This window comes from Macrotis lagotis, chromosome 8 (genome assembly GCF_037893015.1).
Source record: "Macrotis lagotis isolate mMagLag1 chromosome 8, bilby.v1.9.chrom.fasta, whole genome shotgun sequence".
Lineage (NCBI taxonomy): Eukaryota > Metazoa > Chordata > Mammalia > Peramelemorphia > Peramelidae > Macrotis > Macrotis lagotis.
In genome coordinates, this window is record NC_133665.1 from 5,262,538 (window position 1) to 5,539,966 (window position 277,429).

The 277,429-nt window shown below is 36.2% G+C and overlaps 2 long non-coding RNA genes and 1 pseudogene across 5 annotated transcripts; 2 read left to right on the plus strand and 1 right to left on the minus strand.

The window, feature by feature from the left end:
* Positions 1–74,595: 74,595 nt before the first annotated feature.
* LOC141495229 (uncharacterized) lies at positions 74,596–129,460 on the minus strand. 3 transcript variants are annotated; one of them, XR_012470692.1, is made up of 4 exons: positions 129,233–129,460; positions 119,114–119,275; positions 104,344–104,407; positions 74,596–74,823 (listed from the first exon to the last, which is right to left on the minus strand). It is a non-coding gene; the product is annotated as an uncharacterized LOC141495229 (long non-coding RNA). The 3 variants fall into 3 exon arrangements; XR_012470693.1 differs by having other exon boundaries at positions 119,114–119,343; XR_012470691.1 differs by lacking the exon at positions 129,233–129,460 and adding an exon at positions 127,094–127,397.
* Positions 127,752–243,359, plus strand: LOC141495225 (uncharacterized). 2 transcript variants are annotated; one of them, XR_012470689.1, is made up of 6 exons: positions 127,752–128,629; positions 163,356–163,413; positions 176,495–176,527; positions 182,249–182,419; positions 242,182–242,254; positions 243,196–243,359. It is a non-coding gene; the product is annotated as an uncharacterized LOC141495225 (long non-coding RNA). The 2 variants fall into 2 exon arrangements; XR_012470690.1 differs by lacking the exons at positions 127,752–128,629; positions 163,356–163,413 and adding exons at positions 129,639–129,774; positions 130,032–130,229.
* On the plus strand, positions 239,704–240,042 carry LOC141495038 (LYR motif-containing protein 1 pseudogene; annotated as a pseudogene).
* Positions 243,360–277,429: the final 34,070 nt, after the last annotated feature.

The window sequence follows — 277,429 nt, forward strand, 5'->3', positions numbered from 1 at the left end:
GCTTTAGATAAGCTGAACCTGTCCTTTGGACAGGTGGTGGAACTAGCCACTGGGCACTAGGAATACCCAGGAAATGAAGAAGTGACTTATATGAAACACTCTTCCATTATTATTTTCATTCACAGATGTATAGGCAGGAGAGAGAAAGAAAGAATGTGAAATTTTTAGCTCTAAGTATTGAGTTTAGAAAGGCATCATTACTGTGGGGCCAGGGAGTGACAGTAGCTGGACCAGCTGCCTAAGGGAGAAGGTCCTACTGTGTAGCTGTCTCACGTATTTGATATTTTTCCACAACAAATAGAAACAGAGACCTTGTTCACTTTGGAGCCACATAGCCAGGAGCATCAAGGGCACATTAGCCTGTGGGGAGCCAAAGCAAACAAGGAGGGGTGGAGTTGAGACTTTCAAGTTTCCACAAGCTGTGACCTCCCAGGAGAGGTTTCAAGATGGTTAATATTCACCAGATACCCAGGAAATCAATTGCTGTATGAGAGAAAGAAGTCCAGGGGCATGGGGGTCACCAAATATGATCCGTCCCCTGAAGGTCCATGAGGGAATTCTCTGTATAAATGGCAGAAATGCTTGCAGATCTAGCCCAGATTACGGTGGCAGGCCCCAGGAGAAGTACAGTGGAAATTCTATTGAAGGACAGAGAGCTTTTCTCCTGTAGGCATAGTATCTCTGAAGAAAAACCTTCTCTCACTCAAGCAGTTCTTTATGCCCCCCACCCTTTGACTAAAGAGCTCAGAATAATATATGGGTATTACCTACTCTCAATGGTGGTAGATAGAGAAATGGGTCTGGGGGACTCTATGTAGAATCTATTGATGTGTTTGTTTGCTGATCTGCTTTTCATTTTTTTTTCTCTTTGTTAGAAAGGGATGGTTTACTGAATAGGGGAAAGAGGAGGAACATTTTAAGAAATGAAGCAGCATGGTCAAGCAGAAAGAACAGTAGTTCTAGGGTCAGAGGAACTGGATTGAATTCTCATACTTTTCATTGAATTCTTTTATAATCTTAGGCACTTGGTTTCAGTTTCCCTATTTGTAAAATGAAGGAATTAGAAGAGATGATGTCTGAGGTTTCTTCCAACTCAGAATTTAGGTTAAAAACAAGTTATCAAATTTTTAAATTTAAAAAAACACTGTATTTGGAGTCACACATGGGTTCAGATCTTGACTCTGCTTTTTATCGCTTGAATGACTTTAAGAATTTGACTTTAAATTTTTTACTGATAAAATGAGGAGTTTGTATTCTCATCACTTAGCATGATGCTCAACACATTCTAGGTATTTAATAATTGCCTGATTATTTAATTGATTGGTTGAAAAGATGAAATACAGGGTTCCTTTCAGCGCTAAATCTGTAATCCCTGGAACATAAAAGACACGATGCTCTTTGGATCCCCACTAAAGGGTTATGTTCCAAAGTCCTCATGGCTTCTTTATGAGGTGTCTCACTTTCCCAAGAGGCAGGGACATGTAGTTTGAATACTCAATCAAAGAATGTCCTGTGGCAGGAAAAATTTTGACCTCTCCACAAAGAAGCCTACAAATAAACTCTACTAGGTACAGATGAGCTGATTGGGGTGCAGTTCAGTACTTTCTTCCAGTTGCCTGAAGCATGGAGGTTAATTGACTTGGTCAGAGTTAAAAACAAACAAAAACAGTAAGTATTAACTTCCCAACTCTGAATTCAGCTCTCTATCCACTACACATTACCCCCTTTCATTGAAATAAATATGAGGTGAGTTGAGAGGAAGGTGCTACTATAGAGGTAAATCATGAAGGGACTTCATGTGAAAAATGGAGTTTGACCCAAGTCTTGAAGGAAACTGAGCATTATAAGAGGCCTAGGTCAGTAGGGAACATATTACAGGCATAGAGGTAGGTCATTAGGCAATGGAAGCATAAAATAGTGCTGTATATGAGGATCTATAAAAGGTCAGTATGACTGCATAGGAAGAACAATTAAGTCTCATTAAGTAGGAAAAGCAGATTAAAACCATATTATAAAGGTACTTTAAATACAAATGGATTCTAAAGGCAATAGACAACCTTTGAAATATTTATTGATCATGGTTAGATCTGGACTTTGGGGAAATCATTTTCATAACTGTGGTTAGAATGAATGGTAGTGCAGTTGGATGATGCACATTCTTACAATAGTCTAGGTAAGAGTTGATGAGGCACTGAACTAAGGATATCTCTGGGTGAATGGAAAAAGGAGGTTGAAAAAACAAAATTTGGTGATTGAGGCCTGATTGGTTCCCTCTTCTGAGAGACAATCCCTCAAATTTTTCGAGCATAACAAGTTCTTCCTAAATCTTATCTTCTTCAAGCTAAATAGTTATTTCAATCAATCCTTAAATGGTATGTACTGGAGACTTTCCCCATCCTAGCTATCCTTCTCTGAATGCTCTTTATCTCAATATCCTTCATTAATAAAGGAAATAAAGTGTGACATGGCCTAATCTCAACAAGGCCAAGATGGGTCTTTATAATTACCAACTTTTTTTTCCTAAATGTTCATTATTTCCTTAATAATGGTCTAGAATTTTGTCAAGAATTGTAGTTAAGTTCAGCAGCCTATAACTGAAAGATTCTTTTCTTTTATGTTTTTAGGAAATCAAGACTTCCCCCTCTCCAAACATTCAGTTACATTCTGATTTTCCATGACTATTCAGAGAAAGGATCCTCACAGTGTTTCAGTAGTTGTCCTATACCACTGTCTACAACATAATATCAATGCTTGTGGATGAATTAATTGTCCATTTCTTTCAGTACTTGAGGCTGTTGTTCTTCTTTGTTAGGTGACTATCCAAGTCTTAATTTTGGCTTCACAGGAGAGAGTATTATAGATAGACTTTCCATGATTTGGTGAGGTGGTAGGGCATTGTATGTTTTCAGTTGGAATTACAATTAGGAAAAAAGGATTCCAACTCTTCTTTCAAGTGCTTTATACTTGGTGATGAGAGGCAAGGGAGTAATGAAAGAATAATGCAGAAAGGTACATTCTTCTATGGGAACTTGGCAATAGAATCTAGGTTCAAAAATAAAACTGTCAAAGGGAACCCCGAGAAAACTATCCTTTATTCCCTGGTCATGTATTTGAAGGACACTTCATCATTGTAAGACTTGACTGACTATGCCTACAGATTCTAAGCATGTATCCTTGTGTCCTTGATTCCATCATGTCTCAACAAACTGGGGGGAGACATGGAGAGGGTGGCGTTGCAGAAAACGTTGTCAGGAGTCACTAATCCCAGAAATCTATAAATCCTGCTGGTGTCATAGGGATGATTCTCATGGCAAAGGGCCATTCATACCATCATTTCCATCTTCTTTAATACTAATTACTTTTTTTTTTCATGTCAACATAAAAATCATCTTAAATGTCCTCATTAAAGTTGATGCGATTTCTGGCCATAGACTCATCATCACTGTCTGGAGAGACTTTCAGGAAAAAATGTTCTGTGGGCTCTGGCTGCAATTTTCAGTGATTTAGAATATCAAGTTTGTATGATTTTTAATCATTAAAGGCAATGTAAAAACATATTTTATACACAATCTTTTATCTTACATTTATTTTTATATTTCTCTATAACAATTTATTGCGACACATATATCACCATTACTTGAGACATTTATAGCTCCATTAAAATTCAATGCCGCCATAAATTTGGGCTCTTTAAAGTGTTGACATTTGTAACAGCTTCCACAAGGACATATTTTATATTGAAAGTGAAACTTAGAGAAGAAACTTTTGTTAGGGAAAAAAATAACATGGAGTGAACTGGAGGAGAATAAGTTTTCTCATATCTAAAATGACTTATGCCACATTAAGGGACTAGACTATTGCTGAATGCAGCCTCTGCTATTTTGTGGTATTTAAGGATTAGCAGAGTCATATGATAATGCTATCATTGACTGGAAACATTCAGCACTGCACAATCATTTTTTACTAAAGAAAGCTGAGAGAATTTTAGGAAAGAGGAGAAATTTTTAAATTATAATTTTGTCATTTTATTTCTGCCTAGAGAAAGGCTTTCAAACCTAAGACTCTCTGGGGTTTAGGGCATGATCTGATCAAGGACTTTTCTGCTGGCCTTTCCAAAGTAGGAGGATTTCCATCCAGAAATCAAATGGTACAATTCATTTTATTCAATGAACAAGTGTACTGATTGTTTTGTTTTCGGCACTTTGGATATTTTGGTAGCTATAAAAGACAAAACGATGTTCATCAGTCATTTTTCAGTTATGTTTGCCTCTTTGTGACCTCATTTGTGGGACTCTTGGCAGAAATATTGGAATGTTATGCCTTTTCCTTCTCTAACTCATTTTATAGATGAAGAAACTGAGGCAAATAGGGTTGCATAGCTATTAAGTGTATGGTGCCAGATTTGAACTCACAAAGATGAGTCTTTCAGACTCCAGGTCTGGCATTTTCTCCACTGTGTCATCTATCTGTCCCAAAGAAGACAAAGAATTTTAGAAAAGGAGAGTTAAACAAAGGTAGCAGTAACCAAAATGATATGTTTTTAAAAGGAATAATGACTTTAGGGTCAGATGATCTGAGTTCAAATTCTACATCTCCTCACCACGTGAATTACTTCAATCAAGTCACTAAACTACTCTAGGTTTCAATTTATAAAATTATAAAACTGTACAAAATGACCTCCAATATCTCTTTTGGCTCTAAATTTATTATCCTTTGATTCTGATTCATCGATGATACAGGATTTGAACTTAACCTTGATGGAGAAACTTTAAATAGGAGGAGAAGGGATAGGCCTAACCTTCTTGGGAAAGGGAGTAATGTTTCTCAATGGCATGATTCGATTGTCACTATCTTCCAAACCCATGAAAAGATCAATCAGGTCTGAATACAATCTGGGAAAAATAATTTTAAGAAGTGAATAGTCCAGGGACCTTTTATAGTCCCTTATCCTACATATTTACAAATAGTAGATTACAGTATTTCCTTGTCATGAGTGTGTTCCAAAAGTCTTGGTGCACCTTTAAAGGCATAAAACTGTACTAAAACTTTTGGGACATAGTGTATAATATCTCATTCTAAAATGATATCATGTGCTTCTTTTTCTTCTGTCTTGGAGAAAAGGGGGTATCTGGTAACAAGATGTTGATAATATACATCATTCACCTATACATCTACCCATATATTCATAGAATCTTAAAAACTGAAAAAAATCTTAAAAGTTATCTATTTAAATCTTCACTTAATTCAGAAATCTGTTTCTACATTATTCCTGACAGATATTGGCTCTGAACATCACCAATAATAAAGAGCCTACTACTTCTTAATAAAGCATTGTTAAAAACTTTCCATTTCTCTATGATCTCATTTTTCCCATAGTGGCTGGGCTCATAGAGTAGGTGTAGCAAGATTTATGGAATCTGATTCTCACCAGTAAATCTTTCCTCAATTTTATTTGATTCATTCCCATTTCTAAATCCGCAATTTTAAAGTAATCCAGGGGATATGTTTTGATATTTCCTTTCTGATTAATAAAATTTCAACCTCTTTCTTATTAATTATACAGTTGGCTATAACTCTAGCCCCAGTTCATTAAATATTATTGACTAAACTGGAAAAACCTCCTTTCCCAATAATGGTTATTCTTATCTGTCTCCATATTAAATTCCTTAAAGTTCTCTAATGAAATAAATGTTATAATTACCTGTGTTTGGTAAATGCCTATTGATTGATTAATTGATTGTACCATTTTCTTCAAAAAATCTTCATATTGAAACAAAATCAATTTTGCTATAATTTTACTCTTCAGTAGAAATATTATTCTCTCATGCAACACAAAATAGATCTCCATATATATTTAACAAGTACCTACAATGTATCAGTCACTGTACTGAGTGCTTTATTAAAAAATATATACATATATACATATACAGGTGATCTATATATCTAATATATATTCATCTTTCTGTCTCTATCTCCATCATCTATCTATCTGTCCATCCATCCATCATCCATCCATCCATCTATCTAAGCTACAGTCTCTGACCTCTAGGAACTCAAAGTTTAGTTGGAAAAATAACAGAAATCCAAATAAATGTCCTTCAATTGAGGAATGGCTTAGCAAACTGGAATATGTATGTCATGGAACACTATTCTTCTATTAGAAAGCAGGAGGGATGGGAATTCAGGGAAGCCTGGAGGGATTTGCATGAACTGATGCTGAGTGAGATGAGCAGAACCAGAAAAATACTGTACACCCTTAACAGCAACATGCAATGATCATCTGTGATGGACTCGCTCATTCCATCAGTGCAACCATCAGGGACAATTTGGGGCTATTTGCAATGGAGACTACCATCTGTATCCAGAGAAATAACTGGAGTTTGAACAAAGACCAAGGACTATTACCTTTAATTTAGAAAAAAACTGATATCTTATTGTCTGATCTTGCTATCTCTTATACTTTATATTTCTTCCTAAAGGATATGATTTCTCTCTCATCACATTCAATTTGGATCAATTTATACCATGGAAACAATTGAAAGACTGGCAAATTGCCTTCTGTGGGGGGGGGAGAAGTAAGATTAGGGGAAAAATTGTAAAACTCAAATAAAATCTTAAAAAAAGAAAAATAACTGAAATCAAGTGGCTACCACATTTCTTTCAAATGCTATTGAGGGGAGGGACAAGGTTGGTAGTGATGTTTGCTATAGAAAAGCAAAAAAACAAACAAACCAGAGATAAATAGAGTATCAATAAAATATATAAAAAGAGAAAAACAAAAAAACAAATCTCAGGAGGGGAAGCAAACAATAGTGTAATTTTGTTACTGCCATGTTAAATTTAGTATATGCCTTTTACAAAGCAAATTGTATTTAACAGAATTTGACTGATTCATATACAACCCATCTGCTTTTTTAGTCTTTGTATACTGAAATAGTAATTTTTGTTGATTTAATTCACAATAGGAGGAAAATTTAAAAATGATATGTATACAAATAAATTTAATACTGACTATATTTGTTAAATATCACATGAGTGAATTTGAAATTTAAAGACAAGAGAGATCACTTCTATGTGGGGCAATAGGGGAGAGATATAATTAGACCTATGCCCCTGGGAACTAGTATAAACAGCAGGGGTCTAGATAAACTAGAAGTTTGGATAAGAAAGCTGCATAAGTGAAATTGGCTGCGGTTGGACATTTACCCACAAAGTCCTAATAGGGGATCTCATCCTAGTGTGAAGTTGTTCCTGCATTCTCCAAAGTTGTGATGTCTGAAGCACAGTGTCTGTCAGGTCCAAGCTGCAATTTTTTGAGCACTGAACTTTACTGGATGGTCCATATGCCTGAAGTCAGGGACAACAGAATAATACACAGAGATCTATCATGAAAGCATAGGTCATTTGAAGCAGCTAGATGGTACATTGAGGAGAGCTCTGGACCTTGGGTCAGGAAGACCTGGGTTCCATTCCTATCTCAGAGTCACCTGTGTGACTCTGACAAGTCACTTCACCTCAGTCTACCTCTGTTTCCTGTTCTTTAAATTGGAAATAGTAATTGCACATATCTTCCATGGTTGTTGGGGGGATCAAATGAGATAATGTTCTTAAAGTACTTAGTACAGTATCTGGGACACAATACATATTTGCTAAATGATTGTTGCCTTCTCTGGTATGGAGGAGGGTGTGATTTGCATTGGTGAATGTTGTACCTTTGTAGGTAGACCCTGATTAGTATGAGTAATAAACTCCTCCCCCCTCTTAAGGGAATGCATTCTTTGAATCTTCATTTCATATTGTCAGTTTTCATATTTTTATATAATTATAATATATAATTACAACTTCTAGTAGTGAGAAAATGAATATATGTGAACCTACATGAGATTCACTATTTGCACTAATCTGGAACTGACAGTACTGCTGTAATAATCAAATATTGAAGTATTGAAAGTGTGTGTGTGTGTGTGTGTGTGTTTGTTCCACATTTTTTTCTTCTGATGTTGAAAATTTGAACTTTTAATACAATGATCACAGAGTTCATTTTATTGTGAGCCTGGTCATGTCATTTTCACTGGCCAATTAAAATTTTTCTGAGTCAAATGTCTATGAAATCTTTTGATAGGGGTACTTGGTAGTTTTAAGTGCACTGTCATCCTTCTGCTTTCTTCTTTTTTTCTTCTTTTCTCCCTCTTCTTCCACTTCCTCTTTCCATTCCCCCTCCTTCTCCTATTTTCTCTCTCTTCCTTCTTTCCTCCCCCCCAGTCTCATCCCCATCCTTCTCCTTTTCTGATTTCTTTGATGTAGGAATTTCCTAGTAATAGGTCACCTGATAGCACTTTAAAATTTGCAGTTTTATACTTGCATTATTCCATAGCCCCAACTACAATGGCACTATCTATGAAGTAAAGCCTATTATTTTTATAGATGAGGAAACTGGGGTCAAGAAAAATTAAGTAACTTGCTCAGTCACATAGCTGGTAAGTTTTTGAGGTAGGATTTGAATCCAGGTCTTCTTCAATCAATCCAAGTTCAGTGTTTCTGAGTAGTCTCTACCAATGCAATTCTCTCATCTCTATTTTTTCATCTTAGAGATTAGCTTGAGGGCACTGGGAGGATAAAGGACTTATTTAAGGTCACCTTTCTAATATGTATCAGAGACTCATCTTGAATCTAGGTCACCCTAATTTTGTGGTCCCATCTACCTTGCAATTCTACCTTTCTAATTAATACCAAAGCAGACCCTCCTAATTTATGTATCATTAGCATACAAGTGATACCACTGGGGGATGACTTGTTCATCCTGTTTACAACAATACATCATCATAATTCATTTTGTATCTTCTCCCTTGAGTCAGCAGTGGTTTCTCTTATTGGAGAAAGAAAGCTGATACTTCATAAGTTCTTGTTAAGCATTTCTTCTTTATAACCTCTGGTTTTAGGGATGTGATATAATTCCACATAAAGGCATCAGTTGACCATCACAACCACAGGAAAGCATTGATTGGTTCCTTGATTAGATGACATGGGCTCAAAGCTTCAGCTTTTTGTCCTTAAGGCCTCTTCAGTCCAGGAAGATATGAGAGGCAAGGGGATTTGAAAAAATTTGGGACTCTTTATGGAAAGGTGTGATCAGTCTCACCTCATAACCAATAACAGTGCTCTATTTTTTTCATAGCACAAGTTTTTAATTGTTTGAGTCAAAGCTCTTATATATATAATATATGTATATGTATATGAATACACATATATAAGTGTGTGTGTGTGTGCGTGTGTGTGTGTGTGTGTGTGTGTGTGTGAAAACTCCATGGATCTTCATAACATGCCCATATGGTAAACAGAGTAAATATTATCTCCAATTGACCAGATGAGAAAACTAAGGTATGGAGAAATATTTTTGAAAGTTTTCATTTTGATATTGCCTCTGCCATTAGAAAGTGAACTCCATGAGTTTGGAGACCACAATTTTGCTTTTTTCTTTTATCCTTGGTGTTTATTGCAGTGTCTGCTACTTAGGCGGCTAGGTGGCGAGTGCTGGCACCAGGCAGACTTGAATTTAAACTTCAATTAAAATTCATTTTCATGAATTCACATCTAACCTCAGACACCTGGGCTAGTCATTTAACCCTCTTTTCCTCATCTGTAAAATGACCTGGATAAAGAAATGGCAGATCACTCCAGTGTCTTGATCAAGAAAACCTCAAAATAGGGTCTTGAAGAGTCAGACATGACTGAGCAACAACACAATCTGATACTTGCTGTGTGACATTAGACAATCCTCTGTCTGCCTCAGTTTCCTAGGGGGGATAATGATAGTGCCTCTCTCCAAGTGTGATTGTGAGGACAAAATAAGATAATATTTGTAAAATATTTTGCAAATCTTAAAACATTTCAGAAAAGTTAACCATTATTATCACATAGCAAATACTTAAATACTTGTTGACTAACTGCTTAAGACTCAACGGTCACTATTGTTAATGGCAGGCTAGACTCTAAGCCAGTCCTTTTTCTAATTTCTCAACCACAGTAGGTGAAGGAAGGATTCAGGTGAGTTTTGCACAAACTCTTTTCAGACCTTCTTAGTATGCAGGCTGAATTTTTAGGTAAATAGAAAGGAAGAACTAGGGAAGAAAAATGTAGAATATATTATGTGCAATGCCGACCCCATTCATTCTGATGGTGGAAAAAAAGTGAAAAAGGGGCCCTCACGTCCAATTCCACCAAATGCCATCATTTTTGTATTAATATGAGAAAAAGAAAAGAGTACTAAAAGAAAACAAAAAAAGCGTTTCCCCTGATATTTGGCATCTGCCACCTATGCTTCCTTTAAGACAATTCAGTTCCCACTTTCTTATAAGAAGCCTCTCTAGGTTGTCTCACCCTGCACTACCACCACCACCACCAACAACTACAATAAAAGTTAACATTTATACACAGCACATATGCCAAGCACTTCATCATTATTACCTCATTTAATCCTCACTACAAACCTGGGAAATACTTGATTTTATTTTCTCTATTTTACACTTAAGGAAACTGAAGCAGAAAGAAGTTAAGTGACTTGTCTAGGGTCATTCAGCTAGTAGGTATAGGAGGTCAAATTTGAATGCAGGACTTCTTGACTCTAGTTCTGGCTACCTGCTGAGTTGTCCAGCTGCTTAATTTATCTAATTTACAAGTGCTAGAAATCTCCTCAGAGATTGCCTCCAATTTACCATGAATATATCTTAAATGTAAATAATTATTGGCATCTTGTTCCTCCTTTGGAATGGGAGCTTTGGGGTACTATTTTTGTCTTTCTTTGTATCCTTCAATACTTACCACACACATAGCAAAGAATAAATGTTTGTTGACTACAAATACAGGCAAATTCTTTGACCTCTTTGAGGCTATTCTATTTGAGGGCCATCCTATTTAACATTCTTTGACTCTATGATTCTATATACAGAAAGTCAAGTACTCCCTGGAAAATTAGGACCCTCCATCAGGTCATTTATGTCTATCTTATTGCCTTCCTACAGGAACTGTCAGGAATATCTCAGATAAATAAGCTTTTTAAACAATGTTCAAGAAAAGCTAGTTATTAGCTTCCCTGGATTAGTTTTAGGTTTGGTCTTTCAGGACTTCTGAGGAAAAATGGCAGTTTGGTCTGCCCACTAGATTTTGAAAGATGGAACTGGAAATAAATATTCTTTCACTTTCAGATTCTTGGAGCTTTATAGTCAGTCTATTTTTAAGATCTAGATGGGAAAAATACAATTAGGAAGAAAAAAATTCTTGTACATATCCATGTTCACAAAGCAACATGAATGATTTCATGCATACTAATTATAATTATGCTACACTATTCTCACAGCAAGGTCCTTCCAGTGCTTGTTATTATATTTCTAAATAATAAAAATTATATTCTTTTTGCTCTTCAAGATAATGTACTTACAAATAAAAGGCTTGATTGCAACAAGAATTTTACCAAAATTATTAATTTTCTAAACAAATTAATGATTTTTATTCACAATCTGGGGAATTTTCTAGAATCTGTGAGAAAGTTGCCATTTAAAGACTGTTATTTATTGCACACTTTGAAAAAGGTTACTGAATAACTGTTGATGCTGTAGTGAAGCTGACCTCATTTTGCACAGTTCAGCCTTGGAACCAATTCCCATTAAAACAAAGTTTTCTAAGGCCTGAAGCAGGGCTCAACAAATTTGCTTTGGATTTAGAAAACTGCCCAAAATTTAGGAGAAAGACACAATTCTCAGAATAAAAAAAACTCAAGAGGGAAAATAGGCAACCAACTGCCAATGGGCATTTTTTTCTCAACCTCAGGTCTAGAAATGGCACCCTAATTTTAGGTCGGGAACACTGGTTTCTGCCTCAGGGTGTCAAAATTTAGTTGACACTGCTTTTAGGTCCACAGTGGAATAGAAATAACAGCTTATTATCTATTTAGCAAGAATAACTAGTTAAAATTGGAAGTTACCACAGGGTATCACCTCAATACCCACATCCACTATTTCCTTTTTGTATATTTCTCCCATGCTCCTCCCACTCAGTAACTACCTAGCTGGGCAGTAGCCTCAGGGTTTCTCAGGGTCTCTGTGCCCTCCTAGGTCTCTCTTTGTCCTCATTCAAAAACTGCTAGTATTATTGTTATCCAAAAGCAAGTAGTGACAACAGGTTTCTATAGAAGAATCTCAAAGATCCTCTCCTCAAAGCTCTCATCCTGAATTTTCAAACACATATTATATACCTTATTCTTTTGATTATGTCCAAAATTGAACTCTTTATCTTCCCCTCAAATATAACCCTCCCTCTGGCTTCTTTATTTTTGTCCTTTGCATCATTATCCTCACAATAATACAGATTTAAAATGCCATAGCTATCTTTTGACTATTTGTCTCTCATGCCCAAGAGCCAAATCAATCTCAAAATCCTTCCATTTCATTTTCCAAAATATCTCTCACTTCTTATATACTCCCACTTCCCATCAGTCCAGTTCATCACTTTTCTCTTAAACTCTTGTAATCATCTCCTATTGTAATAGTCTCCTATTGTGTCTACTTCCAGTCCATTATTTTTAAAAATTATTTAAATTAAACATTTCTTTTCTATCTTTCACTTCCCTTACTGTCCCTTCTCCTATGCATAGCCAAGCAAAACAAATGTCCACATTAGCCATAAACAAATAATGTTTGTCTTACTGTACATCTTGAGTCTATCACTTCTGTCAGGAAATGGACAGTGTTCTTAATTGTTAGTCCTCTGAAATCATGGTTGACCTTAGTTTTGATCAGAACTTCAATCTAATTTTTACATTATAGTTCATATAATTTTTATATTCCACCATTGTGTCCACATCACACTTAATGTTCATTTCCTATGAAGTAAAGTACATATTCCTTAACCTATCTTACAAGGTCCTCCACAGCCTACTTTCCAGCTCTATCTTACATTGCTATTCTCTTCCATACTGATTTATATAAATTAGATTCCTTATCTATCACTTGCTCTGTCTTGTCTTCATACCTGTGTTCATGCCATGCCTGGAATGACTTTTCTCTCCCATCTCCAATCCATACCTATTGAATAAACCTTCCTCCAGAGCTCACATCAGGAGCATCTTCTTCTAGCATGTTTTCTTTTGTCCTCCAATTTGAAGGATAAGGAACAGTTAGATGTTGCAATGGTGGACAGAGCTTTGGGGAGCCCTGTTTCAAATAAGTCCTCAGACCCTTCTATCTATATAGCTCTAAGATCTGTAAACAAGATATTAATAGCAACTATCTCCCAGGGATGTTGTGAGGACCAGGTAATATAAAAATTGTAAATCACTTATCCCAGTGATTGGCACTTATGTGCTATATAAATGTCATCATTGTTGTTGTTGCCTGGAAGTGTTTCCTTCTTCCTCTAATTTCTCTGTAGTTTGTTTGCATTTCTCCTGTGCACTTAAATTATATTTCATATCACAGTATTGTTTTGGTGCACTTATCTCCACATCATATTGTAAACTCCTTGAAGACTGCCTTATTGTTTTCTACCCTTGTATCTCTAGCACCAAGCCCAGGAGCTTTCATTTTGTATATACTTAATAAATGTTGACTGAGTTAGATTCAACTTGGCCTGAATACTTTCCAGACCATATATTTTTCCGTTCTCTTTACCTTCCTCTCCTTTTAAATACGCAGTGAGAATGATGGAGCCTAGACTTCCACAGGATCTGTGAAGGCTAAAAAACTTGTGGAGTTCTGGGAGAAATCCCCATAATTGCATATATTTGTTGTAAAATGGAACCTCTCTCAGGGCACATACTCTTGTGCCTGGCTCACGGTGATTAAGACTGGAACTAGACCTGTTATTTCCTTATACAGGAATGAGGAAAATCCATTCATCAATACAAGCCAGTACTGCTCTCTAACTTAAGTCTTAGAGAGATGCTTTGAACATTGAGAAGTGAAATAATTTGCCCAGGGTCACATAGTCAGAAGTGTCTGAGGAAAATCTCGAATTCAGGTCTTCCTGGCTACAGGGCTGGTTCTCTATTTACTGAACCAGCATAGCCTTTGCCTTGCACATGGCAGATATTTAAATGCTTGTTGAATTGAATTGAATTGGTGTCAGTGTAGGTGCTAGGGTGTCCTGTTATTAAATTAGTGTGAAATTAGAAGCTAAAAAAATAAATTGCACTTCTGTAATTTCAGGTCAGAATTCAACACAAATGGCAGGGGCCAAAAGGTAATCCTCTCAGTGACCGAACAGCTGGGACTTGGTCAAGGGCTGGTCTAAAGGGAGCTATCTCCGGTTGTACAGTGATATTAAGAGTCATGGGAAAATTGTCTGTATGTATACTCTATGGCATAAGATGTTGGAATGGCATCATGAATACTGCAGCATCCTCACATATATGCTAAATGAGAAGCACACTCATGGTAAGACCCCAGATAACCCACTGTATTTGGAAGAATATTTATTCTGTTATCTAAGAGTTACCTAAGAGTATTTCAAGAAATTAAGAGAGAAAATGGCCTTTTCTGCAAAGTAACTCTAAAGGGGTACCTCTCCCCCAGGAGAGTAGAGGAGAAAGTGCTAAGGAATCTCCTTACTTTTCTTCCCTCTTCCTTCCTGTCCAGTGGCATACTTTTCTCTCTTCCCTCTTTGAATGAAGAAGAATGAGCAAGCTTCTATAAAGCGACAGGGAGGTTTCAGTAGATTAGCTTTCCTGATATGGCCCATAAGGGTCATTTGACTGGCTTAGTCTCCCACCAGCTCCTTTTCATCCCATTTAATGACTCAAGAGTTCAATGTCCCCTCAAAAAAGGAAAGGAAATCACAAGTCTGCTATAGAAAAGGAAAGAGGAAGAGGTCTGCAGATCCAGGAAGCCTTAGCTAGTGTGGATCTCTGAGGCTATAAGATCAGAAGGGTTCCTAGTAGAGAAGGAGGTTACAGAAGCATTGACTCGGTGCTAAAAGGAAAGTTACAGGGCAGATGAGAAAAGTGAGATTATGTGATTTGTTAAGGGTCACACAGCAGAATTTGTGTGAGGCAGAATTTGACCCTGGATCTCCTTGACTATAAGCCCAATACTCTTATCCACCATCTCATGTTTATGCATTGATCAGGGGAGAGCATAATACTATAGTAACTTTGTTGCATTCTCCCTCCCCTTCAACCTCTGTATACCTATGTTGTAGATACTAGAAAATAACATGGAAGGACTTTGAGAAAGTTAAAAGCACTAGACAGAATAATACTAATAATATTCTCCAATGAGGCCATAAACTCCCTGAGGGCAAGAATTATGCTCATATAATTCTTTTATCCTCCACAGTGCCTAGACAAATACAGATTACAAAGAAACTGTTAAATAGCTACTAGATCAATATTGTCTGTTAGGGAGAAATAAAAAATATAGCACTGAACTTTGTGTCCCTAAAGACATAGGGTCATATCTCTTATCCTCTAAGGGAGGAGCCGGGAACTACCTGCCTGCAGGCCACATTGATCTGATGTTGTCAAGGCAACCACAAGTTGGTCTTAAAATTCAATAAATTTAGGAGTCTTTTAGGGGTGAATTAATTAAATGTTTGACTGTAACCCTCAAATGATGTTATAAATATTCAAATGGCCCTTGGCAGAAAAAAAGGATCACCATCCCTGCTCTAATGAATTAATTTCCACATGGGAAGATGAATTGAGAGTACCATCTAGATCAAATATTAGACTGAAGTTAGAGGAACAGTGAGTTCCCTAGGTCATGTTAAGTCAATCAGTCATTAAGTTCCTACTATGTGCTAACAGTTGGGGATAGAAATAAAAGCAAATATTTTTTAAAAGATTCCCTACTCTCAAGAAGCTCACAATGTGATGGGGGAGAAAATATGCAAATAACTACATAAAAAGAAGACACACACAGATATATATATATATATATATATATATATATATATATATATATATATACCAAATAAACTGGAAGCAATAAGGTATTGATATTAAGAAGACCTAGGAAATGTTTTTTGCACAAAATGGTACTTAAGTTGAGACTTGAAGGAAGTTGGGGAGGTGGGGGAGCAGTTCAGAATTGAGAAAGAAGAGAGTCCTAGGTATTTTCAGTGAAAATGTCTGTTAAGTAAATGTCTTATGTGAGGAACAGTAAGGAAGGCTATATCCCTAGATCAAAAAGTAAATAGAAGAGAGTACCATCTCCTCCCAAAGTCTCCATCAGGCTGATGTTTGGAACAGACTCCTTTGGGCAAGGGGAGGGTCTTGGGTAATCATGACAGGAATGGCATGTACTACTTCATAATTTTATATTTGCTGTCTTTCCCTAACCTGGCACGGATCATAGAATCATCCAGAAAATGGTTTTGAGCTAGTTTCAAATCCTTGATCTTTACCAGGTGCCAGAGTATCCGAAGCATTTCACACATCACTTATGACAACGTGGAGGCCATCTCTGCCAGCCTTCCAATGTGTTCATCATTGTAAGTCTACAGGGAACAAACCAAAGAGGACCCTCTGTTCATATGTCTGGGACTTTGATAAAAATGTATTGGCCTAAACACAATTGTTTTCCTTGCATTTGTTAAATTATGTTAGGGATCATTGGTGGTCAGGACAGACATTACTTATTATAAATTCTCTTCTTTAACATTGTACTTCGATAAGTCACCTTGTCCCTTTTCGAACTAAATCCCCCCTGCCCCCCTTTTTCATGGTGGGTGTCCCAAAGGAATGATTCTAAGTCTTTTCCAATCTATAGCATACTTACAACTGACTGATGTACTACAAAATGCTCCTGGGAGAGTATCTCATATTTCTTACTCAACTGGAATGATGGTCACTACTGATTTCATACCCTCTGACTACCTTTACTTGAGTCCATCCCTCAGTTGGATTTCTTTTGGGGAAGAACAGGGCAGAAGTATGAAATGATAGAGAATTCACAGGACTAATTGGTAGAAGCAGTCCCCTGGCAACTATGTAGAATAGAAGGGCCAGAACTGGAAGTACATCATCACTTGCCACAAAGCACCATATGGGAAACAGTGGCCTTGGGCATCCTTATCACTCAATGGTTCTCTTGTCCTCATCCTTCCAACACACTTTTTTTTGGCTCTCTGACATCACTCTCCCTGAAGCTACTGAATAGGAATTAAATGGTGCAAGTATCTTAGGGAGACAAGTCAACAATCTAAAGTCCTAATGATCAAGTAGTCAGTAATCATGTAAATACTGAGCATTTATCTCTGTGCAAAGTACAGTGTCCAAGGATATTTCAAGACCCATCTCTTTTGTAGTACAGAATGGTTCCATTGAGAACTCTGCTGTTTTGTATGTTAGAATTTGAGAGAATTACCTTAGGACATTGAGAGATGAAGTGACTTACATAGAATCATATAGCCATTATGTTTTAGAAATATCACTTGATCCCATGTTCTTACTCCAGGGTCAGATCTCTATCCTCTAAATTAGACTATAACTTTAAAGAGGTTCTTTCATTTTTCTTAATAGATCTCAGGTCATTTTTGCAGGTACTTGGAAGCAGCCTTTCTCTATGTATAAATTGATCTTATTCTAGACAACCAACTACATAGGTATGAAAGCATTTCTATCCTGCCCTGCCAAATTTCCTCCCTTACCAGTACTGAGGTGCCTAAAATTTAATCATTAGAGTTTTATTTTGTTATTATTTTTTAATGTTAAGAAATATTCTCTTAGTCACATCTTAAAATGCATATAAGGGAAAGGGAAAGCACTTTGATCCATCATCACCCAATAATATTTTGGTGTGAATGAGTTTATCAGATTAGTCTCTAACTTGTTACCTTGTAGCAAGAAGGTCCCTGAAAGGACTTTGGGAGAAAGGTGTTGGGGAGCATCTGCAAGTGCAGTGGATAGAGCACTGGTCCTAGAGTCAGGAGAACCTGAGTTCAAATGTGGTTTCAGACATTTGACATTTACTGTGTGACCTTGGCATTGCCTCACAAAAGGCCCATTGCCTCAGAAACCCCCACCAAAAGAAAGAAAAGTATTTGAGAGGAGGGAAGAAAAGGTTTTAAGCATGCAATTGGGGCCAATAAACCTGACTGAGACTACTGACATTTAGTGACCAAAACAGGGACCAGTTTCCTAGTGGGGAGGAGACAAAAGCTTCAAGGAGAGCCTAGGAAGATCTATCTGGTGAAGTGGAAAGATATTGAAGAACTGATTTGGCTTCCTTCATCATTTTGCCCAAGCTCAACTACTCCTGTGGATGGTTAATCACTTTTCCCATGATGATTCTGTTTGACATAGGGGACCCCATATATTTAGAAAATATAGCTTACATTACTGAATCCAAGTAAATAAAAGGTCAGCTTTTGAATGTCTCTAGGTTCTGGGACTTGAAACAGTTGAAAGAACTAGCAAGTCACAACTTCTAAGTGTCTTGCCCTCCAAGAAATAGGTCTCTAAGACTATATATAACATACAAATTGCTGATACAAGAACTCTTTATAGAAATCATAAAAAAAACTCAACCATAAACTTATAATGTGTACAGACCTGGACCTGGAATCAGGAAGATCTTTGTTCAAATACAGATCAAACACAGAAGTGTAACCCTGGACAAGTCATTGCCTCTTTATTTTCCTCATCGTAAGATAAAAATAATAACACCTTCCTCCCAGCATTGTCATGAGAATCAAATGAGATATCTGTAAAGTGCTTTGCAAAATTGAAATTATCATCACCTCTGGATAATTATTTAATTTTAAAAAACATTTTTTGCATTTATTAATTCATTTTTTATCCCCAAAATAATAATAATAATAATAGATTTGGTGAATTTCTCAGGGTTTGAGTGAACAAGTAAGAACTAAATTTGAACAGAGGTCTTCTAAATAAAATAGTTACTGAGTCAACCAAATAAATTTTTCCTTTGTTGCCAGTTCAGAAAATCCTTTCTGAGAGGACACACAGAAAAGGTTTAATTGTCTCCCACATTAAAATGTGAGTTCCTTGAGGGTAGAATTATATTTTTGCCTTTCTTTGCATCTCTAGTACTTAGCACAGTGCCTGAAACATGACAAGCACTTTAAAAATATTTTTTGAGTGACACATATGTGCCTTTTTTATATCTCAGTTACTTGCTAATGGAAGCTGGCCCAGGGGACATTCTTCCCATGAAGTAAGAGTGTGTGTGTGTGTGTGTGTGTGTGTGTGTGTGTGTGTGTGTGTGTATGTGTTTTAACATTTTCCAAATGACCAAGCTCATATCTTTCCTTAAGCTCCCAGTTTCCTGTCTTAGAAACTATAATAAAGACAAATTTGAGAAGTAATGAATGAGGAATCAATCCTTGTAGAGCAATGAAATTTATTGTGGCTTAACTAATCTGGTACCATTTATGCATGCTGCCTGACTTCCCCACTATTGGATGACTAATTGATAACTAATTTCCTCAATTTGTAGTTCATTACTTATTTTAGCAGAGAAGCTTATACCTAACTCTATGAATCAAAAAAGCTCCATGAAATCAATGAAGATATTACTTGCCAGGACTTTTGACAAATCATCTACTCATCTCCAGGATCAGATGGGACCATAAGGACACCTTTTGATGGACTCTGCCTAGGGAAAGTCAAGAGCTTCTTGATTGGAGATGTGTGAGAGAAATCACAGGACCATAAAGACAGAGCTGGAAGGAACATAAGAAGGGATATCATTTTGTCACCTACTTCAACTCTTCTCCCCCCCTATTTTATATTTTAAGAAACTTAGGCCCAGGGGAATTGAAAGAGTTCCTTAGGGCCACACAGGTAGGAAGTGTTGAAATAGAGGAGGAGGAGAAAGGATTTGAATCCAGGACCTCTAATTTCAGAGACTGTGTGTGGTCTTCCCTCATACACTACAAATTGGGGCCCAGGGAGATTCATTGACTTGTCTAAGGTACAGAAATAGCAGGTGCCCTAGGGCATAGGAAACTCAGGTCTTGTCCTTCCTCTTCCTCTCTGACCAAGCCACTCATTTCATAGGTGAGTAAGGAAACCACTTTTGACTCAATTGTGAATTTCTAGGCATTTTTCTAGCCATCTTGAGAGTGATCCAGTTGAAAGAACACTGAAAGTCAGAGGGCTTGAGTTCAAATCCCCCTTCAGACACTTACTATCTAAGGGACCTTAAGCAAGTTATTCAGCTCCTTCAACTTCAATTTCCTCATTGTAAAAGTGAAAGGATTCAGTTAAATGACCAATGAATTCTCTTCAAATTCTGTATCTTTGATCCCATGATCTAAAAGTCCAAAGGAAGTATATGGTAGACTATGTTTTTTCCAAGCTTCCAAGGAACAAGAAGAACAAGCAATAAGTAGTGTTAGGACTCATCTATACCTACTTCTGATGCCATCTGCCCTGTCATTTACTCTGATGGTGGGGCAGAGGGCAGCTGTACACAGAAATAGGACAGTTTCCAGTAATTATGGCTTTTGAAAAATATGCCGGTCAATGGCTTCTTAACAAGTGACGCTATTAATCCCGAGTGTTCTCAATTCTTTATTTTGTTTGGGGAAAGAAGTCAGAGGCAATATTGTGTTATTTATCCCTGGAATAATGTTGCCATAGTAACCTCTCTACCTTATAACAACAGCAGTGAAGTCACTGAAGCAAGGAAGCATGGAAGCCTTTTTAATAACTGGGAGCGTGGGTACCAGGATTGGTAATGGAGAGCACTTTTTTTGGGGGGGGAGCACAGCATTTAACCTTAAAGCATGATGTGTGGGACCTGTCTCATAGGCTTTATGATGTCCAAAGAGAACCATTTGTATTAAGTTGCTTTGCTATTAGCATTGTTTCACATGACACTCTTAGAATGCAAGAATGTAGGGTTGCCATGGAAACCAAAAAAATGTACAAATTAAGACCCAGAAAAGGAAAGCTTCTACTGTTGCAATTCTGTTGATCATTATTAAAGAAATTATGTAGTGAAACTACAGGTATTGAGTGTCAAAAACAGATAAGGGGGATACATTTAACATCATAATCTGATACATAATTATTACTTTCTCAATCTAACAGGTAAAGGGAAAGAATATTGGATTTGGCATTAAATGACCTAGGCTCAAATTCCACTCTTTTACTTATTGTCTTGGGCAAATCTATGGGCTTGAGTTGCCTCATCTGCTAAATGTATGGATGAAATATCACTCAAGTTCTGTTAGTGCTGAATCTATGGTCTTATAAAATTATTAAGAGTTGGAGAAAAGTTTTCAATACCTACCTCTGAAGAGGATATGAATAGCCACAAATGAACATGAACCTTTGTGGATTTATTAAATTTTTATATAGCAACCAAATAAGGTTCTTTACAGGATGTTAGTTGGGGGGAGGGATGTGGTGGAATGGATAAGGTATAATAACAAACCTTTCCTTTCTAAGTCTAATAATTTTATCTCTGGCCTTGATCTTTTTCCTTCCTAACTTTTCCAGTACATTGATTCATCAACCATCCTCCCCACCTTTCTCCTGCATCTTTATTCTTTTTCTCACTTGGCTCCTTTCTGCCAAAACATATTTAAATATGTCTTATATTTTGCAGTACATAGAGTGCTGGACCTGTAGTCAGGAGGACTCATCTTCCTGAGTCTAAACCTAGTTTCAAGCACAAGCTGTGTAATTGTAAGCAAGTCACTTAACCCTATTTGTCTCACTTTCCTCATCTATAAAATTAACTGGAGAGGGAAATGTTAAACTACTTTAGTATCTTTGCCAAGAGAATCTCCAAATGGAGTCACAAAGAGGGACACAATTGAAAATGACTGAATAATACAGTCCTCAAAACAAGTTTTCCCTTTATTCTTCTATCCTATTCACTAATCACTATCTCTTTTCTTCTTCTTTCCTCCCTGTTCCCTCTACCTCTCTCCTCTCCCTGTCTCTTTCTCTCTCTGTCTCTTTTTCTCTATCCCTCTCTTTTCTCCCTCTTCACTGCTCAACTTTATGAAAAAAAGGTTGTCTAGTCAGTAAGTCAGTGAGTATTAAGCATCACTTAATGCTGGGAGCTCATAGGATACCTTCATTTCCTCAATATTCTTCTGTTCACTTCCCTCACCTCCCTGAAGTTTGACGTGGCTGCTCATCTACCTTTGGTGACCACTTAATATTCAACTTCTCATCTGGGGCTCCATGAAACTGTAGCATGTGTAGCATCCACACCTGGCAAAAACCATCCTGGCAGATGAGCTAAGACAGATTGAATGCAACTGACAAACTTCAAGCCCATCAGTGGATTAGGGATTGTCTACCCCAAGCATGTGAAAATATCCCTTGGTAGGATAGGGAGATAAGAACAATTTGTTCCAACAGACATGAAGATAATTGAAACAGTCTTAAAGCTTGGTCAGACATCAAAGATATCAAGGTCATTTACTACATCTCAGACATCTCTTTTGATCTTGATTTTTGTCTTGCCACTGGACTTTGGTGACTTTGGAAGAGACAATAAAACCAACAACTTTGTACAACAAATTCAAACATGAGTCAAGATATCACCTACGATATATTTGGTCCTGTTTGAAAATGAAGGATGAAGAAAAATTCAGTCAATTACCAAATCCTGTTAGTTCAGCATTAAAATATCTTATAAGCAGCTTCTCATTTATTACTATAGTATTAATCATTAGAATTTACCCTCACTATATCATAAAAATCTCATCACAAGCCTTGCTTCCTTTCTCTTCCCCATTTCAATTCATCCTTCATACTACTGCCAGAATTTTCTTTTTATGGGTAAATATGTAATCAGAGGTCACACCTCTGCTCAAATGTTTACAAAAGTTCTTTTTCTGCCATATGTATAAAATTCAAACTCCTTTTCATCTCATTCAGTAAAGACCATTAAGCCTCTATTTATGACTTGTATGACTGTGGCAAGCCACTATCTCTCCAAGCCTCATTTTACTAATCTGTAAAATGAGGGATTGAACTAGATGATCTCCTATGTCTCCTTTAGTTCTAATTCTCCATTTTCTCTTTCCATGTCTCATATTCTTTCTTCTATATCCTATGATCTTACAGGTAGTTTACTGCCTGTATAAACTGGGGTAAGCCACTTAAATTCTCAAGGTCTCAGTTTCCTTATTTATACAATTAAGGAATTGCACATAGACAAATCTTAATGTCCCTTATAGCTTTATAGCCAAAACTTTCCACTCTTCTAACATCTCAGCTTTTGCTTAGTCTATTCCCTTTTCTTGGAATGGTCTCCTTTTCTGCCCCAGGGAATCCTTACCTATCTTTTAAAATCTAACTCAAACACTATCTCCTCCATGAAACATAACTTTATCTTCCTAAGAATTCTGAGTTACTTTAATAAATATATAGATATAGGTAACTATATATATATATATGTTTTAATAAGTATATACATAAAGGTATATATGTATGTTATAAATATATACATATAGGTACCTTTATATTTATATATCCACAGATTGAATACTCAAGGAGAACAAGAGCCAAATCTCCTATTTTTTCCCCACCTCATCATTTAGCACTATGCTCCATACACAGCAAGCACTTAGTACTTAGTTGTTGCATTGAAGCTAAGACCATGATCTCACATCATTTTAATTTCAGTAACAGGATGCTGCAAGTCTTTAGAAGGTCAAAGTCGATTCTGAAGCAAGTAGATTAAGCTAAAGAAATAGAATTCTCAGTTATATCTAACCCAGGGATTCTTAATATTTTATTTAATGTCTAGAACCCATTCAACAGGCTGATGTAGCTTACAGATTTCCTCTCATAATAATGTATTTAAATTTATAAAATAAAATATATTATAGAGGAAGCAAATTATGTTAAAATTCAGTAATCAAAACTTTAAACAAAACAAAACCGAAGTTCACATACCAAGGTTAAGAACCCTGCCACTAAGGTCATTTGATTTTATTCAAACTTCCCTGGAAGTTGTATCCATGACAACTCTGCCTCTGCCTGTGAAGACGTAGTCCTGTCTACTATAATAAAATGTAAACTTCTCAAGAGCAGGTCCTTTTCCTGATTTTTTTCATTTTTCTTTTTTTTATCACTAGGGCCTTGCATAGTGCCTTGCACAAAGAAGGGATACATCAAATGCTTAATGAATTGAATTGAGTTTTCAGACAAAGATTCAATGTAGCATTATTCCCATTTTGTCGTAGGTAAACTTGAGTTTTGCCATATGTATAAATGCAAACTGCTTTACCTTTCATTCAGTTAAAAACTATTGAGCCTCTATTTATGACCTGTGTGACTGTGAACAAGTCACTCTCTCTAAGTCTCATTTTACTTGGGAATTGAACTAGATAATCTCTTATGTCTCCTCTAGTTCTAATTCTCCATTTTCTTTTTCTATATTTCATACTCTCTCTTCTATATCCTATGATCTTACAGGTGGCTTATCTTATTATAATCTAGGATTCCTACATTCTTAAAATTCCTACAATCTACTTGGTATCATAGGTGAATTTAGTAAAATACCCATTGTGGCTACTGAACAGGAGCCTAAATATTCCTTCTATTTTATCCTACCTCAGAACCTTATGTGGAGTGTCCAGGTTAGAGCTCTAAGTCGGGCTGTATCACCTCAAGCTGTCTTCTCCTGAAGATCAGTGCTAAGAAATTTCTTGAAGCTTGACTCACTATACTAGCTTTAATATTTGTCATATCTGGGAAGCACACACACACACACACACACACACACACACACACACACACACACACACACACAGATCACAATATTCTTTGTAAGCATCAGAGGTTCCCAAGTTGGATGTGTTTCAATGGTGAGTCACTCCCCTCCCATCCTCATCCTAGCTACAATGATAAGACATGATTTAAGTCAGTAAAATGCTGTGAATGTGTTATTTCTCTGGGACTGGGAAGATCTCCCTTGGCCTCTGGTGAAATGCAGAGCCAGGACTTTAAGCAAGGACCTGCGTCATGCGGGCCAAGGAGGTGGTATATTTGGAGATTCCTTAACTCTTTCCAGTCCTAAAGATTGCTTTTCATAAATTGCTGCTCTAGCACAGGGTACTTTCATTTTATTTATAAAAATTGCTGCCATTGCAGTCTTTTTTGCCTCATGAAGTCAGCACAAAACTGAGAACATTTGTTCCAAGGGAGTATTTTTAAAAAGCTCAATTCATAAAGCAGTGACCTTAATATCTTGACCAGAAGGTTAGTGGCATGGGTTGCTCTCAAGTAAATGTGGTCAGTATATAGTATAAAGAACATTGGGGCAGGAGTCAGAAAATAATAACGATCATGATGATGATGATGATGATGATAATACATGTTAAGTATTACATAACCCTTTGTTGGGGGAGGCAGAGTGGATTCATCAGAAAACTTTATCATTGCAAGTCAACAACTTTTCAGAAACTTCTAGGAAGAATATGACATTTTATGTGTTATGTTTGAATTCTGAGTGCCTAGCTTAATTCATGCTTGTTGATTGAATTTTAATTTTTTTAAAAAAAAAGTTATTTAGGGGCATTAAAAGATTTGTCCATTGTCACATAGCCATTAAACCATACCAATGAATTTAACCCAAATTATACTGACTTGGAGACCAGTCATCTGTTTACTATGCCAAAATTTGCTAAATATATTTAGCAAATATAATATATAAGATATAATCTATGATATGATAAAATAGCATATTGTGGCACCTTAAGAGTTTATAAAACCTTTCTTCTTTCAATCCATCTCTTGACTATGGGCATTCTCTCTGGCTTTTCCCCTTGCCTGGAATAATCCTATTAACTGACCTCCCTGACTTTCTTTAAGTTTCATCTAAAGAAACTTTCTTCACTCCAACTACTTACTAAACTAGTGACTAGCTTTCTTTAAGTCCCAACTAAAATCCCACCTTTTATAGGAGTCCTTCCTCATCCTCTCTTGATTCCATTTCCTTCCTTTTGTTATATATTTCCTATCTATCATATAGATATAGATTATATATAGATATAGATAGATATAGATATATAGCTTGCCCTGTATAAATTTGTTTGCATGCTATTTCTTACATTAGATTGTGAGCTCCTTGAGAGCAAGGATTGTTTTTGCTTTTTTTTTTTCTCCAGCTCTTAGTACAGTGAATGGCATAAATAGGCACTTGATGTCTTTTGATTGATTAATTGAATTGCCATTTGAGATAAGTAGCACAGGGATTCTCTCTAGATTAAAGGAAATGGCATACATAAGGTAGAATAAGAGAGATCATGACTTTTCTAGGGTCATACATGTATTAACCATGAGACATTACCCAGGATTCTTTTCTGTTACATGATCCATGTTCTGTCTCTTTTTAGATTATGGCTTTAGGTAAAGTCACTCAGCCTCAGGTTCTTCAAAAGTAAAATTGGGGAGGGGCAGCTAGGTGGCGCAGTGGATAGAGCACCGGCCCTGGAGTCAGGAGTACCTGAGTTCAAATCCAGCTTCAGACAATTAATAATTACCTAGCTGTGTGGCCTTGGGCAAGCCACTTAACCCCATTGCCTTGCAAAAACTAAAGGAAAAAAAAAGTAAAATTTGGTATAACAGTCCTCAATGGATCATGTTCAAAGGCTTTTTCCCAGTGATCAGGCAATCATTGGTAAAGATTGGGTGAGATGGTGATTGTGAAAAGATTTTGGAAAGTGCTATGGAAATATAAGATATAATGAGCTTTGAAGATTCAATAACTTGGGAAGCAGTAGGATTAACAGAGAGAATTTCCTTAAATTAAAGTTCTCTATACCAATAGGGAGAGGATAGCTCCATTTTATTTATTTATTTTTTTGGTTAGTGTTGCTATTTATTAGACTTTTCCCTACCACCCCATTTTTTTTTTTCTTGGGTTTCCTTCCATTCAGTGTCCCTTCATAGGGAAAGTCTGTTTATTTTTCTTCCTCTTCCCTCTCTTTCTCCAACTGCAACTTAATAGTCCTTCTTCAAATGGTATAAAGAAGTATATATAGTTATCCCTTCCACATCAAGGGACTTAGGGGCATGGTACCCCCCCCGCCATGATCTGAAAAATCTGTGTAAAATATTTTGACTCTCCTTTAGTACCAGAGAGGAAATTTGAATTATTATGGTACTGAAAGGCAAATGTTGACATTTTACAATATTATACAATATTTTTTTGAATTTCTGAGTTTCTAAACTTTTTCTGTGTCATCTGTTGACCTTGGCATGTTATTTGTGCCTGCAACAAAACTCCCCCAAAATTATCATTTAATTTCTTATGCCAGTCTACAATATATCAATATCACAATGGGTGAAGTCTTGATGTGGAAGGTATAATTGTAGATTAAACAAATAAATGGTGAGGGTATAATAATGGATACACTTTATGAATGAAAGGTTCTTATGGTTCAGCCTTGGCCTGCTGTATCCACTGCAAATCACTGATTTTATAGGATTTTTTGCAACCTAACTCCAACCAACCTTAAGTTTGATATTGGCTTTGTTCTAGGGCTGTTGCTAATCCATTGAGCTCCAGGATATATATCTTAATTAGGATTAAATATATGTATATATATATAGTTTTATGATATCCCTAAAGTCTTAGTGAAATTTTAAATTTTAGCAATAGTTTTAAAATAGTAAGCCTTAATAGCTTAAAACTGCACTGAAACTTTTGGGACCACCATCATCATTATATAATATATATATATATATATATATATATATATATATATATATATATATATATATATCCACACATATTTATATCCATATATATATATACATATATATCCATGCACATATATTTATATCACATATATATACAAATTCATATATTTGTATATATTATATATATAATATGTATATGTATATGCACACATATATCACCAAATGAGATTCTAGGGAATTAAGATAAGGGGCTTAGTTTCTATATACCATAGTCTTTTCCATAATAATAAATTCAAATCAATTCCATATATAATTATTATGGGCTTTCCTATGTATGACATGCTGCTAGAAATTTAAAAGGCAAAAAAAAAGTCATCACTATCTTCAAGAAGCTTATGTTCAGATAAAGCAACATTTATGCAGATAAGGTGATTCAAAATATGTAGAAAATAAATGTTTTTAAAATATGATAATTAGGTAGGATTATAGTAGTAATAGTACTTCAACTTTGAGCTCCAGGTTCTTCCAGTGACAGGATGGCAAAATGAGGAAGGAGCCCTCTCAAGCCCTCCCAAATTCCCCTTTGAACAATTTGAAACTACCTTAGAACTAACTGATCTAGGAATTAGCACCAGCCCTTCAGAAAAGGTCTGGGAGGAAGATGAGGTCCAAGAGCAGCAGCAACAGCAGCCAGCCTCATAGTCGGAGGCCTATAGCAAGACTCCAAGTCTTGGACCATTCACCAGCTGAGGCCTGGCAAGTGAACAGTATATGAAGCACAGTCAGACCCCACCATAGCAAACCCCATCCCCAACATGATGATGGAATAGTGTATCTGTCATATTTATGATCTAAGGGAAGAATTTAGGACCTAAAATAGAAAGTTACAAAATATAAAATATATAATTTTAATTTTCTAAAATTAAAAATTTTTACACAAATAAAATCTATGTAAACAAAATAATATGGAAAAGCAGGAAACTGAAAAAATGCAGTCAATATCTAAAAGGCTTCATATCTCAAATGTAAAGAGAACTAAGTCAAATTTTAAAAAATATGTCAATCACCAACTGATAAAGTGTCAAAGAATATAAACATGCAGTTTTCCAACAAAGCTTTCTACAGTCATATAAACATGTTCTAAATCACTATTAATTAGAGAAATGAAAATTAAAACAACTGTGAAGTATCACCTCATGAAATTAGGCAATATGACAAAAAAGGAAAATGTTAGTTGTTAGTTGTTGGAGAAGTTGTGAAAGTTGGAATACTAATCCACTGTTGCTGGTGTTGTAAATTGATCTAACCATTCTGGAGGGCAATTTGGAACTATGCCCAAAGGGCTATAAAACTGTGCATAGCTTTTGATTTAGCCAGACCCTTAGGTCTATATCCCTAAAACATCCAAGGAAAAAAAAGAGAAAAATGCTTTTTTATACAAAGTAGCAGCTTTTTTGTGGTGGCTAAAAATTGAAAATTGAAGATGCCCATCAATTGAAAAATGGCCACCCAAACTCTGGTACATGGTTGTAATGGAATGCTATTGTGCTATAAGAAATAAAAATCAGAAAAATGAGGTAAAATTTATATAAACTTATGCATAGTGAAGTGAATAGAACTAGGGGAGCCTTGTACACAGTAAAAGTATTATTTTCAATGAAGAATTGTGAATGATTCAACTTTTCTCAGCAATAAAATGATCCAAGATAGTCCCAAAGGACCATGAATGGAGCATACCATTCAACTCTAGAGACAGAACATGCCATTTTTCACTTTCTTTCATTTTTTCCCTCTTATTTGAGTATTGTACAAAATGACTATATAGAAATATTTTACATAATTGCACTCATGTAACCAATATCTGATTTCTTATCTCTTGGATGGAGGCAAGGAGAGGGAGGGGAGACAGAATTTGGAATTCATAATTTTAAATGAAATTGTTTAAATATTTCCCAATAAGTTTTGACCTTTAAGTTACCTTAGACATTATCTAGTCCAAAGTGCTTCCTAATCATTGTGTGTCACTGATCACTTTGACTATCTGGTGAAGCTTATGAACCCTGACTTAGAATACTTTAAATTCATAAAATAAAATGTGTAGGATTGTAAAGGAAGCTAATTATATTTAAATGCAGTTATAATATTTGAGAATGCTTAATGTTATATTTAAACATTTTATATTAAATTATTCAAATAAAATTAGTTAATATTTTAAAATAAACAAGACTTGGGTTATTAAAGACCTCTGAAATTTAACACCTTTATTTAGGAATTGAGACCTAGTAAGCATAAGTGATTTGTCCATAGAATAAGTATACTTAGATGTAAAAGAATCCTCAGAGGTTATCTAGTATGACTCCTACCTGATCATAAAGTGAATTTCATAAAATTATGTTCTATGAGAATTGACCTGAATTTGTAGATTGGTATAACTCCTCTAACTCCTAAAATCCTTATTGGGAGAATTTTTTTTTTTCAAATAGCGATAGTTGGTCACTTAGGGAAACATAGGTCCTATCTCCAGAATTAATTACTTCTTAGCAAAGTGAAGATGTTATTTGCAGAAAATATAAAATGTTCCCTATATGTGCTTCACAAAGTATTTTCTTGGATGTCCATATTTTTGCTTGTCATTGACTTAGAAAATGAAGGCAACGTGGCCTTCTACAAATATTCTACAAAGGATTCATGCAAGCTTCTTGTGTAGAAATAGCCAATATATATAATCTCAGGTAAATAAAGCTGTGCCTAGACACAAATTCAATCACACAACAATAGCAGCCATTGATTTCCATCCAGGAATTATTTGTAAGTATTTGAAGAAATAAATATAGTCTAAGAACTGATTATTGATTGAACTAAGTTATTTGCTTTCCTTTAAATCTCTTCAAAATAGTTGGTGTTTTGCATTGAAGTCAAATTTGGTCAAATATAAATATATATATGTATATATACATATATATATATATATATATATATATATATATATATATATATATATATATGCATACACACACAAATACAACCTGAGTCCTTGTGAATCAGGGTCTTTGTGTTTTCTGACAATTGAGCTTCCTCTTTTGCAAACTTTGAGAATTCCCTGACCACACAACATTTCAGTCTTCTGTGTTTGGGGTGATCTACCTTCACTCTAGAAATGTCTTCAGTGTTAGATCATAGAACTATTTTTAGAAATAGGAACAGTTTTCCAGTTAACCAAAATATGGGAAATTTCCTCAGATGGAGACAGTTCACTTAATTCTTAAGATGACAGTCAGAAATGAAAGGGATCTCAAAGACTGTCTTGTTTTTCCCAATCCAATTTTATTTACTACAGATTCAAGAAGTAATCATTTACCCTCTGCTTCAAGATATGTTTTTTTGGGAACAGGTCTGATATTAGCACTGTGCTAATTCAGGTTTAACTTGGTTACCTAATGTAATGCTCTTAAGTCACTGATATTTCAAAAAAAATGTGTCTAATAGGTCCTTCTGTTCTAAACTCATTGAACTTAACTCAAGCTACATTTATTAAGTACCTCCTATGTGCAAAGCTTTTTGACAAAGACAAAATTCGAAATAGTTCCTTCTCTAAATGAGCTTGAGTTTATTAGGGAAAATCTCACTGCATGAACATTGAAGACACTACTTTGTCCACAAGAAAAATGAGATTTTCTAAAATGCCTCTCTGTATATATATATATATATATATATATATATATATATATATATATATATATGTATACTAAATTGGCAGTTTGCCCGTCTGCAGGTCTATTATACCTTTTTTTAAAGATAGTTAACTTGGCAAGATTCATTGTTTTATCATAAAAGGAGTATGGGACTCAGAGGCAGGAAAAATTGGGTTTATATCCTACCTCTGACACTTATTAACTGTGTAACCTTTGCTAAGACAATTAACCTCACTTAGTTTCTTTCCTCATCTGTAAAATGGAGATAGGCATAGATGTAGCTAAGTCTCAGGATTGTCAGGAAATATAAAATTTAGAGCACTATCTAAATATCAGTTATTATTACTATTACTATTTTCATTTAAGAAAATATGTAGTCCAAACAGAAAAAATAAAGAAATTGGAATCCAAAGATATGAATTCAAATGTTGACTTATTTGTGTAATCCTGGGAGAATCACTTAACTTCTCTGTCTTCTAGGCAACTCTCTAAGACTAAGACCTACACTGATAGAAGTTTTCCATATGAATAAAAGTTATAGATCTTATCTGTATCCCTATTGCTATCCCTTGTTCTGTATGTATCCCTAGCTTTATCTTTGCTATTATTATGGTAAGCTAAATCATTCCATCTCCTATAACCAATTTGATATTACTTTTTCAGACTTCTTAAAGCATTTTATTAGATCCACCCAATTTAGCCTTTGAGTACAGAAACACATGAATTGCCACATAGGATCAGATTCACTGTTTATCAATTTTTGTGATCTACTTTGACTGAGTTATGAAGAGGCATCTTTTTTATTATTTTTTTTAAATATTAGGCAATGGGGTTAAGTGACTTGCCCAAGTCCACACAGTTAGGTAATTATTAAGTGTCTGAGATCGGATTTGAACTCAGGTACTCCTGACTCTAGGGCCAGTGCTCTATCTGCTGTACCACCTAGCTGTTCCCTAAGAGGTATCTTTTAAGAGACCATAGTTTCCTTCCTTGAAATTTTATAAAATGACTTAGTCTAAACTTTTTAAAAAATATATACCCTTTATTATTAATTTTTGTTTTTTGTTTTTAAAAGAAAGATTTTATTTATTTTGAATTTTACAATTTTCCCCCTAATCTAACTTCCCTTCCCCCACCTCCCACAGAAGGCAGTCTGTTAGTCTTTACATTGTTTCCATGCTGTACCTTAATCTAAATTGGATGTGATGAGAGAAATTGTATCCTTAAGGAAGAAAAATAAAGTATAAGAGATAGCAAAATTACATAATAAGATAACAGGTTTTTTTTTTAAATTAAAGGTCTTTGGTCTTTGTTCAAACTCCACAATTCTTTCTCTGGATACAAATCGTATTCTCCATCGCAGATACCCTCAAATTGTGTCTGAGTCTTGCATTGATGGAATGAGCAAGTCCATTAAGGTTGATCATCACCCCCATCTTGCTGTTAGGGTGTACAATGTTCTTCTGGTTCTGCTCATCTCACTCAGCATCAGTTCATGCAAATCCTTCCAGACTTCTCTGAATTCCCATCCCCCCCGGTGTCTAACAATAGTGTTCCATGACATACATATACCGCAGTTTATTAAGCCATTCCCCAATTGATGGGCATTCATTCAATTTCCAATTCTTTGCCACCACAAACAAGGGTTACTATGAATATTTTTGTACAAGTGATTTTTTTTTATCCTTTTTCATAATCTCTTCAGGGTATAGACTCAGTAGTACTATTGCTGGATCAAAGGGTATGCTTAGTCTAAAGTTTTGAATGTCTTTTAATCACCTATTATGGAACCATTACTCATAAAAGCAAATCATTATGAAATTCAATCTGTTTTTTCATGCCATCCTCTTGGCAGTAATGAGTCACAATACTATAATATTGTTCTCTAATTATTTCTTCAATGATATTGCAAATGCTTCTGATATTTCTACTTTGCCTGACACTATACCAAGAATAGAGATAAGAAATAAGTAATCAATAAGTTTTTGGATGGGGGGAAGGGGATAATAATTAAGAGTAAATGACTTGCCCAGGGTCACACAGTTGGTTAGTCTGAGGACACATTTGAACTCACATCCTCCCAGTTCCAGGCCAATAAATAAATAAATTCATATTTGATTTGTGGAAGAATTCTTCCTGCAAAAAATTGTTACCAGACAATCCTACTTACCATAAAAGGATAGTCATTTTTAGAGCCAGAAGTTATCAGCCGAACTCTCATATTTTTAAAAAATGGAGATACTGAGGTCAAGAGAGCTGAAGTGACTTGTCCATGGCTACATATCTGGTAAATAACAAAGCCAGTATTTGAACCAAGATTCTCTATTCCAAACTCAATCTTGTTTCTACAGCACTCCTTTATGGTCCCTTCCATGCCAAAACTTTACAGATAAAGATTTAAACAAGTATTCCATTTCACCTGCTGTCTTGCAAGCATTCTATGGTTACCAGTATGGGGTGAGTGGAAGGCATAGGAGGGAGGTAAGAGAGGACACCTTGCATCCATTCCTTTAAAAAATAAAATCTTTATTTTCAGGGGAAATCCTATTTACTATAATTAAATATTAAAAAGCCCTCATTAGTAGAGTTTGCTTTCCCTAATACACAGCAGTATGAAAATGATGGGATTTTAGTTTACTTTTCTCCTCCCCCTCACCAAACCTTTCTTTCTAAATTCTGATTTTTTTAATTTTTCTTCAGCCGTTAGGCCTCGTGACAATCTACTTGACCTAATGAAGTTACGTTAGTTTCTCTCTGCATATGATATTTTTTTTAGTGGAAAAGGTTAAGAAACAATGAGGCTATCCAGCATAACAAATACACATCACATCCTAATATGCAATTAACTAAAAATAACACATTTTCATTCTAGAGAGGGGCTGCATTTAAATAAGTATTTTCTTCAAATAAACTTTCATTAGGTCAAATTTCTGTACTGCTTGCTTGTTTAACTGTGTATGTGTGTGAACGTGCACGATGTGCAAAAATTGCCTCTTCATTTTTGCCTTTGGATGGCAAAGTAAACTGAGATATGACGGCATAAGTAAACAGTGTTTGCTTAAGTAAAGTTGGTCTGGAACACAGATGCTGAAGCTAATTCTGAAATCTGTTCATTCGAGGGCTTCTTAGGTTTCTGGGTTTGTGAGATAAGTGAATAAAATAGCATGTTTTATCTCTGTCTCTCTGTCTTTGTTCTTTGTGTCTCTCTTTCTCCCTTTTCTCTGGCATCATATTTAGATACTATGAATATAAAATACCTGGGAGTTTGCTTGTATCTATTAATGCTTCCTTTGAGTTTAGGATCTCTCATCTTCCATGGAGTATAATTGAAAAGTGATGGGAAGTTGACAAGAAGCCTGGCCACAGGTGCAGGACACAATATTCTTTTTCTTCTGCCTTCAGATAAAAGTAAATATCGGCACCAATCTCTTCTAACTCTGCCAGGTGGTAACATTTATTTTGGATGAAACTCTCCAAAACATTGCCCATATCCCTAGTTCTAGAGCCAGTGCTCCTCTTCCCTACATATTACTTGAATGGAATTCAGCCTTGGGACTGCTGACACAAAAGACAGTGTTCTCATAGATGCCGCCCAAATGTTGCTCTGCTGAAATAGGACCATGTGTTCCATCCTTCATTTCACTCTGTGTCCCATAAAAGCACTGTTTCTTCACCCAGATTCTGCTGTACTCTGACAGGATATCAACATTGTCAATAAGACCCACTCTTCTCTCAGTTAAGTGGCATTTGGTGGTCCAGGAAGTAAGAATAAGGCACTAGAGAAAAAGAATTTGTGGGTGGAATGATCAGAACCCAGGATGCTTCCTCTTTTTATAAACTCAGACAAGTCACTTTTACTTCCTTGGTTGGACTAAATAGCTTCTGAGTTTCCTAGCATTTCTAGATCTGTGATCTTAGTCAATATATAAACTTTTTAAAGAAGGACTTTCGATAGAAAAAGTTTTCACCATGGTTAAAAATGTTCCGTGGACCCAAAATTGGGAAACACTGCTCTGTATGCTGGTTGCTTATTTTCAAATGAATCTTTTTTTCTTCCTAAGGCTGTAAGGTCTTAATCTTTCAAGGAGTTTAAGGGGATTCTTTCACTCTCATTGCTGCTCTATTCAAAATAGTGAGATTCACCGGATACATGGTTTCTAATGACCAAAGACAAAATTTAAGAATATTAAATCAGTTCAATTCAATTCAATTCAGCAAAATTTCATTCAATACATATTTCTTAATTGTCAGCTATGGCATGGTACAAAAAGCACCTTGTTAGATTATAGGAATGAAACAATCCTTGTCCTCAAGGAGCTTACATTCATTTAGAGGGCATAGGATAGGAAATAACATAAACAAAGAAATTAATATCAAGTATCTTCAAAATAAATGCAAAGTAATTTTATAAGGGAGATGGATCAGCAAAAACTGAGGAAAAAAGTAAAAATGTTCTGTATATGGTAGCACTTGAGTATATCTTAAAGGGAGCTAGGACAGATGGGAGAGAGAACATTAAAACTTCCATCCATTTCATTTCATTCCATTCTTTTTTGTATTTCTGAAAGAAGCATTATAATTAATCTTCTTACACTGAGATGTCCATTTATGATATTAATTGATTTAAAGAAACCAAAAAAAATAAACAATACACATTTTGAAGAAGGTTGTTCTTTGCCACAAATCATTGCTTAGGTTAAGATGATATTATAGATTCATTTTTAAGTGCTTAGGCAATTTTGGGATGAATTTTTAGCCTAGAAAGTAAGTCTAGTTTAAATTATCCAGTTATGTAATTATTAGATTTAAAGTAGAACAAGTAAAGACATTTATTTTATACATTTTTCTGTAGGTCTCTAAATCTTACTCTATTGTATCTCTTAGTTTGTCCATCACTTAGGAGTGCTTATGTGAATATTTTTTTTCTTAATTTAATAGAAAATTCTATTTTTGTAGGAAAAGCAATCATGAGTAGATCATGTGCTCTGAGATTCAACCATCCATCCTGGGAGAAAGGTTAGACAGTCACTCTAGGATGTCATAACTCAAAGTATTATCATTCACCTAGTGACAGTTACCTGAAGTGTTGGAATCATGCCTAACAGGAATTAACCAACCTCTGGAGGATTTAACTAACAAGCACAAACCCACTAAGTCTTGGTAAATGTCATAGGAAGATAAGTGAGCCTTTGTCAGGCACTGACATTCTAGTGTGAAATGTTTATCCAGTCATTTTCTTTTCAAATAAAATTAAGAAATAGTTGATGAATACCAGCTATGTGCAAGGATAAGTGACAGTCAGTTGAGAGGAGGTAATTCAGATAATAGAAATGGAAGGATCACCATAGACCTAAAGGATAGTGATCCTGAGTAAAGGGATAACATGGGGCAACAGGATGAAGTGCTGAGTACTTTGGGAACCATTTTTATCTGAGAGGAGAGACCAAAACAGGAAAAGGAAGAAATCCATAGGAAAGGTCAATAAGGACACCAAAGGTAAATTTCATCCACTTTGCTTTTATAATAGACTAGACCTTAATAAAAGCATTATCAAGAGTCTTGTGCTTGGTGATAGAAAAAGGAAAAGCTGGAAGGTATGTTTTTTCAACAAAAATTCTCTTCGTGTTGTTAGCCTAGCTGTGTCAGAAATATTCCACAATGCTATGAGAGAGACTGAGCATCATTCATTTCCATGTCCTTCTTGCTCCTTCCTCTCTTCAATACTCTTTTTTCCTACTAAAGGACTAATTTTCTCCTATCTGTGATGAAGTCATTTGATAAACTAATTCACCCTAATGTCTTAGGGACTTAATGTGTTATCTCTCTCTAAGGAGTATTTATATTTTCAAAGAGGTTACAGAGAGAGGGAAATGTTCTATCTAAAGTGATGTTAAAATCTCAGAAAAAAAAATAGAACAAATTTTTTTTTGGCCAGTTACTACCCCAAGAACCTCTCTCAATCTATAGGACACTGTACTGTGTTCAGTACTTGGCTTCCCAGGAAAAGTTCTCTCATATACCTAACCCTGCCTGGAAGGCTAATAGCTATTTGGGAGTCCAATGTATCTTAATAAAAAATGGAAATGGTTTTGCCCCTTCATTTTAATTAACATTATGTCTACATTTCTGTGATAATGGATAATTAAGTGAGTTCCCTCGACATTGGAATGTTCTTGGAAATAATTTATGCTTTAGTTTTAGTACATGAAAGCTGTTTGGGTTGGGACTGAAATTTCATCATAAATATGTCTGAGTGTGCCGAGCGCCCGTCAGTGATTTATATTCATCTGGCCGGAATTCTGCAGGCCAAGAAAGTTTGTATGCAGCATTTGCATATGGGCAAATATACAGCTATTTGTACTATTTTTTTCAGTGTAGTCAGGCAGCTAGTCAAAAAGCATTTGTTGCAGTGATAGAGATAGAGACAGATAGATTGATTGATTTTCATTACCTGTTTTGTTTTGGTCATTGAAGTGAAAGAAATTCCTGAAGTCAGTCTGATATTCTACTTTCTTGAGGCAACACTGTGCTTCCTTTTTGAAATTTAATTTTATAATTTTAATGCACAAAAATCTATCTGTTCTACTTCTTACTTCCTGCCCTCCTTCAAGAGGAAAAGCAAAACAATACCCTTTTATCATTGGTCATGTCCAAAAATTACGTTTAATTCTATCAGTAACATGTTTCATTATTTGTCCTCTGGAGTTGTTTAATTCATCATTCCATCTATCATTGTTCTTGTCTCTCAAAGTTGTTTGTCTTTACAATGCAACACTGTACCAGTCTTTGATACATAGGTATGCACCTGACTTTTCAACCATCCAAGCAAAGAAATGTCTGTCTCATTTTCACTACATCTGCTAAAGGCTTCGAGTAGCAATCTCTAAACATTTTTTGGCTCTGTACTGCTATTAATGAAAATACTCTAAATACCCCAATATATGTATATTTATATATTTATAATTTTTATCGATGTACTAATATACTAATAATCATGGGCATTATAAAGCTTATACAAAATAGAAATTTTAAAAGTAATATCGCAAAGAATAGAAAAGATCTGACTTAGAATCAAGTCAGTCACCAGTCACTGAGATTTGTTGGGTAGGAGAGGGGCATAGTTAAATCTATGATTTAGGAAAACCCATTTTGGTTACTGTGTTGGAAATGAATCAGGGAAGGAAGAGGTTTGAGGCAAGGCACCAAATACGAAGCTATTACTAAAGACCAGATCTATATAAAAATTAATAATGTCCTGAATTTATGTGGTCATCCCTTGAATAAACAGAAGGAAAACAGATGTGAAAGATATTGAGACAAAAAGAAAAGATTAGACAATTTTTTTGGATTTCTGAGGTAAAGAAGAATGAAAAGTTGGAGGATGATCCTGAGTTTGTAAACCTAAGTGAACTGAGGAACAAGAGCACCCTAAATAGACTTAGAAGACTCCGGAAAATGTGTAAGTTTAAAGGGAAATATGAGATAAGAGATGTAGATCAAGAGCCCCCATGTCTGTTCATCCTGTGTCACTGTTTCATTGAAAAATAAAAAATGGGAGACAGGACTGTTACCAGTTACTATAGAAGTAGTGAGAAAAGAAGAAGAATATAAAGAAGAAAGAGAGATAAGGAAAGGAAGAGAATGAAAGAAATGGAGAAAGAAAGAAGGAAAGAGAGAAAGACTGAAGGAAATAGAGAAAGAAAAAAGAAAGGGAAGGAGAGAAAGAAAGGAAATAATAAAATTACTGACCTGAAGGAGTTAACTGGGTCAGAGGAAAGGGGATATGGATGGAAGAAGAAAGCTAATATGTGAGTATACATGACAGTTATATCATACTTAGCAGTCTACGCAGTCTTTCTATATCTTTTTCCTTATTTTTTATTTTATTTTTTTGTGTGTGTCCCACAGCAACCGTGGGCAGGAGGCTCTTCAGGTATTGTTATGCCCATTTCATTGAATAGCTAGCTCTCTTCTCCCTTTTAGTTCTGAAGAGTCACTTTTAGTGCCAGACACAGATCTTAGACAGTTCCTTTGACATAAAAGACTGCCCTCTCGGGAAAGTTGACAGCTCTGTAACCCCAGATATAATCCTTGTAATTGAAGGCTAAAGCTTTCCCCCATGAGATCAATCAAATGAGTCTCAAAGATTGCTCAGAAGAACTATTTGAACACTGCTGACAATTTGTTCATTTCCAAGGCTGTTGGTCCCTATCCATGTGAGTCATTATTATATGAGGAGATCCAAGAATGAAAAACTATAGTTTCTAATCAACAAAGCCTTTAAAAAAAACAAATGGAAAACTAGAAAGGACCTTAAAGATCTAATCCAACTTCCTCATTTTTCAGATGAGGTAACTGAAGTCCAGAAAGGTTAAATGGCATGAGAGTTGTTATATGACTAGCAAATGGGAGATGTGAGAATTGAATGGTCTTCTGAGTCTAAATTTAAAATTTCTACTTTACACTGCTTCATATTCAGGTGAACTTCTTGTAGACCATAAAATTCAAGAAAATTATTAATAAAAGTTCTTCAGTCTTCCTAGAACTTCCCTATTTCTGTTGAGGTCATCAACAGCCTTCTAGTTCCTACTAACATGGCCACCACTCTAGTTCAGACCCTCATAGCTTTGGCATGTTAATAGAACTCCCTAAGACTCCTTTCTTTTCTTCTTGATGTATCTTCCTCATATCTGTCAAAATAATTATTTCAAGATACAGATCACACCATGAACTGACTCTGCTCAAGGATATTCAGAGACTCCCTATTGCCTCTAGACATACAAATTCCTCAGTCATACATTTAAAAACCTTTCCTTTTTTGAGTGTTGGCCTAATTATTTAAATATTTTGCACGACTCCCCTGTGCACAGTGTGTTTTCCAGTCAAATGGATTTATTTGCTGTTCCCTAAATTTGTAATCCATCTTCTGTCTCTCTCCCATTTCCTAAGTGGTTCTGAAAGCCTTATAGGATCTCCCTCCTCACTTCTACCTCTTAGAAACCTGTTTCCTTCAAGGCTCAAATTAGATACTATTATCACCTGGGTTTTTAACTGTTATCTCTGCCCTCAAATTATGTTGTATTAATTTTTCCTTTTAACTGTTGCATTCTACTGATAAAATGCAAATTCCTAAAGTGTCTGGACTGTTTTATTCTTCTCATAAGTTCCTAGAGTCTAACAAAGTGCTGTACTTATAAGTATTTAAAACACTTGCTAGTTTGACTAGAATTTGAGGAGGTACAGCCTTAATACTTATGTGAAATCCTCACATTGCCCTGCCTGTGAAATAAGCCCAAACAAACAAATATATCTGCTGTCAAAGAGAAAATTTCACATTTCTCCCCCACCCCTTAAGTTTGCTTCTCCTCAGCTCCCTTTTCTGTCAAGTACAAGAAGGAAACTCAAATAATAAGAATTTGAGTTTCAAAGTCATTTGGAATACATTTATTATAGGTCTATTGTGTACTTGGCATTGGGGGGTATACAAAGTTTATATAAGACATATGCTTGTCTTCATGGAGCTCATAGTCTTCTCATAGAGTTGAGACTATTATTTCACTCTCCAGAGAGCAGTCTCCAAACAACATCAACAGTCAAGGCAAATAGAACTTGAGAATTTTTTCAACCCAACCACATCAAGAAAATGGGATCTATGAGACATTCCAGGCAAACTAAGCTCTAGTCTTCTAGTTTAAAAAAAACAGTCAGTTGAAAAGAAACTTAGAATCACAAAATAATATAACCCAAGAAGAATTTTGGAGATAATTTAGTCCATTTCCCTTATACCTTTGGAAAAACAAGGTCTTTCAGTGTGTAGGCTTGAGATGATTTGAGCAAAACTTGGGGTACATTAAAGTCCCTATCTTTTACATAAATATGATATCAGTATCTTTTCATCCAAAACCTGTCTCCATTCATTGACTCCCAGTTTGTCTCTGTGGAATTTCATATTTGCATTGAGTTTAAATTCTTCAAAGGTAAGAAAAACACATTCCTGTTAAGGTTTTAAAACCAACATTAAATTCTGTTCTCTTTTGCCCTTACATTATAGTACAAAGAAGTTTTCATTAGATGATCACATCATCTGTATCTGGCATTGCACAATTCCATTTTGTGCATGAAGATGTATTTCTTTTCTGCTGCATTATATTACACTATTTATTGAGCCATTTATCACGTAATGTGGTGCCTGGGTTCAGTTTTCTTGAAACTGCAGAATCAAATATCCATGTCTCCATATATCTGAGCTCTTAGTGTAGCTACTTTTGTAAGAGAATTGCTCCTTGGGAGTCTTGACAGACTGGGCAATCTTCCCTGCTTCTTTTCCCCGGGTGTCTGCAGGAGTTGATTGTAAATCTATAATGGAGGAGGTACTCAAATAGGAGAGTAACACCCAGAGACTCTCTTGGCTCCTGAAATGAGCTCAATAACTATTCAGCAATATTTTCCCCTAGCTTTTTAAGGCATTCACAAGGGGGAAGTAAATCTTTGTCTTTAATCTCCCAACCTTCTTCAGCCAGAGATCTCCTGATAAGTAGGTAGTTGCCCAAATGCCCCCACATTTCTCTCATTCTGATGCCACAATCCATCTTAGAGATTCATTTCTTTGGGTTGCCGTATAATAATATCTCAGAGTCCAAAGAAATCTGAAGTCATTTATCCAACTCATATCCAAAATCTCCCTCTAGAGCATCCCCAGTAAATGGTCATCCAATCCCCCAGAGATCTCCAGTGATAAAACTATTCTCCTTTTGAAAAACTAATTGTGAAGCATTTTCCTCTTTATATTGAGCTCAGATATATGACTCTGGAACCTCCATTTGTTAATTCTAGTTTTTCTCTCTGGGGTCCCTCAAAATAAGTCAACTTGCTCTTCTACATAGAATTTGAAACCACTTGAAAAGGTACTTAAAGATAGATATCAAAACTTCCTTAAGTAATTTTTCAGTAATTCTTTCAGCAGATGGTATGATGTAAAGTCCCTTTCTCATCCAAGTTAATGCTCTTTTGGACATATTCCAGCTTGGCAATGGCCTTCCTGAAAATCTAACAGACAAAACTGAATAGTTCAGATGTTTCTAACCATGGAGGAGACCAATGATACTCTCACCATTACTAGCACTTCTGGAAAATATGCTTCAATTTATGACAGTCCAGTCTCATAACTCAAGCTCTACCTTTGGCATGATGCCTTTTTTAGTCCTTAGTAGCTGATCTTAGTTGCTTTCCTTATGATATTATCTCGGTGTACTCTTCATATATCTTTTTAGTGCATAGTTGCTTGGATATTGTTTCCCCTGTTAGAATCTGAGCTCCTTGGGAATAGGAATTGTCTTTTTTTTTTTTTGAGGGGGAAAGATCTTTTCTTGTATCCTTAGAATTTAGCCTAGCACTTAGTACTTAATAAGTACTATCTCATATTGAGTTTATAGTCTACCCATCATGTCTCTCACATATAAAATATTATTTAATCATATCTTCTTTCCTGTCCTGTCGTCAAGCAGCTGATTTTTTTGAACCCTTAATGGACTTTAAATGTATCCCTTAGTAGTCAATCTTATTTTTTTATATGTCCTAACACATTGTTTTAATTTTCTGAAGTCTTTTGGATTCTAATTTTCTTGTCCAATGTTATGGAAGCTCTTTGATGCATATGTCATTAACATATCTACATGGGTCAGACCCAGAATATGGGACTCCAAAACTGCATAAGAATGATGTAGAACAAAGAGGGTTGATAGCAAATTAATATAAATAAATGATTTAAAGACTGGTTGGACAATAGTACTTCCATAAACAAAAATTAATATAGTTTCTTCTTCTTACCATACTTGACTTTTCCTAACATATGATACCCCCAGAGATGACTCTATTGTCCTATTGGGTAACCTGGAACTGATCAAGGAAACTAAGCAAGAGACTAGGATTAGAAAGTGTCCCCTAGGAAGTTATGTCCTTCAATGCTTGCATTGACCTTTCTATGTGTTCTATTAAAAGTAGAAAGGAAAATAACAAAATCTGAAAACACTCCTGGACATAGCATGATTAAGCAATTAAAAATCTCGATCTGTATTTCCTCTGTGATGGAATAAAATTTGGCTTTACAACTAAAAACAAATTTAGAGGAGGGCAGTCAAGGTGGTAAAGAGTTTCAAATCTATATCACTGGAAGATTAGTTGAAGGACAGGAGAATTCTTAGGACATGGGTTCAAATGTCACCTCAGATAATTATAATCTGTATCATTGGGAAGGACTGTTATGATACATTATAAAACAAATATGGTATCATGACAAAAGATATCCATGAAAATTAAAAATAAAAAGTTGTGGTTATTATTATCAATATGTCAATGACTTTTTCTGCTCATTTTCTCCAGAATGGATTGTCTTAAAACCCTGAAAACTGAGGGGTGGGAAAAGTAGAGGAGAAAAGAGGAATTGAATTATGAAAGGATATAGAAAAGGTAACTGGTCTCACCATCAATGAATGTTGCCTATTTCTCAGGGGTTTTGGGGGGTGGGGTTAGGTTTTTGCAAGGCAATGGGGTTAAGTGACTTGCCCAAGGCCACACAGCTAGGTAATTCTTAAGTGTATGAGGCTGGATTTGAACTCAGGTACTCCTGATTCCAAGGCCGGTGCTCTATCCACTGTGCCACCTAGCTGCCCCTATTTCTCAGTTTTAATGGGAGTTTTCTCTGTCCACTAGAGCTCAATTCCCAGGCAACTCTTTTCAAACAATAACAGTGCTATAATAACAATTATAGAGAATATTGATGAATATTTGAGTAGGGTTTACTATGGGATAGTCCCTGTATTGGTTCATTTTATCTTTACAACAACCCTGAGTTGATGCTATTATTAACTCTATGTTACAGATGGGGAAACTGAAGCAAATGTGGATTGAGTGACATCTAGAGTAATACAGATAGTGAGTGAGATTTAAACTCAAATCTTCCTGACTCTAGGCCCTACTCTCTGTTTATGCATCACTTAACAGAATAGTTCATTTTGGCCTGGTAAAGATATAGGAGCAAGTTTTTTTTTTCCTAAAGTATGAAGCTGACTATGTCATTTCCTTTCTTAGTAAATTCCAGTGGCTCCCTAGTACTTCTGAGGGCAAATAACAGTTCCTTTGGTTGACATTTAAAACACTTCACTCTCTGGCCCCAAGCTTTCTGTTTTATTTCATTACATATTACTCTTCTTCATACACTAGTCAAAATGGTCTTCTTGCTCTTCTTACTCTTCTTCCTCCTTTGCCTTCTACATGTCTAGGCTGTCTGTCATGACTAAAATGCATTCCCTAATCAACCTCTTAGAATTCTTAGTTTTCTTCCAATCTCACCTCAAAAGCCCCCTTCTACCTGATAACTTCCTTGATAGGTTCTGGTTGATTGGTTCTTGTCCTTTGTTTTCAAAGAAGACCAAAAAAATGACACCACTATGTTTGAGACAAATTGTGTTCAACTGTGGCTGATCAGATCAATACAAGCTCACAATGCTCTACCACAGGTCAGACACAAATAGTCCTTGTGAATACTGGGGTGGGTAACTCAAAACTTACCTATGTCATGTTTTCTTTGAACTGCTTCAATTCTGTCCACTTTTTTCCTTTTGATTTATTTGCTTGTTTGTTTATTTTTCATCCCTACGCACATGTATACTTTTAAGTTACAAAATTTCCTTCCACCCTCCCTTCCCACCCCCATCCCCTCAGCAGTGAACAATCAGGTTAGCACTGTACATACAGATTTTTGATAAACATGTTTACAGATTTAGACATTTTTGATATGAGGAATTAGGACTAAGGGAAAGAGATACATAAGAGATGATTTTTATAAAGTGTTCATCAGATTCTGAAGGGTTGGTTTTTTGTTTTGTTTTGTTTTTCTTCCTCTGGATTGGGATAAAATTATCCATAGCCAGTCTAAAATGATTGTCCTAGCTCTCTGAACTGCTGAGAAGAGCAGCTTCCATCAATGTTGATCATCTCACAATGTTATTAATGTGTACATTGTTCTCTTGGTTCTGCTGCCTTTGCTCAGCATCAGATCCCATAATTCATTCCATGCTTCTCTAGAGTTGGACCATTCATGGTTTCTTATGGAACAATAGTATTCCATAACATTCATATGCCATAACTTGTTCAGCCATTCCCCAATTGATGTGCATCCCCTCAGCTTCCATTTTTTTGCCACTACAAAAAGAGCTGCTATGAATATTTTGGAACATGTGGGACTTTTCTGATTTTTTATGATTTCTCCTGGATATAGGCCTAGAATTGGAATTGTTTGGTGAAAGGGAATGAACATTTTTATTGCTCTTTGGTCATAGTTCCATATTGCTCTCCAGAAAGGGTTGATCAATTCACAATTCCACCAGCAATGCCTCAATGTCCCAATCTTCCCACAACCTCTCCAACATTGATCATTTTCCCTTTTTCTCATCTTGACCAATCTGATACGTATGAGGTGATACCACATTGTTGTTTTAATTTGCATTTCTCTATTCAATAATTATTTGGAGCATTTGTGCATATGATAATATATAAATTTAATTTCTTCATTTGAAAACTGTCTATTCATATCCTTTAACTATTTATCAATTGGAGAATGATTTGTAAACTTATCAATTTGATACAGTTCTCTATATATTTTAGAAATGAGACCTTTATCAGAACTCCTAGCTATGAAGATTGTTTTCTAGCTTTTTGTTTTCCTTCTAATGTTGGTAGTAATTGATTTTATTAGTGCAAAAACTTTTTAATATAATACAGTCAAAATCATTCATTTTGCATTTTATAATGCACTCTAATTTTTGTTGGGTCATAAATTTATTCCCTTTCCATAGATCTGACAGATAGAGTATTTCTTGGTCTATTACCTTATCTGTGCAGTCAGATATGTCTAAATCCTGTACCCATTTTGACCTTATTTTTTAGGGTGTGAGATATGGGTCTATGCCTAGTTTTTGCCATACTATTTTCCAGTTTTCCCAATAATTTTTGTCAAATAGTGAGTTCTTATCCCAGAAGCTGATGTTTTTGGGTTTATCAAACAGTAGATTGCTGTAGTCCCTATACCTTTCTTTATCACCCAACTACTAGGACCTTCTCCACCCCTTTCCTCCCCACCCCAGTCATCTCCTGTTTATATGGATATGCATATATATTTATATGTAAATTGTCTTCCTCTCCTACTCTTCATGAGTTCAAATGTAACCTCAGATGCTTACTAACTGTGTGACCCTGGGCAAGTCACTTAGCCCTATTTGTTTCAGTTCCTCATCTGTAAAATGAGTTGGAGAAGGAAACAGCAAACCACACCAATAAGTCTGGCAAGAAAACACCAAATGGGTTCATGAAGAGTCAGAAATGATTGAAAGACTAAACAACCCTCTTGCCTAGAATCTAAGCTTCAGGAGGGCAGGAATCTTTTTTATTCCTGACTTTGTGCAAATGAGGTAATATTTGTAGGGGCGCATTGTTTGCACTTTAGAAATGGTAACATCTGGGTGTGGAAAGTCAAATGAAAGTAATAATCACACTTAATAATTACCTAGCTGTGTGGCCTTGGGCAAACCACTTAACCCCATTTGCCTTGCAAAAGCCTAGAAAGTAATAATCAATAGAACCTGGATTTGTTATTGTCATTGAAAAGAAATCTTTGGAGTTCTTGGTGGTCAGGTTTAGGAGATACTTGTAGGTCTGTAGCTTTAAAAAGAATTTGGCTGAGGAGGCTAGATTTCATTCCCCCAGCTTTCAGGGAAGGGCAATGCTTTTGCAGCAGAGACTCTCAGTGCTCAGTTTTTGGCTGCATGCATGCAAATCCACCTGCTCCATCAAATGTTGAGGCTGTCAGCAAAACACCCCAAAATGCTGACTTGAGAACCATGCATGTTTGATTATATTTACACAATATCTCAATGTCCTAAAATTGCTTTGCTTGTGCTGGACTTGTCTCCCCAATAAGACTGTAAGTTTCATGAGGGCAAAGATGTGCCCTCATGTGTTTCTTTTGACTAATTTATTTATTTTGAATTTTATAATTTTTCCCCTAATCTCACTTCCCTGCCTCTCTCACAGAAGGCAGTCTATTAGTCTTTACATTGTTTCCATACTATACATTCATCTAAGTTGATTGTGTTTCTTTTGAATCTTCTTCTACTGTTGTTATTAAATCATTGATATCTCTCTATCCAAAAGGGGACTTGAGTTCATTGAAAATAATCTCCCCCCCTCATTTTACAGATGAGGGAACTGAAGCCTAGAAAAATTAAGTGATATTCTCAAGGTCACACAGGTAATAAGCACTAGAGGCAATAGGTCAGTGCTTTTTCTTCTCTATTATTTTGTCACATAGAAGACTCTCATTATATAGCTGCTAAATCAAATTAACACCTAGGCAACTAAATTGCTGAGCAAGGAGTCAAGAAATTCTGAGTTTAAACCAAATCTCAGACACTGCCTAACTGTCCCTAAGAAAGTCCCTTAAGTTCTATCAGTTTTTTTTCTCCTCTAAGATAATAATATCTAATAATAACACCAAACTTCTAGGGTTATTGTGAGAATAAAATGAGTTAATATTAGTAAAGTTCTTGTAAACCTTAAATTACTAAATGTTATTATTATTATTATTATCATCAGAGCCCCAAAACTTGATGATAATGGGAATTGATTGGATTTCCTACCCTTCACAATTTCCTAATTCACCCTCAGTAATGCTGTTGCATCTGAGATACTAGCTAGTAGGCTGTCTGACCACTTTATTTCTCATTCATTGGTAATTTATGGACAAGGGTCCTACTCATATCTCAGGATTTAATTCTAGTATCACTTTCATGAAAACCTATTTCTTATGGGAAGGGCTTACCATGATCTCTTGGTCTGTCTCTGTGTCTCTGACATTTTCTTGAAATTCCTTCTTGTAGCATCTATAACCTTGACTACTAATTTTTTGCTGTCTTATATTATTCTGTATTTGTAGCTTGTCTTTGTTCTTATACTAAATGGTATACCCTTAAAGACAAAAATAGTTTCTTAAGTTTCTTTTTGTCTCTCAGACTGCCTAGCACTTTTTTCAAAATCATGTTTTAGTTCTTCTACAATAAAAGTCATGGGATTTAGAATTGGAAGGGACATTAGAAATCTAGATCACAAGTCTTAATCTTTTTTTGATTTGCAGAAATCTTTGGAAGTCTGGGAAGCCATGGATTCTTTCTCAAAATAATGTTTTCAAAAGCATAAGATTTCAAAGGAAACCAATTATATTAAATTATTGTTATCAAAATCTCTCTATATGCATAAGTATCTATGTATATATGAATAAGTAAATATATTACTATATAATATATTAAATATAATACATGATAATTATTTGAAAATATTCATACATTGATGTAATTTATATGTTTATATAAATGCATGTATGTATTTATATGTATCCAAAAGCAATTTCATAGCTAGGATAGAAACCTCTGATTTTTAATTCAAACTCCTCATTTTATAGTGAAAAAAACTGAAGCCCAGAGGGTTTTTGTATTTTATCTGAGATCAAGTAAGCAATAAATAAAAGAGGATTTGAAATCAGGTCCTCAAAATCTAAATTTAGTGCTTTTTTTCTTTGGTTTTGTATTGTTCACTTGTGTTAGAAAATTTGGGGGTTTTTGTTTGTTTGGGTTTTTTTGACAGAGATACTGGTTTTCCATTTCCTTTTCTAACTCATTTGACAGTTGAGGAAATTGAAGCAAACAGGGTTAAGTCACTTGCCCAGGGTTGCATAGCTAGTAGTATCTGAGGCCAGATTTGAAGTTATGAAAAGGAACCTTCACGGTTTTAAGCCCAGTGCTTGTCTGCTGTGCCACGTGCCTGGAAGGCTATTTCTTTTCTTTATACACATAATGAAAATGAGGCCCCTAAAGGTTAGATGTATTGGGCTAAATCATCTTTCAGGTCCCATTGTCTGTCCCCTTCCTCTAGTTCTGACATTTCCATGATTCTTTGACTTTCAGGGTTCCCAGATTATGCAAGGATCCCAAGTTTCTGTGAAGCCTTTATTTTCCCTCAGATTCCCTCTCAATTATCCTAAAGTATGACTGTTTGGGCCTCCTTGTCCTACTCTGTTTTGATATTGGTTAGCTTCATTTTGGTACTATAATGAAATGAAAAATGGAAATTAAGTAACTGGTCACATCTGAGATTAGTAGAAAGAAAGAAATAGCAAGAGGGGCTGAATGTGTTGAACTGATTGAGGGAAACTGCAATTCTCTTCTGCATAGACCATTGCTTGGTGTGATTAAAACAAGATCTGCATCAGATGGCTCCTGGGGCTGTTCATCAGTATTTAAGGGAGCTCATAAATCCACCAAGGAGACAGTTCTCTGGCAAACTTCTCCTCTGTGACCTGATTGTAGCAAAAAATCAAAAGCATTATCCAAGACATGCAAAAAAATCACTCTTAATGAGTTGGCTGGAAGAACAAAAATATTTCCCAACTACTTGCTGATCAATGAGTTTGCATCCTGAGAGGATAACTATTAATCCTCCATAAACTTCTCATTCAATTAATCAATCAATCAACAAGTCTATATATCATGTTTCTCCAATATACTCAACACAGTGCTAGGCACTATCAGGAATATAGAAGTAGAAGCATCGAGCATGTTAATTGACCTCACAGAACTTGTACTCTAGCTGTGTGTGGGGAAAGTCATGGGAAAGTACAGGGAACAACAACAGATAACATTCTTTTAGTATTGTTTTGTTGGTGTGCACTCATTCCACCAGTATAGATTGCAACCTCTCTATGCTTTAGGTAAAATAATAGTCTTCAAGAGCTGCTGAGGCTACAAAATTGGTCCCTTGGTGGCTTGCATTCCAAGTGCAATCATTTACAAACTAATCCAGGCTGGTCTTCGAATATACAATAGAGCATATAATTTCTCTCCTTATTTCTTATTTTAATTCTTAAGTTTCTAACCCATTCTGGGGATTTTTGAAGTAGTTTATTCTCATGGGATCCTAGGATCATAGATGCAAAATTGGAAGGGAACTTTGAAACACTGGAATAGGGAAAGATTATATATTTTAAGTACTAAATTACCATAAGAGTTCAGAGAGAAAGGAGCCAAAGAAGTTTGAAGTAGCTAGGAGAAGCTTAATTTAATTTGAGATTCTCTGTACCAAGTTTTAAAGGATCTGCTAGATTTAGACAAGTAGCAGAGAGTTATTCAGAAAACTGCAAGTAGAAAGAATATCAGCTGGCATCTAATCCAAGTCTTTAATTTAGAGATGAGGAAACTGAGACCCAGAAAAATCAAGTGGTTTTTTCTAAGGTCACATAGGAAATAAGTAGGAGAGGGAGTTTGACCCATCCCCCAAACCATCCTGCAGTGACTTTACTTCAGTGCAGTTCCTTTGGTGCATGACCAGACTGTGGGAGGCCTAGGTCAGAGCACAGTATTCAGAGGTATTATCCCATTGATCTATGTGATTTGTTGTCAGCAAGAGCTGCTACTGGAGACTAAAATGCCATCTAATGCAGAGTTGGCAATAGATATATAAATAGATAGATAGATATGTTTCTTTAGCAAATGTTCACATATGAGTGAAGGAAAGAAAAAATGTATTATCTGCCAAGTACTGTGCAAAATATTTAGAATATTAATACAAAAGATACCCCATGGAACTTTCTGTTTAATGGAGATTATTTTGAAAGATACAAAACACAAAATGGACTGGTGGCCTGGGAGGTATATTTTGGTCTGGAAAATTCCTGTGATGGGGAATGGATCCAGAGGGGAGTCGATCAGGATTAGGGAAATGAATCCAGAAATAATTGCTATGATTTGATCATAGTTTATGTATATGTGTGTATGTGTGTATTTATGTGTGTTTCTGTGAAATGCATGAGGCTGGAAGGAAGTTGTAGAGGAGATGGCTGAGAGTTAGAAGTAACGTTAAACATGGTCACCAGGACTTCTAAATTACTAATTTGGTCTCGAAAGCAAGGTATATAAAATGTGATGCTACAGATATCAAAGGTATACAATTCTATAGTGTTCACCTCCCAATGAAAATACTAGATAGAGTATCTATTGGGTGATCCTAGCAGTGTCAGAATCTAAATTCAGATCTTATTAATATGTTTGGTGCTTTCTACTATCACATAGTGAAAGGAAATAATCAAGGAGGTGTAGCTGAGTATAACATGTTCACATAACACTTCACCTGATCTGATTAGATTAGACAATACATTTTGGAGACAAGTGGAAAATAAAGTTGAATAATACTAGATTATGAAAAGCCTATATTGTTGTACATGACTCCATGTCGGACAGTAAGTCCTATTTACTTATACACTTCCTGGCTCTCATGACCTACTTCTGGTGCTGCTTAACAGGGGAAAACAGAAACAGGGGGACAGATCTTTACCAGGTTCCCATTTGGTTCTGGCCAAGGGATTTCTCCCACCATCTTCATCTTTCATAAATACTGTTGATCTAACCTGGGAAAAAATATCATGAAACCACACTGACGAGACCACTACAAATCTGTATTTAAACTCAACTGGGTCCTCACTGCAGAAGGGTAAACATTCTGTTTCTATTTATCTGCTTTCCCGTTCTTAGTAGCAGGTGTTACAAATGTTCTCATCTCTATTCAAGCCTTCCCATGGTATCCCATCTCACCACTATCTCAAATGAGGATCTTTTTACTTCACTGAAAAAATTGAGACCATTCACTGTGAACTTGCTCTCATGGCCTTTCCCTCATTTCATATCTTCAAAAATATCCCTTCTATCCTTACCCCGCCCCCGTCTCCTTCTTCATTCTGGTTTCTTATGAAGAAGTGGCCCTTTTCCTTGTCACCCAAACTCTTTATAGACCCTTGATCACATCCCTTCCTGTTTTCTCTAGTGGATTTCTCATGCTGTCTTACTTTCTATCCTCAATCTCTCCCTATCTGCTAGTTTCTTCTTTCCCTTTCCTTCATGCTTTTAAAACTCTTCCTACCATCCCTGCTAACTCTCATCTAGTTCCCCTCTTCCTCTTCTTAGCTAAAGCACTTGAGAAAGCCATCAGCACTTAATGCCTATACTTCCTCTCTCATCATGTGATTCTAAACCCTCTGCTTTCTGTCTTAAAATATCTCATCATTCAAAGGAAACTTCCCTTTCTAAAGGTAATAGTGATCTCTTAATTGCTAAATCAGATTGATCTTTTCTCAGTCCTGATCCACCTTGACCACTTTAAAGAAATAGGTTTTCATGACATTTTCTCATCCTGGTTCTCCTTCTTATGACTCCTTCTTAGTCTCAGCTGAAGTTGTCAGCCTCCAGATCTCTTCCTTACTCCATTGTATCACAGCTGCCTCATTCTGCTTTTTGGACGCAAGCCTAACCAGAGATAGCCATCATGTCCCCCACTGTCTTTTCTTCTTTCAGTTAAATATGGCTTATAAATCTATATCTACAAGGGACCACAAATGTCACCTTAATCAATCCCTTCATTTTACAAATAAGGGAATTTTGACCCAAAGAAATTAAGTGACTTACCCACACACACAGTCATACAGTAACTAATATACACTACAGGTGGCCTTTGGCCCCAAATCTTCTGACTCCAGGGTCAGTGTTCTATTTACTCTACTGAACTGCTTTCTTGTGCTTCAATGGATTTGGATATGATTTGAGGTCCTTATGATCTTGGTCACTCTGCTCTGAATAGCCTCAAGCTTATCAATTATTTTTTCCTATAATGTGATACCCAGGATTGAATATAGTCCAAATGTGATCTGATAAAAGTAGAGTATCCTTATCTCCCTACTGCTGGATACTAGACCTCTCTGGATTAACCTAGATGTTTTTCTTCAACTAGTTGGTTTTTTTTCCAATTCATATTGCATTTGTGATCCACTATGATCTCTAGATTTCCTCTGCCTCAGAGGGATTACTGTCTTACCACACCTCTTTCTTTTTTATTTGAGAAGTTGATTTCTTGAACCGAAATGTAAGATATTTCATTTATCTCTATTAAATTTCATCATATTAGATTTTATTCAAAGTTTTAACATATTAAGTCATTTTTAAAAATCAAACTTAGATCCCTGAGAATAAAAGGGTAAACATAAGCATAACATCATTTTGTCTGATGAGGAGAGAAGGAGTTTGACAGAGGAAGCCAAAAAAAAAAAAAAAAAGACAGTACACACACCCATATACACACAGTTAATATCCAGGGATTGATGTTGTCAATGAGATCCATGTGCTTTTTTGTTCTAAGGCAAAAAAATACTAATAATAATACAAAGAAGAAAGGAAAAAATAATAATCCCCTGAAGCATGCCAAATCTGTGAAAAGCTCGGCTGTATGCAGGACGTTTCTGTCTCCTAGCATAATAGAAACCTCACTCAATGAGACATCTCCCCCCCACCCACTGGAAATGTCAGTGTTGGCAGCTGACAAATTGTTCAACTCCAGATCTGATACTAATGTGACAGACAGGCCTTTCGTGCTAACAAAAAGTTTATGAGTCCTGTAGTTCTTGTGTACAAAATGGATCTCTCTCTCTCTCTCTCTCTCTCTCTCTCTCTCTCTCTCTCTCTCTCTCTCTTTCTCTCTCTCTCTCTCTCCCTCTCTCTCCCTGTCTCTCTCTTTTAAAATAGAACACGAAGTCTGAAGGCACATTTATGTAGGGAGGATTCATCAAAATCTCTAATTAAATACATGACAGCTGGTGAATTAAAGCATTTTGTCTTAGCTCTGCCATCCTATAATACTTTATAATCCTGAGAGTCCAAAGTATGAATTAATTATAATTCTAAGAACCCTGATACCCAATTGAATGGGGAAGGAGGGGGGTTGAAAGAAAGGAATCAAATGGTGGCTTCGCATGCCTCAGAGGAAGAGATGCTGTGTGGTTAATAATAAATAAGAAGGAAAGAATTATTGCTAGATTTCAGAATTTTATTTAGGGAAGGGAGTCACCATTAAGAAGCACTTGTAGGCTTATTTATTAATTTTTATTGATTGATTGATTTAAACAAGAGGCAGTGTGGAGTGCCAGGAAGCCATGAAGAACTAGGTTCAAGTTCTAGTTTTGATACCTATTGACTTATGTGACCCTGTTCAACTCATTTAATCTCAGTGTACCAAGTAACTCTTGAAGATAGTAATTACTATTATTATTATTATTATTATTATTATTACAATAACAATAATATTTATATAATCCTTTATAGTTTGCAAATATCATCACTCTTGAGGCAGCTAGATAGTGCAGTGTATAGAGCACCAGTCCTGGAGTCAGGAGGAGCTGAGTTCAAATGTGACCTTAGACACAAAATAATTTCTTAGCTGTGTGACTTTGGACAAGTCACTTAACCCCATTGCCTTGTTAAAAAAAACCCCCCAACAAGTATCACTCTTTATCCTCACAACAGCCTTGGGAGATAGGTGCTATTTTCCCTTTTCATGGATGAGAAAACTGAGGTAGACAGTTAAGTAATTTGCCCAAGGTCAGAGAGCTAGTATGTGTCTGTGGCTAAATTTTAACTCAGATGTTCCTTGATCCAGGACTGGCATTGTGCCCCTAATGGCAGAGAAGGTTCTAACTAGATTTTATAGATTAAAAGAATATCAAATAGGCATTCCTTACACCAAGGAAATTACAGAACCAATTTAGTTTAAGACTGTGTCCAACTCTAACTAGTCTTTTTGTCTGTGTATTTGTATATGCATATGTGATCCAAATATGTTTATGTTTATAGATAGAAAACGTTCCACAAAATGCAATGGGAAAGAAAAACGTCTGCCTATTTTTGATCATTAGGATTGGATACATTAAGCAATTTATTTAGTGCTCTGAAATTCTAGTGCCATGTTTCTAAATTAATAGTCTAATTAATTAATAGACTAAAATAATAGTCAAGTATTATCATAATAATTCTTCTTATTTCAGTTCAAGCCAGCATTTCTTAAATGTATTAACAAGCATTGGAACTACAAAGACAAAAGCAAGCAGTTGAGTACATGTCCTTAGTGTTTTATATTTTTTAGAGATGGTTGAATGAGAGTCAGGAAGACCTGGTTTCCAACCTGACATCAGAGACTTACTGGTTGGGTGACTCTGGATAAATCAGCTTACTTTTCTGACCCTCAGTTTCCTCATCTGTAAAATGAGGGAAAATGAATTGAATGACCTCTGAGGTCCCCTCAAATCTTTTTTCTCCCTTCCTTTCTCTTTCTCTCTCTCTCTCTCTCTCTCTCTCTCTCTCTCTCTCTCTTCTTCCCTCCTTCCCTCCCTCCTTTCCTTCCTTCTGTCCTTCCTTCCTTTCTTCTTCCTCCCTTCTTTTCTTCCTTCCTTTCTTTCTCTTTCTCCTTTTCTTTTTTCTTCCTTCCTGACTTACTTCCTTTCTTTCATCTGCTCCTCTCTTTCTCTTCTTTTTTCTCTCTTTTATTTAGTCAGTTTATAGGTCTAATTTAAGTTTAACTTTTAATTCTGGGTCAATATGCAGAAAATAACTGAAAAGTATTGGTGGAATTCAGTCAAATAGTTATTGTGAAAATAATCTATCATTTTTCTGAATTCAACCTCTTTCTCCTCTTAACCAGTTTGTTTAAACTCAGCCTTATTAATTTCAAGCTGTTAGCTTTTTACATGGTAGATTTCAGTAGTTGCAGTTATTTTGAATGTTCAAAGAAATGGCTGGTACTTGAGTTGTGATCCTTAGCTATGGTTTAGTTATACAATAGGGGTATTCAATATTATGAGAATTCAGGGAATTCCAGAACTCTGGAGGATCTTTCAATGTAAAATTAAGTTCCATTCACTTTATTTTATAACATACCTATATCATACATAACATTTGTATGGAACAAGCCAGAATTGTTTATCCTTGAATAAAATGAACAAAGCTGAGGCATTTATTTAAGTTACAGTTTGGGAATTGGATATTTTCTCTAACCTATGTGGGGTTTATAAGTTAGGGCTTGTCTTTGTCATCAGCTCTTTTGTTAAAAAAAAAAAAAAGTATGTATCCAACCTGCTCATTTCATTTCTTTTGTGTTGTGCAAATCAGGACCCACATGCAAACCCAAGATATGATTATGTTTTTCCTTGTGTATTGCTTTTCCTTAATTTTCAATTCAACATTCCATTGTTGGCATTTTAGGTGTTCTCAGGGTGAAAGTCTAGAATTATTTTTGATTTTTGTCCTACATACTCAAAAGGAGACCAAAATGATACAAAGATTTTGAGGGTCAGTGTGTACTATATCTGGTTGTGGCTGATCAAACCAATAAGAACTAGGAAGGAGCTACTATAAGTTGGGCACAAATATTCCCTATGACTGTTTGGGAGAGAACTATCTCTAAATTTGTGCATCTCATTTCTTTTGAGTTGCTGAAATTCTACTTTGCTCATCATGCTGGCAATTCTGTAATTGGGTCTTAGTCTTACAACTGCTTCCAAATTTCTTTAGAGGGACCCTGAGAGTGTCCTTGTATTGCTTTTTCTGACCACCATGTGACCACCTGCCTTGTGTAAATTTTCTGTAAAATAGTCTTTTGGACAAATGTATGTTTGGCATTTAAACAATGCGGCCAGTCCATTGGCATTGTACTCTCTGAAGTAGAGTTTGAGTGCTTGTTAGTTCAGCTCAAGAAAAGACCTGTGTCCACTGCCTTGTCTTGCCAGGTAATCTTCAGAATCCTCCTAAAACAATTCAATTTTCTGCCTCACAGCTAGTGTGCTGTCAAGGTCTCACAGATATACAACAAAATAGTCAACACAATAGCTCTGTAAACTTTGTAGATTGTCTAATATCTTTTCTCTCCCATACATATTTGGAACCTCCCAAATGCTGACCTAGTCTTTTTTTGTTGTTGCTGTTGTTTTGGTTTTTTTGCAAGGCAAATGGGGTTAAGTGGCTTGCCCAAGGCCACACTGCTAGGTAATTATTAAGTGTCTGAGGTCAAATTTGAACTCTGGTATTCCTGACTCCAGGGCCAGTGCTCTATCCACTGCGCCACCTAGCTGCCCCTGACCTAGTCTTGCTAGTGTATATTTCAACCTCATCATCTATGTGAACATCCCTGAAAAGTATGCTGCCAAGGTAATTGAGTTATGCACAAGATTCAAAATTCCTCCATTTTCTGTAAAATGTGTAGATGCTATGGTGCTGGCCAATGTTTTCTTGGTGTTAATTATTAAACCAAAATTACCTCAAGCTAAATTTTGGAATGTTAGGAGATGAGAATGCAGACAGTATGAAGTATTTGATAATGCCATTTCTTCTACTTCTTTTCCTCCTCCTCCTTCCTTCTTCCCTTTCCTCCTCATTCCTCTCTTCCTTGACCTCCTCCTCTTCCTCTTCCTCCTCTTCCTCTCTCCCTTTCTTTCTCCCTCTCTCTAGGTATATGTGCATGTGGCCTGTTTCTTATTTCTTTTTATTCTTAAGTATCTTTGTTTGGCTTAGTTGAAGAGGACTGTTATTGGGGATGTCTAAGCACCATGTGTCACACCATGTGGTGAATGAAATGAGTCTTTCTGTGAGAAGAGCCAACCCAGAAAGAGAGGGAGCCCAGCAGGAGGGCTAACAAAGCAGAACACCTTAATGATGGCTTAAGAAACTTACAAATAAAGCTAAGATTTCTAATGTTTAATTTCAAGTGACTGAACATTAACATTTAATTAACTTCTGACTGTTAAACCAATATTAAATCTAGTAGGAAGCTGCTGGAATCTCTCATGTATTGGACACTCACATGTCTGTTATGTTGTAATTTAGGAAGAAGGGAAGTACATGTAACAATATGTATGCCCAGATACATGTACTCTCTTGACTCACTATCCCTCTATTTTTATGACCAATATATAGTAATAAGAATAGCTTCCATTTATAAAGTAGCTTGCATATGTTATTTGATTTGAACCTCATGATTGGGTAAGAAGGGAAGGGGAAAGAATACATAGCTATAGGCCAGGCATTGTGCTAAGTATTTTACAAATTTTATTGCATTTGATTCTCACAACAGTCTTCTCAGGTAGGTTGGAGAAACTGAAGCATACACAGGTTAAGTTACCCCAAGGGTCACACAGCTAGTAAGTATCTGAGGTTGAACTCAGGTCTTCCTGGTTTCAGGCCCCATGCTCCATCCACTGAACCACCTCACTGCCTTACAACAATCCTCTGAAGTAGTTAAGAACTAAAGTAATTATTGTGTTCTGTTTTTGTAGATGAGGAAATTAAGCCTCATGGATGTCTTGTGATTTACTCATAGTCACAAAAGATAGTTAATATCAGGAGCAGGATTCAAGTCCAGGAGCCTCCTGACTTCATATTCAGCCCTTTTTCTATGTACCACAGTGTTTCTCAAAGCAAATTACTATGGTCCTCTATAAATAATGAGCCAAAATGGTGTAAAGCAAATATTTTGGACACATGGCATAATCTTATAATCCAGAATCAAGTAGAACAACAGCAAGGATAATAAATGACAAATAGAAAAACAGTGGCAGTGGTGCTTTAGGGCTTGCAAATTGTCTTGTTTGATAGCCCTGTGAGTTAGGTTCTATCATTTTCCCCATTTCATAGATGAGGAGACTGAATTAAACAAAGGTTAAGTCGCTTGCCTAGGGTCACATTTCTAGTAAGTGTCTGGAGAAGAATTTTAACTCCAAGTCCATCATTTTATCTACTGCACCCGGGAAGCTGATTAATGGACTGTCATTTAATATAACTAAATACTCAAAATACTTTGTTTGTATGGGAAATAGCTAGAGCTCTTATTTATAGAGTATATTGAAACTTTCAAAACATTTTCTTCATAATAATGCTATGAGGTGATTACTGCAAGTATTGTTCTCCCAATTTTACTGATCAAGACACTGAGGCTCAGAAAAGTAAAAACAGCTTGCCCATGGACATACAAGGACGATATGCCTAAGGATAAAGAACTCTCCTTATTTGAAGTCCAGTGGATCTTCTTCTGTAACATAGATGCCTCTTTAGTTTTCAGTGTTGATCCTGAGATTTATGAAATATGATCATAAACTTCAAGGTATAAATGACCTGTGAGTTATCTAATCCAATCCTCTTATTTAAAGATAAGGAACCTGAGACTCAGTAAGATTGATCTCTGCAAGGGTGAACAGGGAATAAGTACCAGGGATGGAACTGGATTCTTTGAATTCTTTGAATTCAGCACTCTTTCCATTATTCAGAAAGAGTTCCACAGCAGAATACATTCTATGGCTATAATCTTTGCTGTTCTTAGGGTCCTCTGGCAGAAGGGGCAAATTAAAATGATTCTAACTTTAATTTGATTGTGATCTCTTATATTCCTAAATTCAGTTTGGCAACCTGATCTAACTAAAAGATAGTGATACAAAAGCTGAACACCTAATAATACTTCCCTAATGAATAAAGGAAAATAGAACAAATTCACTTTATTAGACAGTGCATCATTTGGCTGTCTTAATAGGCTTGTAGACCCTGCCCAAACTAAGTTCTCTTGTTCCCCTTTCCATTGATGCCCATATCTCTTTCTGTATATATATTTCTAAGAGTAAGTCTTCTTTGGTTAGTGAATAAATGACCTCTAAAGAAGTCATCCAACTTACTCTTTACCTAGTGTCCTATTCTTATTCTGGATAACTAATTCCCTGATCTCAACTTTCTACTAAAGAGATTTTTCTATATGTCAGTGTAACTTTTCTTGTTATGAGACAAATTTGGCTTTGAAAGCTTGAGTCATATGCTTCCCTTGGGTGCATTCATATCCCTTTTGGGTAGCTGGAGACCAATTATTAAACCCACTCTTCCCCCTCATCATCACTGAACCAAAGCATAATCCAATGCAGAGGAGTCCTAAATCCAGTTAAGTGCTATTTGCTCGAAACATTTCAAAGTAGCCAGCTTGGCTGGTCTTCAAATATTTTGTTAGCTAATCAAAGCCAGATTGCAGTCAGAGGCCATACCTAAATTTATTAGGAAAATTAATAGGCCATTTAAATTTTATTGGAATGAAGTGAAAATACAATAAGCATTCATGCTAATAGATAGTTACTCATTATTGCCCCTCCCCATGATGAGGGACAATAATGAAAAATTGACTTCTAGATTAGTCAGGAGACATCAGATTGTGGAGGACAGTTTCCAGAAGGAAAACTTCTCTCAATGTGTTTGAATTCAATTGAGGAGTTTGAGGTAATGGAGCATTTTTCTTCCACCTACATTAGATTTATTTTGGAAAATAGTGGGACTGGGTGATTATTACTGAGGATCATCATGTAACCTTTAAAAAATTTAAAAATTATTGTGTGTTGCTTGTTGATGGTGGTGAGCTGTGGATTACAAGAGACTTGCTCCCCAGTTGCTAACTTGACCTCAGCCAGAAGAAAGCTGTCAAGGTTGAAGCCTTTAAGAATCTGTGCTCTTGTTATTTCAATGAAGTGAAAAACACAACACAAGCCCTAAGTGGTAGCATTAGAATCCATAATTATTGCCAGCTGATTCTTTCTAATTCTTGACTTCTAGAAGTGACATTAAGCGATGAGAGAATGGATAGATGATGGATGCCATGTATACTGGCTCTTTTTGTCCCTCCTCCTTCTGACAGCATGATCCATAGTCCAATTGCAGGAGGGAGAGATGAGGTAAAAGGTTCCAAATGAATAAAAGGAAAACAGTGCGTTCTGTTTATTGGCGAATGGAACAGAGTGTGGGGGAAAGAGGCTCAGCAATGAACATTTGACTGTTTTAGTGAGCTAGACAATCTTCATGAAGGGTTACCCTCTTGTATGATGCTACAAATTTGATGAAGACACAAATAAATTATAAATAGCCCAAGTACCAGAGTGCCTCTGCTCCTACAGGAAGGCCCCAAGGTTACCAGGCGCATGTGTGACATAAATGCAGTAGAGCATTTTAATTAGATTCCTTTACCAGAACTCCTGACCTTCTGTGTAGCACATTAATGTATTTTACTAATTATAAATGCAATTAAAAAGTACTGAAATAAAATTAGGCTGATCTATCTAATTTACATTAAGCACTTTCAAATTATGCAGATTTTTAAGTCTCCCTCTTTTTTTTTTTCAATTTGTGTTTCAGGGTAAAATTGTCTGCATTAAAACAGCTGGAAAACAACCTTGTAGGAAAACAAATTTCTTTTCTGTGATTATTCACAGTGTGTGAGTTAATTTCCTAGGCAGTAATATACTTAGCTATCATTAGGGTAGTGACTCAGACAATAGCACACAGGCGAGCAAGTGATGGAGGCTTGGGGGTGTTGGGTGAGCCCAGTTTTCCTTACTTATGGGAAAGAGGTTCAGAGGCTAACTAGGCAAAAAATACGGATCTTATGGTCACAAAATAGTCGAGATTTATAAACTGAAATAATAGCCGAAGCAATCTGCAGATCATAGAGACAAACCATCTGGTGAATTTATCTAGCAGAGCAGGTTTCTGCTGACGAGGTTGAACTACAGTAGCTCGGATGCCGAAATTATTGCATGCCGTTATTAAAAATAAGAATGTTCAATTTAACTGGCTGTGGAAGTTACGGACTCATTGCAGTTATGTATTAGATGAAATGGGGCAGAAATGGAATAACATTCCTAGCCCACAGCATCATCTCCCAAAGGATTTTCCCTATGTATGCTTTCCTCCCCATTTTTGTGAAGAAACAATCCAAGACTAGGTTTGTTTGGAAGCTGTGATTGCATGAAGAGGAGACCTTTGCGGGGCTTCCTCCTGGATTAAATCTGATCCTTTGGCTCACTGGAAGGAAGGGTATAATGAGCTGCTCTCCCGAGTTGCAAGTAAGCTGCTTATAGCTTCCCTTGCAAGATTTACCTGCTCTTGCTTCGTGCACTCAATTTTATTTCCAGTCCAAACTTTGCCCTTTAAGCCTCTGATCAAAAGTGAGCCTAAAATAAATACCCCTAAATTATTCTTGTTGAGGAGAGAAGGAGAGGGAGAGGGAGAGAGAGAGAGAGAGAGAGAGGGAGAGAGAGAGAGAGAGAGAATGGAGGGTTTCTAGTTTTTGACATTGCAGTTTAATGTTTCTATTAACAACCAAAGTAACTTGCTTTTGCATAAAGATCAAAGTGTGAGCAGCAAGAGCTGCCCAAACTATCCTTCCAAGATGACTACAATACTAATTTAATGGGATTATTTTCTCACTTAGATCTGAGACCGAAGCACCAAGGGTCTGGAAATGGAGGAAAAGTATGGAGCTCTTATTTTTGTTTTTTTTTTTCCTGGAAATATCAAGAGTGGAAACGAAGAGAAAGCATTGTCTTTTTCCCTCCAATTATTAGGGGAGACAGTGAGAAAACTTGAGAATGTCATGTTCTTTCTTAACAAAACTAGCCCTAATAACAAACACATATGTAGTGCTTCTAGTCCTCGAAGTCATCTTAAGAGATAGAGACTAGATCTATGATTGTTTTATTATAGCTACTCTCTGACCAGGTAATTCGCTTTAACAGAGCAAACCAGGACCAACCAATCTTAAAGAGTGACCCTAGAACATTGAAAGGCTGAGACTTGCCCATAACCTGTATATGTCAAAAATGAGACTTGAATCCCCCATGTTTTTCTCGGCTTCAAGGTCTACTGTATATCCACTATGCTACTCTGTCTCTCCTACAATTCTTATAAATGATGAAACTGTGGTTCAGAGATATTAACTTCCCCAAGGATGTACAGCTAGTAATTGTAGAGCTGAGAAATATTGCTTTATATGGTTTGGTTGTGATGAATAGCAATAATATTGATAACTCCATATTTGTTTAGCACTTAATGGTTATAATATATAATACATGCATCATTTCATTTGAATGTCAGGATAACTCTAAAGTACCTAGGGATCAGCATGACAATCTGCATTTTCCTGTGGAGAAAACTCATGTTCTAAGAACCACAATCAAATCACTATTATATCTGGAAAGGGTGTATCACTAAACTGTCCAGTTGTACCACTTATCATCTTTGTGACTTCCTCAGTTATACCTCCCTTTCCTAACTACCTGTTCCTTATATTACAGCTATCCCTTCCACATTATGATTTTCCCTATTGCAATTTCGATATATCACAGGTTAACATAAGAAATTAAATGGGAAGTTTTGGGGAGTTTTGTGGAAGCAACAGACAATATGTAAAGCTATCAGACAACTGAAAAAATTTAGAAACTCATAAATGCATAAAATATATGCATTATATTATAAAATATCAATATTTTTATATTTTAATACCATAATAATACCATAATAATAATAATAAATAATACCGGACCTGGAGTCAGGAGTAACTGAATTCAAATCTGGCCTCGGATACTTAGTAATTACCTATCTGCATGTCCTTGGGCAAGCTATTTAACCTCATTGCCTTGAAAAAAATACCATAATAATTCAAACTTCTTTGGAACAAAAGTAGAGCCAAAAATTTTATGTAGATTTTATAGATTTTGGAAAGTACCAAGTCCTTAATCTTGGTGATGTGGAAGGGATAGCTGTAGATGTCTTCCCATTAGAATATATATACTTTATGAGTATAGGGGCTTTCTTATAATTTTCAGCCCAACAAATCTGTATACTATCACTCAAACTTACTTTGTGTATCTCTTTCCTCCTCCTACCTTTTCTCAAGCTGTTCTAATACAGTAATAATAACTAAAATCATAATAGATGGCATTTATTTATCACTCTTATGTTTGCAAAGTGCTTTATAAATATTATTTTGCTTTCACAAAACTTCTGGACGGTAGCTGCAGTTATTAGCCCCATTGTAAAGAGAGGAACTGATGCAAACAGACGTGAAATAACTTGCCCAGAGTTACAATAGTAAGTGTCTGAGGTCTAATTTGAATTCAGTTCTTCCAGACTCCAGTTCTAACACACAGTCCACTGAGCTGTGGAAGAACTAAAACTTATTTTAGAGCCAGAACTGGGTACAAATCTTACCTCTGATACTATCCAAGTGATCTTGGACAAATCACTTAACATCCCTGGACCTTAGTTGTGTAAAATAATGTAATTAGATTCCTTGATATCTGAGGGCCCTTTCCACTCTAGATCTATGATTCTATGACTATATCAGCTAGATCAATGATTCTTTGACTATATCAACTTTCTTCTGCCTCTCTGCCTATTCATATTCCAAGTATTGTTAGAGAACTATCTGAAGCTCACTTGACCTATTAACTAAAAGTCCTTGTCTGACAAAATCTGCCATGGTAAATAGAATAATCTTGGAGTCAGTTGGACTCATCTTCCTGAGCTCAAATCTGAACTCAGACGCTTCAAACTGTGTGATCCTATGCAAGTCACTTAACCCTATTTGCCTCACTTTCCTCATCTGTAAAATGAGCTAGAGAAGAAATGGCAAACTAGTCCAGTTATCTTTGCCAGGAAAACCCCAATAGGGTCAGGAAGAATTGGACACAACTGAAAAATGATTCAACAGTAATGCAATAATATAATCCTTAGCCCTGAGTCATCTATCTTAGATGTTACACAACAGGACACAGGCTGACTTGGCAGCACAAGGTTTCATAGACCACCCAAAGGGCTGGACCCCTGAGGGCAGGTTCACTATGAGGATCAGTAGTGCATTTCACAGATTGAAAATGGGGAGCAGTTGAACCAAAGCTAACACACTGTTGAATTAAAACAGAGATCAGAATTTGTTCTGACAAGGGAAGTGCTTCACCTCTGGGCTGCTGTCCTCCCATCTCCTCCTCTGTTTGCTTTCTATAACTAAGCCTTAATTAATAAATATAGCCTTTCAGAAAGGAAGAACCTTGATGCGGATGTTTTCTTTGGAGCTGGGAACTGCCTGCCATGCCTCCCTTTCTCTGCCAAACTCACCTCACAGACAAACATATTTAGTAGGTGTTTTCAAGACTTTCATAATAAGAATTGACATTTTCTAAATGAGGATTTCCTTGTTGGGCATAGTAGCCCTGATAGATATTTGGAGAAATTGACGGCCCCTGAGAAATGTTTTTGCCATTACCAGCACTTCTCTGACAGGTTTTTAATAGTCCCACTAAAACTGCAGGATATTGAAAATTTTGTAGATGAAGTGGAAACTGGTAAATGTACAACATTGGAAAAACCCAACCTTTGGACTGCAGAATTTCTGGAACATGGGTTTTTGGTATCCTGATAAGGAAAGCAGTGATAGGGACCTTCATTTGTAGAATGGGGTCTATTGATACTAATATTACTTTATGACATTCTAAAGAAAATGTTTCTTGAATCTTAGAGTGCCATAATAGTAGTCAATATTTACATTGGTGTCTTACTTCACATATATGATCTAATTTGATCATTAAATTACTGTGAAGCAAACAACAGGTATTAGCAACACCATTCTACATGTGAGCATAGCAGAAGTTGGAGTAAGCAGGCTGAAGTTTAGAATCATGGCACTAATGATGAGGTTGAGGGTAAGATTTCTAATCTACAATGGTCATTTAGCAACATTTGTGAAGTAGGGAGAATAAACCAATCCCAGTAGGGAGAATAAACCAATCCCCTTCTCCTCCCCAGGATTGTCATATTATTTCTTAGGGGGGGAGGGGGACTTTCTAAAGTGATAAGGAATCTCTAATGGCATGAGCAAACCATTTTCTCTGCATATTTATACTCAACTATTGTGACAGTCCTTTATGTAAACTGAATATTTTCCAGATTCCAAACTTCCTTATTAAAGCTTTTCCAATGAGGAAACTAAGGCTGAGAAAAGCTATGTCCTTGACCTTGACAAAAATCTAGAGTTGGAAGGGAATACAAAGGACATCATGTTAAAGAATCTCATTTTACAATTGGGAAGATGAGGGAGACTAAACAGCTTTTCTAAGGTCACACAAAATGTAAGTTTCAGAAGCAGAATTAAAAATCTGGTACTCTGACTCAGGAGACAGTACTGTTTCCAATGGATCACAATGACTCTCACATAACTAATAAATGTTAGAGACCAAGATTGTAATCCTAGTCCCTCCTGACCCCATGTCTTTCTACTACACAATATTTACTCTTCAGTTATATAAATAAGAGATATTATTGCGGACAGAGACAGTATCTGCAATATCATAATTGTGAGGAATTCACTGGATGAGGAAAATTCCTTTATCAAAGCAAGATGGCACCTTTTCTTCCATTTATAGTCATACAGAGTTGCTTAAAGTACAGAGAACTCAAATGACTTTCCCAGGGTCACACAACTATGTCAGAGACCAGTCTTCTGAGTCTTAGTTCAACTTTCTGCCCACATTTTCTCAAGATTCTTGTTGTCAGGGGCGGCTAGGTGGCGCAGTGGATAAAGCACTAGCCCTGGAGTCATGAGTACCTGAGTTCACATCCAGTCTCAGACATCTAATAATTACTTAGCTGTGTGGCCTTGGGCAAGCCACTTAACCCCATTTGCCTTGAAAAAACCTAAAAAAAAAAAGATTCTTGTTATCTGCGATGATAGAAGTATTGTTGTTATTGTTGTTTTGTTATTTTTATTATTACAAAATCTTTAGAGTAGGTCAAGCTAGGACAAAATATCTTAGGAAAATAGTGGGGTGAAACTTAGTTCTCTCTCTGGAGGGTGCTGCTAAAAAGGAAAAGATAAGAGACATGACATTGCAGAGTTTTGTATATAGTTTTTCATGAGGGATACCAAGAGACACCATTTTTTAAGCATTCCATCAAACATGAAATTGAATATTGAATAACCCTAATGGCTAATATTGGCCCTGGAGGAGAGTGGAGGACACACAATTCCCAGGGAAAAGAGCCCTGAAACTGGCATCAGAGGCCCTGAATTCTGAATGTAGGTCAATCTCCCACCCTACAGAATGGTGTATTCTTTCATTCTAGGTTATCTTCCTTTATTTCCAATTCATTTCATCAAAAGCAGTTCAATTTCATTCAACAATTCAGTTTAATTGCTTACAGTATTAAACATCCTTTGTGAAAATGTTTAGACTACCTTAATTCTTAAAAAAAATTATTGATGACTTTTAAAATATTTAAATAAGTCAATTCGGTGAACAATTGCTCCTACATATGCCCTTGTTTATAACAATAATTGTAATAAACAAACCAGTGATGTTTTTGTAGTGTGTGCAACATTATGCAAGGGTAGATGCTTACCTCTCTAACCATAAGAACCACAGGATAAAATATGTGGACTAGAAGGAACCCTAGAATTCACGTAACCCCATTTTTTCACTTTATAGTTAAGGAAACAGGCTCATAAAAGTTAAGACGACTTCCTCAAGATCACTTTGTTAAGTTTTCATTTGTCCTCAAATGCCTCACAACAGAAAGTGAAATAGGTTAACATAGTATTGGTTAGGATGCTGACACTGTGTATCTATATTCTGAAATCCAGGGCCAAAGAATCCAAAACATATGAAAATTTGGGAGCATTGTCATTTATGCACTGAGAAAAAAAGATGGGAACTGAAAAGTGAATAATCTGTATTTCTGGGGTATGATCTCTCCTGATTAGCTCTAATATTGTTTCCTAGGTTATTGGACAGCTCTGACTAGGTTCAGCCCTGAAAAAAACTGATTTTTTTTTTTTACCTAAAAATGTTGTTTCAAGTAGATTACCCTAAATCAATCAAGGTGGAAAGAAGAGATTGGACCAGATGATCTCTAAGGTCTCTTCTAGCTTTAAAGATTGTGATTTTTTTCCCTTTTATTTATTTATTTTTTTAGTTTAAAAAAAGAAAATTTCCCCAGCACTTAAGAATTATGTGACTAGCTTAGAGATAAGTTTCTGTCCTAAGGCTCAAAATGGTAAATCTATATTACCCATAAGTAGATTTTTTTTTAAAAAAAGGTGGCAATATCTCTGGGAGAAAAAAAGAGTTGTCCTACTCTCTCAGTCAATCTAGTTCAATGTTGTATTGTATTGTGCTTCTAAACCATACAGAAAGAGACATATGTTGGAAGGGTATGTTTTCAACTTTAAGACTGAGAGAGTTTTCCCTTATGACTGATGTTATGAGGCTGCTCTTTTAGGCCCTCTTTGGATCTATATTGACTTTGGAACCAATGGTAAGGCCTTTAATGTTTCAGTGTCCAAGGCTTGTCAAAGAAATTATAGACTACAGAGAAGGTTCTTTTCTCCTTTAGGAGAGGGAGTTTCACCAGTGGGAGTTTTCTTTATACTAATGAAATCATAATCCTGTATCATCCTAGTATGGGAGAAGCATTTTATGGTAGAAGATGGACAGCTAGCCTTTAAGTCAGTTGCTATTTTATATATATATATAAATTTATATATTTATATGTATATGTTTAAATATGCTTATTTATATAAATATATACATTATGTAAGTATTTATGTATTATTGTGAATATTTATGTATATGGATATGAGAGATTATAGATTATATATGTATATGTATGTGTATACATACAACTATACATATACAGATGAATATAGACCTATATATAAAACTTATAAAATACATATATATCCATATATATATATATGTCTGTTCACATATATACTTATCAATAAATCAGTAAATATTTATTATGTGCCATGCCCTGTGCTAAGTACTTGATATACAAAAAATCAAAAGATAATCCCTGCCCTCAAGGAATTTGCATTATAATGGTAGAGAGAAAACATATAAAAATCTGTAAATATATCAAAATATATAAACTGTATAGATTATCTATCTATATTATATATATATAATTTGCAAATATATTTCTACAAATCAAATATATATTTTTAGCAAATATATATCTCAAAACAAGCTACATACAGGATAATTAGGAATAATTAACAGAAGGCATCAGAAATAAGAGGGAATGAAAAAGTTTCAAGAAAAAGAAGGGATTTTAGTTGGATCTTTAGAAGGTTAGTAAAACAGAAGAGAAAGTGCATTCCAGGCCCTGGGGACAGACAGAAGTACTGTATTTTCCCATGTATAAAATGCTCCCATGTATAGGATGCACCTTAATTTTGGGGCCCAAAATTGGAAAAAAATATATTACATAAAGTTCTTGAACTCAAGTTTTATTCATCATAAAATTCACACAACTCCTCATCACTTTCAAAACTCCCATCCATTAACTTGTCCTCATATGTGTTTGATGATGAATCACTGTCTTAGGAGAGATTCTGACCGCTCTCCTGCCTGTGCTCTGGTCAGGAGCTGACCACAGGCTCTCCCTGGGCAAGTCTGGTGTATGGATATATACTTAGTCCATTCAATTTCATGAACCTAAAGTATGAATTGTATTCTCCTTTGAAATCAGTCCCTTCTTTTCTCCTGCTGAACCATCTTTGTGGAAACAGGAATTCCAATTGCCTTTTGCTCTTCAATCCATCTCTTCAATTCACTCTCTAGATCAGGCCATTTTTCTGCCTTGCCTCTCGAGGACTTCTTCTGCCAGGGCATTTTCAGTAGGATTTCTTCTTTCTGTAGCCAGTCTCAGATTGTTTTCTCAGTTGGAGGAGGACCAAACTGATGTTCAGTTGTACGATTTCCATCCCCTTTTACAAACTAGATCACTTTTAACTTGAATTCAGCACTGTGAGAAAATCTTTTCTGAGTCATTTCTGGGCAGAATGTGGCAAAATATAACAATAAACTGGTAACAAATGTGAAACAATTAGTGCAAAGACAACAAATGTGAAAAAGAGTCTACAACAATGAGTGCAAAAACCAGAGGGGGTGGGGTGGGGGGAGTGGGAAATTCAAATTTAAAAAAATCTACATCCACTGTATGAGACACTCCCAGTTTTTAGACCCCAAATTTTTCAAATAAGGGTGTATCTTATACATGAGGAAATATAGTAAATCATCTCCCCATCTCTCCCCCTTTTTCTTCTTCTTCTTTCTTCTTCTTCTTCTTCTTCTTCTTCTTCCTCTTCTTCTCTTCTCTACAAATATGTCTGCATATAGTTAAATTTTATCTATGTGTATGTATTAAACAAATAGACTATAGACATAAAAATCTCCTAAGCCTCAGGTAGAAGTCCCTATTGAAAAGTTTTCAGGAGAATTTTCCTTGTGTTTTCCTATCAGTCTGTAGATAACAAGGAGTGAGTCCAGTGTCTTTCTCAGAATTTGCTGGACTCTCCATCAACGGTTCATCCTCTCTCTTGGGACTTACAGTGTCCACAGAGGCAGAGCTGGGTTTTTGTGATAATTTCATTTAATGTAAAAATGGGTCATTACTGAACACATTTGCAAAACAGAGAAATCAATTGGGTACAAGTCTGTTCCTAATAGATCTCGTTATATCCTCATTATAACTTAATTACATAGGTAGCCCCATTAGTGAATAAACAGGGACCAAGTAAGACCGAGATCTCTAGGCATCAGTGGGAGCAATAGAGTCTCTTTGCTCTGATTCATTCTACCTACAGAAGGAGAGACCTTAGAATGGGCCCAGGTCTTCTACTGCCCTCCTCCCCACTACAACCCCCAAGATCCAGTGGAAGGTAGGGCTCTCAACTCAATTTATTATTCGTTCTTCAGTAAACTCCTGGTTTAACCTCACTCCTCCCAAACCCCTAGACCCTCCCAATTACTTTGATCAGGAATTCTTGACTTTTTGTGTGTGTCATTGACCACTTTGTCATCCTGGTAAAACCTATGGATTCCTTCTAAGAGTGATGATTTTAAATGCATAAAATAAAATACATTGGATTACCAAGGAAGCCAATTATATTTAAATGCATTTGCCAAAATATTTTTTAAAATATGTTCAAGTTTCCTAGGCTAGCAACTCCTAACTTGCATATAAAGGGAAACTAGAAAGATTCACAAAAAGAGTCAAAAGACACTATCTCTAAGATTCTTTGAGAATTTCAGTGATTGATATCTCTGAGTTTTTGACCTAACATCTCATTAAGGGAAAAATCCCTCTCTCCTGAATATACATAAAATTTTGTTCAAAGCAAACTGGTGATAAATTAAAGAATTTAGGGACACTGAATGAAGATTGTCAAAAGGTAAGTAGAATCCCAGAACTGATAGAGACATTGCAATTCATAAACAAGTAACTTTCTGTGCCAGAGAAATGATCTGAAGAATTTTATGACAGTAGGTCAAAGAACTATAAGATGGAAAAAGATAGCAGGGCAATCTGGAATCAAGAGTCAAGGTAAGTGATGGAATGAATGTAAGGAAAGCATTTATCAAGTGCTTACTATGTTCATAGAAGTGTTGAGGAAACAAGAAAGCAAAATGTTCCCTGCCTTCAAGGAACTTACAATCTAAATTCTAAGAATAACACCTACAGGAGAGGAGTAACCTTTATTTGGGTTTAGAAATTTATAGGGATGGAAAGTGGAGCCAAAGAAGAGGAGATAGATTGACCCTTTCCAATAATGATGGCAATGCAATACAGATCAGTATCAAACTAAGATGCATTTGGCTGCCAATATATGACAAATATCTAATATGAGATCTGACCTCCCCCCCCCATCAACTCCTATCTTTGTGGGCAGCAAAAAGAGGGCCTTGGTTGGGTGCTTGATTTGATTATGATTCCAGAACTGGAAATCAAGGGTTTGACTAGGGATGGAGAGAGGATACACACTGTGACAGGGCAGCTAATGACAAGATGGTTAAAAGGTATAGTGAAATATGGAAAAACAAAAAGTTTTGTAAATAAGTAGGACAGCTGAGACATATATCATGGCATTTTCCATTGTTCTCTTCAGGATATCAAGAAAATGCCAGGAATGCTCCTGCTACAGGATGTTAGGTGAACCTCTAAGAAGAACTTATGAAAAGACATAGATGAGAGTCACCCAGGATCCATAAGAGAGGATAGGTTGATATCTGTATTATTGTGATGGGTGGGGGTAGGGGGTGTTGGTGGGAGGAACCTCCACTTCAATGAGAACCCAGATCCAGTGGAATATTTATCTCACAAAATAGTTTGTACTATCTCTTGTCCCATCAGGACTGAGTTCAGTTCTTCCGAAGTAGTACATGGTGGTATTTTGGGGGGTGGGGGTATCAGAATTATTTCACTCCAGCACTAACAATGAAGATGGAATTACTGTCTAGCAGCAGAAGAGAGAGTTGTTTAGAAAAAGCCTAGGGGGAGAAAAATGGTGTTTCCCTAAACACTGTGTTGAAGAGTTGTCAAGGTTCCATTTGGATTCCACTTATGTAGTAAATTTCCCTCATTGGGTAAGAAATTGAAGTGTGCCTAGTGGGGCCAGTGCCAGCAAAGAATCTATGCCTATTTCCGTAGGAACATAAACCATTTTTCTTAGGTGGGTGAAAGTCCTCAAATAGTGAGGTAATAGGCTTCTTTATTAAAAATTAATCTTCTTGTAAAACCAATGCAATACAATGCACTTTAATAAATCACACCAAGCTTCTGAACACATTTATTATACCTTCACAGGAAGCTATTGAGTACAAAGCCATCTCCTTTGCAGTAGGGAAGAGGGAGTTGTTCAGCTTTACCAACTATTTTAAAAAAAAGAATCCTTCATTCTAGCTGCTATATAACTTAGGGAAGGAAGAATTGGAGCTATGTTTTAACCAGAAAGGGTTAGAACTACACTAGATATAATAAGCAGTGACACATTTTATAGCTACCATGAGCTAGCCAAGGGAATTAAGATGTTCAGTTACTCTGGAGTATGGTACAAATGACCTTTAGCTGAGATCATTGCACAAAGACCTGAAAATGTACTAATATAAAAGTTAGGATTTCTTTGAAAGCTTATACTGATTTCTAATTCACAATTTTATATTATCAAGGTGATCTTAGTTAATAAGGAATAAGTAAATCTTAGTTAATTCATCAATGAAGGTCATATTTATATGGGTATCATCAATGAAATTTAATTGCTTGTTTAAATTAGTAATTATAAAACAATTTCTTTAATAGGAAAGTATGACTGAATCTTAAGAATTCTCAGAATTTTAAAAATTTAAGAATTTTAAGACTTTCTCAAAATTCCCTTGCCCATATTAACCATTCTTTAAAGTAAAAATTCAGAAAGCAAATTATACTGTGAAGCTATTTAGAATACCTAAATTCAGTCTACTAGAAACTTCTCTGCCATGGATATCGACTCAAAGGATAGTGACCAAATCAAAAGGATAGAAAGAATCTCAGAATGAGGTAAACACATAAAGGTTAAAAAGTTGCTGTTTAATTATATGGCATTTCAGAATTAAAGTCCTTTAGCAGAAACAGTTTAAAGAAAAAATAAAAATTTACCATTGACCCAAAGCTGGAAAAACCACTTCAAAGTCTACCCCAAGTCTTGTCACTGGGAGAAGCCAACTCAATCTTACATTATAATGATGAATGGAAGATAGAATAGACATTGAATGGTTCACTGAAAACAACTCTTCTTTTTCTCATCTTTTGCCAAATAAGACACTTCCTAACATTTCATCTGTGAATTGAGATTTAGTTCCATTTATCTAACTGATGGGCTGTCTTCAGGTAGTCTGAAGATCTAGGGAGAAGAAGCCCTAGAACATGTTGATGAGAACAGTCTAAGTTTACTATAATATTAGTTGGTTCCTGTTATTTCAATGATGGCAATTTAAAATGCTTAGTTATACAAGAAGAAATATTCTAACATGATGCTTAGGTTAGAATCATTCATTTATTCCTTTATTCATTTGATCATACTTTTTATTCAATGAGCATTTATGTAGCATCTTTTATAAGCTATCTACTGGTTTAGGTGTTGGGGGTGGAATATGAAAATAAAAGCATACCCTGCCCTCAAGGAATTTAAATTCTACCAGAAAGAAACAACATGCTCACTAATAAGCAAATCCAAAATCTATAACTACCCTCATCAATAAGCATTTATTAAGCACCTGTTACGTTCTAGACACTGTACTAAGCTTTGAAGATGCATAGAAAAGCACAATTACTGATCTTACCCTTAAAAAAACTCTGAAACTGAGTGAGATAGCATGCAAAATACTATATATATATAGAGAGAGAGAGACCCTAAACTATATATAGTATATATATATGTACATATATATATATATTTAAATATAGATAAGTGCTACTCAAAAAGAAGGTACTAGAAGTGAAAGTCCTGGAAAAGGTCTCTTGCAGAAAATGGGATTTGAGATGAGTTTTGATAGATTAACAGAAGACAAAGGTTAGAGCAGAGAACATTCCAGGTAATAGGAAAGCCAGTGAAGAGACCTAGAGTCAAGAAGTGGAGTTCCTTATCCAAGGACTAGGAAGGTATGAATGGACTAAGCTGTGAAAGATCAGACCATATTTATTTTGTTTGAACCTGGAAATAATAGGAGACAAATGGAGTTTATAGAATCTTAGATGACACAGTTAAATCTTCACTTCAGGAAGATGACTTCATCAGCTGAATAGAGGATGAACTGAGATGGAGAGATACTTGAAGCAGGGAGGCTCCTACAAATAGCAGACTGTTGCTAGTCATCCAGGCAGGAGGTGGCAGTAGCATAACAGGATTGTGGCTCTGTGAGTGGAGAAAAGGGGACATATAGAAAACATAGTTAAGTGAGGAATGATAGTACTTGGCAGCAGATTGAATATGTGGATAAATGCAAGTGAAGAGTTTGAATATAACACCAAATATAATAGCAGTTGGTAAAACTATAGACTTCTCAGTGCTGAATCTCTCAGAATCATATACTAAAAATGTAAAATATTCATTGAATTTACAAAACTTTATATTGGGTATTATTGGGTTCTCCAGATCTATCTGTTGAATGATAAGACTCAATTTTCCCTAAATACTAATTTTGGGTAATCTGAGAATTGTATTGTATATGATGCTTGGGGGCTCTTCATGTAACACTTAGAAGGCTCTTTAAGATCTATGACACATTGACTTGGTTAAGACTCTTTAGTCCAAAGTACTAGGGAGGTACTTCAAAGGAAAATACCTGGAATTCTGTGCCCCCCCCCAGAAAACTTTGTTGAATGAATTGGGTTTTGTATTGAGTTAAGTTAACCCCAGTTTATTTGCTGAGGTCAGCAAATATTTAAGAAGAAAGTGAAGATCATAGATTAACATGGGGCTTTAAAGATCATTTAGTACAAACTCTTAATTTTATAGATAAATTACAATTTAGGGAGAGTAAGTACTTATTAGAAGTCATACAGAAAGCAAATGTCAGAAGCAAGATTTTAGCTCATATTCTCTGAATCTATTTCCTTCATTAAATTTTAAGTTCCTTGAGGGAAGGGACTACTTTTGGCCTCTCTTTTGTATCCCTAGCACTTAGCATAGTACATGGTCCATTATAGATACTTAATATTAATATTAACTGACTTCAAAGCCAATACTTTTTCCATTCTACTCTTTTCATTTCTTCTCTCCTCTCATTACGTGTAAACCTAATATTTCAGTTTTGAACTTAAGTAATTTATCTCTATGAGAAAGATTAAATAGATTGCAGATATATCAAAGTATATTCAATAGCAACTTTATGAAGTAGTAGTAATTATAATAATAATGATGATGATGAATATTCAACAGAAGTCATATTTTATGATTATATCAATATTCTTTTTTCATAAATCCCAAGAAGTTAAAAGGAAGGAAGAGAGGTTCAATCAGAAAGACATTTATAGCAATATTTTTAGTAACAGTGAATCAGAAACAAAGCAGATACTTATTGAGAACTGTATGACTAAATAATTCTAAATAATTATTCAATGGATTATTACCATACCATAAGAAAAGGTGAATATGATGAATAAAAAAACTATGATAAGTCTTATATGAACCCAATTGAAATAAAAAGAATTCAAAATATACACACATTTGGCCACCACAATATAACTGGAGAGAATAAACAGCAAAACATTGTTATTATGAGGACCAAGTATAACCCCAGATAAAAGTTGATAAAATATATCTTCCCTGTCTTTCTGTAAAGAGACAGTACTATATATCTATAGAAGATAGTATCAAATACAAAACACTTATTTTGTTTTCTTTAATTTTATTCTTGAAATTAGTTTTATTTTACTATTACAAGGGGTGTCTCACTAAATGGAATGGGGGTAGGATATTAAGGAAAATAAAAATGGAAAAAATATCAATAAAATAGTATTTTAAAAATAATAAAAGAAGAAAGTGAAAAATAATAGGTCAAAATATTTTGTTGTCAATGAGGATAATTTATTAAGGGCCTAATATTTTTCAAGCACTACAAATAAAAAATTCCAAAATAATCAGCCTTTGTCCTCAAGGAATTTCCATTCTAGTCAATTAGGGACAATAGTAATGAATTGTGATTTAAAAATCCAAGAGGATCAGAAAAACTAGTAAGTAGATATTTAAAGTAAAAATATATACATATATATTCATATATATATATATATATATATATCATTTGGAGTGAATTAGTGATCTATAAGAAATGTAAGTTAGGGACATAAACATTTACAATTCTATGTCCTGCTGCTGTAGCTTGCATGGACAAGTTATTCTGATAATATTCATATAGATGAATGCTGCTCCTTTTTGGTAGATGTAAAAATAAAATGTATACTTAAAAATAAAAGTAATTTTCATTGAAAAAAGGAGAAGTTGGGAGAGAACTTAGAATTGGATAAGTAGAAAATTGTTTCCACAGAAATAATTATTAAATATTTAGAAGCTGATAAGATCATTAAATGAGTTAATATAGAGGGAGAAGCAGGAGAGACAAAGACAGATCTTTAGTGGACAGAGCTTAAATTGACCTGAGTGTAAATCCAGAAAAGGAAACTGAGAAAGAGTGGTCAAACAGGAAAGAAGACAACTGAGAGAGAGCAGTGTATGGCAAGCATAGAAAGGATAGAATATCCAGAAAGAAGGTGATCGATGGTGTAAAAGGTTACAAAGAGTTCAAGAAGGATGAGGATTAAAACCATTAGATTTGACAAATAAGAGATCACTGGTGATTTTGGAGAAAGAGGTTTCAATTGAAAAATGAGATCAAAAGTCAGAATGCAGAGTTTTAAAAAGACTGAATGCCAGAAGGGAATTGGTAGAACTATTTGTAGAAAGGTCACTCAAGGAGTTTAGCTACAAAATATAGGAGAAATATAGGACAGTAACTAGTGGAGACATTGGTTTCAAGATATAGGGTTTTTTATTTTTTTCTTTGCTTGTTTTTATGGATTGATATGGTTGTAAGCAGCAGAGAAAAGCAGCTAGGAGACAGAGAGATTGATGATTGGTGAGAGAATAGTGAGATAGTCAGCAACTTGATGGAGAAAACAGAGAGGAATGGAGTCCAAGATGCATACAGAAAGGGTTTGGCTTGAGAAGGAAAAATGTACCATTTTTTTGCTACCTTTGGATGGGAGGAAAGAAAGAAGTAGAGGAAGAAGATCCCTGAGTGATGTCGATGAGAAGGGGAAATGTGGAAGCTCTTGGCCAATTGACCTCATTATCATCAGTGAAGTGTTTGCCAAACGTGAAATAGAATATACAAAGTAAATTTAAAAATTAGCATGGGATTGGGAGAAAGTCATAACAACTGGGGTTCTGGGGAAGTTGGTGGGAGAACCTTCTTTTAAGAGGTATTTCTTGAGCTGAAAAAGAACATAGGAATTCTAAGTATGGGAGGTGAGGAGGGAATACATTCCAGGCATGGCAGACAGTATTTGCCAAAGCAGGAAGACATAAGAGGTCATGTGTTTTTTCTTGTTAGTATTTTCTTACAAGTGAGCTTTCTCGATGAACTAGTTGACTCATCAATTCTGATCCCTATGGAAATATCATAAATAATGTACCAGTGGCATACTGTGTATAGCAAGTTTCAGCTTTAGGTCCCCTGGGGACCTTATCATGAGTCTGTAATAGTGTCATCAGCAGTAGTAGGAGTGAAGAAAAGGTAGGAAAATTCTGAGCTGGAGGACTATTGATTGTTGCTTTTGAGTTCCTTGTATGTACTCCCTGACTCAACAATAGGAAGCCATGGACTTTGAGATTTGGTTTCTTTCCAGCTTTAAGGCTAAGTTTGTTTTCCATGTCCTTCTATTGTCTCCCAAGATTTAAGGGCAACCATTTGTCAAGTTGAAAACTGTTAGGGCTATAGTCTTTAGCATAAGAGGTTCAAACCTAGGACCTTGTCTTCAGTAACCTAACTCTTTAACCAAAAGGGCTAATTAGAACCAGCCTGAATTGTCACTTTGTCTGGGAAGTAAAGACAAATTTGCTCACATGATAATCAAGAAATCTACCACATTTATAGTATCTCTAACCACTGCTAATGTTCTGTACCACCTTCTGAATCACCTCCTGACACAGAACTGATAGATACAAGATGTAGAATGGGACATCAATTTTTAGATCTTAGACAATGTCATAACTTATTTTACTTTCCTATTTATATTTGATATAAGGATTTTGGTTTCTCTCCTTTTTTCTTTCAATTTGGGGTGATGGGTAGAAGGAACAAAAAATGAATATTTGTAAATTAAAAAAACAACAAGAAGACTATATTCATGCTTAACAAGTAGGTCCTGAAGATTTTCCTTAGCTTTGAATCTGCACCTTGTGTTCCTACATTATCCTTAGGGACAAAATTGAGAGGTAATGTGACCACCATGATTATTGAGTGAAACCCTTAAAACTTCATTTGCCTGCTATTACCTACCCCAGTTTTCATCTTTTTCTGGGTTATTCCTTTTAGCCTATCCTGATTGATGTTTCCCGCTTGGAGTTGTCTACTGGGGTGAAGGGAAGCACAATTATAAATGTGACTTTGGATAATATTCAATCTGCACCTAAAATTAACAGATGTGAGGCTTGTGCCTAACTGGAAGAGATAGCACACTGCCTTTGGCTGGCTTAGGCTCAACTTGGATAATCACTTCCCTCCTCACAGATAGTGATTTGTCACAGACGAGCAAAAATATTTATAAGCTTGGATTTCCAAGTGCTTTGTGAGCGCTTACAGGCCTTTGACTTATCACCATTGTGACAATTCAAGCAACTTTTGAACTTCAAGGACAAGTGCAAAGAGACATATTATGTGTCAGGAGAAGAGCTGAAGCTTGAATTGAAGCCAACTTCAAAGTGGAAGATTTGGAAAACAAGTCATCGTCAGTAGCCATGAAATGACTGAGTGTCATTGTACCGGCATCTTTATCCTGGCACTCTGAGCTTAGTGGCTGAAGGCTGAAGGCCTCCTCAGTCAGCTCAGTTATCTAGAAGGCACCCTTCTTTATATTTAAAACCTTGAAATGGCAGGATAAAGGGGTATGAGGAAGGTACACAGGAAGATATCAAAGAGAGACATGGTACTTTTTCCTGGGCTCTCTATAGGAAGCAGGAAGATGAGCCATATCTCTGACACTTCCTATCTGTGTCTTCTTAGGCAAGATACTTATAACCTCTCACTGCTCTAAGCAACTCTCTTAGACTTAAATTTCAAAGAAGCTGCCAACCTGCTCTGCTAGATAGAAGTATCTTAAAGTTCCCTTTATCAATGGGATTACATTCTCTCTTTCTATTCCAAACCCTAGTGTAGGGACTGGGAATTAGGTATTGGTAGTTTTTCCTCAGCATGTGTTTAGAGCAGAACAGAACGGAAAGAAATATTGCTCTGAAGGAAAACCAATGCTCTCAGTTATAGGCAAAGAAAAAGAGTTATCTAAGGTCAGCAAGTCATTTACTCTCTGGACTTCATATTTCTCATTTATAAAATAAAGGGATTGGACTAGAGGACCTATAAAGACAGTTTGAGGACTGATGCTAAATTCCTGCAAGAGCAGTAAGTGATCAAGTCAGTGGCAAATTGATGATTAATTGAAAGCATCAGTTTCCTTTCTGAATACCTATATTATCTTTGTTATAGGACAGTTGAACACCAATTAATCTACAAGCATTATTCTTCATCTACTATATATCTAGCATGTTTTTTAGGGTCTATGAAGGATCCAATGAGCTCTGTAACATGGTACCTACTCCTTAAGAATATATACTTTGGTGAAAGAGATACAAACAAACCGACATAAAACAATAAGGAACAGTTCACAAAATCATGAGTAAGTATGTGTTAAATCTTTGGTTAAGAGTTTAGAGGAGGGCAGCTAGGTGGCGCAGTGGATAGAGCACTGGCCCTGGAGTCAAATCCAGCCTCAGACACTTAATATTTACCTAGCTTTGTGGCCTTGGGCAAGTCACTTAACTCCATTTGCCTTGCAAACAACAAAAACAACAACAACTTAAAAAGGGAGTTTAGAGGAGAGGGAAAAGCTAATAGATGGTAAACTTGCATAGAACTTTAAGGTATTCAAAGCATTTATTTTTCCATATGTTGTCTCATTTAATCAAGGGTGGAAAAGCTCTTGATCATGTAAAACTTCCTAGAGAAGTATATAGAGCTAGTCCTGGGAAGATGAGTAGGATTATATTAGGAAGAAAGGCAAAGAGAGGGCATTCCTGGAAAAATAAATCATGGTAATGAGCAATGACATTTATAATGTTTTAAAGTCTTTAAACTGCTTAATGACACAATTCTCACTGGAATCTCTTGACTGTGTGGTCCATAGTAAGTTACTTAACACACTGAGCTTCATATTCTTACCTGTAAAATAAGGGGATAGAATCATTGTTTTTAAAAATAAATTTACAATTTATATATTTTTAACATTCTTTGCTTTTAAAAATTTGAGATTCAAATTCTTTCTCTCCCACCCTCCTCCCCATCCACTGAGAAGGCAAGTAATATAATAACAATTATACATGTGAAATAAATTAAAGCATGTCAGCCATATTATAAAAAAAGCAAAAAAAATGAATTAAAAAGAAAATTATACTATTATACAAAGTTAATCAGTTTTTTCCTCTGGAGGTAGATTTTTTTCTATCATGAATTCCTTGAATTTGAATTGTATCAAGAGGAGTCAAGTCTGTCACAATTGATCATCATTACAACAGTACTGTTATTGCACAATGATCTCCCAGTTTTTGTCATTTCACTTTACTTCTGTTCATATGTCTTCTCATTTTTTTCTGAAATCACCCCTTCATCATTTATTCTAATATAATACCCCATTACAGTCATAGGCTGTAATTTGTTCAATCATTCTCCAATTGGTTAGCATCTCCTCAATTTCTAATTCTTCATCATCACAAAAAGAGGAAAAGGATCAATAATTTTTTTTTTGTTACTTTGTAGATCCTTTTCCTTTCTCCTCTTATCTCTTTGGGTTATAGACCTAGAAATGATATTGGTGAGTCAAAGGGTATGTACACTTTTATAACTCTTTGTGTAGAGATTTAAGTTGTTCTCCAAGTATTAGACTAGTCCACAGTTTATTACTGTACTTTTTCCCCCCTCAACCTCTTCAACATTAGTGATTCTGACAGGTGAGGTGGCACCCTAGAATTGCTTTAATGTGCATTTCTCTAATCAGTAATGATTTAGAACATTTTGTATGCCATAGATATGTGCTTGGTTTCTTCATCTGAAAACTGCCTATTTATATCCTTTGATGATTTATCAGTTTGAAAATGGCTTTTATTTTTATAAATTCCCTGTGTATTTGAGAAATGACCCTTTTAACAGAAAAACTTGCTATAATTTTTTATTACTTCATTATCTATGGCATCTTTTAGCAAAATGTAGTTTCCCTGATTGTCTCTTATAATTGGTTTTTGCTATTGTTGTGTCTGAGGTTGTGAAACTACCCTTGCCTTTTTTTACTTCAGCTAAACTATAATAGATTCTGCTCCAGTCCTTTATTTTAGCTCTGTTTATATATTTCTATTTCAAGTGTATCTCTTGTAAACAACATATTGTTGGATTCTGGTTTCTAAATGATCTGCTATCTGCCTCCATTTTTTGGGTGCTTATCCCTTGATATAAGCTTATCCCATTCACATTCACAGTTATGATTACTAATTGTGCATTTCTCTCCATCCTATTATCATTATCATGTGCTGTGTGTGTGTGTGTGTGTGTGTGTGTGTGTGTGGCATGTATCCTCTCTCTTTTTATCCTGCCCCTCCTCCTTCAAAGTCTGTTTTGCATCTAATCATTGTCTCCCTTATTTTTGTCATCTTCCCCCATATTTCTTATTCTTTTCTGTTCATTTTCCTCTGTTAAGTCATATAGATTTCTATATCCAGCTGAATATATATATATATATATATATATGTATATCTTCTTTCCCCTTTGAATGAATTCTGACAAGAATGAGATTCAAGTATTGCTTTTCCCCCTCTACTGTAAAGCATTTTCTTCTTGCATGCTTAATTTACATATGAAATTTTTTTTCCATTCCACCTCTTCCTTTCCCTTTTTCTCAGTGCATCCTTCTTTCTAACTCTTTCACTTGTTTTTTGGAAATCATCCCAACGTAATTGATTCATATTCATGCTCTTTATCTAGGCAGACTCCTTCTAAAAGTCCTAATAATGATAAGGTTCTTAAGGAGTTACATCTATCATCTTCCCCATAATAGGATGTTTTATGCTTCTCTTGAATCTTTTTTGATTGTCAAATTTTCTATTCAGCTTTTCATCATAAATGCTGGAAACTATTCTATTTCACTAAATGTTCATTTTTCAACCATCGAAGAAGTATGTACAGTTCCCTTGGTTGTGGTCCTAACTTTTTTGCCTCCTGGCATATCATATTCCAAGCCTTCTACTCCTATAATGTGGAAGCTACTAAATCTTATGTGATCCTGACTATGGCTCCATGATAATTGAATTATTTCTTTCTGGCTGCTTATAAAATTTTTCTCCTTTTCGTAGGAGCTCTGGCATTTGGCTATAATATTCGTGGGAGTTTCATTTTGGAATATCTTTCAGAAGATGACCGTTGATTTCTTTCAAATTTTATTTTCTACTCTGGATCTAAGATATTGGGGCAGTTTGCTTTTTAAATTTCTTGAAAATGGTGTCACAGTCTTTTTTATATCATGGATTTCATATAGTTTAATAATTCCTAAATTGTCTCTCCCTGATCTATTTTCCAAGCTATATCTTTTTCCAATGATACATTTAACATTTTATTCTTTTGACTTTGTTTTATTGTTTCTTAACATCTCATAGTCATTAACTTCAAATTGTCCAATTCTAATTTTCAAGGAATTATTTTCTTCCATGAGATTTTGTACCTCTTTTCCTATGCATTTTATGGAGTTCTTAATGATTTCTTTTGCCTTTTACCACTAGGCTAATTATGTTTTCTAAAATGTTATTTTCTTCAGTATTTTTGTGTCTATTTTTATCAAGCAGTTTATTCTGTTTTCAAATTTTTTTCTTGAATTCCTTTAGTTTCTTTTACTGTTTCCCTCTATTACTCATCTCTTTTTAAAAACTCTTCCAGGAATTCCTGTTGTGGTTGGTTCAGTTAGCATTTTTCTTTGAGGTTTTGGTTGTAGCTTTTTTCACACTGTTGTCTTCTCCTTAGATTGTGTTTTTTCTTCCCCTAACAATGTAGTAGCTTTTTATGATTAAAGTTTCTTGTTGTTGCTGTATGGAGTTTTTTTCCTGTTTGCTCATTTTTCCAGTATATTTCTTGACTTTGAACATTATGTTGGAGTTGAGCTCTGCTTACCTGGTATTAGACAACTTTATCCTTTTTCATGCTGCTGCTTTCAGAGCTGGTTCTGGGAATTTATAAGGTTTTGGTGTTTCCAAAGTGGTGTGATGTTGGGAGAGGTGTGTTCTCTGCTTTCCTAATCAGTATTCTGCTCTTTATCCAGGAATGGCCTCTGGTTCCCTGTCACTAAAGCTACTAGTACTTTTCTTGGCCAAAGAACTTGATTAGGAGTCTTGTTCTCCTGCAACCATAAGTGCTAGTGCTACTCTTTGCCTTGGAACTCTGACTAGAGCCTTTGTTCCCTTGTGATTGACCACATGTTCTCCTCTCAACCCTGAAATGATGAGAACTTCCAAAGCTGTTGCTACTACTGGTCCTATTGCTGCCATTATTGTTTGTGCTCTGATCAATCTTCCACTCTGGCATCATACACTTCTGCCAACCTCTCAAGTTCTCTTAGGCTAGAAAAATTTGTCTCTCTTATATTTTGTTGACTCTGCCATTCCAAGATTTTATTTAAGGCAATGTTAGGAGAATTCAGCTAGATTGCTGCCTCTATTCCATTATCTTGATTATATGCCATCCAACTCATTGTCTATCAAGGTCCTTTACAATTCTAACTCTGAGATCCCAAAGGAGAAGATCCTGGCACAAATATCATTATCCTTATTAAAAAGAGGTAGAAATAGAGGTAAAGTTACCTTCTCAGAATCACACAACTGACTGGAATGAGAAGTCAAACCATGGTACAGCAATCTATTTACAATGCCTTGCAGTATGGCCAAAAAGGTGAATACCAGTTCCCTTTTTGCAACCAGTGGTGATTAGTTGTGATGAAAGTCCTAGGGGGAGCTCAGACATTCCTGGGAGGTGGAGTTTCAGGACCCAGGATGTTGCACAATCCATGTGGCAAGGTGGAGATATATGGAATGAAGCCATCACAAAAAAGAAGAATAAGCAAGACAATTTTCCCCTGTGGGGTCTGCTAATTCCCTTCTCCTCAGTTCTTCCATGGTGTGCACTGATCAATTGTCAGAAGTAACTGAAAATGAGTTTTGTAAAGGAGGTAAAAGTTTTCTTATAAAAAGGTATAAAATCATTTCACTGAAGAATAATAGCTGCTGTCCTCCCAAATCATTGCTTGTCTGACTCAGACATCATCCTGTGTGACACTATGCCCCTCTCTCTCCAGCTCACCCAGCCTCACTGGGATTTTAAGTGGATCAGACAGTTAAACAAGCCAGTCTAGATTCATCTCTCTCTCTGACAGCAATTTCTTATTCAGAGAAAACCTTGATCTCATTTGCTGGGAGCTGCTCTTCCTCCCCAAGCTCTTTCAACCTCTCTGATTGACAATTTCACAAAACTCCAGACCAAAAAGTCCTGCACGGTTTGAGCTATCCATCATCACTCGACAGCAGAGGAGCCCACCTTGGCTGCCAGCAACAGGGAGCACTTCAACTGCCCCCACTGCCCTCCCTCCAGACTTTCCCCTTCCTGCCTTCGCCTTCTGATGATCTCCCTGTGCCAGGTTGCTATCTCCTATTTCTCCTTCTGGTTTCCATCCTTGGGGTTCCAACTCAGCATCTTCCCATATTGGGGATGCTAGAAGTGTGTGTGGGAGTGGGGAATAAGGCTCTTAGGATAGGCAAAAGCTATTTTCAGATGAGTTGCAATTTCTCACAGCTCAGTATGTGATCCAAAACTGATGAACAATGGCACATTGTCTTTATGTCTGTAGAGTCAGAGCCTGGCACTGTCTGAGAGCATTAGAACACAGTTACAGAGAATAGGGTTTTCACTTACCTTCTCCCATTGAAAAATGTGCCCAACACTTTGACTTTGTACCCATCTTTTTTTTCCCTCCCTTAGTTTGAGAGCTCATTGACTGAAAGTTATATATCAGCTCTGCCACCTACTACTTATATGACCTGAGGCAAATCATTAAATCTTTCTAGGTCTGTTTACTCTTCTTTAAAATGAGGAGGTTGGACTAAATGACCTATAAGACCCCTGGTAGCTCTACACAATTGACGATGAGTACATTTCATCCTCAGTATCTTCAATTAGATAGTATCTTCAGTTTCTCTTGTCTATATCTTACTTTTATACACAGTTGTATGCAAGAACAAGACCATTGTTTTATTTGTTTTTCTCTTGCTTTGTATCCATATTTCTTTGTCCAATACCTTTCATATAGTAGGCTTGTTGAAATATAGTAAATTCTTGTTGACTTGATTGTTGACCTGTATGCATGATTCAAATAGTAATGCAGTGGATAGATCAACAGACATGGAGTCAAGTTCAAATCCATTTGCCTCAGTTTCTTCTTCTATAAAATGAGTTGGAGAAGAAAATGGAAAACCACTCTAGTATCTTTTCCAAGAAAATCCCAATGGAATCATAAAGAATGGAATAGCACCGAAACAAATGAACAACAACATCTATGATTCTATTTTTTTGTCTTAGGCCTGGGCATGCCAATCATGTTCACTTAATGTTAATATTCTCAGTAATCCTTCATAGACAGAACACTTTTAGGAGCTCTGTAAGAATTCATATTGTATTCTGTTTTCAGTCAGTCAACTATTCTGTACTAGGTAGACACTTTGTAATTTCGAGGAATACAAAAAGAAAGAAAAGACAGTCCCAATCCTCAAGGACCTCAAAATCTAATGAGGGAGACAACAAAGAAATACACACACACACACACACACACACACACACACACACACACATATATATATATAATTTTTATACAGAATCAATATGAAATGATGAACAAAGAGAAAGCTCTAGAATTAAGAGATATTTTAAAGGTTTCCCTAAAGAAGAAGGAATTTTAGCTGAGATCTAGAGATATCTGGGAGGATAGAAGGCAGAAATGAGGAGGGAGAATAGATTTCAGAATAGATTTCAGTATAGATTCAGAACAGATTTAATTGGAAGCAAGTTTCAAGGGGCCTGAGCCCATTCTGGTGTCTCTTGCTCCCCATATAGGAAGAAAAGTCTCTAATGTCATGAGTGGATTGCAATCACACCTTTATCCATGCATCCATCCATGTGTGTATATGTGTCTCTATATACATACACACAGGGGGATTGTGTGTGTGTATATATATATATATATATATATATGAATATATATGAATATATACATGCATGTGCATATACATTCATGTGTATATATAAACATGCTTATATTTCTATGTGTGTATACATGCATACACATAAACAGACAGACAGACAGACACACATATACAGACATATATAGTTAGAAAGCTTAGGGATATGGATATTATAGGTCATAAGTCATCATCACCACCATCAGCAACCCAATACTGAGTAGATTGAAATGGGTTAACTTTCTTGAGTTCAGATGTCACTTCCAACATGAAGTCTTTTCTGATCCTCACATATTGTTAACATTGATATTTTGTATATTTACTTCTCTGGGTATATGTTTTGTCTGTCCAGTAGAATTAGACTGCTGAAGGCTGAGATTTTTTTCATTATTTATCTTTCCTTCCTTAACACCCATCTCAGTGACTTACTCATATTTGGTTCTAAATAAATATTTGTTAAACTCAATTCAATTTATTATAGTTTGAGAATTGTGCTATAGTCATAAAAAGATGACTAACAATAAAAGGTACTGTTTGAACAATAGATGATTGCCAAGATAACATTGAAGCTCTGATCCAGTGGACTCAGATGCAGATAAATGGAAAGGAGAAGTATACACAAGTTGTTTGGGGAAGATTGGGTGACCAAAGGAACAGAAGAACTAAGTTTTGCAGTTTACAGACCCTCTAAGGTTCCTAAGAAAATGACCAGTGTAGTAGAAAGAGCTCAGAATTTGAAAGAAAATTTCAATCAATTCTTCTGTTATCTATTATTTGTGTGAAACTTGGTCATTAGTTTATCTCAGATCTTCAGTTTCTTTATCTGAAAGATGAGGAGGATGAACTGGATGTTTACTGAGGACTCTTTTTTAACTTTAAAGCTATGATCCTTCAATTTCTGACTTTAGCATCAATTTTTATAGACCTTGTCATCTCTGAGGCATAGAGGGTATATGATCAATCACACTATGGATCAACTCCAAACATGTTTAAATGAATGAAATCCAGTTAAAGTATGCATTGTTGTTGACGTGGAAGGAGAATAGATGTTGTACAAGGGAAACATACAGTTTGAGGGAAGTCTAATGTGCCTTTTTTGCCAATGATTGAAGTTGGAAATTAGGAAAGCCTATAAGCTGATTATGTCTAATTTTTTCATAGTAATAACTGAATGAATAATTTCCTACACAAGTAATAAAACCCATAGTGCCATCCCTTCCCTCTTCCCCACCTTCCACAAAGAAAAGAAGAAGAAGAAAAAAATAGGTAAATGCAGAGATAGTCATTTCCTGGAATCTCTTTTTATGTCATTAGGATTTCAAAAGCACTGGATTATCAGTTTCTGGAGAGTGCAGAGTTTATTTATGTCCTCTCAAAGACCTTTCAGGTAGACAGTGAGGGGTAGTGGATAGAGAACCACCCTTAGAACCTAATGATTTAGATTCAAGATTTGCCTCTGACATCAACTGGTTTTGTAACCTTGGTAATTTACTTAATTTTAGAGTGAGCCAGATAATTCTTTTAAGGCTGTGAGTTGCAAAGAAAATGGTTTTGATTTAATGAATCAGAAAGTTTCTGAAAAGTGTAAGATGGACATTTAGTTCTCTTTTACCCCAGCCTTTCCCCTGCCAGCTTATTCTTAGGCAGAGAGGTATTCAGACAAGTTCATAATTGAATTATGGAAGAGTGATCAAGGGTCTGAATGAGTCAACTATGGCTTGAAGGAGTTTAACTACCTTCCAGCTGTAGCTTTTATTTTTTGCTCTGAAATGTCCAGGCTAGCCCTCAAGTATCACTGGGGAGGTAACAGATGTTAGTGGAAATGTTGAGTGATTCTCTACAGGGGACTTCCCAAGTGCCTTCAAATTTATGGTAACATTTATCTCAGCATTCGGGTTGGTTTCAATATCTGGTTCTGTCTGTACTTGGGGACTGTAAGGTACAATTACAACCTCCAAATTTATGGAAGTAAAGTTATGATTTTTTTTCTTCAGTCTCACAAATTAAACTTTATAAAAATGGAAATCTGATTTCAGCAAATAATCAATTGCTGGTGAGTATTCTTTCCCAACAGTTTACTTTGTGAATAATTGTAAAATTTGCAAACTGTGATGATTGTGGTTTGAAAGAAGAACTTACATTAATTGGAAGGAGAAGAATTGTAAGCTTTGCTAAGGAATTTTTGAGGGGAAAAGTCATTTAGAAAAGGAGAACACTGACTCAAAGAGAGATCAGCAAGACATTACAGCTTCAACAGAAATGAATGAAAATGAGAGCTGCTTGAAAAGTTGAATAACCAAAACCCGAAAACATCATGGTTGATGGAGGGAAAATATCTTGGGCAGGGAAATATTTGGCAGGAGAGTCTGATAAAGAGAGTACAGATTTTGAGGGAAAAAATCTTTTACTTTCTTTTTTTTATCCCTAATGTATCTGTCTTGGATAATTTCCATATGATGAAATAGATTGCATTTCTTTCTTTGTTTGGACCCCAAACATTCTTCTTTTCTCAGTCCTATTAGTTTTCCCATCCCTTTCCCTATAAATACACAATATTCTTCACTTGGATGCAGTCCTAGGCTAAGTGTTTCTGCTTGGTTGGTACTGCCAGGGGGATTGGTAATTATTTCATTTGATGGGTTGAGATGGGTATCTTAGAGAGGAAGAGATATATCTCCTTTTTCTTACTATCATTATGATCAGATGTTTTCAATCTTGACTCTGTGTGTGTGTGTGTGTGTGTGTGTGTGTGTGTGTGTGTGTGTCAGGAAAAGGAAATGCTACCGGCTTCTGTCCCAGGGTTCAGGACAGGAAATCTTCAAATGTTTCAATTTAACTATGAAAGGGCAAAAGAAATTTCCTAAAGCTCAGTGATATTCTTTCTCCGATCACCTGAAGTAGTAGATCACCTGAAGCAATATAGAGTTTGTCACTATCTATCATTTTAATTGTATATGTATTTTGTTTAAAATATTTTTTGTGCTTAATACATTTGGAGATTTTGTTTTTTTCATTCTCTTTGATTTAATTGGTAATTTGAATCCATTCACATTAAAGATTACATTTAAGTTTGTGCTTTCTTTGATAAATTTTCCTTCTTTTAAACTGTTAGTTTCCTATGTTTTATTTTGCTTGTAATAAATTGATCCACTGTATTGCTGCCAGTCCCAATCCAAATTCCTTTATTTTAATTAGTTAATGAATGTGTACCAGTTTTCTTTTATTGTGTTCCATAATTCAGGCATTATGCTAAAAGTACTGGAGATACAAAAAACAGAAAAACAAAACAAATAATCAAAGAAACAAAAACAAAGTAAAAGCCAGACCCTGCTCTCAAGGAACACATAGACTAATGGAGAGACATGAAAAGAACTATATACAAACACTATACACTGAGGACAAATTGTCGGTTACCTCAGAAGAATGAAGGAAACATGCATTTATTAAATGATTACTATGGGTCAGGTGATGAGCTGAACATTATATAAATATTATTTTATTTGATTCTTACAACAACCCTGATTGCCACATGCTATTATGATCCCTATGTTACAATTGGGGAAACAGACAGATGGGTATGTTAAGTGCTTCTGTTTGGTTGGTGCTACCAGGGAAATTGGTAAGTATTTCATTTGATTGGTTAATGTGGGAATCTTGGAGAGGAAGAGGTATGTCTCATTTTTGTTACCATCAATATGATCAGAAATTGTCAATCTTGACTGTGTGTGTGTGTCATACAATTAATAAGTGTCTGAGGCAATATTTGAATTTAGATTTTCTTTCTCCTGTCTTAACATTCTATCCATGATGCTACCTAGGTCCTTCAAATGAAGTCCCTAAGATTAAGGAAGATCAGAAAAGGCATCTTATATTAGCTGATATTTGAAGGAAGTCAGGGAAGCTAGGTGGTAGAGATGATGAGGGAGAGATTTCCAGACCTGGAAAAAGATAATAAAATACTTAGTGTCAGAAAATGTAGTATTGTGCATAAGAAATAGAAAAAAGGGCAGCATAACTGGGTCGAATACTCTGGTATGCAGAGGAGTAAGATGCAAGAAGTCTGGATTATAGGAAGGACTCATATTGTGAAGGATTTTAAATACCAAAGAAAGGATTTTATATTTGATCTTTCAAGCAATAAGAAGGGAGAAATAGGGTTGAGATGATCAAACCTGAACTTTAGGAAATTCAGTGTGACAGTTGAGTGGTTGAGGGATTAGGGAAATACTTGAAGTAGGTAGATCAGCCCTCAGGCCATTGCAAAAGATCAGGTGTGAAGTGATAAGCATCTGAACCAGTTTGGTGAAAGTATCAAAGGTGTTAGAAGAGCACTTATAAGAGATATAATGTAGAAATGGTAGGAGTTGTCAGTTGATTGGGTATTATGGATAAGAAAGAAGAGATAAAGATGTCACTTAGCTTGTGAAACTAGGTGATTAAGAGGAAGATGGTACTCCACCAGTAATATGGAAGATAAGCAGAATGGAGGAGTTTGGGGAAAATATAATGAAGTCAATGTTGTAAATGTTGAGTTTAAGATGTCTATAGTATAGCCATTTTTAGATGCCCAATAGGTGGAGATATGAGACTGGAGATTGGAAGAGAAATTAGAGATGAACAAATAAATCTGAGCATCATCTGCATAGAGCTGATGGGTGAAACCCGGAGAACTAATGAGACAATAAGAGGGAGGAAAGGGTCAAAAAGAAAGCCTGGGGGGGGGGGATATCCATCATTAGTGGGAATGATTGAAAGAAGATCCAACCAAAGAGACTGAGAAGGAATGATCAGAAAAAAAGGGAAAAAGTGACCAAAGGGATAGCAATGTCAAGAAAACCCAGAGAAAAAGAATCAAGAAGAGGGTGATCAATAAATAGTATCAGAGACTGCAAAACTGTCAATAAAAATGAGGGCTGAAAAAAAGACCATCAGATTTGGCCATTAGAACAGTGATAACTTTGGAGAGACAGCTAAGTGGTTCAGTGGATAAAGAGCTGGCCTGGAGTCAGAAGACCTGAGTTTAAATCTGGTCTCATACACTTACTAGCTGTGTGAACCTGGGCAAGTCACTTAACCTAAAAACAACCATTCTAGTATCTTTGCAAAGAGAACTCCATGAACAGTATTAGCATCCTATGATCTTTGGGTTTAGGCATGGCGGCATGACTGAACAACAACTTTGGGGAAAGCAGTTTTGGTTGAATAATTAAGCTAGAGGTCATGCTGCAAAAATTTCTCCCTTTCTCTCCTTCCTTCCTTCCTTCCTTCCTTCCTTCCTTCCTTCCTTCCTTCCTTCCTTCCTTCCTTCCTTCCTTCATCTAAACAGAAGTGTACTCCTTACCCTGTGTAGGTAGATCAGCCCTCAGGCCATTGCAAAAGATCAGTGTGAAGTGATAAGCATCTGAACCAGTTTGGTGGAAGTATCAAAGGTGTTAGAAGGGCACTTATAAGAGATGTAATGTAGAAATGGTAGGAGTTGTCAGTTGATTGGATATTATGGATAAGAAAGAAGAAATAAAGGTGTCACTTAGCTTGTGAACCTAGATGATTAAGAGGAAGATGGTACTTCACCAGTAATATGGAAGATAAGCAGAATGGAAAAGTTTGGGGAAAATATAATGAAGTCAATATTGTAAATGTTGAGTTTAAGATGTCTATAGGATATCCATAGGATATACCTGAATAACATTCATTTGTGATGCCCCATTCTTGAAAATAGTCATTCAGTTTGCCCCTTCCTTATTTCTTTCCCCTTCTCAAATAATCTAAGCTTTAATCTGCTGATAATATGCCTTTCACAGAAACTGTTCCCTCTTTGTTGACTCAGTGATTGAGGCTTCTGGAAGACCAAAGACTTGTTTCCTGCTCTTCCCATCCAAACTAGTATAAAAGTAAAATTCTATATCTCCCCTACTTTTCCCTTCCCATTCTCTTTATTTGAAGGGCCTTCATTTTAGGAGAGAGGCAGTATAATATGGTTCAAAGATCTCTGTTCCAGAATCAGAGTTTCTGGATGAAATTTAATCTCTGTTATTTTGACTAACTGCACATTCATAGGGCTACCTATACCATTTCTCTACTTCAGTCCTCCCATTCACTTGCTTCTTGCAATAGTAATCTTCACAGATATGAAGTTACTCCTTCCTGGAAGAAACTTGGTCTAAGAAAACCCACCTTCACCCAGTAGTCATCCTTTGACTTTATAAGAACTGCAAGTATTATATTCAATAATCTACATGTCCTTTTGTTCCTTATGTAGTCTCCTACTTTCCAATCTAAATTTTGGAAGATATTTCTTCTAGTATCCCACCAAATGCTCTTTATCTACTCCTTCACAAGAAAACAGTGACAACAGCAGCAACACCAACAACAATATCCTTCTCTTCTTCCTTACCAAGATCTTTGAGGGATATTTTTGGGATCTCCTAGATCCTATCCTTCCTTATTAAAGATATGTGAATTCATGAATAAAGAAACTAATGTGATTTTGATGGGAGAATGTATTTTGAATCAGAGGACTTGGGAATGATCTCAATATTTCCTTTTTACTACTTAAGGTAAATGTTCTAAGGGTAATTTCTTTGTTTCTCTGTTCTAAAATATTATAATTTTTCTGAATTCCCTTATTTCTTATCTTCCTACTTCTTTCTTTGACTTTCATTTGACTTTCACAGTTCATTATTAAAAGGGTTAATTTAATATCCTTTGTCTCATGTCCTTAATGTTAACTTGTTTTAATAGTTTTATGAATGTGATTCATAAATGACTTTTGCCTATTATCTCAATGGAACTTAAAGTGAGGAATTTTTAAAAATATTGACAGTTCTAGTACTTGAACCATACAAACTTCACTTTATCCATAGATATATTTATGTACCTATTGGATAGACAGATGAGATCTATGACAGTAAAACCTAGGTTTAAATTTCCCATCTGATCTGTTTGGGTTATAGTGGTATTCCTGGATCAAAGATTTTGTAGTTTGACTGTGTCTTTTAGGTACAGTTCCAAATTACTCTCTAGAATGGTTGAATTAGTTCGCAATTCCACCAACAGTGAATTATCTCACATCCTCTCTAACATTTATTATATTCCTTTTTTGTCATATTTGCCAATCTAATTGGTATGAGGTTGTACCCAAGAGTTATTTTAAAATTTTTGCTTTTCTCTAATCAATAATGATTTGGAGTATTTTCCTAGATGACAGATAATTTTGATTTCTTCATCTGAAAACTGCCTATTCATTTCTTTTGACCATTTTCCATAGGGGAATGATTTATATTCTTATAAATTTGACTCATTTTCTATACATTTATGTAATGCATTTTTTATTACAGGCATTAACTATGAAGACTTTCTGCTTTCCTTCTAATATTAACTACTTTTATTTTGTTTGTGCAAAAGATTTTAAATTTGATATAATCAAAATTTGAATTTGCTTGATTAATTTTTGAGTCATATAGAGTCATTAGCTTCCACTAGTTCAATTCTAACTTTTAAGGCGTCGTTTTGTTCAGTTAGCTTTTGCACTTTCTTTTCCTTTTGATCAAATATAACTTTTAAGAAGTTTTTTTCTTCAATGAATTTTTATATCTCCTTTTCCATTTGACCAATTCTTCTTTTTAAGCAGTTGTTTACTTCTTCCAAGCTATTGATCTTTTTTTTCACAATTTTCTTGTATAACTCTCAAATTTTTCCCCAATTTTTCTTCTACCTTTTTTTATATGATTTTTAAACTTCTTTTTGAGGTCTTCCATGATTTCCTTCTGATCTTGAGACTACTTCCTATTTTTCTTTGGAGATTTTCTCATAGGTTTACATTATTGTAATCTTCTGAATTTGTGTCTTCATCTTCCCTCTCACCATAGTAACTTTCTATGGACGAATTATTTTTTGTTATTTTTTACTCATCCTTTTTGACCTTTTTCTTTTCTTTTAAATTTGAACTTTGCTTTCAGGATGGAAGGGGCACTTTCCTAGGTTTTTTTCATGCCTGGAACTGCAGCTTCTGGCTGTTTACCTGGTACTGCACCTCAGGCCCTTGTGTATGATGCTGTGTTGAAGCAGTAGTAGAGGGTGCTTGGCAGTGCTTAAATGCTAAAGTCATCTGACAACTTACAGAATGATGCTTGTGGGGTGTTTCTACATTTCCCCAGTCCTATACTCAGGTTCATAGCAGTCTGACTGCTAGTTGCCTTTTTTCCCAGGGCTGATGATGTTTGGGGGGGGGGGGGTCCTGATTGCTTATTTGCTAGGACACTTCTTCTACTTGACTGTATTCTCCTTTTACTTGAATAAGATTGACTTTTCTTGCCAATCTTCCAATTTTCTTGTACTAATAGATTATTTCATCCTGTATTTTTGCCAGTTTTACTGTTCTAGGATTTATTTAGAGGTTTTGTTTTTTTTTTGTTTATGGTTTTTGATTGTTTGGAGGTGAGTATGGGAGAGTTATGGAGATCTACTTCTTACTCCACCACCTTGGCTCCTGGAAGTCTACTTGGCACATTTTTTAAAAAAAATTAGGATTAGAAGATAACTGATCTTTGACATAGCCTCTCATCAGTCATCTTGCCAGGAGTTGCCAATGTTCTTTTCAAGCTGTGTTCTTTGCAATAGGTGGCATAGGGTTCTGGGTAATTTCGGTCCTGTTGACTGCCTTCCCTTATGATTGACACATGCAATTTCTCTTCTCCTGTCTGGCTGTGGTATGAAGGGAAAATTGAATGTTATTGAATAATTGAAAAATGAAAATCCTATTGAATTGATTTCTGTGAAACCAAAATCAGGTCCCACAATTAGTTCTCTTGCCTCTGCAGGGCATCTGAGGTCTCGTCCTTCCCATACCATAAGATTCTGGTAAAGTTTTACAAAAGTTGTTTTTCATTCTGATTTTGAACTCTCCGTAGATTAGACTATATTTCCCTTAGATGGTGTCTAATGGAAGTGAAACTTTTATTTTTCCTGTTTTGCTGATGCATATTTGTTTTACAGAATTCAGCAAAGATTTGTAAGTCTAGGTCCAAGACATAGTTCCAATTATTTATTAGCTGATTAACTCTTGGCAAGCTCTGGACCTCAGTTCTCTTAACTGTAAAATGAAGCCACTGAACTAGATTATCTCCCAGGTTCCTTTTAACTTTGAGTTCATGATCCAAAGCTTAATTCAATTCAATGCCTATTTATTAATAGCCTAATACATACTGAGCTAGGGAGAGGGATATCAATAAGCACCCAAAGGATATGTGATTTTCTCAAGATGGGGGAACTCCTTACACCAATGCAGATAAAATATTTTCTGTGGCTAAGTCTGGGGAGTTGTGGCAAGAAGAAGTTACAATTTACTCAGAATCATGTCTCAGAAAAATTATTACTCAGAAAACAAGTCTCAGAAGCAGGATTTGATTCCAGTTTTTCTCAGCTCAAAACCCAGCAGTCTATCCCCTTCACCATTTTGCCTCTACACCAAATAAATAAATACAAGATAACTTGAGGAGAGAAGAGAGTGCTACTTTAGCTCAAGTTCTGCTTATGAGGGAATTTACGCATTTGTTTATAAGTAAACACACTAGTCTAGAAAACACTTATGAGGTACATGCTGAAATTCAAATGAATTTTTCTCTTTCTCTCCAAGCAAAGGGTTTCCCTTAAGAAACAAGTCAAAAAAGCATTTTATTTTGACCTTTCTAATAGTTTAAAGCAGGTCTTTCTCCAGTCTATATCACAAGAGTGAGTTCTCTGAAAGTAACAGGATTCATTCCACTGAACATAAAAAAGTTGGTCTTCAAATCGTCTAGGACCACCTTCTCGCTGGCATGAATACTAGCTTGAACTGAAACATTAATTACTTTGTTAATTTTTTCTACCCCCTCATTTAAGATCTTTCTTGTTAACATTGTTGTTATTGTTTTCATCATCATCACCATCTTCACTCTCCTGCTTCCATATATTTGATTAACATCCCCTCCCCATGGGTATTGTCTCTGGAGATGGTGGCTGCATAGCCTTGAAGTTCATATGCCAAGCATTCAGCAAAAGAATAAGAGAATAAAGACATCACTAATGCTATAAATTCTGGATCCAATTTATTTGTTATTTCAATCTATTTGAAATGCACCTGTTACCCTGAAGGTCTTTGAATGCCAGCAACAACACACAGAGAATCAAAGTGAAATTGGAACCTTTAAAAAAAAACAGTTAGCTTTTCAGAGGGAAAAGAGTTCTCTTCTCTGACAGTATATCTGGTTCAATGGTTACGTTTACAAGAGATCCTGAGGATCAATGAACCCCAAGCCTTGTTAGGCTCACCCCATCTTTTGAGTTCTTGCTTCCTTGGGTGAATGCTATGAAATATTCCTGAAATTCTGGCTTTTCCTGCTTGAATTTTCAAAATCAAATTACCCCTTAGGGTAAAATTGGCTCATGCCCATCTTTACTAGCTGAAAATCTCATTTGTAGCTTATTCCTCTTAGTTTAATATTGCCCCACAAACAGAATATTTGCCTGAAAATAATTTGCATATAAGTTGGATAGAGTCAGTTAAACCTCTCCTATATGTCTTGCATGCCCAGTCTTAATATGCATTTGTTTTATTGCATTGAAGGTGAATATCATTTCAGTCCAGCTGAGACAGTCAAATTGTCTAACCAGGAACCCAGGAGCCTAAAGGGATCATTGGATTTCCAATTATTTGCTCTTCAGTTTTCCATAAAAATAAATGTGGCTCAAAGAAAGAACTTCATCTTTTATTTCTTTTTAGCACCACAGGTCTAAAATACTAGTATAAGTGTTGTATGTATCTGACTCATATGAATACAGATGGAAGTATTTAACATTTTAATGTCATTTGGTCCAGAGCTATTATTTCATCAGTATAAGGAACTTCAGGGGGTAGAAACTCCCTCCACCAGTTCAGATCAGCAATTTTTCTGCAACATCTAGTCTTAGGGATTTGCTTGGACATTAAATGGTTTGAATGTGAGCTCAGGTCAGTATGTGTCAGAGGTAGATCTTTAATATAGGTCTTCCTAATTCTAAAGGCAATCCTCTATTCAACCTGTCTTGGTGCCTTTCTTTAATGGTGTAGCTTAAAAATTTTAAATCCCATTCTTAAATTGGAAAGTAATTAAATAAATATGCCATGAATTAAAATGAAAGTATATAGTACAGTTAATTCCCTTATCCGGGGACTAATCTTTTTTTGTGGATTATCTGAGTACCTCCTTTTCCCCCTTTATTTTAGTATCACCTATCAGGAAATGCAGTTTATTATGGGTCATAATCAAGAAAGGATAAGGGATTAAAAAATAAAATTTCCCCTTTAACTGTTAATTAATTACATCTTAATAAGGGAACAGGTAAATATGAGGACTAAAGTGAGGTTTGGGGCTTGTATATCTTTAACTGAGTTCTGTCCCTAATGACACTGGATAATTTTTAGATAGGTGTATATGCTCAAATAGGTCTCTGTATCCTTAACTTCTGATCAGCTTTGTTGACAGGTAGCTATGTGACCAAAGTATATGGAAAGCAATTTTATCACTGAGTCCAGTTTATACTCTTAACCAGAGGATTTTACTGTCTCAGTCCCTCTCATATAGTAAGCACAGAGACCACTTTTCACCTCAAGTTAAAAGATCTTGGAAGTTATCTTAATTCAAATGCTTCATTTTAAAGTTGAAGAAATAGGAGTTCATGGAACTTCCCCAAGATCACACAAGTTTTGCCCAGAAATAGAATTTGATCTCAGATTCTCTGCTTCCAGACTGCTTTCATTGTATTTATGTATTTAAATCATTCTTTCTCCACTTATAGAAAAGTATCTAAAGCAGAAAACTCATTCTTTTCATAATATCAGCTACATGTAGCTTTTTCATATTTCCCCATCACTTTGAACATGGGGCAGAGTGTATAGAGGCATCTGAAATGTTTTCTAGGACCATTCATTATCTACTAAACTGGAGCACCTATCATATCTTCTTTGATCTGAGTAAACCAAAAACATGCAATGAATACAATATCTCCAATACTTTGAATATAGGTATTAGAATTCATGTCAAAATATGAAGTATTTTAGGAGTAAGAGGGATGGGTACAATGTAAGAATTATGAGAAGTGGAGAAATAAGGATTGCTTGCTAGTCTGAACAGACACACACATGCAAAAATAAGCTTTTTGCCATCATAGTCACTAAAACCCCAGAGTTACAATACAATTAGATCAAAGGCAGATAGCTGACTGAAGTAGTGTAGTTAATTCTAATCCAGTAAACATCTATTATATGGCTACTATGTGCAAAGTTTTATGCTATATATCAGGAATGCAAAGATTTACTTTTAAATGACATAAACCTTTCCCCTTGGGAATATTACCTCCTATTAGGTAGAGGGAATAAAGCAGATAAACAAGTAAATATAGGTAAGGTGTACTGGGACAAAGGAGAAACACTACTTGCTCGAGGACAGTTTTTGAGAAAGAAGAGAATATTTTCTTCTATGAGAATCAAGTAAGGTTTTGTGGAAAAGATGCTCATTGAATTTTAAACTCAGAGAATTCTAAATGGTGCAAATGAATAAAAAGTTAATCCTAGAATGAGTCACAATGCACAGTAGACAATAGCAGCTTGAGTTTGAAAGAAGTCAGAAATTCATGTAGACCAGAATGCAGAGTTAGAGGGTATTAGACTGCTTTCTTTAAAATTAACACTAAGCCCTCCCACACTATATCCTAACTACAATCCAACCATTCATCCATCCATCCAACAAGTATTTGTTAAATATATACTATGGGTCACTGTATATTCAGAGGCAAAAAAATGTATTTTGCCTTCAATTAATCTACATTTAGCTGAGGAAAAGAGTATTTGCTCACATAAATAAATACAAAAACTGTACAAAGTAAACACATTGTAATCTTTTAGGGAGGCACTTGCTAGGGGGAGAAAGGATTTTTGTTGGAGTTGGTTCTAAAGAAAGTTATGGATTCTAGGGGAGTCTTCCAGGGATAAGAGATAGACTGTGGGCTAATGGCCTGTGGGCAAGAGATCAATTGCAACTGAAGTGGAACAACCCAGTGGTCTGGTTAGACTAGAATGTAGAGACATGCATAATGAACCTGAACAAGTAGACTCCAGCCTGATTGTGAAATATCTTTTTTTTTTTTTTTATCTTTGAGACAATAATGAACTGTTGGAGCTTTTGGAATGGTAGAGTGACATAGTCAGACCTATGCTTTAGGAATATCAATGACATGAAGAATGGATTCAAGAGGGGAGAGAGTTGCAGTAGAGAGACAAATTAAGAAGCATTTTAGGGGGGTGGAGCCAAGATAGCTGCATGAAGGCAGGAATTCCCAGAAACTCTTCCTCAGAAAACCCCAAATTGTGACTCTCATCAAATTCTAAATAAAGCAGCAGAACCCACAGAAAGACTGAGTGAAACATTTTCCAGCCCAGGATAACTTGGTAAATCCATAGGAAAGTTGTATTCCACTGGGACCAGAATTGGAAAGAACCTCAGCACAAATCAGCTCCAGCCTTCCAGGAACAGCCAACAGGGCACCTGGGTCCCTGGAGGTTCCTAGGTTGATGGCTGTAGAGTGGTTTCCAGACCTCTTGGCCCCAGGGATCCCCAGGGGATGGTTTGGAGGGTCAGCAGGAGAACTCTGCTGCACCAGAGTGAGGAGACATCAGCCCCTGGATGGTAAAGGAGGTGGGGAGAGACTGCAGAATTGTCTCCATTATCCCTGGGGAAGGACTCTGTTCCTTTGCCCAAACTCAGATGCAGGGTCCAGTCTGGGCCCCTATACTACCATAGAACAGTAGGGACCTTCCTCACAGCTCTAGGGCAGGGAGGAATGCTTGTGGTCATCCAAAGGCCGGAGTACAGGCAAGAGAGTAGTCAGAGTGTCTTATAAAACATTGGAGGAACTGAGGTTGGGGGGGGGGATGTCCCAAAAACCCCCAAAAGCTTTGGAAGCACAATAAAATCAGGTCATAAGCTAGAGAAATGAGCAAACAGAAAAAAACCCCAAAGAATCTGACCATAGAAAATTACTTTAGACACACAGAGGGTCAACATATATACTCAGAAGATGACAGAGTCAAGGCTTCTGTAACCAAAGCCTCCAAGCCAAATAGGAATTGGTCTCAGGCTATGAATGAGCTCAAAAAAGACTTTGAAAAAAAGAAGGGAGAGGAAAAATTGGGAAGAGAAATGAGAGCAATATAGGAAAATCATGAAAACCAAGTCAACAGCTTGGAGGAGATACAAAAATATAAAAGAAAATAACATATTAAAAACCAGTTAGATCAAATGAAAAAAGCGGTCCAAAAGGTTAATGTGGAAAAGAAAACCTTAAAAAGCAGAATTGGCCAGATGAAAAAGGAGATAAAATGCTCTCTCAAGAAAATAATTCCTTCAAATGTGAAATGGAGCTAAAGGAATCTGATGACTTTGTGAGAAATCAAGAAACAATAAAATAAAACCAAAAGAATGAAAAACTAGAAGAAAATGTGAAATATCTCATTGGAAAAACAACTGATCTGGAAAACAGATATAGGAGAGATAATTTTAAAATTATTAGGTTACCTGAAAGTCATGACCAGGCGAAGAGTCTAGACATCACTTTTCCAGAAATAATCCTGCAGGGGCAGCTAGGTGGAGCAGTGGATAGAGCACTGGCCCTAGAATCAGGAGGGCCTGAATTCAAATCCAGCCTCAGATACTTAATACCTAGGTATGTGACCCTGGGCAAATCACTTAAGTCCATTACTTTGAAAAAAAATAAACTTTTAAAAAAAGAAATAATCCAGTAAAAAATGCCCTGATATCCAAGACGCAGATAATAAAATAGAAAAAAAGAGAATTTGTCAATCATCTACTGAAAGAGATCACTCCCCCCAAAATTCCCAAGAATATTATAGTCAAATTCCAGAACTCCCAAGTCAAAGAGAAAATATTACAAGCAACCAGAATGAAACAGTTCAAATATTGTGAAGCTATAGTCAGGATTACAGGAGATTTGACAGCTTCAATATTAAGGGTTCATACGACTTGGAATATGATATTCCAAAAGGCAAAAGAGCTTGGACTACAACTGAGAATCAACTATCCAGAAAAACTGAACATTCAGTGAAATAGGGGACTTTCAAACTTTCCTGTTGAAACAACCACAGCTGAACAGAAAGTTTGATCTTCAAAAACATGACTCAGGTGAAGCATAGAGAGGGTGAATGGGAAGGACAAATTATGGGGGGTTTAATGATGTTGAACTGTGTGTATTCCTGCATGGGAAGAAGATACTGTTAACTCATATAAACCTTCTCATTTATAAGAGCAGTTAGAAAGCACCGGAGGGAGCTGAATATCATAATAGCACACACACACACACACACACACACACACACACACACACACAGACAATATTATAAAAATGGAATCAATAGGTGAAAAAGGAATGTAGAAAGGGAAAGGAGAGATAGAATGGGCTAAGATATTTCATGTAAAGAGTCAAGAAAAACTTTTGCAATGGAGTTAGAAGGGGGCAAGGTGAGGAAAATTGAGTGAACTTCATTCTCATCAGAATTGGCTCAGAGAGGAAATAATACACACACTCAATAGGATATAGAAATCTGTCTTACCCTAGAGGAAGAAAGGTAAGGAAAGGCATGGGAGAAAGGAGATGGAGGGAAGGGAGGATGTAGATGATGGAATATAGAGAAGATCATGGGAGAGGGTAGTCAGATACAATACACTTCTGAGGAGGGACAGGGTGATAGAAGGGAGAGAATAGAATAAATGGGAGTGGGGAAGAATAGAATAGAGAGAAATACAGTTAACAACAACGATTGTGGGGAAAATATATTGAAGCAACTTCTCTGATGGACCTATGATAGAAATGCAACCCATCCCAGAGAGAGAAAGTCAATGGTATCTGAACACAGACTGAAGTACACTTTTTTTTTTCTCTCACTTTAGTTCTCTTGAGGTTTCTCTATCTTTTTTGGGAGAGGGCGTTTATGTTTATTTTCACAAGAAGATTATTGTAGTAATGTGAAAATAAATAATTTTTTTAAAAAAGAAACTTTTTCAGTAATGCAGGTGAGAGTTGATGAAGATATGAACTAGAATGGTATTTGCATGAGAATATAAGGTATTTTGTATAGGAAGAAATGACAAAAATGTTAACTATATTATTTATTGCTTCTTCACTCTGATTCAGTTGTTTGCAGAAATAAAGGCTCATTTCTCTTTTGTCTTTTCTCTGTATTCTACTCTTTGCTGCTCAACCCTTCTTCATCCAGTTCCCATCTGTATCCTCCACTCCCTTCTATTATATGCTCTACCCACTTTATTGCTAAAACATCTTTTTCTTTCTTCCTTCCTTCTCTTTCTCTTTTTCTTCCTTCCTTTCTTTCTTCTTCTCACTTTTCTCTTTTCTGCCTTCCTTCCTCTCTCGCCTTTCCGTCTCTCTCTTCTTCCGTTCTTCTTCCCTCCCTTCCTTCCTTTTCTTTCTCTCTCTTTCTTTTTCTTTTTCCCCTTTCGTTCTTTCTTTCTTTCTCTCTTTCTTTCTCTTTATCTTTCTCTCTCTTTTCCTTTCTCTTTCTTTCTCTTTTTTCTTTTTTCTCTCTTTCTCTCTCTTTTTCTTTCTTTCTCTTTCTTTCTTTTTCTTTCTCCCTTTGCCTTTCTCTCTCTTTCTTTATCTCTCTTTTTCTTTCTCTCTTTATTTCTTTCTCTTTCCCTTTCTTTCTCTCTCTTTTTTCTTTCTTTCTCTTTCACTTTCTTTCTCTTTCTCTCTTTCTCCCTTCCTTCCTTCCTTCCTTGTCTCATGTCTGCTTTCCCCCTTTTTAATGTCTCTCATTGAAAGGGTCCCTCTGGACCAATATATGTCTACCTCAACTAAACTGTCTACAAAGGAGGTCACTCTTTGGACTCTACAATCAACCCAAACTATTCCACTTTCTCATTTCTCTGCAATACTCCTCTTGATCTGGTTTTTCAACCTCACTATATCCTTTTATCTCCTACCTAATCTATCACCCCTGTTTTGGACTGAGATTCTTCCCTTAATCAACCCCATTTGCTAAGACTATGTTCTACCTTTGAAACACCTTACCTCTTGCCATAGCCATTCATATCCTGCCAGTTGACATGTGTGCATTACTCCTAACAACAACAGCAACAGCAACATTCCTTCTCTGGTCCCATTCTTGAGGAACTGAATGTTGCTAGAGGAAGTCACACAACTTGACTAGCTGGGTTTAACAAATTTGAAATCAATAGAGTGCCTAGCTTAGAGTCTGGAAGGCTCCTCTTCCTGAGTTCAAATCCGGCCCCATATACTTACTGTGTGATCCTGGGCTCAGAATTTAACCCTCCTTGCCTCAGTTTCCTCATCTGGGTAAAAGAATCTGGAAAAGAAAATGACAAACCCCTCTAGGATCTTTTGCCAAGAAAACTCCAATTAGGGGTCACAAAGAGTTAGAAACAATGGAAACAACTGAACAACAACACAAAAATCATAACCAGGCTTTCATTGTTATCCAACCTTACTTTCTGAATAATTTTGTTGTTTCCATAATTCTGCTCTCTCCCAGTTCTACTCACTGTACTTTAATGAGCCATCCATCTTCTGTCCCTTAAGCATGGTATGTGTTTCTGTAAATGTGTGTGTATGTGTGAATACCCTCTCACCTATAGGATCAAGCATGGTTTGTGTGTCTGTAAATTTGTGTGTATGTGTGAATATATATTATGCTTAGGGAATAGAAGATTGATGACACACACACATACATACCCACACACATACTTTTTGTTTATTTCTTGGTCTTCATCTCTCTTGATTTGATCCTAATTATTTGTAGATTTAATTATTATCCCTTTTCAAAAGATTTCATAATCCATCTCTAAATCCAGCCCTAATCTATCTCCAGAATGTCTATTTCACTTTACCAATGGACTGTTGGGTATCTCTATATACATTTGGCATCTCAGTATGTCCCAAATTTGATGATCTTTTCCCTAACCCATGTCTTGTACACATTTCCCTATTTCTCTTGAGTGTTGAGAGAAATAATTGTTAATAACCAATTACCAAATATGGGGGAGGGGTTATCTTTTTTCTATTTTTTATTTTTCATTTAAAGACCAGTTTAAAGCAGTCTTTGAAGGACAGGGCTGATGATAAGATTGGGTTAACTTTCTCCTCAATTTTGGACTGGGACCCCACCCAACTGGGAAAACTTATTTCTGGTTAAAGCATAAAGAGAATATAGTTTTGGTGATTCCAGCCCATTGGTGAATGCCTTTGTCTAGATTGCCAAAGGTTTGTGGTCTAGGTGGAGATGAGTTTCTTTGTCCAAAAGTGACGGGACCATTAGACTAATACAAGTGAGAGATGAGGACCTGAGCTAGAATGTTGTGGTACTGTGAATAGAGACAATTTGTGGAGGTGGAATTTGACACAATTTGATAACTGATTGGATGTGAGGGATGCTGGAGAGGAGGAATCAAAGATAGCTGATGTTGAGGTCTTGAGTCTGGGTAATTGGGATGATAGTGGTGCCAAACAACAGAAATAAGAAAACTTTGAGAAAGTCTTATGACTTAGACTCATTTGTGTTCCAGAGTCAATGGTATGTATATGCCCCCAAAAAGTAAGCATGAAATGCAGTAATCAAGACAGCATCTTAAAGGAGGCAAGGGACTATATGATATGACTTCTCAAGGGGTGAGGGGGTGGGTAAGATGGAACTTCTAGTTCCCAGAATCCTGTGATACTAAGACATTTATTTCTGTCCATATGACAGTAGAGAATGTCAAGTAGATCTTAGAGAACTTCCTTCAGACCTTCCATTTAAGGATGATGCACATTATAGTCTGCTCTCAAGGAATTTATTTCAAAAGTGGTAAAGATACACTTCTATTTATACATATGTACATATATATATATATATATATATATATATATATATATATATATAGAGAGAGAGAGAGAGAGAGAGAGAGAGAGAGAGAATAATGCCAAAAGGAGTTAGTTCAATAAAAGGTCATTTGAAAGCAAAAGAAAGGTGCCAGCAATTGATATAAGGAAAGGCTTCACAAAGAGGATGTTGCAGCAATTTATTGAAAGAGCAGGTTTTATGAAGGAAATGAAGAGTGAATGCTTTTTTGATTTAGGCCCGGCCAATGCAAAGACATAGAGTTGGGAAATTGGATTTTATATGTAAGAACAGTGAGAAGGTCATTGCTACTGAATCAGGGTGGGTGGGTGGGGTTATATATAAAATGAGGTTAAAAACATAGTCAGGGACCAGGCTGCAAAAGAGTTTAAAATTTAAATTAAACATATTTTATTCTAGAGGTAATTGGGAATCATTTGGAGGAGTAGCATTGTCAGATCTATGTCTAAGGAAAATCGTAATCAAAAATAACAATGATGACTCATATTTAAATGAAGGAACAAACAAAAAGAATTTAAGTGATTACTATGGGCCAAGTTCTTAGCTAAGAGCTTTAAATCTATGTAACACCTTAGATGTGAGTGGGTATACATAAACTGAGATTAAAAAGAAATAGCTATGTTTAACCCTTGAATAACTGGAGCAACCTTTAAAGTAATAGAATTGTACTTTTAAGTAGTGAAAGATCTGATTACAACCATCCCTTTTAGCTTTTCTAGTAATGAAGTGTAGTGTTTAAACTAGAAATCCTGTTAAGAGAATATTAGGCAAAGCTGACCTCTCTGGGAATATTGAGAAACAATCTTTTATTGGTAAAATGACTTAGGGGAAATTAAGCATTTAATAATAAAAGCCCACATTTAAATAGTGCTTTAAAATTTACAAATCCTTTTTGCTTACAACTGAGTGACTTAGGGACTCAAGCCTTTAATATGGTTTCTGTCACTTGTAGCCTACGTGATTTGGAGTCCAAAATGTCAGCATGAAGATACAAGCTCAAAACTTGAATATGAATCCAGTATTTTTTTTACTTCACTATAACTACATTCCATTGGGGCAGAGTAGGCAGTTTCAAGATAATAACTAACATCTTCAAGGTAGAAAGGTCAACCTCTTTTATTTTCCCAATTTTTTTAGCCCAAGGTAATATCCATTTGTAAGGGGTCAATGGAATATCTTGTTTCCCTTCTCCACAGGTATATGTTAAAGTATACAGCACTTACACTAGTATTTTAGACCCATGGTGCTAAAAAGAAATAAAAGATAAAGTTCTTTATTTGAGCCTAAGAACTATACCACCTAGTCCCTCTAAGCATTTTTGATAGGACAAAGCCAGCAGACAGCTTAATAGTCATCTTTCCTAAGTATTCTAAAACCCAGAAACTTCTTCAAACAAATATACAATTATATACAATGCAACAGTGGAATATCATCTTACATGACAGGTTAGGTTGTTAAAAGAATATGTCTAGATGTAAGTAAATTGTCTAGATGTAAGTACTTCTCATTGCAATGCTGTGGGGATTTTCTATATCTCTTCCTTTTCAGCAGGGAGATTTGAGCAGCAAGTAGATGTTAATAACCTTTTTTTGGAATGTGTTGCCATTGAGAGGCTCGTGTTCACAGTTCATGTCTTTCAGCCATAAGTTTAATGCTTTTTTCAATTCTCACAAATGCCTTTGCCACTTTTAATTAGTTAAAAATGTCATTACTTTCTTATTCAGATGGAAACTAACTTAAGGGAGAGGTTCTTGTACCACAATCCTTTGGGTTGCCGGGGAAGATCAAGAGCTGAGTAAGAAGTTAAGTTTGTAGAAAATACTATCTTTTTAATGTTGATTTCACAATGCAAAACAGTTAGCTAGCTTTTGTTGTTGTTGTCCTTCCTTCTGGAAGAGGATCAGTAACATCAGGAGCTAAATGTCTTGACTTGTAAATTAATTGGATTTAAGTGAGCCAAAACTATGCAAAGTTATTAGCCCTACTCTCTCCTCCAGAGTCATTGGAATCTTAGTATCATCTCATAGGTCAGGATGACTGGAGATAACCTCAGATGCAGTGAGAGACCTTCGCCTTTCTAAACAAAGATCCTTTCTTGGCCTCAGTTTGTGTCCCTACTATAACAAAGGAAGGAGGACATCTGGAATGTTGGACTTGGAGTCCCTACCTCATTCATTTAGGAGCTTTGAGATCCCAGTTGACTCTTTGAATGTGTTTGGATCTGAGAAGTAGATTGGACTAGATGGGGACTAGCTCTAAATTTATGACCCCATGATCTTATGATTTGACTTGGAAGAATGCCTATTACAAAATTGCTAAATATTTATTTATTCATCACTAATTTATGATGATGAGATAAGAATTGTTGTCTTATCCCCTTCAAGGGACAGCCTGATGTCCTTCAAGGGACAGTATCAGCTTGACCAGAGATAAGAACTATGGATGAATTACACATTGAACTGTTGTTAAGAAAAAGAAAGATGCAGAGATATAGAAAATCCTAGAAACATTCACAGTTTTATATGAACTTCTCCAATTCACTTCAGTAGTAGAACCATGAGTAGGAAGAAAGTAACTGAGGCAGTGACAAAGCCTTAGGCAGGGAGACATCTCTTTAAACAAAAACATTTTAGATGAATCTGATTAAGTTAAATGCAAGTATGATACAATACTATGAAGATGACCTATGTCAGTAGGAAATGTACTAGACTCAAAGTCAAAATGAATGATGAATAAAAGGCATTTATTGAGCCATTACTATGTACTAAGTTCTGAAGATAAAAACAGGAGAAATGAGACAGTCCCTGCTCTCAAGAAGTCCATATTCTAACTTGGAGATCATACACTGGAGAAAGTTCAGCTGCCTGATAAATGGTAACTCTTAGGCTACAAAAGTAGGTCAGATAAGCATACCAGGGACATGGAGAAGTGATAGGGTCTAGATAGTAAGGCCTGTTGTTCTTCTACCATATAAAAGATAATTTACTCCCATTTGATCCAAATCCTGTGAGCACTCATGGAGTTACCTTTAAAGGGGAAAGAGGAGGGAGGATGATTCCAGTGCGACTAATTCTCCTCACCTATTTGAAATGAATTCTGGAACTGTCTGGAATGCGGAAGGAATCAAGAGAAAAGGACTTGCTTTTTAGCCCTGGCTCCATTGTGTAACTGTGGACCAGTCATGTCTCTTCTTAGATCCTCTGGTTGCTCATCCATAATATGGGGATAATGATGCTTAAGATCATTAGTTGGCACTAGAAGGCCCAGAATAAAGTGCTTTATAAACCCTGAAGTGAGAGATAAATGTACCCTATTATAATTTATGGACTTGTATCTTTGCGAGTTCTGTCAAATTGGGCATTAGTTCATCTTCTTCCCTAATTAGCAACACCCAAGACTTAAATGATTTACTTCACAGTCTAACTGAAATCCCAGGATTACATTATATGCTATTAGTATCTTTTCTGGTATGAAGACTGGAGTCTATATATAGGGCTCTGTATAGTGTATAATGTCAGGCTCTCTTGGAATGAGGAAGTCTCCTTTGCCTATAAACTAAATCTATCACCTCTAAGGTAGGTTTCAGCAGAATCATTACTAAAACTAAGCATTAGGGGAAAACAAACAGCAGGGGGAAATATTCTATGTAAACAAGAGGGAAAGCTTTTGCCCTGAAGAAGATGAGATGAAGTTTCAAGGTGGCTAGAAGAGAAACAAAGCATCTCATCTGTCAAGACCAAAACCTTTAGAAATAAATTCTATGGGCTGTGATTAGCTGCAGATAGTCTCCCTTAATTATCTGCCTTTAATTTTGTATGTATTCAGTTATCCTTTTATGAACATATTATCACCCCTCTAACACTTCCCAATGAAAATAAACTTCCTGAGGGTAGGGATTGTTTTGTTTTTGTCTTTGTATCATGAGCACTTAGTACAGTGTCTAACATATAGTGGATGCTTACTTACTAAATATTTTTTGATTGATGGACAGAATCTTGCCCCATTCCCAATCTTTCCTCCCCAACTTTTTCCATAATAACCAATAATGATTTTGGGAGGAAAATTGCCCCCAAAATTGCACAAGAAAATATAATTTTCTTCTCTGCTATTGTCATCTACTTCTGGGACCAAGAAATGATTCATCCTGTCTATTCAACTTCATTTCTTGATGCAGTTATCCCTTTCACATTATGACTTTCCTTATCCTGGTTTCAATATATTGCCAGTCAAAATAAGAAATTAAGTGGGAATTTCCAGGAAATTTTGCAGAAGCCAAGGAGGGCAAGTGAAAGCCAGCAGACAAGACAAAAAACATTTAGAAACTCAGAAATGCATAAAATATGTGGATAGTATTGCATAATATCCATATATTTTATCTTTTAATACTATAATAATTCAAACTTCTTAAGTGGTACAAAGAAAAAGGGACAAAAAAATTTTACATGGATTTTTCAGATCTCAGGGGTGCCATGTCCCTAATCCCCAGAATATGGACAAGATAACTACTTCTCAATGTGCATTTTCTACTACTGACAGATGCTTCAGCTAGGTGACCCAGAGTGTTAGGCTGAGAGTAAGGAATATCTGATTTCAAACTTGACCTCAGAATTTAATAGCCATGTGACCCTGAACAAGTCTCTTAACCTCAATCAAACTACTTTCCTCAACTGTAAAATAGCATCATCAACCTCATAGGGTCATGTGAGGTTCAAATGAAGTAAACTGAGGCAAAAATACTGTACCCAGCACATAGCAAGCCAAAGCTTAAGAAATGTTTATTCTCTCCCTCATTCCCACTACTTACTTCTTCCCCCATTCATACTGAAGCATTATCCTCATTTTCCTTTAACCTTTATAGTAGTTCCAATAATTAATAATTTTTAGGCAACATAGTATAGAAAAGCAGCATATTTCTGAGAATAAAATCATAGCTAGGCTCTACAGAAAGATCTTTATCCAAAATTACCAACATCTAGAGGTTCTCTTTTTTGGAGGGATCACTTACTTCCCATTATGGTAAAGAGGACTTTCCTAGTGACTTTCTCTAATAGCTCCCATGTGTCTGGCTATAAGCCCATCCCTACCATCCTAAGCTGACACATTCAGGGTACCATCACCATGGCACCTATGTCCTAAACCATACATTCCCATACATTTCTCCTTCAACCTCAATAGGGTGTAAAGAAGAGGTGGGGAAAGTATCTTTAAGGATAAACTCTCTGAGTGTCCCACTCTTAACAACTGTATCCACACTTGCTTAGTCTTTGTGCTACTTTGCTTCTTCCCCATCCCATTGTCTTCTCTTCCACCATTCTATCAAATGAATTTGGGTCTGGTGAAATAATTCCTAGTTAGAAGTCAGGAGACCTGACTTTTGGTCCCAGTCTCACCCTAATTTTCCACGTGATTTTTGTCAGGCTAGAGCACATCTCTGGGCTTCCAATATTCTCTGTAACATGAGAGAAGTGGAGATGATACTTTCTTTTAATGTTTTTTGCAAGGCAAATGGAGTTAAGTGGCTTGCCCAAGGCCACACAGCTAGGTAATTATTAAGTGTCTGAGACCAGATTTGAACTCAGGTACTCCTGACTCCTGGGCCAGTGCTTTATCCACTGTGCCACCTAGCCGCCCCTAGTGGAGGTGATTCTTAAGGTTCCTTTAGGCTATGAAATAATATGATTGTATTCTATGACATGCTCTATAAATTCTTTTCTTTAGAATATATTTTAGTTCTTGAATATATTCAATTTACCCTTAAAATATATTGACTATAGTTGAAAGAACAAATGATTTAAAGTAAAAAGATCTGGGTTCTATTTGGGCTCTGCCATTTATTATCTATATGATCTTAGAAAAGACATTTCTCTGAGCCTTAGTTTCCTCACCTATAAAACAAGAGCTAAAGAAGAAGGGCTCCAAGGCTTCTCCAAGATTACATTGTTCCATTGTTGTTTCATGTTTCTTTTTATCTCCCAAATAGACTCCAATTTAGACTTATATTTCCAGAAGCATCCAAAACAATGGAAGTTCTATACTAGGACTCAAAAGTTGGTTATGTTTTTTGTTTTTTGTTTTTTAATGAGTTGGGATGGGGCAAAAGGGAGTCTGGAACTAAGATTCACTTTAGGGAGGATGATGCAGATGGGATGTTATTTCTAGGTAATATAGAGCCTTTAGGTTTGCCAGGGTATGGAATACTGTAGTGATTTGCCCAGGGTCAAAAACGTTACATGGATCAGAGGCAGTTCTTGGACTCAGGACTTTATGACTGTATTATAGCAGTTTTTAAATATCTGGAGCTCAAAGAATATTTGTTTCATAGAATTTTTAAAATAACCAAATGATTGGGAGAAATAAAGGAATGGTTTTAGTGCAAAGATGCTTAATGGGAGTTCCAAGGGTACAGAGACAGATTTCAGGAGGACTGTGAACTTGGATGCGGGGAAAAGTACATTTTTATTTTTACTAACCTTTAACTGAAATTTAGAATTTCCTTCAACTATTTACAGATGTCATTATAAGGAGTCAATGGGTTTTACCAAACTGTCAAAGGGATCCATGGGGCCAGCTCAAACTTTCTTCAGTCCATTTGCTAAATTTCTCTGAGAGAATTTGTACCTCAGAAATCAGCAAATGCTACAAATCATGGCTTTATTTATTGCTCCATTGATTTTCTAAACTTAAGGAAATGATGGATAAATGTCAAAAAATGCTTATAATAACTTAAAATGTGTCATGGATAATTTTTTTTTCTTCAGAGAGCTAATTGTTAAATATATATCAGCATACCCTCAGGTCCATGACCCACACAAAAAAGGTTAAGAACCCCAGTATCAGTGAATGAATGTCCTAGAATACTATCTGTATGACCTTGGTGAGGTCATACACTTAATCTTCGTGAGCTTTTTTCCCCCTATTTCAAAATGACAGAGTTAGATTAGATTTTCTCTTAGGTCCCTTGAAGTTTGAAAGCTATGATCCTGTAAGATGTGGGTTCAAGGCTCTTGGCCTAGTGTAGGAATGCCAGCTGGGAGAGGAAGGTTTAAAGTTTTAAGCAAATTGGTCTCTGATAAAAGTTAGGCAGCTAGGCAATTTAGCAAATTGCCATTTGTAGCAGCTGTTTAATTAGTGATGATGCAGTAAGATGACTGAGAATTGGGAGGGTAAGCAAGTTGCTAATTCCTTTCCTAGGGAGGTGAGGTTGAGTTTGGTGAGTACAGCGGCCCCTCTCAGGAGAACAGAGTCCAAGGCACCAGGAAAATGAAATATCCAGAGGTCACACAAGACAAGAAATTATAAAGAGAGGTGTAGATCAAATCTGGGTAGAAGGTTTAGCATTGATAGGCTGCTGTATCTACCAGCTCAGGCTAAGATGCAAAGTCATTGAAAAGAGAATTTGTCTGGATAAATGGTGATAGGTAATGCTGTAAAAACAATTATTTTACTTTGGGAGGAAGCTGTGTGTGTTACCATTTTGCCCCAGGTTGGCCCTGATTACAGTAATTTGCTTTTAAGATAAAAATGAATCTTTTTTAGAGCTAGGAGGTACAGTGGTTAGACCTCTGCATTTAGAATAAGAAAGACCTCAGTTCAAAAATCTAGCAGCAGATGCTTAATTGCTGTATGACCTTGGGCAAGTAACTGAATTTAGTTTAGGTTTCCTTGAATGTGAAATAGAAATATTAATAAGATAAAAATGAGATTTTATTTGTAAAGTGTTAGGAAAAATCTTACAATGCTACGTAAATGCTAGCTATCCTGGGTTTTCATTATATCAACCATTCATTCATTCATTCATTCAGGCAGTACAAGAACAGTAAGTTACTTTCATTTCTCTACAAAGCAGATCAGGTAGCTGTATTTCCCCCCCCCCTTTTTTTTTTGGTTGAGGTAGGGAGAATGTTTGACCCTGTGATTTCTAGTAAAGGGAAATACTAGAAATTCCTCAAAAAATATGACCAGCAACCTTTTTTAGCTTAAATGTCTAAAGCTTCCTGGGACACAGATAATTTAATAATAAATACCCATAATAAAATATTAGTAAGTAATAACAATAATAATAATAACAAATAGCTAGTTTTTATATAGCACCTTAAGACTTGCAAAGAATTTTATAAATATAATCTAATTTGACCTTCACAATAACCCTGAGAGGTAGTTGTAATTATTAGTCCCATTTTAGAAATGAGGAAACTGAGTCTGAAAGAAGTAACTTGCCCAGGATCATGCAGCCAGTTATATTAGAGGTGAAATTCAACTCTCTTCCTGTAGTTGGGAAAACCTGAGTTAAAATCCACCCTCAGATACTTCCTAGCTGTGGACCCTGAGCAAGTCACTTATCCTCCTTTGCCTCAGTTTCCTCATCTGCAAAATGGGCTGGAGAGGGAAATGGAAAAGCACTCCACAGTGCATTCCACAAAAAGAATATTGGTATACTAGCATAATTTATTACTATTATTTCCTAGGACCATAGTGAGCTAGAAGAGATAATAAATAACATCTAATTCAATTATTCATTTAAAGATGAGGAAACCAAGACCCAGAGAAGGAAATTACCTTAGGGTCCTGACCTCAAGTAGAGTGATGCTTCCACTGCTTCATATGCATGTTAATACTAATCACAACTTAAATGCTTATGGTTCTTTAGAATTTTCAAAGCATTTTTAACTGCTTTATCTTACTGGATTCTCATAGCATGTCTAGGGTTATTTTTATAGACAAGGCAAGAGTTATTATTATCATTTTGCAGATGATTAAACTAAGGGTCTGGGTAGGCAAATGGTTTAGCCAACATAATACAGCTAGTTAGTAAAATGATGCAGTTCTTGAACCCAACTCTCTTGATTTCTAATTCCTAATACCTAATCAGCATACCCAATATTGCTAACACGTGTTAGACATGTCCAGTTCCTTCAACCAGTCCCCAAATGGCATTTTCTGAAGTCCCATCAATAATTCTAATTTTTCTACTCTAAATGCTGGTTTTAGAGTCAGAGGGCTTGCCTCTGAGATTTATCATCTAGAAGACTTTGAGAAATTTGCTTAACTCTAATGGGTCTCATTTTCTTATCTGTAAAAGAAGATTAAGCTAAAGAAGGGATCTTGGGATCCCTTCTAGTTTCATATCTGTAAAGCTATGATTCTCTCTAGCTTTGTTGTTGTTCAGTCATTTCATTTGTGACTTGAACCTTTGTTACCTCATTTGGAGTTTTCTTGGCAAAGATAATGGAGTGGTTTGCCATTTCCTTTTCCAATTCATTTTACAGATGAGGAAAACTGAGACAGAGTTAAGTGACTTGCTCAAGGCCTCACAGCTATTTAGTATCTGAGGGTGGATTTGTACTCGGGGCCTCCTGACTACAAGACTGGCACCCTATCTACTCAACCCTACTACCCTGCACTCTCTAGTTTATTAGTTTCTGTCCAAAATTGAACATTGTACTCCAGCTGTAATCTAATAGAGGCAAATTTCTTTAGTCCTGAATTCTATGTCTCTTCTTAATGTACCCTGAGATGATACACTAGGCAAGCAATAAAGCTTTGATAATCTGGATAGGGAGAAAACAGAGCCAAAAGCAATTTGTTTCCAGGGTAGCCATAAGTTGGAAGATAGTTCCTTGCATGGGGGGGATATGATTGGCCCACCCCCAGGTCATACTGTACCATAATAATTGTGTACTATCTGTAAAATTTGTGCTGCTGCTTTTGAGTACAGGATTAGGGGGATTCCTCACCATTTGTAATACCTTTAGATGTTAGTGGAAACTGCTGTATAATTGAAGCTAAACAGCTATTAGAACAGCAAAAAGGTCCTCACTGGTATTTTGCCCAGTGCGTTATCTGTGAGCCTTAAATAGGAATCAACAATTCATATTACTTGCCTGTCACAAACCATCACTGCTTTCCTATGCCTAAAAAAAAGAAAAATCTGCAGTCTTTGACCTGGAACTTACAACCTTCCCCATTCTATCTACAACCTTCCTTTCTGGTTTTATCTCACAGTGCTCTTCTTCACATCTCCAAAGATCCTGTCATTCTATGAATTATTTCCATATGCCTTTGCTCATCTAGTCCTTCATCAGTTGACTAGCCCACTTTCTGTCTTGGCCTAACACAATCTTACCCATTCTTACCATTTCTGCCTTCCAAAATCATACCCATTTAATGCCCATTAAGATGCCACTTCCTTATTTTGGAGGAGAAGGAAGAAGACATTTCCAGGTTTTGGAAATAGTGTGAACCAAGAGCCACAGAGATTGAAAGCACAGGTTATATTCAAGATAGTCTAGAGAGTAACGGGTTTGAATATTTTTCAGTAGGCAGATGGGAATCACTGAAAATTTTTTCTTTAAAAATATCTTTTTTGGGCAGCTCAGTGGTACAGTGAATAGAGCACTGGCCCTGGAGTCAGGAGGACCTGAGTTCAAATACAACCTCAGACACTTAATAATTACCTAGCTGTGTGACCTTGGGCAAATCACTTAACCCTACTGCCTTGCAAAGCAAAAACAAAAAATATCTTTTTGATGTCTTTTTTTGTTTTTCCATTACTTACATTTACCAATAGATGCCTTCTTCTATCCTTTGCAGGGAACAATATAATAAAAAAACAAAAATGGGAAAAAACCCACAATTCAGCAAAACAAACAAAGATGACACATCCTCTGTGAAGTAGGTTTTTTCCCCCTTTCCTCTGAAAAATGTATATGTATATATCCACACACATAAAGTACACTTATTAGGAACATAGGGTCACATATTAAGAGCTAGAAGGGAACTTAAAACATCTCCTCTCTCTTTACAAAGGAGTAAACACAGAGCAGGGACATGATTTACCCAAGGTAGGATTCCAATCCAGGTCCACTCCAGATCCCATGCTCATGTCTTTTTTATCTTTCCAGCCTGTTAATAAGATACTTGCTAGAAGAGACTGTATGTATCTTAATTATCTGTGAGTCCCACCCTAATAAAAGTATCTCAGGTGTTTTGCATGCTGCAGGTACTCCTTAACTGTTTTTATATGAATGAATGTTGAAACTAAAAAACTTTTAAAAAAGAAAGTTAAAAATTGTTTTTACATGTAATTGGTAAAAAATAAAATATCTAAAAAATAAACTACATGAATCAATATTATTTTAGACTAAAAAACCTAGAAATTACATGGTTGTAATATTATTGTGGTATAAGAAATGAGCTGATGGATTTAGGAAAAATGAAAAGATTTAGACTTATGAATGAAGATGCTATTCATCTTCAGAGAAATGGAGAGCAAATAGAATGAAGTATAATACAATCTTAACAAATTTGTGTTTAATGTATATGTGTAAATATGTGCTTGATTATAGCTGTCTATATATGTATGTATTTATACATATATGTATATATATATATAATATATATCATATTTTATATATGTGTGTGTGTATGGATAGCTATCTATCTTCCTATCTTTGTCTTTTCTTAATTGTAGCCTGGTGGGAAGAAGAAAAATAAAATGTAAAAAGCTGAAGCAGAAAACAGCAACAACAAAAAAAAACAGATAGGGAAGTAAAGCTTTGAACAAGATATGTAGTGTTTATTACATACGTTTTCTTGAAATGGAAATTAATTGCTTTTTATTGAATCCTCTCTTATGTTCTGCTGTTTGTGGGGACAATGTTTTCTTTTAATTGTACATTTAAACTTAAATTTTAAAAACTTTAAAAAATGAATAAATGAAAGTTTACCATTATACAATTCAAATTAATCTTCATAGCAAACCTGCAAATTTTTCTAAGGGATAAAATATCTTGACCTGTACAAATGGCTTCAACATAACTAGAATTCCTAAAACCAAGAAAAATTGTTTTCTCAATCATTTTTTCTAACATGCACTTTTGCTTTACCTTTATTTGTTTATCACTTTAGAGAAGTATTGGGAAAATATAAGCCTGAGAATCAGAAAGCCTGTTTTAATTTCAACTCTTTCATGAAGAGGCTATGAATTTGAATTAGTTCCTTAACTTCTCTAGTCTTTAATTTCCCCATTTAAATTAAGGTTATTGTACTAGACATATATATTATGTGCACATACATAAGCAAGCACATGTACATGCACACATATCTATATATCTCCACAATATCTAGCAGAGTACCTAGTATCTAGCTGATGTAGTAGGTTCTTCAGAAATGCTTGTTTATTGATTAATTAGTAGTATTCTCCTGTGCCAGGTTTAATGACATCTATCTGCTGAATTCTTCAAATGTGAAAGCTTGGTAAAGGGACTAGATGGGTGATTTCATTGGGGAGGAAAGCTACTGGTAAAGGAAATTCCCTCTACTAGTATAGGTAATCATATTTTCTGCAGCTTTAGGGACTTAGTGACTTAGAGTCTTTGCCCAAGGTCACACAGTCAATATGAGACAAGCAAAGACTTGAAGCCAAGTCTTTTGGCTTTACCAAATACTCTTTCAGTGGGTTTGCCAAATATTCCTATTATTCCTCTAATGTATAGGTGATTTTTAATATACCCTAATTTTCTTTTGTGATAAATATCATTTAAATATATAATCTTAATATGAATGCCATTTTTCATATCTCTTTAATCTATTCCTTTCTTATTGAATAAATAAGATATTCAGTCTGGTTACCCTCAAATTGTATAGAACAGGAGTCAAGAAGACATCTTCCTGAGTTCCAATCTGGCACCAGGCCCATGGTAGTTGTGTGACTCTGGACAAGTCACTTAACTCTGTTTGCCTCAATTTTCTCATTTGTAAAAAAAGAGCTAGAGAAGGAAATGGCAAACCACATCAATATCTTTGCCAAGATAACCCCAAATTGGATCATGAAACTCAAACAGTATTGAAATGACTGAACAAAAATTCTAAAGTCACATTCCTATCATGAATCCTAACCTCCAAATCTCAATGATCATTTTAAAATCAAATTTGCCTTCTCCCACTAGGATCTCTGAGTCAAATTATTTACTCCCCTTACCTTGGGTACCTGTAGACTGACTCCTGAGGTCATGGGTGCTATTGCTAGAATTCTTCTTGGAAATTATTTACTATGAATTACTGGTAAACTCTTGAAATTTTGTCTTTCTATTTTTATCTGATACTATTCTGTGGGATCAGGCTTGATTCTATGAGGGTTCTTCCCCTTCCTCTTACCTCCAGTCCATTGTTCACAGATTTAAATTTCACAGCTGAAATCAGCAACTTGATGGGGGTTTCTTTATCATAGAGCAGCCCCTGCTGTTTTTATACTACATTTTTGGAACTTTCTTAGATGATGTATTGCAGAAACATCTTGTATATCTTCCAGGAGCACCACTTGAATGACACAAAGAATAAGAATATCAAGCCCAGATAATGTTTTAGCCAGTGATATTTTATCTCACCTGTCAAAGAAATCAAAAGAATAGTTTCTAAAATATAGTACTATTCATGATCAATTAACCAAATATTAAACTTTCCTTAAGTACTTATGTGACAGTCACTGTGCTAGTCTTTGCATTAGGGAAATAAAAGCAAAAGAGCCTATATTCTATTAAGGAGACACTAAGAGCATGTATAAGCAGATGCAGAATAAACATAAAACAAATACAAGGCAAGTAAGTGAAAAATAGTCATAGAAGGCATTAAAGGATGGGACCTGGGAAGGCATCATGTAATTAGGGTAGGGGAACTCTGAGCTGAGGACCATATTGGTGCAACTGCAGGGAGGACTCAAAATTCAATAAATCTGGTAACATTTTAGGGGTGAGTTGACTAAATGTTTGACCAAATATAGCTGGTAAATGATGCTATAAATATCCAAATGGCCTTTAGTAGAAGAAAAGTTTCCCCACCCCATTGTAGAACATAGCATCTTGTAGAGGTACATTTTATGGAAGTTAGGAATTTCTAATACCCCAGAAGAAAGCTTCTATCCTTCAGGGTCAGCAGAACATAGGATATATCTATATCTATCTATCTCTATCTCTATCTCTATTTCCATCTCTATCTCTATCTCTGTCTCTGTCTCTATCTCTATCTCTATCATCTCTATCTATCTCTATCTCTATCTCTATCTCATCTATCATCTATATCTATCATCTCTATCTATCTTTATCTCTATCTCCATCTATATCTATTCCTCTGACAATTTGTCCACATAGATGAACCAAAGGACAAGGCCATAGTAAAGTTCATGTGCTATTTGTAATTTCAAGGATGAGTGGAGTACAGGTTTTCTCAAGGGGACACCTTAAGAATATGCTCAAGAGTATTCAAAACTCTGCTGAAGGAAACCTCACTTCAGTATTCCTCTTCCCTTTGGAAAGAGCACAGTAGGAGATGGAAGTTGAATCTTCATAACAGGAAAAGGAATTCCTGATTCCCCATTGACTTTCCTCTTCCTCTTCCCTCAGGGGAAAGACTCAGCAGGAGATGTAAAGTTCCCTCAAATTGAAAAGGAAGGTTGCTCCCCCTCCATTTCAGGGGTTTTCACCAAACCAGTTGAGAGATCTTGCTAGGAGAAGGAGGAGTAGTTGCTGGCCCAGATGGAGATTATTGCTTTGGTATAGATGGCAAACTCCCAATCTGACCCTTTGCCTCCTTCCCGCAGCAAGACATGTGCTCAGAGAAAAGTTTTTTGGCTTCTCTCATCAAAGAATTTTAGAGTTGGAAAGGGACCTCAGTGAATATGTAGTTTAACCTATAACCAAAGGGATGCACTACTATTACCTTTACTATAGGACTACTATTACCACTAATATTTATGTAGCATTTTTAGATTTATAAAACATTTTATATATCTGATTTCATTCAGTAGTCACAATGATCCTTTATTGTTGTTCAGTTATGTCCAACTCCATGTGACACTATTTGAATCCCTGGATCTTTTCTTCTCTGGGTTAAACATTTCCAGTCACATTCCTTCTTTCTTAAACTATAGCACCAAAAAATGCATAGAGTACTCTATGGATGTTAAAATATAGAGTGATTCTGCCATTTTGATCCCTTCTCTTAATCCACCTCAAGTTCCCATTAGTTTTTTTTTTTAGCTGCAAAACTACCTTAATAACTCATATTGGTTTTACAGTCTCCTAAAAATATCTACTCTCAGGACCATACAGTTACTATGGAAGGAGTACCAGGATACAGGTCCTGGTATTCAAGGAATCATTTTTGCCCCTGACACTATGTTAACTTGACTATGTCTTTCCAAATTCATACATTAAGAAATGAAATAAAAATGAATTGTGCTTGCTTCCCTGTCTCTCCATGCTCTTCACTCATTTATACCACATGAATCCATCTTCCTGAGAAACTATATGACTCTAAATCACAGGGGGTCCTTCCTACTGCAGCTGGGGTCTTATGATTTTTATGCTAGATCTAGAATGTAGAAGGGTCTTTGGCAATATTTTACATGAATCAATAAAAAAATATTGATTAAATGGCTACCATGGGTACAGGGAGATAAAAATAATGATACCTGATTTAACAGATTTATTTTGGGGGGAGAAAGTAGCATATTCACAAATGATGGTAAATATAACACATAAAATACATTATTCTAAATCAATAAAAATGAAGTTCTAATGCTCCCTCAAATCCTCACTAGCTTTCAACCTTGGACTAATCATTCAGCCTTTCTCAACCTCAGTTTCCTTACTTGTAAAATAATAGCAATTACTAAATAGGACTGTTATGAAAGTGAATGAAATATATGTAAAGCATTTTTCAGACCTTATACAGATGACAATGATGATGGTGATGATAATGATGATGATGATGATACAATGTAATTTTGAGAGAAAAGGGGGAATAAAGGGAGAGAAAGCTGGGAAAATTAGCAAAGTTTAACAGTCAAAGGTGGTACTTGAGCTGAGTTTTGAACTCCCATAAACTGTGAAAATGTTACAGGTTCAATAATTTAAAGCGTCTCCTTAATAGTCACTTGGCATTTACAGTCATTACAATAAAGCTAGTATTAATGTAATACTATATATTCTGAAAAAGTGATTCTCTTGCATTATCTTCTTTGAACCTCATAACTTCTGTGAAGGCAGTATCAATATTATACCCATTTTACAGGTCAGGAAACGGCTTACAAACATTAGGTGGCTTATTTGTAGTCACAGAACTTTTATGGCTCAGAAAAATTTTTTGAACTCATGCTCTTCCTGACTCTTAAGTCCACAAGACATGAAGACTCATGAGAGTCACTTCCTTTAGGAAGCAATAATTTTCCAATGCTGCAGGGTGGTCATTTTTTATTTATACACCAATTAGCATAATAGCCTTGTTGGTCAAAAGAAACTTACTGCCTCTGTGACCCTTTTTGCTTCATTTTCCTCATCTGAAAAATGATGTGGAGAAGTACAAACCTTTCCAGTATCTTCACTACAAAAATCCCAAGTAGGGTCATGGAAAGTCAGACATTAATAAAAAAAATAACTCAGTAATAATAGTATAATATTTTAAGGTTTGCAAAGACCTAAGTTCAAATCCTACCTCAAAAACTTACTGTGTATCCCTGAAGACATTTAATCTGTCTGCCTCAGTTTCCTTATTGATAAAATAGAGATAATATATAATATCATGTGACTCATAGGATTGTTGTGAGAATCAAATGAGATTTTATATCTGTAGCACTTTGAAAATATTAAAACACTAAATAAATGTGAGCCATTGATTGCATTCAGTATGCTATTGGGTAACATTGGTAACAATATGACAAAATTATTTCCTCTGCAGGGCAGGGTATCTTTCAACTTTTGAGTTTACATTGTCTAGTGAGTTTCAAGTAATTTTTACAGGGAGAAATGTGAACCAAGAGTGTGTCTGCTTCAACAGATCCAATGGCATTTTATATGTTAAAAAAATTATTAAAATATCAAACCATTCAGTTTATTTACCAAGGGTAGGATAAGGATAAGGACTAGACCCCAGTGACATAGAGAATGTCATGAAACTACCCTATCAAGGCAGGCTAACATTTCCTCTTCAACTTTATAGTCTTTCCCTCCATACCTACTGTAGTGATCCGACTATAAGCTAACTGTCCCTTCATATAGGTCTCTAGTCTTAAGAAGATATTTGCAATAGGGGAAAATTCATGGAAATTTCATTTAGGAAATATTCATTAAGTGAGACTATATGCTAAGTATTGTACTAGAGGAGTAGGTAGTATGAAGTCAGTCCCTACCCATAAGGACTATATGTTTGAATTTATTTGTGTAAAACAGACATATACACAATGAAAATTTTTCTAGGATATCTGATTTTATTGACATAGGGAAATCAAGGAAATCCCCTCTATCTACTCAGCAACAACAGAATATTAGATAGTTGTCACAAGTACTGAGATGTTAAATGACTTGCCCAAAGTCATTTGGGCAGTGGGTGTCTTGAAGCTAGATTTAAACTAGACTTGTATTCTCATTAATCTAAGTATACTTCAGTGAGAAATATGATGTAAACCATATACCATCTAGTCTTAGAGAATTACCTCAAACACTGAGTAGTTAAGTGATTTTCCCAATGGTACAGTTCAGATATTTCACTAAATGACTGCTGCCTCAGACAAACTAAGAGCTGGAAAAGACCATAGTTTAAAAAGATCAAGGTCTTTCATTGCATCTAGCTACTTCAAAAATGAAGGATGAACAAGAACAACAATGTGCACCAATGATAGAGTGCTGCACTTGTAATCTTGGAAAAGCCGAGTTCAAATTCTACCTCACAGACTTTTATTTATTTATTTACACATTACTAAAATAGTATTCTTACAAGAGTAAATATAATCTCCCCTCTCCCCCCCAAAAAAATAGAAAAACCTCACAAAAAATAAGAAAATAAATTGTACTTCAGTCTGTGTTCAGATACCATCAGCTCTGTCTCTGGAATGGATCCCATTCTTTATCATAAGTTCATCAGTGAAGTTGCTTTAATATTTCTTCCTATAGTTGCTATTGCTAATTGTAATACCCTCCATCCATTCTTCCCCACTACAATTTATTTCATTCTCTCTCTTCTTTCACTTTGTCCCTCCATACAAGTGTGTTGTGGGGCAGCCAAGTGGGGCAATGGACAGAGCACTGACCCTGGAGCCAGGATGACCCATCTAAATCCTGCCCCAGACATCCAACAAAGCACCCAGCCACGTGGTCCCAGGCAGGCCACCCAAACCCACCACCTTGCAAAAAACAAAAAAAAAAAGTATGTTGTATATGACTACTCTATCCCATGATATCTTCCCTCTCCTCTATCACCTACCCCTCCCCTCCCCTCCCCCACCCCTTTTTTTCCATCCCCTTTCCTCTCCTTTTTCTCTGGGTTAAGATAGATTCTCTGCCCTATTAAATGTGTATGTTATTTCTTTCCTGAGCCATTTCTAATAAGAAAGAAGGTTCACTCATTCCCCCTCATCTTCCCTGCTTCCACTCTATTACAAAAATTTTCTCTTGACTCTTTTACATAAAATATCTTAGCCTTTTCTACCTTTCCTTTCCCTTTCTACCAGTTCATTTTTTTGATCCATTGACTCCATCTTTATGTTATATTATATCTTCATATTCAGCTCTCTTCTCTGTCTTGTCTATATATATGCTCCTCCTAACTGCCTTAGTAATTGAAAAGGTTCAGTTAAGTTATCAGTATCATCTTCCCATGCAGCAATACAAGCAGTTCAACATCATTAAGTCCCTCATATTTAGCCCTTCCCATCCACCCTCTTTCTGCTTCATCTGAGTCCTGTTCTTGGAGATCAAACTTTCTATTCAGCTCTGTTCATTTCAACAGGAAAGTGAAATTCCCCTATTTAATTGAATGTCCATCTTTTCCCATGGAAGAGATTGTTCATTTTTGTTGGGTAGTTGATTCTCTATTGTAATCCAAACTCTTTTTTTCTTTGGAATATCATATTACAAGCCCTTCAAGCCTTTAATGTAGACATTACTTAGTCCTGTGTAATCCTGACTGTAGCACCACGGTATCTGAATTCTTTCTTTCTAACTACTGGTAATATTTTCTCTTTGACTTAGGAGTTCTAGAATTTGGCTATTTTATTCCTGGGAGTTATTTTTGGGATCTCTTTTAGGAATTGATCAATAGATTCCCTCAATTTCTATTTTTATCCTCTGCTTCTATGATATCAAGCAATTTTCCTGTAAAAATTCTTTAAAAGTGAAGTCTAGTTTTCTTTAAAAATGAAGTCTAATTTTTAAATTGTCTCTCCTGGATCTGTTTTCAGGTCAGTTATTTTTCCTTTGAGATATTTCAGATTTTCTTCTAGTTTTTCATTCTTTTGGTTTTGTTTTATTGTTTCTTGATTCCTCACAAAATCATCAGTTTCCCTTAGCTCCATTTTACATTTTAAGGAGCTATTTTCTTCAGAAAGCTTTTTTATCTCCTTTTCCCCTGATCAGTTCTGCTTTTTAAGGCATTCTTCTCATTTACCTTTTGGACTACTTTTTCCATTTGACCTAAACTAGTTTGTAACATATTGTTTTATTCAGGTTTCTTTTTATATCTCCTTGACTGAGCTGCTGACTTGGTTTTAATGATTTTCCTGTATCGCTCTCATTTCTCTTCCCAATTTTTCTTCTGCCTCCCTTACTTAATTTTCAAAATCTTTTGTTGAGCTCTTCCATAGCCTGAGACCAATTCCTATTTTTTCTTGGAGATTTTGGATACAGAATCTTTGACTTCATCACCTTCTGAATGTGTGTTTTGATATTTCATGGCACCAGACTAATTGTCTATGGTCAGGTTCTTTTCTTTTCAGTTTATTCATTTCTCAGTCCATGTTATAGTTTTAAGGTACTTCCCAAACTTGTGAGTGTTATTGGTACGCTCCCACAAGGATCTCAGTTCCTTCAATGTCTTAGAAGACTCTGACTGATCTCCTGCCTGTTCTCTGGTTTATGGATGACTACAAGCATATCCCTCTGCCCTGGAGTTGTGAGAGGGTCCCTGTTCTGCTATAGCAGTAGGGGGTCCCAGACTGTGATCAGGGTCTGAATATGGACAAAGCATAAGAGTCCTATACAAGGATAGTGGAGATAAATTGGCCACTCTCCCCTGTCCCTTCCCCTTCCTTGGTCTAAGGGCTCTGGGAGAAGCTGCTAGGTGACTGCTTACTGCTTGGCTCTGTACACCTGCTTCCATTTCCTGGGACTGCACTGGCCTGGGCTCCATGCTCACTCTGGCAGAGTTTTCCCTCTGATCTTCCAAGTTATGCTTGGTGATCCCTGGTTGGGAGATCTGGAAACTTTTCTGCTGCCAAAAGCCCAGGCACTCCTAGGGACTGGGTGCCCCACTGGTTGTTTCTGGAAAGCTCATTTGCTCTGGTGTGATGTGATCCTGGATGCACTGCTGTCCCTTCTTATTCCATGGAACAGACCCTTCCCATGGATCTTCCAAGTTATCCTGTCCTGGAAAATAGTTTCACTGGGTCTTTTGGTGGGTTCTGTCTCTCTAAAGTTTGATTAGTCATAGTTTTAAGGTTTTTGGAGTATTTTAGATGATAACTTATGGGAATTACATTTTAATAAGTTGTGTGACCCTGAGCACTTAAACTGTCTCAACCTCAGTTTCCTTAACTGTAAAATGAGGGAAATAATAACCCTGTCCTAGAAGAATTCTTATGCTATAGCATATGTAGATCCTTGAAAACCTTAAATCCTTATAGAAGTGTTATTTTATTATTGTTGTTGTTATTGTAATTATTTATGACTTTAATTCAAGCTCTCAGTCCTTTCTTCCACACTCCCTCTCTCCTTGAGAGCTAAATACTATGAACAAAATGACCACATAAAATATATTTATTGTGGAAGTTCTTTTTTTAAAAATTTTTTTCATGGGGCAGCTAGGTGGCGCAGTGGATAAAGCACTGTCACTGGAGTCAGGAGTACCTGGGTTCAAACCCAATCTCAGACACTTAATAATTACCTAGCTATGTGGCCTTGGGCAAGCCACTTAACCCCCGGTTGCCTTGCAAAAAAACCTAAAAAAAAATTTTTTTTTCATCTTTTTCACTGGTGTTCTCTTACTAAAAACCTGGTTACAGGTTATTATTGGATTTAGTACAAACCAAATTTGGGGAGAAAAACTAATCTAATAGCTACCTAATGACTACTTTGTGTTCAATTTTTTTACCTTTATGCTCTAGCTTGCACTCAGTTGATACTTAGACCATAGGTGATTAATTGCCTCTTCTTGACCTTGTTGCCCATCACTTTTCATTGACTTTTGAGTTCTGCCATCTAGAAGTCTTTCAAAGCATCCTGCTTCTGTGACTTTTGACTTTATACCCTTTGTTTTAATGTGTCCCTTGATGAGCAACTGGTATAGTTGATAGAGTGAGGGGCCTAAATTCAGGAAGATCCATGAGTTCAAATCTGGCCTTAAGTACTTATTAGCTGTATGTCCTGGAGCAAGTCACTTTAACTCTCTTTGTCTGAGTTCCTCATCCAAAATATGATCTGGAAAAGGAAATGATAAACTACTCTAATATCTTTACTAAGAAAATAGCAAATGGGGTCAGTAAAGGTCATAGATGACTGAAACATGACTCAACAATTTATGAGCAGCTCAAAACTACTATTTATAAGGGGGGGGGGGAAGCATTTGGGATGTGTAATTTCTCCCAGCATCTAGTCAGATGACCTACCTAGTTAACTAGCATTCCTGGATTCCAAATCAACAGATAAGTGCAGACTTTCCCTGATTTCTTCAGTAGTTTTTTCTCCTCCTCATTTGACTTCCAATTTATAAGGAGCCTTTGTTATTTTCTCATTAATTCTCCCCATTGCTTTTAGTCAGAGGCAGTGTAGTATAGCAGATAGAACTGACTTTGAGTCAGAAAAACCAGGATGCAAATCATACACCACATATTTGACACAATTATGCCTTCTGTATTGCTGTATTTAAAGATACAGTGCTTGCCATGATCTGAAAAATCCCTTGGCCCTCCCTTTGTCCCAGAAAAGAAGACTGAATTATTGCAGTATTAAAAGATGAAATACTTTGATATTATATAATTCTATACATATACTTTATGCATTTCTCAATGGCATCTACTCTAGCTCTGAATCCTTGATCCTATAATGCTATGATCCAAAGCTCAGTCATATAATCAGTGAAGATTTGTCCATATCTTTCAAAATACAGAGTCCTGTGAACTAGCAGCAGGACAGCTAGGCAGTTCAGTAGATAAAGTGCTGGTCCTGTAGACAGGAAGATTCCTTTACCAGAATTTAGATCTGACCTCAAACACTTAACCTTGAGTCACTTAACCCTGTTTGCCTCAGTTTCCTCTTCTATAAAATGAGTTAAAGAAGGAAATGGGGGGCAGCTAGATAGCACAATGGATAGAGCACCAACCCTGGAGTCAGGAGTACCTGAGTTCAAATCTAGCCTCAGACATTTAATAATTACCTAGCTGCATGGGCTTGGGCAAGCCACTTAACCCCATTTGCCTTGAAAAAAGCCTAAACAAACAAACAAACAAACAAACAAATAAATAAATAAACAAACAAACACACAAACAAGTAAATAAAAAGAAGGAAATGGCAAGTAACTCCAGTATCTTTGCCAATAAAAATCACAAATAGGGTCATGAAGAGTTGGACACAATTGAAATGACTACATAAGTGAACCAGGCAGCTTCTTAGACTGCAAATACCTAGAAAGGTATTTATCTTTGTATTCTCCTCTTTGCTCTACCTTGCCTCTAGTCCTTATCAGCTGCTAGGTGGCACACTGTATAGAAACTGAACCTGGGATCAGGGTGACTTGAGTTCTTAGACACTTACTAGCTGTGTGACCTGAACTAGTCACGTAACCTCAATATCCTCAACTGTAAAATGGAGATGATAATAGCAACTACCGCATAGGATTAATGTGAGGATCAAGTGAAATAATATTTGTAGAGTGTTTGCCATGGTTAATGATACATAGTAGGTAATTAATTAGTGTTTGTTTCCTTTCTTCCTCTCTCTACCTATTTTATAGTGTTTGCTGTAAAGAAAGTACTTTGTACATCTGAAAGTATTTATGTAAATGATATTTTAGCATGTATAAACCTCTGGAGATACAAAAACCAGCAGGAAATGGTACTAGTGGTCAGGGAACTAGACTCACAGTCAAGTAGAAATGTCTTCAAATCCTGTCTCTGATTCTCCCTAAATATATTATCTTAAGCAAAGCTATCTGACCTCTGTCTGTCTCAGACAAGTCCCTAGTATTTACTGAAGTTACTATGTTCAGAATAAGTCTGATCTTAGAGGTACTTACCACACTGAGATCTCCCTCAGATCCTTCATCAAAAATGATAAAGAATGAAATAGATTCTTCTGTGGGGTTGTGATCCCCTATCAAGAGAGGAGTTTAAATCAAGGCTAGATGAACCAGGTTATATAGAGAGATTTCTTCATTTGGGTTGAGAAGTTGGACTATATGACCCCAAAGTTCCTTCCAACCTTAAGATTTTAGATTTTAAGATTCTTCATATCTTTGATGGCAATTACATTATAATAATAATAATCACCTATTATATTCTGTAGTGATACATGATCAGGTCATGGAGATGTACAATCAAAGTGCTTTGTGAAGTCAGAAGCAGATGATTATGACAAGTATGATGAGGGAAATATGATGGGAAAAGTAATGTACAAATAAAGGGGTTATATGAGTTAAAGGATATATAGAAACAGGAATAGGTTTTAGAGCTGGAAAGGATTCTAAAAATAATCTTATTCAACTCTTTCATTTTGCAAAAGAAGAAACTGAGATCTATAAATTGCCTGAGGTTATATACCCATAAATAGAAGAAATAGGTAAGTTAAGGTCCTCTGAGATCAAATTGTGTATATTCACCTTTGTAGCCACTTTGCTTACAGCTTATAGAACATAAAGGTGAGAAATATAGAAGGTAGTGTAATTTGGCTAGAATAATAGATTACCTAGATGGTAGTTGTGTGAGATAAACAAGAGTTATGGGCTTTTGTACCAGATAGTAGAGTCAGGGATGGCAGGAAATACAGTTTGGACCTAATAAGCAATAGGGAGTCATTAGAGATTTTTTTTTGAGCAGGAGGACATGTCATGATTATATCTATGCAGAGGAGAAGATGTGTTTGACAGTTATATAAAAGATGGACTGGAGGAGGCAAAGAGTGGAAGGAGGAATAACTGTGATGTGGTTATTGAAATATATGGCAAGTAAAGAGGACTCGGAAGAGGAAAGAAGCAAAAAAGATGAGATGCTCTCAAGCAAAGTCCTTGGCACATAGTAAGTGCTTGTATCTCTTGAACTAAGTCTCTATTGATTGACTGTCTAGATAGAACTTGGTAATTGATTAGATATGAGAGGAGAAAGAAGAAGCAGGAAATAGTTCCATGTACCATCCTATACTGTTTATTCAATATATGGTTCAAGAATAGTAATAAAAAAACTTGAACTTTAAAATATCTTCTTATGACTATGACTGAGGTCACTAGGAGAGAGTATTGCTAGCCCTTCTAATTTACCATTCTGTTTAGTTGCTTGTTTCTGTGTTTATCCAGACCTCAAGTAACCCAAACATCCTGCACCAACTCATCCTTTTTACTTCTGACAGTTAATTCCACGTAGGCTTCTCTTTTCTCTGAAAAGTGCAGTCATTTCACCAGTTTCCTGCCACCCTCCTCCTCCTCCCAACTCAGCATGCATTTTACATATCAAGTTTCCTCAGATAACTCTCAGTAAAGACAGGGAAAATTGAGCCACTGAAATCAAGTTGGGACTTGTTAGAGGGTATCACTTTAAAACATTTCCCAAATATGTTAACTGCAGCTGTTCCCCATGATAAAAGAGTCAGACTGATTTTCCAGCCGAGATCCAGGAGATTATCATTTGAGAAGTAGCTAAGCAATAATTTAGCATTGTTGTCATGTGGTAAGTTGTCGCAGTCTCTGTCTGGCTTTAGCATTAGGGATTTTTCTTCCCTTGTCTTCTTTTAAGAGCTTCCGAGTCTCTCATTTAGGAAAAAAAAATTCTGTTGACAATCTGGGTGTCTCACAGGTGTTGAGGCAGGATGGAAAGTTTGAGAAAATCATAGTAAGAAACAGAATTTTGACTGCAACTAGGGCAGGGTGATTGTGTCTTTGTCCTAGGACTCTGAATTTAGATAGTACCAAATTTAGAGAACACCAAATATAGAGACCATTGACAAAGGTTGTAATCTTAGGAGCATAGAATGATGACTAAAGGTAACTCCTCCCCCTCATTGCTTCCCCGTCTCCCCAACAACTCCTTCTTTCTTCACCCTTCCAGTTAAAGCTCTCTTTTGATCCAGGTTCAGTTTGTGTCACTTTCCTAGAGTGCCAATAACATTTCCCTTCCTGGCTTTGTCCAGGGTTCCACTAGAAAGTCCATGCTTTCTAAGACGTGTCTAGATATCTCAAATACCCATTAGAGATGACCTGGTTTAGTGAAAAAAAAACACTAGCCTAGGAATCAGGACTATCTTAGTTTAGTCTCAGCTCTGTAACTGTCCTTGGACAAACTAATTAATTTCCTCTTATGAAATAAAAAAATAGTTGACATTTGTAAAGTGCTTTAAAATTGCTACTACATTATCTCCATTTTAAAGATATTGAAACTGAAGCTTAAAACAGTTAAATGACTGAGTAGTGGTTCTACAATTAGTAAGTATCAGATGATATGAACCATGGTCAGGTGGAATAAATGCCAGATTTGGAATCAGAGAACCTGGGTTTGGATTCTGACCTTGGATTGTCAAGGATTTCTGGATCTTATTTTTCTCATTTGCAAAATGAGGAAGTTGTTCTCCATGACTCTCTGAAGTTACTTTCTGATATATATATATATATATATATATATATATATATATATATATATATATCCATAAGCCTATAATTTTACATCTTCCTGATTCTATACCATATTACCTTACATCTAGGAAGAAAACATTGGACCCAATTACTTCAAAACCCTCTCCTACCTCAGAATCCTAAGATCCTCTGACCTCTTAGGTCTCTTCCAACTCTAAAGTTTCATATTCTTCTGGAAATGTTGCCCAAATTTTGGGCTAGTGTGGTTGGCAAGTAGAGGCATTGACTGCATTTAAAAATCTAGTTAGTGTGATTTATTCTCCATGCTGATGTTTTCAAAGTCTAGAATAAAACATCACATGACAGTAAGGGCTGGTATGGAAAGTAATTGGCAGTACATTATTGATAAAGGTGTCCGGCAATAATAGCAATATGCCATCAATCATTGGGGCTGATGGTGGATAGCATCATGTAAACTTGCCGGGGCCAATGTCCTCTGTTTTCACCTTGAGTGTGCATGCAACTAGCTCTGTAGGAAAATGATATTCTTTCATTAACTGGTAGCTTCAAAATAGACTTGCATCAAAGGGGAAAAAAATTAACAGCAAGCTAGTTTCAGAATATTTGTCCTGAATTAAAAACTACTTCTGTTCTCTTGTCCTTTCTCTGCAGTCTTATAAATTGGATTAGTCATTATTAAACATTTTGAAGTATATTAAAAGAGAAGAAGAAGGGAAAAAAAGAAGATTCCAAGGACACACAATGCATCTTTGATCTTGCTTGAGCTTCCATTCTGAAAAGTCTGCACAATGGTGTTTTACATTACATGTTCAGATACTCATAATTAGACCCTTGTCGTAATGACCCATTCTAAAAAGAAACAGCTCTCTTCCTTATTTTCCATTAACAGCACCAAGAGTTTATTTGCAGAGAATTGGGTTTAATTCAATTAGCAGGAATTGTGAGACATTTACAACACAAGGTATATTAGCATAGCACTTTATTTGTAATGAGAACCAGAAAGCATTTAGGGAAAAGAACTAATTATCCAACCCCCCCCCTTTTTCAGTAATAACAAGGGTTTAGTCCAAATTTCAGGAGCCCAGATTCCCAAATCCCTTAAGCTTTAATTAATGGTTAACAGAGCAATGGAAGAGGATGGTGAGATTTTTGGAGGGCTTTGTCTACTAGTCAGAGTGGAAGAAAGCTTTTCTTCTTTTGGCAACTTTTGCCTTAAGATTGAAAATTTCCAAGCAGTCAGTATATTTTGCTCCCTTGTGTGCCATTAGTTTTCTCTCCATTTACCTGGTCATCCTGCTAGGTTGTCTTAAGAAATCAAATTGACAGATAATAGATAATGACTTTTCTGTTATTTGCAGGAAGCTGCTGCCATACTCAAATCATTGTCATTAACTTGTAGTGATTCCATGTAATGTACATGTTCTCAGTGATGGTCTCGGGGCCCAGGTCAGAGGGAGAGGAGGATGATGATGGGCAGCTGCAAGCCGGACTTCTGCAAATCGTCTAGCTAGTTTTGACTCTCCTCTTGGAGGAGGGGAAGGTGTTCATTGGGTTACCGTTCTCCCCACTGCCTTTATTGCTCTGTTTATACTATCCTTTACACAGCCAATGGAAGCCATGGTGAGGCAGGCACATTGTCCTGCTGAGCTCCTAGAGAACTGCCTGCTGCCTTTGTTAAGAGCCTGCCTGCTCCCCCTGTGTCAGGGAGTTTATCTCTCGATCTCTGAGCAGCTGTGAAAAATGAGAACATTTGCAGGCAGACTGGCCATGCACATAAACTGCATTATTATCCGATAAATCAATTAGCACATTTGGGCCCTGGCAACTCTAGGCCCTCCAAACAATGCCTTGAGACAGATGGGCAGTCAGTCTGCTTCTGTCCTGCTTGGCATTTTCTTTAGAGACTGAAGGAGAGGGCAGAGTGATAGCAGCCTAGAAAAGAGATCCCACTCTAGGAAGCATCTTTTAAGATGGAGACAACAAGAAAAGAAAACTTTTGTTGAGGATTCAGCCATATTTCAGGGACATTTGTGCCCTTGAGGTTTTCTCTAAGGACTTTTTGGAGAATGGACTTGAATTTAGTGATGGGTTTAGACAACCTTGCTAGACATTGAGTGAGAAGTCAATTCTTAGGGAAGGAATTAGGTGAGATTCTTTTAGTGGGGTCACTGAGAAAGCAGAATAGTGTGGAAAAAAGAGTTAGACCACAAATTAAGAAATTTCCATTCTGGGTCCAGTTGTTACCCTGACTCATTCTGTGTGTGACCTTGTACCAATCCCTTTGTACCAGGCATGGTTGTTGTATGATTCAGATTCTATAGCAGCCATAAATATGTTCCTTAATGCTTTTCAAAATAAAGAAAAACATACTTTAAAAAGTCTAAGTATTCCATATTTTAAAAGATGATACTTTATAATGTCTTCTGGTTTCCAAGGAGACTTACACACATTATTTCATTTTATCTTCATAAAGGAAAGTTCTTCAAATATTGATATCTCTATTTTACAGATGAGGAAACTGAGGTTGAAAGCAGTTAAGAGGTTGAGGAAAGTATTTGAAGTTCTCTCCTAAATTAAAATAGATTTATTTTTATTAATGTTCCTTTTACTTGAAATATTTAGGCAGAAGAGTATATTATTTAAGAAGGATTTCAGGTTGGGATATAGGAAAAAAAGGAGTGCTACATGCAACTTTACGGATTTAGATATTGCTTTAAATTATTATATTTAATGAGGATGACTTTGGAACTAAAAACACTAGTTTCCTTAAAAAAAAGAGTTTTATGTTGCTTCATGAGAACTTGGAGAATTTTGCATTTAAGAATTTAAATAAACCCTGATGTTTGAGAAACAACATCAACTATGGCAATGTTTTCTAAGTAAGTTATAAGGAGTCTGAGCTGCTCTTTCCACCTAAGTTTAACTATCTCTGCCTCCAATTTGACTAGGAAGGGGACCTACATATTATTGACCTTAGGAAGCTTTTGATCCAGAAGTTAATGATTTGAAGCAACTGGAGCCACCTGGCCATTGTGCCAAACAGTTTTGAGATGCCAGCATATAGATCATCCTCGGGGCTGTTTGATGCCATTTTAGAACTGAGAGGGGAAAGAGTAAAGACAGAGAGCAACATGACCATGGAAGTACAAGGAGACATCTAGAAATCTGTGGAACAAAAGAAAAGAAGGGCAGGAGATGAATCAAATGAGAAATTGGATTTCTTCTTATGTAACAGCTTTTGTTTGCCTCTGTTTTCCCTGGGACGTGGCGAGAATGTACTAAAGGTCATTTTAGGGCAGTTGAGCAGGTATCTCTGTCTTAGTTGAGGAAAAAAGCAAAGTCCCAGCACAAATTAAATCTCTCTCAGACACCTCCTGCACAGAGAACAGGTGGGGACAATAGGCAGTTTGCCACAGCAATTAACTATGAAGTTTAGCCAAGAGAGGTAGGTAAAGAAGACAAATGACTGAGTTTTGCTTCAAGCTCATGGAGATAGCAAGGAAGATTTTTCAGTGACTTGAAAAGGATGGGTAATAGTTGTTTGCCAGCACCAAATTAAATCTTTGAAGAATATTTGACCAGCTAAACAGTGTCCAGAAGGTGACAAGAAAAAAGGATTTTGAGATCACTTAAGGGAAATGAAGTTATTTTGGCTAGAGAAAAAAAATATTTGGGCATTGGAAAGTTAGGAAAATGATAGGTGTCCTTAAATATTTGAAGGACTGGCATATATGAAAAAAAAGGATTTGTCTCATTCTATTTACACTGAGAGGGTACAATTAGAAGCAAAAGACTGAAGTCACAAAGGTAGAGTTAAGTTTGTTGTAAGGAAAAACTTCCTGACCAGTAGGATTATATAAAAGTTGAAAAGGGCTGTCTTGGAAACCCATGAATTTTCCCTTAATAGAAATCTTTAAACATAGATAATATCACAACTGATTGGGAATGGTCTTCATGTTCAGGAATAGGTTGAACTAAAGCAGTCTTTCAGAGTCTTTCTGACTATGAAATCCCATGATCCTTAAATATTTCCATATTCCCATGGTAGGAGTGGGTTTCAGTGTAGGATGACAAAATAAAAGGTTTGGCATTACTTCTAGTTCATTATGGAGAATGAAATGTTCCTTGAAATAAATGGAAGAAACAAAGAAGAAAAGAGAAGTAGAAAAAATCAATTGGTTGGTTGTTGTCCATTCTCAAAGAGGTACAAAATTATATCACTATGTTGGAGTAAAGGTACAATGTGGCTGACTATGACTGATCAGATCAATAAGAACTCAGAAGACTTTATCACAGGTTGGACACATAGTTCATCTGAATATTTGGAGTAGAGATGTTTCTAAATTTGAGCATTTCACTTGAAAAGGTAGGAAGTGCAAAAGATGTGATAGGCAAGAAAAAATGTCAGTCAAAGAAGGGTGAAAGGACCACTTGGGCTAAGGAATAGGGATGGGATCTATTAGAGGTAGTTAGGTGGCACAGCAGATAGAGCACTGAACCCAGAGTCAGACCTGAATTATAATACAACCTTAGAAAAATGTACTAGATGTGTGACCTTAGGCAAGTCACTTAGTCACTATCTGTTTCAGTTTCCTCATCTGTAAATGGAGATAATAGCAGAGTCTTCCTCCTATGGTTGCTGTATGAATAAAATATAATTTATAAAGTGCTTTGCAAATCTTAAAGTGTTGTTTAAGTGCTAGCTATTACTAGGAAGCCATTCACATAGAAGTCAGTTAGACTGGCTCATGAGGAAACGGCTTATTGATGCAGGGGACTAAGGAATAATGTAAAGGAATCACAAGGAGCTTGAGGTGAAAGATCATCCAATAATGGTCAGAGGAAGAGAAGATGAGTCGTGTTTAGATGTAAGTAGTATTACCAGAGATAGTTATTTTCTCAACCAACATACAACAATGAAAAGCTGAATTGTTTCCTTAGAGCTCATTTCTTGGGATGTGACAGGTAGAATCCTGAAATTTTTCAAACTTGAGAAATACAAGCTACCTATTTCTGATGATTGAGGAGGGGAAAATTATACTGCCAGACAAAATCTAGAAGGCATAGCTGTACAGCTAAGTGGCTTAGGTGGATAGGGCATTGACCTTGAAGTCAGTAGGATAGGAGTTTGAATCTGGCCACAGACACTTATCATTTACTAGCTGTGAGACCTTAAGTCACTTAACCCTGATTGCCTCTCATCCAGGGTCATCTCCAGTCAGCCTGATTCATCTCTGGTCACTGGATCCAGATGACTCTTAGGGGAGAAAGTGAGGTTGATGTCTTATCACAGTACCCCTCACTCAGATCTAATTCATGTGCTTGTCATAGCATCACCTTCCTGATGTCCTGGTCCTCTTTGAGAACAAAGGACAAAAATCATTAGAAAGTATTGTAATATGGTCAATAAACATAATACAATAGAAATATAAGTCTTATTTTCATTGGAGATAGAAGGTAGGGAATTCAGAAGAGAAAGGAAGATCTGGTGAGAAGAGGATTTGAATTCCTGATTCATAGCTTAAAATATAAGAACCTCTAGGGTATGGATGGAAAATACTTTAACAAGTGCAAGTGAAAATATAAATATCAAATCTTTTGAATGAAATCAAGAGACCTTTAAACTGGAAAGGGAAGGTGGAAAGATTGCTCAAATATATCTTCTGAATCTGATATCCTAGGGGAAAAGTATGAATAACATAAGAAGAGAGGACTAGAAACTAATGAGAAATTTTCTAAGTAGAAAAGCATCAATAAGCCTGTGGACCCCAGATATCTCTATATGAATATATAAATTATAGGTAATAATCAGAGTGAACTAGACTTCTTAAATCAAGGAGATAAATTTTACTTCATAGGTATCACTGAGACTTGGTGGAATGAGTGACCATGACTAGAATATGCCTCTGAAAGGACATACCTCATTCAAAAGGAACAGATTATTTTAAGGGATGTAAAGTAGCATTATAAATTAAGATGATAATATAGTTAGCATTTATACAGCATTTTAAGATTTGCAGATCCCATTACCTGTATTATCTCATTTAGTGATACGCTCAGATGAGTAAATTCAAAAATTGAATGTGAAAATTAGGTAGAGAATATTTGAGCAATATTAATGGAGGGGAAAAAAGCTCTGCAATAGATATCATCAAATGAAAAGTATATAGATCACCTGGACAGATTTCATCCATATTTGTATACCAGCTCCACTCTTTGTCTTGAAATCTGCTTCTTCTGCATTGCTGTCTGTTGCATGTCTCCACCTGGATGTCCCATCAACAGCCAAATGAAACATGTCTGAAATAAATTTGATTACCATCCCCCCCTTCAAATTCCTCTCCCCTCTCTTCAGACTACACTCCTATAAATGAGGGCTCTGATTTCCTTCTAGTCATTTAAGAGCCTCATCCCAGAATCATCTTTGACTCTCCTCTCCATCATCCATGTCTAATCAGTTGCCAAGTCTTGTTGATTCCCTTTTTCCTGTAAATTCTTATGTCTTTTCCTCTTTCTCTATTCATACTATTATGATCCTACTTTACATTAGACTCTTGTAGTAGTCTCTTAATAGGTTTCACTGATTCTAGCCTCTATTCTTTAAAATCTGTCCTCCATACATACTTTGCTACCTTGCTCAAAAAAAAAAAAAAGACTCTGGCAGTGGATAGAGGGACAGCTAGGTGGCGTGGTGGATAAAGCACTAGCCCTGGAGTCAGGAGTACCTGGGTTCAAATTCGGCTTCAGACACTTAATAATTACCTAGCTGTGTGGCCTTGGGCAAGCCACTTAACCCCATTTCCTTGAAAATAAAAAGGACTCCTTATTGCCTTCAGGAAAAAATTAAAATTTCTCAATTTAATATATATATATATATATATATATATATATATATATATATATATATATATATATATATATATTCATCTAGAATGAGCTTCCAAACTAACATTCTAAGGTTTAATTGGCATCACTTCTTTTCTTATAATCTCTGTACCAGTAAAATTGGGCAAACTGTTTGTGAATTCATTATTATGTCTCCAATCTTTACATTTTTGCATAGTTCATTCTTTATGCCTTGAATTCACTCCTTTCTTGTTTTGCATCTTAGAATTCTTAGTCCTTCAGAGCCCAATTCAGATGGCACCTCTCCAATAAAGGCTTCCCTGTTTCCCATCTTTGCTAGAGTTCTTTAGCCACTTCAGATTTTGTATAGCTGGTTACATGTTATTTCCCCAAGTAGATGTAAATTCCTTGAGGACTATTTTTTATCCCAAATACATAGCACACTGCCTTGCACATAGTATGTACATGAAAATAGTTGAAAGTAAAATTACATGAGGAGTTGAAGGAACCAATCACAAATTGTGGTGTTGGCAGAATTATAGCAATACCACTCTCTTCTGGAGCTCTCTCTCTCGCTCATGCTCTCTCTCTCTTTCTCGCTCTCGCTCTCTCTCTCTCTGCTAAGAGCTAAGAGATAAATTGATGACTTTCCTTAGCAGACTAGTAAATAGTAAGTAATTCCTCCCTCTCTCTTTTCCTCCCTATTTCTTTCTCTCTCCTTCCTTCCTTCCTTCCTTCCTTCCTTCCTTCCTTCCTTCCTTCCTTCCTTCCTTCCTTCCTTCCTTCTTTTTTAAAGACAACTCCATCCTTCAAAACTGAAGGAAGTGACAAGATGAAGTGGTTATTCTGGAACTGATTGGAACTAACAATGAACATTATTGAGTAGAGCTATGTTGGGCATCTTGTAATTAAATAAACTCATCAATTATGACGATAGGAACACTGGGCATAGTGCAATGCCAATGCTAGATTTTGAGTGAGTAGGCATCCAAAAAGTCTAAGAAAAGATAGGCAGAATCTGGTATTTTAATATTTGGCTGGCAAAGCTAGCTAGAGAAATGGAAAGTGCACAAGAATAAATTCTGAAAATATAAACAAAACTCAAGCAAATTTTGATGAGGAGGGATAATAGAACATGTCTCAAGTGACCAACATGGTGCATGAGTCACTCACCCATTAACACAAAATTTTTAAATGACAGGTGTAGAAGACTGAAGCAAAGACAGATGCCTGAATTTGATAAGGGAGAGTTAAATAATCCTGGAAGAATGGTGTCAGAAACTTAAAGTTGAGAATGAACTGAAGCTATCTATGAATGCTAAAGACAACAATTAGCACTTAAAATTGGGGAGAAAAGGAGAATCAAAAGAGGATGGAACCATCACTTGGGATGGATAGGTTGATGATAATGGATGGTGGAGAGAAGGCTAAAAGGCAAGCCACTTATTTTGCTTATTTTTTACTTCCAAGGAAAATGTTATTTGTGTTGCATAAGATAAAAACAGAAGTAGCTGACAGAGAGATGAAATCAAAGATAAGTCAGAAAACTTTAAGAAGATATTTAGCTGCCCTCAATGCAATCAAGTCATCAGACTCAGATAAAAGAATAGGCAGAAGTAATTACTGAACCATTGTCAGTGCTTTTTAAAAGATGAATAATAGCGAAAGAATTCTAGACATAGTGTACCTAGATTTTAGTAAAGCATTTGGCAAAGTTTCTCCCTGTTCCTTTGGCAAGGTGGAGAACTAAAGCTTAGATAAGAGTTTGGTATATGTAAACAAAACTATTATCTATTCAAACTACTCAAACCAACTCAACAACTTGGTGAATTTAAAAACATTTGATTGTTTGAACCCAAAGAGAACTTATTAATGCATTGATATCAACTTAGAGATATTTAACAGAGTAACTCAAAAATCTGTCCTTGGTCTTATGTTGCTTAATAGCTTTGTCAATGTCTTTGGAGAACTGAAAAATCCTTTTAATGACCTCATGCATCTCTGTGAAACAAAGCCTTGCCCTTTTATTACCAAAAAATGTTCTGGTTTTGTTGTATAAATGTGAGTCATGGAAAGCTACAGTTTTTGCAGAATTGAATTTGAGGGTCACCCAATCACAAAGGATTACAAAAGCAAAACTGAAAAATATCAAAGAAATGATTGAAAAAATGTGGGATGGGGCAGTTATGTGACACAGTACATAACACTGGCCCTGACATCAGGAGGACCTGAGTTCAAATTCAACTTCATACACTTAATACTGCCGTAGCTATGTGAATTAGCCTAGTCACTTGACTCCTGTCTTGCAAAAAAAATCCCCAAAACAAATAGATATAAAGAAAAAAGAAAATATGTGGGATGGTTACATAGTGAGATGAGAGATAATTTATGAACAGTTCACATGCTTTACTGGTATCCTTGTGATATCAAGAGAAATGAAGATGACCCCCTAGTTTATTAGATAGAACTCTCTGTATGGGATGTCATGAACAAGAATTTCATAGAATAAACATACATGGATGGATTGTGATTTGCATTACTGAGGGAATTACCCAAAGCAATGAGATCACATGTTAGTATTTAAGCACCCATGACTTGAATGCGGGCATAAATGGTATAACACAACTGGTTACAGTCCAAGTAATTGGGGATCCTTATCCTAGAAAACAGAACATCTAATGGAAACACAATAACTATCTTCAAGCCTATGTAGATGAAAGGGGGGGTTAAAATCCTATTTAGCTTAGAATACTAAACTGCTAGCAGTGGGCAGAAGTAATTGAGGCAGATTTAGACCTGATGTAAGGGAAGGAACTTTCCTAGCAAATAGAGCTGTACAAAGAAGGAATGAGCTGCCTCAGGAGAGAATCCCCCCCCCCCCCAAAGATCTCTATGGGTTTGCTGAACGATCATTATTAGCCAGGGATATTTAGAGGGCATTCATGATCAAGCTTGATGATAAGAGTCTATGAAATGCTTTCTAATTCTGAGTTTCTCAGATGGTAAGAGGAAACAGCCATGGAACACAAAGGGTTAGTGTCAACCAGGTCCTTCCTTGTATTTTCATTTTTCAAAGACATCCCATATGAGATCAACCATATGAGGAGATATTATGGTATAGTGAAAAGGTTACTGGTTCTGAAGTCATAGGACCTGGATTCAAACCCCTCTTCTGATACTAACTATATATAATCTAGGTTATTGATTAATCTCCTTAAAACTCAATATCCTGCTCTTCAAAATGAGTAGTCTGAATAGTACAATCTTTTAAGATACCTTCCAACTTTCAACTTCTTATTCCCTCCACTTTGCCCATACTTCACAGATCAGATTAGCCCTTACCCCCTCTTCTTCCTTTGTTTTTGTTCTCCTCTTTCTATCATTTCTTCTTTTTGTTGTTGTTGTTGCTCAAAAGTACATATAGTCAGAGGGATGGCTAGGAGGGTGCAGTAGATAAGAGCACCAGCCCTGGAGTCAGGAGTACCTGAGTTCAAATCTGGTCTCAGATACTTAATAATTACCTAGCTTTTTGGCCTTGGGCAAGCCACTTAACCCCATTGCCTTGCAAAAAAAAAAGCATATAGTCCTTGTGCAGTAGTGGATGGAATGGTAGATTGAAAGCTGGCCCTGGAGTCAAGAAGATATTGGTTCAAATTCTACCTTCTAATATATCCTGACAGTGGAACCCTGGACAAATGACTTAACTCTCAGTTTGCAGTATTCTAGGATGAAATTGCGGAGAAGGTTTTGATTTGAATTGACTCAGCATGCAAAATTTTCTACACTGATTAAAAATTACAGATCTATTCATACATACTAGACATGTATTCATGTACATAGGTGCATATAAGTGTATACATACATTTTGAACAGTGAAATTTAACATTTAGGCATGCAGTGTAAAGTACAAGTAGTATTGTTTTTTGTTCTATTTTGTTTCAAGTGGCTTGCTTTGAGTAGGAATATTCTTTCTCTTTGAAAAGGACTCAGAGCTTTGAAACCTCCAACATAGTGATAGAACATATATCCTGTCTTCTCTGGGCACTAGTTTTTTGCTAGACTTGGCACCTTTTCAAGGTAGCTTCACCTAAGTTGCCCATTTGTATTCAAAGCAAGCTAAGGCTGACCATCACCTGTATTGTGGCAAAACTCTTACAGGGCCATCCTTCTAATGGTAATTCATTATTTGTGTTTATGAGCAACAGCTGACACACTAAAACACGCTAATTTGTTAAATTGGAATTTGCCACACCACATTAATATTCCATTATTAACAATTTCCAGCCCAACAAAATCTCTGCTTCCTCATCTTTGAAATTTAAGACCTAAGGTTAGTATTACATTTAACAAATAGTGCTTGTGATAAATGTAGACGTTTGGTATTTTGTGTAAACTTCCAATCAATTGAGGCAGTGTTTTGCAAATGATAGAAGCACGATTCAAGTCGGGAAGACCTGAATTTCAATCTAATTTCAGGCATTTGCTATTTTTTTAAAATCATAGGCAAATCACTTAAACTCTTTGAGTCTCAGTTTTTTCTATCTGTAACATGGGGATAATAGTAGTACCTATATCACAAGGTTATTGTAAGAATCAAGTAAGATAATATACGTAAAGAATACTTAGCAAATTTTAAGGTACTATGTGGAATCTTTTGCATGCCTGTTCATTCATTCATAAAACCCTGTCTTCTCTAAGGCTTTCTCCTTTTAGTCCACAAAGCCATAGCTCTCTCATCCCTTAATCCAAGCTCAGGATCCAACTTTTAAATGGGGAAATCTTTTCAAGTCAGGATATAATAGATTTAGGACTGGAATGAACCTTAGAGGTTAATGTTAAAGATGAGAAACCTGAGGTCCACAGAGTTCAGGTGACTTGTATAAAGTTATATCTCAGAGTCCGGATTTGAACCCACATTTACTAGGCCTTACACTGAATGGCAATTGCTATCTCTTGTGGCACACAATGATCTTCCTTTGTATAAATTCATTCCTTGGTACATGAAAACAAATTATTATTAGAAATTCGTTATATAGGGGTGGCTAGATGGCGCAGTGGATAAAGCACTGACCCTGGAGTCAGGAGTACCTGGATTCAAATCCGGTCTCAGACACTTAATAATACCTAGCTGTGTGGCCTTGGGCAAACCACTTAACCCCATTTGCCTTGCAAAAATCTAAAAATAAATTCATTATATCAATTAAATATTCTTTAGTTATTTTGCATGTGTTTGGTCTCTTCACCTAGTCTTCATCTGCTGTAAGGGCAGAAACCTTGACTTAGATTTCATTGAATATTTTACAGCCTCTAACACAGTGCCAGACAAATAGGATTTGGTACAATAAATAGTTGTTAATTGAATGATTAAGTGAAGAAAGAATCTTTGTGAAGATTTGGACATCTTTCATGGATATTCTTCTTAGAACAAGCCTCTGGAGAAGCTCATTAACTGCTTTTTTGAGATTTCAGATAGAGTCAACTTTCAATTATCCAAGTGTGGATTTTCCATCTTTGTGGATTATCCATGGCTAAATATCATCCCTTGCCAGTTTTTCTCATTGTCTAGACATGGAGAATGAATACAGATAAAATCATGGTACTACCTAAAGCTAAAAAAAAAAAAGAAAAAAGAAAAAACATTTCTCTTTCTGAATACAGATCTTCCTTCATGGGGGGGGAGTAGAAGAAAAAGAAAAAAATGACATGATAACTTTGTTATATATCTAAATGGAATAGCAAATTGTACACAATAGATTTGCAGTTTCATGTATAATAATGTTGTGTGTGTGTGTGGGGGTGGGGGGTGTTTGCAAGGCAGTTGGGTTAAGTGACTTGTCCAAGACCACAAACCTAGGTAATTATTGTGTCTGAGGCTGAACTTGAACTTGGGTCCTTCTGACTCCAGTGCTGTTGCTCTATCCCTTGTGCCACCTAACTGCCCCTAATCATTTTTAAGAGGAATTCTACTACATTAAGGAAATTCTTGTTTTATTTAATAAATTAAAAATAATTTTTTAAAAAAAATCTATGCAATTAATACTATTTCCTTACCTTAAATCAAGCAACACACACTTATACACTTATTGTAGAAAAAGCATTATACTAGACCCTGGAAAAAATAAAATTTTAAAATAAATCATAGTGTTTGCCCTCAGGGAACTTACAATCTAGTAAAGGTATAAAACAAACTTAAATAAGTATGTTTTCTATTTAGAGCCAGTGTAGTAAATAATCATCCTCAGACAACTCATAAAGTTCCAATCTTGGGCACTTTGGGCAAAACAATTTACCTCAATGCTCCTTGTAATTCTCTGAGACTATAAGATTCAGTAACAATTTGTATTTGTAAAATGAGTTTCCTCACTGGGAGGTTCATAAAACATTGAAATTATGGGTTTATTTAAAAAATAATGGAATATATGATAAGGATATTGGAGAATTTTGTGGGAGGTCTAGGACTGATGGTTATTGACATATAGGATGTTCAGCCAATCAGACAAAGCTTCCTAGAGGAGTTGTCTTTAAACTTTAAAGCATGGGTTGGAGTTCAGTTATTCATAATGGACACTGCAGGCATAAGCATGGGAATGTGAGAGGATAAAGAAGAGGTCATTGTAGTGGTCTAGGAGGGTTGCAATGAGGCTTTTAACTGTATCATGGGAATAGAGAGAAGAGGTTGAATATAAGAGAATGACAAGACCTAGAAAGTAGATATCATAAGGTAGAGTTTTTGAAGTGTACATATTATCAAAGAATCCTTTTAGATGGGAAATTCTTGCTTTCTGTCTTTCTGTATCTAAAACAAAACCCTGAGGTTGCACTTTTGCCATAGTCACATGAGTAGAAAAGTGCAAATCTAGTTTTAAAACCTATGTGTTCTGACTCCTAGACCAGAGCTTCTCCAACTCAGAAAAATGTTGTAAGAACAGCTTCTTTGGCTTCTCTCTGTTCTTAAAGGAAAGGGGCATATCTTAGGAGAATAGATTTAGATCTTCATGGGATCACAGAGGTCATCTAGTTCAACCTCTGCACATTACAACCCTAAGTGGATAAGTGAGAAGTGGGAGAACCATGTTTTGAATCAGGTTCTTGGCATCCAAATTAATGATTGCCTCTATGGCCCCATGATCCTGTTTTTTCCAAAAAGTTCAGTGGTCATGGATGAAAGTCTTGAGAAAGATAGCAAAGGTGAGTTACATTCTCCAATCTTTTTCTTGCATCTAATTTTTGAAACTGAAAGCTTTCATTGGAAGAAGCAATCAATCAGCAATCATTTATTAAGTACATTTTATGTGCCTAAAGTCTTTAGTGTTGAAGATACAAAGAAAGACAAAAACAGTCTCTGCAAATTTGATGGAATGGGGAAGGCGCTAGCTGGTGGGAGACTGGAAAAGCCCTTCAGTAAGGGTTTGAATCTGATAATGTTACTAAAAACAGTAAGATTTTATTTTAGATTTTTTTTTTCCAAGGCAATGGGTTTAAGTGGCTTGCCCAAGGCCACATGGCTAGGTAATTATTAAGTGTCTGAGGCTGGATTTGAACTCGGGTATTCCTGACTCCAAGGCCAGCGCTCTATTCACTGCGCCACCTAGCTGCCCCTACAGTAAGGTTTTATTTAGGGCCTTTGGTTCAGTTACGAGAAAGTTTACAATGTAACTGAGATATCAGGCAGGTGGGGGGGGGGGGGCTCTAACAGAAGAAAGGACAAGGATGCTCCTGATTTGAAGTCACCCAAAAGACAAAAATACAACCAAATTACTTGGAGAGGCAAGATATATTCTCAATCCAAATGGGGAGACAATTTAGGGCCTTAGATGAGTCAAGAAAGAAGGATGACCTAACAAGAGCTAGCCCTCCTGACCTGGCTCCCAGATGGTGTTAAACTCTCATTGTCATTCCTCTTTACTCCCTATAGAGACATCTGGACTGTCAAACCAACAGGGCTGATTAACTATTTCAAGGGAGGCTAGATTTGGAAAAAGCAAAGGGTTTGACTTTTTTTTTTAACAACTTATCATGCTGAAAAAGTTAAACTTCCATATAGCTTCAGGTGGCATTATTTTAATTGCAGTGAATGACTCTGTCTCTACTTGAAAGATGAGCAGTGAATACGTACTGCTCTGGATAATAAAAATAACCAATTATTATTAAATATTAATAATTATTTATTGATGATAATAAAAAGTAGTAATGTTAACTTTCCTTTGTATAATTATTTAAGATTTGTATATCACTATATATATACTGTATCATATATATATATATAATCTATACAAGTATAAATTACTATATTACATATCTGTGTGAATGTGTATGTCTCACATATATTTACATATTGTTGTTCAGTCATTTTAGTCTTGCCAAACTCTTCATGACTACATTTGATTAGCCATTTCCTTCTGCTTTTCCAGCTGAGGAAACTGAGGTAAAGAGGGTTAATGACTTGGCCAGGGTCAGATAGCTAATAAGCATCTGAGGCCAGATTTGACCTCAGGAAGATGAATTTTCCTGACTCCAGCTCAGGTTCTCTATCAATCAAGTCATTTAGTTTCTCTCTCTCGCTCTCTCGCTCTCTCTCTCTCTCTCTCTCTCTCTCTCGCTCTCTCTGTTTCCTCTTAACTAGCTAGCTAGATATCCAACTACCCATTTATCTATCTATACGTACACACATAGATGGGTACATACTCACATACATAGACATGCATGCTCATGCAGTTTATAAACATATATATATATATATACATATATTATATACATGTATATAATCTTTATAAGAATCCCATGAAGTAGAGGCTATTATTAGTAGTATTCCCATTGTATCGATCAGGAAATAGAGATTGAGAGAGCAAATAATTTTCCTAGGGTGATGTAGCTGAGACAAGATTTAAACTCAGGTATTTCTGACTGACTTCAAGTCTAACCTCCCTACCTCTACTACTGGGGGAAGTGTTTGTCATACTACCCCCTACTCTTTCCAATGTGGTAGATCTAGATGAGAATAGACTTAATTGCACAGATTCCCCATGGCCATTACTGTACCTTAGCCAGCTCTTCTGCCCGCCAACCCTTTAGCATTGGACTTCTAATTCAGTTTCATTGAATTCCAGATCAATTGCTAATATATTGCCACTATTCCTGACAGGAAAGTTGAAATAATGAGCTGACCTGAAGGCCTGGTGGGATGTGAAAGATTAATTTCCCTTATTAGGGTGCTGGTTTGCTTGGTGCTCTCCACATCTCCCTGCCTGGGAAACACTCCCTTAGTGTTTATCTAGCTCTGCTGTGGTGTAGGGAGTCTTGTTGTAACTTCTGCACCCCTCTTGGTATGTTCATTATCATTCACTTTAATTATTATTTATTATCATCTCCCAGACATCACATAATTCATGTTGCTGGTGTTTGATCTTGCTCAGAGACGAGACCCCTCCCCATCTCTGAGTTGTTGGAGATGTCATTTATTCCCCATGAAGTAAACACTGATGCTTTTTCTTCCCTCAAAGCATTTACAGCTAATCCAAATGTAGCCCAGCATGTTTCTGGTCCTAACTCAAATTAAATGTCATATATTGGATTTGTTTTCCTTTTCAGATCATCTTCTCACAGATGTTTGTCCTTTGGCTTGTTTCTTTTTCTAATTAATTTTTGATTAAGTTTTGAAACACCTTCTGTCTCTGCCAATTCACCCATTGTAATAGTTTGGTCCAGTTGACTGCCTAAGACCACATGTGACTCTTGAAAGTTTGAGCATTGGGTGATTAGAAGCCTTGTAATGCAGGGTGGTACTGAGCTGAAGACCATTCAGTCAATATAAAATACCTCTTTGACCTGAATCTTGGGTAGGTAGTATAGGGAAGAAGAAAAAAGTTCATTATAGTGTGCTTTGTCCCAAAGGGTCTAAAATCTTGGGAAATAACTCAAATAATTTATAAATTTTAAGTGGAATGTAATCAAGTCATCTCCCCTCCCATTCAAGGCATTGTTTAATAAATAGTTGTCCTTTCCACAATTTGACTTTGCCTGCTGAAGTTTAGAAATATTGGGGGGTCAGCATAAGAAGTTAAATGGGAATTTTGCCAAAACTGCAGATCACATGTGAAGACCAATAGATGACACAGAAAAAAATTCTTTTCCATACAGTATTTTTACTTAACATTGACCTACATGTAGCCTACAACCAAATACTTAACCCAAATTTTACAATAAGATTCTATTAAACATTCAATGAAAGAAAAAAGAAAAAGATTCAGTTTTCTTCTCTACCACAAAGAGAGGATGAAAACATTTTATATGAATTTTCTAGATCTCAGGGAAGTGTCACATCCCTAATCTCTACACTGTAGAAGGGATTATTTGCAATGCAAGACTCAATAAAAGAGAGAATTCATAAGAATCAGCATTAATAATAGCCTTTTCTTTCACTTTAAGGTTTGTGATGTACTTTCCATATATATTGGACAGCTAGATGGTACAGTAGAGAGAGTATCAGACCTTTAATCAGGAAGACTCCAGTTCAAATCTGATCTCAGACCCTTATTTGCTGTGTGACCCTGGACAAGTCATTTAAACCTATTTGTCTTGGTTTCCTAATCTGTGAAAACAGCTGAAAAAGAAATGGCAAACCACTGCTGTATCTTTTCTAAGAAAACCTCAAATGGGGACACAAAGAATTTGATGTGACTGAAAATACTGAACAAAAATGCCACACGTGAGTATTCCAAGTATTTTAGTGAAGTTTAAAGTCTTAAAAACTGCATTAAGACTTTTGGGATGGCCTATGTTATCTCATTTAATTCCCCACATCAACTTTGTGAAGTAGATGCTATTATTGTAACCATTTTATATATGAGGAAACTGGAACCAAGAAAGGTTAAGTTCCTTACCCAGTTGATGGAAAATAGAACATATTTGAAGTTTGATAACCTGTGTTTGAATCTTGACTTTGCTGCTTACTGCCTATCCTTTTGATCTTAGACAATTCCTGATCCTCAGTGTCTTCTTCTGTAAAATGGAGGATGATAATGACACTATTTTCCTCATGGGGTTATCATAAGTAATTATTTTATAGACCTCAGAATGTCTTAGAAATATGAGGTTTGATTATTAATGTTCATTTTTGACTGGATTTATCAGAAAAGATTTTAAGGAAAAAAGTAAAAATTGAGCTAAAACATGAAGAATGAATAAGGAATAAATTTAGAGAAGGTGGAGAAGCCATTCTAGGTGGGGAGAACTATAGGAACCAAAGATCAGAGACAGAAATTCATTGTATTTCTGGGATAGAGAGAAGATTGATGTCATTAAAGACGAGAGTGTTAGGGCTCTAGCAGTAAGAGAAAAAGTTGGAAGGTGAAGGTGAAGCTAAATTCTAGTGAACTTTTCATGTTAGAATAAATAATCTTTGCTTGAAAATATAGATAATGAGGAATGCAGAGTAAAGTATACTAATTTCACTTTATTTTTTTTAACTTTTTTTTCTTTTGGTCTGTTTCTTCTTTCACAACTTTGACTAATATGGAAATATGTTTTACATGATTGCATATATATATATATATATATATATATATATATATATATATATATATATATATAACTTACATCAAATCACTTTCTGTTGTTGGAAAAGGGAGGAGACTGGAGGGAGAAAAAAATTGGAATTCAAAATTTTGTGAAAATGAATGCCAAAAATTGTCATTACATATAGTTGGGGGAAAATACTCAGGCATTATTCTTGACCATAACCATAACCAGCTTAAAATAAGCTGAGAACTAAGTCTGAATAATTAGCTCATTGAACTGCCTCTTCCTCCCATCAACTGCCTCCCTCTATTCCCAGACCTAATTCAATTCTCCCATTGGCTCATCATCCTTTGGTCTCCTCTGCTATAGTCCCCAGAAATGCCTCCACTGACCCAACACTGTTGTACCAGAATCTATTATGGTAATTTGTCTCCTGACTATTACCATAATTATTCTAAATTATGTTCCACAACAAGCAAGCAGGACATAAACAGTTTACTCAAATAAAAGCTATAGATCATGTCCTTACTAGAAACATGTTCCTCCTCTCTCCAGCCACACATTAGGTGCTTCATACGTAACCATCAGCAGTTGACAGAGGCTGACCCTGTTTAACTTTCCATCGTTCCTTCCTCCTTCTTCGTTCCTCCCTCCCCCACTTAGACATTGCCTTCCATTTATGGAGAACATTTTTCAGAGTACTTTTCCATCTTGCTGTATTTTCCCCTGCATGCTTTCAGGAGAGTTTTACATGCTGCCAGGAATCTTCTGAAACTCCCAGCCCTTCCCCAGAATATAAAATACAAGGCTGTCACCTGAGAGGACGTATTAATAAGCAGACCAAATAGTCAACAACTGCCCTGGTAAGGCTGAGACAATCACAAAACCCTGCTATCAATTTATACATTGCAACAAGAGAAGCAGAGGTAGTGGCATTGAGACATAAATTACAGCAGCCTGTTTATCAGGGGTTTCTTGCTGTTCAGCTCATATTGCTTTTTTTTTTTCCATGTTAGCACCATAAATATAGTGTGTCCTTTATAAAAAAAAATCTTGGAATGTTAGAACATGTGGAGGTTAGCAAAACCAAGAAGCTTTGTTCACGTTATATGTTTAAGGGAAACATAGGTTGCTTGGGAAATTGTTGAACAAAGGATTCAGGGTGTTTTTTGGCACTGAGGAGGATTTTCAAATAGCTTCATCTCAATCAGAGGATCTAATGGGTTGAACAGGAAGATACATTCTGAGATAAAACTGGAGAGGCACTGTGATCAATTTATATGTTACAAAAGGAAATTAGTATTTATATGGTACTTTGAGGATTTCAAAGCACTTTATAAATAATATCTGGTTTGATTTTCAAAACAACTCTGGAAGATAGGTGCTATTACTCTACCCACAGCAATAGAGCTGGTATATAACTAAACCTAGATTTCAACTCAGGTTTTCTTGACTTCAATTGTACTTTTTCTATCCACTGAACCACCTGGAAGCAAGAATGACTGTGAGACATAAATTACAACATCTTCCTTGTCACTAGATGAATAAGGAACCCAGAATAAGTCATTTTGTGATTACAAAATAGGCTCAGAGAGAGACTCTGTGACTTGTCCTGGGTCCCTTATTTTTCTGTTAACAAGCGTCACTTTAAATTCAGACCATGGATCTAGGCTTTAATTTAACTTCTGCTACCACTTAGTCAATGATCTTGGAAGAGATAACTTCACTTTTCTGTACGCCACTCTTCTCTGTAATATAAGGAGATTGGGCAAGTGTGGGACACTAAATAGAGTACTGAATTTGGAGTCAAAACATCAAAGTTCAGTATTAAATGTTATCACTTGTATCCAATATGACCTTGAGACAGTCATGTAGTATCACTGAGTCTCAGTTTTCTCCTTTTTTAAATGAGGGAGATGGTATAAATGACCTCTAATGGTCTTTTCCAGCTCAAATCTACTGCACCATTTTAGGAATCCCATGGTGATCTCTGTGGTCACTTCTAGCCCTTCTATGAACACATATGCTGCAGTATTCACCAGGTCTGCATCTTCTGTCCTTTCAAGAACAGTAAGCACTCAGTACCCAGTGCTTCCAGCTTCTTACTAATTGTCCTCATGAAGAGAAGAACCTAGTGTCAAAACCAAAGCTTAGGAACAAAGCACTAACTTGAGAGATTGCCAACAGATTCACTTTCCTTGCCCTGCTTTGCCACCATCCTCCCAAATCCCTACTAGTAGAGTTTACCCCTTGGATTAAAAAATTAAAGGTTGACATTAAACTTTAATAATAATATTTAGAAAAGGCTACAGTTGTTATCATGATGCATTATTATAACATGGGTAATTAATCAACAGGAATTTATTAAACAGCTCACTATAAGCCAGTCACAATGCTAAGTAATAAAACAACAAGAAGAAAAACCAATCCTTGCTCTTAATAATAAAAGCTAATAGCAATAGCTAAAATTTATATAGTACTTACTATGAGCTAGACATTGTGCTTTATAATTATTATTTCACTTTATTCTTATAACAACCCTGGAAGGGAGGTGGTGCTATTATCCCCATTTTATAGATAAGGAAACCGAGGCAGACATCATTTAGATGACTTGACTAGAGTCACAGAGCTAGTAAATATCTGAAACTGAATTTGAATTCAGATCTTCCTGATTTCAAGTTTACAGTTATATCTATTGTTCTAATTAGCTCCCTCTAGAGAAGAGACCCAGCCCATTCTTGTTCTTCATGTAATCAAGTTATTGTTGATCAGTCATTTCAATTTTGTCTGATTCTTCAAGGACCCCTTTGGGGTATTTTCAGTAAAGATACTGGAGTAGTTTGCCATTTCCTTCTCTAACTCCTTTTCAGATGAGGAAACTGAAGCAAACAGAGTTTAAGTGACTTCCCCAGGGTCACACAGTTAGTAAGAGTCTGAAACAAGTTTTTTACTCAGGTCTTCTGACTTAACATTCATCATTCTGTGTACTGTGGCACTGCAGAGCTTTCTTGGGGAACTTATATTCTAATAGGCAGATAACACTGTATATATATATATATATATATATATATATATATATATATATATATATGCATATATTTATATGCATATATTTACATATAATTATAAATACAATCATATACTATAAATATATAGATATATATACACATACATAGGAGATAGAAGAAAGAAGACACTAGAAGATATTGGAAGATGCTACTTGAGCTGAATCTGCAAGGAAGCCTAGGATTCTGGGAGACAGAACTGAGAAGGGGGAGCTTTCCATACTTAGGAAGATAGGCAGTACAATAATATAGCTGAGGGAAGATGTGTGAGAAATATAAAATAATCCAGTATTAACTTGAGAGCACAGAGGAAAAATGTTTAAAATTGAAAAGATGAGAAGAGACCAACTAAAAAAGGTTTAAATGTCAAAGAGAGGAGTTTATTAGCCAATGGAATCTCTTGAGTAGGTAGGTGACATAATCAGCCCTGAACTTTAAGAAAATCACTTTTTTGGCTGTATAGAGAATAGATTAAAAGGGAAAATAAGGAGTGCAACTAGGAAATTATTCACTAGCCCAAAGTGCAACTAGGTGATTCAGTGGGAAAAGTGCAGGGCCTGAAGTCAGGAAGACTCATCTTTCTGAGTACAAATCCAGCATCAGACTCCTACTAGATATATGACCTTAATCAAGACATAACCTGTTTATCTCAGTTCCTCATCTGCAAATGAACTGGAGAAAGAAATGGCAAGCCACTCTAGTATCTTTGTCAAAAACAAACAAAACAACATATAAAAACCCCAAAACCAAAACAACAACAAATGTGATCAGAAAGAGTCAGACATAAATGAAATGATTGAATAATCACTAGTCCATGCTAGATATGATGAGGGACTGAACCACCATGGTTTTTGTACAAGTGGAGAGAAGAAGGCATAATGGAGAGAGAGGTTGAAGAAGTAGAAATAATATTTAGTAATTGATTTACTATGAACAAATCAGTTCACAGTGAACTGAATAACTGCACAGTGGAGTAGTACATTATATAATGGTCAATAGGGAAGTTATAGGGAAGTTAGAAAAAGTGGGCATGAGAGAATATGTTCTGTTTGAAGAATACTGGACTTTTTTTTGTTTCATTGGGTTTTTTTTTTTTTTGGTTTTTGCAAGGCAATGGAGTTAAGTGGCTTGCCCAAGGCCACACGGCTAGGTAATTGTTAAGTGTCTGAGGCCGGATTTGAACTCAGGTACTCCTGACTCCAGGGCTGGTGCTCTATCCACTGCACCACCTAGCCACCCCAGGTTTTAAAGGCCAATATGAACCTGATTGGAAATGCTGGAATCAGACTTCATGATGCAAAGGACCTTAGAGATGATCTAATCCAACCACCTCATTTTGTAGATGAGAAAATTGAGACCCAATGACTTCACACAGAAAGCATATGATAGAACTGGCATTTGAACACAGATAGTTTTACTTCAAAGCTAAATTTTATTCCACTCAACCGTTCTGGTAATATAGACCTGTATACATAGTTGTCTCCATAGAAATAACAATTGAATGCACAATAACCACATGAGACAATATAAAAAGAAAGGAGAAGATGGCCCAGATGAAGGTCCAGCAAAGAGTCTGAGAAGAAACAGTTAAACATAGGAGATTAAGGAAACCCAAAAGAGAAGAGAGTTCACAAAAAACTCAGAAAATAAAAAAGTAAACCAGGGGAAGAAAGTGGTCATTGACTTCAAATGCTTCAGAGATTGAGAAGGATGAAGATAGAAAAAAGGCTGTTTTATTTGGCAATCAAGAGATCACTAGCAACTTTGAGAACAGTTTCAGTTGAGTGATGAGATTAGAAACTAAACTGCAGAAGGTTTAGAAGAGAGTGGAATGTGATGAAATGGACACAATTGATGTAGATTGCTTTTTCAAGGAGTTTAGCTGAGGAAAAGAGGAGAAATAGAGAATGAGAACTGTTGGGGATGGTAGAATTTAATGAATTTTTTTAAAGAATTAAGGGAGACTTAAATGTGCTTATAAAGGCAGCAGGAAAGGTTCTGAGATATATAGCATACCACAGAAGATTAAGAGAGAGGGAGGGGGATGATAGATAGAAAGGTCAATCTTCTAGAAAAGTTGGGAGGGGATGGCATCAAAGTTAAGCCTTAGTAAGGAGAAAGGTCTTTTTTTGCTTTTGAGGGAATTAGTTTAGCTTGAGACCCATGCAGGAGTGGGTTGGAGCAAGAAGAAGGACTGAAACCTACAATACAAATCTTAATAGGACAATTCAATGGAGTTGAATAAGGGAATGAATTTTCCCTAGTAACTAGGGGAAGTCAAGATTATTCATCCCTTTACTTCTGTAGGATGGAAGTAGAGGATAGCATCAGAAAAGAGAACAAGAATGATAAAAGGAGAATAGTGAAATATGTTGCAAATTTGGGGCAAGATTAGGGGGTGGCTAGGTGGCACAGTGGATAGAGCACGGGCCCTGGAGTCAGAAATGCCTGAGTTCAAATCCAGTCTCAGACACTTAATAATTACCTAGCCGTGTGGCCTTGGGCAAGCCACTTAACCCTATTTGCCTTATAAAAACCTAAAAAAAAATTGAGGCAAGATGTTTTGAAAACATTAGTATTTCAAAACATTTCTACATGTACCAGAAGGAACCCACACTTAATTATGTGAGGCACCTAGGGGGCATAGTATATTGAATGTTGGACTTAAAGTCAGAAAGACTTGGCTTTAAATCCTGTGACAGAGACACACACTATGTCACCTTGAGTAAATCACTTCATCTCTCTCTCAACCTCAGTTTCCCCTACTTGTAAAATGGAGATAGCAATAGCACATATCTTTGAAAGTTACTGTGAGGATAGAATGAGATAGCATGAGTTAAGTGATTTGTATAAACCTTAAATCACTATAAAAGTATTATCAATAGGAACAGTTGCTCAGAGTGAAATTTGCTTATTAGGGTACATTGCATAGCATATAGAAAAGAAAAGCTGGAGAGGACAGGGAACAGGGTATAGGAGATAGAATTCTGACCTGGAAAACAGAAAAACTATTTTTTTGTGAAAGATTTTATTTATTTTGAATTTTACAATTTTTCCCCTAATCTTGCTTCCCTCCCCCCACCCTACCCCTACAGAAGACAGTCTGCTAGACTTTACATTATTTCCATGCTATATATTGATCTAAATGGAATGTATTGAGGGAGAAATCATATCCTTAAGAAGAAAAAAATAAAATATAAGAGACAGCAAGATTACATAAGATAATGTTTTTTTTTTAATTAAAGGTAATAGTCTTTGGTCTTTGTTCAAATTCCACAATTCTTTCTCTGGATACAGATGGAATTTTCCATCCCAGATACCCCAAAATTGTGTCTGAATGTTGCACTGATGGAATGAGCAAGTCCATTAAGGTTGATGATCACTCCCATCTTGCTGTTAGGGTGTACAATGTTCTGCTGGTTCTGCTCATCTTGCACAGTATTAGTTCATGAAAATACTTCCAGATTTCCCTGATTTCCCATCCCTCCTGTTTCTAATAGCACTATAGTGTTCCATCACATACATATACCACAGTTTGCTAAGCCATTCCCCAATTGAAGTATATTCACTTAATTTCCAATTTTTTGCCACCACAAACAGGGCTGTTATGAATATTTTTGTACAAGTGATATATTTACCCTTTTCAAAATCCCTTCAGAGTATAAATCCAGTAGTGGTATTGCTGGATCAAAGTTGTATGCACATTTTTGTTGCCCTTTGGGCATAATTCCAAATTGCTCTCCAGAACAGTTGGATGAGTTCACAGCTTCACCAGCAATTCACCAACAATGTATTAGTGTCCCATATTTCCCACATCCCTTCCAACATTGATCATTTTCCATTCTGGTCATATTGACCTGTCTGAGAGGTGTGAGATGGTACTTCAGAGATGCTTTAATTTGCATTTCTTTAATAAGTAGTGATTTAGAGCAATTTTTCATTTGACTATGGGTCACTTTAATTACCTCATCTGTAAATTGCCTTTGCATATCCTTTGACCATTTGTCAGTTGGGAAATGGCTTGTTTTTTTTTTCAAAATTTGACTCAGTTCTCTGTATATTTTAGAGATCCGTCCTTTTCATAAATACTAGTTGTAAAACTTGTTTCACAATTTACTATATTTCTTTTGATCTTGGTTACAGTGGTTTTTAGCTGTACAAAAGCTTTTAAATTTAATGTAATCAAAATTATCTAGTTTGTTTTTAATGATATTCTCCATTTGTTCCTTGGTCATAAACTGCTTCCCTTTCCATAGATCTGACAGGTAAACCAGTCCATGATCTTCTACTTTGCTTATAATATTTTTTTATGTCTAAATCCTGTATCCATTTTGATCTTATCTTGGTATAGGGTGTGAGATGTTGGTCTAATTCAAGTTTCTGCCATACTTCCAATTTTCCCAACATCAAAGAGAGAGTTTTTATCCCAATACCTGGACACTTTGGGTTTATCAAACAGCAGATTATTATAATCATTTCTTACTATTGCACCAAGTTTATTCCACTGATCTACCACTCTATTTCTTACCCAATACCAGACAGTTTTGATGACTGATGCTTTATAATATAATTTTAGATCTGGTAGGACTAAGCCACCTTCTTTTGCACTTTTTTCATTAAATCCCTGGAAATTCTTAACTTTTTATTACTCCATATGAATTTATTTACAATTTTTTCTAACTCATTAAAGTAATTTTTTTGAATTTTGGTTTGTAGGGCACTAAACAAGTAGTTTAGTTTTAGTAGAATTGTATTTTTATTTTATTAGCTCGTCCTATCCATGAGCAGTCGATATTTGCTCAGTTATTTAAATCTGATTTTATTTGTGTGAGAAGTGTTTTGTAATAGTTTTCAAAAAGTTTCTTAATCTGCCTTGGCAGGTAGACTCCCAGGTATTTTATATTGTCTGAAGAGACTTTGAATGGAATTTCTCTTTCTAGCTCTTTCTACTGTATCTTGCTAGTCATATATAGAAATGTTGAAGATTTATGAGAGTTTATTTTATATCCTGAGACTTTGCTAAAGTTGCTAATTATTTCTAGTAGTTTGGTAGATGACTTTTTGGGATTCTCTCTCATCATGCCATCTGCAAAGAGTAAGAGTTTTGTCTCTTCCTTCCCAATTCTAATTCCTCTGATTTCTTTTTCTTCTCTTATTGCTGAAGCTTACATTTCTAATATAATATCGAATAGTAGTGGTGATATGGGCATCCCTGTTCCACCCTGATCTTGGGAATGTTTCTAGCCTGTCCCCATTGCATATAATGCTTGTTGAGTTTCAGATAGATACTGCTTATTATTCTAAGGAACAATTCATTTATTCCTATGCTCTCTAGTGTACTTAGTAGGAATGGGTGCTATATTTTGTCAAAAGCTTTTTCAGCATCTATTGATATAATCATATGATTTCTGATAGGTTTGTTATTGATATGATTAATTATGCTAACAGTTTTCCTAATACTGAATCAAGCCTGCATTCCTGGGACAAATCCTATTTGGTCATGATATATTATCCTAGTAATAACTTGTTTTAATCATTTTCCTAAGATTTTACTTAAGACTTTGGCATCTATATTCATCAGGGAGATAGGTCTGTAATTTTCTTTTTATATTTTAACTTTTCCTGGTTTAGGTATCAGCACCATATTGATGTCATAGAAAGAGTTAGGCAAAGTTCTGTCTTCACCTATTTTTCAAAAATAGTTCATATAGAATTGGAAACAATTGTTCCTTAAATGTTTGATAGAATTCACTTGTGAATTCATCTGGCCCTGGAGATTTTTTCTTAGGGAGTTCACTAATGGCTTGTTGAATTTCTTTTTCTGAGATAGGTTATTTAGGTATTTAATTTCCTTTTCATTTAGCCTAGGCAACTTATATTTTTGTAAATATTCATCCATTTCACTTAGATTATCTAATTTATTTACATAGAATTGGGCAAAATAATTCCAAATTATTACTTTAATTTCCTCCTCATTGATGGTGAGTTTACCTTTTTCATTTATGATACTAGCAATTTGGTTTTCTTCTTTCTTTTTTTAATCAAATTGACCAGAAGTTTATCAATTTTCCTGTTTTTTTTAATAAAACCAACGCTTGGTTTCATTTATTAATTCAATAATATTCTTGCTTTTGATTTTATTAATTTCTCCTTTAATTTTTAGAATTTCTAATTTGGTATATAATTTGGGGGGTTAATTTATTCTTTCTCTAATTTTTTAGTTGCATATTTAAAGATATGGTGTATCCCATAGGTTTTGGTATGTTGTTTCATTATTGTCATTATATAGGATGAAATAATTAATAGTTTCTATAATTTGTTGTTTGACCCACTCATTCTTTAAAATGAGGTTATTTAGTTTCCAATTAGTTTTGGGTCTGAATCTCCCTGGCCCAATATTGCATGTGATCTTAATTGCATTATAATCTGAGAAAGATGTATTCACTATTTCTACCTTTCTGCAATTGATTATTAGGTTTTTATGCCCTAGTACGTGGTCATTTTTTATGTATGTGCCATGTACTGCAGCAAAAAAGAGTATATTACTTTATGTCTCCATTTAATTTCCTCCATGAGTCTATCATGTCTAGGTTTTTTAACAATCTGTTTACCTCCTTAATTTCCTTCTTGTTTATTTTATGGTTAGATTTATCCAAATCTGAGAGTGGGAGGTTGAGGTCTTCCACTAGTAGAGTTTTGCTGTCTATGTCTTCCTGTAACTTCTTCAACTTCTCCTCTAAGAATTTGGATGCTATACTATTGGGTGTATACATATTTAGTACTGAAATTACTTTATTGTCTATGGTACCTTTTAGGAGGATATAGTTTCCTTCCTTATCTCTTTTAATGTTATCTATTTTTGCAGCTACTTTGTCTGAGATAAGTATTGCTACCCCTGCTTTTTTTCACTTCAGCTGAAGCAAAATATATTTTGCTCCAATCTTTTACCTTTACTCTATATGTATCTCTCTGCTTCAAATGAATTTCTTGTAAGCAGCATATTGTAGGATTCTGGTTTTTAATCCACTCTGCTATTCACTTATGTTTTAAGGGAGAGTTCACCCCATTCACATTCAAAGTTATAATTACTAAGTCTTTATTGCCCCCATGCTATCTTCCCTCTGTTTGTATTTTTTCTCCTTTTTTTCACTTTATATTCCCCAGTATTTTGTTTCTGAATACCACCACCTTCAGTGTGTTTGCCCTCCTATATCCAAACTCCCTCCCCTTTCCCTTTCTTTCCCCTTTCCCTTTTCCCCTTCTTCCTTCTCTTGCTTCTGTTAGTGCCCCTTTTAATACTTGAAGGGTAAGATAAGTTTCTTAACTTAATTGAATGTATGTATTAACTTTAAGCCAAATCCCTTCCTCCCCTCTATTGCAATAGGTCCTTTGTACCTCTTAATGTAATGAGATTTACCCCATTCAGTCTCCTCTATCCTCCTGTATCCTTATGCCCCCTTCCCTTTTTAAGGAGATATTGTTTTTAAATCATTCTATCAGTCATGGATAAATCATGAGTGTCCATCACTTCTGGCTAAGTATATTCTCTCTAATACAGTTACAATTCTCAAGAGTTATGAGAATCTTTCTCCCAGGTGGGGATATAGCCAGTTTCAACTTATCGGATACCAGTTTTTTTTTTCTTTACCCTTTTTAAAAATCTTTTCATGTGTCTCTTGATTCTTCTGTTTGATATCCAAATTTTCTTTTTAGCTCTGGTCTTTTCATCAGGAAATGTTGGAAGTCTCCCATTTTGTTAAATGATCATCTTTTCCCCTGAAAGAGAAAGCTCAGTTTTACTGGATAGTGGATTTTTGGCTGCATTCCAGGCTCTCTTGCTCTTTGGAATATCTCCTTCCAGGCCCTTGGATCCCTTAATGCTGATGTAGCCAGGTCCTGCATAATCCTTACTGTGATTACTTGGTATTTAAATTGTTTCTTTCTGGCTACTTGCAGGTTTTCTCTTTTTTCTGATAATTCCAGAATTTGGCCACAATATTCCTTAGTGTTTTCATTTTAGGATCCCTTTCCAGAGGAATGTATTCTTTCAATAACTATTATGGCCTCTGGTTCCATGATATCAGGGTAGTTTTCCATCACTAAATCCTGTAATATTAAGTTCAGGCTTTTTCCCCCTCTTTAATGTTTTCAGGAAGACCAATAGTTCTTAGTTTATCTCTCCTTGATCTATTCTCAAGGTTTTTGCTGATTAGGTATTTTACAGTTTCTTCTATTTTTTTGATCTTTTGGTTTTGTTTAACAGAATCTTGTTGTTTCATGAAGTCATTAGTTTCCACAGATTCCATTCTTTTTTTAAGAGAAGAATTTTCTCCATTTACCTTTTGCAACTCCTTTTCCATTTGTTCAATTCTATTTTTCAAGGAGTTTTTCATTTGCAAAAATGTATATTTGAGAAAATTATTTTCTTTTTGCATTTGCCCAATTGAGGATCCAAGAGAATTATTCTCATTTTGTATTTGTCCAATTGTATTTTCCAAGGATTTGTTTTCTTGTTGTGGTGCTAATTTTCTCTTGAGTTTCTTTCCCAGTTTTTCCAATTGATTTTTAAATCTTCCTGATTTCTTCAAGAAATCCTTTTTGAGCTTAAGACCAATTCATATTCTCCTTGGAAGTTCTAGATCTCTCTGGGTTAGGATCTGTTCATTCTAAATATTTCTCGTTGGGCTCCCCTACACTGGCCTTTCTTCATTTTCCTAAGATCTTGTGTTGGAGGAAGGGCTGGCTCTCAGAGATTTGCTTTTGAAAACCCTAGACCATTGTTCACTTGGCTTAATAACTCCAAGGGCTGGCCAGTAGGGAGTGCCAGTTGCTTTCTCTGCAGTGTTTGAGACCCTCAGCAGTTTGAGGCCCTCAGCCTGAATTGTTCTTGAACAATCGGCTGGGCCCTGGGGGAGGTAGTTAATATCCCTTTCAGTTGAATGAGCTCTGCTGCCCACACCTGAGCCTGAGGTGTTACTTTGTTCTGGTAAGAGGACTCCACTAAAAGTATGGTACTCAGGCTCCCAGCCCAGGGGTCAATCTCCAGCCATGCTCTGCAATTCTCTAGCCTGGCTGGGACTCACCAGACCTCCACTCCCCCAGCCAGAGATTCTGAGGCTAATGTTGGTCCTTGGACATGCCACTCACCAAAGCCTCTGTGACTGGCCAGTCCTCTGGTTTCACCCCACTGCGGTTCCTTCGCTAGCCCTCTGCTCTCCCCTCCTGGTTCACCCATGGGTTCCTTGAGACAGAGCTTTTGGTAGGTGTTCTTCTAGTGTCTCTTTCTGGGTTTTGTCAATTGAATTTCTGTTAAGAAGTTTCTTTCATGTTATTTTCAAGGGGAATCAGGAGAGCTTAGCACAGTGCCTGTCTTCTCTCTGCCATCTTGGCCAGAAGTCCCAGAAAAACTATTTTGAATCCTAGGTTTGACCTGTCTTAGATGTCTGGCAGCTAAGTCATCCCAAGCATTCACTTATCTTCTCTGATCAGTTTTCCTCATCTGTAAAATAGAAGGAATAATATAACTTAGAAAATAGATCTTCAGTTCATGAAGGAATTAAATCCTTATTTTTTTTGCCAGGCATGATGCTTAGGGCTTTAGAAACCTCACTCATTATGATCCTTACAACAATGCTATGAAGTACATGTTATTGTGTTTCCCATTTTACAGTTGCAGAAGCTGAAACAAGGATTAAGTGATATGTCTAGGTCTCAGAGCTAGTAAGTCTCAGAGGCTATATTGGAACTTCTTGATTTTAGACTCAGTGTTCTAATCACTATTCCACCTAACTTTGGGGTACATGTACTCCCTTTGGGGTATTTGCATCCTTTCATATACCATTGGGATAGTATGTCAGCAAAGAGACACATAAATATTTGGTAAATAATTATGTTTTTCTAATGAAATTAATCTCAGAAAAGATCTTAAAATCTGATAAAGGAGATATACATAATATCTAGCAATTATATTATCCTGTTGAAATTAATTTCTTGGTTATTTCTTATATGCTTATGAATGACAAACTCTAGAATTTTTTTCCTTTTATATTGAGTAGTGGTGTATGGGAAGGTTTTTCTTTCACTGTGCATGTGCTTTGTAAACTTTAACACTGATTTTCCTTCATATTGACTAGGAAATATGTGAAGGTTGAGAAATTACAAGGCCTAAATGGACTAAAGGAACAATAAAAGGTTAGGAACCTTTGTCTAATAAGGATAAATAATAACAATAACAATAATAATTCCAGCCTCTCGGGGTTGTGATGCTTAAATGAGCTAATGGATATCAATAACTGCAAATTTTAAAGTATCTTGTAAATATGACATAATTATTATCATAAGGAGCTTTGTAAATCTCCACTTCAGCAAAAATTCACTCCATTTTGTCAAGAAAAATTAGAGGGTTTGAAATGGCAAAATCTGCCTCCTCTTTTCACCCCCATTACAAACCTGCCAACAGTGAACTTCATGAGTTATACATACACAATCCCTCTGGAAAGCCTACTTCAGTTAGATTTTCAGGTCACATTTTGAAGATTTATTCATAAAGAGGGAACATTTTCTGGGACCATCAGGAATGAGGAGTCATTTCTAAACCACTTGTTTTAGAGGCCTCTTCTGCTGACACCTACGCTCATTTCTGTAACCATGATTGTACCGACATTTGAAAATAATCACTTCCATTCAACTCAATGCGTATTTATTGGGCATTTACTGTGTGCTAAGCACTGTTCAGGGTGCCTTGGGAAATACAAGAAAGGTAAAAGACATGGTTCCAGCTAAAGAACCTGTTTATGAATGCCTGGATATTGCTGTAAAATGGTACTGAAGAAAGTGGGCTCCATGCCCTCCCTCTATGATATATTTCCTCTCCCCACTATGTACACCCCTGAAAGATTTCTTCTTTCCAAGGAAAAAAGGAGAAAAAAGTCATATTAAAAAGATATCCTCTTGTCCAGATCTGAGTTCTCTATTACACAACTCACTCACTTTTGAAAACAGATGCTTCCTGAAGGCCCAAGGGATGCCATAGAGTGTAACAGTCATTCTGAGTCTACATTTTGTGGCATCCAACCCACTTGACTAGCACAGATGTAGCTGGGAGGGAGAAAGGCAAATAATCAGCCCTCTAGTCAGTTAACCCTCGTAGGCCTCCATTTCCTTAACTTATTCCTTAAAATAAGTGAAAGTGAGGGTAGATTGAGTATGCAAGTCACTGTATTAGGTGATGGGGATATATTTTTGTTTTATTTCAAATCAATCACTGCTTCCAAGGATTTTAAATTCTATTGAAGGGCATGAAAGGACTTGAAAAGGGCCTACTTGTAGTCAATTAAGTAAAATATAGGATATGAGGAGGCAAAAGAAAGATGTAGACAAGTACTGTAAGAAAACCTAAGAGCCCTTTAAGCTCAGAGGATCCAAGAAGGTTATTTGGAGGAGGTCTCATCTGAGCTGAACTTTGAAGGAAAAGAAGAATTCTGAAAAGCAAAAATGAGGATAGAGTGTAATCCAAAAAGAGAGAGAGAACCTATACAAATGCTTAGAAGTGGGAGATGACATGTGCAGCTAAAAGTCAGAAAGGTAGGTCAAAGTTAATTTGTAGAGGGCTTTAAATGCTAGACTATGGTCATCTCCCAGTTTCAATATTCTCTGAATTTCTAAGATCTGAGCAGACTGCACATTGCTCATTTAGAAGGAACTTCTGCATTTCCTCAGTGACCCAGGTTAGATTTTCCTATCCCTGAGGATCACTTGTAGTAAATTTTGGGATGGAAGACTCATCTCCCCTAGCTCAGAATCCAGGGCTCTGTCTCTTGAGAGCCTCCAAGGACCAGTAGAAGTTGGCCAAAGTCAGTACCTCCTGAAAAATTAAATTTTCCAGGCAGAAAAGCTAACCCACGTGAAAATGCCCCCACCCCAGGGCATATGGATGCCTTCTATTCCTTTCCTCCCTCCTAGCAATCTGACAGGCAGGATCCTATTTCAGTTGGAGTCAGAAATCAAGCTTGACCAGTTAATTTAATAATTTCACATCCCAGAGGCAGCTGACACAACATGCCAGTGATTTCCCTTGCCAGTGATTTTACTTTAGCTTGAAGACAGGGGCAGCAACAAGTACTGGGCTGGTGATGGATTGAGTGACGCCGAGAAGTACCCAGTGTGCCAATAGCCCAGGCAGAGCTGGCTGGAACCACGGACTCTGCCCCCACTTTGAGTCTAGTCCAAGAAAGGGACCATCCAGTGCACTGTGTCCTCCACTTTCAGCTGTTCATTGATTCCCAGGGGAGGGATGGGGAGGGTACACGTGGGAGGCCAAATTTATCTTCCATTGTCTGGGAGTCCCTCTTTCCCCTCATCTTTCCCTTTCACAGTACCCTGACTACAACCTTCCCTTGCTGCCCAAATTGAATTCTTCATCTCCCTCCCTCCCTTGATCCATCAAACATACATCTCACTGATCCCTCTCAGCTAGAGGCCTGGGAAGAAAACAATCTGATGAGCTCATTCACACAAAGAGGTGATAATGCCTGATAATTGCTTAATGTGTCATTAAAAGTATTTGTATTTCAAAAGAGGATGCCTGAAGAGACTATACCTTCACCCAAAGGAAATTCTCTTTGCTGGAATGCTTCTAATGATGGAGTATCAAGTACTATAGCATGGGAGATCATTGAGAGGGCTTTTTTTTGGCAGAGGGACCTTCCCAGAGAAATTCAGATCATAAAATCATAGATTTAAAATTAGAAGGAACATTAAAGTTCATCTATTCCAACCTTCACATTTTTTTTTCAGATGAAGAAACTGAAAATCAAGGAGGCAAGTGACTTGCTCAAGGTAGACTGTGGCAGAGGATGGATTTGAATTCAGGTCTTCTGACTCCCCAGCCAGTGTTCTTTTTACTCTACATTGTCTTTCAAATTACCATTAACTGATATTTAATTACATGATAGGCTTGCATCTTAGTTTAGGAAGTGAAGGTCAGAACTTTGAGGTAAAAGTGAATGATGGGATTAGACTTGATTATAGATTTAGAACTAGAAAAGACCTTGGGGTCATCAAGCCTAGCCCGTTTATTTTACAAATGAGGAAGTTAAAGCTTGGAGAAATTAAATTATTTGCCCTGTGTCACAGGTAGAATTCAAACTCAGGTCTTCCTGAATCTAAGCCTAAAACTCTATCTATACCTGCCTGAGGTTTATTTAAAACAAGTTACTTTTACCTATGGCAACAATAATTCCACACATTTGTATGAGATGTAGTAGAGTATGGTAATAAGATTGGAGCTAGGAAGGCCTGGGTTCAAGTCTCAACTCTGGCACATCCTGCCTGTCTCACTGGTCAAATCTCTTAACCTCTCACTGCTCTAGGCAACATCCTTAGGCTTTATGTAACAGAGAAGGGGGTTGACTTACATGGATAGAGGGGGTTTTCCCATCCAGCAGTGTGATCTATTGTTACCCATTCCTTATATCATTGGCATCCTAGGTCCAGTTCAGTCCCTATCCTATTTTTGTATAGCTGCTTGTTAACTGAGGCATTTTCATGACCACTGTCTCACTTTAGCTCACAACCTTTTGAGATAGAGCAGTTATTATTATCTCCATTTTGCTGATGAGGAAACTGAGCCTCAGCAAGGTCAGTAGCTTGTCCCAAAGATTTGAAGTGATGAAGCTCAAACCAGTGTTCTTTCTACCATACTCCAAAACCCTCCATTTGTTATATATTTTATTTATGTATATATTATTATATGAATATTCATGTATCATGTATATTATATATGTATATACATAAATATGTATGGTATATATGTATGCATACATATACATGCATAGATAGATAGATAGGTAGATATAAGCCTTCCTAATTAAATACCTCAAATTGGGCTTTAATATTGGACTGTCATAGGATCATGGATTTAGAGAAAACTTCTTGCTCCACTTGGTGTCTTCTGTGATTCAGTGAAGCTGGCCTCCTCACTCTCATGTGCCATTCCCTTTGTAGACTCCATACATTTACTTTTCTTGTTTTTAGCCTTTTTTTTCAAGGCAATGGGGTTAAATGACTTGCCCAAGGTCACAAGGCTAGGTAATTATTAATATCTTGAGATGGGATTTGAACTCAGATCCTTCTGACTCCAGAGCTAGTGCTCTATCCACTGTGCCACCTGACTCCTTAGCAGTTTCAATGATCCTTCCCCCATGTCTATAATGTTCTCCCTTCTCATCTCAACTTTGTGACTTCTCTGGTTTTCCTTCAAGATCTAGCTGAAATTCCACATTTTAAAGAAGCCTTCACTGGTCCTCCATAATGCCAGAATCTTCCCTCTAAGATTTCAATCTGTATTATGTATTTTCAAAGTTATTTGCATATTTATTTCTCTATTCCATTAGATTATAAATTATTTGAGGTCAGGGATTGTTTTCATCTTTTTTTGGTATCCCAAGAGTTTTGCATAGAGCCTGGCAAATAGTAAATACTTAAAAGATTTGTAGACTTGAGAAGGAAGCTCATAAGTCATCTAGTGCAAAGCCTTAATTTCACAAATAAAGAAACTGAGATTCGTGAACATTAAGTAGCTTGCCCAAGGTCAAATAGGGGGTTCATGGTAAAGACAGAATTGGAATTCAGGTCTTCTGACTCCCACAGTATGCTAGTACTTTTTTTTATTATGCATTATAGATTCCTTTCTCTATTTTTGTGGCTACCCCATTGATATGCTGACAATAATCCTTTGGAACATTTTTCATTCATTGCCTGTCCCTATTACTGAGACTGACTGTTTTGACTGATACTGACTGTTTTAGCTAAAAAGGCATATGCATTTGGGGCAGGGGGTAACAAGAAAGGAAGATGCAAGGGCCCTTTTAGATCTCAACACTGCAGAAAGGGCATATATATATATATATATATATATATATATATATATGCAGCATTCCTCACTCTGAAAGCAACAAGGTGAGCTCTGAAAAGAGAAGGCAGCTGAGACTTGTCTCAAATGCTATCCAGAGAAAGGGCATGGCCTCGAGAAGTCCTGGCCTTCATTTCCTAAACTAAGTTTCATATCTGCCACATAATTAAGCTTCAGATAATGTTTGCAATCTCTCAATGTATTCCACCATATGTCAGGGTGACTGATGGTCTTGTCAAAGCCCAGACACCCATCATCACTGTGCTATAAGTACTCTAACCTTCTTTAATGCACCATCACTAAGGACAAACCAAGGGCAAGGATTTGTCAAACATTCTCCCCTTCCTCCCTCTCCCTTTCCTGGTCTCCCTCTCTCTCCTCTTGTCCTCTTGCCGCTCTAAAAATCATATGCAAGCTAAACCTCAGACAGTTGCTCATCACCATAAGTAAAACTATTCTTAGGTTACAAGCTGCCAGAATTTCAAGCAAATGCATGTAAATATTTCACTACTGACAGCAGGAGTTATTAAGAGAAACCTTGTGCATTTTCTAGAGGGATTTTAAGAGACATTTATTCATTGGGCATGTCTGGGGGCTTAAGAAGTTTAGGAATTGGATATCACCTGTAAATAGGATGCTTATTTTCTTTTTAAACTTGTATTTTTAAAAATTGTCTCATTCACCATTCTTACATCTGATGGCAAGAATCAGTTCTCCAAGTGGGATGGGGAGGCGTGCAATGGGGGTAGAGACCAGTTTACTTTTCAGAAGCACAAATCAAAACTGGTCCATGAACAGCTGCCCCACTAAATTCAATGGACCCTTAAATGGGGCTCATGTTTCATGGGTCAATCCCTGTGCTGGGGTAACATTGACTCTATAAATTAATTAAGTCTATTATTTGAAGAATCTTACAAGGAAGGAACATCCATGTTCCATCTAATGAAAAACCACTTTCCTAGGCTGTGTCTATACTAGGCAAAATTAAAGTGGCAAAGTAATCAGTTTAAACTCACAGTCATGTACTTAAGTGAGTGAAAGATATCCAAGAGCCTCATCTCTTCAGTCAAAAGAGCTGACCCCATATTTTTGGTGATGTTTATGTTGCAGGGTTTTTTTTAGCTATATTGTAAGCTTTTTGAGGGTAGATGGTTTCTCCCCACCACCACCACCACCACTACTCCCCAGGGCAGAGATTGTTTTTATCTTTCTTTGCAACCCAAGGGTTTTGCACAGTGTTAGCACATAGTAACTATTTTAAATACTTGTTGACTTGAGGAGGGACTTCAGACGTCATGTGGTTACCTTAATTTCACAGATATGAAAATCAATGCCCATGAACATTTGAAGATTTTCCCAAGGTCAGAGGGCATTTCATGATAATGAAAAGATTTGAATCCAAGTCCTTTGATTCTTCTCCATAATCAGGTTTTATAAAAATACCATATCTTGGTCCAAGTTATCTTTTTGTGTCCTCCCAACAATGTGCTATTAATTATCCTTTGCTAGGGTAGTGGGGGTTGAAGTGTGGATTACCATTCATTGCCCTATCACAACCACTGAGATTGACCATTTTGGTTAAATAGACATGTGCATCTATAGAATGGGTAACAAAAAAGGACAATGCAAGAAAAATTTTAAAACCCAATACAGTACTGTATATCTCAGTTGCCTAGCCTAGATCCTACATCATAGTAGGTGCCTAATAAAGTAGTTGATTAATTACATAGGCTAATTTCCAATCTATAATTTTTAGTTTTAAGAAATTAAAAGGTTCAGAGAAGTTAATCTATTTTTCCATGGCCCCAGCCCATCTTGACTCCAAAGTCCAGCACTTGGCAAATTAAACTGTACAGTCCAAGATTAATAAAGCTCAAAATAGAAAAATAGCATTTCTAGTTTCCTTTAACAGCTTACAAAGTTGTTACGCCAGTCCTGAAAGAAGGGCAGTGAACATATTATTTTCATTCATTTTTGGATTAGACTTCTTATTACAAATAAACTTATATTAAGAAAAAACTCTCAGTGAGTTAACTCCCCCAAGACTGGCACTTGCTCTGTAACTTGTAACTTTATAACTTTTCTCATGTAATCTAACCAGTATATATCAGAGTTGAAATCTGAAACCAGATTTCCTGATTCTGAACCCTACTGGCTATCCATGTACCAAGAAAGTATTATATAGAACCTATTGTTTTGGGGTTTTTTTGGGGGGGGGGGCAATAGGGGTTAAGTGACTTTCCCAGGATCACATAGTAAGTATCTGAGTCTGGATTTGAATTCAGCTCATCCTTATTCCAGCTGACTCCATATTATATAGAATTTAAAAGCACAACCTCATCTATATAGGTGAAGAAACAAAAGTTAAGTGAGTTGTTTTAAGATCACAAAACTAGGTGACACAGTGGATAAAGCACTGGTCCTGGAGTCAGGAGGACCTGAGGTCAAATTTGATCTCAGTCACATAATATTTACTTAGCTGTATGACCTTGGGCAAGTAATTTAACTCTACTGCCTTGCAACCCTCCGCCCCAAAGATCACAAAACAAGTAAATATCAGACCTAGATCTTGAACCCAGATTTCATTACTACAAATTCAGAACTCTTTCCATTTTGCCATGTTGCTATATAGATGCAAAATCTGGATCTGTGAATGCTTTACTTTGCAAATTATCAGTAACTCTAGACAAAGTGGAACTTTTAAATATTTAATGAAATGATTGTTAAGAAATCACTAAAATGCTTTCATGTAGTAAAGTGTCTGCATGGGGGCTGTACTTGAAACAATTGTTTTAGGACCATGTTGAATCTTCTGACAGGTGAGGGATTTCCTGCTCAGCAGAATAGTCATTTGTTTACCTAGAGACAAATCCAAACTGCCACAGTCTAAGTGTTTGAGGGCACTGCTTCTGGAATTCGATGTATTATTCACTAACTCAGCCCAGTAGGACACTTGTAGCAATGTCACAGAGATATCTACAATGAATTCCAGAGAGAAAGGGAAGGGAGACAAAAAGAAAGAGGAGAAAGAAAGAGAAAGAAAATGATTCTTGTAATATACAGAGATGTTTTAAAGTAGATACAGAAGATAGTTACTCTGAACAGATTTTTCAAGGACTCCAATTATTCTTGTCACTTCCCTAGACCAGTGGTTCTCAGAGTTTCTAAGAGAAGACACCTGCCCTTTGTTTCCACTAAGCACAGCATAGAATGTAAGACACTTACATGTACAATTATTTATGAATGTCTCTGGTATATTGTATGGAGTTTACTTTCACAACTGTATACATATATGAGTCTTCTGACTTTCCTGTAGTCAGTCCATGACTCTTGAGAAAGCATAATATTGTGCCAGGAGGAAAAAAGATTGGTCCAGATCTATACAGTACTACCCTTGAGATCCATGTCATGAGACTGCCACATAAAAGATGAAATCTGGTTTGTTTGGGTTTTATCATCTCTAAGACAAAAACTTTCTACACAAATCTAGAGAAGATCTTTCTTAAATTGTATCCTTCTCTCTAGCAAAGAAAATTAGAATGAGATTCCAGTAGACATAGAAAATTGGGAAAACAATAAAAAACAGTGTGAGATTCAATTACTACAAATGGAAAATAGAATGTATAGGCTGATTCTAGAATCATAGCTGCTAAGAACTAGAAGAGATTTTAAACATTATTTAGTTGAATTTAATAATTTGGAAATTAATAATTGAATTGAATTGAATTAGTTGAATTTAATAAGGAAACTGAGGCCCTGAGAGGGGGTTTATGTTTTTTTAAACTTTTTTATTTTTGCAAGGCAATGTGGTTAAGTGACTTGCTCAAGGTCATATAGCTAGGTAAATATTAAGTGTCTGAGGCCGGATTTGAACTCAGGTCCTTCTGATTCCAGGTTGGCATTCTATCCATTGAGCCAATTATTGATAGTATGACTATTTCTTTTTTTGTAGTTCATTATACTTTACTCTTTAATTTTTACATGAGCACATAGCTACTTAAGTCAGAAGGTATGGTGGGGGAAAATCAGTCATATCAGTTGTTTGAAATCATAGGCAAAGTAATTGGTTGATGAATTTTTTCATATTTTGATCTGTATCCCACTTTCAACATCCTGAGATGAGAAAATTGAGAATGTGGGTTAGAAAGATGTATTCAGCAGAATAAGTCAATCCAGAGTTTATCTTTATTATTACATTTTGCCTTGGTTTGCTACTGAGGTAATTCCAATCTGACCTATTTTTAAAAGTTATCAGTGCTAAATATAAAAATGGGAAATGTATAAGAAATAGGCATTGGCATAAAGTCATCATTTCCCAAGGAAATTTAACCTATGTAAATTAAACCTCAAAATAATGGGATCAAAAATGTCTAGGAAGTGCCTTAGAAATGAGTATTATTATGAATTGCCTTAACTAGAGATAAGGCAACTCATGATACAAACTCATGTGCAAAACAGGCAAATGTGGAACAGGATAGTAGAAGACCATGGGTGCTATTGCGTAGTAGAGGGTGAAAAAAAGTGAGAATGATTTATTTCTAAGTAGTCTTAACACTTAAGATGTAATACTACATTTTCCAAAAATGCTTTGTTAACTAGAGAATTCCACTGATTCGAAATGAGTTCTGAATGTTCAAACCAGAAGAAAATGCAAAGAACTCAATGTGATGTTTCTAGATTATTCTAACTATTCACATAAGAAAAACCAAGTGGATGAAGAGTAGTTGTAGGACAGCTAACATATAACCTTTAGAAGTGGTTCTGGATACTTGTATCTTGAGCATCACTTGAAGATGTACAACAAGTTAGATTAGCTCCAGAACATAATGGGAGGAAGACAGTAAGATTGCTTTAGTAAAATTACTTTTATTGAAACTAAACTTTTCCCTGATAAGGCATACCTATAAATCATGGAAACTCACATACCTCTGAAGAATTAAGGTTCTTTATCACCCAGAACAGAAGAGCACATGGTATGGCAGATGAATTGTAGTATCAAAGAAGAATCATGTTAAAGAAGTAGCAATAAAGAATATTATTAAAAAGTATATATGACTGTGGGGTGGCTAAGTGGCACAGTGGATAAAGCACTGGCCCTGGAGTCGGGAGTACTTGGGTTCAAATGCGATCTCAGACACTTAATTACCTAGCTGTGTGGCCTTGGGCAGGCCACTTAACCCCATCTGCCTTGCAAAAACCTTAAAAAAAAATTATATGATGTTCACTCAAGATAAAGAGATCTAGATGAAGATTACCGGAACACTGGGTAGATCTCCATTGAGGATATTTAAAATGTCATGGACAAAGTCACTCATAATGCACAATTATTTGAAATGTCTGTTGCTGAGATCACAGATTCAATAAAACCTTAAGATCTTATAAGTGATTACTATGACTTGGGAGTATAAAGTTTATTGTTTTTTTCTGCTCCTCCTCCTCTTCCACCCAGATTTTATCAAGTCTCATTTTTTTTCATCCATAGGATCATAGATTTAGGTCTAGAAGGGACCTCCACAGTCAGTGAATCCAACATTCTCCTTTTATACATGAAAAATCTGAAACCCAATGAAACTGAGCCTTGCACCAATTCTGAGACATAGATACTACCCTTGCTATAATCCTTTATGGATGATGTTATAAAACTTTATGGATGAAGAAACATATAGAGTGATTTTTCTCAAGTTTACACAGAAAATTGGTGGCATGACTTAGCCCAAAATCCAGATCTCCTAATTCCTTGAACAGTATTCTGTCTACTCTATTCCAAACTCCCCTCTCATCAAGGTCATCAACATTCTTGCTCAATAAAGGTGGGTTCTCATCCAGTGTGATTCCAATCTAGCCTGGAAGGTTGGTTTCAGGCATAATGTGAGTAAGCTCCACTCACAGGTGAATTCCTGGAGGAACTCAAAAGGAAAGGCGAGGAACTCTAAAGGCGAGGGACAGGCCATTGAAATTCATTAAATATTTGAAAGTTTCCAGAGACCTCTCTTCCCTCTCTCCACACTCAGTGCTTAGGTGGGTGAGCCACAGGTCATCATTAATGGAGTTTCTGGGCTGAGTTCAGTAAGATGTTTGACCTCTCGTTTAAGAAACTGATGATGTGTGAAAGCCGCCCTGTCAGGGAAGAAAGATCGCTCATGCCATTTTAGGGGCTAATGATTCTGGTGACCTAATGTCCTCATGCAGCTGCTCTCATTACTGTAGCTTAACAGGGACATTATAAGCTCCCAGGACTGATTTGATAACATGAGAAAGCCATACAATTCTAAGAGCTAACAGGACCCAAGATCTAAATCTCTTCTTGTTGGGTTCATGATCCCTGGTTGATATTTGTCTGGGCTGGGTAGAAAATATGGCTTCATTTGTCCTTGTTAGCCTAGGTCCTAAGACACTAAGAAGTAGGTGATGGGAGGAGGACCAGGAAAAAAAAAGTCATGAGGGACCATGACTGTATATTTAGGGATGAAAGAAGAGGGGAACAATGTTGTTTCCTAGCTTTTCAGGATTTCTGGGAGAAGTTAGGGTAGCATAGGTATGTATGTAGATAGATAAATAGATAGATGGATGGATGGATGATGGGTAGGTAGATATTAGACAGACAGATAGCTGGATAGATAAATAGATAGAACATTTATCAACTTCTTACTATGTGCAAAATATTGGAATATCTGACAATTTCAGATTTCAGTTAGGTGAGACAGATAGCTGGATAGATAAATAGATAGAACATTTATCAACTTCTTACTATGTGCAAAATATTGGAATATCTGACAATTTCAGATTTCAGTTAGGTGGTAGAAAGTCAATCTCTAAAATCTCTTTCAAGGCTAAGATTCTATCATTTTTGTCTTCTCTATACCAAAGATTTACTTATAGGACTTTCAATGTTCCTCTTATTGTTGCCTAGACATTCTACAGGATAGGTTTTCATCTTTTAAAAACTTCTGGACAGGGGTGGCTAGGTGGCACAGTGAATAGAGCACCGACCCTGGAGTCAGGAGTACCTGAGTTCAAATCCGGCCTCAGACACTTATTAATTACCTAGCTGTGTGGCCTTGGGCAAGCCACTTAGCCCCATTTGCCTTGCAAAAAGCTAAAAAAAAAACTGCTGGACACAGATAAATAAACCTACTCACTTCTAAAGAAACCTTTCCAGAGTTAGCATCTGTGACCAGCAAAAAATTGTGGGGGGTGGGAACAGAGGAGCTGCTGCCTAAATAGTCATCATTGTATTATTTTAAAGTAATATAGATTAGCAACTAGACAGCTAGGTGGCATAGTGAATAAGTATCCCAGGCCTGAAGTCAAGGATACTTTTTTTCATTCACATCTGACCTCAGACACTTACTATCTGTGTGACCTTGGGCAAGTCACCAAACCCTGATTGCCTCACATCCAGGGCCATCTCCAATGGGATTCTTATCTGGCCACTGGATCCAGATGACTGGAGGAGAAAATGAGGCTGGTGACTTAGCAAAGCAGCCCCCTCACTCAAATCCTTTTCATGTGCTTGTCATGACGTCACCTCCCTAATGCCATGGTCTTCTTCAAGAATGAAGGACAAACACCACTGATCTTGGACATGTGCTAGCTGTGTGACCCTGGGCAAGTCACTTAAGCTTGCTTGCTTCAGTTCCCTCATCTATAAAATGAGCTGGAAAAAGAAGTGGCAAAGTACTCCATTATCGTTACCAAAAAAACCTCCAACAAAACACCAAATGGGGTTATGAAGAGTCAGACGTGACTGAAAATTTACTGAACAACAAAAGATTAGCAACTGGGATTTGGAAGTGGCCATGGCCTTTCTTTATACAGATACACACACACACACACACACACACACACACACACACACACACACACACACGGTTTTTTGCTGTTCTGTCTTCGACTACATAGAGCCCCAGAGAATGTATGTGCTCTCACAAATATATATTACCTAGAGCTTCTCCTTTAAAGAGGAAAACAAATTCCCTAGAAACTTTCCTTGGTTTTAAAATGTTCATTTACTTCTTATCAATGATTGAGTGCTGTACACAGTCCTCCCCTTATTCTGGTGGGATTGCAAGGCTGTGTGGGAAATATTAATTATCTGATGCACCTGATAAATAGGATAGGGAAACAAATTTTAGAGCTGGACTGATGGAAGAAAAAGCTTATGTGTCCGTGTGTGTGTGTGTGTGTGTGTGTGTGTGTGTGTGTGTGTGTGTGTATTGCTGGTATGGCAGGGCATGCATCTTTACACATTGTCCCCTTAAGTCATAACATAAACTATTGATGTCAGTTCCTTTAAAAGGCAATTAATCCAATTACTAGCTTGTTGGATCAATACTAATGCAGCCTTCCTATAACTTGCAGGTTTTGACAAGCCAAGCTGCTAGCAAATTCGAGGTAGGAAATTTTCTCTCTTTTTTTTCCTGGTTATTTGTGGGGAGGTAAGATGTGTTTTGTAATGGTTTTCCTTTTCTCTTTTGGTGAAATGGAGCTCTGGGTTGATGGCCTTGTTAAGTGTGATCTGTTTGCAGTTTGGAGAGTATTTTATCAGGTGGTTGGTCTCAAGTGCTGGATGTTTGACTGCTGAGGATACTTAGTGCTATTCCAAAATGGCTAAGAAGGGCAAGGTAAAAAGTATTAGATGGTTCTGAAAAATGCATTCATGTTGAAATTCCCTTTGGCAATATTGCAAAATTTCCCTAACAAAAATATACCCTTTTCTCTTCTGCTGTTGTAACTTGTTTGTTTTTTTTTATATAGATCAGAGTCCTTGCTTTGGTTTTATATTCCAATCTGTCTCCTTACTGTCCTGCATAATTCTCCCCCACTCACTTGAAAACTCCATGAGAACATGGTCTGATGCTGAGAGCATCAACAGCTGGAATGGGAACTTGGTCAGAGGTCACTAAGGGTACATACTGTCAATATAAGGCAGACTCGCTAGCTCACTGTGTGGTATGATTTAAAGGTTGCCAGGAAAACATCCCCTCCCTCCCCTTCCAAATAAAATTCTCTCCCATCTCTGAATCTGATGTGGCTTTTATTACTTACTTCCCTTTGCTTTCTTACAAAGCAGAAAGAATTCTATTATCACTGCTTCATCTCCAGCATACTCTGGTTTATTGGCTACCTCCCTATAAGAGGAAGGTGATGGCATTCAGAGTTCAGTCCCATACTCTGCTGCCAGTGTTCTGCTCTCTGTATTTCTCACTAAGGACTACAGAAATAAGGTTTTTCAGTTTGTCTGTATCATCACGGTGCCAGGAAAACAAACGCAAGGCTGTGGGTATCTTGACAGCTCCTTGCCTAGAGACCTTTCTTCTGTGTTGTCACCTAGAGGTACAGGCAATGCTGACAGATGGTGCTGTGGGACACCTAATCCATTGAGGGGATCACAGCAAAATCTGACCTCCCACCTCCCTCAAGGGTTTGGGAAATGTATGACTAGCTCAGTTCTTTGCATCCTGGAAGAGCACATTTCTCAAGAAAAGCTCTGCTGGTACTGGGATACCTACTAAGACCTGTTCAAGATATTCTTGCAAGAGTAGTCTATAAATTACATTGATGGGAAAATGGTTCCTTTCTTTGATGTTAGTAGCCTGGTGATGGTACCTTATGCATAGGTGAAAGAAGTAGTTTCCCATTTAGCAGAGCAGACTCTCTTCTCTCCCAAATTATTTCCCTTGTCCAGGTGTCACAATCCCTGATATTCTACTGTGATATATTTATAACTTTGACTTCAGCATTACCCAATCCTGCTTCCTTGTTTCAGAAAATAAATTCCTGAACCTAAGGAAGAAACACCTTTCTTAGATGATATGTTTGGATAATTGTTCTGAATTGCCTTTCCTTTCTTTTTTATTCTGTTTTAAAAACTTGGGGATAGGGAGATAAAGAGAATATATCTAAAAATTAGAGTGATATAAAAACAAAAATGTCAGGAAAATTAAGAATTTAAAACATAAAAAGTAAATGCTTTTTGGAGGAATAAAAAAATTGTTACTTACTTTAGTATAAAAGTGTGTATGTGTGTTTGTGTGTGTGTGTCTGTGTGTATTTATTGCACAGGCAAACTGAAACAAAGAATCAAATGAAGTTTTCTGATGAGTTTGACCAGTAGGGACACCCAATCTGAAGACTGTCAGCAAGAAAAGTCACACAAGCAAGCATGAGTTTTTATTTTGGTCTTAATTAACTGGATAATTGCCTTCAAATCTTCTCACTTTTTGTAAGTAAGCTTCATTGCCACAGAGTGTTCTCAGTAACCACTATTATCCATGTCAGTGACTGTGATAGGACACATACATGATCATATCATTGGTTCTGTCTAGCACTTTAAAATGTGACATTTATTGGTTAAAACACACTCAGCTCCTTACTCCAGATAGGTCTGTGTTACTCAGTTAATTGTTCACCAAGAAGTCAAATTTTAAAATTATTTCTGACATGATCATCTCTCTATTTCATTGTCTGTGATATTTTTTCTCCGGGTATAAAGTACATCCATCACAGATAGAGTGACAGGTCTTTAAAGGACATTGAAAATTAGCTTGAGCACTACTCCATACTGTAAAATGTCACCTCCCATTAAACCTCACAACTTGCTAGCCCCACAGAAATCTCCAATCCTGCTCTGACATGGTAGAAATGAATAGGGGAATGAGAGGTGGCTATTTATAGACTTAGGAGATCTCTAGAGTTTCAATCTTCTATGATGTCCACCATGTTATGTGGCACAGAGACTAGTTGGCATTGGACTAAGAATCAGAAAGACCTTAGCTGAAAAAACATGCTTCCATTTGTGTGACTTCGGACAAAATCACTTAATCCCCCAGAGCCTTGATTTTCTCATCTGTAAAATGAGAATTATTACAAGTATAATATCTCCCTCATGAGACTGTTATGAAGCTCAAATAAGTCCATAATGTCTAAAAATGCCTTGCTATAGTGGGGACAGCTTGGGTATCAAGGGACCTGGGTTCAAATTCTCTCTTTTACACTTATCATTTGTGTGATCTTAAACAAATCATTCAACACCCTGGGCCTCAGTTTTCTCTTATAGAAATTGAGATGTTAAGACTCAATGACTTGAGGTCCCTTCTAGATCTAGACCCATGATCCTATATTCTAGGTTTAAATCCCACTTCTGATGTTTACTACCTGTATGACCATATGAGATGACTGGATTAGTTAGCTTTCTGAGGTCCCTTTTTGCTCTAAACCTCTAATACTATGTTAGTTAACATTGTTATTTTTATTATTATTATTCTCTAGACACACACAAAATTGTTCAGAGCAGGATGATACAACATGATAATTCAGCATCTCTATGCCAGATTTATCCATTCTTCTCTCCTGGGCTATTTTATTGGAAATAAAAAGGTATTCAGGGAGTTGGAAGAAACTGGAATCTCAGCAGGAGAGAGAAAAGAAATTTAGCAAATGGGAAAAGGAAGGGAAGAAAAGTGGAGAAAAAGAGATCAACAAAAGCAGAAAAAAACAAGAAAGGACAGAGAGAGAGCATGAGAGAGAAAGATGGTGAGAGACAGAGGGAGTCAAACAGATGGAGAAAGAGAGTCAGATAGTAAGGGAGGGAAAGGAGAGAGAGAGAAAGAGAGACAGAGAGAGAGACAGTTGGAGATACAGAGAGATCTGAATATGACTATTGGGTGCCCAGACACACACTAGGAACCTCACATATCAAAGTGACCTACAAATGAGTTGTTTATGATCTACCTAGAGAAAAGAATCTTACCAGCCTCCTGTCCAGATGCAACTGACTTTTGCAAACTCTGTTGTCTTTGCTTGGGACGATTATGCCTGAGATAAAAAATAATTGCTGCAGCTGGAGAAATTTTTATGCTACTGAAGGGAGGTAACCTTTTATTAATTGAATTTCTAATGGAAATTCATCAAAGCAAGAGATCACCATTATTTAATGGGGGATCCATATTCACAGTACACCCCATTATGTAAATAATAATTTGACACCACTAAATGCATTCTCTCAGCATAGGCTGACTTTCTTATTAAGTGCAGATAACTTAAGGCAAATCTTGAGTTTTTTGTGACATGTACCTATACTGAGGGTTGGACATGGGCTAAAGGGAGCATAAAGAAAAGGTGTGGATTTGAAATTAATCAGAACATATGCTTTTATTTTATTTCTGTTTTTAATGCTCCTCAATGACTATAGAAACACTATTTGCTAAATATGGTCTTGATAAACATGACAGCAAGCTATTTTTTTTTTGCCAATAAAATTTTTCATGACACACACTCTCCCCAAACCACACACAATTTTAATAAGATAGCACATGGAGTTTTTGAAAATATTAAACCTTGCAGAAGGAAGAGGTTTATCTCCTGACCAAATTCGGCCCGGCAATGTTTATGACAGCTGAAGAATTTATCTTAAATTCCCTCTGCTAGCAGCAAACCACATGGTCTTTTTTTCCCCTAGCTGCCTGCTAGAACCAAACTAAGATGTCACATACATAATATAACAGATAAATGGCCCAATTTCCATGTCCACATGATGAATGGAATGCAAGTTCAGCACACACATATTTGCACATTAATTGGCACTGCATGATTCTATTCTGTTCTGTGAAGTCGCTACTGTATGTCCTGTAGACTATTTCCCCTTCAGAATCATTAAGCCTGTTTTATCACACAAACGCATGCACATTTTTTTCCTATTTATCTTCTCACAGCTTGCCCTGCTGAGAGAGAACAGAGTTACCTGGACACTGTGGTTGGATTGAAAATTCATACACTTGGTTCTTCCCTTTACCCACTTTGGGCCCCCCCCCAATCCCTCCATCACATTAACATGAAGATGTGAGAAAGAGTCCCGAGGATGCTGAAATGACAAGAAAACAAAGAGGTTGCAACTAGGGATGTTTGAAGGAGCAATTCTTTTGTTAGCATTCAACTTCTCACCTCACCTTAATGATTTCCTGTTGATAGTTTAATGGAAAATAGAAACCTGGTGGAGGGCCACAATTTTGACAAATTGGTGCACTTGTAATTCATGAGCAAATAACTGAGCTGAGATTGATTAATATTACATCTCTACAATCTCTCACAATTGTAACATCAGAGACGGAAGCAGCAAAGTCCAAAGGTCTTTGGGAGAAAAAGGCAAAACTGCAAAAATAAAAAGGCCAGGCCCTGCTCTGCCACACCCTTAAGAAGGAAAACATGCTAGGTGAAGAGAAATTTGATTCCAAAGGAGTTGAGCCTTATACTAGGGGAACTACTATATTGACTCTGGTCTTCCTGGGACAGTGCATTTATTCCTACTTGCTTAAAATTGAATAGGTAGTCTCTTAATCTAGACACCACTTAAAACTATTCAAAAATCAAAGAATCAACAAAATTTTGAAACAAGGCTTTATAGAAAGACAGATATCAAGTTACTTCTGGCTTGGGCTAAGTGATATGGAGGAAATGGATACCGTAGATATTGTGAATTTGAGGAAAACATCTCCACAGAAAAAAATCTTCCCTAGTTTACAAATAAAATTTTCCTCCTTTCAATTTGAATACTCACTTTTTGTCCCTCAGTCTTGCATGGGAATGAATGGGATCTCCATGGAACCCAGCTTGGAAACCTCCCATAAAAACAAGACAGAGAGAGATGGGAATCCATCAGAAAATTCTAATGAGATATTTGTTGCTCAAATCCTCATTCTGATGAACCTAGAAATAGTAGATCTTTGTTCATTTAACTTGGATAAAACCCAAAACAGACTACAATGATACTGAGCTTAGAGTCAGGAAAACCTAGGGTCAAATGATACCTTTGGCCTTGGCTACCTAGGTATTTGTACATGAATCTTTTAATTTCTCTGTATGTTAGATAGCTTCCTAGAATCTATCTACTAAGTCAAATAATGATTAGTGAAGGGAAATACTAAACTAGGAATTCCCCATGTTTCTGTTAAGTCAGAGCTAATAGCTTTAACCACTCTTCACCTTTAGATTGGGTTCAATTTGGCTTTTAGAAAATAGGTTGCAAGAGTAGTTTCAGATAGACCATCAAAGCTTAGAATGCCTATTTTTTTTTATTTTGTTTCTTTTTCTTTATCCTTTCTTACACGTTTACTTAAGGATATGTCTTGCTTCTCCTTGGGACTGTTTCACTGGTGGAGTTCCTAAATTATCTGAACTTAAGGAAGAACCTCACAGTTTTGGATAAATTCCTAAAGAATGTCATTTGAACTTAAAGAAGTACTTCAGAGTCTTTCCTTTGGAGCTATGGGCTCATATCAATTGAGTTTGGTAAGCATTTAATTCAAGTCTTAGTCTTATTTGTATTGTCCAGGGACCTAGACATTTAGTAATACTCATGAGAGATTAAACAAATGGGGTCTTATGGAATGGAGATCCGTTTTGGAACCAAGGGCGAGTATTGGTTTTGCTACCCAGTGAGATCCAAGGGTCTTGAAAATAATAATAATGATAATGATAATAATGGTGATGATGATGATGAAGATATTGATAATAATAATAATAGTTGTCCTTCATTTCTATTGTGATCACACTGACCAAATTAATGGTGGCATGATTTACACTATTATTTTTATTATAATGAGGGTTATGTTGGGCAAGGCAATCTCACTTGCCTTTTCCAGAACCAGTCTACCCTATGACCTGATTTGATAGGAAACAGGACTATTGGTGATAGTGCAAATGCTGCAGGAGTCTCTTGGACTATGAATTGGTTTATCTTCCTCCTATATCACTGAGACACCTTGGTGCACCATAAATGCTGGGCAAGCACCAGCCTGTAATTTCTGATGATAGAATGTGACCCAGTATATCCATACCTGTCTCTCAATGGACTAATTGCCAGTATGGCCTTTCCTCTCAGAAATGACTACCGCATCCAAGGAAGGCAGCAAGTACATAAAAGTCTTGAAAATAGGAGTGATCAAAACTAAGACTCATTCAATCCTTAGGATCATAGATCATATTGCCAGAAAAATCAAGAGATCATCTACCATCACGCCATCTTGGAGTAGGAAGCCTAGGATCATTAGATTTTAGGGAAAGAAAGAAATATACGTCATCTAGTCCAGAACCCTCATTCAATAAAAGAGGTTATTAAGGCCTTGAGAATTGAAGAGATTTATTCAGGTGGCAAATAGCATGATTATACCCATATCATAGATTATATGGCTGAGACTCTGAGAAGTGAACAGATGCCAAACAAGACTTTTTTCAGTATCTTATGGGAGACCAAAAACATATTACATTCATTCATAAATAAAGTAGAGGCTCATACTAACCTAAGGTCACACAGCTAGGAAATGGTGGAAGAAAAAACTAGAACCCAAGTCCCAAGATTGTTAAAACAAATACAATTTCCATTCCATCTCTATTACTTCCAAAGCAGAATACTTTGACAGCATTTTTGATTCAAGAAAATTAACTATAATTGGAAAAGATTGTTTCTTTTCCTCCCTCCCTCCCTTCCCTCCCCTTCCCTCTTTTCTTCCCCCTTCTCTCCTCTTCTTTCCCCTTCCCTTTTCCTTCTTTCCTCCCCTCCCCTCCCCTCCCCTCCCCTCCCCTCCCCTCCCCTCTCCTCCCCTCCCCTCCCCTCCCCTCTCCTCTCCTCTCCTCTCCTCTCCTCTCCTCTCCTCTCCTCTCCTCTCCTCTCCTCTCCTCTCCTCTCCTCTCCTCTCCTCTCCTCTCCTCTCCTCTCCTCTCCTCTCCTCTCCTCTCCTCTCCTCTTCTCTTCTCTTCTCTTCTCTTCTCTCTCTCTCTCTCTCTCTCTCTCTCTCTCTCTCTGAATAAAGAAGTCTTGTCATGCCTGTTTTTTTACAAGTTTCCACTATCTCAGTAGCCCTGACATAACAATATGTTGCAGACTATGCTGTTGGTAGGCAAAAAGTGAAAACTAACATAGCTAATAGAATGTCATGGAGGTAAAGACTCTTTCCAGGAAGGGGCATGTTCTCTCTGAGACAGAAGTTGGATTTCATGTGATGATACCATTTGGACCCCCACCTAAATCTATATCTGTGAAACATCATAGAACATCCCCAGTAAATACTGTCCTGCACCTCCCCTCTCCTCTCCACTGAAGAGGGGAAAGACATTAATGGTCTTTGCTGCATCTATGTTCATCTCTTTCTCTCTGTGTGTTTTAAGTTTTTATTCATGTTCCCCTTCGATCATGAAATCAGTTCCCACACCATAAATTATTTCCTACAGTTTTGACATCATTTATTTCCATAGCATTATACATTCCAACCTTCTGACTATTTAAGATCAAAAGATTTGCTCCCAGGCTCATATTTCACTCCAGTGCTCAGACTTTATGAACCAAATTAGACTGAGCAATAGCAGTCCTAGCCTGGCATTGTCTCTAATGGGGCAGAACTCCAAGGTTTCCTGGAGATGTTGGACAGCACTGAGCCACTAGATACCAAACAAGACTGACACTGGAACTTAAGGGCAGATTAAGTCCCCCAGAAGTACTGGATATCCATTCTCAGTCTAAGACTACTTAAATAAGATATCCCAGAATCCCAACAAACAGTTGGAAACAATGCTGGGGTAGGAGCATAGGAGAACAGAAATATTACTTCAGTAAAAATAAACTAGAAATCTAAAGGATTTTTCTTATAATCCCAAACAGCTGCTAAATGCATAGCAGCCTAGATTTAGAGTTAGAAGAGACCTCAATGTTTTTCTAGTCTAACTCCTTCATTTATAATTAAGGAAAGTAAGACCCAGGGTTGTTACTTGACTTGGCTAAGGTCATAATAGAAATAATAAAGAAAGGATTTGAACCCAGATTCTCCAGTTTTGTAATACTAAACTTGGCATTATGTCAGTGTATTTTGCAATGCTTCTTTTTAATGGCCTTATTTAAATCTTTAGCTAATAATAATACTGATGATGATGATAATCTTTATTTTTTTAATACTTTATATTTTGAAGAACTTTTCTTATTTGAAAATTTTCTTGTTGAAAAAAGCAATCACTGTAAAGGACAATGCAGAGATAGGAGACTTGAATTCTGAACCTGGCCCAATGGCACACTAGTTGAGGAAACAAAAGGGAATTAGCCTTGGTTTCTCTGTTCTCTTCTAGTCCTAGCATTCTAGGATATGATGCTGTTCTATGATTCTCACAACTTTGAAAGGTCAACCCCATTTTTCAAAAGAGATGTGAAAAATGCAATGTCAATGACTTGCTGGAAGAGAAAGAAACTGAGATTTGAATCCAAAACTTTGGATTCCAAGTCTCATGCTTTTTCTTCTACCTACTCCATGTATCAAAAGTTTAACAATTTGGGGGAACTAGGAAGCAGGGAAGGAGAACCATTCAACAGGTCTAAGGAGGTGAAATAGAAAGAAATTGAGGAGGTAAGGGATTATGCCAGTATAAACTTATAGCAGAGAGGTACAGGAATATAGTGATGAGGGGATGAGGAGATGAAGGTACAAGTAGATTTAAACAAAAATTAAACATGATAGTTATGGACACTGTTTTGCTCCAACTTTTCCCTTGATTCCACCAAAACTCATTCCCTTTTACTATTTTCATATCTCTCCCCTATCCTAGCTTGGTGAGAGTTAGTATGCTATACTATGATAGGCAATCATAGAGAACCTGTATTCAAATGTAGACTACATTCTACTAAGTGGCACAATAGATAGAACACTACACTTGAATCAGAAAGACCTGAGTTCATAATTTACTAGTTTTGTGACTCTGGCCAAGTTACTTTATTTCTGTTTATCTCAATATCTTCATCTGAAAAATGGAGATGATAATAATAGTACCTACCTCCCAAGAGATGTTAGGAGAATCTAATGAGAAAACAAATATAAAGCATTTTGCAAACTTTAAAGTGCTATATGAATACTAGCTATTATTATTATTATAGGATATTAGAATGGTAATAATAACACATATTCTGCTTATCTGCTCAAGGTGGGGGGGGCAGGGTAAATTTTTTGCAGCCCTCAAAGTATATAAATGTGAGCTAGTCTTGTTCTCATCTCACTCCCCCCCATTCTATTCCATGTCATTCTTCCCCTCATCCTTCCCACAGCTGTGAAGGAAATAGGCAAATCATTTCACCTTTCTCACAGTTTCAGTTTCCTCATCAATAAAGTGAGGATTTAAAAAGATACAACTAAACACTGCCTGATCTACCTCACAGAGCTGGTGTGAAGCTCAAATGAGATAAAAGATGTGGAGAGACTTTGAAAAGCACTCATTTTTATTCTCCCAATCCCCTGATATCCTACTTCCTTGTTACACCCTTCTTCACCTCATTCCCCACTCATCAATCCTTTTCTCCACTCTGGCCCTCTGATAAATGCCCATTCCTAGCATTTAATTTGAAAGAAAAAGAAAGAAAGTAGAGGAACTAGGGGAAAATACCATAAAATTCCTTTGTTGGAAAATTCCAAGGAGCTCTAAACACTAATCTCCTGAGAGGTCATTGAAACAGAGGACTGGACAGGATCTTGGGGGTCATTTATCCAACTTCCTCATTTTAGATCTAAGGTAACTGAGAACCAATTAAGTGATTTCACAAAGGTTATATAATTGGTAAGATATTTTCTTTTTTGTTTTTTTAATTTTTTCTTATTTATTTTTTCACATTACTACAATAGTCTTGTTGTAAAAGGAAATATAATCCTTCTCCCCTAAAGATAATGAAACCTCAAGAAAAATAAAGTGAGAGAAAAAAATGTATTTCAGTCTGTATTCAAATATCATTAGTTCTTTTAGATGGATTGCATTCTTTATGTTAAATCCATCAGAGAATTTGCTTCAATATTTTTTCCCACACTTGCTATTGCTAGCTGTATTTCCCTCCATCCTATTCCTTCCCATTCTCATTTATTCTATTCTCTCTCTCTCCTTTCACTCTGTTCCTCCTCAAAAGTGTATTGTATCTGACTCCCATGATCTTCCCTCTCTGCTATCACCTATACCTTCCTCCCCTCCCCTCCCCTCCATTCTCTTTCTCCCATCCTTTTTCCTCTCCTTTTTTCTGTAGGGGGAAAAAACTGTTAATAAATGCCCCGCCGAATGTGTATGTTATTTCCTCTCTGAGCCACTTCCAGTGAGAATGAAGGTCCCTCATTTGCCCTCACCTCCCCCCCCCCATTCCACTTCATTGCAAAAGTTTTTTCTTGCCTCTTTTATATGAAATATCTTAGTACATTCTACCTCTCCTTCCCCTTTCTCCTAGTACATTCCTTTCATGTTCATTAACTACTGTGCCTTGGCAATATATGCTCCTTCTAATTGCCCTAATAAATGAGAAGGTTTATATTATTTATCAGTATCATCTTCCCATGCAGGAATACATGAAGTTAAACATCATTAAATCCCTCATAATTTGCCCTTCCTGTCCACTCTCTTTATATTTCACCTGACTCCTGTACTTAGAGACCAAACCTTCTGTTCAGCTCTGCTCATTTCAATAGCAAAGTTTAGAAGTCCCCTATTTCACTGAATGTCCATCTTTTTCCCCTTAAAGAGGATATTCATGTTTGCTAGATAGTTGGTTTTCTGTTATACTCCAAGCTCTTTTGCCTTCCAGAATACCATATTCCAAGCCCTCTGAATCCTTTATCTAGAAGCTGCTAAATCCTGTGTAGTCCTGACTGTAACTTCATGATATTTGAATTGTTTCTTTTGGGCTGCTTGAAATATTTTCTCTTTGACTTGGGAGTTCTAGAATATGTCCATAATATTCCTGGGAACTTTTGTTTTGGGATCTCTTTCAGGAGGCTATCAGTGGATTCCCTCAATTTCTATTTTACCCTCTGCTTCTAGGATTTCAGGACAGTTTTCCTGGAGAATTTCTTGAGAAATGAAGTCTAGGCTCTTTTCCTGGTCATGCCTTTCAGGTAGTCCAAAATTTTTAAATTATCTCTTCTGGATCTGTTTTCCAGGTCAATTGTTATTCTAATGAGATATTTCACATTTTCTTCTAGTTTTCATTCTTTTTAGTTTTTTTTCTTTTTTGTTTCTTGATTTCTCACAAAGTCATCAGCTTCCCTTAGCTCCATTCTACATTTGAAGGAATTATTTTCTGCAGAGAGCTTTTGTATCTCCTTTTCCATCTAGTCAATTCTGTTTTTTTAAGGCAATTCTTATTATTGACCTTTTGGGCTGCTTTTTCCATTGACTTAAACTGGTTTTAAAGATGTTATTTTCTTCATATTCTTGGTATCTCCTTCACCAAGCTACTGATTTGGTTTTCATATTTTTCCTTTATCACTCTCATTTTTCTTCCCAATTTTTTCTCTACCTCCCTTACTTGATTTTCAGAATCTTTTTGGAGTTATTCCATAGCCTGAGACCAATTCCTATTTATCATGGAGGTTTTGGATACAGAAGCTTTGACTTTGTCATCTTCAGAGTGTGTATTTTGATCCTCCATGGGACCAAAGTAATTTTCTATGGTCAGATTCATTTTCTTCCCTGATTTGCCCATTTCCTAAGCCTATGATTTAATTTTTAACTCTTTGTTAAGGTGGGGCTCTGCTCCCAGCACGGAGGATGTGCCTTCCCAAATTTTTAAGGGTTTTGTAGCTGTTTTGAGGGACAATACCCCTCCAGAGACCTCAATTCCTTCAAGGTCTTTTCAGAAGCTCTGACTGCTCTCCTGGTCTGTACTCTGGTCTGTGGATGACCACAGTGCTCTCCTCTGCCCTGGAACCATGAGGAGAGTCCCTACTCTGGGCTCCCAGACTGCAACCTGGATCTGAATACGGGCAAAGCAACTGAGTACTGACCCAAGGATAGCAGAGAGATCTCTGTAATCTCTCCCCTCCCCCTCATCATCCATAGGCTGAGCACTCTGGAAGTAGCTGCTGGGTGGTTCAGAAGGCCTACTTCAGGTTCCTGAGGCAGGGCTACCTGCTCTGCACTCTCTCTGGTGTGGCAGTGTTTTCCCACTGACCTTTCAAGTTGTCCTTGACAATCCCTGGGCTGAGAGATCTGGAAACTGCCCCACTGCCATGGACCCAGGCATCCTGTAGGCTGTTCTTGGATGACTGGAGTTGATTTGCTATGGTGGCTGGTAAGGCCTGTGCTGTGCTGAGGCCCTTTCCAATCCCAATGGACTAGACCCTTCCCATGGATCGTCCAAATTTTTTTCATTTGGTCTTTCTGTGGGTTCCACCACTCCGGAATTTGGTTTATTTAATTTAAAGGCATTTGGAGTGATTTGTGGGAAAGCTTCTGGAATTTCCTGCCTTCATTCTGTCATCTAGACTTTGCCCTCAGCTGGTAAGTTTTCAAAGCATGTTTAAAACTCAGGTGTTCCTGACCAAGAGCAATGCTTCTGAGCAAGCTAAGAGAAGATTCTTGAGAGTAGGAGTTAAGAGGAGAGGGTATTTATTAAGTGTTTATTATTTTCCAGGCACTATACTAAGCAGTGGGAATTCAAATTCAAGCAAAAAGAAAGGCAAAATCCCTGCCCTTATAGAACTTCTATTCTGATAGTTAAAAAAAAACACCTTCTTTCATTCTTTTATTAATATCATTAGCACCTACTGCACAGATGTTGCTTAATAAATACTTATTATTGATTGATTGATTGATTGATGGTATTAGACATGAGTCAGCCACAGTCTTTCCACACTAGATGGGAGCATGTGCCAGCTGCTAAGTCCCCCATGGATACCTGCTGTCTACTCTTATGTCCTTCACAGATGGTGATAATTGGCTGACATGCCAAAGAAACCATCCCACATACCATTTGGTGGGGGTTGGCAACCTGCACCCTAGAATTTGGTTTCATTGTCTCTTGCTTGAAATAAGCAGGCCATTGGCCAGGGTTTGAATATCTCTTTGTAAAACAGAGATTGCTGTTGGAATAGGCTTTGAACTAGATGCACTCAGCAAGTGTTTGCTGAAAGAGTGAACACAAAATACACGATGCACTGTCACAGTGTTACAATGCTACAGTTCCCATCTTTGGCATGGTTTGGCATTGAGCATCCCATTTTCCTCCATTTGAGGTTTTGTCTGCAGCTGCAGTGGGTTATATAACCAGAGATTCTCTTCCAACTTCCTTATCTCAAATGTTTGTGGTCTGTGTGCAGATACAAGTCAGTTGTTCTTCCTTCTCATAACCTGAATCTCTTGATTTCCCTTGAGAATGGTGGGTGACACAAAACTCAGTCCACTTCAATACAATTCAATTTAATAAATATTTATTAAGTACCTCCTTTGTGTGAGGTACTGTGCTAGATATTTGATCAAAAATGGAATATATTTAACATTCAAGGTATCCAAAGTCAAATTTTGCAGAGGATTCTGTTTTAAAATCAACCCCACCACCCCACCACATATGTATGCAATATACCCATCTTGTGTTACTGGTCTATGGTCCCTGTAGAATGATTTTTCTCTATGCTCTCTCCAGAAAACCCTTTCCTTCATGATCCTCAAGGGACTCTTTGGGTCGTAGCTAAGTTTATGCCTTTCTTACCATCAGCATTCCTGTCTCATCATATTTTATTTCAAACATCTTTAAAAATTCTTTTATATGTCAATACTGGATTGACTATTATATACATTTTTAAAAAAGAAATCATTTGCTAATGATTTTACCTCTCTTATTTATGTCTTTGAAGATTTATTCATTCACTCATTCATCAAGCATTTTATTAATGGACCTGGAGTCAGGAAGACATCTCCCTGAGTTCAAATTCCAGAGCCTTGAATGCAAATCCAAGAAGTTTGTTTCATTTCCTTTGACATAGCCATACTTACTAGTAGTTTGACCCTAGGCAAGTCATTTAGCCCTGTTTGCCTCAGTTTCCTCATCTGTAAAATGAGCTGGAGAAGGAAATGACAAATCACTCCAGTATCTTTGCCAAGAAAACCACAAATGGGGTCAGGAAGTCCACTAGAATGACAGAAAAGCCACAATATCTATAGAACATTGTGTTAGGCACTATTGGGAGATGTAGAAAGATTTATAAGGATGGTTACTGCCCTCAATGAGCTTATAATTTAGTATGTGAGATAAGGTAGGTACACAAACACCTTAGAGTACATGAGATCAGATCCATAAGACATTTATGAATAAAGTTTTATGAAACTTCAGATAATGGAAAAATCTCTTTTGGCTGGATTCAGGGAAAACTTTGTTAAGGAGGTGGCTGTTGAGTTAGACCTTGAAAGAGAAGTATAACTAACAGGCTATTAATGGATGTTATCCTAGATGGAAGAGATGGCTTGAAACAATCTGAGTTGATAAAAATGGACATTAGCGACAATAATATACTTTAGTTTACTGAGAATAGCTGAGGAAGAAGCAATGTGGCATAATGGATCAAGTGTTTTACTTAGAGGCAGTAAGAAATAAGATGAAGTGCTGCTATGTGACTCTAGCCAAGTCACTTAACTGCTTTATGTGTCAGTTTCTTCATACATAAAACAAGGAGGCTGCATTTGATATTTTTGAGTATCCTTTCTAATTTTATGTCTGTGATTAGGTCACAAAGATTGGTAGATTGGGTTCCAATGCAGATCCAAGAAGTTTGTTTCATTTCCTTTGACATAGCAAATCATTTCTCTCACTACCATGGAAGATTCAAGAGGTCTGAGTGAGCTGTGCTATCAGAGTTCTTGAAACATGTGGTTCACCTCATTCAACTCTCTAAGCTCAGGCCTTCAGAGATAGGAGAGAGGCTGCATTGGGGGGCAACTCTGAGTATCAAGACCCCATAGCTCTGTTTATGACTCAAGCCAGTGTCTATCAGAGAGAGTCCAGACTTAAACCCCTCCCAATCAGTGATGGGGGAAAAACAAACGTGGAAAAGCAGAGCTGCGGTGGCAGGATATCAGCGTTAATGTAGCTTGACTCCAGGCTGATATTCCACTTATCTCTCCAGAATGACAATTAGAGAAAAAGAGTTATTACTATTCTGGCTTCCTCTATTGAGCTATGAATAAATGATGATCACTGTGAAATAGTGTGCTGTTTAGATCTTTTCTGGTAAATTAAAAAAAATAAAAATTGAATAAAGCAGTAATATATACAGTCGTTTAAATAAGAGCAGCAGAGCGGAATTAGGAAACTATTTCAGCATCTTCCCCTGTGTTGTCATTTTAATGTAATTAGTTTGCAAAAATATTAATTAATACTTAAACATCTGACACTTTTTACATGTTGATTTGAAATGTGTTGATTATATTTTTCAGTTTGCCCTAATGTTCTTACCTACTGGCATGGTTGGAAATTATGAGCCCCCAGCAAAAAGAAAGAAAGAAAGTAGGCAGAGCCCACTTACCCTTTGTGAATCAACAAATAAAAGGAGTTTCATTTTGAAAAGCTGGCTTTGGCTGCCTTTGTGCCCTTGGAGAGAGAAAGCATTTTTTTGCATTTTTTTCTATATAGTTAAGTGTTATAAAAGCAATTAAAGCTCAACAATCACAAGTGCCTTTCATTAAGTAGACCCTCCTAGAATTTATTATTTGGAATCTAAGTTCTTTGAGAATAGGTATTACTTCATTCTTTGTGATTGTACCCCTAGTGCCCAGTACAGTATCAGACACATAATTTTGAATGATTGGTTCAAAGTTTTCAATTAGGTGAAATGGATTTTGTGAAAGCAATGTTCTTGACATCTTCTGCTCTGATAAAATATTAATAATAACTGACACATTTAGTGTTATTTATATAAGTTAACTCCTTTGATGTTCACAACAACCCTTTGAAGAAGGTACTATTGTTTTCCTCATTTTCAGATAAGGAAACTGAGGCATACAGAGAGTAAGTGACTTGCCCAAGGTTGCACAATTAATAAATTTCTAAAGCAAGATTTGAGCTAGTCTTCATCTCCCATTTTCCATCCACTGTACCTAAATACCCTCTATTAAATCCTTTCGTTTGTCATGCTGATGTATAGAAGTCTTTTCCAGAAACCTAGTCAAGTGGAATGATTCTGGCTCATATGTAGGATTAGAGAGGGGATTCATAAATTCAAAAGAATTAGAAAAGTTTGACAGAGTTAACAAATAAATCCAACAGTTCTAGCAGAAGTTAGGAAGAGACCCTAAAGTAACCCCTGATGCTCCAACAGGAATTGCCTGTTCTTAGCTCTCTAATTATTTAGCTCCCTAATTATTAGCTCCCTGATTATTTATGTATATATATATATATATAACATATATTTTTAAAATAATCTAAATTATAACTATTAAAATATATTATATATCATCTAATCATAAATAACATATTTATAATTTAATTATAAATTATAAATATTATACATATAAATAATCAGGGAGTATAAGAGTATATATGCACATATATATATATATATATATATATATATATATATGGCAAAAGAAGCCCCTGCCCCCAAAAGCTAACATTATAATGCCAAAGCAAGAAGAATTTCAGACCCAGCAAACTATCAAAGTTTCTCTTCACTTTTAGCAATTCAGAAGAATGAAATGATTTTTTTGAGAACCTAGGGGAGAATTTTGCCCTGAATTGATAAAAAGGTATGGAATGAGATTAAGTGAAATTCTTAACCTGTGCCCAGTAATTGAATAGACCAAGAAATACTTTATCTATCTGATCTATGGAAAAGGACAAATTTATGACCAAACAAGAATTATAGACTGCAAAATGAATGATTTTGACTATATTAAATTAAAAAGTTTTTGCACTAATAAAATCAATGCTGCCAAAATTAGAAGGAAAGAAGAAAGCTCGGAAAGAATCTTCACAACTAGGAGTTCTGATAATGGTCTCATTTCTAAAATATATAGAGAACTGCATCAAATTTATAAGGTTGCAAGTCTCCTCAGTTGATCAATGGTCAAAGGATATGGACGGTTTTCGAATGAATATATACATATATATATATATGTATATATATATATATATATATGAAATCATGAAAAAATGCTCCAAATTATTTGAAATTAAAACAACTCTGAGGTATCACCTCATACCTATCAGATTGGCTAATGTGATAAAAAGGGGAAACAATCAATGTTGAAGAAGTTGTGGGAAGATTAGAACATTAATGCATTGTTGGTGGAACTGTGAAATCATCCAGTCATTCTGGAGAACAATATGGAACTATACCCAAAAAACAATAAAACTGTTTATACCCTTTGACCCAGCAATTCCAATTTTAAGCCTACACCCAGAAGAAATTATAAAAAATGGGAAAAGTCCCACATGTTCCAAAATATTCATAGCAGCTCATTTTGAAGTAGCAAAGAATTGGACATTGAGGGGATGCCCATCAATTAGGGAATAGTTAAATAAGTTATGATACATAATATTTCATAGTGTTATGGAATACTATTGTGCTATAAATAACCATAAATGGTTGGACTCTAGAGGAGAAAGAAGGAATTACAGGATCTGATGCTGAGCAAAGGGAGCAGAACCAAGAGAACAATGTACATATTAACAATAACTTATGAGTTGATCAACTTTGATGGAAGCTCCTCTCCACAGTTCAGAGAGCTGGGATAACCCTATTAGACCAGCTGTGGATAATGCTATCCCCATCCAGAGGAAGAAAAACACAACAAAATAAAAATCCTTCAGAATCTGAGGAATACTACATTCACTTTTTTTTTAAAGTATCTCTTATGTATTTCTTTTTCTTAATCCTAATTCCTCATACCAAAAATGGCTAACCTGAAAACATGCTTAACATAAATGTGTAAGTACAATATTAACCTGACTGTTTGCCACTGAGGCGAGGGGGGTGGGAAAGGAGGGTGGAAGGAAATTTTGTTACTTAGAAATATGCATAGGCATATGGATGAATGTTAAAAAAAACTTACATAACATTTATTTGGAAAAGTAAAACATCAATATAAAAAAGGTTCAGCACTAAGCAATAAATGCCAAGCTCTTCCCCAAAAGAAGGGAGTTGAACCCTCTAAGAAAGAAACAACTGCCTTTCCCCTAAGGCATGATAATGTCTTTTCATAGGTACTCTCAAAGGGCAAATATAATAAGAATTAGAGGAAGAAGAAAAGAGTAGTGGTGACTAGCAACTCTTTTGAGGGATATTGAGGCAGCTATTTTTGATTGGACATTCCATTTATCTTAATATGAAGATCTACTGTTTTTCAGAAGCATATATCAAGAACATGACAGAGAGCTATTTAGATTTGTGGGAAAAAAAGGAATACTTCCCACTTTTGATGATTTACTTGGTGCAAATATTATTGTCTGAATGGATCTAGAAAGCATTGATAAAATTACCAAGTCCTGGACAATAAAGTGAATACCATCAGAATGCAGGTGGTGTTTTCATCACTATTACTGGCAAGAGCTTCAGAAGAGAAAGTCAGATCTGGGAAATGAAAAACTGGTTGAGAAGATGGTATATGAGAACACAGTTCAGAATGTTGAGCTACATAGAAATGACATGCTCAGAAAAAGTTGTAAGTAAATTCATATGGAAAAATAAGAAGTCAAGAATTTCCAGGGATTCAATAAAAAAAAAAGTGCAAAAGAAGGTGGCCTAGCCCTACCTGATCTAAAATTATATTATAAAGGATCAGTCATCAAAACTGTCTAGGGGAGGCTAGATGGCATAATGGATAAAGCACCAGCCCTGGAGTCAGGAGTACCTGGGTTCAAATCCAGTCTCAGACACTTAATAATTACCTAGCTGTGTGACCTTTAATAATTACCTAGCTGTGTGACCTTGGGTAAGCCACTTAACCCTGTTTGCCTTGCAAAAACTTTAAAAAAAACTGTCTGGTATTGGCTAAGAAATAGAGTGGTGGACCAGTGGAATAGACTAGATGCAATGGCAGGAAATGATGATAGTAATCTGCTGTTTGATAAACACAAAGAGTCCAGCCTTTGGGATAAAAGCACTCTCTTTGATAAAAACTGCTGGGAAAATTGGAAGTTAGTATGGAAGAAACTTAGATTAGAACAACACCTCACACCCTTTACCAAGATAAGATCCAAATGGATACAGGATTTAGACATAAAAAAAAATTAGAAGCAAACTAGAAGATCAAGGACTAGTTTACCTGTCAGATGTATGGAAAGGGGAGCAGTTTATGACTAAGAAAGATGGAGAACATCACTAAAAACAAACTAGATGATTTTAATTACATTAAATTAAAAAGCTTTTGCACAGACAAAACCACTGTAACCAAGATCAAAAGAAATGTAGTAAATCGAGAAACAATCTTTACAACTAATGTTTGTGACAAAGGACTCATTTCTAAAATATACAGAGAACTGAGTCAATTTTTTTAAAAAGCCATTCCCTAATTGACAAATGGTCAAAGGATATGCAAAGGCAATTTACAGATGAGGAAATCAAAGCAATCCATAGTCCTATGAAAAATTGCTCTAAATCATTACTTATTAGAGAAATGCAAATTAAAGTTTCTCTGAGGTACCACCTCACACCTTTCAGACTGGCCAATATGACCAGAAAGGATAATGATCATTGTTGGAAGGGTTGTGGGAAATCTGGGACACTATTACATTGTTGGTGGAGCTGTGAACTCATCCAGCTTTTCTGGAGAGCAATTTGGAACTATGCCCAAAGGGCAACAAAAGATGTTCAATCCAGCAATACCACTACTGGGTCTATACCCTGAAGAAATGATGAAAAAGGGTAAAAACATCACTTGTACAAAAATATTCATAGCAGCCCTGTTTGTGGTGGCAAAGAATTGGAAATTAAGTAAATGTCCTTCAGTTGGGGAATGGCTTAGCAAACTGTGGTATATATTTCTCATGGAACACTATTGTTCTATTAGAAACCAGGAGGGATGGGAATTCAGGGAAGCCTGGAGGGATTTGTATGAACTGATGCTGAATGAGATGAGCAGAACCATAAAAACATTGTACATCCTAACAGCAACATGGGGGTGATGACCAACCTTGAAGGACTTGCTCATTCCAGCAGTGCAACAATCAGGGACAATTTGAGGCTCTCTGCAAAGGAGAATACCATCCATATCCAGAGAAAGACTTGTGGAGTTTAAACAAATACCAAGGACTATTACCTTTAATTTAGAAAAAAAAACCTGATGTCTTCTTGTCTGATCTTGCTATCTCTTATACATTGTTTCTTCCTTAAGGATATGATTTCTCTCTCATCACATTCAATTTGGATCAATGTAAAGACTGGCAAATTGCCTTCTGTGGGGGTGGGGAAAGGGAAGTAAGATTAGGGGGAAAATTGCAAAACTCAAAATAAATAAAATCTTTAAGAAATAGAATGTTCTTGGAGAGAGATAGAATGAACCTAATAATGGATGATGATAATATATTTGCCTGGATTCTTGCAAATATAAACAAAGAGACTTTAAATTTTAAAGGAAAGAAGAGAAAATAATGCCTAAGTATGCCCACAAAAATATATCATAGACAATAGCAACAATGCAAGAAAAATAACAGAGATTCTAGAATTCACAGAAAACAAAATTCAAGAAAAGAACCAATAATAAAACCCATAAATATGTAAAGTACAATTATCATACTTTGATTTATATATCCTAATGCAAGAATGCAAAAATGACCTCATGGTAAGATCCATGATTAGCATATGACTCTTGAAGGATACTTTAAAAGAAACAGGTAAATTTAAAACTTTTATCAATGAAAGAAGCAGAGCAAAAATACATCAGGAAAAATATCTCAGTTGTCTAGAAAGGGAAGGAATAGTCCACTATAATCTAGTGAGCTTGACTTTGATTCCTGATAAAATTCTAAAATGTGCTATAAAAAAGAATAATTGATGAACTTCTAGAAAAGGAATCCCTGATGACAGAATATACCAGAGCCTAAAGGACCATTGGATCATTTTGCTCCCAATTAGGAGGGACCTGGAAACTGTTTTCCCATTAGGACGACAGCATAATACTTCCCAGAAACAAAGTTTGCCCACTATTCTATGGTTTGTCATTGGAAGAACCTGAACTAATTCCTGGGTTTCCCAATCACCAAACCAAAGAAAGAGAATAGTAGTATATAATTTAGAGCTGAAAAGTTTCTTAGAGGTTATTGAATCCCACCCCCTTTATTTTATAAATATAGTACTCTCAATGTGTCCACATATCAAATCTCTCTTACACTAGACAATTGGATTCCAGAGAGTAGTTACCTATTTCTTTCCATCAGAGTAATAAGGGTTATAACCCTGAGGTGTTGGAGTAGTGGTGGTAATTTTCTAATACTGTGTTCATAAACACCCAAATAATGTTCCCCATTGATTATTAACCATCCAGATTTAATAATCATTGAGAAAGATTGAAATAATGTATAGTAAGAATTAGTGCAAAACTAGCCATCAAAAAATCTAAAACACTCTTTCCCAAAAGTACATACAAAATCCGGGGGGGGGGGGGGATCACATGTGGCAAATGGGTTACTCATATTTTTGGATTGGATACAAGTCCTTTGTTTCTTTCATAGAATCCTCATGGAGTTCACCTGAAGTAGAATTCTCTGATGAGCTCTGTCTGTGACCTGGTAGAGTCTTAAGGATGCCTTTCCTCACTGTACTCAGTTTGTATTTGATTCTGTGACTGTAGCTACTACCAACATCTGTTGCTGTTTTGCTGCTACCACCAATCCAATGAGAAGTAAAAATCTTCTACCCTTTGTAGGTTCAACAGGTTTTCTTCTATTTGGGGAGACAAAACTTTTTTCTTACCCTCAACCAATTTCTTCTGAATGCCTCAGATAAGTCTTCTGCACTACTAGCCTGGCCTGCTATTGGAATGCTAAATACTGATCTGACTTTGTTGTTTTATGCAAGCCTGACAGAAAATGAGTAATTCTCTTCAACTAAGCACAAGATATTTCCTATTTGGCATAATTTAATTTGTACCTAGTTTACATTGTTGATTTTGTAAATCGATCAAAGAGGCATCTGATAAAAACATTAGAGTATTGAACATCTTGTTAGTTACATTAAGAAGGATTGAACAGCAGGGGATAAACTTCCTACACAGATAAGAAAATTTAGATCAAAAGTTGTGAAATTACTTATTCAAGGTCACCTAGATAGTAGTTATAATAGTTAAATTTTCTGTTTCTAAATTCAGTCATCTCTCTATATCGCACTGCCTCCTTTACTTATTTCTAGCTCATGATTCTGGGGGGCCCAACCTTGAATTAAAGACAGTGCCATTTTATTGTGTTATCTGTGAATCAAGGTGATATTTCTCTAGCCCAGGGCCAGTCACTGGTGATATTGAAAAGTTAGCAAAATTTGTCTTATATGCTCTCATCTTCTAGTTCTTTCCCACTTCTCATAGGCCTTCCTTCCATCCACTTAGGGATATAATGCTTATCAAAAAACCTTCCCAGTTGCCAGTATTTTGTTATTATTTTTCCATTTACTTTCTTTATATTTTCTATTTAATCTATATACATATTAGTAGAGTTCAGTCCAACTCAACAAGTATTTATTCAGCACCTATGACATGCCAGGACTTGAGCTGGACACTGGAGAATACAATGCTTTGTTTCATTTGATTTAAATAACACAGAATAAAATTTCCCATGGTATCCCCTTCCACCTTCTACCCACCTCCTTTTGTATGTCTCTGTCCATAAGACTACAAATTCCTCAAAGGTAGGGATAGTATTCCTTTTTATTAATTACCTCTCCAGTACTTCACACAGAATCTGGTAAATAGTAGGCACTTGATTGGATATAAAGGGGAAAAAATTCCAAACATCTCCCACTCAAGTTGCTTAAATTTTATAAACTTGTGAAAGTCTACTATGTCCCTACACAGATCAGATCCAAATAAAGTTATATGAAGCACTTGAGATGTTAGAATAAGCTGAAAATATGACTTTGATTCTCTGCCTTCTGGCAGGGATGGCTTCAGGAGAAGATCCTTGAATACACTGAATGATTTTTAAAAATTTCTTTTATCCCCCATTTTCAGGTACCTGCCATATAATAAGTATTTAAGAAATTTTTATGGGGTGGAAATTAATTCTATTTTTCCAGTAGCCTCTCTACCAGTCTGCACCCTTTCCAAACCTGTATAATGGCAATCATAGGCTATTATTAAGTAATCATTGATAATCTGTTGGTATTTGTTGCCACCAATGACTAGCATCAGGGTAGGAAAAAATCTTTTTATTTTATAAAAGATCTAGTTTTAAATATCTTAATTTAGCCAAATTGTTCAATAGCAAGTAGCAGTTCCTTCTTTTCTCATCAAAATTTAATTTAGACATTAAAATTCTGAAATATCCACTCAGGGGATCATTTCAATTAGTCATTAATATTGTATTTAAACTGTAAAATGTAAACTCCATGTAGACAGGGACTGGTTTTTTATTCCTTTTTCTTTTTGTAATTGCTGCCCTTTAATCTCTGGTACAGAATACAGTCCCTGGCTCATGAAAGAAGTTTAATAGGTGCTTGTTGAATGACTTATTCATTTACATTGCAATATAATTGACCAATAAAACCTTAAAGTGTTATTATGTTGTTCAGTCTTGTCTGATTCTTTATGACCCCATTTGTAATTTTATTGGGGGACATACCAGAGTGGTTTGCCATTTTTCTTTTCCAGCTCATTTAACAGATGAGGAAACTGAGACAATCAGGGTTAAGTGACTTATCCAGGATTACATATCTCTTGTGTCTGAGGCCAGATTTGAATTTAGGAAGATAAATCTTCCTAATTCCAAACCCAGTGCTCTATCCATTATGTAGATGGAGAAGTAGATAGAGTCCTGGATATGAAGTCTTATCTTTCTGAGTTTGCCTCAATTTCCTCTTTTGGGAAATGAACCGGAGAAGGCAATGACAAACCTCTCCAGTCTTCTCCCAAGAAAACCCCACTATGGAATGTCACATGAGTCTGAAAAATATAAATAATGATTTATTTAAAAAGATAAAATTCTAATCAATGATGATAGCAGTAAAATACCCCTGAAGTCATATTTTATATCTAGGCAATCAAAAGTTGCCCTCTGTCTCTTTGGAAATACTATATGACCTTTAATAGTTGCCCCTATAAAGGCAGAATGGTCAAAAGTCAGAGCTGGATGTTATCCAGAGGCAGTTCTACTTACAGCAATACAAAGCAGAAGAGAAAATGAAGTCAGCATTTAACAAAATTCTTTAGAAATTATACTTAATAATAAATATTTCCTGCTCTCTAGTTCATCTGCAACCTCCGTGTAGGGCTACCTTAGAGAATTGCATAACAGAATGTCCTCATTCTTTTTGGTGGATCATGGATGAAGTTTACCACTAAATAAATGATCACAAGGGAAAGAACATGAAAAATCACCGACCCTGAGGATTTGAGTATTAGATTTATTTTTATTAAATATGCATATAGTCTTCAGATGAAATATGTCAAATGAAAGTAGATTAAAGTGTCTTATTAGTCTCTTACTATAAATTCAAATAAATACCAAAAATTAGCATTTTTACAAGGAGGACAAATAGATATGGATATGGATATAGATATAGATGTAGATTTAGATATATTTATAGATATAGATATAGATAGTTATAGATATAGAGATGAGATAGATAGAGATAGAGATAGAGATAGAGATAGAGATAGAGATAATTAGTAAAACACTAGAGTTCTTTCAAATCTCTTGAATTCTAATTGTCAGAATTAGGGAGACCTAAAGAGGGAAAGGTGAGAAGTTAAAGCAGACTACAGGAATTGTCAGATATATCATGAAGCTGTATACCCAGACAATCACACTTGCTAACCTTCCCTTGACATATCATTTAGTCAATACAGGAATGGGCAAAACAATCTAACCCTAATTATCTAGGGAGAGAGATGCCCTCTTTCAGAAATAAAGGGAAAACCCACATTTGTCTGGAGAGGTCAGGGATCAGGTCAAGGATCAAAGTTAAAAACCAGACCACCCAACAATAATCCTCCCTAGTTTATAATCTTGACTCTATCATCTTTTTCACAAGTCAAGCAAAGATTCTTTATTAGGCTGATTTTAATTTCTCTTCTCCATAACCATAAATCCTGTCTTAAAAGGCAATTCTACAGTGGAATAAAATGCTAGGTTTAGAATCAGAAGAGCTGGGTTGAAATGCAGCTCTACTACTTAAGTCACTATCCTCTCCAAGTCTCAGTTTCCCTATCTACAAAATGAAAGGGTTGAAATCTCTAAAGTCTCTTCTTATAGGTCCAAGTTTATGATTGTATGATTTTTTTGACCAAAAAATATGAAATTTTTGACTTTATGGTAATAATTTATAACAGAACCATAGTAAGATGCTCTTAATATCTGACAAAAATGTTATTAATTTTTAGAGTAAAAATGGAACCCTTATCATTTTTACTTGATTTAACATGGAACCATGACTAATATGGGACCACTGGAGTTTTGTTCCAGGGCACTGACACTGGAAGGGGAAGAGTGGCATGCTTCCTCTTTGTGGTAGTCACAAGGTGGGTTCTTATCCTAAGTTTTTTTTTTTTTTAGTTTTTGCAAGGCAATGGGAGGCCACACAGCTAGGTAATTATTAAGTGCCTGAGGCCAGATTTGAATTCAGGTACTCAAGACTCCAGGGCCAGTGTTCTATCCACTGTGCCACCTAGTTACACCTTAGCCTAACTTTCACAACCCCACCCAAGGGTTCCTTGAGTCTAGGTTCCAGGGTCTAGAAAATTGGATGGAAAATATTTATTTTAATATAATTTATTTCCTTTTTAATCTTTTACATTTTGTTTTCTTCTTTTAAAATATTCTTAGAATGTAATTCATAAGTTTTAACAGATTGTCAGAGGGTTAAGAACTCCTGAACTAGATGTTGGGATCTCAAAGGGAACAAAAATCTTCATTCCCCCAACTGAGTGACCTTTTTCTACAATAGGACCTGAGAGTTCCATCACTGACATGCCCTTCTGCCAGTGTTTACATCTTCCTCCAGCACTGTGCTAATATAAATGCCACCCTCCTAAGACAAATTGCTCATAAACTTGGTTTGGGGACTCATACTATATGGGACATTCAGGAGAATAAGGATAACAGTCACAATCACCACCCTTGAGCAGGTCTCTGACTTTCTTATTCCCCACCACAAAATTAATTTTTCATAGAATCTGATGCTCTTGGTTTCAACTCTGGTATCACACAAATTGAGGGCACTTGTGAATTGATTCTTTCCAGAACTCTAAACACACTTGAATAAGGATACCCTAGAATTTTGTTTCTCTGATTGGAGCTGCAAGATTTATGACTGCAGATCAAAATTCCAGTGATTACCTCATACCATTATCCAAAGTTCTTTATTCTGCAAAACAATCCTCAATCATTTTAATTAGGACTTCCACTCAGGTTCTTTACCCACCTACCCCCCCTTCTCCCCAATGTCATTAGTCTCATGAGTACAGTATTTCTGTTTGAGGACATTTTTCCTCCAAGCAAAATATTACAGAAGCTACTGATCTTGCCAGAAGCAAGCCTGTAAAAACACTTTTCAAACCATTTGGGCAGCTCACTCCTCATTCCCAAACTTTAGAAGTTCTTCTGTTCTTGCCCCTTTTATATCTCCATGCAGCAAGGTTTATGGAGAAGAGGGAAATTACCCTTCAGGGAAGGCTAGAGAGGGCTTTGAAGAAAGAAGGCTCTCTAGTAGAAACAGGTTGTTACCAAAGACATAGGAAAAGCCAGACCAATAGAAGTCTGTTTGTAGAACTTGAAATACATAGGAAAAACCCATGATCTGGGTCTCAGAGATTATTAGAATGAAAGGAAAGTACCAGTCTCTGTTCTCAGGGAATAACAACTCTTAGTGCTACTTCCTAACTTACCTGAACTACATGAATGGGTGGCAAGCACAGTAGACAACCAAGCTGATAATCAGAAATTTAGGGCAAAAAGACCAGATTCAGTTGGATGTGAACCATCAGAACCATCAGAATGTGAAACTGATGACAAAACTGATAATAAGAATAATAATACATAGCTTATATGGACATATGACTTTACAATTTGAAATGAACCTTTTTTCATAAGGAACCCATAAGATAGGTAGTACAAATTTTATTGCCCTCATTTCACAAATGAAGAAATTGGGCCTTAGGAAAGGTTAAAAAATGAAGACTTCCTATAGTCTCAGAGTAGTGAAGTATCATAGTTAGCATATGAAACCAGATCTCTTAAAACCAAATTAGAATCATAGTACCTCAGAACTGGAAGACACTTTCAAAGACCACTGAATCTAACCCATGTTTAAATGAGAAAATAAGAATTGTCTCATATGTATATATATAATATATATATATATATACATACAGAAACATTCATCTATATAATTTATACTCATCTATATATATATATATAAATTGTCTCTCATATATACCTATGTATATGTGTGTATGAGTGTGCATCTATGTGTATACATTTACATAGAAGTATATGCATATTGTGTATCTGTGTGTGTGTGTGTGTGTGTGTGTGTGTGTGTGTGTGTGAGATCAACAAGTAGATAGCCAGCTAGCCTTGTCTTAAAGATGTCTAGTAAGGGGGAACCTACAATTTCTCATTATTAAGAAGTTATTTCTATGTCTCATTTCTAACTGTTAGGAAGTTATACATAGCACTGAGTCTATACATACCCCCATCTTCAACTTCCATCAGTTGTTCCTAGTTCTGCCCTCTGGAGTCAAGCAGAATAAATCTAATATCTCTGCTAAATGATAGTCCTTTAAATCCATAACAACTATCATGACTTCTTCCTGCCCCACCCCCATCTAATCTATTCTTGGCTAAATAGTTCTAGTTCATAAGAACATAGTTTTAGAACTAGAAGTGATCTTAAGAGGTCATGAACTGCAACCCAATTTCATCATTGAGAATACTTATATCCAAAGAGACAGAATGACTCATCTTGTGACAGTAAGTATTGAAAATTTGCCAACCCATAGCTTTCTAATCCCAAGTCCAACTCTCTATGCCCTACACCATGCTCCTTAAGTAATATTTCTAGGCATGGTTGCTAGTTCTTTGACCCAGATTCTCCTCTGACTTCATTTTAGCTTATCAATATCTTTCTTAAAAGATGGAATCCCACACTGAACAAACCATTCTATTATTTTTGCCAAGAAAATCCCAAATGGGATCATGAAGACTTGGACATGATAGAAAGAGAACAGCAACAAACACATTTGGAACAATTGTATCTGGCCTATTGAGATTTCCTTGCTATCTTTTCCAGTTTCATAGGATCTGGAAAGCTGACAAAAAGTCATTTCTGCTTTCATTGAAGTCATTGATAAAAATGTGAAATAGGTTGGAGCAAAGGACAGATCCTTGGCTCACTTTAGTGGACTATACAAGGCAATGTCAAATGATTAATGGCTGTTCTTTTGATCTGATCACTGTACCATTTCTGGAATCACCTACCTGTATTATCTCCTCATCTTCATCTCTGCTTCCTATGAACAAGAAGAGCATAAGAGACTTTGTCAAATTCTTTGCTGTAGTTCAGCACTTATTCTAACACACAGGTTTATATGACCAAGATGGATTTATACTAGGGATGGATACAAGGATGGTTCACATTAAGAAAACAATCAACATAATTAATCATATTCAAAACCAACATATGAGTTAATGTTAATTGTTAAAAGTGAAAAATTTAATGCTTGGGAGTTTCCCAAATCAGAGTTCCCCCTCTAGCCCAGAATTTTCCCTTTTCTTTTAATTCTTAGTAATAGACTGTTTTTGTAGGGTTGTTTTTATTATTGGTGGAGGTTGAATTTGAACTCCCGTGACATTATGTAGTTGAATAAGAAGTCACTCTGATTAGTTATTTTCTTTTGGACTTGTTTCTTTCCTTTCATATTTCATGGCTTGAATATTTTATGAAAATGTTTTCTTTCAAAGTTAGCTAATATTGTGGTTTAAATAATATGCTTTGAAAGAGGAAACACTGGTATTTTCCTCCCAGGGGCAACTATGCATACATACTCTTAGGCAATGTGATAGGATTATAGAATAATGGACCTGGCAAAGGCAGAAAGGGATTAGGAAAGGGACAGAAAGGCCATAGTCAGTTAATGTGACTTTAGGAAGTAAGCCATTACAGAGTGAAAACAGCACTGACCTAAGCTTCAGAAAGTCTCAGTTTGAATTCTAACTTGGCCACTTACTAGTGGATCTTAGAGCTTGATTTTATGTCTACATTTTTGCCCAATAGTTAAGGCCCTTATCACCTCTTACCTGAACCTTGCAGAAGCCTTCTGGCTGCTCTCTGTGTCTTAAAAATTTCCCATCTCAAATTCATTCTCTATACAGCTGTCAGAGTGGTATTCCAAATGCATGGATCTGACTGGCTCAAGAAAACTCAATGACTTTCTCATAATTCAATCAGTTGCTCAGTATTTATTAAGTGCTTACTATGTGCCAGACACTTTGATGCTTTCTTCCAGGAGTTCAGTGTCTTTGGGATTAAAACAACAACTCCTCTTTGGCATTACCATTCTGTTTTCAGTCTCTTTTTCCTGTTTTTCTTTTTTCTTTTTTTTTTTTTTTGCACATTACCCCCCTCCCTTACACGCTCCTACTTTTTAGCCAAACCACTTTATTTGATGTTCTTCCAACACAACATTCTCTTTCTCTCATCCTTTATGATTTTGCCTAAGCAGTAATCCATTCTTGGAATGTTTTCCCCTCCTCACTTCTTGGAACTCTTAACTCCTTTTCAGGCTAGATTCTATAGGAGTCCTTTTCTGATTAATCTGGTTGCATTTCTCCCCATCTATGAAATGACTGTATATTTTTTGTCTATACTTTGAATTTACTTATCTGTATACATGTTATCCCTTTCAAATAGAATGTAAGTGCCCTGCAGGCAGGGACTGTTTTGTGCTTGTATCTCTAGTGTACAGCAGAGAACTTGGTACCCAGTAGGAGCTTTAATGCCTATAGAATTTCATTAAATAAAATTGAATAAGTGGGTCTCCATTGTCTCATCTATGAAATGATAGGATTAGATAAAATGTTCTTTAAATATTTGGGGAGAGGTCTTCATATTTTTTGATTCTGTGAACCAAAATAATCTTCAATCTGCAAACTTTCTTGACATTAAAACAATACTTCACTAAAGCAATTAGGGAAGAATGTGCAAAAAAGGGAAAGGAACCAGATTCAAAATTCCTTCCTTCCTTTCTCTCTCAGCTAATTGAAGAACATGCTACTGGAACTCTTCTCTGCCTAAACTGACCTCATTTGGTGAATTTCTAATTCAACATTTTGTGTTGTACATACTTGACCTATACCATTTCTTCTTTCCCTTATTCAGCGCCAACAAACACCCCAAGTTTTTAACTGAGTACTGTCTGACAGGGAATCTTTTTTGAGTTTATTGTCTCTTGCTTCAAACTTCCATCACTGTTTAAAAAACTCATTCCTAGAAGGACTAGATTTAACACAGCTAATGATCAAACACAGATTGTGTACCATGGCTTTGGACTTTCTACAGAGGATTTTAAAAATTGGATTTATACAGCACACACATGCTCCTGTCTTACATTTAAATATTTGCCTTTTGATTCAGTGCTTAGCTGTGTCCATTGCAACAATGAAATTGAAATTAAAGACCTTCTGAAATCTTGCTGTTTGCTTTTGTACTTAACCTGGAACCAGTAGAAGGAAATACAACAATAGGTGCCAGTTCAATGAATTTGGACTGACAAGGGCATCTTCTTTCCCAGATACAGTGAGATGTTCTCTCTATCTTTCTAGAGATGGGTGGTTAGTGTTTGGTCATTTCATAGCTTCTCACTGGTGAGTAGGGTAAGATTTGAGGTTGGAATTTCCATGATTGAAGGGGCTTTTAGCCCTTAAGGCCCCGAGTTCATTGGAATAGCACTTCACTCCTATTTCTCTGAAAGGTGTAAAGGACAGAATAGATAGGTTACCAATATTCTAAGACTTGGTAAATTAGAATATTCTCATCAATAAGAGCTTATTAACCCTACAGGACTCAGTAGTTACTCACTTAAGTTATTGAAATATGTATTCCCTTAACTCTCTCACTTTTCTTTCTTTTTTCTTCTTTTCTTCCTTCTTACCTCAAATCCTTCCTGATTTCTGTCTCTTTTTCCTAGTTTCTGGTTTTCACTTTCTTTTCTGTTCTTAGTCTCTTCCATTTTTTCATTTCACTTCCTTTAGCATTTTCTTGCTTTTATTTTCCTTTCAATGTTCTTTCCCCCCCCCTTCTCTATTCTTTTTTTGTCTTGTCTTCCTTTCTCCTGATCTTTTTCTCAGTTATTCCTCTATTTCTTTTTCCCTCTATCACAATTTGGAGGAAAGAAAGAGGTCAAGTAGGTTTCTTCTGTTTTGATCACCTGCTTTCAAGGGTCTCTTGCCTTCTGAGAAAGTCACATTTATTTTTTTTAACGAGAGAGAAACAAGAGACTGGGTATTTCAATTTGTCCAGCTCCATGTTAGGCAGTCAATGAACATTATTTAAAAGGCTAATTGGGTCTCCCAGTTGGGTACATTTTTATGTGATGTACTAACACAAAGAGTTTTATAATATCATTGAGGAAGATTTCATGTGCTAACAACATAATGCTATGTCCTTACTCAAAATGTCATACAGAATCCCAAAGAATTGAAAAAAAAAAAGCTTCAAGAACATCAGCAAAAGATTTTTTTTAAATAACCCCATCTGCCATCTTATCCCCAAAAAGGGAAATGCTGGTAAAATATCAAATATCAAAGTTAAAGTTAAGGGGAAAATTGGCTAGAAATATGAACATTTGCAATGTGTATTTTTGTTATTAGCATCATAGTCATATATATATATATATATATATACATATATATATATGCAAATATAGTCTACTCTTGGCTTCCCCTTCGTATCCCTTAATGCTTAGCACAGTAGCTTACCTTTCATATCCACACATGATGAAGACTTCACAAATTCTGTTATACTGATTTGTTAATTCCTCTGATATGTGCAATTTTAATCTGAGCACTGATTATATGACCTTGAGTAAGTCACTAAAATCTCTGTTCCTCATTTTCTCATCTTTCAAATAAGATGTTTTGATGACTCCCAAGATGCCTTTCAGTACTAAATCTGTAATAAGTATGATAAATCTCTAAGTAAATAATAAATCTGTAATTGACTATAATTTCTCATCAATTCTCCTAGCTTTGAAATTTTAATAGCTCTAAGGCAAATGACTGTGATATTTCCTTGGGCAATATGCTTTCTTTGACCCAAAATAATGAAACAAATTGTCCTTAGTTTGTCCAGTTGCCCAATTTCTGTAAAAGCACAAAAAGATGTCCTGGTTATGTGTGGGGGAAAAACTTTGGAAAAAATCAAAAGGTGTAGAATGAAACATATCTTTTGGAAACAGACAATGTAGACATTTGTTTTATGTGACTTTGCATATTTGTTACAAAGACCTTGCTTTTCTCTCTTCCAATGGAGAGAGATAGAAAGGAGAAAAAAATTCATTCTAAAAAAATCTAATTGTTTAAAAATTTAATAGAGAACATACAGGTCTAAAAATTGGGTGCTTGTTTTTGTTTGGTTTTTTTTTGCACTGACTAGTTATAATATATCTCTAGGTTTCAGTTTCTTCATTTTACAAATGAGGATTAAATGATTGCCAAATTCCTTCCTATCTCCAAATTATATATTTTTTTACCTTTCTAGGGATTATTTCCTTTTTCAGGAACCCTCTGAAGCCTACTTCATCATGGACCAAGTAGGACTCTAGTGACTACTTTCTGATTGGCTTACTAAGATTGGGGACTATTCCATAGAACATGTCTGGCAGACAGGAAGAACCTATGACTCAAAGTTTCCTCTTTAAGGGCTTAGAATTTTCTGTTTTTCTTATCATGTAATTTGGTTTTATTGTTCATAAATACATAGGGAAAAGATTTTAGTGAAACTTGGCAGATGTGCAACTGTGGGGTGGCTGAGTTTAGGATGCTTTCTAAAATTTGAGACTGAAATATTTGTTTAACCCTTTGTCACCTAGCTTACAAAAAATATGCATTATTACTTTCCTGCATCTCTCTTATATTTGAGGCCCTCAATCTAAGGCATATTCAAAAATATAAACATTTTTAACTATTTGGCTTTATATATTACTGTAGTAAAAATATGAATTACTCCCATTTATACAATAATTGATTCCTAAAAAACACATTCCCACACATTCCCACGTGGAAGACTTAGATTGAAAACTCCCGTCCATTGAGGTAGATTGAAACTTGTCTATAATTTATAGTTTTAGAGAAGAGTTTAGAAACACTTAGATATAAAATTATTTGCCAATGATCACATAGTATGTGTCAGAGGCAGAATTTAAACCAATTCTTTCTTCCTCTAAGCACATCATGTTACACACTCTACTGCTCTATTTTATATCTCTAAAAGTATTGTCCTCATTTTAAAGAAGATAAAACTTTGGTCCAGGAAGATTGTTTCCTGAGAGTTCGTATTGTATATTGTTATTATTGTTGATATTATCTTTGTTTTCTTGGTGTCTTACATATAGTAGATGTGTAATAAATGTTGATTGATTTATTAAGTGATTTGTTTAAGAGTATATGGTAGGGGCAGCTAGGTGGCCCAATGGATGGAGCACCAGCCCTGGAGTCAGGAGTACCTGGGTTCAAATCCGAGCTCAGACACCTAATAATTACCTAGCTGTGTGGCCTTGGGCAAGCCACTTAACCCCATTGCCTTGCAAAAACCTAAAAAAAATAGTATGTGGTAGAAAGTGAGAGATTCAAATCTCAATTTTTTTATCATTAAATATGACTCTTTCCATTGCAATACATTGCCTTTCTTTTGGGATTCCAATATTGTATAATAATAAAAAAACTCCAAGTATCTAATCAAATAAGTAACAATTTTGTACCTATAGAACACTACAATATACTACAATGTGTTATCTTTCAGAGATGGAGATGATACTACTAACATATCACCAATAGGATAATGCATTTTGTATTGTTTTTAGGTACTGTGCGTGAGTTGCCTTAAACCATATAAATTCTTTTTTTTTTAGGTTTTTTTTTTGCAAGGCAAATGGGGTTAAGTGGCTTGCCCAAGGCCACACAGCTAGGTTATTATTAAGTGTCTGAGACCAGATTTGAACCCAGGTACTCCTGACTCCAGGGCTGGTGCTTTATCCACTTCGCCACCTAGCCACCCCATATAAATTCTTTATGGTGAATTATATGAAGTTGAAAAATAACTGATTAATTCTATGCATATGGCTACAAACCTGTCACTTATGGAAGGAATAAACCCACTAACTCATGGGACAAACTGATTTCATGTTCTAACCAGCTCAGTGGCTTAGTATATATAGTGCTAGATTTGGAGACTGAAAATTTGAGTTTGAATTTTGGTTGGTTTTAAATATATATAATTGCCATGCAATCAAGGACAAGTCACTTTATCTCTCTTAGACTTAATTTTCTAATCTGTAAATTAAGGATGGTAGTAGTATCTACCTTACCAGGTAGGGAAAATAAAATGAGGTAAAATTGTAAAATACTTTGCAAACTCAACATTGCTAGCAAAATATTGTCTTCATCATTGTTGTAGGTATAGTAGTTGCAGTAAAGTATTTGTAGTTCTAATAGCAGCAGCAATATCAGCAGTTGGAGTAACACTGTTGTAGACACTGTTCACATTTACACACATGTCCTTATGAGTATGAGCAGCATGTGGTATATAACAGTGAAGAACACTGATATCATCAGGTAAACATATCATAGGAAGAGAAGATTGGTTGTAAATGTGAAGATGAAGGGAATTATACCAAGTGGTATCTTTGAAATGTCAGAGGAAAGCAAGGATAATATCCAACTTTTGGGGTGGATCCTTGTGGTGAGTGTGGATAAGAGAACCACAGGATGGACAGGTATAAATGGGTTACAAGCTGCATCTTTGGAGAGAACTTGTAACTTAATAAGGTTATAGATTTATTTGAGTATTTGAGTATTTTGAACACATCACCATCATCACCTCTCTCTCTCTCTCTCTCTCTCTCTCTCTCTCTCTCTCTCTCTCTCTCTTTCTTTCTCAAATTGAAATGTATGCATCTTTATTCCATAAGAGCATTCTGTATCTAGCATCAGAGGGAAAAATTGTTAGAAGAAAGAGCAGCAGGAGAAGAGATAAAAATGAGCTAAATAAGGAGAAAAAAATTGTGTAGGTAACTTGGAAGAGTTTGGACTACTGAATAAGGTTAGAGATTGACTTTGGTAAGGAGATATTTGATAAAATTTCATAAAATCTGGAGAACAATCCACAGTCCCAAGTTCTGATTCTGGTATACAAGAGAACTAATCAAAGATAATTAAGGGACATAAAAAGAATAAAGAAAGATCAAGGAGCATTTGAGAATAAATCTGAAGAGATAAACTCCAGAAAGATTAGAAGAAAGTAGGTGGTAAAACAAATCAAATTAAATAAGTAAAATAAGTGGAACATTTAAATGATTAAATAAATTATTAGTGTGGGATAAATTGATTAAAATAAGTAAGATTAAAGAAGAGAAGGGTGTGGCTGTGACTCTGGTTGTTTGAGCCATAGGAAAGAAATTTAAGAGGGATTGGCCAGTTATTAGAATGATAATTTTCTCTCAAAAGTTTTAGTCAGGAGCTTAGGGTTGGAATACAAATATCTACAAATAGATTCAGGAAACAAAGCTGAAAATATCAAGTATTATGGCTAATAAGAGGAATTGTCTAGACTTGTCTCATGTGTGCAGTATTTATGCCATAGCCAAGTCACTGCTCTCTGTGTTCCAAATGCAGGTAGATTTTCCTCCTGGGGAATGAACTAGAAGGATGACCTTTCATGTTCCAGGTTGTTAGGGAGAAGGGAGCATTCTTTTATTTTTATTTTTATTTTTGCAAGGCAATGAGGTTGCCCAAGATTACACAGCTCTGAATCTGCATTTGAACTCAGATCCTCCTGACTTCAAGGTTGGTGCTCTATCCACTGCACTACCTAGCTGCTCCCAAGGGAGCATTCTGAAAGGAAACAGAACCAAGGCTTCCTTCAATAGTGGGGTTTGATGCAGGTGGGGAGTATAACTTAACCCTTGTCAGGATGATGGTGAATGGAAGATTATTTCAGATCTAAAAAAAAAAATTATCAGAACTTTAAAAAATATATTTGAGGATCTTCCTGAAGAGAAGATAAATATTCTGGGTGGAAGCTGTCAGAGGAACATTCATCAAATAAAGGGGAGAAGACAAAGAAAAAAAGTAATAATGGTTGATGATTACTCAAGGGACCTAAGACATTTTTTGGGCCCATCTGATATCCATCAGTTCTATTGTCTTTCTGGGACCTATTTCCAGGACATAAAAGAGAACTTTCCAAGACTTAACAAAACCAATTTCATCAACTTATTTTTGATAAGTCATATGGACTCAGATGAAATTACCAGACAGAACCTGGAAAGTTTTGCCACTGATAATGAAGAAACTGAGGACTATAGGATCACAATTATACATTTCTCATTTATTGCTGTTGGAAGGCAAAAGATGCAAAAGAGGAATGAACTACATTCTCAAGTCTTGAAAAAATTGATGACTGTTATTGCTGAACTTCTGTTAGTGATATTCACAGATTATAGGATTATAAGAAGTGAAAGAAGTATGAAAAGATTGGAGAATTGCAAATTTTTTAAAAGGGAAAAGGATGGGAAGGGAAATCTTCAAAACCTAGTCAGTGAATTTGACCTTGATTCCTGAGAAAATTCTAGCATGAATTATTATAGATTAATGTTGAAGAACATCAAGAAAAGGATGTGATGATTATAAAGAACTAGAATGGCTTCATTAAGAACAGGTCAATATAGAAGAACAACAAAATAAAAAAATCATGATACAGTTGATCAAAGATTCCATTACCCTAGAACGAATACATGATTAAGACATCAAGAGACTTGAGTTTGTATTTTATACCCACTTCCAACATACACTACATGACCATGAGAAAGTCATATTACTGGGGGGGGGCTTCAGTCTCCTCCTATATAAAATGGGGAAAAATAATATCCACCTGAATTGCCACTTGGAACTCTTTTGTGAAAATCAAATGAAACCAGATGAGAAGAAACCTTTGCAACAATCTTAAGTACCATGTGAAGGGAAATGTTTAAGGGACTTAAAATAAGGAGCAAAAGCAATGGTTCCCTGCCTAGTTCTGTATAATACTGTGTAGGTGGTGGGACAGGTTTTCCCACAGGTGGCTTTAGTTCAAGGTTGGAAATTATTAGGGAAGGGGGATAGTCTCAGTCTAAGATTCTTAATGTTCTTTCCCCAAATCAGGTTCCTACCATGCCATGTAGTCTTCTCTGCACAATACTTTAATTTACATCTTTTAATAACTTCAGTTGCCATGGAAGCATAGACATTCAGTTTTAAAATAGACAAACTAATTGTTCTAGTCAGTTTGGGTATTTGCTGTCAAGGAAACAAACAGCTTTTTCCTTCCCTCAGAGATGCTGCCTAATTGGATGTGTGAGGCAGCAAAATGGTAGAGCAACCCACCCACCCCAACCCCCAGGAGAAAAATGTCAAGGAACTGTCACAGAGGCCAAAGTCTCACAGATGCCACCATGATGATGCTCCCTCAAGCCAGGAGAACTTCTGAACTAATGAAGAGAGAACTGAGTGAGAGGGAGGGTATGGTTAGCCCTTGGAAAGACTGGGAAAACTAGGGAAAGAGTGTCCAGCCTGGAGACATTCTGCCCTGCAGAGACATTGGAACAGACGTGCAGGGATTTGCAGAAGCCAAGAGCAGTTCAAATAGAGAAGTTACATAATTGCAGCTATTTTCACATCCTTACTCTGGTCAGTCATCCACTCTCCTGGCCCCAAGTCTAGTATTCCCCTGATTACAAGGCCATCTGCCCTTATCTCTCATCTGGAGAAAGAGTCAGTATAATACAAGATGAGAAGGGTTTGTGTTCTAAGTAAAAGGTGTTCCTTCTTATCAATTTTGACTGACCCATTAACTCAGATGAGCTATTATATAAGAACATCAGGGATACTTGTCTGAATCAGCCCCAGTGATCTCTCTAACCCAGAATTCTTTCTCTAACAAGGGCACCATGAAACAAATAATGGGAGGGCACATCATTTTCCTAGGATCATAGAATTTATAGCTGGAAGGGACCTTAGAGATCTAAGCCAAGTTGCTCATTGGAAATTACTTTCCCAAGGTCACACTTAGTTACATGACAGAATTCAGACAGAATAAATTTTCTGATTCTAAATGCTGTGTTCTTTCATTGCATGATTTTAATTTTATTTAAGGATAAAAACCTTGATAACCTCATAAAATGTTAATGCTGCAAAGAATCTCATATATCTGGCTCCAACCCCCTTATCCAAATATTGTGATACAATAGAATCAATACTAGACTTGGAGTCATGAGAGCTTGTGAATTCACATCTCTCTTCTTTTTATGATCTTGGCAAGTCAGTTTAACTGCTGCAGGTCCCTACTTCCTCTCCTATAAAATGAGTGATTGGACAAGAAGGCTTACAATTTCCCTTTTCCAGCATCAGAAACTTGATCCTATTATTTTGTAGATGGGGAAGTAGGGGCCTAGACCTGGAAAAAAGACACGCTGAAGGGTCTGGTGAACAGTTAGCTGCAGAATTGAGATGAAAACCCAGGTTCTCTGATCACTAGAGCAGTATGAGCTCCATTGCACCAAGCTTGCTTCCAACAGGTAGTTTAGGTATATCCTAGCTTACTCCCATCACAGCATCTTGTAGGAACCAGATTTTTACATCATCTCTCCTTTCTCCTTCCCCTTTGTATGAAACAATTATTCCTAAATGCATTCAAAACCAGCTTTGAATGTGATTTTGTGACTCTGACACCTTTGGGGACAATGTGCTCCATAACTTTACAACCAATTTTCACAAATCAAAGGAGGAAGGTTTTGTTTTTCCAGGGGGAAGGGGAGAGTTGGAGAACATGAAAACATCTCTAGTCTTTCTTTTTATGCAATTTAACACAAAGTAATGTCTTTTCAAATCAAACGACTTATTCTTCAGTACAGTGTCATCTCTTAAATTTTTACCTAGAGGCCTACTCGTTCCAGAGAAAGTTGGAGGGTCTGTGAGTAAGAATTCCTAACATTTTTTTATAAATTTATTTTTTTATTCTCATTTTGTACAAATTTTTTTTACATTAATAAAATATTCTTGTTTACAAGTAAACAAAATACCCCTTCTCCCCCATGAATATAGATAGACTTTCTTGGGCCAAAAAAGTAAAGGGGAGAGAAAAAAATTAAAATAAAAAAATAATAGTAATAATTGTAGGTATGGCCAGGTGGAACAATGGATGAAGCACCAGCCCTGGAGCTACGAGCACCCAAGTCCATATCCAGCCTTGTAAACCCAACAATCACCCAGCCGTGTGACATGCAAGCCACCCAATCCCCACTGCCCTGCAAAAACCAAAAAAAAAGAAAAAAAAAGAAAAAAAGACCCAAAATAAAATAAAATAGTAATAATAGTAGGGGTGGCTGGGTGGCAGACAGAGCATTGGTCCTTGAGCCAGGAGCACCTGGGTCCAAATCCGGCCCCAGACACCCAAAGATCACCCTGCTATGTGGCCCCAGGCAGGCCATCCAGCCCCACTTGCCCTGCACCATCCCCCAAATAATAATAAGAAAAAAATGTGCTTGAGTCTTTGTTCCAACACCAACAACTCTGTCAGGGGTGGATCTCATTCTTTATGATAACTCCATCACAAACGTTATTTCCATATTTTTCCACTGTTGCCATTGCTGATCACAACTCCCTCCTTTCTTATTTCTCCACTGCCATGTACTCTATTTTCTCTCTCCTTTCACTCTGACTCTGCTGTAGGGTCGTTGACTGGCTCAGCATACAGAACCCTGGTCCTGGGGCCAAGAAGCCCTGAGCCCCCATACCACCCCTTAAGCCCAGCATCCACCTGGCCCCATGGTCCTGGGCAGGCCTTCCAATCCCAGCCCCTTGCAAGAAGTAAGAAAGAAAATGTGTTATATCTGACCACTCTCCCTCCATGGTCCATCCTCTCCTTTATTCACATCCCCACTCCTTCCCCCTGCTCCCCCCTCCTTCTTACTCCAGATGTCTATACCCCATTGAGTATATATGCTGTTTCCTCTCCTAGCCATCTCTGAAGAGAGCAAAGTTTCCCTCATTCCCCCTTGCCTCCCCCCCTTCCATATCATTGCAATAGCTCATTGTAATAAAAAAAAATCTTATGTGAAATATTTTGGACTATTCCCCCTCTCCTTTTTCTTTCTCCCATTCCATTTCCCTTTTTTTCTATTGACTCCATTTTTACACCATATTTTATCTTTGAATTCAGCTTTCTCCTGTGCTTCAATTATAAAAGTTCTCTCTACCTTCTCTATTAACTGGGAAGGTTCATATGAGTATTATCAGTGTCATTTTTCTATGCAGGAATACATGCAGTTCATCCTCATTAAGTACCTCATATTTTCCCCTTCTCCTCCAATCTCCATGCTTCACCTGAGTCCTGCATCTGAAGATCAAACCTTCTATTCAGCTCTGGCCATTCCAAAAGGAACATTTGAAATTCCCCTGGTTCATTGAAAGTCCATCTTTTTCCCTGGAAGAGGACATTCAGCCTTGCTGAGTAGTTCATTCTTGGCTGCATTCTAAGCTCTTTTGCCTTCTGGTGTATTGTATTCCAAGCCCTACCAGCTTCCAGTGTAGTTGCTGCTAAGTCCTGTGTGATCCTGACTGCAGCTCCATGATATTTGAACTGTGTCCTTCTGGCTGCTTGTAATATTTTCTCTTTGACTAGGGAGTTCTGGAACTTGGCTATAATATTCCTAGGGGTTGGTTTTTTGGGAATCTCTTTCTCTGGGGGATCGGTGGATTCTCTCCATTTCTATTTTGCCCTCTGCTTCTAGAATATTAGGACAATTTTCCTGTAGTAATTCTTTGAAAATGAAGTCAAGGCTCTTTTCCTGATCATGACTTTCAGGTATTCCAATAATTTTTAAATTATCTTTCCTAAGTCTGTTTTCCATATCAGTTGTTTTTTCAATGTGATATTTCACATTTTCTTCTAATTTTTCATTTTTTTTTTTTGTTTTGAAGTATTGATTCCTGATTTCTGGTAAATTCATCAATCTCCCTGAATTCTGTTCTTTGTCTGAAGGATTTGTTCTCCTCAGAGAGTTTTCTTATCTCTTTTTTCCATCTGGACAATTTTGCTTTTTAAAGCATTCTTCTCCTCAATAACTTTTTGAACTGTTTTGTCCATTTGACCTAAGCTGGTTTTTAGCATGCTATTTTCTTCAGCATTTTTTTGGATTTCCTTGACTAAGCTGCTGACTTCATTTTCATGTTTTTCCTGCATCTCTCTCCTTTCTTTTCCCAGTTTTTCTCCCTCATTTGATTTTCAAAGTCTTTTTTGAGCTCTGACCCCAATTTCTGTTTTTCTTGGAGTCTTTAGATGCAGGAGCTTGTGCTTCCTCATCTTCAGACTGAGTATTTTGATCCTTCTTGGGCTCATTTCCAAAATATTTCTCAATAGTCTTCCTTTTGTTTCTCTGCTTGCTCATTTTCCCAGCCTGGGCCTGGTTTGGGGGTGCTTCCAGAGCTTTTGGGACACTTCCACAAGGGTCTCAGTGTGTGAGACTCTGTCCTCCCTCCTGGTCTGTGAATGACCATAAGCACCCCCCTCTGCCACGGGGCTGAGGTGGGGGGTGGGCCTGCTGTTCTATGGGGGGGGCCTAGACTCCGATCAGGATCTGAATGTGGTCAGAGCCCCAGAGTTCTGTTCCAGGGGCAGAGGATGGAGCTCGCAGTTTCTCTTCACTTCCCTCCCTCAGCTCAATGGGCTCATGCCCTCGAGGCTCCTGCTTACCTGCTATGCCTGCTTCTGTTTCTGGCTCTGGGCTGCAAAAAGACCAAGCTGCTCCCTGTTGGGCTCCACGTGCTTGCTCTGGCAGAGGTCCCCCGCTGTTCCCCCACTTTGTGCCAGGTGCTTCTCGGGGTGCGGCTCAGGAGACTCCCCCACTGCTGTGAGCTGAGACTCCCAGCACCCTGGGGCTGCCTCCAGGAGGCTGAAGTTCTTTGGCTCTGGTGGGCCACCCCTCCGGCGGGCCGCCCCTCTTGACCCCGGGGAGCAGAGCCTTTCTGCTCTTTTCCAGGTTACCTTGAGTAGGAGAACTGCCTTACTGGATCCCTTTGTGGGTTCTGTCTCTCGAAAGTTTAGTTAGAGTCCTTAGCTGATGAGTTTTATCAGAGAGCTCCTAAGGCTGGATCCCTTCTTGTTGCCATCTTGGTTCTGCCCCCCAGAATTCCTAACATTTTAAAAATATCTTGACTCCTTTTGGTAGTCAGGGGAAGCCTATGGACTCCCGACAGAATATTTTTAAATGTATACATAGAAAGACAAAGGAAATTAGATTGAAATATTGATATGAAAATATTAAGAAAAATAAAATCATGGACTCTAGATGAAGAATCCCCGGAGAGGAACCTAAGGAAATACAGGAAGTTTGTCCAAAGAATCCTTTAGCACCTTTTATAATTATTATAAAAGATTTCATAATCTTAAGAGACAATAAAGCATAGTAATAAGAGTGCTAACCTTATTATAAGAAGCCTTGGATTTGAGTCCTCTTTCTAACACTTACTATCTATGTGACTATTTGTTTAGTCTCTCTGACTTAGTTTCCCCATCTATAAAAATGGAAATAATAAGTGTACCTCCATAAATTGCTGTAAACTCGTTTTGTATATCTTAAGGAACTATAGAAACATTTGTTGTTGTTATTATTTGCAGAGACTAGGTAAAAATACTCTACTAATTACAGAAAAACTCATCTGAGTTTTTTTTAGTCCTCAGAATCTATTTTTGGTCTCAAGTTGAGAAGAGTATAGTGACTGAACAAAACAGGAACTTAATAAGTGCTTGATGATTGCTCACTGAATTATCATGGTCCATCTCCAGTTAGAACTTCTTGGTGTAGCAACCAGTTCACTTGAGTAACTCTCTTATGTATCCCTTTGTTCTTTATCCTCTCTCAGCTAGGGAACTTTTTCTTAGTCTTTCATTTTCTAAATTTCCCTTGGCTCCCATAGCTGGCCAGGTTGAATATCATTTAGGATTAATTTTTAAAAAATAAACTTCCTTACATGAGAGAGTGAGGGAAAAAGAAGAAAAGAAAAGGAACTTTCAAGAACTGTGAACTGTGTAATGACCTACTTTTCAAACTTTTGAGAAATGAATTATTTAAAAAGTTTTTTTTCAAAATGCCTTATTAAAAAGAATCTATGAATTGTTCATTCCAGTCCTAACTAATCAGAGAGTTATCTTTGAAGTGCAAATTTTGTTATGTACACCCAGAACCTGACTTTAAGCTTCAGAATGTTACTAGGTTTCTCCCCTATCAGTTCAGCCTAACTAGAAGTTGGCTCTGGAGTAGAAAGTCTATGAAATCTATGTTCGATCTGCAGGAGGTGGAATATTCTCAAACAATCCATTTGTAGTGAAAATCCTATAATGAAACACACATTGGTCTACCTGGATCCTTGTCACTGGATGTCCGCATTCTAAATGTCTTTATAACATTTATTCCCTTGGTTTGATTCCCTATGGTACTCTAGGAATTTCTTGAAAAAAGACTTTTTATAAGAGAAGTCTTGGGCTGTAAGGTATCTCTTAGTAAGGAATGGGTGAATCTGAGAATAGTTAGAAAATGGACATGCCCTGCTCTGGGCATTGCTTAGAGTGTATTTACTGAAATATATCAAGGATCTGTGATCTCACCTATATAACTACTCTTTTCACCAAGAAAAAATGAAAGACTTTGTATGACATGAGTGATTTTTGAGAGTTACTGTGCCCCCTCCCAAATATTCATCACTCCTAACAACTTGATTGTGAATCTTTCTGAATTTAGTTAGATTATTCTCAGATGGCAGAAATCATTGGATTCCATATTCACAGCCTTTCTATCTAAGTAGGGCTTGCTTGAATTTATGACTCATTGGTGTTATCTTCTCAGATCTAATATCACTACCATGAGAAGATAAATTGGGAGTTTGATTTCAAATTAGTAGAGCTGTATTTCTGGAGGTTTGAAAGGATTGGGGAAGTGGGAGGGGAGAGAGAGAGAGAGAGAGAGAGACAGAGAGACAGAGAGAATAGGGTGTTAATAGAGGAAAAGTATGGATGTATTGCAATAAAAACTAAAACACTAGGTTGCTTTCACTGAATGTAGGAATAGGATGGTATTCTGTTAACTTCAGTTTTCAGAAGTTACCAACAGATCTGTGGAAATGGAGAATTTTAAGGCATTCCCCCTTTTGTATATTTACCATCTCAACTCTTAGTGGAACCAATTAATAGAAAGGATTCTAAGTGATCCTAGGCTGTGCTTAAGGAAGAAGGATCTGGGCAAGGGAAGGTTTAGCAGCTGATGATACTGTTACAGATGACTCATATACTCAACCTTAGATGTCTCAGGCCTGTATGTTTAATTCTTCTTTTCCATGGTTAGGTTATCTTCATTCTTTGGGCATTCTACTGCTTGGTAGTATGAGGCAGGGTAGAGGGTGCTAGAGAGTTAGACCTCAAATAATTACAATCTGTGTGATTTTAATCTTTGTAATTTAATCTTGAATGTAAATCAGTTAAACATTTTAAAGTGCCTACTGTGCACTGGGGATAAATAAAGAAGGAAAAAAACAGTCCATGACTTCAAGGAACTCATAATCAAATAGGAAAGACAACAAGCAGACAAATATGTACAAACTAAATACAGGATATGTAGGAAGTGACTGAGAGAGAAGGCACTAAGAACCAAGAAGGATAATTAGAATTATGTTGGTATGACTTATCATAACGAGCTAAGAATCTGGACCTGTGGTTTCATTGTAATTGGCAATCCTAGGAGTGGAAACTTCCAGTGGTGTAACTTTTGCAATTTATCTTCTTCCAGAGTTGACTAGACACTGAGAGATTGAATGATTTACCCTGGATCCAATGGCACCTATGTGTCCATGGTGGGGGAGGAGGATGGCAGGGGAGGTTGAATTCAAAGTGAGCTCTTTATAAACTGCAGCTCAAGCACATTATTCCTTTTCATTTAGTCAGTACTTCATTTGTTGAAAAACTTTCTCATTCATCAGTCCACTTAATTCTAACAATGTCTCTATAATAGACTGAATATATATATATGTATATATGTGTGTGTATGTGTATATATCCACTATATATATGTGATATATATGTACATAGAGAATATTTTGTCACACATATATATCAGTCCATGTATTTTCTTTCATACTTAGAATATGAAAAGATTTTATTGATAAACTCCAAATGAATACATGACTTAGATATTAAATGTTGTATAATAAATCACCCAAGGAAGAAATTTTATTCTGGAGGTATGGATTAAGAAAGAGCTCATGAGAAGTGATAAAAAGAATTTGATAAGATAAAATAGACAATTAGGGTTATATAAAATTAAATTGTTTTGCATAAACAAATCTAATGAAATAAAAACTAAAAGGAAAACAGGTAACTTGGAAAAAACTCTTATGAACAAGTTTTTCTGATTAAAGCTTCATTTCAAAAACATTCAAGGAACTGATTCAATTTATGACTATGGACCATTCCTCAATAGGTAAATGGTCAAAGGATATGAATATATTTTTCAAAGGAAGAAATTCAAGTTAATAACAATTGAGTTAAAATGTCCTAAATCATTAATAGAGAAATGTAAATTAAGAAACTTTGAAATTCTTCCTTACACCTTTCAAACTGGCAAAGATGACAAAAGAAGAAAATAACAAATGTTAGAGGGGACACAAGCACACATGTGTCCTATTGGTGAAGATGCAAATTAATCCAGTCATTCTGGAAAATAATTTGAGTCTTGGACCAGAATATTACTAATCTGTCTATACTCTTTGACTCAGTTATACCGCTTTTGAACCTATACCAAAGAAGTCAAAGAGGAAAAGAATCTATATATATATTGCTAACTATTTATAACAGTTCTTTTTCTTCTAGCAGTTGGGGAAAAAAATTGGAAAATAGGGTATTTTCCCCTTTTGGGGTAGTAGATCAACATGATGGAATATCATTGTACTATAAGAAATGATGAAATGTACAATTTCAGAGGAAGAACTTTATAAACTGATGCATAGAAAAGAAAACAGAGCTAGAACAATTTATGAAATCACAGTTTTAAAGACAAAAACAACCTTGAAAGAATTTTGAATTCTGATGAATACCGTGATAAACCATAAGTATAAAAGAATGAAGATGAAACACGCCCCTCACCTTCAGAGAGGATGAATTTAAAATTCAGAAAGACACATACATTTTTGAATATGATCAATATGGAAATTTATTTTCCTAGAATATGTATGATATAGATATATAGAAGGATTTAGTCTTTAATTGCTTAATTGGGGTAGTGGGGAGGAAAGGAACAAAATTAATTACTTGAAAAAATAAAATACAAAAAAAAAGATAATTATTCTTAGAAGACAAAATGAGTTTTCTCCTTATATTAGTAAAGTTATATTTCTGGGAGGTAAAAGGAGTACATTGAGGAAGGGAGAGTAAGGAGAAAATTAAGAGAGGAAGGTAAAAAGGAAGGGAGAAGAGGGAAGGTGGGGGAAGGGAGAGAGAGTATGAATAGGTAGCAGAAAAGCAAATACCCTGAAGAGGTCAGACAAATAAAGGAAACAAAATAGATGCCTATTATTAGGAAATGACTTTAAAAAATTGATATATAGGGTACATGAATGAAATGGAATATTTCTGTGCTATAAAAAGGACAAATATAATGAATGACAGAGAAGCATGGAAAAAGCATGAACTGTTGCAAAATAAACAGAGCCAGGAAAACAGTATAAGCATTATTTACAATAATGTAAATAAAAAGACCAATCATAATAACAACAACAAAAAACTATAAGGAATTTTTTAATTAATCCTAAAAAAATATTTAACAGTTTATAAGTATGAAACATTGCAAATGAAAAGAAATTTTTCAATGTATTGATGGATTTTTGATGAGTTTTACCTAAGACTGTTTTAAGAAATAACTCAGAGGGAGACTTCTCCCTGGCCCAGTCAGCTCTCCATGACTGTCTTTATTTCTCTCTTTATCTTCTTTCTCTCTGTCTCTGTCTCCTAAAACAACCTCACCTAGCCTTGTCTTCAAAGTATTTGCTGTTTTTTTTTTAACTAGGAGAAGGAAAGTTTTTAATCTCCACATTTTGTATACTTTTATAATAAATCTTGAGCAATTTTAAATCCCAGAGAATTCATGAATTCATTCACTATTCAAGGTCTCTCAATTTCTATTGGATACCCCACTCTCTCCCACTACAGAGAGAAATAGTCAGGCAGAGAGATAGAAAATGAGTTAATAACTTAAATACCCCAATCAACCAAATAGCAGCTGAGAAAAGGGAGAGGCTTTTCAAAATGGAAAAGTCTATGTGAAAGTAAGGGTGACAACACATCCAGACCTCAGTTCCATCTTAGAGAACAAGGTTCATGGAAAGGCTCTCTTTGTTATATCCATCTTTATAAGATCTAATTCTGGAAAATAGCCTTGTATGTATGTTTGTGTGTATGTGTACATGTGTATGTATTGGTTTGTATATTTGTGTAGTATGTGTAAATAAGTGCATTATTCCCTAGTCCTAAAAAGAAGTTTGTGTCAATGACTATAGGTTAGAAAACAGAAATGTAACTCACTCTTCTGAATTTTCACCCCCATAAAGAGTCCACCTGGGAATGACAAGAACCCAAGTGGATGACCTAGGCTGACTGAAACAATTTATTTGCTCTGTCATTTTTTCTGGCTGAGCTAGCTCCTCCTCATAGATATTCTGGGCAAGCTACCCCTCTAGCCTAGCGATCTGTTCCTGTCCTCTTAAGAGGCTAATAGGACAGAAACAAATCATTACTCTCCAGACTTTCACACACGGTTCTCTAGGAGGTTACTGCTTGTTAGAATCTGAAGAAGAGGATTTGAAGGAAGGAGAAATGCAAAGAATATCAAACAAGCCTGCACCAACTGCAGAGGCAGGAAATTGTCCCAGAGATATCTTAGTGGCCACAAGATCATCCCAAGACCCTGGTTCTATTTATAAAAAGGAAGTAATAGGCTACATTTGTACAACTATAATGAGCAGAACAATGTAAAAACAAAAGACTGAATTATTTCCTCCTGAAATATTCAGTTAATAAAAACACATCACTTTTGTGATATAGAAGTGGGATGTCTATACTACCCAACTCACTACATGATTCCTTTTACAGCAGCATTGAATTATCTCAAAATTCAAAGCTCATTGCAAGTATTAGGAAAAATTGATACTTAAATCAGTCAAAGTAAAAGTTGGTGTCAAATTTAGGAATAGAACCTAGGAGTCCTAGTCCTAATTTCTAGGTTTCTGCCCATAGTACCCCAAGACTAAATGATGTTTGAAATACTGTAGTCTTCTGTGTCTTTCTTCAAAAAAAAAATGCTGCTGCATGTTGTTAGGATAATAGAATCATATATTTTAATGCTAAAATGGAACTCATTTTACAGATGAGGAAATTGAGACCTAGAGAGATAATATTTTGTCCAAGATCATCCGAAAAATAATTAGTAGAACTCGGATTTGAACCCAGTCTTTTGAATCCAAGTCTAGAACTCTTTTCCTGTACTTATCCAGTTGTGATATCTCTGCTTTGCTGAGACTCATCCATTATCCTTTCCTCTTTTATAACACAGGGTATTTCCCTGATGGCAAGTCAAGGCTAAAATACATTTTTTCATAGTGTATTCAAAATGATCCACAAAAGCAGCAAACCAGAACCTTGATTACTAAGTACACTTCTTTAAACAAGTGGGCTCATTCATAATGAATGCTGATAAGAAAACCCTGAATAATATCATGGGACTCACTGCTACACACATTCTAGAACATCACTAGGAACCAGTTTAGTGCCACAGTTGTGTGTTAATGAGAGGAAAAGTTCAAATTCCAATTTTAGAAAATTGTTTCAAATCCTTTATACCTCTAACATTCTATGACTATGTGATTTTCCATATAAATTTCATTGCTCTAGCCCCCTTCACTTCCACCTGATATTTCTTTGTATCTTGGAAGAAAGATAATGGCTACTCTCCACCCTCCATATAAAGAGCAGCATCAGCATTAAAACTGGAGGGACATGGAGTCCTGTTGCAGAACCCTGGAGAACATTCAACAGTCTCTGAAAGTTCATGATTTGTATCATGATCTCTATCCTACCCTAGAAGGAGCTAGGAATATCCCATAATAAAGATGTCAAAGGGATCCCACAAAATTCCCCAGGGTCCTGCCTGAATCAGATTGAAATTTAATTGGGAAATGTTTAACAAAATTAATAAAAATACAATAAAACACAGATAATGTTCATTTCTGGGTTTTTAAATCAATATTTTATGTGCCCCAAGGACTATACAATTGTGACACCACTATCATAAAGTAGGATCATGCCCCTAAGGCTTTTTTCACATTTTTTAATGAGTGGATGAGGGAAGTAAGAAGGTATAGATGAAGGAACAAAGTATGGCAGCTAGCTGTCAAAATGGATGGTCTTGAACTTGGAGTCAGGAAGACCTGAGTGCATCCTGCTTCAAATACTTACTAGCTGTGTGTACTTGGGGAAATCACTTAATCTGTTTTACCTAATTTGTTAAATGGGGATAATAGCTTTATCCATTTCCTGGGATTATTATGAGGATCATATGACATAATATTTGTTAATTATAAAATCTTAAGGTGATAGACAAATGCCTGGTGATGATGATGATGATGATAGTGTTATTGTTGTTACCAGTGCCTGGAAATCATATCTTAAGATATTCCTCTAAATCCTCAGAAGCTTACTTGGAGTTGACTTCAGAGGCATTTATTCAACCTTCTAATAATAACAAATCTTTATGCCTGCACATAATTTTACAATTTAAGAAGCACTTTCAATCTGAAATTGGAGCAAAAATTGATCCAGCTATAAAGTTATAAAGTACTTCATTCTTCTCTCTCTCTCTCTCTCTCTCTCTCTCTCTCACACACACACACACACACACACACACACACACAACAAACCTGTGAAGTAGATGAGCCAGGGATTATTATCATATGCTGTTTTACAGATGAGGACATTCGGCTCAGAAAGGTCAAGAAACTCTCCTAAGAGTATTGGACTAATGAGTAGCAGTCAGTGTTTCATATTGAACTTGGAAGTTATAAAGACTTGAGTTCATCTATCAGTTATAACACTTCCAAGCTGTGTGACCACAGGAAAGTTATTTAGCCACTCTGAGCCTCCCTTTTCTCAGCTGAAGGAGGAGAAAATGATTCCCGTATGGAAACAACTCACAGGGTTGTTGAGACTTGGATGTCATGATGTATGTGAAAGGACTTTGCCAACATTGAGGTATTATATAAATGAGGCTCTTTTTCCACCTTGGTTTTTTACAGAACTTGTTGAACCAAGAAATTCTGGGAACACCTGGTAAAGTATGAACAGTCATCCTTAGTAAAAGAATAAAATGATAATTTCTCAAAATTATGATTTTCCTGTTACAGTTCTGTATACTTGATATACTTCCCACCCTGACCATTCTTTGAGAATCAGTTTAAAACATTGATTCTATCTTCTATGAAAACTTCCCTGAGTGGACTGGTCCAAGTCACTTATTGACTTATTGAGAAATGTTCTTGTGTGTGTGTGTGTGTGTGTGTGTGTGAGAGAGAGAGAGAGAGAGAGAGAGAGAGAGAGAGAGAGAGAGAGAGAGAGGTTAAGTATGATTAAGTATATATTGTGTGTTAAACACTGGAGTTATAAACCACCAACCAAGGAAGAAAATCCTCAAGATGCTTAAATTCCATTAGGAGAAGACAACATATAAAGAGGTTGAAGGATATTGTGTGGAGATTCCTAGGAAGTCATAAAGAGTCTTGCTTCTTGGCAAAATAACTAATAGAGTCTGGGAGGGTTGAAGTTTTGAAGTGCAAGGACCAGGCTTTTCTAAGGTTTTTTTTTAAGCTTTGATTTATTTATTTGTTTTATTGTTTTTTAATTTGTTTTATTTGCCCTCTAACCAAAAAAAAAAAGAAAAAAGTAAAATAAAAAGAATGTTTCAATCTGTATTCTGAAAACCATCAGATTTTTCTCTAGTGATGAATAGTCTTCTTCATCTTCAGATGTTGTCTTGGGTCATTATATTGATGAGAAAAGCTGTGAATAAAACTGATCATCCTAAAGTTTTGTTGTCACTTTGTATACAGTACATTTCACTTTGCTTTAGCTCATCTAAGTCTTCCCAGTTCTTCTGAGAGCATCCTACTTGTATTCTCAAATTTTTATTATACTTATAAGTATTCTCATAGTAGAATAACCCATCATCATATCATGCCATAATTTGTTCAGTCATTCTTTAATTTGATGGGCATCACATCAGTTTCCAATGCAGGACTAGATTTTAAACTTCTCTTTCATATACAACATCGGGCATGATGCTTAGAGCATGGTAGGCATTACATATATCAAAGGTTAATAGTTTTAGTAATGGGATGAGTTCTGGTCAGTCCCTAATTTCTCCAGGAATAAAAATAAATTTGGTATTTGTAGCTCTGCAAAACCTGCCTCCTTCCAACCTTTCTTTTCTTCTTATATGATGATTCACCTATACTTCCAACTTGCATCTGTTGCTCACACAAACATTACCCTACTCTGTTTCTTCAGGCTTTCCTAGCATCTTATTTTGGTTTCCCCTGCCTCCTGTTTTCTTCAGGTTTCTTCAAGATTCACCTCAATTTCATCCTTTTCTGGAGGAAACTTGCCCAGTTCCCCTACCTACTAGTGTCTTCCTTCTACAATTACTTTCATTTTTGCATGTATATGTGAGGCAATGGAGTTAAGTGACTTGCCTAAGGTCATACAACTAGTATCAAGTGTCTAAGGTCAAATTTGAACTCAGGTCTGCCTGAATCCAGGGCCAGTGCTCTTTTCACTTTGCAATCCATCTGCCCCCAAAATTACCTTCTATCTCCTCTCTAATATATATTGTGTTGCTGAGTTTTTTACATAGCATCTCATAATCAGACTGTGAGCTCTTTGAGAGGAGTAACTGTTTATGCTTTTCTTTTTCCCTCAGCATTGTCATACATGGCCTAACATAAAACAAGCACATAATCAATGCTTGTGATTAGACCGGCATTCCCAGTGTCTCTGCCATTTTGATCAATGGACTAAAAACTGAAATAGAAGGTTGTGTTCAAGCTAAAAGGTATCATAAAGAAGATCATCTACTACTCTCATTTTACTAATGAGGAAATTAAAATCCATTTTAGTTAAGTGACTTGCCCAAGGTTATACAGATAGCAAATAGTAGATGATTATTCAAACCCAGGGTGACCCATGCCCCATTCCAATCAGTGCCAGTTCCTTCCCTTCCCCACCCTCCCACTCCCCATTTCCCAATGCTCCGGGTAATGTTCCTCCTTACTCAGTAAATGCAAAGACAAGGTAGTTTGCAGCAAGTTTGCAAAGCAGTCAGATTGAAGGACCGTGTCCCAGCTGCTTGCCCCTTAAGCATAACCTACTGCTTCCAATCTGAGTTTAGAAGTCATCCTGGAATCCAGGAACAATTCATCACCTTTAGCACATAAATCCTAGAGGTTTGTTGTCTGGGCTCTTAGAAGTAAAACCTTTATGCTGTCAGCCTCACATTCAAGTCACTGAGCAGATGTCCTGCATTCCTTATAGTAGGAAGTTGATAGAGGCATATTTTCCCTATAGATCTGGGCATATGTCACCTTCGGGCAAAAGATGAGCTAATAGAATTGAAATTAATGTAATTGGCAGAAGGTCAGCCAGGGAGCCATGTGTGTCTAGGACTTCCCGAAAAGCCCAGCTTGTTTCAATGTTCCCCTATCGCTTGATTAGTATGCAGGTAAGGCAATTGTGCCTCAACAGAGTAATTGGATCATTCAAATATCTCCAAGCCCTGGTGTATGTACAAAGCCTGAACAGTGATTAGATCCTGCCCGTTCATCTCAGCAAGCCTTGAAATTCTTCCCACTGTGAAAAACTAATTTTCTGTGGGAATTTATTAAATAAGAAATCTGCATGCCACTTTACCTTGTAAGCATAGCTAGCAGAATACAAAGATTCCCCTCGACTTTGATGTATGCACTTGGTGAGGCTTTTATTTCACTGGGGGGAGGGGCATGGGAGGAGTGGCTGGAGTTTGTTGTGTTTTTTTCCCCCTCTCTTCCCCTTCCCCAAATCAAATTATTACTGATGGCACAATCAATGGATAGTCGAAGAATGAAAAGGTTTCTGAAGAGGCCTTGGAATTTAAATTCCATTGTTGGTACTATTTATGTCATGGCAAGGGAAAGGACAAAAGGGACACATTGGGACAGTCTTTAAAATTCTTCCAAGCTTATAGAAAAGGAGGAGCTAAGAAACTTGTAAGTTTCCCCATTTTGATCATTCCATTCCTAGATAACCAGCCTCTGATGCCCAGTGAATTAATGGAACTCCTCAATTCTAAAGTCACAGGGCCCTTGAGGATACTGCTTCAGAGTTGGAACACAGATCTCCTGGGAGATTCTCCCATGCTGGAGGAGCCACCAGAGTTGGGAAAACTTTAGCCAACATTCTGACCTAAGTCACCACTTCTACCACTTCCTCCTGTCCTGCTGGGGTTCAGCCAGGTCACAGAATGGGATGACTGCTTTCTTTGCTGACTTCTCTGGTGATATGATGAATGCAAACTGAACTGTGGCTAATGAGCACCTTGGTTCAAAATGTGAATGTGAAGCAGGGTCAGCAAAGCCACTGTTCAGCCCGGATCTCCCCATGCCTGCAGCCGGTCTCCATGTGTTGTCCACACAGAATCCTAAATTAGCACCTGGCAGGTGTTAGGAGTATCTCTGCCAGCTCCCTGGCACACATCACTGCCTATACACCCCAGCCCACTTTCCCCACCCACCTAAGAGCAGGCTGATAGTTATGGGGACGATAATAAGTTTAAAATTTGGAACCTCATGCTATTCTCTTATTGTCTTCAAATCCTTAGCCATAGGGGCTCACTGAAGGTCAATATATCCTCTTGAGTTTAGACAGATGGAAAATTTGTCAGCGAATGAGATATGTACCTCCTCTAGAATTAGGGGCTTTGAAGTCAGTAGTTAATTTAGAAGTTTTAATTAGTATCAAAAAGGTACTCTTCATCCTAAGTATTTGTAGTCCATACTAAATAATAGTCATGATAAGAAACTGCTTCCTCACTCTGCCCCTCACTGTTGAGTTACTGGCTCTGCCCTTGTGTCTTTAGTTTCCTCACTCACAAAATAAAGGCTTTAGGCAAGACCAAAGATTTCAAATCCATAGCCCCCCAAAGTATAGGTGACTAGATTTCAGGAATTTTATGAATTACATCATAATTGGTTTACTTTGTAATCATAATACTTTATTTTGTGACTTTAAAAACATTACTCTAGTGCGGCTAGATGGTGCAGTGGATAAAGCACTGGCCCTGGAGTCAGGAGTACCTGGGTTCAAATCTGGTCTCAGACACTTAATAATGACCTAGCTGTGTGGCCAAAAGGGGTCTGTGATAGAAAAGGTTTCAAAGAACACTTGAGTCAGATAATTTCCAAAGGTCCCTTTTAGCTCTCAACCATCTGTGGTATCTGTCTTTGAGGAATTTATATTTAAAAGAACAAATACATTCGGGGGGGGGGGGGGAAATGAGGTAGGGGTGGTTGTGAGGATGAAATGAGGATATGTATGTAAAAGCACTTTGCAAACATGAAGGTACCATCTAAGTACTAGCTATTTGTACAGTTTTTACAAGAGAAAGACAAGAAAATGAATGATTTGAGCTGAGGTTATGTAAACAGACTGGGATGCAGATCTGCTCTTCCTGGAGGAGGCAGCTTCTAGGAAGGTAGTGTTGTGTTCCTATGTGACTCTTGTTCTGGTACCTCCCCTGCAGGGAACCTCCCGCTTTGCATCTATTTTGACTTGTGGATTTTGCAAAGACCGAGAGCTACACTACAAAAATTGGTTTGTGTTTTCGGCAAGGGAGCAAAGCAGGTTCCCTCCCAGCTCCTCAGTCTCCTCCCAACTCCTTTGCCTCTAGCCCCTTCCGTTTTGTCTTTCTTTGCTAATCACTGAAAAGCACTCGGGAGTTCTTTCAGACTCCAGGGCCTAAAGATTGTTACTGTTGTCTAACACTGCTTCCTGTTTTCTCCCCCAGCACCTTTTCTTCCTTTCTGTTTCAACCTTGGGTTTATCTCTTCTGGGGAATTTCACCAGATACTTGTTGAAGATCTGAAGCTCACTAGAGATCCCTTTCCCCTTATCTAGTGCTGCAGTAATATCTTCAAAGACCTCTAGCAGATTTTGATAAGCAGAGCTTCCCTGAGGCTCCATCCAGGCTGACTCTTCCTAGCTTCTTTCTTGGCCCCTGGAGTGCTGGCTACAGGTTCCCACCCTCTCTTTTGAAAAGAAAATCATTCACTTGAACTAAGAGGCTAACAGATTGAATACTACTTTTCTGCCCTCAGGATCTGGGGGCTCTTTGGGCATCACCCAGAGGCCAGGTATCTAAGCCAATCTAAAGAGATATTTAAGGGCATCTTTCACTTAGACCCTGCTATTCTTCATCACAGATCTGTGATCTCATCCACCTAGGCATTCTTTCCATGGGGGCAGATCACAGCTTATCCTTGCCTTTTTATCCTGCATACTTTTTAGTAAAATGTGTCCAGGAAAGTCTGGTAAAAATAACCTACTTTTCCTCCTCTTGTTTGGATGTTTGTTTGTTTTTCTCAACAGGAACATATAGCAAATCTTTGAGGTGAATATAAGCTCCTAGAGCTCTCCACCCCAGTTCTATGTCCTTTGCTCCCTCTATGGGGCATTTTCACCCTCCTCCTCATCTAAAACCTCTCAGGAAAGGATCTAAAACTCATTCAATGCTAAAGTATAACCCCTAGTAGCAGTTTAAAGTGTTCTCTCTCCCAAGAGTATTCGCATTTAAACAGGGATCAAAGCCTTAAGCTAAGGGAAAGAAGCTCTTGCCAGAGAGTTTTGAGCATTGGTAAGCAGAGAGAAAGATAGAGCTAGAGAGACAGAAAGATATATATGGAGAGATGATGATGATAATGATGATGATCATGATGATGAAATGAGTGATATGTCATAAAAATCAGGGTGAAAGTGAAAACTCATGACTTGCCCTAGAGGTGAGAATGCTATGGGTTTTCTGCGTTTTTTTTTTTTGTCATAAACCTGCAAAGTTCACAGATTAAAGTTTTTCCTGGAGAGATAATAAGTTACTTGAGGGCAGGCTGAAAAACAAAGGTCTAGATGAGAATGCCTAAAAGAAAGAAAGAAGACAAAACTGCCTTAAAAAAATGACTAGGCCTATGCTGGAGTGAGTGAGTAAACAGCAAAGGGGAGTGTAGGCCAAACTTCCAAAGTCTTGTCCACTTTTGGTGTAGGGAAGAGTCAGGGAAAAGCAGGTAAAAAGGGGGACCTATCCCCTCTATGTGACTGGGGTCAAGTACCATTTTGGAAGACTAAGTGGCAGGAAGTTGGAGGAGGGATAAAGGAATGAGCTAAGGTTGCTCATCAAATAACATTGAAGTTACATTTAACAACAGGAGGGAATTTACATCTGACTGGGCCCATGAGAGCCCTCAGAAAACATCATACAGGCACAAATAACACTTTTTTAATAGTAAAAAACTAGACAGATGTTTCTTCTTCAACAGAGAGAGACAGAGACAGAGACAGAGACAGAGACAGAGAAACAAAGAGAGAGAGACAAGGATGGAGACTTTGAGGAAGCCAGACTTTCCTGTCCACCTGAAATCAGATATCATATTTATCCATTTTATATAAAGTGAACCTTTATGGATGGTTGGCTCTTCAGCAGAAGGAAACATTGTTTCCTTGTAGAAATAAAAGAATTATACTTTTAGAGCTGGAACGGTCCTTAGAGGCCCTCATTTTAGGATATGACTGAGGTCACATTGGTTGTGACTTGCACTGATCTACTAAGTTCTTGCTCAGATACTAAGTGTTTGAGTAAGGAGTCAAGTCAAATTTTCTTCATTCTAACACCAGGGCACTCAGAATTCTTCACTTTTCCAGATTAATTTTTCAAATTATAGAGACAAAGATAGAAATGAGTTTTTTGCCTCCCTTCATCTAATGCTAATTCTTGTTATGGCTAAATTCCCAGAGACTTCACTTCTTTTTGAATCCTGCTTGGATAGTCTCTTGCTCTTTGGGAGCAAGGCATCATTGCTAATTGTCTTGCTTAAGAGAGTCATTTTTGCTAACCAGTTAGTGTTTTACTTTACCTGTGATAAGCACCATGGAACTGTGGGGAAAGTTCTGAATTTCGAGAGAAATTTCTGTGGCTGGGTCTCTAGCTTGGAGTTAGGATTTGTTTAGTGAGGAATTCACAGAATCATATGACCCAGAAGTACATGGATAAAAAAGAAAAAAATTATTAAACATTAGAGCAAACAAATAATTGACAATTAATAGAGAAAACTATTCAGTTAAGCATCTTATATAGGGTTAAGGATTCTTTAAAAGATTTAGCCATGTAGAGAAGAATACATAGTAGTAGACCAAGCAGACCATTCCCTAGTCAAGAGAGTCAGCCAAGCACAGACCCTTCTTTAAATGCCCCTCTATAGTGGGTAGCAACTTGTTAACACCTGGTGTAAATGACCTAACCTACAGGAGGGTATATGGAACTAAAGTCAAGCATCTAGTTACATATATCTAGCTATATAGTCCATATTATCTTAATATTCTTACTATGCTTTAATCTTATTCTATCTACTGATTATTTCCCAGCTGCTTACAAACATGTTCATGTCTTCCTCATTCTCAAAACAAAACAAATCAATAACAAAAAACCCTTACTTAATCCAACTGTCTTCCCTGGAGATCATCTTGTCCCTTTTGTAGCATAACTTTCTCTCTCTTTTTTTTTAATTTTAGAAAGGTTTTGTTTATTTTAAATTTTACAATTTTCCCCCTAATCTTGCTTCCCTCCCCCCACCCCCACAGAAGGCAGTTTCCTATTCTTTACATCATTCCCATATGGCTGTCAGCATAGTAATTCAAAGGAAACTTCTCTTTTCAAAATTAGCAATGTTCTCTTAATCCCCAATTTTTGAAAGTTTTATTTTGTTCTAAATTTAAGAAATAAAATAAACAGAGAGGAGGAAAGAAAAGATGATCATGGGTGAAACTGCAAATCTATTATGCACAACTTGATATTCCTTTTAAATATATAATAAACTAATTACGTAATTTTCTTTTCCTTTTTTTCTTCCTTCACCTCACCCAGGTAGCTGCCATTAGACACAAATATGTATAAGTATGTAAAGTCATTCTATGCATACTTTTATTTATTAGATTTTTTTTTTCTCTTGGATGCAGAGAGAATCTTCATAGGTCCTTTGTAGTTAATGTAAGTATTTATAATAGTCAAAGTGGCTCAATCGCTCAAAGTTGTTCTTAAAACAATATTGCTGTTACTGTATACAACATTTTTTTGGTTCTGCTCAATTTTACTCTTCATTATTTCTTATATTTGATCACCAAATCTAACAGCCTCTTCTCAGTCTTCATCCTTCTTGAACTCCATGCGGCTTTTGACAGCATCATTGACTTTCTTCACTTTGATAGCCCATTCTTACTAGGTTTCCATGACATGCATATATGAAATAACATGTGATATTTTATATATATGTATATACATACAATATATATGTATGTATGTGTGTGTGTGTGTGTGTGTGTGTATATATATATATATATATATATATATATATATATATATATATATATGTATATATTTGTGAGGCATTTGGGATTGTGACTTTCCCAGGATCACACATGTGTCTGAGGTTGCATTTGAACTCAGGTTCTCCTGACTCCCAGTTCAGTGCTTTTTTCACCATGTCACTTAGCTGCTTCTCCTTTTGTTTGTTTTTTTAGAATCTTACTTCTTGGAGCAGCTAAGTAACACAGTGGATAGAACACCAGTCCTGGAGTCAGGAGGACCTGAATTTAAATCCAGTCTCAGATACTTAACAATTACCTAGCTGTGTGAACTTGGGCATGCCACTTTACCCAATTGCCTTAAATAAATACAATTTTAAAAAAAAATTCACTTCTTTTTTAATTTTATTTAACTTTCAAATTACATTCAAAGGTAGTTTTCAACATCCATCCATTTGCAAGTTTATGAATTCCACATTTTTCTACCACCTTCTCTTTCCCTTTCCCTCCCCACCTCTCCACATTTCCACCCTTGGGCAACAAACAGTCTGGTATAGTTTAGTCATGTTGTAAAAGAGGAATTAGAACTAAGAGGGGGAAAACATGAGAAAGAGAGAAAATACAAAGCAATTTTAAAGAGAATATAATATGCTTTGCTCTACATTCAGACTCCATAGTTTTGTTTTTTCTGGATGTGGATGTCATTTTCCATAATAGGTTTCTCAGGATTGTCTTTGATTACTGATCTGAGAGGAGCTGTATCCATCATAGTTGATCTATCTCATAATATTGCCATTAATGTGTAGAATCTCTTACTGGCACACTCAGTGATTAAAATTTCCTATTGATTCCCAGTCCCCCAAATAAATCAAAGATATTGTCCATCTTTACATCTACCTTTTGCATATTGGAGAATGCCATCCAAAAATTGGTCTAGAATGTTAAGTGTCCTGTCCATCAAGCCCACCAACCAGAAACTTCTTATCTAACTCATCTTCTCAGTTTCTTTGCTGGATTTTCCTCGAGGTCAGGTGTGTCCAACATGCTACCAGGAACATGTAACTGGAAAATGAAGGAACAGTGAGTATATGTGCCAATGTTACAATACTGCAGACCAGTTTAACCATTAACATAGCTTGCCTTTTTCATGTAACTGATATTGTGTAGACTCACATAACACCAGAGGGGTTTTTTATGTTTTGTTTTGTTTTGTTTTGTTTTAGATTTTTCAAGGCAGTGGGGTTAAATGGCTTGCCCAAGGCCACACAGCTAGGTACTCCTGACTCCAAGGCTGGTGCTCTGTTCACTGCACCACCTAGCCACCCCTACACCAGAGTTTTAAAAGGAAAACCTACATATGAATTTGAAAATGAGAATTGGTTGGCTGAAATAGCATTTTTAGTGGATATCTGTGCCCATTTAAATGAACAGAAGGTGAAAATCAACCAATAAATGTTTCAAAGTGATGGCATTTGAAATGAAACTGAAATTTCAGATTAAATCTGAATCTCAGATTAAAAATGGTTAATCCACTTTAAAACACTGTCTGAACAAAGCAATATAAATGGTAGAAACTGCAAAAATTTCAGGAGAGTATCTTGAAAATATTTTTCACATCACTACAACCTCCATCAAATCAGTTATAGAGAACACTAGTATCAAAAAAATGGGCTGGTCACATTAAAAATGGTATGTTCTTATTTTTTGTTTAAAAAGTAAATATCTTATTATTATGTTCATTATTTTATTTTATTACATTTTATTATTTTATATTTATTATACTTTATTGCATCACTACATTTTATTATTATACTCATTGGTAATAAGGGCTACATTGCACATTCATGCTCTATGTTATGCCATCTAACTGTGCATGTCCTTTAGGGATCTGTCCTGGGTCTGCTTTTCTCTATCTTGATACTTTTTCTCTATTTGATCTCTTCAGCATCTTGGATTTAATTATCATCTGTAACTGATGATTAAAAAAACCTACTTGTCCAGCCCTAACCTCTCTCATAATCTCCAGTATCAATCTCCATCTATCTATTGAACTAAATGTCCTATAGTCATCTCAAACACAATAGATCCAAAAATGAACTCATTATTTTCCCCCTTCAAGCTCTCTTCCTAAGTTTCCTAATACTGCTAAAGAACCACTATACTTCTAGTCCCCTAGGTTTGCAACTAAGAGTCATCTTTGATTTCTCATTATCTATTGCTCCAATGAAATCTAGAATTCTATAATTAGAAGTTAATTTCTTTAAGCCTTCTGTCTTCCTTAAAGGACACATTCTCCATGGAAGGATGAGAATTAAGCTTTTTAGTCATTTATACATCTGTATGAATGAGTTAACCATATCCTTTCAGGAGAGTTATAGTTTTTGAAAGGCATAGCTAACAACTGTCTCTCTGAAGAACTTTGAAAAGCTTAATCTGCATTATTAACTTTTTTCAGCACTTTTTTTTAAGTGTGAACAATCAACAAAACAATAAATCAAGCCTTGATGTATAATACTTGCCAATTTCCAAAGTATAAACGCTCACACTGAAAATTTAACAATTGCTCTTTCCAAAGCAAGTTGAGCTGGCTGTACCACCCCCCCAGGTTAGTAGACACTTCCAGTTTAGAGAAAGGGTGAGGAAAGGATTAGGAGGTAGAGACCTGAAAAATAAATTTCAACTACTTTCTAATTTTGCCTGGGGTTTGGCCTTCCCTCAGGTTCTAAAGTCTTATAGGTCTAGGTTCCTTGGCCAAGACTGAACTCCCTTGAAGCCACATCCCATCACTACCCAACCATAACGGACTTTCCTCTGAATTCTGAATGATCTTAGTAATAGGAAACAGAGCTTCCAAAGCTAGTAGGAGATTTGTGGCTTTCTTGCCAAGAATCTTTCCTAGAGCCAAGGTTCTTCTTTAACTGGAAGATTGTTTAGACAACCAAGTTTATTGAGAGCACCTGTTCCACTTAATTACTTGCTTTGTTAACATCTCTGTTTCCTGCCTGGATTTAATTTTCATGGTATATAAGCATAGCTAGCCCTAGGCTAACTCTCCTTTCTTCACTCTTTCTTTTTCCTGCCCTTTTCTCTTGTAGTAGCTTTTTCCCTCTTTCATAGAGAAAGTCTTTCTTAAACCTGTCCATATAAGGGAGAATAATATCTGTCCTTCATTTTTGAAAAAGACTACAACATCAGGAAGGTGATGCCATGACAAGCATATGAATTGAATTTGAGTGAGGGGGTGCTGTACTAAGTCGCCAGCCTCACTTTCTCCTCCAGAGCCACCTGGGTCCAGTAGTTAGATATGAATCAGAATGAGGGGAGGTGGCCCTGGATGGGAGGCAATCAGGGTTGAGTGACTTGCCCAAGGTCATATAGCTAGTAAGTGGCAAGTGTCTGAGGTCAGATTCCAACTCCTGTCCTCTTGAATCCACTATGCCATGCCACCTAGCTGCCCCATATGACTATTCCAGGCCTCTAGGAATTTCTTTTAAAAGGAATTCAGGGGTAGAGCCATGAGTCTGGCAGACAATAATTAGAACAGGAGCCCTAAGACTAAAACTCCTAGAACTATAAAGTCAGAGAGGGTCTCAGAGGAGAAGAGGAGGAAGGTGAAAGGTTGACGGTGCTTTTAGTGTATATATATATAGGAAGATGACAACACCATTACAATAAGAAGTTCTCAATCTTTACCACAGGATTTTCAGACTTACAAGGATGTGGCATGCAGCATTCAGGCAGATGGAGGATACCATCAGAGAAAAGTCAGAATATTGTTCCAGGAAAAACAAAAATCTTACAGATTCATAACTAATTAAATAATGTATAGATGAATGCACAACAAGAATTGAAATAAGATTGCATTATCAGATCCCATATGCAAGGCCAATTTATCTTTCTCCAATGGTCCTCACTCCTCTACAAAGCCGTGGACTTCGAACCTAGAAGAAGCTAAGGAAATTTTCCAAACCTATATTTCAAGTCTCAAAATGAAGTTTCTTAATATGAGGTTCTTTATATGAACTGTGAGTCAGGAAGGGTCTGAGCACAAATTAAAAGATGAATCTTTTCTCCTTGACTTAAGTCTAGTCAGAGATAGGAAGAACAAAGAATATGGAGTCTTTGCTATAATTTCTCTTAAACATTCAAAGATTTGGGTCATTAATCTCATAACACTAATTTATATGTCCTTGAATTTATCAGTATCAGTATGTTGTTATTAACTCTTAAAGATCATTCCTAATCATGATCTTAGTAACATCCTAGGCAAAAGTTTGAATATAGAAAGACTGGGTTTAAATTTATTTTAAAATTACAATTTTTGTTGGGATAATATAGCTCAGAGGAAGCTGCAGAATAGAGACATGGTAGTCCCTTTTAGTAACTGCTCTTGGAAATTCTTAAAATCAGATATTAGCCTCAAATTTGTAATCTCTGTTAGTTTTATTTTGTTTTGTATTTTAAGTTATGGATATATTTAAAATCAGAACTTTTATGTTTAGTCATTCTACTAATATCCTTTTTTTAATCTCTTGACTCAAAGATATACATTTCATTAATATTAAGTAGCCCAGTTTCTCCTTTACCATACCAGCAGAGTTTATCATATACACTCTAGTCCCATCACCCCCTTAAACAGCTAGTGGAAGATATCATAGTATCTCAGTAGAATTTTGGGGAGGAAGGAAGTAGCCTAGATTTTCAGGAACTGATATAGTATGTTTAATTCTGTCCAGTATATGCATATAATGTACAAACAAATTCTGTAAAATGTTTACTTATAATTCTGGCTTATAAATCAAAGCCTCAGTGAAAACTCGTACTATAGTAGGTAAAAATAATTGCTACTTCTAATTGCTAACAATCTCATAAACAGAATATATTGTATAAATTATTAGGATAGGATTATTTTAAAATTATATACAAATAGGAAAAGGAAAACCTAGATCAAAAGGATCTTGCTTTTGTGATAAGCCAAAGGAAAACCCCAGAGTACCTGTTTATCAGTGTTTTCTTTTGTGTTCAAAGATGATTAAACTCTTCAATAAAAATTGTTCATAAATTTTTACTTTAAAAAAGGATCTCAGAAATTATCTAATGCAGCTACAAATGGTGGAACTGAAGGCATTAGGATACTTGGATTGAATTATATTTACATTTCCTTTCAGATTCAATTTAATTCAGTTCAATATATGATGATGATATTTGTCTTTCATTCATGATATCAGGGTGATGCCATGACAAGCACATGAAATGGATTTGAGGGAAGGGGTGCTGTGCTGAGTCATCAGTTTCTCTTTCTCCCCCAGAGCCATCTGGGTCCATTGGTCAGATATGAATCAGGATGAGTGGAGATAGCCCTGGATACAAGACAATGATTCACCCAAGGTCACATAGCTAGGAAGCAGCAAGTATCTGAGGCTGGATTTGAACTCCCATCCTCCTGACTCCAGGGTCTGTGTTCCCTCCACTGTACCATCTAGCTGTCTCACAGTTCAATAAATAGAAATATGTCAACTATGCATTAAGGCACTGTGTAAGGAGCCAGGAAATAACAATAATAATAACAATAACAAAACCAATGGTCAAATATCCTCAAGGAACTTACATTCTATAGCTTACCATATCTGGTCTACCATCAGTCAAGCAACATTTATTAAGCACTTATTCCGTGCCCATGATATTCATATATAACACATCATAAAAGTAATCACCTACTCTCCCTACAAGACCCCATTTGAAATCCTCCTGTTTAGTCATATCTAACTACAGGAAAATCTTAAGGAAAGGTATTTCTGGGGTGGCTAGGTGGTATAGTGGATAAAAGTACCAGCCTTGGAGTCAGGAGTACCTGGGTTCAAATCCGGTCTCAGACACTTAATAATTACCTAGCTGTGTGGCCTTGGGCAGGCCACTTAACTCCATTTGCCTTGCAAAAACCAAAAAAAGAAAAAAAGAAAAAAAAGAAGTATTTCTGCATAGATTCTTATTTTGCATCAAAGATTTCATGCCTATCAATAACACTGAATAATAATAATAACAATAATAATAACAATGATATAATAACAAACATTTATACAGAACTTTAAGGTTTATAATGCATTTTACTTATATACTCCCATTTCATAACAGACCTAGGGACAGAGATACAATAAGGAAACTTGGCAGCTTCTTCGCTTCTCTTGAATCAATAAGGTCTCCACAGGTAGGACAATTTTGTAAAAAAGAGAAAAGAATCATAGCAAATTGGAGGATTTTTATGACAAAATCTTTTTCTCCCTCTAGATTTCTTGTTTTTTTTACAAAGTGTTGTGAAACTTAATAGGTATCTGGCAAAACATCAGAATTTACCAAGATAAAATATAATTATTTCTTATTTACTTGCTGGGATTTTCAAATCAGTGCAGTAATTTAAACATGACTCTTGGAAGCTTACAATAAGATGTTATGATTGGTTTTATCTCTTTTGTTAAAGAAAATAATGACAGTAAAATAATTAGAGACAGCAGACTTGACACCGGATTAACAAAGCTAGCCTAGAAATATAACTGAAGGTCTCCAAGAAGGGCATAAAAAGACAAATTTGTCCTCTAATGCACAAGACAGGTGCCAAGCTAAGGAGTGGCAATAGAAATAGAGAGGGATGAACAGGACTGGCAAAAGTCTGCCTTAGTTAACAAATTTGCCAGTTGGGCCCCTTACAGAGGATTCAACTCCGATGGTGGATTAAATTGTCAGTTCAACTTTCAGACTTACTGATGTTCCTACTTGATTGCAAGCTCTTTGAAGGGTGGGATCAAATCTTTTTATCTTTTCTGTTCTTTCATTTAGCAAATATTTATTAATTGCCATTTATGTGCATAGTACTATAGTAGACATTAGAGATAAAAAGAGAAAACAAGGCAGGCAGGAAATAAGAATTTATTGTGTTAATCATGGGCTGGGCACTATGCTAAGCTCTTGGAGATATACTATAAGCAAAAAAGAAAGTCAGTCCCTGACCATAAGAAGTTGATGTTTTTATGGAAGAACAAAGCACATCAAAGAGAAATGAAAAGATGGAATTTGGGTACCAGTTTGGGGGGAGCAAAATCCTTAAATCCCATAGATCCTTATTTTAAAATCCTTTAAATCATTAAATTACAGCCAGGAGAAGAATGGAATGTGGCCAGCCTGAGCCTATCCCTAAAATGAAGGAATTCACAGTAGAAGGGGACTGGCATGACAGAAGGATCTGGGTAAGAAGGCCTGTGTACTAAGAATAGTTCCAGATCATGTGGCAAAATTCTAAGAGAACCAGTTACTGTCTTTAAGAGGGTTATACTCTATTGAGGATGTTAACATCTATGGGGGGGAAAAGGAATTTGTGCAAAGTAAACATAGATAATTTGGGGATGGGGAGGACACTAGCAACTGGAAGATGAGAAAAGACCTAAAGTTAAATATGGCATTTGAGAGAAAAGAGTACAACTTGTGCAAAATTAGAGATGGAGGATGAAGTGTTGTAAATGGGGAACAGCAAGGAGGTCAGTTTTGCTAAACTAGAGCTCTCATAAAGGAGAAGAAACTACGCTTAGCCTGGAAAAGAAGACTAGAGCCAGACAGAAATTGGCATCTTATTCTAGAATCACAATGGAGTTCCCAAAGTTTCTCAAATAAGAAAATGACTTGATCATCACTGTGCTTTTGGAATGTCTAGTTGGCATCTGTATGGAGGGTGGATTGGAAAGAGGAGATAATGGATACAGATTAGGAGTCTATTGAAATAATCTAAATGAGAGGAGATAAGAGTGATGAGAAGGGGGGGATTTGAAACATATAGCAGAGGTAAAATAGATAAGACTTGGCAACTGATTGGATGGATAAGATTATATGATTATGAATCTGAATAACTCTAAGGAGAGTATACCTGAGAAAGGAAAAGGGTTTGAGAAAAAATGATCATGAATGTTATTTTGTACATTGTCAGTCAGAAAAATGAACCTCAAATATGAAATGTTTTGGGAAGAAATTAATTTGGTTATTTGGCACAACAGTGGACCGTAAGGTGTACCTGTCCTCCCATGTTTTTGTGAGTTTACATTATATAAAGTCCAGACAAGAGCATAAGGATATTTTGTCTGATTGCTCTCATATAGCCAGTAAGCATTTTACAGAGAAGGACTGCTTGAGATTTATATCAACAGATAACTCAATCTAATTTGAGGAACAAGTTTTGGGTAGAACCCCACAAGATTTGGGTGAGCTCAAACCAAGACCTGAATAGAACCAAAACAAGCACTGGGTGTTATCTAAGCATTGCTTTCAACCATCTGGCTTCCATGGAGTATCTCTGAGGTCAGCCTGACCTCTACAGTAAGCTTTTAGGTTAGACAATTTTTTAACCATATAAACCTAGGTTCAAATAATATTAATAAGTTATAATAAATTTTTTTCCATAACACATAACACAGTTGATTTTGAGATTCCTACAGGACACCATTTCAAAATACTCAAAAGCAATTGGTGATACAGCTCTCAAAGTCAGAAGAGAGGTAAACTAAATAAGCCAGAGAGTTATCTGCATTAAGATGAAAATGAGGGAACTGATGAGGTCACAAAAAGTGTAAAAGAAGGGAAAAAGGACCAGAACAGAACCCTGGGGAATACCAAGACATGGAGAGAACATGATTCAGTAAAGAACACTAAGGAGGAATGACTAGATAGAAAGAAAAAGAGAGCTTTAACATGAATACCTAAGAAAGGGAGAGTCCAGGAGGAAAGATTGGTTAATAACATCAGATATTTCAGAGAGGTCTAGAAGAATAAGAACTAGAAGAAACAAACATCCAATCTGGAAAGTTAGAGAAAGTTGGAGAGAATAATTCTAGGTCAGAAGGTCAGAAGTTGGAACATCACAACTGAAAAAGTGAGTGTGAGGTGAAGCAAGGTAGCCAAATATGATGTAAAAAGCATTTTCTAGGATTTTGCTTATCAAACAGATGAGATAAATCTCCCTTCACTCATTAAACTCCAGTTGCTCCCTATTACCTTCAAGAGTAAATAAAAATCTCCTGTTTAGTGGTTAAAAGACTTCCCAAACTTGATATTTTCTACCTTTCCATTTTCTGACATTTTATTGCCCCCTATGTACTCAAAGATTCATCAACACTAGTCTACTTTCCATTGTTCACAAATAATACTTCATTTCCCCACCTTGGGTATTTGTATTGGTTGTCCCCCACACCTGAAATAGTTTCCATCCTCATATTCAATTCCTAACTTTCCTTACTCAGTTCAAATTCTACCTTCTGCAATAGGTCCCTGACAACATCTAGTGCCTTCCCTTTGAGATTAACTGCTATTTACTTTGTTGGTTTCATGTGTGTTATTATTTATTTTCATGGATCCCCCAGTAGAATATGAGCCCCAGGAAGTGAAGGTCTCTGATTTTTTTCACCTTTCTTTGTATCTCCAGATCTTAGCATGGAGTCTGGCATATAGTAAGAACTAACTACTCATTGATTTGAGAGATTGGTAACATTAAGTGAAGGAAATGGGGAAGATCTGAGGAGGTAATAGTGGAATAGAGCCATGGGATGAAAAGATATTATTATTATTAGGGAAAGGGGATGGAGTCAGGGGAGAAAAAGTATTTGGGGGGGTTGAGAAAAAAGTATTTTTTGCCTATATTATTCAGCATAACCCCTCCACATTGACCTAGGAAATATCCACACCAAATTCTTATCCAGAAATAATAATAAAAAAGTTAACAAGTCATTATTTTTAGTCAACCCAGAGCATCTTAGGGCAACAGACAGAGAAATCTCTGGACCCTGGGCATGGGGGCTGTTCAGAAATGTGCTTGGTGTCTATGGAGGGAAGCATTCCTGCAACAAGGAAAAAGAAAGGAGTCTGAGACAGAACAACAGGAAAAGAAGCATTGAGGCAGAAAGAGATCCCATGGGATTCCTGAACTAGCACTGGGTGCAGGTAGATACCATCTGGCAGACCTTGAAACCCATTACTTAGTTCCAGTTCACAGATCTAGAGCAGAGAGGAAGAAAAGGGGAATAACTTTAAAATATCTATAAGGAGAGGCTCAAAGGAAAAAAATTAAAATTGAACACAAAACTCCACAATAATTCCTAAAAGAGTTTTTTAAAAGGAACAAAATATGTCTTAAAAACAAATTAGAGTAAAAATGGGAAAACCAATGAGAATAATAGAAAAAGATATGTAAAGTGAATAATAAAAAACTTGATAAAAGAGATAAAAAATATTACTGAAGAAAATAATCCCTGGAAAATTAGAATAGTCTAACTGGAAGATAATGACTCAATGAGATATCAATAAATAAAAGTCAAAAGATTGAAAAAAATAAGAAAATGTGAAATCTCTCATAGGAAAAACAACTGACCTAGAAACTGATCAAGGTGAGATAATTTTTAAAATCATTAGACTACTTGGGGGAAAAAATCTAGATAGACCTTATATTTTAAGAAATCATTTAAAAACGGCCTAAAAACATTAAAACCAGAGGGCAAAGAATAATTGAAAGAACCCACTGATTTCCTTAAGAAAGAAATCACCAAATGAAAATTCTTAGTAATATTATAGCCAAAATCTAGAGTTCCCAGGCAGAGGGAAAAACACTTTAAGCAACTATAATGAAAAAAAAAATTCAAGTACTGCAGAACAACAGTCAAAATTACAAAAGACATATTAGTCCTTCTATTAAGAAACACAGATCTTAGGATAGGGTATTCCAGAAGGCAAAGGATCTAAAACTACAAATATCTAGAAAAGCTGAATATAATCCCAAGGGGGGGGGGAATGAATCTTAAATGAAATTATTTCAAGCTTTCCTAATGTAAATAATAGAATTAAGAAAAAAAATTGTTATTCAAACATAAATATGAGTGAGAAATCATAAGATACTAAACAAGATTAGACTCTTTATATTCTTATATGGAGAAATTATACTTATAGTCCCTCAGAACTAAAGGATACTCTATTCTGTTTTATTCTATTTGATTCTATTGTGTTTGAATGGAATTAAAAGAAAATTGGAAAATGGGCAAAAAGAATGCACTGAGAAGGTAGAGGAAGAAGAAAAATGAAAAATATTATCTCATAAAATGGGATGTGTAAAGAAGAGTTCATATAAAAGGTAGAAGTGAAAGAAACCATATCTCTCTCATCTGAAGTGTTTGAAGGAGGAGAGAATACACACGCTTACAGAAATTCTTCTTACAAACAGGAAAGTAGAAAGGAAATGGTTAAATGAAGTAAAACAGAATCTTAAAGAGTGAGCTGGGGAAAAAGAAGGGAAACTATAAGGGAGAATAAGAGAAAAAATATAGTCAACAATCATAATTGTGAAGGTTGAAGGGGATGAACTCAGCAAGAAAAATGAGAGAATATAACAGAATTCCTTAGAAACCAAATCCAACAGTATGTTATTAGAAGAACTACAATTAAAACATAAAAATACACATAGAGTTAAAGTAGGGGTTAGAATAGAATTTATTATGATTTAGTTGAAGTTAAAAAAAGGGGGGCTGGGAATCATGATTTTGGATAAAACAAAAGCAAAAATAGACTTAATTTAAAAAGATATTAGATATAGAAACATGGTATTTGGAGGGGGCAATTAGCAAAAAAGAGTCAGGAGGGCTTGGGCTCAAGAATATAAATAGAAGGATTGGTAATGTTCCAGAGAAGAGTCACCTCCTTATTAGAAACTGGAGCAACAGATTAGCAATGAAGGAATGATATTCAGATAATATGAATAATATCATTTAAGAGAAAGGATTTCACAAGTGATTACCTCACTTTTCTCAGCATAGAATGGGGCAAGATACTCTCCTGAGAAGTAGCATGGTGGTATAGGTCACTTTGGTAGAAAAGAGAAGATTTGGAATGGACAAATAAAGAGTGTGATAGAGTCAGTCAGGGAAGAGCAAGAATATTGAAGGCAGCAGTGAAGGTCTGATAGGCCTTTGTGATGAATTTGCAGAAAAGAGTCTTCCTCCATATTATATGACTTCCTCAGTATTCATCACTACAGGTATAGGAGATGAAAGGATAGATGGTTGAAGTAATGCAAGGTTATTCTTCAGAAAAGAATAAACAATAATTGAGCAAGAGAATAATGATAAATCAAGCAAGGTTTGAAGACAGGAAAAGGTTAAACTGAACTACAGAGATAGATTTTATTTATATTTTTATTTTGTTTTGTTTATTTTAATTTTCCAGTTACATGTTATGAAATTTTTTCAACACTGATCCACTTGCATATTTATGTTACACATTATTCTACTACCCTCCCATCCCATATACCTCCCTTTATAACTAGCAAACTAGTTATTCATGTTCATTTGTTCTTAACGTGTTTACATATTAGTCATTTTGTATATAAGGAATTAGGACTAAGGGTAAAGAAAGAAAATCATTGGATAGGAAGGAAAAACATAAGAGAAATTTTTTTTAGATTTTTTTTTCAAGGCAATGGGGTTAAGTGGCTTGCCCAAGGCCAGAGAAATTTTTAAAAAAATAAACATAACATCCATTTAGATTCTTTGGGTTGCTTTTTTTGTTTGGTTTTACTTTGTTTTGTTGTATTTTCCTCTGAATGTGAATGGTGTTGTCCATAATAGGTATCCCAGATTGTCTGAGATCTCTGAACTTCTGAGAAGTTGGTCCATCACAGTTGGTCAACTCATATTGTTGTTGTTAATATGTACAATATTCTCTTGGTTCTGCTTCCTTCACTCAGCATCAGTTCATGTAATTCTTTTCCATGCTTCTCTGAAGTCCAACCAATCATGGTTTCTAGTAAAACAATAGTACTCCATAGCATTCATTTACCATAACTTGTTCAGTCATTCCCTAATTGTTGGGTATCCCTAATTTCTAATTCTTTGTCACCACAAAAAGAACTGCTATAAATATTTTTAATGTCCCAATCTTCCCACAACCTCTCCAACACTGATCATTTTTCCTTTTAGTCATCTTAGCCAATCTGATAGGTGTGAGGTTTCTTTATTTTGCATTTTTTCTAATCACTAATGATTTGGAGCATTTTTCATATGATTATATATAATTTAAATTTCTTCATTTGAAAACTTCCTGTTCTTATCCTCTGACCATTTTCCAGTTGAGGAATGACTTGTCACTTATAAATTTGATTCAATTCTCCCTAATATTTTAGAAATGAGACCTTTATCAGAACCCCTATCTGTGAAAATTGTTTCCTAGCTTTCTGTTTTCCTTCTAATCTTGGCTGCACTACTTTTATTAGTGCAAAAACTTTCCAATTTAATGTAGTAAAAATCATCCATTTTGCAATTTATAATGTTCTTTCTTTCATTTGGTCATAAATTTCTACCCTTTCCATAGATACAACTGCTAAAGTATTTCTTGATTTGTTAATTGGACTATGATATCTCCCTTTAAGGCTGTATCTGGTATCCATTTTGACCTTATTTTTGGTATAGGTTTTTCTGCATTTGACTAAAGTTTTTATGTCAGTATAGTACATAGTCAACTTTGATATAGGTGGTATGTACTACAGAGAAAAAGGTGTATTCTTTTCTATCCCCATTCAGTTTCTAAAAAAAAATTATCATAACTAAGTTTTCTAAGATTTCATTCACATTCTTAACTTCCTTGTTTATTTTGTGGTTAGAGTTATCTAATTTTGGGGCAGCTAGGTGGCATAGTGGATAAAGCACCAGCCTTGGAGTCAGGAGTACCTGGGTTCAAATCCACTCTCAGACACTTAATAATTACCTAGCTGTATGGCCTTGGGCAAGCCACTTAACCCCATTTGCCTTGCAAAAACCTAAAAAAAAGATTTATCTAATTTTGAGAGAGGAAGGTTGAGGTCCCCCACTAATGTAGTTTTGCTGTCTATATCTCCTTGTAATTCATTCAGCTTCTACTGTAAGAATTTGGCTGCTATATCACTTGGTGCATATATGTTTAATAATGATATAATTTAATTGCCTATGATACTTTTTTAAGAAGATGTAGTTTCCTTTCTGCTTTTGCTTTGTCTGAGATCAGAATCAATACCCGATATTTTTACTTCCACTGATGCAAATATATTTCGCTCCAGTCTTTTACCTTTACCTGTGTATATTTCTCTACTTCAGATATGTTTATTGTAAACAACATATTATAGAATTCTGGTTTTTAATCTATTCTGTTATACTCTTCAGTTTTATGGGAGAGTTCATCCCATTCACATTTACAGTTAAGATTACTAATTCTGAATTTCCCTCATATGCTATCATTCCTCATTTACACTTTTCTTTTTCCTTTCCTCTCATTCCAACATTAACTTTTCTTTTACCTCCACTTCCCCTTTTAGCAGTCCCTTCTTCCCATTTCTTTCCATTTTACCCCCTACTTCCCCTTAATTTTACTTTTGCTTTTACATTCACCTCCCCTTTTATCAGTCCTTTATTTCCCTTTTACCCCCTACTTCCCCTGGGGTAGGATAGATTTTTAAACTCAATTGGGAATGATGTTATTCCCTCACTGGATCAAATCTATTAGGAGTAGAATTTACTCAGTTTTCACACTCTCCCTTCTTTCCCTTTAATAGTTTTTTGTGCCTCTTCACCTGGTGTTATTTATACACTAATGCCTGGTCTTATCCTAGTATAGTCCTTCTTTTTAATGTCTTTCTTGTTCTAACCCTATCTTGTACCTATAATATCTTTGTCAAAATATATACCTTTTTTATCTGTCCTGATAGAAGTACCATTCCCAAAGGTTGCTTGATTGATAAGTAGCATTGCCTTATAGTCACTAGGTACTCTCCCCTCTTCTGTTTCATTAGAAATATACTTCTCAAGAATTATACATCACATCAAATCATAATTGGTTTATACTGTCCCATCTTATCTCTCTTGGATTATCTCTCTTGGATCTATTTTCCAGGTCATTTGTTTTTCCTAAAGGGTGCTTTACATTTTCTTCAATTTTTTTCAACTTTTTAAGTTCATTACATGGAATCTCGGTGTCTCGTATGTTCATTATTTTCTATTTGTCCAATACTAACTTTTAGGTTTTATTTTCTTCACTTAACTTTTTTGTTCCCTTTTTCATTTGGTTGATTTTACTTTAAATGAGTTGTTTTCCTCTTCCAATTTGACAATTTCATTTTTTGATGAGTTACATTCTTTTTTCAGTTGGTCTTTTTTCTTTTAAATGAATTGGTTTCTTTGGCCAATTTTTCATAATTCTCCTGCATGACTCTCATATTGTCTTTCCATTTTTCATCTTCCTCTCTTCCTTGGTTTTTAAAATCTTTTTAAGTTCTTCTATGAGGTTTTGGATTTGAGTTCAATTTATAATATCTTTTGAGACGTCACATGTAGGTAATTTGAAATTGCTTCCTTCTTCTGAAAGGGCAACTTTATCTTCTCCATCTGAAAAGCAGGTTTCTATGATTAGCAGTCCTTTTGATTTTTTTGCTCATTTTGATAGCTGAACTCTGCTCCTGGGCTATAGTCCCAGACTTTTTTGTACTGGGTCTGGGATCTGGTCCCTGGCTTATAGCTTTCCATGATGTTGCCTATGCAGCCCAGGCATTGCTTTTGCAGTGGTTTGTTCTCTACCCAGTCTTGCCTGTTGCCCCAGTGTTCCCAGGACTCAAGACTTTGTCTAGGGTTGGGATCATCCCTGCTGATGTGTTATCTAGCTGAGCAGGACCCGACCTGCTGTCTAAAGGCCAGGATCTGGACTGTGCTGTGAATAGAAGCATTCTGCTGGCTTTCCTGCTTTCCCAGTTAGCTAGGTTTTACTTCCCCCTTTCCCCCATAGAGATAGACCTCCACTGAAGATCCTCCAATGATGTCTAGAGTTGAGAACTAGTTTTGCATTTGTGGGATCTGTAGTTTTAATGTCTGTGTAGAGGCTTCATTTAACATTGTATAGTGAAAAGCTCCAGGAGCGTGCTAGCCTCACTCCAACATTTTAGCTCCATCCCAGAAGTCCACAGAGTTAAGATTTTAAAGGGAAGGAAATGAGGATAGAGCAGAAGAGATTGCCTGAAAAAGAAAGGAGAGATACAATGACTGGAAGTTCAAGTGAGACAAGAGTATAAATTTAGGAGAGGCAGGCACACAGAGACAGGAAAGGACAAGAGATTTTGATCAGAGAGAAGAATTTCAGATCTGAGTCTTTGAATAAGGAACACTTAGGGGTGATAAGGGGATTAATGATATGACCTTACTGAAGGTACAGATCATTAGAAAAGGTTGATGAACTGCAAATAGAGAGTATTTAACAGTGGAATGTAAGTTATTCAAGTGAAAGAGCTGTTTCATAGTTGTCTTTATGACTCCAGTGTTCAGTACAGTACTTGGCACAAAATGAGTACTTAATAAATGATTGTTAATTATTTGATTGATATAAATTTAAGGGGTAGAAGTGGAGCAATTTTTGAACTACTTATTTAATTCTTTGAGAAACTGGAAATAATGACCAAGAGATAATAGAGAATAGAATGGAGTTAACTTTAAAAGAGGAAATGTTAATATAATCTTAACTTTGGTGGGGGGCAGCTAGGTGGTGCAGTTGGGTAGAGCACCAGCCCTGGAGTCAGGAGGACTGAAGTTCAAATCTGATTTCAGATACTTAATAATTACATAGCTATGTGACCTTGGGCAAGTCACTTAATCCCATTGCTTTGCAAAAACCATAAAAAAAATTTTGAGTGATTTATAGGAATGAAATTAATAAGAGAGGATGCTGAATGACTGTGAAGGGAATGATCAATCTGCAAATGACAAGAACATGAAGCATAACCACTCCTCCTTCTGGTCCACTGTATTGAGTGGTATTTCTGAAGTTATATCCAATTCTAGAGAGAGTGGTCTCGGATATCATAGTCTACTGGAGAGAATCAGGGTTTTATAATTTCAAGAAGATGGAATAAACATGACAAAAAGGAGTTAAAATACAGAGAAATTTTGGATACAATTGAAGGAGGAATTACATAAAATGAGAAAGGATCATGGAGAGATAGTGATGGGAAGGACAGGTATGAGGGCAATAGACTGCCATAATTGCATAAAGGAGCTTTTTGTCTAGATAGCCTATGGCTCTGAAGCACAGGGATTCTGAGAGTGGTCATGGAACAATGGGTTGTCATGATTTTCCTAGCAACAGTGGTATTATTGATTTGATTGTTGTTCCCTGAGCAATAAGTGAATAGAGAAAGGTGCACATGTGCATTCAGCAATAGGGCACTTGACAAGTACTTATTCCTGCCTGAAGGCTAGGAAAGCTTAATGGTCAAAGGCAAGGGTCAGAGACTGGCTAGGCATGCTTCTAGATGTTGACCAGTTATAAGAAGTGAGAAGTGTGGTTGCTTCACTTAACTTCCAGTCATGAGAGCAGTTCCATCCTGGGGCCAGCTGTAATGTCCAATTTATTATCTTCTGATTTAGAGATGAAAGATGGTCATGGTTTGGGTCCTGATTGGATCAGAGTGAATGCAAATAGCAATTATTTCTGTTTTGGTAGGAACCCTCAGAGCCTTCCTCTCCTAGATTCATTTTTTTAACTAGGTAAAAGAGAACATTCTTTGCTTCATATCTTTCTTACCTACCCTAATCTCTGAATGTGTGTGGCCTCAGCAGAACTGAGACCTGTTAAAGACCTTAGGTTAAAATAGCCAAAGTTTCCCACTAGATCAAGGACCATCTCCCATTGTCTGATCCCTATCTGACCTGTGGACCTGGTTGACTTCTAAGGAGAAAGTGAGACTCTGCATAACCTTCGCTCACTTAAATGCAATTCACTTGTATAACAAGGCAACAACTCCCTGAAGTCATGGTCTTCTTTGAGAATAAAGGACAAACATCTGGGATTAGAGATAAATACTGAATTGACTACAATTGTCACTTGAAGAATTTTTGTTGAATGAATGAATGAATATATAGTATGCCATAAATAACACTTGTGGGTTTGCTGCTGTTTCCTTTGAATGCCAGAAGTAGAAGTAGGGGTCAAGATCAGGAGAGGAGGAACTGCTGTCCTAATTGAGAAATAATCTAAGAAAAATATTGGAAATTTTTCAAATATTCAGTATGAAAACAAATTTAATGTCTCCTACCTATTGCACACCATCATTAGTTTTGCATTCCATTTGGTATTATAGCTGTCTCTGGGTGCTATGAAGCATTTATTCTGGACATGGAAAAACTGGATCTATTCTGTTTATTCCCCATTATATAGATGTCTGGAACTGTAAAGGAAGGATAGTTATGAGTTTGAATGGATTTAGTTACCTTCCAACAAGGATTCATATTGCATAGAATGGGTCAGGTCTTGAACCTAGAATGACCTAGTCTAGAGACTTGTTCTTGAACCTTAGCACTGTGATTTTGTATCTCAACTGCAATCGAAAGTCTTCTGAGGGTTGGGATGACAGGCCAAAGCAGCTTTGTGCCTCAAACAAAAATCCTCACTAATTATATGTCAGCTCTGCTTGTGTTTGTTGGTGTGCCTGCCTCTTGCTCCTTGGAAGACAGCAGCCAGTTCAAGATAAGTTCCTTTATGAGGAACTCTAAACTGAGGGTATGGGTGGGGGGTGGTATGTTGGGTAGTGATAGAGCTCTTGTCAGAAGATGCAAATGCAGAGCCCAGCATCTTAGCTGCCAAGACATCTGAAGAGTGAATGTGTGTAACAGGCCTTTGTGACAATCAGCCTGGAGCTCTCATCAGGCATCCTTAAGATGGCCAGAAGGAGGTGGGTGGTGCTCAGCATTGTTTTTATGAAAAGTCAGGATAATTACCAAAGAGGGAGGCTAAAGGGAGGAAAAATCAACAGTTTTTTTTTTGTTAGCCTCACTCTAGCATTTTTTTCTGTTGGGTTCTGCCTGAATAATATGCTTACTCATTTGTTCCAGTCTGTGAATCAAGGTAGATAATGCCTGTTTGGGAGAAGCCAGACCAATCCAATTGCTTTGTCAAGTAATGACTATCTCAGGTTTGGCCCTGTTCCCTGGATGAGAACCCCACCTCCCCACCTTGAAAGTAACTATTGCAGCAGACCCTTTTCTCACCTTGGTTTTCCACTAATTGGCATATGGATAGTACATTAACATTGCTATGGGAATCGAATTACCTTAGTCTCAACTCTCTTTCTCCCCAATATTACTAAGGCTTCCCCAGCTCCATACAACAAGAATTTATTAAGATACTACTTGTCTATGGTAGAAATGTGATTTTTTTAAGACTCAAACTGTGATTTCAGTGAAAAAGAGAATTCCCAGTGAAAAACACTTCATCCACCACTACGGACTGGCTTATGGTCTGCAACTTTTATCATCTTAGCAAGTTGCTGACAACACTGAGACCTTATATGACTTGGTCAGGGTACCACGGCCAGTATGTGTCAGAGGTGAGACTTTTTCCCCAGCTCTTCCTGACTCCAAGACCAGTCCTCTATCTACTCTGCTAGATAGTTTTTCAGGCATTGGAGATTAAAAAACAAAAATAAAAATTGGTATCACCTTTACTTAAGAGGGAATATGATATGGTGACCCTGGAGTCTGGAAGACCTGAGTTCATGTCCTACTTTGGATGCCTACTCACTGAACAACATTGCAATAAGCTTGTAATGGTTGAAAAACTGCTAATTGATATGGTGGAAGGAGTGACTCAATCTGATGAAATCACAAATCCACTCTCTGCAAAAATGTCAAGGCTGAGAGGTAAGTGAACCCTCAAAGAGAGGGGCCCAGGTACATCATTCTAGCAAATGAGTTTGAATCTAATACCAGAAGAAATTGTTCCCTTTGTGTCTATGTACTTGCATTTTTTTACTTTAAACTCTGTGACCTCAGTTCAATTTCTTTCCAGGCTCACAAAAGAAACTAAATTTGAAGTTTCAATCTGTCTCCTGATAGAGGCATGAATCTTTTTTTTCTCTCCCAAATCTTTCTTGAAAGATGACAAAGACCACATCAGCTCTGCTCCTGGAAGTAGGGACCTGATATATGGTCATGTTCCTCCTTCCTTTTCCTTCCTCTTTCTAAAAGCATACACAAAACAAAGGGACTGAACTGGAAGTAACTTCAGTAGACAAAGATGAAGGCATGGGGTGGGGCATCAGTTCTACCACCATCACCTTGCTTCCCTTGTTGGACCTGGAGAGATTCCTCTGCCCATACCCAGCCATGTAAACAAGGATAAATGAGAGCTTGAACTAGTGGGCAAGACAGCATCCTTCTGACAGGGTGTAGAGCTGTAATTTCTGAGATTATTTCCTTAATGCATTTCCTAAACTGCAGTCATTCTTCAGATAACAAAATTTACATTCCTGCCCACAAAGCTCAAATGATTCAAATTAGATGAAGCCTAGTATAGTGGAAAGAATGCTGGAGAAGGAGTCAAGGATTCTAGTCCCAGTTTTGACCCTGTATAACCCTCCAAGTGTCCTCTCTGAGTGTCCAAATTGTTTATCTGTCAAATGTGGCAGTTGAATTTGATGTTCAAGTCTTCTACCAGCTCCTGACATACTGAGAGTTTCCCCTACATTAGGGGATGAGAATTAGGGCAAACACAACAAAATTCCACAACAGGCACAACAAAAGTTGTCTTTATGTTTAAAAAATTTATTAGGTTCTGTGGGATGGAGAAGCCTTGAACTCAAGATTTCATGTACACAGACTAGGTTGCTTATGAAGAGGAAGGTTCCATTAGGGGAGGAAGAAGGCTATGGGGTTGGTGCAGTGAAGAATTTTCCTATGGTATACTACAATTCAGTTGGGAATGAATATCTACCATCCATTATTTTAGTCGATTATTCTTTTTTTAATTAGGAGGGTAAGCTCAATATTTTTTCTACCTGTACAAGTATTGTCAACACCTTCTAATTTCCAGACCTTAGAGGAAAAGCCTTCATTGTCCTATGCTAGTTAAGACTCTGGTGAGAATTGACAATTTGAATAATAATTGGTAGATTTTTTAAAGTACAGAAAAAGTAAAATAGAAAAGTCATTTGTTCCCTATCAGTCAGGTAGTGGACCATCCAGACCATCTAAGTATGAGACTGTATAGAATATAGAGCAGTCCCTACTCTGCTCCCCATCAACATCATTACCTCCAATTGGGGGAAATTCCTTCTCTTGTTCCCAGAGACTCAGATGAATAATCACTATATAAAGGGAGCAAAATCTAGAAATAATAATTACCATGATGAGTAGAAATTAAAATTGTTTTTCAAAGCACTTTCACATCTATTATCTTATTTTAGCCTCATAATCAACATTAAGAGGGAGATATGAGCATCCCAACCTTATAGATTAGAAAAGTAAAGGGACAGAAGTTGTTGACTTTTTCAAAGCAGAGTAGTGGGTACATAGCAGAGATGTATCCAGGAAACAACTATATTTGTTTATCTGCCACCTTCATCTCTTTTCTGCACTCTCTTCCCCATATAATTCTGTATGTAGCATCCCAGAAATAAAAAAAAAAAGTTTAAAAATTTTTCCTTCAACTAGTGAATTGTGGTAATGTTTGGTGCTGGTATCCCTTTGGAGCTGAGGTGATATCCTGTAAATTGCATCATTACCACGGGTCCTTTCTTATTCTCCTAATCTTTATTTATTGTGGCAGCAGCCAGTTATATAACAAAATTAATCCAACTGTTCCAGGTCTACACCACACTTCTTTGCTTACAACGGTCACCTGGCATTGTGGGAATATGGGGCTATTAACTCCTACCTCCCCAGTTCCAATGTTTGAAAACTAGCTGAAAGGAAGGTGGGAATATACTCTAAACACACCTTTAAGTTTAATTTTCTTTATTTAACTTTGTCTCCATCATTTTCTTAGTCTAGACAATCAACAAAAGTCCTGATTTGTATAGTTTGCTTATTTCTTTGGAGTAAATGCCCATTGAAAATTTGACAATGGAGACTGTTTGAGCTGACTCTAGAACATCTCTGATCCTGGACCACAATGCCTTTCCTCAAAGAATTCAGCATAGAGCTTCTCCCCTATAAGAACAGGGACTATCCAAATTTGAATCTAGATAAAGGATTCTTAACACTTTTATGGACCCCTGTGTTCTTCTTATTAGAGCCTTCTCTCTAGGGTCCCTTCTCAGAATAATGTTTTTAAATGAATAAAATAAAATACGTAAGATTAAAAGGGGAAAGCAGTTAGATTGCAATGATTATATGTGCCTCAATTACCTCAATTACTGTCCTTTGTAAAATTGGGATAATTGTACATACTTCACGAGGTTGTTGTGAGGGTCAAATGGGTTAACAAATATAAAGTGCTTTATAAACCTAAAAGATTTTATAAAAGTCTATAAAAGACTATTTAAAAACAAGTTTGCAGACCCTTGCACCTCTGTTTCCAAAAGTCATGTACCAGGTAGTAGGGTTAATCTACTAAGCTTTGGGACTCTCCCAGAGCTGAGCTCTCATAATTATTAATTGTAAAATGAAGGGAAATTCAATTTAGTCCATTATACCTAGCTTGTCATTTTTTCCCCAAATTTTGTTCAGGATCATGACTTCTATTTGTTATCACAAGGCATTGTCTGGGCATCATGGGGGTACTTGGTAAGACGCTACTATCCAAGAGACAACATTTATTACAAAGTTTTATGGGTTTGGAAACTAACTTGAAAAACTGACTTAAGATAATCAATAGTATAGAGGATGTTGGCAACATCTTAACCAAGACTGAGAAAAGCCTCATTATCATTATTATCCATATTCTGGAGTGGAGGTCTACCTATCTGCTATCTTTGATTCTGTATCTCCTTCCTTTTGCTAACCTTATCACTGTGTTTCTCTTCCTCTGTCTCTAGTCTATTCCTGAATAGGATCAGAGTGGGAAAGTACCCTAGGAATCAATTAGACCAAGCCCTTCATTTTGCAGATGAGGAAACTGAGACCAAGGGAAGTTGATATTTACCCAAGGTCATATGGATAATAATCATTAGAGGTGTAATTTGAAGCCAATTCTGGAGTTTGTGTTCTTCCCAACTTCTCATGCATCTGCCTGTGCTTCTCTCTTTTTTCCCCATTCATCTTCTATCTACCTTTGTTTATTCTCTGTGAGTTTTGGTTTCTGTTTCCCTCTCCTCTTTATCTGCCCATTCTCATTAACTTGAAGGTCTTTTGGAGAATCCAGGACCAATTATAACCCCATTTTGGGGGGGGCCTGATTTCTAAAAAATGAAAAAAAAAAAGATAAAACAATTTCTGAAAAGTAGTAATATTGTGTGCTGTCCAAGCCACATAAATGGTGGGAGTCTTTGAAAAAACACCCAGATATTTGTCAGTAACCCCCCAATACTAAGATTCTTATTGGTGAGATTTCTTTATTAGGTTTGACTTCCTAAACATTTAGTTCACAGGTCAAGTCAGGGAGGTAAAAAATGAAATCCTATCAATCAAGAGATAAATCCAACTAACTGAGGAAAGGTAGTTAAAATAACCCAGAATGTTTAGTCCTTTCTTTCTTACTCCCTCTTTAAATGGACATTCAGGACCATATAGTTGCTTTTTATTTGATCTTTCAATAAAGAGAGCATTGGACCAGGAATAGATATCCAGATTTGTGACAGATCTGTGACAGATTTGCATAGACCTTGGGAAAGTCACAATATTTCTCTGTCCATTTCATGATTTTTAAAAAAGAGAATTGAGAGCTTAGAGTCAGAAAGACTTGGGTTCAGTTCCATTTCTGACACATACCAGGTATGAGACCACAGACAAGTTACTACCAAACCTCTCAGTGAACTTTGCCTCCCCAAGGCAGAATTTAATGGATTCCTCACTAGGTAGAATTTTGATTTCTTGGCAGAAAAAGTAACTCCATTATTCTGTGGTCTCAAATCAAACTGAAAAATTAATTAGACATTTACTGTGTGCTCAGGGTTATGATTTATGTTATTTGGATGGGTGGGAGAATTAAAAATCTGCCCTCAAAGAGTAATGCTGATACAGTTTAATAGAACACTGAATTTGCAGTCAGGAATTCTTGAGTTCAAATTTATCTGATGCATTTATAATCTATATGACCTTGGACAAGTCCACTTAAACTTATAGCCTCAGCTTCCACATTTGTAAATGAAGAATAAAAAAGGCTCCTACTTCACAGTTATTGTGAGGATCAAATGAGGTCACTTAAAGAACTTTGCAAACTTTGGGAATTATATGAATATTAGTTAATATTACTGTTATTATTTAGATTAGTTAGAAAAGCAAAATGCTCATAAATGAAGCAATCAGAGAAATATTTATATTTCATTTTTATTATATGAATGTACTTTAAATACACAGATATAAATAAAATTATATATTAATTACATATACAGAGGAAAAGAGATAGAGACACATGTTCAAAAATATTTATAGTAGCTGTTTTTATAGTGCAAAGAATTGGAAATTGAGGCGATACCCATCAATTAGGGAATTGTTAAACAAGTTATGGTATAATATTTTTGGTATACATATAAATATATGCTATGGTATACTAAGGGACCATGAGTGATGAAACTTGAGAGAATCATAAAAAGACTGGCATGAACTAATGCTGAGTGAAGTGAGCAGAACCAAAAGAACATTGTGAGCATTAACAACATTGTGAGATGATCAACTATGATGAATGCAGTTCCTCTCAGCAGTTCAGAATCAAGGTCCATCCTAAGAAACTTGCTATGGGCAATGCTATCCACATCCAGAGGAAAAACTATGGAGTCTTAATGTAGAACAAAGAATGCTATGTTTATTTTTTAAATTCTTTTGTTTTCCTTTTTTCTCATGGATTTTTCTTCACCTTAGTTCTAATTCCTCTTTCACAACATGACTAATATGGAAATATGTTAAACAAGAGTGTTCATATACAACTTTTACCAGATTGTTCATGGAGAGGGAAGGAAGAATGGTAGAAAAGTGGATCGAGGTAGGAGGTAGGAGGTAGGAGGGAGGGAAAGTGGGAGAGGGAAGGGGGCAAGGAGGGAGGAGAGAGAGAGAAAAGGAAGAAGGATAGGGAATTGAGCCAGCCAGCCCTGATCTCTCAAGCTCCAGAACCCTCACCTTTAACTGTCTAGAGCATATTTCTAACTGGATATATTTTAACTTAAGCCAATTACATACAAAACTGAGTTTACTGTTTTCATCTCAGTCCTCCTCCTTATGACTTCATTTGTTTCTGTCAGAAGAACTACTGTATTGTAGTTGTAGAGGTAATAGTAGTATTAGCAGTAATAGCTTTAGTAGCAGTAGCAGGAGCAGTACAGTAGCAGCAATAGCAACACCAGCAGTAGCACTAGTAGAAGAAAGAGGGGGGAAAGCAGGAGGAAATAGTGATAACATATAAGCTAGTATTTCAGCAGCTATTTAAGGTTTGAAAAATGCTTTATAAATATTTCATTCAAAATCAACAACCCTGAGTATGATTAGCTACATTTTAGAGATGAAGAAACAGAGGCAGATTCTCCTCAAAGTTCAGACAGGTAGTAAGCATCTGAGACCAAATTTAATAACTATAGGTCTAACATTCTATTGAGTGTTCTACCATGTCCAAGACCTTGGTGTTATCTTCCCTCTTTTTACTTCCTTATATTTGGTTATTGAACCCTACCACTTCCACCTCTGAAACCCCTGAACTATTCATTTCCTTCCATTGAAACCACCCTAGGGCAACCTTATGTTCACCTGCTAAGACTTATACAGTAGCCTTCTTTTTCCTACTCTCATTGTTTCCTACTTCCAGTAAAGCTTTCATATTGCTGATGGAATTAATTGTGTGACTTGTAAGACCCTTAGAATGATCCCACATTAAAGAAGACACTGTGTTCTAGGAATGAAGTAGAATTACAGAATCACAAAAGAAACAAGAAACAATAATTTATAGACATCTCAGCTCCAAATGTTCATATGCGCTATTTGTGTCTGATTTATAACAGTCTTCCAAGTTCTTCTTGGTCTGATCAGCCATAGTTGGACACACTGTACCTTGGTTCCAGCATAGTGGTATCATTTTGGTATTCTTTGAGAAGGAAAGACAACAACCAGACTAGATTATTCTTTATGTCAAATACTGGGAATTTTCTTCTGTGAAAATTACTCCTCTAGGTCCTTTCACCTAGCTAATTCAGCCTGGTCAAGCCTTGTGAAATCTGTTATCATATCATTCCAATTTTATATTCTTATCTTCTTTCTTCCTTGTGCACTGTGTTGCAATAATTCATCATGCCCTATAAATACTCTGTGTTTTCTTAGCTCTAAGGACTTTTGCCCCTCTGGTCCCTTTATCTGAAATGCCCTCTTTCACATTCTCCCCACTGTTGAAGTCTTTCCCAGCCAGTAAAGTTCAACTCAAATGTTATCTCCTTCATGAAAATTCCATGTCCCCCCCAGTCAGAATTTTCTCACCTCAAACCCCACTGAGGATTTTTCCCCTTATGAACTAATCATCCAATATTTTGTATTTTATTTATATCAAATCTCCCAACTTTGACTCTCAATGTCATAGGGACAGATAACTCATATCTAAACTTTATATCTCCCCCATGACCCAGCACAGAATTCTTGGTGGATCTGAAATCACAACAATTTGTCTAATCAACCTGAAGTGCAGATGGGAGCTCATCAAAATTTTTTAACCTGTGTAACACTTGTTTATATCCTCCCACAGTCCATTTTCTTGGGGATCCACACAGCATGGTGATTTTTTCTAAATCTCTCAACATTTTAAGGCCATTAAGGAAAGGGACTGTCTGTTGTCTTTCTTTGTATTCCCATTGCTTACATGCTTAAGAAATGATTACGAAATGACTGATGTTTGTTTAATAGATCACACTAGCTATCTAATAATCCTTGACTTTATACAAAAGATTGTCTCACCTCCTTTTCTGATCATACATCTTTTTAATATCCTGTGCCTTCTCTTAAAGTTTTTCATTAGTAATATGCTTCATTCTACTCCCAGTCCTCATTCACTGGATTTTTGTGGTCTGCAAGTTTAACTCCTCCCATAATGTGAAGATATTCCCTGACACAATGTCATAGTATCAACAGAAATATACTAAGATGGTCCACTGTTTCAGGGAAAAGTCTTTGTTCATTGAAAGCACCATACAATTTTCCCATTGTAATTCTATTACATTCTATTCAGCTTATGCATAGTTCACTGTCCATCTTCAATTAGAGTACAAGATCTATCTATCTGTCTGTCTTTATCTATCTAGCCATCCATCTACCCACCCATCATCATTCATCCATCCAACTATCTATCTACAAAAGATCACTTCTATAGTTTATATATGCAATTCAGCAGCATGGTCTAGACAACAGGCATTCATTGTCTATTTAGTTATTCATATGTTCAAAAATTCCTTTCTAGAAGCTCTAAATTTTTTCTTTTCCTTGTTCTTTTCTTTTTTCTCAATTACATATAAAAACAATTTTTAATATTTGTTTCAAATTTTGAGTTTCAAATTCTTTCTCTCTTTCTTTACCCTCCTGCCTCTTTGAGAAGGAAAGAAATTTGATATAGAGTATATGAATGCAGGCTTACAAAAATTTACTTCCATATTAGTTATGTTGCAGAAGAAAATAGGCCAACCCCGCCCAAGAAATATATAATTTAAAAAGCATCCTTTGATCTACCTTCAGATTCCATCAGCTCTTTTTCTGGAGACAGAATTTTTCATCATAAGTCCTTTTATATTTTCTTAAACCTTGTACTGATGAATATTGAAGTTATTTACAATTAATCATTGTACAATATTTATTTTACTCTATACTATATTCTTCTCATTCTGCTGACTTCACTTTGCATTAGTTCATATAAACCTTCCCAGGTTTTCTGAAATCATCCTGCTCATCACTTCTTATAATACAATAGGATTCCATCAAAATCATATACCATAATTTGTTCAGCTAGTCCTCAATTGATGGACATTCCTTCAATTTCCAATTCTTTATCACCATAAATATTTTTGTTACATGTAGAAACTGTTCCCTTCTCTTTGATCTCTTTGGGATACAGACCTAATAGTGATGTTGCTGGGTCAAAGGGCATGCATAGCTTTATAACTCTTTGGGCAGAGTTCCAAATTTTTTTGTAAAATGTTGGTGGCACAGTGGATAGAGCACCGGCCCTGTAGTCAGGAGGACTTGAGTTCAAATCAGACCTCAGACACTTAATAATTACCTAGCTGTGTGTCCTTGGGCAAGTCACTTAACCCCATTGCCTCGTAAAAAAAAATATTAAAAAAGGGGATAATCTTCTAAATTTGATTCAATTCTCAAAGAAACATTCTCTAATTTTTTTCATCATTCCCTGTTTTCCTTCTAATCTTGGTCACATTGGTTTTGTTTATGCAAAAACTTTTTAATTCCATGTAATCAAAATTATTCATTTTAGATGCTCTAATGCTCTACTTCTCCTTTGGTCATAAACTTCTCTTATCATAGATCTACATTTTTTTCTATATTTCCCTATTTTGCTTATATCAGTCTTTATGTCTAAATTATGTATCCATTTTGATCTTATTTTGTTATACTGTGTGAGATGTTGGTCTACGCCTAGTTTATGCCAATTTGCTTTCCAGTTTTCCCAGAAATTTTTGTCAAATGACAAATTTACCCCAAAGCTAGAATTTTTTGTATTTGTCAAACAATAGATTAGTATGGTAATTTCCTACTATTTATTGTGTACCTATTATATTCCACAAATCCATGTCTCCATTTATCTGCCAATACCAGGTTGTTTGATAATTATCACTTTATAATATAGTTTGAAATCTGGTACTGCTACGCCATGTTCCTATATATTTTTTTCATTGATTCCTAGGCTATTCTTGATTTTTCCTTCTTCCAGATGAATTTTATATTCTTTTTTCCTAGTACTATAAAATATTTTTGGCAGCTTGATTTATATGGCACTGATAAGTAAAATCATTTAGGTATAATTATCATTTTTATTATAATGTTTTGCTATATCCAAGAGCAATTATTTCTCCAGTTGTTTAGATCCAGCTTTATTTAAAGTGTGAACAGTGATTTGTAATTATGTCCATATAGTTTCTGAGATTATCTTCTAAGTAGATACCCAAGAATTTTATGTTGTCTGCAATTATTTTAAATAGAATTTCTCTTTCTATATCTTCTTGTTGGACTTTGTTGGTAACATATAAAATTTCAGATTATTTATCTGGATTTATTTTATATTCTACAACTTTGCTGAAGTTGTTAATTATTTAAACTAGGGGGTTTTTTTTAGTTTATTTGCTAGGATTTTCCATTTATTTGTTGTTGAATTATTTTCAGCCACTTTTGAGTTTCTGAACCATATTGGGGGTTTTCTTTGCAAAGTATAGCTATGTGGTCTGCTTATTTCCTTCTCTAGTATATTTTATAGATAAGAAAACTGAGGCAAACAGGATTAGGTGACTTGCTAAGAGTCACATAGTGAGTATGTGTCTGAGGCCAGATTCAAACTCAGAAAGAAGCATCTTCTTGACTCCAGGCACAACACTCTATCAACTGTACTACTTTAGCTGCTTCTTCTCTAAGTATGTCAGCATATCATCTCCAAAGAGTGATATTTTTATTTTTTCATTTCCTATTCCAATTCCTTCTATTTCTTTTTTGTGTCTTATTGTTACAGCTAGCATTTCTAATATAGTACTGAATAATAGTAGTGATAAATAGACATCCTTCCTTCACTACTGGTCAGATTGGGAAGGCTCCTAGCTTTTTCGTACTATAAATAATGCTTGCTGTGCTTTTAGATATCTCTCTATTCCTTTAATATGAAAGTTTTAATATGGAAGTTTTAAATTTGTTCTTGTTCTATTTTTCTTTTAGTTTGATGCCCAATTCACTAATCTACCTCCTTTTTCTTACCAAAAGTCAAATTTTCTTTTCATTTTAATGAAAGTTCCTTCTATTCCTTTGTTTTCTTGCATTTTTACTAAGAATGAGTTTTTGTATTTTTTCAAGTGCTTTTTTCTGCAACTAGTGAAAAAATCATATGACTTTTTTTAAATGATATAGTCGATTACATTAACAGTCTTCCTAATATTGAATCAGTCATGTAATCCTAGTATACATTCCCCCTGTTCAAAGTATATGATCTTTGTGATACAATATTGTATTCTTGCTAGTGTTTTATTTAAAATTTTGGGACCAATATTCCTTAGGGAAATTGGTCTATGGTTTTCTTCACTATTTTTTTCTTCCTGGTTCAGGTATAGAGCTATGAAATATAATATCAATATTCTTTTGTCATCAAGGTTTTCAGGTAATACAATAATTTTTAAATTATCTTACCTTGATATATTTTCCAGGTCATTTGTTTTTCCAATGAAGCATTTGACATTTTAAAAAATGTTTTAATTCTTTTGTTTTTGTTTTATTATTTCTTGATGTTTCATGAAGTCATTAGCTTACACTTTCCTGATGCCAATTTTTAAGGAATTATTTTCTTCAATAGGCTTTTGTATTTTTTTCCATTTGGCCAATTCTGATTTTTAAGGAGGTTTCTTCTAGTAGATTTTTGTGTCTCTTTTAAAATTTGACCAATTCTATTTTTAAGGCAATATTTTCTTCAGTGTTTTTGTATGTCTCCTTTACTGAACTATTAACTCTTCTTCATAATTTTCTTTTCTTTGTTTTTTATTTTTTTTTTGCAAGGCAAATGGGGTTAAGTGGCTTGCCCAAGGCCATACAGCTAGGTAATTATTGTCTGAGACTGGATTTGAACCCAGGTATTCCTGACTCCAGGGCCAGTGCTTTATCCACTGCACTACCTAGCTGCCCCTCATAATTTTCTTGCATCACTCATTCTATACCCACTTTTTTCTTTTTCTTTCTTATTTGATTTTTAAAATCCTTTTTAAACTCTTCTGGGAATATTTTTTTGAGATTGTGTGTAATTCACATTTTTTCATTCTTTGAATTCAATTGTTTTGACATTGTTATACTCTTTTGCATTTGCATCTTAATCTTCCTTGTCACCATAATAACTTAGTATAGTCGGGTCCTTTGTGGCTATTGTGGTTTGCTCTTTGTTGTGCTATTTCTGGACTTTTCACTTTATATTAAAGTTTGGTTTTACTTCTGGGGTAATGAGGGGGTAACTTTGTGACATTTCATACCTGACCAACACCCCAGTGAGACAGACCTTTTCTGCCAACTTCCTAAGATGCCTTAGGCTGGGAAATTGTTTCATTCTGACCTTTTGTTGGCTCTGCTGCTCTAGAATTCAATTTGAAGCATTATTTTAGTCACTTAGAGGGGAATTTGGAAGAGTTCGGATGAGTTCCTGCCTTTGCTTCATCGTTTTGGCTTCACTTAATTCTTCCTTTCTAGATTTATTTCCTGCTCCAGGTCTTTCTTGATGGAATCAATACTTTACCAACAAATTAAAGCATTTGAAGAATCCTATAATCTTTAAGGAATTCTTCACTTGCATGGACCCCATATCGGACATCCTTCTGGACAGTGTCAAACATTCTTTGCAAGAAAACATCTCCCTTTTTAAAATCTTGCTTGATATTAATAATCACAATTGCTTAATAAAGTCATCTGTGTGGTTTCGTCTTTCAGATAATTTTGTTCAATTTAAAAGTATACATGGAAAATATCTTTCTGAATGTTTGTTTTTTGCTTAAACAAATCTAATCTATTTTTAGAGTTGACAAACAATGGTCTTTCAGAAATCATGTCCTTGGGCTTTAGCACACCAAGGTTCTATAAAATTCTGAGCAAGTCTCCCAGTAAATGAATGACATGCCTCATCTATCTGTCCCCTCGTTTCTCCATGGTGCTTATAAGTGTTTGTGGAAATAGGGAGCTAGCCATGAATGCTTCAGACTTTAGGCATTTGTTGAAGGAACTAACTACAAACCAATGAGTGCATGGTCCCTGATTCTGATCTAATAAAAAGGGAAGATTCCAAGCCCAATGTCCACATTTAAAGGTGAAAAGAAAGGTTTTTAATGCAATGACTAAAGACATAAACAAGAATCTGACTAGATGAAGAACTGGGGATAGGTTAAAGTGTGTATTAATGGAGAGTGCCAAAACTGAAGAGATCATGAAATTAATAAACCATCAAAATGTTATAATAGCCAACATTTGACGGGCACATTGCTACCATATAGAACTTTACATCCCATATCCAATTTAACCCTCTCAACTGCCCAGTGAGGCAGATAGTATAAATTTTATGGGGAATAAAGCTTGCTTTCAGGAACTGAAATGACTTAAGCATAGATTATAGGAGCATAGATTTAGAGATGCAAGGGACCTTAGAAGACATATAGTCCCATTCCTTCATCTAAGAGAAGAGAAAACTGAGGCTCAAAGAATGAGATGTCCCAAGGTAAGACAGGTCCAAGTGATGGAGCCAAGATTTGAACATGAGAAGAGTATAACTCTCAGGTTTAATGGGCACCACTCTGCCTCATTACAAAATGCCCTCAAAATTGAATTGGACCTGAATATAACATAAGTGGAATACATTTCTCCACCAAGTAGAAGCTTAGATATTCATTTGTCTCCTTTATACTCAAAGCCAAATGTTGGATGATTTGGAGAGATCCAGAAAATTAGCTGAATTTTTTCACCTTTTTATCTGAATATGAAGACTTGTGGATAGACACAAACTAACAGTAAGTGAAAAGCAAATAATACATATATTTCAGCTTTCAATATGCCTGCTGAGATTGCTGAAGGATTTGGGTTCTTCAAACTAAGGCAATCATTGCAAATTAAGCTCTGGTCATATCCACTCTCAGGGCCTCTGGGTTGTCCTGTTTGCTTTCTGCAGGGCTTGCAAATAAGTACATATTTCCCAAGAGTTGACTGAAAGCACCTCACATAGCAAGAAGTCCAATAGTGAGGGGAAATAGATAGATGTTCTGACAAAAACCTGGTCCTTGAAAAGTAAGGTCTTCCTGAGATAAATGGATTTGTTGTGACCAAGAAAGAGTTGTCCTTCATGGGGATGTTGGTTTCCAAATTACTCCCTCCAAGCATTTCAATTTTCAAGAATGATTGAGAGAAAAAAGGTTAATCATGAAAATGTACAACACTGAAAAGCATAAATATATTTTCTACCAAATTGAATATATTAATATTTGTGATATAAACCAATGAATGTGCTTTCTGACAGGCAGTATAACAGAGAAAAATCATTTTTACTTTTTTATGATACAGAGAAGAGGTTGGAAAGGACATGTAATTTAACAGATATAACTGGACAGTCACAGATAGATAGAAATAGGTTCTATTAGAATCTCAGTGCTATGAGATCTCAATGTAGTGGACAGATAACTTGAAGATGGCCGGGATCCAAATCCTGTAATATATCAAGAGTCACTGTGAAATCCTAGACAAATCACTTCAGCCTCAGTTTCCTCATTTGAAAAATGGGGATAATGATATCTATAGCAAAGTTTTTTTGATTTTCAAATGAAATAATTCATCCAAAGGTTTTGGAATCTCAAAATCCTATATAAATATCAATTATTGTTCCTATTTTAAAAGCAATGTTTAATTTTGAATGTTTTAGATACATATCAGCAACTATTCTGAACTTTACTGCCTTAGAATATTGCCTGAGGTACTAAGAGAGGTGAGAGAAGTGTCTATGGTAACATAACCAGTATATATCAAATTTGTTTTTGTTGTTATTCAGTTGTTTTAGTTGTGTTCAACTCCTAATTACCCACTTTGGCATTTTATAGGCACAGATACTGGAGTAGATTTTCCACTTCATTTTACAAATGAGGAAACTGAGACAAATGGAGTTAAATGACATGCCCACAATCCAAGGTCAGATTTAAATTCAGGTTTTCCTGACTACAGATCTGGCACTTTATCCACTGTACCATTTAGCAACTAACCAACTAAATAACAAATACATATAAGAAGTTGTTTAAACCCAGGACTTTATGATTCAAGTCTGACTCGCTATCCATGACTCAATTTTTCTTCATGGTGAAGATGATACTGGCGATGATAATGTCAGCTAACCTCTCTTTTCCCCAACTTTTCCTTAGTGAAATTAGAATGAGAATTTTGACTCCTTTTCTTCCTCTTAGTCTCAGGTTTGTATATCAAGCAGTGATATATCCTTAGCCTATGTGGCCTCTCCTCCCTCTTAATCTTATAGTTTGGGCATCAACTTGCAGAATCAAAATTCATCAAAATAATGTTATCAGAACTTAAGCATACTATTCAATTCAATGTATCAAGCATTAACAAAATCTCTACTTTGTTCACACAACCTTGAAAGGCAAGGTGAGAGAGGAAATCAAAAGAACCTGCCTCATGAAACTTATAGTCTATTGGGAGGATAAAGCACTTATATTGATAATTGCAAGTTGCCACAATACATAATAATATTGTTAAGGAGATTCAAAGCAAAGTCTCATGCAAAAGACAAAGGGAGCAGACATTTGTGACAAGGGAAATCAATAAAGGCTTCATAAAAGAGGTGACATTTGGGTTGTGTTTTAAAAGATGATCTGTCTCTGAATAAGTAGAAAATGGGGAAGAAGCCATTCTGGTCACAAGGTACATAATGAATTAAAACATATATAGAATGAAAAAAGTACATACACATATACATACATGCACATACATTCACACACATACACATAAAGGAGTGATATGACAGAAGGCTAGGAGGGTGACATATTATAGAGAGCAAAGGAATTTGAAATTTTGTTAGGCAGGGAAGAGCTTCTAACTAGAAGAAAGATAAATCATATAGCAGAATGAAAAATGGATTGAAATACCAATACAAAGGAAGTGAGAGGACCTCTTAAGAGAAATGCTTAGGAAGATGGCAATGAGGGTAGTGACATTGAGACAATAGGAATAGAGAAGAGGGTTTGGATGATAAGGAAAAAAAATTGAGGTAGAATTTACTTTGCATTTTGAAATGATTGCCCATGAGAGAGGAGGAAAGGAGATAAGTGAAAAAATAACACTAGGATATTGAACTTGATAGATTACAGAAATAATGGAAAAGATGACAGGAATAGTGAAGTCAGAATGAAAAGAAGATTTGGGGAAAAGACAATAAGCTCATTTTTTGTCACATTGAATGTTGGTAGGAGAGCTACTGAGAGATGTACTGTAGTCATTGAGGATATGGCTAATGAGTTTAGGGAAAAAAAGATTAAGTCTGTAGATATAAAGAAGAAGAGATCTGAGGAACAAAACTTAAAGGAGATATACCTGACAAATGCTACTGAAAGTTTTTTCTTTATGGTAGCAAAGAACTTTAAACAAAATGTTGCCAATTGAGTTGGGATTACTGAATAAATCACGAATAAACCATATAAAAACTAGATTGTCCTATCATAAGAAATGACAAATACAAATAGTTTAGACAAACTTGATAGAGGACTTATATGAGCTTATAGACAGTGAAGTAATCAGAAGAAGAAGAATTTATAAAATTGAATAATAATGTAAAGAAAAATAATATCAAAAGAAAACAGAATATTAATCAATGCAGGAACCAAAGGATTTACAGGTAAGCATGGCTTCCTTTCTTGGAAAAGTGGTGGTAGACCATAGTGTGGAATGGGGCAGGTTTTTTTCAGAAATAGTTAATGAGGTGTTTTATTTTGTTGTACAAATTTATTACAAGGGGGAAAGTTCTATTTACATATGGGATAATGTTTATATAGCATCAATATGGTATTTAATTTTTTTAAAAATTGCTTTAGATGACCTTAATCATCATTGACTGAGCAATTTAAGTGTTAGGGATAGAATCCAGGTTGCAAAAGTTTGAAAGAGCCTAAATGGTAAAGGAATGGAAACATTCTGGATAGACCATGTTTTCAAGAAGTTTGGCCAGTGGAGGGATATACTATATTAGAATTCAACTGAATGCAACCAAAGAGTTTTGTGAAGGCCATTTTTTTTCCTCCCAAAGAATAGGTGAGATCTGAGTATGAGTATATTTATAAGTAAATTCAAAGTCAGTGATGAAGAAGGAGATTGAAAATCTCTAACAAAAGAGAAAATATTTGTAGGGACCTCAGTTCTGAAGAATCAAGAAGAGATGGAATCAGTCACAAAGCAGAATTAGCCTAAGGAGTAGGTTCATACATACTCTTTCTTTGAGATAGGAGAGGGGGAGAGGTTGAGAAGGTGAAAGTCAGGAAGTTTTAAGGAGAACGAAGGGATATCTTTTCTAGTCTCAATTTTATCTAAGTACTTTTAATAGAAATAGTGAGGGGAGGACCATCAAGAAAAACAATGGAAGGAGCCAGGAGATGAGGAGTATGCGGATTTAGACAAGGTTGGGAAATAGATTTTTTTTTTGCAAAGAGAAGCCAGAATAATCCTATTCCACTGACTTTTCCTGCATATCCTTCTCCCTCTCATCATCTGTTGTCCTCATATAATTAAATTTTCATCCTTGCCTCCTTAGACACTTCTGTTCCCTCTTTATCCTGCTGTCCTTTCTCTCTGCTTCTTTTCTCAAATTCTCCATAGCACATAGAAAGTCAGAACAGGAAGGAATTGACTAGTTTCCCTTATTTCCTACATATCACAGATGGGGAACCAGAGCCCCAGACTAAGTGAAATGACTAGTCCAAGTGCAGTCTAATCCAACAAGGTATTTAACATGTGCCTTCTCTAAGAAAGTCATCATACTAGATGCTAGAGACCTAGAGAGAAAGACAGGCATAATCTCAGCCCCCAAGGAACTAATACTATAATAGATGACATGTGCTATATCTGCAGCCTTCTGGAGTGCCATTTAACTGCCTGTCATGGCCATCTCTTCTGCAGCCTGGAACTTTCTTTCCTACTTCATAACAGCAGCTGAACATGACTGGCAGATCCATATGAGACATAGCACCAGAAAACGTGGTATCTACCTGAATATCAATTGTCAAAAAAACATTGATTAGACATCTACTAAGTCCTGAGGATATACATATAAGAAACTAGAACATCTCTGTCCTCAAGGAACTCACACTCTAACAGGAGAAGACACCATGATATCTGTTTTTATCCAACTTTCATGAATTGGAAAAGCTATACCAGTATAAAAAATTCATGACCTTAGACTGGGGCCTATCTTAAGTGTGCCAGGGTTTAGAGCAGTATTATTTGCAGATGGATTTCTTATTCAAATTTGAGTTGAACTAGATGCCTTCTGTGGTCCTTTTCCACTCCTAGACTCTGTGGTCTGGTGATTGCAATTCGGGCAACCTCAATCCTAAATATAACTCTGTTACTAAGCAGTTGAAGCTGAGACTTTGGGTTAGCCCCACTAATATTCTGGGCCCTGGGACCTGATCTTTAATATTCAGTACAATTTATCAGTATTCACTGAGTAACTCCTTGGTACCTTGTATCCTTAAGATATAAAAATAAGCAGTCCTTCAAAAGAACTTATATTTTCCTGGGAAAATATATATAACCATTTTAGTAAAGACAAACTATATACAAGATAAATGGAAAGGAAATGGTGACCACAGGCAATTGGAAATTTAAGAGAAACTTCACATAGGAGATGACTCACTTGAACTGAGATTTGGAAGGAAAAAGGTCTGGGGAAGACATAGCCTATTGAAGGCATAAAAGGTAAGAAATGGAATACTACCCAGAGGGTATATGTAACAGAAAGCAGGTAAATTTGACGGGAAGATAATGGGCATAAGAGGGGATCACATGTAAACAATTGGAAAGGAAGACTGAGGCAGAATGATATGAACATTAAACACCAAATAAAAGAATTTGCAATTTATCTTGGAAGCAATAGAGAGCCACTAAAACTTCTTAAGTGGAGAAGCATGTTCATTCCTTGCGGGGGATATATGACCTTTAAGGTCCCTTCCAGTGTAATCATTCTTCTATTCTAGGATTAATGGAGGAAGCAAGTATGTGGGGGGGGAGGGGAGTGACAAGGACAAATTTTGCCTACTTTCTACTTTTGCCTATGGCAGTGACACACACCAGATGGCTCCACCCAGATCAACTCAGAACCATCTGAGCCCCACTCAACAAGCAGATCATTAAAAATGACAATCAAATACTCTCAATTTTTCATTCCCCGTGATGCTATGGAACAGAGAGCAGTGGCAGAGGCTAAACTTTCCTGAGAAAGCATCTGCTTACTTAGGTCATTTCCTCCTGTTCTTCTTCCCAAGCATAATTTATTTATCTATTCATTCTTATTACTCAAATTTCCATAAAATCTTTCAACCACATAGTGTATTCAGATGGAAATAAATGAGTTTAATTACTTTAAGTAAATTTGGAATTCAGAAGAAATCTTGTTACATTCTGCATGTTATCCCAGCTACAGAAGGATTTTTTAAATATTAAAAGATGTGAAATATTGGCGCAGAGAGAAACCTATAAACTATGCTTTGCCCAGGGTTTTAGCTCACGTATAGGTGAAGGGACAGTGCCCTTTTTTCTTCCCCAGATTTAACAAGGGAGTCAAGGGAACAGTAGAAGCTGCAGAGCCAGCTGTGTCCCCTGTGTATCATCTCCCTCAGAAGGGACTCCCTTCAGGCATACTGGGTTGTTTTAACTATTAACCTCGCCAGTAGCTGGCCTAGACCAGCTGATGATTTTTATATGCAGCTAATGATGCATGAGAGTGCTCAGAAAATCTTTCACCGGAGGGGGAAAAATGTTGCTAATGTACTGCTAATAGGGCAGTTTAGATGAGACTTTCATGGAACAGGAAATTTAAATTTTAAATAAGAAAAATAATAAACTTTAAATTAACAAAAAAAAGTGGGGGGGGATGGGATAACTCTAGGGCTAGTCAACTCTTCTCTCTCCCTTCCCTATACCAACTCGCCAGTCAAGAAGAGCCTAGAATGAATCTGAGCAAGTGAATGATGCAGATAGCCTAAATTTTCCAATCTGTGGGACCTTGGGCAAATCATTGCAATTCTTTGTTCCTCAATTTTTTTCTATGTAAAATGGTAGAATTGAATTAGGTGACCTTGAAAATCTATTATCCTATTCCTCCTCAAAGCAATCTAGTCTGTATCTCTTCCACTCTGACCTTGAGGTTTCTCCCTCCTGTTGCTGAGAGAGGCACAGATAATTGCTATTCTCTAGAGCAGGGATTCTAACTTGATGTCCATGGAGAAATTTTAGGGGCCCCTAAACCTGGATGGGGATTTTTTCTTTATCTTTACTGACCTCTATCTGAAATTTAGGATTTCCTTTCATTGTAAATTTGAATAAAATATTCTGAGAAGGGTCCATAGATTTTACCAGATAACCAGTTCATGACAAAAAAAAAAGGTTAAGAACTTTTGCTCTGGGCAGCTAGGTGGCACAGTGGATAAAGCACCAACCCTGTAGTCAGTAGTACCTGAGTTCAAATCCGACCTCAGACACTTAATAATTACCTAGCTGTAGGGCCTTGGGCAATCTACTTGACCCCATTTGCCTTGCAAAAAAAAAAAAAAAGAACTTTTGCTCTAAGAGTGATCCTTCAAAGATTTAGAGAAATTACCAGTTGTCTCTTCTCTGGGCTAAATTATTTCAGCTCCTCTCTGAGCCACTGTCTCTGAGTATTTTCCCATTTCTCTGTGTCAGCAGATATTTAACAGATTAAGTAGACTTAGACAGTTCTGATATGTCCTCTCTCGCTATCTTTTTCACTGACAGACTGAAGTGTTTTTAAAGACCAAGGAGGAACCTGAACAATCCTCGGTGTCATTTTTTAACCCCCCCTTTTTTAATCTTTCCTTCTTAGTCCCCTCTTTTGAAACCCAGACTACTTTTTGTCTATGAAAAGATCTCCATCATTGTCCTTTTCTTCTGCCAGTCAATTAAGGTAGCATCCTGTGTTCCATACCTCTGCTGCATTCAAATAAAAACTTAGCTGTCCTATGCCTTATTCCTTTGAGATGGTTAGGTAACCAGAGGTAATATTAATTTAAAATAAGGTCTTAAAGGGAAATAGTAACTTGACTGTTAATCTTTCCAAATAACATGTTCATATACTAAAATAATATATATTTTATTAAACATTTTCTAGTTACAGTGCATGTAAAATTTAACATTAATTTAAAAAAATTTTGAGTTCCAAAGTATCTCATTCCCCCCATTCTCTCCTTTATCCATTGAGAAGGCAAATAATGTATATCAATTATACTTATTGAAAATGTTCTATGGGGCAGCTAGGTGGCACAGTGGGTAGAACACCAGCTCTGGAGTCAGGAGTACCTGAGTTCAAATCCGGTCTCAGACACTTAATAATTACCTAGCTGTGTGGCCTTGGGCAAGCCACTTAACCCAGTTGCCTTGCAAAAAAAATGTTCTAATTAGCCATGTTGTAAAACAAAATTCACCCCCAAAAGTAAGAAAAATAAATTTTAAAATGTATGTTTCAATCTGCACTCAGAATTCATCAATTCTCTTTCTGGATGTGAATGACATTTTATATCATGGGTCAGAGTAGTTAAGTCTTTCACAATTAATCTTCTTTAAAATATTGGTATTACAGTATACTTCTGGTTCTGCTTATTTCACCTTATAAATCTTTCTAGAGTATTTTGAACTCTTTGTGCTCATTATTTTTTTATAGCATAATAGTATTCTATCACAATCATTTGCCACAATTTCCATTTCTTTGCTATAAATATTTTGTATAAATTGGTCTTTTCCTTTTTTAATATGATCTCTTTGGGATATAGATTCAGTAGTGCTTTTTTTTGGCCAAAGGGTATACACAGTTTTATAGCCCTCTAGGTATAGTTTTAAATTGTTCACCAGAATGGTTGAGTCAGTTCACAACTCTGCTAACATCACATTAGTATCTTTTTCCTCAAGCATCTCAGGATTTGTCATTTTCCTTGTCTATCATATTAGCCAATTTGTGTAAGGTATAAGTTAAGTACTTCAGTTGTCTTAATGTGCATTTCTCTAATCAATAGTGATTTAGAACACTTTTATGTGACTGTTAACAGTTTTGATTTCTTCATCTGAAAAACTACCTATTCATCTCTTTGATTATCAATTGGGAAATGGCTCATATTTTTGCAGATTTGGTTTCTGTATTTATTTGAGAAATAAGGTCTTTATCAAACAAATTTGATATAAATTCTTCCCCCAGTTCTTCCAGTTTCCTGTTTTCCTCCTCATTTTGACTGTTATGTTTATTTGTGTAAATTTTTTTTAGTTTCATGTAATCAAAATTATCCATTTTAATTCCCATGATTATCTCTGTCTTTTGTTTGGTCAGAAACTCTTCCCTAATCAGAGATCTGATAGGTATATTTTTTCCATGCTCTTCTAATTTACTTATGATATAACTTTTTGTAGCTAAATCATTTATCTATTTTGACTTTATTTTGGGATACTGTGTGAGA